The sequence below is a fragment of the Lytechinus pictus genome, chromosome 14 (genome assembly GCF_037042905.1).
Source record: "Lytechinus pictus isolate F3 Inbred chromosome 14, Lp3.0, whole genome shotgun sequence".
Classification (NCBI taxonomy): domain Eukaryota; kingdom Metazoa; phylum Echinodermata; class Echinoidea; order Temnopleuroida; family Toxopneustidae; genus Lytechinus; species Lytechinus pictus.
The window spans coordinates 20,100,654-20,335,797 of record NC_087258.1 but is presented as its reverse complement, the minus strand read 5'-3'; the positions used below and the strand labels follow the sequence as shown (position 1 = coordinate 20,335,797).

Sequence of the window (235,144 nt, the reverse complement as noted above, 5' to 3'; positions counted from 1 at the left end):
CATAATCGAGAATGAATCGGTATACCATTGCTGTGGAAAGATGCTAAAGTAAAGGATTTAACTTTTGTGGAATATTTTTTCTCTCTCAAAGCTTTCATCCCAATATTTATCCAATTCCATCAATTTCAGTTGTAACTATTTGTGCACTAGAGAAAAGATATACCAAAACACCTGGTTATTATATAGATATATACCCGAGTTTTCAAGTGGATCATCATTCCTGATGACGACCAGAACACGCTGGTCGAAACGTCCAGAAGAACTGTTAACGACGCGTCGTTAACAGTTCTTTTCAGAGCTAACACAATCAAGAAATAATAACAAACAGTCCTTTCCAGAACTACATACATGGTGTTTACCGTCAAACTTCCATTATCTTATGTTATTTGAAGCTGTTGAGTACACACTCTAAAAATATTGGGTAAAAATGCTCCATGAGGGTAATAATGTGTCCATCCAACATTGGACATTCTTTGGGACATTTTTTTTAATTTATCCAGTGATGAAAATTTGGCCCATTCCAAAGTAATTGCTGCTTATTTTTTAACCTTACTGGACAATATACTGCCCCAAATTGGTTGGACACATAATTACCCTCGCGCTGTTTAAAATTTTACAAATTTTTTTTTTACAGCGTACATCACACATAGAAAAGGAAAATGAGCAAAACTTGCCGGTAAATACAGGGCAGCATATTGAATATCATTAAGAGATAAAGAAGACAGGAGAACTGGTCAAGATATACTTAATTTCCAGGCAAGGTGCTTTATGATGATTTTGTTGGGGGGGGGGGGCGCAAATTTGAAATAAACAGAATTTTGGTGGCGTATACATTATCATACATGCATATATACACAAACGAAACGAATCCCGTTATCAATTAAGTCAATACTCGAAACTATACACTCTAAAAAATATTTGGTAAAAGTGTTCCATGAGGGTAATTATGTGTCCAACCAACATTGGGCATTTCTATTGGGCATTTTCATTTATCCAGTGTGATGAAAATTTTGCCCATTCTAAAGTTATTGCTGCTTATTTTTTAACCTTAAACCCCCGTCACACTAGAGGCGGAATGAGCCGGAATGCCGTCGGAATGAAAATTCTTGGTACATTCCTGGATATTCTGTCTGCATTCTGAGTGCATTTCAGACATTCGGGTCCATTCTTGTGACCGGCCCGAATGTTTTGCTCATGTTCAAAACTTTCGAAGTGCATTCGAAGTGGAGAAATATCGAACGACATTCGAAGTGCATTCTGATTGCTCTCTGACTGCATTCTAAATATTCTTGCTGCATTCTAACAGTATTCTTAATATTCTTCCTGTGTTCCGACTATATTCGAGCTGCATTCGACAGTCAATACACCCGGAATGTGCAAGAATCATTCGAGGCGGGATCAAAGGACGTTCTAAGTATTCGAACGACATTTTTGCAAAAGTAGTGAAAATTTCAAATTCCCTTCCGAATGTGGCACGAATTTTGAAAGTTCTTCATTCCGGCTGGTTCTGCTCGATTCCTGCTGATTCCGATCAGTGTGACGGGGGTATTACTGGACAATATGCTTCCCACATTGTGTAAAATACTGCCCCAAATTTGTTGGACACATAATCACCCTTATGGTGATATATATATATAAATATATATATATATATATATATACTGTTAAAGCTATGTTAAAATTTAAAGCACGTTTTTTAAGCCGTCACTCTAACAACTATTGATTAAACTTTTTAAACAAGTTGTTTGAAAAGTTTAAACAATTACAAAAAAATGTATACAACTTGTTGTCAGAGTGACAGGCTAAACAACATGCTATATTTTTTACTGTGTATTTATATATATATCTCTCTCAATTTTCCCCTTCGGTCGTGAAACTTTTGTGGATCCAGCTCCCATCCCCCATCTGAACGCCAGTGGGACCCACGAATTAATGGGTTTCCGCATCGCCATTCTGCCAATTGCCAACTCGTCTACTATCATTTGGTCTACCATCAGTTCGTCCACTCACCACATGGTCTACTTTCAGTTAGTATAATGCCATTCCGTCTAATAACCAGATGGTCCAGTCGCCATTGTGTCCATATACCACTTAATTGGTCTAATTGGACTAATATTGTGCCAAATGAATGAAAATACAATGGATATTAGACCAACTGGTTATGAGACGAAATGGTCATAGACGAAATGGTGATTAGACGGAGTGATGATTGGACCAAATGGTTAATGGACCTAATGGTTTTTAGACGAAATACTGATGGACGGAATGGCAGTATAGACTATTAAAATGAAATTAGACCGTGTGGTGAGTGAACGAGTTGGCAGTAGACGAATTGGCAATTTACCGTATTCGGATTAGGGTGGTATAATGGTTACATGTTGAGGTTGAGTTGAGGTGCCGTGGCCGAGTGGTCTAAGGCGCCTGGCTATACATGGAAAGTCCGGGGTTCGATCCCCGGCCGCGGCACCTATGCCCGTGAGCAAGGCATTTAATCTACAATGCTCTTTTATCCTGCTTTCAAATAAATGGAAAATGCTATATGCATTATTGGAAACCAGATGTCCACTTGTTTAAAAAAAATGAAAAAAAAAATTAAAAAAAAATTAATGTTTACATGACATTTGCTCCGGAGACAATTGCTTCGATGGAAAATCTGCACGTTAAGCGAAACATAAAACCTAAACTCCCAAACTAAATAAACCCTAAATCCTTACATTATTCTGAACCAAAAACTCTTACATTCCTAATTTTAACCCTATGCCCTCTGAGATATTAAAACCTGGGGGGCGTTTCATGAAAGGACTTGTCGGACGTTTTATCCGACAAGTCCCATTTTATCCGACAGTTACCATTGTAACAGTGCTCCTCAGCCAATCAAAATCAAGGAAAGATGTCAGATCTGACAACTTGTCGGATAAAAATGTTGATGAAACACTCCCCTGATCGAGTAAATGTCGCAGGAGCATATGTCGTGTCACCGGTATGCTAACCCTAGTTTAGTTGAATCCGGGTTAAAATCATACCACACTTTTATGGAGTGCCAATTGTCAACCCATTTCCCAATTAATAATTACTTAATTATTCTTTTTAAAAAATTGCCAAAAAAGTGAGGTTTGAAATTGAAAGAATAGGAAAATACAAAAATATAATGAAGATTGATAATTGATGTACATCATAATTGCCACGAATATGGAATAGATATAATGAAGCCAGCAATCCATATAAGTGTGGTTTTAAATTCTCGTTCAGACTAGGGTAAACCTAAATTTAATTATCAAAATACTATACCCTTGACGTTTGAAATGACTGAAAAGGAAAACGAAATACTACATTTCATATACTGGGATTTATTTTATTAAATCACTTGCTTTCCAAAAATATCACTGTGAACTACTTAAGGATAAATTCTGTACATCTTAACAAGTGTCTACTCTATATAATCTATCACACATTAACATCATGCGAAAAGTAATATAGAATACAGTCTGTGAAAGACATCGTAATATTTCATCATTTTCTTTTATCAGTCAACATATATAGATACATACATATAAACTCTATGTCTATCCTAAAAAAATCTTGATTACGTAATAGGTATTTACGTCCCTTTTTCAGTGATCTTTGTATCTATGAAATTATAAATAAATTAATAAAAATAAACCACTGGCGTAAACCCTTGCGTCACACCTATTGTTCATGGGGGGTGGTTTCATTCACCCACTTGAATATCATGACGTCACGGATTTACGCCCGTGAAATAAACATATAAAAGTATATTCACTTTTACCGATATAAATTGATGCTGTTTGAAAAAGGGACCATGGCAAAGGTCTGGGAGCGTCTTTTCCAATTAATGCTGCAGCGAAAACCCGGTTGAGCGTGCTCCTACATCAGTTCATGTTCTATATTCATACATGTATATTATACATGTTCGTAGCTTGATATCAATATATTAAAATACAATATTATTATCAATCCAACACCTGGACTATCTACAGAATATATGAAAATATATATTCATATGCAATTATTTCTACAGGTTTAGGGTCTCAATAGAGGCCCTAAATCCTGTCAAATAGCTATACATCTAAGGAAACAAGAGTAGGAGCAGAGCATGTGCATACCGATTAGAAGGCAATCAGTGTGCTATTGTGTTGGATTAAAAATAGAGACGGTTGTTGTTTTATGAGTTGAAAGTAACGGGATGGTTTTATTTCATAATTCTGGGCATTTAACATGTTTAAAAGAGATAGGTGACTGCAGCAACGATGATGGAAAACAAGATGGCTGAAACAGAACGCTTGACTGAAGTAGCGCTGTTGGCCTCTTTTCCTGCAAATGTGAGAATAAATAAAAAAGAAAAAATGAGCAAGATATAGAAAAATAGATATATAACGAGGAATAGAGGGGGTGGGATGGGATATGAAATACAAACGTTTTAATTTTTCTGTCCTCACAGTGTAACAACAATGTGTTGTATCTCTCACCTTCGTCATCTCACCCCTGTTGTACTTCTTTCTTTTTTCCTCCTTTTCTCCGTCCTCACCCCCTCTTCCTCCCCTCTTTCTCTTCTTTTCTTTCCTCATCTTCTTCTTAATATTATTCCACTCTTTTTCATTCGTTCTTCTACTTCTTCAGACCCTCTTCCCCTTCTTTCATCCCAACCTTTAGTTTTTTTCCTCATCTCCATACTCATTGATCTACTTTAATATTGTTTCTTTCATTTTGTCCTATTCAGATTCGATATACTTTTATCATTGGCGGCGATCGGGGGGGGGGGGGGGTTAATATTGCCGCCTCCTCGATTTTAAACATTTGTACAGCATAATGTTGAAGAAGGACGTCTCAAACAACCACACTCTCCCTGTTAACGTACATTTTGTTGTACTGCAAACTGCATGTAATTAATATCAGTGATTTAAAACATTATCTGTAGAGGAATTATTTTTTTTTATCATTTCTAATGAGCTTTTCTTAAAAAACGTGAGTGAATGAGAGTCGGAATTACTCACGTGTGCCCTATGGGCCTGTGCTATGCGAGGCTATCGATAAAAAAAAAAAACTGGATATAGCAACAACGCGCTCTTTAATTGCAACTACTTGCCACATGCAACTACTTGCCACACGCAACTAATTGAAACTGATAGTATGGACAATACAGTTTATTCTCTTGGACCGATGCGGGCATTGTCCTACAAGTATCGTTGGATAGAAGTAAAGTAAGTAAAAGTGAAGTAATTGAGACCATGGGAAACACTTAAAAGTACTCGAGAAGGTCAAGCGCGCACAAATTTCCACAATTTTCTCTTGCGTGTGCGCATTGTTTCTTACATGTTGATATGGCCCATATACTATTAATTGTGTCATTGAGTACTTTTCCAGTAGCTTTAAAGTCGTGTGTGCGGCAACATACAAAGAGCTCTATCATGTCTATCCAGTATTTTTATATCGATGCGCGGTGACACGCGAAGACTGAAAATAACCCTTTCTTACTTAGTCTGTTCAGCATGTTTCTCCGAGATTCCTTCAAGATCCTGTACATAGAGAGGGTACCACTCTTCTTGCCCATAACCATCAAATAGTTGAATCTGTCTGGTGTGGACGATCTTGGGATGAATCTATCAAATAAATAAAAACATATGAATTAAAATTAAGCAACAGGCCTACCAATAGAATCACTATTTAGGGGGATGAAAAAGAATATATTTTTTTTGGGGAAAAATCATAACTGTCTCATCATTTCATTCGGTTTTATTTGAAGTTTACATTCCAACCAATGTGCTTTTCAGAGTTTTCATTTTATTACAGCAACTTGGTAGGCCTATTCGAGTTGAATTTAGCTTTAGAAAAGTCCAAGAGAACTCATAATTGCTCTCATCTCTTGTTGTGAATGAACCTATCATCAAAACTTACTGTAGTTGAGAAACGGGGCATAAATTTGATATTAAAATACCATATGTAAAAAAAAAACCGAACTGGTAAATTAGCCTATATTTTGGTCATCTCAAAAGTATTGGCATACGAATGGAAAAATAGAGTAGATTTGCAAGACAATAACAAATACTTCATATTGCATGGTTTTATTAATTCATTAAAATTAATAGGATGATAAGAACGCCGAAGCGTAATGCACTCACACAAGCTTGGCGGGATCTATGTCTCCCATTTGCTTTTGGTTAAGGAGTTGGCTGAAAGTTCCGGGCACTGGGCTTTTGCGGTAGACCGATTCGAAGTTCGGGAAGCTTCCATTGCTAGAGACGCTGAAGATACCGATGACGCTCGGGCCGTCGGCTCCGACGAAGACCAGTGTGGTATCGCGTTCGACGTTGGCAACAGCAAGACTCTTGCATTGTGCACCCTGGTGGAAAAGTTGCAAAAAGGTAAGATTGCGACATGAATCGACCGTGAATAACACAGCAGGGAAGAGATAATAAATTGGACAAGATAGATGAAGAAGAGTGAGAGAAAGAGAGAGAATGAGAGAGGGGGAGGGGCATGGCTGTACGCAGAATTTTTTTCTGGTGAGCAGGAAGCGTACATATTTTCCAAGGAAATGGAGCAAGGTGACTAAACTTGCCATTCGGACGCTTTTGCGCTTTCTGAGGTGAAATAAAGCATTTGGTGCACAATTTTGGTGAATGTTGTGAAACTTTCAAAATTTCCTGGGGGGGGGGGGAGGGGGGGGGCAACAGCCTCGGCAACAGCCCTCAGTCTTGGGGGTAGTGAGGGATAAGAAGAAAAAAAACCAGGCATTTGTTTCATCAATTTTTTATGGGGATGGCCAGAATAACCATTGTTGTAATCTTCAATTATTGGCCTTGGAGGTCAGAAGTCATTGGCCTATGGGCCCTTGGTCTTCGAGAAAACCCCATCCGACGAGACCGGGTGGGTGTTTCATAAAGCTGTCCGTAAGTTAAGAGCGACTTAAGAACGACTGGTGATTCTTTCTTGTGTTATATGGTATATCCATGAAGCTTAATAGCTTCATGGTATATCCATTGGAGATGGTTTAGCGCGTAAGAAAGGATCACCAGTCGTTCTTAAAGTCGCTCTCAACTTAAGAACAGCTTTATGAAACGGCCCCCCGGTGTTAGCCAGGAAATACTTATTTATTTTATTTATTTATTGCAAATCTTTATCCAGAATAGCCTGGTCAGCTTTATACAAAAATATGTCAAATTACACACTATATTTAATTAAAATGTTCATGAAAATCACTGGTCTTCCACAAGACTCTTCTTAAAAGATAGATGGTAACAATAAACCAAAATATTAATGGAAAACAATTTAATGTGATATGTGATATTATTATTATTTATTTTATTATTATTATTATTATCATCATTATTAGTATTACTATTATTATAATTATCATTATTACCAATTGTGTTGATGCAAGATCACGCTGTGACTTGGGTCCGTGTGATTGGGCGTCAGGTGTAAAACTCCTCGAGTTGTGTACCATCGGGAAGGTATCGGCGACGCCACGGGCGATCTGATCCTGACTGTCCCAAGCCAAAGCTAGATTGCTGTCGTTAAGGAACTGCAAATGATAACACGGATAATGATAAATTGAACGGTTTTAGTTCAAATTGCAGTGGTAAGTACCATTTCTTACAAGCATGGAAGCCCCTTTCTCATTATCAATTATGGTTATTGGTTATGTTTATAGCCGAAGTCGCGTAAGTAAGGTATTTTCCCCCTTGAATCAAACAATCATATTTTCTTCAGAGAAAGAAGATATGTAGTGAGGCATAAAATTAGAGATGCTTCCTTTTCGTAATGATTTAGGCGTATATTTTCTTTCATTTTTCTATATACATGTAGGCCTACCCATCCCTGCGGACAACAAGCTAAGTAGGCATTGTACAATATTATGTAAATAAAGAGCTTTCGCAATCGCGATGCGAAAAGAATTCAAGAGCACAGTAAATGTATCGAAAACGCCCGTCAAATGACAATGAACAGTTGGGAGGTCTTTGTCGAAAATTGGTGAACCGGAACAGCAGTATCGTCCTAAGTCTCGGAGCTGGTCGATGAAAAACATGCAAATATGTCTTTGTCCAGAGTCCAGGTCGAAACTGATGTTTAGATTCACCAATTTTCGACAAAGACTTCTTTATGTTTGTCATGAAGGTCAGTTGGCAAGACATTTTCTATGCCCTTGAAAGCGTTCTGCGTCGCGGTGCAAAACTCCCTATTACTATATTATTACCCTAAACATGGAAATTCCTCTGCCACCGAAGAAATTCACGTAGTCATAGCCGGAGTTGGGGTTAGCAGGATTGCGGAGCCCATCGACGCGACTCATTTCAAGTTGGCCTAAATAGAATGAAACAAGGGGAAAGTTTGATGATTATTGGGATCATTATTTTTTGCCTCAGTCACATCTATGAACAGACTCATATTTGCAAAATTTTAGACACAGCATTTGTGCACATTATAATCATAATTTTTCTTTGAAATTGTATGAAAATAAAACTAAATCTGCGATGGGGTGAAAATAAAGATGGCAAAAAAGTTTTATTTTTAATGCAAGTTAAAGAAGAAAACCGAATGCAAAACTTACCAAGCTCTCTAGGAGAAGAGTAGTTGGCAGGAAGGTATTGCGGCACTGAAGGGGTGAAAAGATATGCAAAAAAGAGTGAAGTCACTTAAAATTAACTGATCCAATGTAAACAACAATATGCAAATCACATCCATGGTTTCATCAAACATAATACTATAATAACAAGGGATACAAACTTGTCTTGCTTGAGCAAGATCGCGGTGAGTGAGAGATAGGCAACACGCGGTGAGTAAGAGATAGGGAATGCCTCAATGATCACTGAAATACAGTATGCAAGAAGAAAGGCTGACGATGTAGTGTTCATTCATAAGAGAAAGTTATTTGTCAGCTATTACCACATTATGGTACCCATATTGTGTTCATCTGATCCAATCGAGACTACAATATTTATACTCGAAGAGGGAGCTGGGCCATTATTCAGGACTGCCTTACTTCAGACGACTTATGGTGGCAGCGGTAGGATTTCAGATCCACGCTGACTTAGGAACCCCGATGCATGATGGTTAAAAGGTTCCGAGTTGTTGAATGTGTATTCTGGAAGGGTTTCTACAAAAGTGCCATCTTCTAGACAATATGGCTTAATAGCTCTATCGACATGCTGAGATGTTTTATATATCCTAATTGCCAAGTCGACTTTATAAAAAGTTCCGTTTCGTCATGGTGAGATACGTAATACATGTAATAGATAACGAAAACGTAAATGTCATTACGACCTATAACTTCCTAAACGTAGACTTGACAAGATGTAATATCCTGCCATGTCGACATGATAAAGTTATTTAGGCCGAGAATATATCACCATTTCGTGAGGTATAGGTGACACATTGAAGCTTCCGTAAGTTTGTAATGTAACACGGTAAATAATAGAATTTACAATGTTGACGGTATACGGGAAGATGGGATTTTTATAAGGGAATTATTATTTTGTTTCTGATGTCTGCAAGGTTGTTTTGTATTTAACACGTTCCTTTAATCATTGCTTCTTTGCAAAATATCAATTCTGTTTGATGTAATAAATATTTTGGCCAAGATTGTTATAATTTCTAAAAAATCTCAATTATGACTCAGGTTTTGTCTATAATTATGTTGGTTGTATGTAAAATCCACGATTCAGTACACTCCTAAAATGTTGGGTAACATACTGTCCACACAACAATTGGTTAAAACAGTTATCCAACTCTGGGTAGTTTTCAACCAATTCTGTGAAGTTTTCGCCCAAAGCACACATTATTGGTTTAAAACTACACATTGTTGTGTGGACGGTATGTTGCCCGACATTTTAAAAGTTTAGGTATATATATACTCGGTTTCGTCGATGTTTCTGTAATCCAATTAGATCTGAAGGGTGGTTTATAAAGCGGTCCGTAAGTTACGAACCGTTGGTGACCGTGTCTTTCCCGTGCTTAATCATATACAGCCTCTGAAGCTGACTTAGCAAACATGTTCCCATTGAGATTAAAGTCGTGCATAACTATACGAACAGTTTTATGAAACGCCCCCATCCGACTTGGTCGGTTTAATGAACTCACGTTGTCGGAGCCTGGAATACGGGACAGCGTCACTGAAGCGGGGTGGGTCGCCTTGGTTTCCTCCGTACTTGGTTGTAGCGCCCTCATCGGCTGTGAAGAGGAACTGTTCGGTTCCCCACCGGGTCCGCATTACAAACGGTTCGATGGCACTCGGTTGCCTTAAACTGTAGATGTTATATCCTCTGTTGAAGGATATACCCGCTGTTGGGGATAAAAAGGGGGTAGATTAGATTATTTTAGTCTAACTAAAACTCGCTCTATTTCTGTTGCTTGACTCGATTACCTGACATAGCATTTTAAGCTTATTCGACTAGATGGTTGGTTGAAGTAAGAACTACATGGCGTTAATCCTCTGTTGACCAGTTCAAGAAAGCTAAAAAAAGAAAGCCATCTATTTTACTTAGAGGACAATGAATTGCATGGACTGAGCTGATCATTCTGCGGTGCTGAATTATTGTTTTAGTGGCCCAAGCATGGAGAAGTGTGTGTGCATCAATTTGTAACCAAAAAGGAAAGGCGATATATCAAATGACCATTGGACTGAATTGGATTATTGAAAATATAATTATAGACCCTAACATGATTATAACTGATGAGTTCGATTGTTTTTTGTTTTTGTTTTCGCTTTTTTGGGGGGATGGTTGATATTGTCAGATTAGTCTATGAATTTCATTCTGGAACGACAAAGGGAGTGAATAAGTTCATACCAGGGGTACTTGAGGCATCCAGAGAATAGTTGTTCCATGGTTTCAATCCTACAGCGCTGAATGAACTCACTCCTTCATAACCTTCAGTCAGAGTGATCTGCACGACAGCGTTGTTAGGCTGCCAGTAAAAAAAGACGAATCAAATGTTATCACAGAATAAGTCAACAGATGGTTCAAGACCTCAAGGTTCATTCTTAAGTAAGACCCTTATTACCAAGTCCCATTTGATGGTAACAGATTCTGCAAGTCTCAGTTTTATTCTAGACTCGGCCTCGGCGATATCTACGATGGGACACACTATAAGAGGTCACATTGAAGATAACATTAAATGTTACCGAAACCATGCCAACCTCCCATCCCCCATAAGAAAAGAAAGGGAATGTTCTGTGTCAGGCATGCACATATTAAGAGAAATCCACACATGCCCCTTTTAGGGAGTAGATCTACTAAAGGAACCGTTTATCAATCTTAGCCATGAGATTGAGGTGAACTTCCCAAAGGAGCTAGGGCAACGCTGCATGGGACATGGCTCATACCGGGACTCATAAGGATAACGAATGAGAATTAACCCTGAAAGCCCCTGAAAGATATCTTTCACTGAAAGCATTTCACACTCTTAGCAAAAAAAAAAAGGTTCTTAGATGGTTCTATGCTTGTCCCTTACTACGTTTAATCGTTCCCTCGGGCCTTAAACAGCTACTTTGGAACCTGTTTAGGTTCTTCACTAAAGAACCTCTTGGGGAACCCTTTTTCTCGAGGGGTCCAAATACGAAACAAAAGGGTTCAGTTCAAATTTGCACCTTTTTTTCTAAAAGTGCATGAAACAAAAAGTGAGGGAAATCGAGATTTGATCGAAAAATATCTGCTAAACTGAAATCATTGCATCGGATTGGCTAAGAGAAAGATTTGTCAGAGAAATCAATGACGAGCCGCTTCAAGGAACTCTTCCCGGGATGATACCTCCCAGGATCCACTCCGCATGCATTGAATACTCGGGCACAACACTAGGAATGGGTCGGTGATTGTTCTTACGTACCGTCAGACTGACGACTGCGATATCGGGACGGGATGGGTGTTCGCTGATAGATGATGGTTCAAGGGACTTGGACAGAGTTCGTGGCGAGTTTGCACTCAGAGATCCATCGTAAGGCATGCGGACACCGTAGAGAGATGGCATGTTTGTCCTGAAAAGAGAAGGAGTTTCCTTGACATTTGTTTGTTGCGGTTCACGATACAATAACGAGTTTTCGCACCGCCACGCAGAACGATTTCAAGAGCACGGTAAATGTACGGAAAATGCAAGTCAAATCAGTGAAACGATGAGAGGTCTTTGTCGAAAATACGTGAACAGAAAAAGCAGATCGTCTTAAGTTTCGGAGATGACGAAAAGTTGAAAATAATGTCGTTAGTCCAGAGTCCAGGACGAAAGTGATGTAAGTTCACCAATTTTTCGACAAAGGCTTTGGGTTGCTAAAAGTTATTTTAAACCAACCCATACTATATCTTTAGAATGAATATTATCTATATAAAACTTTAAGTGAGGTCTTTCTAATGTATCAAGCGCTTATAAAAGAACGGAAGATTATTAAAACATACACAGTGGCTCTAAGGATAAAATATTTGATTAGAGAGATCAGTCTTGTACTAACCCTTTTGCGAGTGATGACCCCAGCCCCAAAAGAAACTATGAATATTTACCAGGTACCATATTTTCAACCTAACTAAAGGCAGCTCATTAAGAGGGTTATTATCACTCTAAAAACAGTTTACCCAATATTGGGTAAAGTGTTAGGTAAAAAGAAAATATTTTATAAATTTTACGTAGTTTTGCGTTGAAATTTACCCTTCAAGCATGCATTTTGCCCAATATTGGGGAAAAATTACCCAACGAACATGCATGTTCCCTTTCTACCCAATATTGGGTAAAATTTTGACTCTCTGTTTTTAGAGTGTACCTGGTATTGTAGCTCCTGAAATCCACTGTCGTGATGGTCATTCGGTGGCCGAATTGTGTTGCACATGTGCCTTGAGTGGTAGGAAAGTTTGTTCGTCTGCCTGGGAAGTTCGGATTACGACCGGCACCTGGGAAGTTCGGATTACGACCGGCACCTGGGAAGTTTGGATTGCCACCGGTACCTGGGAAGTTTGGATTGCCACCGGCACCCGGGAAGCCTTGGTTACCGCCTTGGTTACCGCCTTGGAAGGTGGGGTTGTTACCGCCTTGGAAGGTGGGGTTATTACCGCCTTGGAAGTTGGGGTTATTACCGCCTTGGAAATTGGGATTACCACCCTGGAAGGTGGGATTATTACCGCCTTGGAAGTTGGGATTGTTTGGGGTATTACCGCCTTGGAAGTTGGGATTGTTTGGGGTATTACCGCCTTGGAAGTTGGGGTTGGTGGGGTTATTACCGCCTTGGAAATTGGGATTACCGCCTTGGAAGTTGGGATTGGTGGGGTTATTACCGCCTTGGAAATTGGGATTACCGCCTTGGAAGTTGGGATTGGTTGGGTTATTACCGCCTTGGAAATTAGGATTACCGCCTTGGAAGTTGGGATTACCGCCTTGGAAGTTGGGATTGGTGGGGGCATTACCGCCTTGGAAGTTGGGATTACCACGGCCTGGCTGCTGCCGTTGCTGTTGCATTTGCTGCCTGTTCTTTTTAATCCTAACGATGGAGATGGTACCTTCGGGATCTATGAAGGAGCCGGTACCAGGATCCAAGGCTGCCGATCCTTTGTTGGCCACTACAATGGTTTGGCAATTGTCGAAGAATTTTATGCTGACGGGATCGGATCCGACTGCACAGAAAGATATGAATATAACAGATAGTCATTATGACGAAAATGCATCTCTCTGTCGTCACCGTTGTGTACAGTGGACATTGATTATATTCAGATACGGTATAAGTATATTCTGGCATTGCTCTTGGTCGTTTTCATGTCCTCATATCGTTATCATAGAAAATCACAAAGGATTTGCATTGTTATGGAAATCAACTTCGGAATTTAGTCATCATTACATTTTTGCTTTAAATTGGTATGAATAATTTATGTTGTTTCCTTCAAAGCGCGAAGTTATGAGCGTCAGAAAAAGAAAACATCCAAACTTTGAACGCGCCGATTATCTCAAAAACCTTTCGGAGACCAGCCACAGTATAGGGCAGTTCATCAAATCCCTGACTATTATTTTGATAAATTGTAATAAATATTCCATTTTGTTTTACAGATAAAACAGTAATATACCGTTGATATACATACCTGGGCCAGTGCAAATATTGTTCCATCTCTTAGTGTTCCGCCTGTACTTGTCCCACACGTGGAGTGTTCCCGGATCGGTTATTTTCGCACCGCGGGTAACCCATGCAACGATGTATCCGCAATGTGCGATATCGGTAGCCTGACTTGCAGTCTTTTCTTTATGGACAATATTTGGTGCTATGAACCTTGAATAGTCGACAACTTGGATAAATTTGTTACCTGGAAAAAATCAAATATATAATTGGAATACTTATTATTATTTATTTTGTTTTATTTCAAAGAAAGTCTATTCAATATTTCTCACAAATCGTATAATCAAATGCCAAATGCATGTAATATATTACGTAAATTTTTATACATGTATAGGAAACAAAATTTAAGTACGCTGGATGTGTCTCGATCCATTAAGATCTATAATAAACTTATTTTGCTGCATATTCATAGTGCGTTATAACTCACTATTTAGTCCAATAATCACTTCCTTTAATCACCACCGTCTATGAACAGTTCCTCTCATAACCAGTTGGTCTAATATCCATTTTATTTTCATTCATTTTGCGCAATGAACACTTGGTCCAATTAGACCAAGTGATAGATGGACTAAATGGCTATTGGACCAACTGGTTATTAGCCGATGTGGTGAATAGACGAATTGGCACTTAGACCATGTGGATAGTGGACGAACTGAAGGTAGACCAAAAATGAACGTAGACGAGTTGGCAATTGGACGAATTGGCAAGAGACGAATCGGAAATAAACCGATATAATTATGAGGTCAGCCACTATGACGGATTAACCTAGATTTAAAATGTTTCTTATAGGTAATTGGTTACTGATACCAGATTGGCGTTTACCAGCAGAAAGCTGTCATGCCGAGTTCCTACAGGAGTTTACATAAACAGAAACATAAACTAGAGAGTTTTTGCGTTTACCACGGAGACGCTCTCTACAACGCATCGATTCCTTTGAAAATGCAATTAAAATCACAATTGAGACCTGAGAGGCTTTTGTCAAAAGTTGATGGACTGGGACAGCAGATCATCCGAAGATTTGCACCGGACGAACAATTGCAAATATATCGTCGTCCAGAGTCAAGAGATGCCGATGCTGCGTCGGTCCACCCACTTTTGACAAAAGCCTCTCGGCTGTCCATCGTCATTTGACTTGCATTTTCAAAGGAATAGGTGCGTTATAGAGAGTGTCTACGTAGTAAATGCGAAAAGTCCGGATTGATTGAATGGGGAGTTCAGTGGGCTCTTAACGTGCAAAGGTGGTGACTCTCTCTATATACGGGCCTCCATTTAACGTAAAAAAATGGGTATCAAAGATATTTTATGTTATTTCATTACCATCACATGGAAAATATATCAACCTTAAACACACACAAAGGTCAATTTTCTATACTTCTGCATTTTTTAGCCGTATCCGAATAAGGATCTGCAACACATTCTCGTGTTCACCTTTAATTTCTTTATTTTGGGGTATGGTATTGCAATACTGCATCGCTATAAGGGTTGTATGATCTCAACATGCTCAATAGTGCTTTTTTAAACATGTTTAAAGCATAACGTTCGGGCGTGGCCAAGTCAGACATGTGCAGGAGCTCATATCCTGTGACGTCAATGCCTCGGGAGTAACTTCAGTGTGACTAAGGTCAAATGGAGGAACTGAGGAAGGGGTCGCATAAGGGGCAGGGAGGGAGCTATCCACGTACTGAACCTTATTTGGGCATTTAGACATTTAGACGTCAGATGACATTTCCGATCAAACTTGTCATATGAGGGAGAGGCAGAGGCAGAAAGAGTTTCAATAAAACGCAACTCTAAAAAAAAATCACATGTAAGTTGACTTTCAACCAATCAAATGCCCGCATTTTGAGACTTGCGCTTTATTTATTTAGTTGAGTTCAAACGGGTGACGGGAGGATCCTCATGGCAAACATTTCGTTCACGTTGCGTATTTTATTTCGTATGGAGATACTTGAAGTATCATTTGAAAATTATTAAGTGAACAGATGCCAACCCACCCTATGTGAATGATTTGGAAAGGGGTGCTCTAAACGCTGTTTGAAATTTAAAGTATGTTGTATAAGACCGTTAGTCTAACAACTATTATTTGAACTTTTGAACAAATTATTTGAATTTGTGGACATGATGTCACACTAACAACTATTTTGTTTGAGGTTTTAAACATTTTTTGTTTAAACTTTTGAACAGTTTGATAAAAGTTTTAAAAAGTTGGTTAAAGTTTAAACGATATTTGTTTAAACTTTTGAACAAGCTGTTTAAAGCAAGTGAGCAAAAATTTGACATTTTCAATACAAAAATCAAATTTTGTGAAAGATTTTTACATAACATACGGAAAATATGAAATATGTCACCACTGTTCCTTTCCTTTTCTTTCTCATTATTATTTTTAATTGGTCGTGAAAACTTTGGGCCGGGTCCGCAACCCCCCAGCCCCCCCCCCTTCCATCTGTACGTCAGTCGCAAATAAGCATATCCTATTAGGGAAAACAAAATACCTTGCATTATTGTTATCTCAATGGGTGATGATAATGCTTATATCATAGAAAATAATGTCAATGCATTTGTTTCCAATGGTATCAAAGAATAGGCGAGATAATTAAGCCAATGACACAATGTAAGTTTTTCCAATAGGCAAAAGGCCTTTAGGGGAAGGTTAAAGTTGTGAAACTCGAATGGCATTAATGTAGATATGTCAATTGTTCCACAGGGAGAAAATAAAGCTTATATAGCCAACATTAAACGACAAGTGTAACAAGACCTTTTTAAAGACATAAAGAGAAGAAAAAGTTGTGCAAACGCCAAATAGATTACTTAATTTTATCTAAATAAGGAAAAGTAATTCAGCCAATGTGTTAAGGCCTTAATTTTCGGTAAGGGTCAAGTGACGCTATTTCAGTGGCACTCGATGGTTAAGAAAAGACCACAGGTGGAAATGCCTTATTCTAACAGTATTCAAGTGTTACGGAAAACCCCATGCAGGAGATGATAGGGATAGGGGAGGGTGTAAAAGGGAGAGAGAGAGAGGGGTGCACTGCAAAAACACCGGTGTTGATTTAACACCAGCCCGGAATCTATGTCCACACCAGAGAAGTGTAAAACAACACCAGTTTTGTTTTGGTCTAACACCAGATAGGTGTTTATACAACACCAATGAGTATTAAAACAGGATTGGTTTGATATTAAACTGGTGTTGTTTCAATACATCTCTGGTGTGTATATGTATAGATCCCGGGCTGGTGTTAAATCAACACCTGAGTTTTTGCAGTATGGCAGTGTGGAGTCAGTAGTAAGTTTTCGTTCTACGACGTACGGAGGATTCAGGAACACAGTAAATCTATTGTGAATGCCCGTCAAAACGACAAAGAACAACTGGGAGGTCTTTGCCGAAAATTGGTGAACCGGAACAGCAGTTCCGTCCAAGGTTTCGGAGCTGTCGTTTGTCCAGAGTCCAGGACGAAGCTGCTGTTTGATTTACCAAAGACCTCTTGGGTTTTCTTTGTCATGAAGGGCATTAAACCTTCTATGTTCTTGAATGTGTCGTGCATGGTGGAGCGAAACTCCCTAATGATGCAAATGAGACGAACAGAGATTGTCTAAAAAAAAAAATGTTATCGGCGTGTAAAGAAAGACTTAAAGCTCATGAATGCCTCTGTATATGGCAAGATAAATTTAATCAACGAATCAGAAAATCCTCTATTAATCCTTATTAAACAGTACATTCTTATCTTATCTCATTTCGAGATACATCAAAGTGCTCATATAAAACAAAAGATCGCTTTCCTTAGAAAACTATACACGTACGAATCTTCAATTTGTAATGCAGTAGCCCCGAAATAAAAACCATTTTCATGATCGAACGGAAGACAGCGGCTTATTATGCTTAAGCCAATAGTATCAGTCAAACATCCGCGTTTAAATAAAATGATGAAAATGCATTGTCGTGAATATGATAGCAAAATCCTACTTTAATATCAGAAACGATATTCATCTCGCTCGAATAAAGGGTTAAGATAGAACTTGATATCCACTGTTATCACTTTGAAGGGCAGGAGGAAGATGGGAGGAAGGGGCCTCCCCTCAGCGGGGCTTTAGATGCACCCTTGATAGGGTGAAAAACAGGAAAGGGGGTCAAGGAAATCTCGTCTGATCTCCTCAAACCCGAGACGCTGCTCCTGCCCTGACGGTGCCTTCCTCTTCTGGTTCAGGTTCTGTTTAAAGAGACCCTAAAAACCAAAACTTACCGCGCGTGTCTATAAAATAATTCACTTATCTTAATATATATCTAACTCTTCTTGTGTTGAGACCCCCTTTCTTCCTGGGGGGTCTTATAAAGCGGAAAAAGCCAAGCTCACGGACATGACGGAGGTAAATAGGGCTATACCTAAATGCTTTTACGAATAACTGAAACATGGAATCCCAGAATATCAGCAGAAGGGTGAAATACACTTTGCAATGTAATGTCAGTTGAAATTAACCTTGTGAAAAAAATAAACAAAAGCATAAAGAATGTCCATCAATACGATTTCCAACATAAATTTTGTAATGGAAGACCTGAAAGGGAACGTACTCTCACAACATCTTCTCAATCTTTGTGAAAATTGGGCGTTATATTTTGATCACGAATTATTACTCTTCTTAAAGTTTGTGCATAATTTAAACAAAAATCATGACAACCTGGAATCTTGCCAGAGGACTGATACCTGACATAGCAGCATTAATCTATACGAAGTACTTGATTCCAATATTTAGTCATTAAAGATCTTTTCATACAAAAATATCCAAGGAATTGTCGCTATGTTCAGTGGAGAAGTGCGCATATAATTATTGAAGAGTCATGCATTGTTCCACGAGCGATTATCCTCCATTTCATCAATTTCATCTAGGATAAAATTTAATAGTTTTGTATTTGTTGGTTAGGAAAAGTGTTACTGGGGTGGTATGTATATACAAGATCGATTGTCCATACATGTATATCAATATTCGTAATTTTCAAATTGCCTTTTCTTTTCGAGGCTTCTTTGTTTTAAAAAAAAAATGGGGAAAATTATTTGGGTATCATGATGTTTTGATGTTGCAATATGCACTACAGGCTGACTAAACACTTGACTATTTAAGCTTACAATTTTCGAGTCCCCAGCCTAGTAATGGAAAGAATTAATGTTGATCTACCTACCGCAGTCATCACCATCAAAACACGGGAAATGACGCATTGGAGAATGAGCTAGGGGCCCTTCAATGTCAACTAATAATGTAATGTGACAATGTTAAAGAGACGTGAATGGCGGTGCCCCCCCCCCCGCGTCATTTAGGAATTTCACCGTTGAACTGCTTACGATTTTTTCCCCATCCAGTGTAATCGAGCTGTGTGTTGATCCTTCAAATGTTTTGAGTGTGCTTGTTGAACTCCTGAATCCATTTATAAGTTGTATGTAAAAAGGAAAGGGTTCATTGACCCCCCCCCCCGCCTCATTGAGGTGATGTGCTCCTATTATGAAGTAGGCATCACTAGCACTTTTCACTTTAAACATGCTTAAGGAAGAAAATGTGTTATATTGCATGTTTTGATGATGTATTCTACATTATACTAAAAGGGGTGGATTCGTTGTGAACATTTTTATTTGTCATGAAATTATTTTTCATTCTCTGGACAAAAAGGGAAAGAAATACATAATAATATGCCTACATTATTTTGAAGGAAAAACAATAACAACAACAACAACAACAACAACAACTGTGTACCAGACTACCAGATAAGCTATCCAACGGTAATAATCATAGGCCTACACTATAAAAACACTGTTTAAAATTTTAAGCACATTGTTTAAGCCCGTCACTCTAACAACTATTGTTTAAACCTTTTAAATAACTGTTTAAACTTTTTTAAACAATTGTTCAAACTTGTTAAACAAGTTGTTTAAAAAGTTTACACAATTACATAATAGTTTAAGCAACTTATCGTTATAATGACAGACTTAATCAATGTGCTATTTTTTCTTACTGTGCAAATGATGAGATTTACTAAAAGTTTTTATTTGAAAGATCACGGAGTGGGAGCTAGACTTTGTATCGGCTTTGGTGTTGTAGACGGGGGAAAATGGAATCCGGGTACTATAACAAACTGGATGGAATAGAAAGTGGGTTTGGGTGAAACGACAATAAGAGTGATTTACAGAAAAGGGAAAGAGGGAGGGGGTCACAAATAGTCCGACATCTACAACTCTTACCCGTTGCGGTGGGGTCGGGACGGCGCGCCCAAGTCCCGTAACGTCGACCCAATTCACGAAACAAAAATTGACAGTTGATAAGAAAGGGATGACAACTCGAAAGCACAAGTCATTTTTCCCTCGAGAATTGAAGCCCTCTCTTATCTCAACTCACCATGTCATGTTTGAACGAACTCTTTCCGAATCAAGGGCAATGTCAATTGTGAAGAGGAAAACTCTGGTAAGCAGTCTTATTCCAAGAGTTAAGGGATGGGGGGGGGGGGTGGCAGGTGGGTGAATGTGAAATGGTGAAATGGGTTTCATTAATTCAAGAGTCAGTGAAAATCTTCGTGAGTTGGAAGGATGTGAGGTGGTCTCGTACTGCATTCCTGGTCCTGGGGCCCGTTGCAGAAAGAGTTGCAATCAATCGTAACTCTAAAAATCATGCGCAACTTGATTTTCAACAGCGCGCATTTGGGACTTACGATTGATTTTTTGACTTACGTTTGAACGCAACTCTGTCTGCAACGGACCCCTGGTCTTCAAGATATGGACAGGATGTTAATTTATATTTATATCCACCTATTTTTCTGCCCGCTTTACTAAATAGGGATGGGACTGAAGAGAAATGTACACCCGCCTATGTAAAGAATTTCCTTCCCGAATCAGGGGGAGGGGGGGGGGGGTGCGTGGTATTCAAGTTAGGTTTCGACCCAAGTATGTCTATGCAGCTGATGCCGCGACCAAACTCTTGCCCTTTTTAGGGAGGTTGGTCGAAAAAAAAGAGGGCACCTACTCTTCACAATAGGAGCTGCAGAACGGTTTTCACAGGGGGGGGGGGGCTGTTCCGCCCCCTTGCATATTAATGTGAATTTCAGCGTCAAAATTGTCCCCCCTCCCGCCAAAAAAAAAGAGTTTGGAAATGTATGCCCTATTTTCATGACTTTTGCTTTGCCAATTACTTATACACATCAAAGTTATAGCCTTTCAGTAGCGTACCCCAACGTTCACCTTCCCTTTTAAAAATCTGCATGTATCCTGTGTTTCTACCATTCCATGACTGTGTAATTACCCCGTACCCACCTCATAGCTAGTCGGTCCTCTGACGTTGTTGACTGAGCACGAATGCTTGGAACGAATGACTAATCGGCATATAAAGTGTGATCATTCCCTTGTTGGCGGGAGATCGCGTTCAATCACGAGGAATTATCGGGGGACGTTCGTGACATTTAGCGAAGAAACCGCGACCCCCTTTTATAAGTCATAAACATTTCTAAGGATGAACGACGACCATCCCGTCCCCTATCCACTTTAACCAGACATCACATGACATTTCTGTCATCAGGAAATGACTTAAGCTATTCAAAAAAGAATATTTGATAACATCTTCGATGCACACGATACGGTTGAACGTTTGACGTGTACATTCATTTATATAAATTTGCAAGTGAGCGTGGTAAGCGATCCAAATATTTTACTTTTTTTAATTGATTGAATAATTCTGTTATAATTTTTTCATCGATATTCAATTCTTTCTGATAAGAAAAAAATATGGCATTAAGACATAAATGAATATATATAGAGAGGACAGTCCAATTAGCCAGAAAATAAACGTTCAAAATCAAAATAATGATGTATAATGAGAACAGTATTTATCGTAACAGAAAATGTTCTTGGATTAGGGGCATATAGAGCGGAGGTCTGCATATCTCTCACCCCTCCCTCCTCCCTACCTGTGATGACACTTCAGCCAGTAAAAATTCAATTTGAATATAGAAAATTGACATCTTGTGTCTTTTGGTCCTATATTTTCTTGATTTTGGGAATGTGACTGCAGAAAAGATGTGCGTGGAGATTGGACCCAGGGCCCATTGCATAAGGTAAGTAACAATTATGGGGACTTTACCCGCTTTGATATGACCATTATGACGCAATTGCCCAAAAGCCAATCAAAAACAAGGATTTCGGTAGAAGTATAACCACGCTGCCAAACCTGCCGGTGTTATTAACAACATCTCCCTACAGCGGTATAGGTGATAGAAGTATGGATGTAGACACACCAGATAGCCGTTTAAACAAAACCAGTATGTATTAAACAAGATCAGTTTGCTTTATATTATGAGCTGGTGTTATTTCAATGCTCGTCATCTCAATACCGGTGATTTTGCAGTGCAGCGCAATGACAAACATACCTCCTAATAGAAAGTAACTTTTATGTAACCGGGACTTGTACTCGACATTGACGAAAAACAAAAAGAAAGGGTGGAGGTTGTACCAAAGATCACAAATGGCGAAAATTATAATGGATGAAGGGTGGAAATGAGCAGTGACACGAATGACGTCATATTCAAGCACCAATATGGGACAACAGGGTCATTAGATCTGAAGGCAAACTTGATTTCCTATAATTAAGTTATGGACAGCTGAAGTCTCGCCAATTGTTAGTTACTTTATTTTAGGCTTCAAAACAGGGTAAATCTTGGCAAGTATTCCACCATCTCTTTCCTTACCTATATACCGGTCTTCTTTAAATAGTATCATAAAATAACAGTGAAATTATTTACAATCATATCATATTTTTAGATTTGGATAGTATACATGTAGATGGATGGACGGGTAGATAAATAGATAGATAGATAGATAGATAGATAGATGGATGGATGGATGGATGGATAGATAGATAGATAGATATATAGATAGGTAGATAGATAGATAAATAGCTGGATGGATGGATGGATGGATAGACAGATATATAGATAGATGGATGGATGGATAGACAGACACATAGATAGATAGATATATAAATAAAAGATCAAAGAGAAAGAAGTGCGTAAGGGGAAGGGGGTGAATAATGCGAGAATTTGTGGCTATACATTTTCTTCTGCAAACATTACCATAATATACTGTATTTTAAGAAAAAAAAATATGTGTGATGTAATTATCATGCACCATTTTTATAGAATAATTTATCCGAATTCTCATTCCGAGACGGGCACATTTTTTTCTCAAAAATGCCCGATAAGCATAAATAACGCAATTCGTCGCTATCATTTTTCTTGTGCAACCATTATTATACAGGACTTTAAAAAATGTGTGCCAGATAAATAAGCTAAAGTATCGAAACATCAACATGAATGCTCGCTCCTAGACGGGCAAATTTTTCTTTATTTCAGTATCAGAAGAGCAATGGATAATATCGGGCCAATGGACCTTATCTTTCAAACCTTGCTGATGCCCCCCTGGACGCCAATTTGAAACAGGCGGATGAGGGCAATTTTGTCATCGAGTAAATTCCCTGGACAGAGCCTTGATCTTCCATAAAATATTATACAGCGGAAAAAAGAGTGATTCAGCCACTTACGTTTCGAATTTGTGATGAATCTAAAGGCGAGGATATTGTCAAAAAAGGAATACTGTTTGAATCTGCAAGTTACCTAAAAGGGGCACGTATAAATTGGCTTTATGCCCACTCTAATTTCTTGAAAAGTATCATCCCTTTTGAATAGAGAGACAACCTTTTGTGGATATTATTATTGAGATTGATTTAAGCAATTGCACTTGTTTATGAAGAGCTACCCCAAATATTTCTACTCGTCACAATATTATTTGCCCTAGCTTGCAAGAAAATATTGGATCCGCCTCAGCCCCCAGAATACAGAAAGTTTTAATTATCATTATTTTATGGCGAAAGGCTCTAGATACAGATCACATCGAGTCCTAATCGTTAAAACACCTTTTAACACTCTTGCCCGTATCTTAATTTAGGCCATGGTCAATCTCTCAGCTAAAACTATGGGAAGCCGAAAGTGTCAATATTTCGTTTATACCCAGCTCCCACATTCACGACTCGCACCACGATTGAAACGGCGATTTCAATCAAGTATTAATCATAGAGATCGTATCAGATCGCATCAGATCAGTCGTGACAATCGTACTGCGTGATCGCAGAAAAAAAATGAAGGGTTCAAAAATTCTCGCTATCAGTTACGGAACGTAGCGTTCGTAACGGATCGGACGACAGTGGATGGGAACGAGGAATAACATTGTATGTTTATTATTATGTTAAATTTTCTCTTACATCATGCTACAATGTTGGGGAGTAGATATTACTTCCCCGAGTAAGAGATAAGATTATCATCGAACCGAGTATTGCTAAAGATATGTTCCACGAATTGGCCATCCAAACCTCAAATTTATACCAGAGTAAGATCTAAACCCAATTACGGGCCCCTAACTGTGTAAATCATGCGCATCTGGATAGAGTCGATAATGTTCGGAATCTCAAACAAGGCTTGAAAATTCAAACAACAACTTTTAAATTTTCAAACAATAGAAATGGAATATTGTTGCTTAAGTTTTAAACAATAATACCCGATCAGGCCATAAAATCAAGTCGTATATTTTACTGCGAATTCAGGCTTCGTTCTCAAGATAAATTTGACATACCACTATATTTGAAATGGATTTTCACGGCTTTTGCTAATCTATTCAATTTCAGTCAAGTTTATTGTCAAATCTGTATAAATCGAAACAATGTATAATTCAAACAATAAAAAAAGAGAAAATAATGAGTGAGGGACATAATCGACTCTCTCATTTGCATTATCACCGAGATGTGCTGTTTTGTGAAAAATAAGTCAAACTTTAGAATGTCACAATTTTCTTATTTTACATCTGATTTTGATAGAATTTTCAGCGTTATGCTCGTTTGATTTTGCTCTCTTCATATCCGTCAACATTTTCTGGGGTAGAATTGACCTTTAAGTTAGCCTACTTATATACTCACCGGCCACATAGGCATATGAGGCTGAGGGATCGTAGGCCACGCTGTTGGCGGCGCCCTGGTCGTACTGATACTGCCTTTCATTGTTGTTGATATAATCCGAAGGGATATACTTGGTGGCCATATACTTTAGAGTCCATATCGCCAAGGTGCTGTGGGCACATAGAACAAGGATCGCAAGAACCTTCAGGAACCCCATGGTTGGTGGTGCAGGATAGCCGGCTAACCCTGTAAATGTTGGATCTCTTTTCTGCAGCTCTTGCTCAGGAACGCGACTGGATGAAAAGGCCTCTGACGCGATGTGTCACGACCGAATGACAGGGAGCTAGTGAACCTCTTGCGTCTTGGAAGTTGAGACCCTGACAGACAGGAAAAGGGTCGTTTCCTGCCGAGTTCGGTGATGCCCGGGGAGGGTGCGTCTAGAACCCGAGTACTAACTGCAGAAGGTGACGCGCGCGCACGGAATTCGGCTTTGACGGCTACGTGTTGCGCTATTTGGTTTGTTAACCCGTTCACGACATAACGGAATACAATGATTACTGAATGTTAAGAATAGTGTAGAATTTAGCTGCCTTAGGAGCCGACATGAGAAAATGTTTTAGCTTTCCATGTTCAACTCTTTGCACGGACATGTCCAATTAACGCCTTGAGAATTAGAGGGGAACTTCGAATTTTCGGCATGTATAGTTAGGCAGTAGTTGTGCGTCCGTTTAAGCACAAAGCCGGAAGGTTGATAATGAGGAATGAACGACAAACTTCAAAATACCCTGAGCTATTGCAAGATATACCTTCTAGAACAAACAACATTAATCTTCACTTATAAAGCAAAGATTTAGAAATGAATGAATAATCAAATGAAATCGCATGATGAAACGCAAATTAGAAATAACTTTATATTTTCACCTCATCCCAATACTCTAATTAATTTGCTTAATAACTGATGATCATTAATTCATCAATCCAAGCATTCATTTGCTTATCCACGCACAGAATTATTCGATATTATAGATGAAACTAGTTAAAATGACTACTATTCAGAGGATTGCAACAAGGAATCAATTGTATTTTATCCTAAACTTTATTAAATCCATCATCCAACTTCAGCCCATTCATAATAAGGCATGATTACACAACAAAACGGCTGTTAGAAATCGGACTACTCTCTAATGCACTCTAAACATGCTAAAGGGATGTCTAGTTCAGTCCAAAGGGATTGGTCCCTAGTACACTGCAAAAACTCCGGTGTTGATTTAACACCAGCCTGGAATCTATATGTTCACACCAAAGAAGTGTTAAACAACACCAGTTGGTTTTGGTCTAACACCAGATAGGTGTTTATACAAGACCAATTAGTATTAAAGCAGTGTCGGTTTGATTCCAAACTGGTGTTGTTTCAACACTTCTCTGGTGTGGACATATATAGATTCCGGGCTGGTGTTAAATCAACACCAGAGTTTTTGCAGTGTATCAATCCAAGAGGAGTGTGTTAGGGAATAGATTAGCTCTTTTGCATTCAGAGACTAGATGAACTTCTCAGTAGTCGTTTAAAATCTTAGAAAACCATGCTCAGTTATTAAAAGACAAGTCCACCCCAACAAAAAGTTAATTTGAATAAAAGGAGAAAAATCCAACAAACATAATAGTGAAAATTTCATCAAAATTTGATGTAAAATAAGAAAGTTATGACATTTTGAAATTTCGCTTAATTTCACAAAACAGTTATATGCACATCCTAGTTGGTATGCAAATCAGGAGATTGATGACTCACTATTTCTTTTGAATTTTATTAAATGAAATGTGAAATTTTCTAATTTTCTCGTCACTGTCATGTGAAAGGAGTTTTATTCCGCCCTGGATACGTGGAATTACTATTTTGTAACATTTTGTGGCTCAGTGAGGTTGGTCATTATTTTCAAATTGGTAAAAATTGAAATATTGTATACAGTAAATCGAACAATAAAAAACAAAAGAAATGGTGAGTGAAAGACAGCATTGACTATCTCATTTGCAAGTCACTGAGTGGTGCATAGAACTATTTTGTGAAAAATAAGCGAAACTTCAAAATGTCATAACTTTATTATTTCACATCCGATTTGGATGATATTTTCAGCGTCATGCTTGTTGTATTTTTCTCTATTGATTCTAATCAACCCTTTTCTGGGGATGGACTTAACCTTTAAAGATTGGATATAAAATAAGCTTTGTTGTTGAAGATTTTAAACACTTGTTAAACAATTTTAGTAAACAGCGGCGTGTAGTTCAATAATGCAGTATGTAACTGCTTGTTTTTAGATTTCGATAAATAATTACCATTATTATTGTTTTGACCAAAGATAAGAAGACTATTTTCTTTTGTAAACATAAGTCGAAATGGCATTCATGTACTGATAGACGGTTCCGTTAACTGCCATCAATCCATTGCACTTGTTAGCATACCTTCCTGTCAGCCGGCTATTAATTTATTGCTTATACCGCCAAATGAATCACCTCATAACGGGGGAAACACTGGTTAAAGGAGAATGGAACCTTTGGAACAAGTTAAACTATGAAAACAGAAGAAAAAAAATTAGAGAATAAGATCAATGAAAATTCAAGAACAAAATGCGTCGAATGAGAATTGCTGCTTCAGGTTCAGAGCCTACATATCCACCACTTTACATTGTCCAAGTTGTCTCTAATGGTAATCGACATGTTCTCCTTATTCCCAAACCTAAACTGAAATCATGAAAAAGTCCTTTCAATATTATGGTCCGTTCCTCTGGAATAAGCTTCCCTCTAATCTTAGAAATTCGACATCCCTTCAAGCATTCAAAACTAAATGTAAATTCTTTCAGCTGAAGCCTTAGTTTTAGACCCCACTTGGATTTTTTTTATTTTATTTATATGTATACGCTTCCTAATGTTATTTGTTTTTTAATTTACATGTATACGTTTCCTAATGTTATGTTTATTGTATGATTTAATCTTATTCATATGTCCATTGTAAAATATGTATATGTTCTTTTTATCGTTGCAGGGTCTCTTTGTAAATCAGTTCTATAACTGAAAGGGCTACCCTGCGTAAATAAAACTGAAATAAATAAATAAATGTTCAGCTTACAGCCTGGGTGATCTGTTGGATTTATACTACTGCCTCCATAGGATTGATCTCCGAAAGAAGGATGAGTTACGAGTGTGACATCGCAAATGTTGGTCATATTACCAATGGGAGGGTTAATGATCTGAACATTGCAAATACTAATAAATTTTTGTTATCAAATTTTGTCGAATTTTCATTAAGGACGTTCCACAGTTATGTTTGTGCGCATTATGATCTGCGCATAGTTTACACTCTGCGCGCTGACGTCACAATGGATGAACAGGTGATTAATTAGCTGCGGGTATGAGCTGATTTTTCTCATCTTCTGCACTTTAACTGCAGATCCGATGTGTTATTTCATGAAGCTATAAAGTGGAATTATTCCATGGACCATTAAAAAAAAACATTCTCTACAATTTCAAAATACTTTACTCTGCAGTGCTGCCAAGAATCACATAGATACAAAGCATTCGGCGCATTTTTGGTGTTTTAAAAAGCACATTTGCTCTAATAAAAATGCTGATAGTTTAAAAACAAGCACATGAACCCCTATTTTTTAATGTTTGTACTGCTTAGGTATACCTTCTTCTACAACTCTGCAAATTTTGGTGAAAATGACATGGATTTTGAATAAAGTGCAACATTTATTGTACGTTTGTAGTATGTAACTGAAATTTCAAATTTTTTAGATTGGGATTTTGTTATCTTTTATGCAATTTTTAAGAAATGGCAGTGCTGTTAAACTTAAAATTGCAAACAAATAGCACTATAAATAGATTCTCCATTCTAACGATACAATTATTAACTCTCTTGCGAAATTTGATGACTTTTTCATGTATTTTGACTGAGTAATAGAGGTTTAAACTCATTGTAGTAATCTTGGGTGGTCTAAAAATGCCAAATTCTTTTGAATGCGCAATTTTTAAGAACATCAATTTGGGTGAACTTTGAAGCTCTATAGCAAAAAATCAAGCACATGGACCTATGTTAATTTTTGCATATTTCGAATATTAAGGTTCTAAAGTATCTATGTGCAAAGTTTGGTGAAAATGACATGGATTTCACTTTAACTGTGGACGTTGTTTCTTTGATATAATTTTCTATTTTCACACAAGCTTACTTCTTCTCAGAGTTTAAATTTCCGTTCAAGCCAATGGGTGGGGGGCAAAAATGAAATATATTGACTTAAAGGGGTGCTCCAGGCTGAAAATTATGTTTTGAGCAGGTAAAGATAACAAAACACTGAAAATTTGATCAAAATCGGATAAGGAATAACAAAGTTATGGCATTTAAAGAGATTTGCATTATTCCGGGGTGAAAACAGTTCGAGGCATGCCTTCATGAATATTGAATGAGCAAACTGATGATGTCATATCCCCACTTGTTCTTTTGTATTTTATCATATTGAATTAGACTTATTCATTTTTTTTCCTTCAAGAACCCCCCCCCCAAAAAAAAATGGATTGACAATTTATGCAGTGCATTAGATATTCATTGCTGCAACCTATTGTCATGATTGTATTACAATGGAGACATATTCATGATTATGCGCATAGAACTGTGATATATTGCTAAACTTTCAAAGTCAATAACAAATTTCAGCATTTTGCTCTGTGAATTTTACTCTATTTATGAAGATATATATGTTTTCACCCCGGAGCATCCTTTTGCAAAAGAGGTTGACAACGCCTGGATGTCTGAAACGAGGCTATTTCCAATGGTTTATTTGGTCGACGCAGGCACTTTGGAGAGTTCATACCCCTCCCCTCCAACACGAGAAGAAACATTTATCTCAAGTTGTTGGGAAAGTGATCTTTTGTGATGTGTGTGGGTGTGTTTGTGATAGTATGTGAGTGTGTGTGTGAGGGGAGGCGTGACATGTCCAGTGTGTTCACAGTCGATATTGACTATGTAAAAATGTGATTTATATTGCATTCCCAAATTGAACAATCTGCTCATAATTTTACACTGAGGATGCCTGCACCTACAATGGGTTCATATCTCATTTCCAGTAAAGTTCCAACATCTCGAAATCTCAGATCTTCTCTCCCAACCACTGTTTCTCCTTTGCAGGGCCCTGCGAACGGTTTTTGACTGGGGTGCTGATGTAAATTTGACAAGCAAAAAAAAAAAAAAATATATATATATATCAATAAAAATGGTGCACTGTAAAATGAAGGTAATTTTGCTCCTGAGAAATTTGACACGTTAAACAAATGGGTTTCAAAGAAAAAATAAGATCATTTTTTTGTTTAATTTTTATCCATTTATTCACATCTACCACAATTCCAGGTGGTGCTGCCCGTGCTGCCTATGGACAATAATACAAACAGTGCTCACCCCTAACATGCAATCCGGCTTCCCAGGGCCATGTCGCCCTCCCAGGTTATATATTTATTTTAAAATGCCGTTTAACCATTACCAATGCTCTAAACACTTGACACCGATCATATATATATATTTAAGGGGTACTCCGGGCTAAAAATGGTTAAATCTATGTGAATAAAGTAAGAAAATGAAATTTCACTTTGCAAAACACAGTGTCATAAGAAATCGCATAATCTGATAATGAAAAAGTTATTGAATTTTTTATTTAGCATTGTGAAAACAGTTATACGTAAGACGTCATAATATATAGGTGGGCGCATGATGTCATGTTCCCGCCTTCCTTTTTCTGTTACATGAAATCAAAAGTATTTGATGTTTTCACACAATCGCCAATAGCATGAATAGGGAGGGGCGGAAAACAAACTTTATCAACATTTCCCTCCGTAATCATGATAAAGGATAAATATCTTCCTAGATAAATTCTGCGAGCGCGAACTGAGAAATTTTGATATTGCGATGTGAAAAGGGGAAAATTTAACAGGAAATAGACCACACTTTTTAATGATGCGAGCTCGAAGTGCATGCTATCTGAAATTATTTGATATTACGATATAGGATTATTCGTAGGAATTCATGAAAAAGGAATCTAATTAATTAATTGGTCTAATGAGAGTGCGATCTTTCAATATATATTCATTCCTGTAAATGGGAAATTTTAAATACCTTTTGTAATCGCGAACAGGATGTGCGTGTTAATGAATATTTTTCACTATTAAATCGCGTGCGAAGCGCGTGCCGAAATTTCTTATAAACTTATATAAAAAGGGGAAATTGGCCTAGTCGAGTAAGTAAAATATTCAACTCACTGCAAGAGAGAAGTTCATATAAGTATAAACAGACAAAGTGGAATATAATAATTTTTTACATTTTTTACAGACGGTTCCGAAATAGTTAAGTGGGAAATATGTTTCCAGTGTATCATTGCACAAAAAATTTAGCCATTCAAATATATTACCTAAAGTGTTTGGTGAATGAATTAATACGTTTTCATTGCCGATGACCATTCAAAATTTGCAATTATGACGGCCATCTTTAATTTTTATGGAAAATTTTAACTTTTTATAAAAATACCATGGATATTGTCAGTATACATTACTCGATAATGCTCTAAAATGAGACCGGTGTGCCTGTGACAAGAGATTAGCTAATCTCTACCGAATTGCTTCTTGGATTCTACTCGTTGGAATACCATCTATACCTTGCTCTACCTTGTTTACTGCATTTACTTAATCGCAATCCTCAATCTAGGGAAAATGAACAATTACAACGACCCTTTGCTATGATTGTAAGCTCAGAAAACAATGATAATATAATATTTCGCTATGAACTTTTGAATTTTTTGTGCATTTAACTGACCGATTGAACTGAATTGTATATTTCACAATAATCTAGGACTTTGTTTGTTTATTTGTTTGTGTGCTCTTTTCAAAAACTGTAATGTTAAAACTGCACCGCCGGTTTTTCAATCCAAGTTTCGTTATTGCGTTGAATATTATAGATACGCAGTCCAATCACGTCTTCATTCACTCTTTTTTTAAATTCCCTTTTTAGCTTTTCGGCTCTCAACTTGCGGGACGTTACTTGAAGGACAACTCCATCCCAACAAAAAGTTGGTTTGAATAAAAAGAGAAAAATCCAACAAGCATAACACTGAAAATTTCATCAAAATTGGAGGTAAAATAAGAAAGTTATGACATTTAAAAGTTTCGCTTAATTTCACAAAACAGTTATATGCACATCCTGGCTGGTATGGAAATGAGGAGACTATGACGTCATCCACTCACTGTTTCTTTTGTATTTTATTATACGAAATATGAAATATTCTAATTTTCTCCTCATTGTCAAGTGATACAACGATTAATTCCTCCCTGAACATGTGGAATTATCATTGTTTAATATTGTATGGTTCAGTCAAATTGGTCCTTATTGTCAAATCTATAAAAAATGAAATATTGTATAATTCAAACAATAAAAACAAAAGAAATAGTGAGTGATGGACATCAGCGACTCTCTCATTTGCACATCACCGAGTTGTGCATATCACTGTTTTGTGAAAAATAAGCGAAACTTTTAAATGTCATAACTTTCTTATTTTAAATCCGATTTTGATGAGATTTTCAGCGTTTTGCTAGTTTGATTTTTCTCTATTTATTCAAGTCAGCAATTTCCTGGGGTGGACTTGACCTTTAAATTTAAAGGATATTGAAGGTTTGAGAAGATTGGCATGATATAATTAAATAAAAGTGATTAATGAAACATGAAATTGATTGATTGATTGATTGATTGATAGGCCAACTAAAGGACAAATACAAGGAAATGGATTAAAGTAAATATTTTTAATCCATGATGGCATCTTGATCTCATCAAATAATCAGAGGAGATGAATGAATATGTCATCTCCAAATCCTAAAAAAGTATATCCTTGCAGACTTACGCTCATGGCTGAACGTGAACAAATATAATTTGCGTAAGTAGATAACAATCTTGTTGGCTGAACCTGACACACATACTACTTAATACAAAACTTGGATGGAGATGTTTCCTGATGTGTAATGAACAAATGCTCATATCTTTGTTACGATTAAATCATATCACATAAAACTTAATCCAGTTGTAGAAAATGAATTGTAGTTTACGGGAGTAAAGAATATATAAACAATATAATATTGTAACAGTAATCCTGATATTATACCCATCTAGACTCTAGAGTACCATTAACATGTTTTCGTGGGAAAAGCTGTACGGTGTTAGGTCAACACCACTGGCATATAATAACACTCTCTATTTGATATTTTAACACTAGGCCAGCCTATTTAGTGTCACATTCAAACTCTATGGTGCATATTAAACCTGAGGTGGTATGATTCTCATGACACCGATTGATTCTTCAAGCACTAGAGTGCAGAAGGGTAGCCTGTCTACAGGCAGGGATAGCAAGGAAATGCTACCCACCCCCCCAGGCCTCCCATCGAAAAAAAAACAAAAACATTAAAACAAACGTGAAAATGGAAAGATTGTTAAAGTAAATTAAGCCAGTGAGAAACACTGAGAAGAAAATGGGCAGACGACACGGGCATGACCCTCACCTCACACACCAACCTCGCTCCTTCCTCCTCATTGGTGGAAAATTTATTTATTTGTTTATTCACACATATTTAAACAGGTTCACAAGATCAGAGATAAAATCACTGTTAATTACTGGAAAAGTCGAGGCACGTGACCTCTTCGGTATCTGGGACCCTTTGCAGAAAGACTTGCAATTAAACGTCACCAATAAAAACTTGACTTTAAACCAATGGGATGCACGGTGAGTGACCTGCGATTGATTTTAGTTGTTTTTAAACTCTTTCTGCAGCAGGCCCCTGGACTAGCATTATTATTATTCTGTGAAAATATTCGATCCGAATAAAGAAATATCTATTTAGTCACTGGTTCTTGAGATCAGAATCTATCATGAGCTGATGGTGCCTATGGCGAGGTTGTGCCCTCCCTATGGGGGTTGGGTAGGGCCTTGGGAACGATATTTTAACTGGGGATGCTGATGTAAATTTGACAAGCAAGCAAAAAAAATGTCACTAAAAATTTTGGTTCCGATTTTTTGCCAAGCCAAGAAAATAAGGGGGGGGGACATTTTTGTGTTACATTTATCAATTTCCCACGCCTACGAGAATTCCAGGGGTGCTGCCAATGGAGAAAAAGACATGCAGCACCCCCAGTAGGTGCTTGCTTGTGAGAGTGAGGAGGCAAAACGTTTCTTGTGAGTGACCATGGCATGGATATATTTTCATTATTAATCTCAGCTTGCGAAACATTATGTTTGAGTGTGTAGGGGTGCGAGGGTGCGGGTGTGTGAGGTGTGTCTGTGAAGGAGAGTAGTGTGTGTGTGGGTGTGTGTGTGTGTGTGAGGGATGGCAGTGCGTGTGTGTATGTACTCTCTGTCAGAGAGGGTTTGCAAAATGTTCAAAAAAGCAAATCAGGCCACTCTCTATATCGTTTTAATGCATGCATTGGTGCCAGTATAGCAAAGAGTCAGTTAATTATGTTTTTGTTTTTAGGTTTTTCATTATATGTTTGTATGTATTTGTGATACATTATATAATTCAAGTCAGTACTCGAGTCATTGATTGTTTACTTTTATCATTTTTTTAAATTTTTGTTGCGCATCCATTCTATTCTATGAGTGACTGCAATATATTTAAAAAATTCGGCTCGTGCTACTTTAGGTATATGATGGTTATATTGCTTTGAATGTCCTGTTTTATAATAACTGGATTTAAATATACAAAATCAGCTCGCGCTTGGCGCTCGCATAAATTGAATGAAACCATCATATTCATGACTGTAAAAACTTGTTCATGATTACAAAAACTGTCCAGAATATTCAATTTTAAGCCTAAATATATAAAGTATGCAATTAATTACCGATATTTGTCGATAATCAAGGTCTCCTCCACCCCCCCTCCCCCACTGGAAAAGGCCTAGCGATGCTCCTGGCTACGCACGAATTCGTCTGCAATCGTCACTTAGGCACGTTGTCTCGCCATTTAGACAGGGGCCTGGGAACGATTTTTAAGGGGGGGGTGGTGCTGGTTTGTTAACAAGGACCCCCCCCCCAGGGATTTTAACCTCCTGTTCTATTCTCTCGTTTTGTCTTCATTTCTCTCCTTCTGTTCCTCTAAGTTTTTATGGTTTTGAAAATTTTAGGGTGTTCGATCGAACACCCTGGCGACGCCCTTGAAATCACCGACAATATCCTTTATTTTAAGGTTAACTTGGCTTGTGATTTAAACTCGTGGTCAGCATGATTATTCGTCAACTCGTTACTTACTATACAGGTCCACTTGTAGCACTGTCATTGCATGAACAGTTATCAGTCATACAAGTAATCACTACATCGAAGGGAATTTTCAAAACCACTACGCAGACGCTTTTTGGAACGTTAAGAATCTATTGTCAAAAGCCTTGTATAACAAAGAAGCCATTGTCGAAAATCGGTGAATCAAAACAGCAGTGTCGCCCTGGACACTGGACAAACAACATACATTTGCGATTTTTCGTCAGCTCCGAATATTAGGACGATCTGCTCTCCCGGTTCACCAGTTCTCGACAATGACCTCTAAGATTTTCATTGTGATTTGACGAGCATTTTCAATAGATTCTCAACGTTCCAGAAAACGTCTGCATAGTTTTGCAAAAGATATCAATGTGACTGCATTTTTTTTTTTCACTAACAGGCAGGGTAGAAGGTTCCACGAAATTTGCTCCGGCGACAATTGCTCCGATGGAAAATCCACACGCTAAGCCAAACGTAAAATTTAACCTCCATCATTTAACAAACCCTAATCCTTATCTTTACATAATTCTAACAAAAAACCTCTATTACAATACTAACTCTAACCCCATGCCCTACGAGATATTAAGACCGGAGGAAATGTCGCAGAAGTAAATGTTGTGTCACCTGGAAGAAATATATTGAAACCTCTATGAATAATCAAATTGGCCATCCAGATGAATAATAGGCATTATTTTAAAATTCTTTGAATCTCAAGAATGTCAAGTGTTGTTCATCTCTTTTTTATTCTATTTATTTATTCATTTATATATTTATCTATTTATTTATTCATTTATATATTTATCAATTTATTTATTCATTTATTTTATTTGTCGTTTATTTTCTTATTTCTTTTTAAATTTATTTATTTATGTTTTTCTTTATAAAAAAAAACTGGGTAGCCCCTATCAAGTGAGATGCCTACATATGCCTCCTTTACAAAGGAGCCCTACAATCATTCACAATTGACACAAGAAATAGAACAATCAATTAACTCACTTTGGAATTACGGACATTTTGTTTAAAATTTGTAAGAATAGGAAAGCTTATGAATAAAAATGGGACCAGTTTTCTAGATATAGATTCATGGAGTCTGCTTTTGTGCGTTTTAGCAAAACGAAGTAAAAACTTTTCTTTTCATGGCTTGGAATTTTCAAGGGATTTATAAAGCAGACACTATTATTTTCATGACGTCACACCAATTTAGTCTGCGGTTAAATCAGGACATCCCAAGTGCAATGACTTTTTTTGTTTTCTGGGCCGGGTAACATAGAGCTTAGTAATTGATCGTGGAACTGATTTCTCCTATTGATTGCATTGAATATTGTGTATGATCAATCTCAGTAATCAACCCCACTTTCAATGGCAAAGCTTCATGTTTTGGGTCCCAGGCTTGAAGATATGTGACCCTGTCTTAATGGAGAAACTTACATCAGAAACCGTTTAAGCTTAGAGATTGATCATGGGCTGATTTCAATGATTGATTGCATTGACTATTGTTTATGATCAATCGTAAAAATCAACCCCACTTTCAATGGCAAAGCTTCATGTTATGGGTCCCAGGCTTGAAGATATGTGACCCTGTCTTAATGGAGAAACTTACATCAGAGACCGTTTAAGCTTAGAGATTGATCGTGGTCTGATTTCAATGATTGATTGCATTGACTATTGTGTATGATCAATCGTAAAATGAGACCCACAATCAATGGCAAAGCTTCATGTTATGGGTCCCAGGCTTGAAGATACGCTACCCTGTCTTAATGGAGAAACTTACATCAGGGGCCGTTAACATAAAGCATAGAGAATGATCGTGGATCTGATTTCTCCTATTGATTGCATTGACTATTGTTTATGATCAATCGTAGAATTAGCCCCACAATCAATGGCAAAGCTTCATGTTATGGGTCCCAGGCTTGAAGATATGTGACCATGTCTTAATGGAGAAACTTACATCAGGGGCCGTGAACATAAAGCATAGTGATTGATCATGGGCTGATTTCAATGACTGATTGCATTTAATATTGTGTATGATCAATCATAAAAATGAGACCCACAATCAATGGCAAAGCTTCATGTTATGGGTCCCGGGCTTGAAGATATGTGACCCTGTCTTAATGGAGAAACTTACATCAGGGGCCGTGAACATAAAGCATAGTGATTGATCATGGAGCTGATTTCACCTGTTGATTGCATTGACTATTGTTTATGATCAATCGTAGAATTAGCCCCACTTTCAATTGCAAAGCTTCATGTTATGGGTCCCAGGCTTGAAGATACGCGACCCTGTCTTAATGGAGAAACTTACATCACGACCGTTTATGCTTAGAGATTGATCGTGGTCTGATTTCAATAATTGATTGCATTGACTATTGTGTATGATCGATCGTAAAATGAGACCCACAATCAATGGCAAAGCTTCATGTTATGGGTCCCAGGCTTGAAGATACGCTACCCTGTCTTAATGGAGAAACTTACATCAGGGGCCGTTAACATAAAGCATAGAGAATGATCGTGGATCTGATTTCTCCTATTGATTGCATTGACTATTGTGTATGATCAATCGTAAAATGAGCCCCACAATCAATGGCAAAGCTTCATGTTATGGGTCCCAGGCTTGAAGATACGCTACCCTGTCTTAATGGAGAAACTTACATCAGGGGCCGTTAACATAAAGCATAGAGAATGATCGTGGATCTGATTTCTCCTATTGATTGCATTGACTATTGTTTATGATCAATCGTAGAATTAGCCCCACTTTCAATGGCAAAGCTTCATGTTATGGGTCCCAGGCTTGAAGATATGTCACCCTGTCTTAATGGAGAAACTTACATCAGGGGCCGTGAACATAAAGCATAGTGATTGATCATGGGCTGATTTCAATGACTGATTGCATTTAATATTGTGTATGATCGATCATAAAAATGAGACCCACAATCAATGGCAAAGCGTCATGTTATGGGTCCCAGGCTTGAAGATACATGTATGTCACCCTGTCTTAATGGAGAAACTTACATCAGGGGCCGTGAACATAAAGCATAGTGATTGATCATGGAGCTGATTTCACCTGTTGATTGCATTGACTATTGTTTATGATCAATCGTAGAATTAGCCCCACTTTCAATTGCAAAGCTTCATGTTATGGGTCCCAGGCTTGAAGATATGTGACCCTGTCTTAATGGAGAAACTTACATCAGGTACCGTTTAAGCAAAAAAGATTGATCATGGGCTGATTTCAATGACCGATTGCATCGAATATTGTGTATGATCAATTGTAAAAATATCAACACCACTTTCAATGGCAAAGCTTCATGTTATGGGTCCCAGGCTTGAAGATACACTACCCTGTCTTAATGGAGAAACTTACATCAGGGGCCGTTAACATAAAGCATAGAGAATGATCGTGGATCTGATTTCTCCTATTGATTGCATTGACTATTGTTTATGATCAATCGTAGAATTAGCCCCACAATCAATGGCAAAGCTTCATGTTATGGGTCCCAGGCTTGAAGATATGTGACCCTGTCTTAATGGAGAAACTTACATCAGGTACCATTTAAGCTTAGAGATTGATCATGGGCTGATTTCAATGACTGATTGCATTGAATATTGTGTATGATCGATCATAAAAATTAGCCCCACCATCAATGGCAAAGCTTCATGTTATGGGTCCCAGGCTTGAAGATTTGTGACCCTGTTTTAATGGAGAAACTTACATCAGGGGCCGTGAACATAAAGCATAGTGTTTGACCATACGCTGATTTCAATGACTGATTGCATTGAATATTGTGTATGATCAATCATAAAAATGAGACCCACAATCAATGGCAAAGCTTCATGTTATGGGTCCCAGGCTTGAAGATATGTCACCCTGTCTTAATGGAGAAACTTACATCAGGGGCCGTGAACATAAAGCATAGTGATTGATCATGGACTGATTTCAATGACTGATTGCATTTAATATTGTGTATGATCGATCATAAAAATTAGCCCCACAATCAATGGCAAAGCTTCATGTTATGGGTCCCAGGCTTGAAGATTTGTGACCCTGTTTTAATGGAGAAACTTACATCAAGGGCCGTTAACATAAAGCATAGTGTTTGACCATACGCTGATTTCAATGACTGATTGCATTGAATATTGTGTATGATCAATCATAAAAATGAGACCCACAATCAATGGCAAAGCTTCATGTTATGGGTCCCAGGCTTGAAGATATGTCACCCTGTCTTAATGGAGAAACTTACATCAGGGGCCGTGAACATAAAGCATAGTGATTGATCATGGGCTGATTTCAATGACTGATTGCATTGAATATTGTGTATGATAAATCGTAAAAATGAGCCCCCACAATCAATGGCAAGGCTGCATGGTATAGGTCCCAGGCTTGAAGATATGTGACCCTGTCTTAATGGAGAAACTTACATCAGGGGCCGTGAACATAAAGCATAGAGATTGATCATGGGCTGATTTCAATGACTGATAAAAATGAGACCCACAATCAATGACTGATTGCATTTAATATTGTGTATGATCAATCATAAAAATGAGACCCACAATCAATGGCAAAGCTTCATGTTATGGGTCCCAGGCTTGAAGATTTGTGACCCTGTCTTAATGGAGAAACTTACATCAGGGGCCGTGAACATAAAGCATAGTGATTGATCATGGGCTGATTTCAATGACTGATTGCATTTAATATTGTGTATGATCAATCATAAAAATGAGACCCACAATCAATGGCAAAGCGTCATGTTATGGGTCCCATGCTTGAAGATATGTGACCCTGTCTTAATGGAGAAACTTACATCAGGGGCCGTGAACATAAAGCATAGTGATTGATCATGGGCTGATTTCAATGACTGATTGCATTTAATATTGTGTATGATCAATCATAAAAATGAGACCCACAATCAATGGCAAAGCTTTATGTTATGGGTCCCAGGCTTGAAGATATGTGACCCTGTCTTAATGGAGAAACTTACATCAGGGGCCGTGAACATAAAGCATAGTGATTGATCATGGGCTGATTTCAATGACTGATTGCATTGAATATTGAGTATGATCAATCGTAAAAATGAGCCCCGCAATCAATGGCAAAGCCTTATGTTACGGGGCCCAGGCTTGAAGATATGTGACCCTGTCTTAATGGAGAAACTAACATGAGGTCAAAACTACCTAGAGTTTGATATTTTTAACCAATTGTTCCCAAAATTTTAAGAGTGTACCTTCCCGCGTACTTCCTTATATATATATTCCTTAAGCGTCGGGTCGATGGAAAGGAGGGGTGGGGTGGGATAGGCGCCTAACTCTTCATAATTAATCACATTGCTCTGTGCATGCGCATCATGGACAATTACCCTTTTCGCTGTCATAATTCGTAATACGCTTAGTGCGTGAAAGCTATGAGCAATATTCTATTCATCGCATAATTAGAATTTCCCCCTTTTCCTGTTTTGAATCCCCGATACAATAAGAAGGCGGATGCCCCGGCTTTAGGATAAGCTTTGACGAGAAGAGAAAAAAAAACACATTGTAATGGGGGAGAATAATGAAGATATAAATACAAAGATGATGATGATAACGATGGTGATTATGATAACGATGATGATGAGATGATGATGATGATGATGATAATAAATGATGGCGATAAATGATGATAATGATGATGAGGAGGAGGAGGATGATGATGAGGATGATATGAGGAGGAGGAGGAAGATGATGATGATAATGATGATGATGTTGAGGATGATAATATTTATAAGGGAAAATGAACATATACCTATGTAATGTATGATTTGATATTTAGATTAAAGGGAGGGTGGGGTGTAATGTGAAAGACGAACAGATAAAAGTCAGTCATGAAAAAAGAGAACTCGGAATGTTTGTTTGTGAGTTATAATGATGATAATACTACTAATAATAATTGTGATAATAATAATAATAACAATAATGATAATAATTATGATGATGATGATGATGAAAATAACAATGATATTTATAATAATAGTAACAACAACAATAATAATAATAATGATAATGATAACAATGTTTATTTATCCAGGGTAGCCACTTAATAATTCAACTCTTATGGAACTGTTCTCCCAGCGAGCCTTGCATAACATAGAGTTATTACATACAGTGTATTACACGCTACTCCATTCTGACACGTCGAACGTCTGGCAAGGGGTCGTAGGGGGTGAGGGGTGAGAGAGAGATGGAAGGGGGGGGGGGGTTTAAGCATGAATCACAGTTCCCGAGGAAGGAACAAGAGGAAAAGGGTTAGGGCTGTGAATCACACTTTGATGAAATCTCCTGAGTTTAAAGGGGGTATTACTAAATGTCAAGTAACTTCACTGTTGCATTGACTTTCATTGCTAATACAAATTCATATAATTTTCACATGTAATGAAACGTCAAATATTCTCATATTCACGATGTTAATTATATCGCAAATAATCCAGCTTATAGAAAGAAATGTCATGCACATCGCAATGCAGCATCAATATCTTTGATAATGTCAAAACGTGGAGAGGCATTTATAAGGTTATGTCATCATGTGATGTAAGGAAGGCAAAACTTCTATTCTCATTCTCATACATATTACCATTATCTGTATGACTATAACATTACAACAATAATATATAGTATATAGAAATATTTATTTTTGTTTACAATTGACACATTCATTCACTATTCGAGATTAATCTGACTTTCATTTAACAAATCGAAAATTAATTATTACTCACAAAACAATATGACATTACGGTCCAGATGTATGGAAATTTACCCTAAAAATATTAAACAAGCTTCCATCCCTTTTATCCCTCAAAACTTCGTTTAAGAGAGGTACCTTTCATTATTATAAAATTATCACCTACACCCGCACCAGCATTCTCACACTTCATATTGCCCCCTCTCTTTCTTTGTTTATATTTAAATTCAATTTGTTTTATTTCATTTTCAACATAACAAAGTAAAGTGGTCGTATATTATTACAGTGATATTTGCAAATGACACTTATTATACAAGCAATATAAATTGTGGTGAATACGACATATATATATATATTTTTAAGTATTATAAGTATTTTTTTTTAAAGTATTATTTTCAAGTATTATAAGCAAAGTTATCAGAAACATTATACAAATCTGAGAAAATGGAGGGATCCACAAAAAAAGCAAAAATGCTTTTAGTGTGTGGCCCCTCTGAATAGGAGTGACATCGCGTTTAAATTAGTGACCCTTGTATTTTTGCTCTCGTTTTTTTTTTTTTTTGGGGGGGGAGGGTTCATGTAACCCATTTCGTCTGGCTTCTATTCATTTTAAACCTTTGGCTTCCGATAGCTGGCCATTGCATTGAAATTAGTTAATTGTGCTTGTTTATAAAACGAATTATGTCTCCTCTACTATAATGCAAATTTCAATATCAATCAGATATGACTATTTACGTCTGGGACCGTTCTTTAACATCACTATCCGGAAGACGTGACCAGGGCTCGAACCTCGAACCTCTTCAGCATCAGTTCTTAAGGCTTCCCACTGTAGCTTACAGGCGTATAGGCCTACGCCACAACGCCAATTTGTTTTCAAACAATCGGGGTTAAATTGATAGAGGGGGCTATTCTGATAGGTTGCATGGTTCAGGACCCTTAATGCCTAATAGGTCCTGCAGGAAACTATTGCATGGCCCTACCGGGGGGGGGGGGGGGATACGACAAACCCCCCCCCCCCCCACACACACACACACACTCGCACACTAATTTGGATATCGTCGGTAAATCAGCGCCGCTGTCGGGAAAAATGAAAAAAAAGGCGAAAAGAAAAAAAGAAGGGAGAAAGAGAAAAGAAAAAAGGAAAGAAAAGAAAGAGAAAAAGAAATAAAGGAAGGACGGAAGAAAGAAAGTAAGAAAGAAAGAAAGGGACAAAGAGGAAAACAAAAGGAAGGAGAAAAACAGAGAGAGAGAGAGAGAGAGAGGAGAGAATGGGGTAGACAAAGTTTTGATTAGGTTAACTTGTGTGTCGGTTGCTTAAAGATGCGGGGTCTGAGATGTTGCACTAACGCTTGTCGGGGAAAATGACAAACTGTCGGGTCACGCAGGCCTGTTCCAACAGCAGACTGCTCCATATTTGTTCTTGCTTGGTCTTTCAGTTCCATTATCTTTGTCGGTAAAATAATGTCAAATTGACATATTATCGTGGGTAGCCTCCTGTATAGGCTATCGACAATGATTAGAAAAAGTCTTAATCTAAAAAAAAATCAGCTCGCGCTTCGCGCTCGAATGATTGATATATTTAGTGATAATTTTGCCGAAAATTTTGCTTAAACTTCCCTCAGATATCTAAAATTTCCGCTCGCTCTCCGCGCTCGCATTAAGATACACATATTGTTAAATTGCATATGCCACATCTGAGTTTGTTCTTTATATAAAAAAAAAACGTGTGAAAATGTTGAGTTTTCAAATCAAAACATCAAAAGTTGCTTAGTTCTATGCCTACATTCTTCATGGTTACATTGATTCGAAAGTTCTGTTTTTAGTTCTAAATCTGAAGAAAACATTAGCTCGCGCTTCGTGCTTGTTTACTGTGTTCTTTAATAAAAATATGTTTAACCAGTCTAGTTTTCAGGTCCAAAATCTATAAAAAAAAAAATAATAAAAAAAAATCGGCTCGCGCTTTGCGCTCGCTTTATTTGATTAGTGAGAAATGTATTACATTAATGAGTCACTGCAAATAGTTGATTAACATGTCATTTCCAGTAAGGTTAATGAAAAGTATCAGCTCGCATTAATTGTTATATACGCATATTGTTTATGTAAAAACTGCTTATGTCCAGTTTTCCGGTCGAAAAAAAAATCGGCTCGCGCTTCGCGCCCGCATCATTTGTTTGGTTAATATCCACCCTCTGCATGGTTACAATCGAGTTTTCAGGTCGGAATATAATTTTTTTGCAGCTCGCGCTTTCCACTCGCTCTATATTTGATTAGTGAGAAATGTATTCTATTAATGATTCCCTTTTTGTCAGGGCAGTTAATTAAAAGTTTCAGCTCTCCATAGCTTGAATTGTTTAGTTACATTATGCGTATTGTTACAAAAAGTGCTTACTAAATGTCGGAAATAAAAAATTTCAGCTCGCGCTTCGCAATCGCATCAATTATTGTTTGGTTATTATATCCATCATTTTTATGGTTACAATCGAGTTTTCAGGTCGAAATACAAAATGATCTAGCTAGCGCTTCAACCGCGTAGCCATGCAGTATTTAATTTTGGAGGGGGCGGTAAGTGCACGCGAAGCGTGCCACCGTGCCAACACTTACAGAGCGCGCGAAGAGCGCTCCCTAGGGTGCAGGGAGGGGGAGTTTCCCGCGCGGAGCGCGAAGTTTTTGATATCTCATCAAATTCAAATCAAAAGAAGGCGTCTCTAGTATACCCTTATCAACTCGAATATTGACTTGCTTTGATTAAAAAAAATTGTTTTCGAAAGAAATTATGAGCTCTCCAAAAAATGGGAAAAAATTGGAGAATTTGAAATAATTTCTCTTTCCGCGCAAAGCGCGGAAGCTTAAAACGTTTTAAAAGAGAGAGAGAAGAAATGATACAATTATGCCTATCTTGGTCACATCAGATTTGAGTGTAAAAAGTATATCCACATTAAATTTCGTTAACTCAAGTCGCAAAACAGAGTAGAAAATTGGTATATACATAAAAAATAGACCCTATTCCTTCCCGCGAATGGCGTTGAATCTCTGATTTTTGGAAATTTATCTGAAACTTTAACCTGTTCTAAGTTTGATATATCTTAGAATATATATAACTCAATTAAGAAGAAAAACGAGCTCAAAATGTGAAAGGGATGATGCAAGCTAGAAGAGGAACTTTTCCCTTGCTCGCGAAGCACGGCTGAAACCTCTGTGATTTATTTTGGAAGAAAAATTGTTTCGCTCATATTAAGGGCCTCTTTTTTTTTTATCAAGAAGCTTCAGTGATATTCAAAATTTCAAATCAATGACGCAAAATAAGACAGGAGATGGATGTGCAGCGATATAGAATAAAGTTTGATATCGTAAACACTATTGCAACTAGCATGGCACGAATTTATTTCCTCTCCCTTTGAGCAGACACTTTGCCAAAAATTACTTGCTGAAAAGCGGAAGAAAAAGCACTTGGGGACTCGGGAATGAAAGTAATGTTTACCCGCTCCGAACAGAAGAGCCAACATTTTGTATCAATGCAATATTAAAAAAAAACACTTTTCATACTCTTTACACCCATGTATACTTAATAATTTCTGGCAAGAACATACAATTCCCACGGCCGGGAAGGGGAAACATAGAGTAGAAAAAAGATGTGGGAAACAAAAGAGAATGGCAATTTTGATATTTTTCTCGCGCGAAGCGCGGAAGCAAATTTATAGCATGAAGAGAGAAGATTACGTCTCGTTTATGTTGTTATTCTTTTGACCAAAAAGAAGGAAAAAACAACAAGAGCTATACCTTTGTTCCCTTTTCTCCTTTCGCTTTTTCTTTTTCTCCTTTTCCTCTTATTTTTTTCTTTCTGGGAGCGTTTTGAGGGGGGCGACCGCCCCCACCGCCCCCTGGCTACGCGCCTGTAGCGCTTCGCGCTCGAATGTTTGGATTGAGAACAGTCTTTAACAGGATCTTTATGCTGCATGGCCAGTATTAAAAATTTCAGCTCGCGGCGCTTTGCGCTCCCATGGATCGTTTTCTAAATACCCCCCGACCATGATGATTTCAAAAGCTGCCCACAGTGTTCAATTTTCAGGGCTAAATAGGCCTATATATAAAATATCCAAAAATTTGAGCTCGCGCTTCGCGCTCGCATGGTAATTTAGATTCAGGCCACATGAAATACCTTATGTAATTTATGTTGCTTCTAAAAATGAAAATTTAGTTAGGACTAACCCCTTAAAAAAAAAAGAAAGAAAGAAAATAAGATTTTGGCCGCCGCGACGGGAAAAAGTGGATGAAATCGCCCCCCGCCCATTGAAGAAAGCTGCAACTGATCCTGGGTATGACGAAAGACTGGCTGAGGAGAATGAAGAACACCTCCAAGATTCATGGTCGCCGGACGTCGGTAATCGCTACCGATATATTTTTTTGTAATCAGGGCCTCCACATCCCCCCACTGGAAAAAGGCTTATAAAGACGCCCCTGCACGCACCCCCACTGGAAATCACGTTGACGAGCAACAGAATAAATGAATGAAGTCCTATTGGTCCCAAATGACGGATATATGGAAGCAATAACCTTTTCTTCTTTTTTTTTCCTTGTCAATTTGACAAGAAAAAAAAAGAAGAAAAAAAATAACAAGACAGTAAAAAATAAAAATAAAAATAAAAAAATAATTCACTGCCAAATCTTTATAATTTGGCAGTGAATTTTTTTTTACTTTTATTTTTATTTTTTACTGTCTTGTTATTTTTTTTCTGACGAAAACCTCCAGCGCCCCTATTAAAGAGGGAACCAACTGAACACTTTATTTCTTATATATAGCTTCTATCGATAGGAGAAGCGCTGTATCGCTTTATATCGACCCTGGATCCACCTCTGATACGTTGACTCTGTACCTCTGACATGTCGGACGTTTTATCCGACAAGTCCCATTTTATCCGACAGTTACCATTACCTTAGGCCTCCTTTTTTGTAAATGGCGAGCCCGAAATATTTGGTACGTGGCCAGGTATAGGCAGCTAGGCCATTTTTAACGTACGTTTGATTTTAAAACGTTCAATTGAAATCAACGTTAAGCTTACTCAATTCAACCTACTTCTTCTTTTTGAACTCTATGAAACTCGCGGTTCCAGGATTGCTCTTGAAGGGATGGTGCGGGCTGAAAATATTTATATCTAAATAAATAGAGTAAAATTCACAAAGCAAAATGCTGAAAATTTCATCAAAATCGGATAACAAATAACGAAGTTAATGAATTTTAAATTTTTTCAATATTTTGTGAAACCAGTTGTAAGCACATCGTCAGGTGGGCTGATGATGTCACATCCACACTTTCCTTTTTCTTATATTATTACATGAAATCATAATTGTTTAATTTTTTCATACATGTGTAAATAATATGTGTCTCCATATAAGTTGCGTCAATAGATAACTAATGCACTTAATCAGTTGTCTTGCAATCCAATTGGTTTAGTTCTTGGTAGAATTTTTTTGAAAGAAACCTTACTGAATAAAATACAAAAGAACAAGTGGGGATATGACATCATCAGCCCACAAAATGAATATTCATGAAGACATGCCTAGAACTGTTTCACCGGAATGATGCAAATCTTTAAAATTCAATAACTTCGTTATTTTGTTATCAGATTTTGATCAAATAATTTTCAGCATTTTGCTCTGTGAATTTTACTCTATTCATTTAAGATATAAATATTTTCAGCCCGGACCATCCCTTTAAAAGTATCATATGGTAGTTCCCCCCCCCTCATCCGGGGTGTTCATGTTCACTCATGTAAGAGCATATAGTTTTTCCCCCGAAAACTTGACAAGCCCAAATGATAACAGCTTTTCTCTCCCCAGGCAATCCACTTTAAGCCAGCAAAAAAAGTTGTTTCTCACAAATGAAAAGTTCCTCCTTTTTAGTTGGGGCAAATTTTACGGGGTGCGCACAGAACTCCCCCCCCCCCCCCCCCGTCTCCACCAGGCCCAGGATGATTCGTTGTTATTAGTCTATGTTCAGTGCATGGTTCTACATAACATGGAAAAGGCAGCAGAGCAATAGAATCCCAGTGCAGTCAAGAAATTAACCTTTTTCCAGACAATTTCATGGTAGTTATAATGATACACTGTACTTCACGTACCGCATTATCTTGTGAACTAGTACAAAACGCCTCGTTTTACGTCTATTTTCTTACCCTCTTTTGTAACGTAAATCGGCCGGTGATATAACGCTCAGAAAATACACCAACGATTACCTGTGAAATCGAATGCGAAATGGCGACTGTACTTCGAAATTCATTATCTCTGCTTCAGAGACAAAATATATCACAATCATGTCAGGTAAGCTTTGTTATATTTTATCTCATTTAATTTGATACTGAAATGCCTTATTATCAATCCTGTTATGAGTTGGAATATCGCTTTTTATTTTTGTTAGAACTGTCTTGGTCTTGGATATGGATACCGGCAATACCGGTACCGTAGGCCTACTGTTATGTCACAAGCGATTCCGATGCACACAATGCGAATGGGGGTATCACGATTCTGTGATACAGTAATATGGATTGCGCAGCGCAGGAGTTAACTCACTGATTGAATCTAAAGCAATTTATTGTGTTAGCATTGCCATTGCCATTGGCATTAGTGAGAGTGGTAAAATTAACCAAAGTAGACATGGTAGACAGTCGCAGTAGGCTAACATTGTAACCTCTGTTAGATTCATACTTTCCAAAGAAGACATCAAGGCTCCATGTACAAGACAAACCGTGGATGACACCAGCCATCAAATCCTTGATTTCAGAGCGGCAAACCGCTTTTGCTCAAAACGATATTCCAAGATGGCATCAGCTGAGGAACAAGGTGAAACGACAGATTGTACTTTCCAAAGCTGATTACTACGTCAACCGGGTTCAGAAGATGAAGAAGTCAAATCCATCGAAATGGTATAGACACATCAAGATAATGACAAGTGGTCAGGTGAAGTCACCAAAGATTGATATCCCTAGTACTGATCCCTGTGACCTGAGGAGCTGTGCAGAAGAGATCAATAGGTTCTTCACTGACATAGCAAAGGACATCCCAAAGTTGAACACATCTACTTTGCCATCTTATCTCCCTGCAAGCAAACTCCTTCCCTTTGTACAACCGTATCAGGTCTACAGAGAGCTGAAGAACATCAAACAGAGTAAGGCTCCCGGTCCAGATGGGATCCCAGCTAGAGTGATAAACCTCTTCGCCTACGAGTTATGCATACCACTTTGCGATATCTTGAATTCTTCTTTTCAGCAAGCAGTGGTGCCTGAGTGCTGGAAACGGGCTTGCGTTGTTCCAGTGCCCAAAGTCCCGCAGCCCACTATTGAAAACCTACGACCTGTATCACTGACAGATCATTTTTCAAAAGTAGCTGAGAAGTTTGTTGCTAATTGGGCTCTAAAAGACATGGAAGGGTCCATCGACAAAGCTCAGTTTGGAAATAGAAAGGGTATGTCAACATCGCACTATCTGATTGATCTCCTCAATGTAATACATGCTAATGTTGACAAACCGAAATCAATATGTACCCTATTGGCCACTGATTTCTCCAAGGCCTTCGATCGGATTGACCACAACCTGGCTCTATCAAAGCTCTTAGACATGAATGTTCAACCAGCATTGGTTGCATGGATATGCAACTTCTTGAAAGACCGGCAACAGTGTGTTAAGTACAGATCAGTAGTCTCAGGATGGAAGAACATACAAGCTGGTGCCCCGCAAGGAACTCGTTTAGGCCCGCTTATTTTCCTCTGCTTGATCAATGATGCATGCCAACAGAGTCCTAATCTACATTGGAAATACGTAGATGATCTCTCGATACTAGAAAACAGGAAAACGAGCGACCCTGCCACCATCCAGAAGAGTGCGGATGAGCTTCAGCAGTGGTCTAAAGATAACAACATGAAACTCAACCCGAGTAAATGTGCTGTCATGCACATAAGTTTCATGAGAACAAGTCCACCAAATCCCACTGTTGAACTCGAAGGGCAGGAACTATCTGAAGTCCAGTTCATGAAACTACTTGGAGTTTGCATTCAGAAAGATTTGAAATGGACATATCATGTCAATGAGATCACCAAGCGCGCAAGCATGAGGCTTCATATGTTGCGCATCCTCAAGGGATTCAAACTACCCCTTGATGATTTGAAGGTAATTTATTCCTCCTATGTTCGTCCAGCATTAGAGTACTGTGCACCAGTTTGGCACTCTGGACTTGACGCATCACAGAGAAAACAAATTGAGAGGATACAAAAACGCGCATTCCGCCTCATGCTTGGGCCTGCTTACCAAGATTATGACCATGCACTAGAAGTGCTCAACCTATCTACTCTTGATAAGCGGAGAGAAGGACTATGTATGAGACTAGCAAAGGGCGTGAGTCTTCATTCCTCCCCCTTTCACGACTGGCTACCTCCAACTCGTGAGGCGGTCCACAAACGTTCACTACGTCACAGCAATATGTACACTGAAATACGCTGTAGAACAGAACGCCGTCGCAAAAGCGCTGTCCCATACATGGTCCGACTACTCAACAATCAATCGAATATGTAATTAATTTAAAAAACTATGATTAATTAAAACATGCCTTTTCAGTTAATACATGATACGACATCTCAACAAGCAATCAATGTGTTAACAATATCCAAATTATGCAAATAGATTTTAAACAAAACGATATTAATATGCTATCGTCTAATATGATAATATTATTATTGTTATTATTATGTTTTCGTTTACTTTAAATTCTGGTTACGATTCTTTGTAGCAAAATGATAACAATAATAAAGCTTACATATTTGTGCTCAATATTACTTTTACCACATCTAGCATTGCTTGTTTTCAATGGGCATACTTGTTTTTTCCCCATCTTGGTATAATCGTTTAATATGCTAATTCCATGTTTATACATGTACAACCAGAAATTGTTTAATCAATCATTAGATTTATGATATCTCTTATTTCCTTGTAAGCCAGGTGAAATGCACCTATCTCATTGACAAAATCCCTTTAAGCAGTTTTACCAACCTTATCGTCATTTTCCCCCTTATTCCGGCACTAGTTATATTTCATCTTCAATTCTTTAAAGAAATGCCATTTGTTTATAATTTCTGTTACTTATTTCATTCATGCAAGCTTATGAATTACTGACTTTATCCCCACAGAATCATACTGTTGTTACAACTATCCAAGATTACTTTTATCCCATGTATAAAATTATTCTACTCTTCTCCTTTCTTAAATTTCAACATATAACATTTATTTTATTACTTTTACATGTCATTTTGTTATAGTCACTGTTATTGTATATATTTTGTATTTTACCTTGTACAGAATTTCGCAATTCAGCCTTCGGCTGCGATGAAGTTTTCTTAATAAACCATTTCAATTACAATTACAATTACAACATTAATTTAGACGAGTCTTAAATTTCTTGGCTTGCACTGCAGCCATCATGCAATATGCTGTTTATGCAGACATTGGAAGAAATTTTTTAAACAGTCGTTCGTTGGCCGTCTTTCCAGACTAACTTTCATGACTTTAGAAAAGTGGAAGAAGATGATTTGACATGGTTGAGATGATGAAGGAACGTGTGTAACATCTAACATATTAAGAAAGAAGGAATTTCGGAATCTTTGAGAACTAGACTAGAGTCTAGAAAAAAGAAAGGAAGGCAGCTGGCAGCAGGGGATATAATGTTAGGCCAAAAGCTTCGGTCTCTGTTATGTTGGTTGTTCCGCTGAACTACGTTGGCTCCACTCACCAAATACAGAGACAGAAGTTCTAGCGCGATCTGTACAGGGGACTCGATGGCCATATGTTTATGTACTTAAGTTCGGATAAAATGGGGGAGTGAAGTTGCGCGACAGCCGAAGTAAGTCACTGTTTTCCCCTTTTAAGTTTATTTTTCCTCGTTTTGGTGCATTTCAGGCCAAAACAGTATAATAATCTCTATTTTGGTTCAATTCTTTTTCAATATTTTTATGAAATAAAGACAAAAATCGATGTGCCCCATCCGGAGGATTTTGCATTGTAAGTCCCCTAATGGTGGCTGCACGATAGCGAGCCGTCTGTGTACGAGGAGAAATAAAAAAATAAAAAAATGCTGAAAAACTCCTCGAAACAGACGGCTGCCAGCTGTCTACAGGGGATGGTGACTTCAGTCATGTCAGTCAATAATTGGCAGTGACATTTTTTCAGGACAAAAATTGAAAGGATTGGGGAAAGGGGTGGGGCAGAAAATACATTCTATCACATGGCATCTTGTTCATTTATTGTAATGATATAGAGCTCTACATAGTCTACATGTAGGTCTTTGAGGTAAATTTACAAATTAAATTTGAAATATACTCTTGGGGAAAATATGTTTTAAAAGCATTTTAACATTTAGTTTATGAAGAAAAAAAAGAAAGGAGGAGGACCTTTGGTTTTTTTTAAAGGGTGGACCACAGCATGCACTCCTATTGTATTTATTCCAAATAACTTGCTTCTCTTTTTTCCCCCAAAATGATCGATCGCTGTTTGAAAAAATATATATTCACCAGTTGGACTTGAAAATATTTGAAAATCATGAAAATCATTGAATAATTCTTTCCCTGAAAAAAAATCATGAAATAAAAATTTTTACAGATTTTACACAAGTTTACAAAGAGAATTTTTCTTTTAAATGAATGAAAAATAGGATTAAAAGAAAGGAAGCATACATGAAACGATTAGCATAAAGCATACTATTTGTACTATGGCCATATTCATAGACCTTGGCTTGTATCAATGTACAGTATGTAGTGTACATACTACATGCACATCCTTCTAGGCCTCATCAAGTGTTGTAACTATTCAGAACTGAAGGGCAATTCCATGAAATATGTTCGTCCAACCCCCTTTATGCGGGACCTTCATGAAATTTTCTGTCTCAGATTAGTTGTTCTTTTGACAGTCTGTAATGCTCTCAATGACCATGACTTGGTCAGTTTATGAAGTGAAGTAAAACTTGAGAAAAATGGGGGTTGGACGTACAAAAAGGTTGATTATTTTATGGAATTGCCAAGAAACTTCTGAAATGAGACCTGACAGTATTGCTTTAGATATGCCTAGTTTTAGAAAATGAAAAATAATAAGAAGATGCAAACAAGAATCCATTTGGAATTATTAATTGTAAATTATAGAGAAATTAATTTTTTACTGTTGAGCTGGGGATTCATCACAGGGTTAGTGTGACTGAATGACATAATGACTGAAATGAAGTTTCTGAATTACTGAAAAAATTGTATGTGTAGCCTACATATCAATTTGTTGACCACTGAATTTTGTATTCCTGGGTACAGGTAGCCAGGAGGCTCCTAGAGAGTAAAAATCATTTACTAACGTAGTGTATGCTTACTCTCTACGCTGTTACAAACGCATATCCTTGATATGCGTTTGGCGAAGTACAATAAGAAACAAGATGGCCGCGTAAACATCGCGCAAGTTTCCCCTTGTCTTTTCATAATATTTTTCTCATTTTTTAAACGAATTCTTGTTTAAAAATGAAATCAATATCGTAGAAATGTCGGAAATTAAGTTGTATCCCATTTACATGATTTAGGGCTTGATCTTTTAGGAAAGTAGAAATCTTGGGGGCGAAAGTTTCTGTTTTTTCCACTGTACTCGCACATGAATGGGACGCAATCCCTGGCTTCGTGGAGAGTAAGCATACGTTAGTAAATGATTTTTACTCTCTATGAGCCTCCTGGCTAGGTACAGGGACCACCTTTTTTTCAGTAGCCAACAAATGAACAGAAAAGAATGAAATTCCTGGCTATATTGGTAATTAACCCTTCTTGATTTTCAACAGATAGTATTCTTACAAATTTGAAAGGTTGCATAATATGTATTTACATGTACAATTATGCACTCAATTTATTTTGTGTTAGGGTTTACGAGCGTGACCGTGTTTTTTTTTTCATACAGGCAATAAGGCTTGCACAGACTGCTGCTGCGGCTTCTGATAAACCAGCCGAAAAGTTGAAGACTTTTTCTATTTACAGATGGGTAAGTCCCCTTGCATTTTTGTAGGTAATCAGTTATTTTTAAGATGCTCATGTGTTTTTATGTGATAAAATTGTATGTTGTGCCTTAAATTTATATTTTGTACCCTGTATCTACATGTATCCCTAGTGGTATACATGTATTTGAAGGTAATCAGTTATATTGGTTTGGTAGATTCATGTTCATAAAGTTGAGCTTTCAATATTTATTTTCTAGTATGTAAACAACTACCTGTCTCGATCAAATAAAACCTTTTTACAGGTAACTTAGTCTACCCCTTATCTAAATGTAGAGACCCACTGAACATACATGTATGGAACACGACAAATTTCATCAATATCAGGAATTCAGAAGTTTATTTTAGTAGAGTTTTACAACAATTTTGGTACAATGTTTCACAATACAGTGATATGCCTACAGTTGGTTTTCAATTCAGTACAAAACAATTAATTTCTATTCATTATCAATTTCATTGAATGTAGATGTACACACTCTCTATGATGCAGGGGGGGGGGGAAGGGAAGGAAAGGCAAGAAACGGACAAATTGTCTCAGAAAGACAGAAACTCATAGGGCACTTTGGCATATATTCTAAACTGAAATTGAAGAATCTTGGTGAATTTTGTTAATATTTTCAAAATTTCTAGAGGGCAATTGACCCCCTATTCACCCCCCCCCCCTCCTTGCCGCTGCATACGGCCATGATAATTTAACCAAGATTGGATTCCGCTCAAACATTTTCCATCCACGAATACCGATTTCTATTCATTTTGCTTTTCTCTTTGATTTTTGTAGGATCCAGACAAGGAGGGGGACAAGCCCCGCATGCAGACCTATGACGTTGATCTCAATACGTGAGTCAGACATACGTGATATCATTTGATGATTAATAGGAACCCGCACTATGTGTACAGGAAAGGGGGTCACACAAGTTACAGTATGTGATCTTGCATCACGTAGGGATCTATTGTAGAAATGGTCGCTTATTTCAGTCATATAAAGTCTAATAACGTGTGTGCACTTGTAGAAATCTCTTGTGAAAGTGGCTACTTACTTCAGTCATTTAAAGTAACAGTGTGTGCACCCCAATAATAGTATACTGTACAGATCAGTGATGTACCCGGCAGAAATCTCCTCTTGTGAAAATGACCACTTCAGTCATTTACTGAGCCATTTGCGTAATGAGTATAAAATTGGTTACCGGTAACTTATTCTTTATATTAATCATTGATGCATACATGTATATATTCCCATTTAAGTGATTATGCTCTGGTACATTAACTATGCCCCAAGTATAAGAAATCAGGGCATCTTCCTACATGTATGCACAAATATTATTGGAAGCCTACTCGCGTAAAGGACAAGTCCACCCCAACAAAAAGTTGATTTGAATAAAAAGAGAAAAATCCACAGGCATAACTGAAAATTTCATCAAAATCGGATGTAAAATAAGAAAGTTATGGCATTTTAAAGTTTTGCTTAATTTTACAAATTTCTGGGGTGGACTTGTCCTTTAATACTGAATGCATCTTTCTCTCTACATGTATGAGAGACAATTTAAATGACAATGAAATGAACCTTAATGCACACCCCAAGACAGACTCCACTTAAAATGCTGGAAAGATTAATTGAAAGCATGTAAAGAACATGAAAATTGTATCAAATTTTCAATAGAATGTCTGTGTGTAGTACATAATCTGTGAAATAATTGAAGTGTACCAATTTCGCCACCTGTGAAACCAGTGAACAATACAATTGAATGTACAAGATTAAAACCATTCATTGAACAGTGAGGACATTTAATGAAGTTATGCTTGCTTGTTACCCTTTACAAGCTTTGCTTTTTAGTGGGCCACTCCATTTTTCCAACATATCTTGCATATTATTATCAAATTGGAAATATTATCTTCTGTATCAAGTGTATATTTTTTATATTTGGTTTATTTGAATATTTATGTCATTTATATTGTCTGATGTTATGTTTTATATATTGTTATTATTGCATTGTAAAATTTGTTGGAAAAATGAATAAATAAATGAATGAATGAACGAATGAATGTTAACGCCAACTTGTTTTGTGTGTGTCCCCCACCCCCCTCCCTATGTATAGGTGTGGCCCCATGGTCCTTGATGCTTTGATTAAGATCAAGAATGAGATCGACCCTACTTTGACCTTCAGGAGATCATGTCGAGAGGGCATCTGCGGGTCATGCTCCATGAACATCAATGGGACCAATACACTGGCTTGTATAAGGTAAGTTAAACAACAACAATCTTATTTAAGTACTTCAGTTATCATTGGCTTATAAAAAACAATAATCTCTCCTTATCATCATCTGTGAACTTAAGCAACACCCCCCTCCTCATCATCAATATTAGTACACTGGCTTGCATTAGGGAAGTTATATGACAACAGAAATCTCATTTGAGTACCTTACTTTTCATTGGCTTGTAAAACTACCCACCCCCCTCTTATCATCATCTGTTAACTTGAATCCCTCCCCCCCCCCCAAAAAAAAAAAAAAAGGTCTAATGTTTTATTATATATATATTTTTTGTGTATTGTATATAATTTTAACTTATTTGTATTCATTGATGTGGCTTAAAATGTCACTGCATTTCAAAACGCCTCCATCTCCACTTTCCCTTTAGCCTGTTGTACATGTGTTCACATATAATAGGATGAAAGCATGTTATTCACCCAGATGACTTCTACTCTTTCACTGATTTTCAAGCTTATGAAAAATATGATTATGTAGTATTTTTATTACATCTTTTTTGTTCTTATATAGCCGTATTGACAGAGGTTCTAGCAAGGCCACTAAGATATATCCTCTTCCTCATATGTATGTCATCAAGGATCTTGTCCCGGTGAGTGGATTTTTTTGCTGACATTTATGGAAGTCATACTTTGCACTATCGTAGTCAGGTTATTTTGCAGATATAGACATGTGCTTTACCATAGTAAATATTTGTAGTGTTTGACTGTCCCAGTGAATAAAAATCTTGCTGACGTTAATGGAAGTACTGTAATACTTAAAACTATTTATTGTTTTATTGTTTGCAGATGTAGACATGTTCATTAACATAGTAAATATTTGTCAAATCTATGACTGTTATTAAAAGTTTATATGTTTACAAGTTTATACCTTTAATGGCTTTCATACCAAGGCCATTCTTTATGAAGCTATATACTACAATTTAGTGGGACAGGCTGTGCACAGACAGGGGCATGATTAGGATTAAGCGGAGAGGGGAGGGGGGCACTTGCTTTCCAAAGAGCAAGACTCGGTGAGCTGTATTGGAATATGATTATTATTTTTTTTAAATTTACAATCCAATATACAAATGTATGACTGATGTAGAGAGGGAGAGAGAAAGAGAGATTAAAAGAGAGGGGTTTATATAATGTTCAATAGGTGTACAAGCAGTTGGTGTACTTTTCATTTTGCTTTTTTTCACATGGACAAACCCCATTTGGTCTACTATCAGTTACTAGTAGGTTTAATTTCCATTTGCCACACATTATACTTGGTACTCTTAATATCTACTTAGGGGGTGTTGCAAGAAAATATTTGCGATCAATTGCAAATATTCCGTTGCAATTTTACATCTGATAGATCAACGTTAGCTGTAGCAAATCAGATTAAACTTCTTGTTTCAAGGAGCAAATTAGCAATCAATCACTAATTTGCAACTAACTGCAAGACACATGATCGATTTAGGGACCAAAATTGACTTGCAATTGATTGCAAGTTTCTTGCAACACCCCATTAGTCTTAGTTTTATTCATGTATAGTCTCATGCCGAGTTAATTTAATTTTCACTTTTTGTCTACTTTTTTCCCTACTCTTTCAAATGAACATTTGCTTTTTAACCATACAGACATGGATTTAGACCAATAGGATATTAGACAAAATCGGTATCGCCTCAATTGAAATTAGACAAATTGGCAGGTGGACTATAAGGCAATGTGACCGAAAGTTCAGTAGACAAACTGGGTATAGACAATCTAGGATAGGACCATGTGGGATGAGACGAAAAAGGAAAGAAGACCAGTTTAAACAAATCAGCAATCTATCAGACATTTCTGTATGTTTTAATAATATGTGCATTATTGTATTGTTGTATTTTGTATTTTTGTCTATTTTAGTATTTCTAATTTTTTTGTTGTATATTTGTATATTTCTCCAGGACATGAACAACTTCTATGCCCAATACAAATCCATAGAGCCCTATCTCCAGAGGAAGGAGGAGATCAAATATGGAGAAAAGCAATTCATCCAGTCTGTCGAAGACAGGGCCAAGTTGGTAGGTTGAAATAAAAACTTTATCTGGTTTAACCAAACAAGAATTATAGGCCAGACTTCTTTGGAATGCTAGGATTCATCCTACTTCTTTGATATGCATGACAAAGATAATGTACCAAGTAGTTCATAGAAAGTCGTTGCATACTGACATCCATTCTCGTTTCACTTTGAAGAAAATCCTTTAAAACTTTTAAACAGCCAATCAATTTCAAGGAAAGTTATTAGACCTAACAACTTTCAGAGGAGAAATATTTATCTGGCAAGTTTGGTTTTGCCCAATAGTTACCATAGTAACAGTGCTTCCCAGCTAATCAAAATCAAGGAGAGTTGTCAGACACAGCAACTTGTCAGACAAATATCAATATAACACTCTTCTGGGCCCTGTTATTATTGGTCTGATCAACCACAATTATGGAAAGCCATAACCCCAACATAGAAAATGCATGTCTGTTCAAATCTGATCTGATCAACCACAAGTATGGAATGCCTTATTCATTGAAAATGCTTCTATGTCAGTTCAAAATTATTACTAAATATGATCTTATGTAGTTTCATATGCATTGTCATCTTGACAAGGCAGTATGCTCCTCTTTGTTTACACAGGGATACTGTTCAAATTTCCTGTATGAAAAATTATGTCATTAAGCCATTCTTGAAAATTATGACAAATCTTGCCTTTGATAAGTTATAAATCTAATAATAATAGAGATTTAGTAATTTTAAAATGTTATGTAACATCTACATGTTTAACAAGCTGTCATTTGGATATATGTTTTGCTGTCTCCAATATGCATGTTCAACGTCAGAGGTCAAAAGAAGTGGGTCATGTGTGTGACTTCACCCAGAAGCATGATTTTGAAAGTTTTATTTCATTTTGAAGTTCCTGTGAATTTCAAAATGAAATTAAACTTTCAAAATCATGATTAGTTCTGAATCTCTGAAATTTTTAGATTTATTAGTTATTAAAGTCATGATTTGTCATAACTTCTGCCACACACGTGACCAAGAATGGCCCCATTGATGGTTTTTCATAGTTAAGTGTTATCTGATCATTCACAATTCTCAGTAAGACGCTACCCTGGTTATTGCATCTGAGATTCATCCAGACTTCAACCTTTTGTTTCTTTCCAGGATGGTCTATATGAGTGTATTCTGTGTGCATGTTGCAGTACCTCCTGCCCCAGCTACTGGTGGAATGGCGATAAATACCTAGGTCCAGCAGTTCTTATGCAAGTAAGTCAATTCCCATGCAGCTGCACATGGCTCAGAAAGCTTGTTATGGTAGTCATGTTTTTAATGTGATGACACTTTTCAGACTTAAGTCGGAATTCGGACTTCCTAACATATTTTCTACCATAGAAAACACATTTTTCATCAAAGAAAGGGGTAATTCTCACTGATTTCCAGACTTTTTTATCAAGCATAAAAACAATGGTAATTCCACATGTTTAGGGAGGCATGCTTGTTGTGCCGTGGTGACACTGATGGTGGTGATGATGACTTTGTTCCGGCAGATTCAAGGGCCTTATTTAGATGTAGTAATCTGTTGACAATCATTTGAAAATGGACCATTATTTGGTACATTTGACTATCTGAATGGCACTCGCATTTGATAGCGTTCTACCGTCTGTGATGGGGATGGTATACGAATGTCCAAAATTTATAAGTCATCCGTAAAATCAGGGCTATTTTTGCCTACATTGTTATTTTCAAATTTATTAAAACACTAATTTTCAATTCCTAAAATTGCAATATTTTCTGTTTTCCCAGCCCCAGGAGGCTTGGTCGCTGCACTTTCTCACAAGCTGCAATTGTGTATTTCTCCATCTCTTATTTCATGTATTGGCAAGATGATTACGAAATACTAATGATTCCATTAATTCTCTTCAGGCATACCGCTGGATGATAGACAGTCGTGATGAGCTTCAGGCTGAGAGGCTAGCACAGCTCCAGGACAAGTTCTCTGTTTACCGATGCCATACCATCATGAACTGCACCAAGACATGTCCCAAGGTAAAAACAAAAGAAGTAAATTGTACATAAGCCTGTCCAGATAATGAGATAAGTTTTTGAAGGGCCTTCAATAAGAAAAATAATATCATTACCAAGAGAGGGCAACATAAAAAAAAGTAACATTAAATGAAATTCATATTTTAACAAAATTTATAATTAAAATTGTACTTTCATTTATTTTTCATAAAGTATTTATGCATTAAAATTGTGAAAGATATTTCACCTTGTGTTGGATCATAATGGCCCAAATTCACAAAGGGGTTTTTAAAAACCATCAACTGAACCCATGGTTTATGTAGATTTCATGTATGAATTACGCTTAATTTACTACGTATATTTAAAAAAATGTCCAATACTGATGCACGCTTTTTGTCCCAGTGCGCCAAATTGACGCCTTTTTATTATATTTGATAAATTAAGCGTAATTTTTACATGAAATCTGAATAAACCATGGGTTCAACCAATGGTTTTCAAATCCACCTTCATGAATTCGGGCCAATGACTGCAGCTTGTGTGAATTACAAGATTTATTTACACAGCTACATATGAATATGCAATTGTGTAATAGTTATGTTGTTTGGGCTGTTGTCCCACTACATTACAGGGGCCTGTTTCATAAAACTTTTTATAATAACAAATTGTTTATAAAGCTACTGAAATCATTATTTTTGATTGGCTGATAGTAAACTTATTATAGATTTTGTCCTTTTGAAACAGGACTCAGAAGACTAGTGAAGAAGAAGAAATAAAGGGGGGGGGGGGAGGGGCTGGATAGTAGCTTTATTTCTCATTACAGAACAATAAAACAAATATTGATATTACATGTTTGGAAGTATTTTGAAAGTCTGAAGCAATATTTTTTTTAATTCCTTTAATTTATTTTCCCTCCTAAACAGGGACTGAACCCAGGCAGGGCCATTGGAGAGATCAAGAAACTGCTGGCAGGATTTGGCACAAAGGAGGCAGCATCCGCATAATCATCGAGGAATGATGAACAATACCACGAGAAGTCCTACATATGGGACTACATACTTCCTATTGAACTTTTGATCCAATATGCAATACATTATTCAGAGACAGAGATGGGGGCTCGGGCGATTTTGCCCCCGAAATGCTCAACAGAGCCCGAGAAAAATCCCCATTTACTGCAATTATTAAAAGCTTATCAATGTTGCAGAATTACACAGTAGGTTGTAAAAATAGTCCCGGAAATTATAGTAAAAAAAAAAGGCCTGGAACAGACTGTTCAGGGAAAACTGAAGATGCAAATTGACTTTTTTGCACTATATTTTAATTTTGACATAAAATGATGCAGATTTCCTGGGAAATGTTTTTATTCCAGAATCTATGCTGAACACATATCTACAGCAGAAAGGCGAAAGTTTTGTTTCTGTTCTATAACACTTTGTTTTTGGTTATTGCAATACTTGAATAATAAAATTATTTAAAGAGGTTAGTATTTTTAATAATCTTGGGTTGTAAGTGGTCACACATTTGAAATTATTATCGTCTAGCACGAGATATTGAATAAAAAAAAACGATAATGGAGAGGTATATTGATTAATAGTTATATCACTGAAGCAAATTGCATTCATTTTTGCTATTAAAGTGATAGTTAAAACCCAGCAAGATTCGGAATAAGTGGGACTGTTTATAGAGTAGATTCGTGAGTCAGGTATTTGCTGTTTTACACTGAATTGATATGCTGACTGCTACTCAGATTATGTGATATGTAAATAAATAGAAAAGGGTTATATGAGTTGCACAGCACAGTTAAAGTATGTTTAAAATATGTACCTGATATGATTTGAATTTTTTTTATTTTTCTGAATGAGAATGTAGGTCAATATCCTTTGTTCAATTTCAGCCAAATCTTGGGGGGAAGGGGATGGCTTTAACATTAAGAAGATGTAGCTGAATTGATTGCTGGTAAGTCGGATATGTTGCTATGTCAGTCAAATTTTGCAAGGCATTCTCGAATCTGAATTGATATACCTCATGTGGATTGATTAATCCAATTGCAGTTTGAAGATCAAATGGGAAATTATCGTATGGAAATCCTTGGCCAATAAATTCATTACCATCATAGAAAGAATAATTGTTCATGGTTTGATGTAGAAAAGATTGACCTTATGGGGAAGTTTGAAATCATACTTAAAAAAAGTTGTCAGATCCGACAACTTTCCTTGATATTGATTTGCTGAGAAACACTGTTACTATGGTAACTGCCGGATAAAATGTCCGACAAGTTCTTTCATGAACCACTCCCCAGATCACTGCACTAGTTGGATTATACTCGGGTGGGAGGGGGGGCATGTTCCCATTTAGCCATCACGCTTCAAATGTATGTGTCCAAATTGTACATGTAATTGCACTGAACTCGTTTTGAAGCAGCCCGCCCCCATTCTGTTTGGTTTAAACAAACCATATCAGAATGAACTTCAATCTTCATTGGACTTAAATCTTTATCCATATTGTATTGTGACAAATTACTTATGTAATTTATATCTTCTATTCCTGTAACCACGCACAATCTTGTGTTATACATTAAGGCATGTGTGTGTTCTTTAATCTGAGATATACATAAATTTCAGGTGAATGTGGATTTTAACAAACACATTTTGCTGTTGTGTCTGTTTTGTTGTTCTTGTGGTCAAGGATCCTCTGAAATAACCTCCAATAACAAGGAAACCAGGGCCATGAAAAAAAGGAAAATCTCAGAAATGCCAGAATCATAGACCCCCGAGTACACGAGATATCGCCAGGAAATGGGGATTTGAACCAAAATCGCTATGCATTTTTGGAGTATTTGTAGTTAAAAATTGGTGACAAGCTGTGATGTAGGTGCTTAAAAAAAGATAGGTTGGATAATAATATAGGGTATTCATATTGCGCACATATCCACCTTGTTAGGTGCTCCTATATTACCCGGGAAATGGGGATTTGAACCTAAATCGCCATGCATTTTTGGAGTATTTGTAGTTGAAAATTGGCGACAAGCTGTGATGTAGGTGCTTAAAAAAGATAGGTTGGATAATAATAACAACAATATAGGGTATTTATATTGCGCACATATCCACCTTGTTAGGTGCTCAAGGCGCTCCTATATCACCCGGCGAAGCTAGGCGTTCATAGCGCACACAGCTTTTTAAGGAATTACTTCCTACCGGTACCCATTTACCTCACCTGGGTTGAGTGCAGCACATTGTGGATCAGTTTCTTGCTGAAGGAAATTACGCCATGACTGGGATTCGAACCCACGACCCTCTGTTTCAAAGTCCGGAGACTAATCCACTGGGCCACAACGCTCCACATGGATGTGCAAGACCCATGTTCTGAGTCTTGCAGAGCTCACGCCCGATGGTGGGGCTCAGCATGTCTGAAATCAATTTGAACTACTGATGACTCTGCCCATGTCAAAATCTCATAGGACCACAGATATTAGACCAAAAGCTTTAGTCTACGTGCCTGGAGGTTATAATAAGATGAAAGAAATTGTTAATACATCCCCAGAAAAGATGGTAATTTCTGTGTACACATAAATCTACTTGACTCACAGACTAAGGGGACAATGCAAGAAACTTGCAATTGATCACAAGTCAATTTTAGGTCGAAAAATCAATTGAAAATCATGCTTTTATCGTAAATTTGCAATTAATTGATGGTCTGCTTCTTGCATCAACAAGTATAAATTGATTTACTTTAGTTGAAATTGATCTATCACTTGTAAATTTTCATCTGAAATTTGCAATTGATCGCAAATGTTTTCTTGCAACAGCCCCTTAGAAGATGTAAGCAACACATGTACCGCATATTCAGATCTGAAATAATGCTTTGAGTAAGGCACTTATTTGACTTGTGGAGGTTAAAAGGGGAAGAAAAACTGGGAGATTCAGAATTAGAAGGGGAGAGACGAAATCAAGGGAGGATATGTTGGAGAGAAGAAAAGAGAATGATAACAAAGATAATGTGTGGGCACATCTTGGTCTAGTGGTTCTGACTCTCGCCTTTCAGAGGGTCGTGGGTTCGTATCCTAGCCGTGGTTTTCTTCAGCAAGAAACTTATCCACACTTTTGCACTCCACCCAGGTGAGGTAAATGGGTACTGGCAGGAAATAATTCCTCAAAAAGCTGTGTGCACCTGAACCGGTAGCCTAGCTTCGCCGGGTAATAAAAACAGCAGGACCCGCTTTGAGAACAGTTTTCGGACCCTGGGTGAATATACTGTTATTATTATTAAAGAGTAAGAAAGGTAGGAGAGAGGGAGTAGAACAACTAATAAAGAGAATTGAGAAAAGAAAGGAGCTAGAGAAGTAAGAGGGGGAAGAAAAATAAGGTGATTAAAAATGGAGATATAGGAGGAAAACAAAGGGAAGAGAAGCAAAAGAGAGAGTTAGGAGAAAGGAAGAGGGGTGGGGGGGGGGGGAAACAAGGAGAAACATTGGTAGAAGGGGAGAGAAGAAAAAATGGGGAAAGAAGAACATATTTCTAAGACAAGGACAAGTCTAATGAGAAAAATAACAATGGATTGAGTAAAAAGACAGAGAAAGCAGAGGACAGAGACATCAGTTTAGAATGCAAAGGCACAATCACTAATGAATAAATCATTACCATTAACGACTAAAGAAAGCTCAACGACATGACTTTGAAAAACGCAAAAATATTTATTCTTCCATTTTTATATCGATACACTAGCCTTGACAAAGAAACATGTGAATGTGCTTCATAAGCCTTCAGAAGTAGTATCTCTTATCTACAAGTATATACAACACAAAGTGAACAGAGACAATGTACTTTACTGTGAAAATAGTCAAATGAATATGATTACTGTTATTTTTAAGGATATTGTATCTTCACAAACTTTAAGGGCACTCTTTATCTCCCACAAGTGAAGTCACTGTAAAAATCGTTTTCCAGCCCCATTAAAGCTTGGATCAAGTTCGGTTATTAAAATCTAATTTCGAAAGGAAAAATTTGTTGCAATCCTGAAGTGCTTATCTGAATTAACAAATTATTAATTCGGGCTTGTTTAAAATATATTTATTTCATTACTAGTTCATGCCTTTCCTGGATGTAGCTAACATAGAAAACAACATGTGGGACCACACTATAAATGGATGGACATTTTCAGCAGTTTTTGTGATCAGTTTGCTCATTATCCTGTGACTATAAATTGACAAAAAAAACCTTTGGCAGACATCATTTATTTATAGATTTTATAATTCTCTGTGTGGTTTTGTTCAATTTTGTAAACATTTTATTTTTTTGTTGTTACCTGTACCAGAGTTCTTATCTTTAATCCTACATGTCCATTGCATATGACACTTCTTCAAATACATGTTGTCCCCATTATGTCTTTTATCGGAGCCTAGAACAGCATTTAACATTCCATTTTACAATATCACTTTTAATAAATTTCATTGAGTACGAATCTCCGTAATGAATTCCAAATTAACAAGCACAAGCCTTGGAATAATGAAGATTGCCTTGTACAGTATAGCAGCTCTGAGACAAATCTAACCCGAGATTTTGACAAGCTCCCCCCCCCCCCCTGAACCCACGTCCAAAATAGTAACACATGTGCATGTATTAATTACATACTGTACATGTATGAGAATAAGTTGGTTTATTATCAGAGATGCAGACTGAAGATTGTAAGTAGGTTCAATTTAACAAACGTAGGGGGCATCAACACTTTGCTGGTGTTGCTGCCCTCTACGTTTGTTGGTTCGATTCTTACCCAGGTGGATGTTATGGAATTAGAACATACATCAAAATACACTTTACACCAAACATCATCTACCAGATACTAAAACAGCATTCACATAATACTGAAGTTAAAAAAAAACAAGCAATTTAGTTGAACATATTTTCTCTTTGGGACAGAGTGAAATGTACAGTCATGAAAGACATTGTGTAACACAAATAAAGCACAAATGTCTACTCGATCAAATCCTAGAAAAAAAATGTATGATAGTCTTTTCTGAATTCATTTAGCAACAGAAGTGGGCAATGCTCATAATTACACTAGAATGAATTGTGCAAGACATGGTCATGATTGTCCTGATAGTCTTTGTACATGTATTTGTAATGTGATTATTGACCCGAGCTACGTGTACATTATTGTCATAGCAGAGCTAACTTTAAACCCCCGTCACACTAGAGGCGGAATGCCGTCGGAATGAAAATTCTTGGTACATTCCTGGATATTCGAAGCGCATTCTAAAAATTCTGACTGCATTCTGAGTGCATTCCAGACATTCAGGTCCATTCTTGTGACCGGCCCGAATGTTTTGCTCATGTTCAAAACTTTCGAAGTGCATTCTGACTGCTCTCTGACTGCATTCTAAAAGCATTCTTAATATTCTTCCTGTGTTCCGACTGTATTCGAGCTGCATTCGACAGTCAATACACCCGGAATGTGCAAGAATCATTAGAGGCGGGATCAAAGGACGTTTTAAGTATTCGAACAACATTTTTGCAAAAGTAGTGAAAATTTCAAATTCCCTCCCGAATGTGGCACGAATTTTGAAAGTTCTTCATTCCGGCTGGTTCTGCTCGATTCCTGCTGATTCCGAATAAGTGAGACGGGGGTATTAGCAATGAGCCTTGAGCAATAAACCTACATAACAGATCCCATATTCTCATTAAGATTAGTCTGCAAGAACAGACTCATATTTGACACTTTAACCAATTATACCATGTCTGGTGTGAAGACTAGATGCCAAACTCTCTGTCTGGGGGCAGCCACAGTACATAGAGAACCTAGTCTCATTACTTTCAGACTCTGCATTGTGCAATATCATATACCGGTATGTGAATTGCGAAAAACAAAAGTCTGTGCCGGCAGACTAGATTATAGAACATAGAACATCCATGTTCGAGGACAAACGGTAACAACCTGTGCATCTAATCATGACTAATCATTTTTTTCATGGTCGCAATCGCAGATTTCCCATTATATCCTCCATGGTGACATCATGCAGGAACTCTCTTGCACATTTCCATGCTTCCTTTGGTGAAAATATACTACCGAGTCTCATTTGTTCTGATATATTGCAAGAAGTAATTCATTTCATGTAGTTTTCTTTCAAGTTTTTGCCTACTGTACTTGCTTATTGTCATTTTGTATTGCGCTTTGTAACTTTTGAAAAAGCACTTTGCAAGAAGTAATTATCGATTATCATTATCAAGGCAATTTCACAAGTGAACTGTTTGGCACAAGATGGTCCCTGCACAAGGCCTATGGGAGCTACGGAATTTGGCAGTCAGCATAGAACACATTAAGGACACTCATTAGAACACCAACTTTCATTCAGGAACTCAATTGTGAGTATCCCCCCTTGTGGTATATATAATTATTTGACAAAAATGGCAAACAAAATACAATATCGGTAAACCAAGGTATCGATTCATCATAATTTTTTGTCAGACAATGTCAGGAGGGCGTCTCATGAAGTCCCAAGTCCATTTTATCCGACAGTTACCATAGTAACACTGCTTCTTAGCCAATCAAAATCAAGGAAAGTTGTCAGATCTAATAACTCGTCGGAAGGAAATATTGATGAAACGCTCCCCTGATCCGACAACTTTCCTCGACTTTGATTGGCTGAGAAGCACTGTTACTGTGGTAACTGTCGGATAAAACTAGACAAAACCTCCGGCAAGTCCTCTCATGGAACGCTCCCTACGGGCATGTATTACACAAAGCTAAACGATCAATATTGCACAAAGCAAATCCCTTTCTACATTCCAGGTGGGTGTTTCATAAAGCTGTTAGTAAGTTACAAACGACTTTAGGAACGACCGGTGACCCTTTCTTGTGATGAATAATGTACGCCACATTTTCATTTATGTCGATTTAGTGCCTAAGAAAGGTTCACCAGTCGTTCGTAAAGTCACTTGTAACTCATGTACAGCTTTATGAAACGCCTACCTGGACTATGAACATTACTTAAGGCATGCTTTTTGTAACAGAAAATCCACAGGCAGACAGTGGCCTTGTTAGCGCAGTAGTAGGCAGCGCGTCAGTCTCACATTCCGTCGATTTTTACTCAACCCAAACCATCAAGAACGACATAAAAACAACATTGGTATGAATTACACATAAAATTGTTGGATGATACATGATTCTTACAGTGCATTACAAGCATAAGCTGGACAACTCTTCAGTCACAATGTTTGATACAAATTCATGAAAGATACTTGCTACAAAAATTGTCCACAATCTGAAAAAAGATTTTTGGTTTTACTGTTAGAGAATAAGAATACACAAGTTATTTTTGCATAAGAACGGTAGCATGTGCAGGTACAAGTAATGCATTCATTTTAGACACAGGAAACTTGCTCTCAATTTAATTACTGGTAGTAAATCATATCACGAGCACACAATGATCATGAGATGCTGTAACTTGACTCACATTTTGGCCATCTTCATGTTAGATGAGGCAATTCGGTAATAATATACCTGAATTTTTGGCATATTTCACCACAAACTTCTCATGGAAATTTACCCTCTTCTCATAATACACACTCTGTGAAACAGTTAGGATTATGGTAACTTTGCCATCCAATGGTTAAACCCAAGGAATCCTTTACGTTGATTGGTTGTTGAGCATTGCGTTTGGGCAATACGCAGCTGAACGCACACGCGGAATGCAAATGTGTTTAATAGCCAGGCTTAAACCACACATGGTCTCAATATAGTATAATAGACTCTTTTCAACATATGTGTATTTATATACTTTTCGTGCCTTATATCGACTATTCATTCATTCACTCGACAAGTACAACCTATCAACTCAGACAACCAAATCTGGCACAATAAATATTTATCTTTTCATATACGTTTACCAGCAAATACTCTTCATCCTTTGAACAAATACAATCTTGAAAACACACAATATCTAGCGTATATATCTCTTGCTCTCTGACATGCACTGTACATCCCTGAAATCGCCCAATCAGCATCCTGAATTGTCAGTGACGGGGTCAAAGGTCACAATTCCGAGGTCAACTGCTTTGCAGGCCAGTCCCTGAAAAAAAAGGAGACAAATTAGACATTTAGTTTATGAATTTTCTTGCAAATACAAACTACAATCTGCCGTGTTAAGAGTAATTTTCCTTACATGCTGTGACTGCCAACTCAAACCAACAAAAAGTCCACAAGTCAGCCATATATTTATTTTTATATTAATTGATTTATATATTTATTTCTTTATTTGTAAATGAATGAGTGAATCCATTTATTCATTCCTTCCTACACTCATTCAATCATTCCTTCCAACATCTATTTATTTAATTTATTTATTTCATATTTATTTATATATTTTTTTATTCATTTATTTATTTATAAATATATTTATTCATTCATTTATTTATAGTTTAAAAGAGCAGATACATGTACTAAGCTTTAACATGAAGACTAACCAACATAAACATTGATCATATGTAGAAGCATTCCGGGGAGGGGGAAGATAAAAATAATGTGGAAATGAGGTTTAAAGTTTTGAATTCACAAAGAATAATGATGTGCACACTGTGTAAGATCTGTTGAAACTTCCAGCTGTCCGAAAAATAAGTCTATTAAAACTCTTTAATCTCATCTTCGTTTTGACATTGACTTCATGGATGAAGAAGAAATATTCCCTACTAGGCAACCCAGATTGGCTGGCTCCTCCAAAAATGCGCCTTTGGATGTCTTTGACACATATATGGCGCTATACAAATGCTGTGCATCATCATCATCGTTATTCTTTCTGATAAGCCAATTTTTGCAAATTTTCAACTTCATTTTGCAATTTTGTTTTTGTCCATACAGGCCTTTTATCACACTCCTTTTATAAAGGAGTGTGATAATAAAGGTAGATATGTAATAATGTTTATTACATATCTACCTTTATTATTACATACCTTTGAAGCCAGCTTCTGGTACAGATGATGCTGTAATATGAGAAGATAACAAAACAGTGCGTTACGAATGGATCTTGGGTTTAGAATCAATTTCTAACACTTGTTAATCATGACGAAAGGCAATAATTGTTTTCTTATACTGGCCCTGTTGCATTTCACTTGTCATAAAATGGTGATAAGGATCCTAATTCAGTAAATGACCGAAATGCATCATGTGACAGGTCATTATCTTATAACAACAGGTTAATTTGCTGATGACTGGTACTAATGTCTAGCTCTATTGACCAGCCACAGATTTGAGATAAGAAGATTTATCAAACACACCCAGGTTAATAGCATGTCTGCCAACATTTTAAAACAAACAAAAAAGGGTCCTAATCGCGTAGCACAAAATTTTCTGCTCGATGTCAGGTGTGTCTCCTTCACTTTTTTTTAAATTAAGACATGTTTAGCATTCTTATATTTAAACATTGAGAGAAATTGATTGTTGAAAACTTATATTACTCTTACACTCACGGCCATACCCCACCGCATAAATAAATGTATGGGCTGATTGATTTTTTTTTATCTTTGAATAAATGGAAAAACAGAGTGCTCCTCTTTTTTGGTTGATAAAAAATCTTAAAAATGGGGTAACTCCTAAAAAAAAGAAGTAGTTGGCAGGCCAATTAACAGTCAGGGATTTTTCACCAACTGTTATAAGCTACAGAATTCTGTGCATCTGATTTGCTCAGAACAAATCAGTCAGTAGGAATCACTGAGTAATTGCATCATGAAACATTATATCTTACATAAGTTAAATCGTGTATGCTGATTGGTTTAAGTAGCATCATGTGACCAAACATATTCTCACTATTTTGTGATGATGTTGAAAATGAAACGCCCACTGACGTAAAATTACTATTCTGTGACGTCAATGATGGAATAGTGCACTATTCCATCATTGACGTCACAGATCATGACGGCGCAAGCACTAATACGCGTTTCCGCGTGCTGAGCGCGTGGCTTCAGGAAAAGTAGGTCAGTCAGCGCAGCAGGGTTATCTTGATTCAGATTTAAAAAGGATGAACTACGAGTACAAGAACTAGATTGTCAAATTCTATTGCTCTAACTTACTAAAGTGGGATATAAATCAAATATACCAGGCCTTTATTTCGTAAGTATAGAAGGAATTATTCATCCTCGGTTGCACTGGCAGGCAAAATTACTGTTTTTCAGCCCCTCAGGAAAAAATAGTAATACCAGTCCAACCTCGGATGAATAATTCAAGCTATACTTACTAAAAGCCTGGTATATTTGTACACTATCCCGGACTCACCTCTGACTATTTCATCCATGGCAAGGGGATCTTCACACACGGGGTTGTCTACTATCAGGGTGATCAAGGCTTCGGGCGTGACCCCTAGGTGACCCAGTGTGGCTTCGTTGTCCTGAAGGGGTTTCCCCCGGTAGAGCAGCGTCTGGTCGAACGGTGCCACGCTGAAGGCATGCATGACCTGGTTTCGACACAAACAAAACAGAATGGTGAATGTGAGAGTTGAATGAATAACAGCATGCTTTAAGCCCTAAATTGCTATGACTGGAAACACTGTTATACATAATCTGAATGCAGATAGGATGACGTAGAGGTGTTGTGGCTCAGTGGATAAGTCTCCGGACTGTGAATCACAAGGTCCGGGGTTCAAATCCCACCACAGCACTAGCGTCCTTTGGCAAGGCATTTATCTACATTTGCCACTCTCGACCCAGGTGTAGTAAATGGGTACCCGGTAGGAAGGAATTCCTTGAATGCTCGAGTGCCCGATCAGCGTAGCCGTGCTAAAGCCGGGGTAATAGTAGGCAGCGCTTAGAAACATTTGTATTTAGCGCTAAATAAATTTTGCATATTATTATACTATTATTATGATAAGCTGGGCTAAATAAGTGGAAAATAAGAAGATGGTAAAAACCAATCAAAGGCTGTAGATTTAATTGATTCTAATACAGGTGTAAGCTACAGAAAAAAAAGCAATTTTATATCTCACTGTGATAGAAGTGAAGAAAAAACAAATGCGTAATCTGAAAAGCAGCAAAATCACCCAGTTTTTCTGTGACAAACCTATGGAATCACACCGCTTCTACATGTACCACAGAATGATGTCACAGTCTTGAGGCCAGTGAAAAGCACATTAAAGCCCATTTCTTGAATCCAGTGTTGATGTCATTTCCCATTTTCTTACCTTGATCTTGAGTTCTTTGAGTGTATTTGTCGATGAGACAATCACTTCTTTCTCCCCTCTTACTCTTCTATGCCGAGAACTCCTCCTGGAGCTCGAGTTGTTGTCTAGTTCCAACTTCATTCGCTTGGGTTCGGACTGAAAAGGAAATAATTAACAGTCAAGCAGAATAAACATATCTGGGACCTGAAATTAGTTTTATAAAGTTTTTCGTAAGTTACAAGTAACTTTACAAACAACTGGTTGTGCTTTCTTGTGGTAAATAATACACACCAGATTTGTATTGGTGCCGATTTGTAGTGCAGGACCACCTGTACTAAAGAGATGCCAATTGCTGCTCAATCCACAGAAAGAAGATCATGCACAATATGTGGCAAATACTCCATGATCAGAATTTCTGTTTAAATGTAAGGAAATATAAAAATTACGTATTGCTCATTCATCGCAAAAAAAAAAAGGGAGCGGTGGACAGCTCTGGTACTAGAAGGCAACAGGCTATTAAATATGACCTTGAGAAAAATGGAGTATAGTGGATAGCACAAATTGTCTCCTCATTTCAAAATAACTGAATTGATCTAAAACCAGGATTGGCTGGGGTGGGTCATACTGGTAGCAAACACAGGGAAATACCACCTCGATAATTTTTGACAAAAAAGGGGAAAGAGTTGGAAATGCAGGGAAATGCTATGAAATACACTTCTTGCCCCTTTGCAGGAATTGCCCAGGTGTTTCTCAAGCATATTCTAGCATTTCCTGGTACCTCCCTGTACATCGTAAGTACTTCCCAACATTTACATGGTTTTCTCAGTATTTTCCACCTGGAGAGAAAAACCTGAATTTCTTGGGAAATCGCCAACCCTGGATAAAAACACTAACCTGATGAAAGTCAGGATCCTTGTTCTCCTGGTCGCTGGATCCACCTGGAGACGTGGCGTCCATCAGGAAGCTGATGGCTGCCTTGGGGTTCTCCCCGACCTCTGGCATGAACTTCCGGATGTAGAGCTTGACCCCCGAGTAGGTGAACTTTGCTTGGTGTTCGGCCAGCAGTCTCTCTTGAGAGCATGTCTGACAAAGCTCTGCATAAAAATAAAACAAAAAATGATGAGAATGGGAGTGTAGTTTATTATCATTTTTTTATTATTAGGCTTCTAATAAACATTGTGGTATACTAGCTCTTTATATCTGGGATACAGAATTCCATAAGTTTACAATTTTACATGTATGTGAGACTGCCCATTCAACTGTGCAGTAATAATAAAATCATGATAATCAAAAAAGAAAAAAAAAAAAACATTATACAGAGAGGGAGAGAGAGAGAGAGAAAGGGATTAACTGTGGACTAGGTCTTAGTTTAGAGTTTTGTGTTAGGGGCTATGACTCATTGCTCCCAACGATGAACATGACGTCCTGGCTTAAGAGTTCCACTATTGTTATACTGCCTTGAATTCCCCCTTCCTTTGACTGCCTGGATTTGCTATTCCATGATTGTATTGATTTCTATATTTCCATGTGTAAAGATTACACAATAATTCCAACACATTGGAAGTTCAATAAAGGTGACATCCAGGACTATGACCCCTCAAAAACTCTTGCATGCATACAAGCTGGAATTGCCCAGAAGCAGCGAAAAAAATACACAAGGGCGGAGGGCGAATTCGCCCCGGAAATGCCTAAAGTCGCCCTCAAAATCACCCAAAATCATGCTTTCGGGGGCGACATAAAATCTTAATGTCGCCCCCGAAATTATTGCCGAGCGATAACAACTAAGCGGCCCACGAGCTCCGCTTACCATTTAAAAATCATCAAAAATCCGCACTCAAAATCATGAACAAGCCTTGAAAATAGCGAGGAGCACAGTTTCAAATTCCGAAGTCTTTTTTCTGTACCACGTTTTTCCATACACATGGTATAAAAAAAAATCAACGCAACGGTCGGGAAACGGTTGCATGTATAGGGGTCCATTATGACTACCACCATGTGCAATTTCTAATCCACATTTTCCCCTACAGATATCACAATTCTGTGATAAAATAACTCGAATTACACAGGAAATAAATCCCAGAGTCTAGTAACCTCGCATTGGTGAGTTGTCATTCGGCTTTGCTTTCAAAACGGCCTATTAACATCCAAAATAACTTACCTTATTTGTTGATTATTACTTAAAAATCATTTGTTTTATTTTTCTAGGGGATGAGGTAAATATCAGACAATAAATCATCAAACAAAGCTCCATCTATTTTACAATGCCGGCGGGAGGCACACCCACACAAACACACACACACCCACATCCAAGATTCTAAGCATGAAAAAAATAACTTAAAAAATCATACAATATTAAACAATAAGTAATAATTCATTAATAAGTGAACAGGTATTCCTCAAAATACAAAAAGTAGCATTTGAAAAGAGCTCCCGAAATGCAAAAAGTAGCCCCCGAAAGGTAGAAATGGAGCCCCCAAAATGTTACAAAAAATTGAAAATGGAGCCCCCGAAAAAAAAATTAAATTTTTTCCCTGCCCAGAAGTAATAACCTGGTTTCAGTAGGCAACAAGCCAATAAAAAGGAAAGTACCTGGTTCCGTAATGAAGCACGGCCCATCGGCAATGACCTTCCATATCCTGATGGGTTGGTCTACCTTGTAGTTCGCTTGGAGTAACTCCCATTCAGAGGGCCACACTAATGCAACTCTGTAGGAAAAGAAAATAAAGGCAGATGTTACCTGCTTGCATAAAAAAAGAGATGTCTTTAGTCCAATGGACCAACTGCTATATATCCTCTCCAAGGGACTTGTTCGAAATGCCTTTGAGGAGGATTCTTCTGCACTGGTAAACAACCTTATTCCAAAAACCTTTGCTCTACTAACGAGTAACTACCCTTTTTTGAAGTAAGACTGTCTTGGGCTCACAAAGAATCTTTAGCACTAAAGTCATATTGTCAATGCCGGTGACGATGATTGACCATAATAGGCCCAGGGGAAAGGGGGAGGGGTGGTTCCTAAATTTCCCATATTGTTGCTCATACAATCTGAAGATTATATAAGGGAAATTAAAATAAGTCAGCTTTCGGCTAAAACACAAGTCTCAAGACTAATTTCAAGGTTCCTAAAACATCTTGTCAGTGATATTCATCTAAAAATTTGCTCTAAGCCAATCAGATACATGGATTGGCCGAGTTCAGCGCTGCAAAAATGTTGCAATCACTATGATTATTATTATTATAGTTTTTGTTGTCACTATAATGGTTACTGTCAGAGCTGGCAACCTATTCAGCGCTGACAACTCTCATGAAATCTTACCCTGATGTTTCGTCAATAGGTGATATTGTACTTGGATCCAAGATCAGACCGTTGTGTGCACAGATGAAAGAACCGTTCGAGATGTCGGTCGGGAGATCAGCTTTGACCGGATGCCGTAGGAAATTCCGCCACGCCTCCACGAAGGGAAGCGGCGCAATGTAAACTTCCGTTGACTCCTTGATCCAAACAAATGAAGTACAGAAAATTAATAAAATAAACAAAATTCTAAAAAGCGGGTATACGTTTGTTAATTTTCAACTTGACATCTGAATCTACATCTGGGTCCCATTTTATTATTAGTTGCCCTGATAGGAACTCTTGCTGGAATATCACCTTTTATTTGAAGAGCCAATAAAAATCAGAATTGTCACCGTTGTCATGGTAGCTGACATTCTAGAAAGACTAGAAACCAGGGCCTTCTAGAAAGGCCCTGGTGGGTGCTTCATAAAGCTGTTCGTAAGATACGAATGACTTTATGCAAGACTGGTGATCCTTTCTTGTGCTATGTGATATCCCTATGTAATTGAGTTATGACCTAAGAACATGTTCCAGTCGTGTGCAAAAGTCTTTCGTAACTTTACGAACAGCTTTATGAAGCACCCACCTGGACAAAGAGTGCATTCAATAATTAGTCTCACACCTTGAACACAAAATAACGGACCTCAAAAGTGGAACTACAAGAATGGAACTACCACAATGGTAGGTGTTTCATAAAGCTGTTCTTAAGTTACAAGTGACTTTAAAAACGACTGGTGATCCTTTCTTAGGAACTAAATCCACCCCAATGGAAACCTGGTGTGAACCATTTAACACAAGAAAGGATCACCAGTCTTTCTTAAAGTTGCTCGTAACTTAAAAACAGCTTAAAGAAACACCCACTTGATTAAGAACATTTCAGTATTTTATAAGCTGAAAATCAGTATTTAAAAAAAAAATACAATAGGACAACACATACAACTGAAACTTTGGAAGTCAGTTCTTTGCATGACACCATCAGTACTATTCCCATTTTTCAGTAATAACTATTGAAAATCAGTACTACTTGGCAGCTACGGGAAAAAACATAATCCCCTACTTACCCCCTTTTTCCACGAAGGTCTACTCCTCCCGTGAAACAGCTGCGATAACGATTTCTTCTGGTTTGTGGCAAGATTGCATCTCTTCTGAGCCTGCTCTGCATCCTGTGCATCTGCTAGCTGCGGGAGAGTCATGTACAGACAATAAAATCACAGACACAAAATAGAGTATGTGGGACTGCAAGTAACCAAGAAATGACACAGAACGGAGTATATGGGACTACAATTAAGCAAGAAGTTACAAAGAATTGAGTATATGGGACTACAATAAAGCAAAAAGTGACAAAGAACTGAGTAAATGGGACTGCAATTAAGCAAGAAATGAAAAAGAACCGAGTATATGAGACTACAATTAAGCAAGAAATGACACAGCTAGAACAGAGTAAGTGGGACTACCATGAAGCATCATTTCTACAATGCAGGGGTCCATCTCATAAAGACTCCTTTTAATAACAAATGCACAGTTTCTATAACAAGTTTATGATCAGCCAATCAACTTGAATGATTTGAGTAGCTTTAAACTGTCATTGCAAATTTGTTATTTTAGCAAGTTTTATGAAACTGTTGCCAGATTTGTAGAACAAAAATGCCCCAGGTAGTCTCGCATGCATTTGGTTATTCATTATAGCAGTATTCTAAACATTCTAACATGAGACTGCCACATATTCTTTCTTTCATCATTCATGTGACAAGATTGTAAATTCCAAATGCCACAAACTTTCACTTACATAACTTCCCTGAGAAATGTTTGAAATCAGGGTGGCAGTTTTAAAAACTTGACAATCAATTTGTACCTGATTTTGCTAGAGCACAAATTTGTGTATCAATCAGAAAATTTAATGTTACGGAGACTGAAAGAAACCCCAAAACATGACTGCCATAACATTGTATCTAACAGTTGCTTGATATTCAATGAAGAAGCACAAAATTTGGAAAAAAATATCAAAACTGAAAAGTGATTTCCTGACAATGAGGAAAGAGGTCTTTTCACCACAGTAACAGTATCATCGCTGTAATGCTATAATCTTGTAACTCAGAATTTAAAAGAAATTAGGGCAGCACAGAAAAAGCTGTATTTTTAGAAATATGGAGGCAACCTCATCTAAAACAGTGTCTTTTTTTCCTGGAGAGAACCCTTTCTAGACAAAAGAAGGTTTCCACTTATGACATAACTCTTTCAAGCTTTCAACAAATTTTGAAAATGTTGAGATTTTAACACTCTTACAGCAGTGTGTCCTCTTAGAAATAAGAAAAAATAACTAACCGTACTAACTACCAGTACCGGCCGTACAGAAACATTGTTAGCTCTAACTATGCGCTAAGAGAGGCCCTGTTACAATCGGTAATGTTGCAGTGATCCCTCATGTCACAACAACACGTTGTTTACATATTGGATCCAATGTTTGACATCACAATCTGAAAGATGTGACTGGACCTACTGTCAGTGCTCTGTTAGCACGAACAACTTTTCTGTGTGGCCGGTACTAAGTGTTACAGTGTTACCCACCTGACATTGAAGGCATGGCTGGCTGTCGGCTTTGAATTCTGAGGATTCTGGGAAGTATTTGCGGAGAACCTCCCACACAGGAGCCAAGATGAGTCTCCTCTGACTCATATCTGTACTAAGGTTTCCTGATGTGGAAAGGATATAACAGGATCAAATTAAAAATTTGCATTTTGTAAAACAATATGGTCATCACTATGATTATCTGTGGTTGGGCGGTCTAAGGCGCCTGCCAGACATTTGAAAGTATGAGGTTCGAACCCAGGCCACAGTACCTATGACAGTGAGCAAGGCATTAAATCGATGGTCTCTTTTATCCTACATTCAAATAAATGGAAATGCTTTATGCAATCTTCATCATCATCATCATCATAATCATCATCATCATCATCATCAATATCATCATCATCATCATTAGAATTACCCCCATCATCATCATCATCACCATCACCATCACCATCATCATCATCATCATCATTAGTATTACCACCATCATCACCATCACCATCATCATCGTCATCATCACCACCACCATCATCATCACTATCATCCCCATCGCCACCACCACCACCATAATCATCATCATCATTATCAATATCATCATCATCATCTTCTTCATCACCACCACCACCACCACCACCACCACCACCACCACCACCACCACCACCACCACCACCACCACCATCATCATCATCATCATCATCATCATCATCATCATCATCATCATCATCATCATCATCATCATCATCATCATCATCATCACCACCACCACCACCACCACCACCACCACCACCATCATCATCATCATCATCCTCATCAACCCGATAAATAACTTACTATGATTGCATAGAAGATCCTCATTAAATATGAGAGGTTCTTCATCTTCTTCGTCTTCCTCATCATCTTTCTGCTCCCCTTCTTTCCCCTCCCCGTTCTCTTTCGGACGAGTTCCATTCTTTTCTCCATCATCTATAATTCAAAAGAAATATTCCAGAACACAAAAAAAAAATGTTTTTCACAATTGTGCACTAATGTCAGCAGTGGTGCAATTCAGTTTGCTATGTTACATTAAGTGTCACCATAGTTGGATATCACAATTAAACTTAAAGGGATCGTTTAACTTTGTGAGCAGCTGATTAAAAAAATTCTCAAACTGAGTTGAAACGTGCGTATGAGTGCCTGTACTTGTCCTCAAAACCCCTGAAACAGACCACAATATAGGATGAAAAACTCTAAATTAGATACAAGTAGCAATTTATTAGCCTGATTTTGAGAACCGTCTAGTAGACGGGTTCAGCTTATGACCAGTTTTCTCCAATTCAAAAAGTCTGTTGGCTATTTTGACTGACTTCTGTTGTCTGTATCTCCTATACACACACAATTAGCTGCACTGTACATTCAGTGTATACCTTGTACACACTGTATGTAGGTCATGCTGTGTTCATCTAGAATTAATGTGTTGTGGTGCACATATTCCCTGTATACACATAGTCATTGAAACCAACTCCCAATTATTTCAAACTTTGGTTTACATCTCCAAGGTTTTAAAATTGATCCTGTAAATATAATACTTTGAAACTTTTGGGATGGTATATTTACACTATAAGCCTAATGTTTAGCCCATTTTCAGGAACCAAAAGGAGAATTTTTTAAATCAGAACAAAGTGAAATGATCACTTTAACATGTAATATCAGATTTATATCATATGACAGGAATGTCACAATTTTTACTAAGATTCAAAATCCAATTTACCACATTCAGAATAGGGGGAAATATCTATATAGATTAAATTTTTCACTTGTTGTTTTAGGGGGATCATATATGACAAAAAGATATAAATTTTGGTCTGAAAATGAAAATAAAATGGAATGAATGCAATATCCTGCAGCCATAATTGAAATCCCTTTTGAATGTTGTACATTAAGGCCCTTTAAGAGCTAAAGACCTCATGCAAATGAAGTCATAAGCATAAACAAAGTTGTCAGAGATGCACCAGCTATAAATCACTAACGCATAGCTTTAGCCTATACGATGGCGGTGCAATGATGCCAGTGAATAAAGTCTATTCGACAAACGTATCTTTTCCCTCTTGGTTTTGCATTTTTTATTACCCTTTTTCATGTTGCTTGAACAGTCAAATAGAGAAGGAAAAAAGCGAATGAATGAGAACAAAGGCATCATACCTGTAGATGCACACGATTTCAATGTTGTTTTTGCATTTCTTTTTAATACCTTGGAATAATGACTTAATCATATTTGTACTATTAAATGATTAACACATTTTGCTTAATTCTAATAACATTATACGATATACATGTTTGTACTCCCACCAAAAGTTTTTTTTATATATAATACTCTATGCGTACATGAATTTCAAATTTGTAAACCCAATGTGAAATTGATTTCCTCAATAGACAATGAATATGTTCAATTAAATTAAATTCAATTTGCGTTGTTTGAACAGTCAAATAAAGAAAAAAGCTAATGAACGTTTAATATTTTATACTTTTCTTGCTAACATTATCCTCAAAAATTTCTTTTCACATTGTCGGTATGTCATTCTGTTTACATACAATTTATACAAGAAATCCATGTAGCTCACGTTACGTCGATGTAAACGAATGTTTAATGTAAAATGTGAAGAAAATTAATTTCTTCACTGTGGGCTATCAAATGACTGTGAACTGAAGTGGATTGAATGAAAATGAACGCATCATACCTCCGGCTGCCGATGACACTCCGTTGGTCATAGTCTGGTCATCATCCTCTATCTCCATGTCCTCTTCTTCTGTCACCCCGCCTCCTCCTCCATCGAACTGAGATTCAACATTCTCGACGGCCATCCTCTTCCACTGCCGGAGAGAATCCTTGCCTACCCAGAAACCATCCTCACTGCGATCATAATGACAATTTTTAAAATTGTGTTTTTACTGCGCAAACTTTGCTGGTTAGTTATGGTCAGAATAAAGTAGTTGACGATTTCCATTTAAAAACATTAGAAAACAAAAAGTAAAACATAAGAAAATCAAAAAACAATTAAATATTTAAGGGAAAAAAAGTTATATTAGATATCTTTTTTAAGTATATTTCATCAGATATTACAAAGATTCTGCAAAAAAAAAAAGCATATTGAGGGTCTTATTTATTCAATTAGAGCTAAATTTTGATTTTACACATAAATTAGCATAATTAATTAGTAATGAGATTTTTCGAGTACCTTTTTTAGATTAAGTCATGGGTAATGCACATGCTGATCGCACCGTCAATGACCAAGATCAAAAGAGGGGCTGAATCAGCCCCTCCCCAGTCTTCTTCAGCGTCAAAATAGTGCTGTCTTTTATGGTTGAAGATCAAAATTTTGAAATCAACATGACTCTACTCTGAATTTTATTTTTCTCAAGTTCTATGGAACTACCTGTGGCATTTTGCTTTGGTGTTCTCAGTGACAAACTTCTGATCAGCGACCAGCTGGGCTTGGATCCTCATGACCTGACACTTCTGTTTGACGCAAGCTACGCACATCTTAGCTTGGCTCATCCTCAGAAGGAGGCCGTCACCGCCGTACTTGGCAAACAACAAGTCAGCCTGGATAGAGAGAAAGCAGAATATCATCAAAGGGGAATCCAAACTTGGTCATAAAATGTTGAGGGAATGGGTACCTACCAGGTACCCATTCACATCACCTGGGTTGAGTGCAGCACAATGTAGGTAAATTTCTTGCTGAAGGAAAACACGCTATGGCAAGGAATCGAACCCACGTCCCTCAGATTGAAAGACAAGAGTCATAACTACTAGACCACGAAGCCCCCACAGGGAGAGGAAATCATAAGCATTATAGCTCAGTTCATTGTCCATTGTCAAGATAAATAACAACCACCCTTTTAGAAGGGGTCATTGGAGTGTTTAGCATGTAAATTCTATAGTTCTCGCTCATTCCATTACCAAACTTCATACATAAGAGTTGGTACCCTTTCATTTGTTTTTCCATCACCAATGCTGGCCCGCCTGTGTTTCTTAACTCTCCACACGAACAGGAAAGCAGTGCCCATTCAATTCTGTTGATCTCATTCTTTACTCAGACCTGCCAACCTTCTACAACAAAAAAAGTATTCTTAGAAGGAAAAAAAAAAAATTGGTGTCAATGTAACAATCGCCAGCCTGTTGTAGTGAGATCGGTGAAAAGACATGCTAAATGATTCTACTTGAAAATTCATCCTTTTAAACATGTGCTTGTAGACAAGAATTTACTTGTTCTTTTCATGCAACGAGTTACTGGCTCGACAGTGATTTTTACCGGTCTGGGACCGTCGGACCGGCGCTAGTGTCACGCGCTGTGTATAATACACACTCCATGATTGGAAACTTTTGAAAAAAAGTAACAAATCATTCAAAAAAGAATTGGTGTATTCAAAGCAAAAAAGAGGAACAAATACTCTAAAAAGGGAACAGTTGGCATGTCTGTTTACTGTGCATTCCCAGCACACCCAGATCTGTTTCATCGCTCATCAGATCATTGTTTATTATTTATTATTGGCTATCAGTACTCTACCTTTGAAAACAATCTAGCAATCGTATGCAGACCTGCCAACCTCTGGGAATGAAAAACTGTATTTTTCCCAAACAAAGTGTATTTTATAATAAAATGCTTGGCGCACTCGCTCATCGCAGCGCTCAAGCTGCAAGCAAGCTAAAATGCGCACTGCTCTTGCAGATGAAAAAAAAACAACATTAAAACATGTGTAAATCGTCACCCTGGTTTTAACAAAATGATTGAAAAAAAAACAAGTTACCTGAAATTACATTGATCTAATTACCATATTTGTGTACGTTTTTTTTTTTGGTTGGCAGGTCTGCGTATGTTACATCATGCACACAATGATGAGCTAGACTACATATCTCACTATGTGATATGTAAGTGGTACATGATGGAAATGAAATCCCCCCCCCCCCTTATACGTTTACTAAACTACTCACAGCTTTTGAACTGATCCTTTTGAGTTCTTTGACCTTGTGAGGGTCAAGATTCCGATGTTTGCATTCGTACTTGTAGAGATTAATTGGATCAATCTTGGAGACAGTGGTATCTTCATGCAACCATTTCTTCAGCCATTCTGTCGCTATCCAGTCGCATTTTCCATCTATAAGACATAGATTTTGATAAAATTTAATTCAGAAAGTCAAAAAGGGGCCTAAGCTTTCGATCCTAGCAGAATCTTCGTCGGAGGCAAAATGACAAACATATAAAGTGGAACAACCATAATATAGACCACAAACAAGCTACAGCAACACTAGAAACAAGGAGACAAAAGGGGCATTAGTGAGTAGAGAAGACCAATCAGGTTAGTGAAGGGGATGAAAGAAAAGGAGTAGGCAGACACAAAGGGAAGTTAGTGTAAGTAAGGCCAGTAAAAGACCTCAAGCCAAGAGGGATTAAAATAATGAGGCAGGCAACATCAAACAGGATCTGGAACAAAACAGTGATAATGGGATGAAAAACAAGAGAATTAGTGAGAGGTGGGTCAAACAGGTTACAAAGAAAGGCTTAATAAACTGGTGCGTAAGAGTGGGGAAAAAAAGAAAGAAAAGAATGGGGAACAACTGATAATGTGCAAAAGACATATAAGTATATATGATAAAGCATTAAACAAACTAAGAGAAGAAGGTAAGTGTAAAAATGTATCTATAAGTGGTATGTATATAAATATATCCAAAAAAGAAATGTATATGAAAAAATATATAAATGCACATATTGTGTAACTGATATTGTAATCCGCTAGGTGTGACGGGAAAAAAACATAAGACTATATAGTAGGGAAAAAAAAAAAAAAAAAAAAACCTGTATATGTGAAAAAGAGGAAGCAAAATGCCTAAAAAGGTAAAAGCAAATATAAATCTAAATTGCTCCAACTTAAAAATAATGATCATCATCATTGCTTAAAAAAATCATCATCAAAATCATTGTATCAATGGCCACAGTCCTGCTCTAATAATTTTATCAATAGTATCATCATCATCTACATCATAATCATCATCATCACCATCACAATCATCATCATCCCTCTCATTTTTGTCACAATACACATAATATCATGCACATAAGAAGTAACGTTTTCATCTTCATCATCACCACCATCACCACCATCATCATCATCACCATCCTCCTCCTCATCACCCTTACCCTGCGCGAGATGGAACTGTTTGTAGATTGTATGGATTGCCTTGATCTTCCAGACTTCACATTCTTGATCCTCATCACTACCACCATCAACATCATCATCATCACCATCACCATCACCATCTTTATTATCACCCTTTTCCTCTTAGTCTTGATCATCACTATTCTCATTGTCATCACCAACACCACTATCATCATCACCCTCCTCCTCACAATCACCTTCCTCCTATTTCTCATTATCATCATCATCATCACCATCATCATTGTCATCCTCAACATCCAAATCCTCCTCCTCCTCCTCATCCTTACCCTCTGCAGGCTGGATCTGTTTGTAGATGGTTTGTATTTCCTGCTGCCTTGATCTTCCAGACTCCACATTCTTGGTCCTCATCGCAACCATCTCCCTCAACCAATCCCCAAACTTCTCGTTGTCGCGGTTGATGAGCTCCTGTAAATAATCTGGCAGACTTTCCACCCTGGTCGTCGCTGAATTCTCAACATGACTTTCTGGAACTAAGAAAGAGACAAACATAATGATACCTATAAGGGTACTTGAACGTGATACGTTCTTCAAAGTAGTTGACAGTCATCTTATAGAATACATTCTATACCTTCAATTTCACACAAGAACTGAATCCCCAAAAGTTACCAAACAAAATACAGCTGTATGATTGAAATTAGACATGGTAATGAGTCAAATTTACCTACGGCGATTATGAACCACTGGTATTAAGCCATATTTGTTGCTCAATAATAATAATAATGTTAGTCAAATTTATAAAGTGTTTATTATTTAATGTTTCTTTACATTGTAATTATTAATACTTCAGTCATTGGATCCCGGCATGCCTGTACACAATGTATGCACTTTCTCCACTCCCTGGGAGGCATTCCAACAAGAGTTCCACACTCAATTGTAAGGCATACTAAATAGATTTTTGCATCATACCAGGTACCAACTTTAATAACTGTATGGAGAGTGGCAAAGTGTAGATCGACGCCTTGCCAAAGGATGCTAGGCCACAGTGAGACTTGAACAGATGACCCTCTGATTACAAGGTGAGAGGAAGAACCACTACACCACGATCAATCCATTCAGAAATATAAAAATACTGAAAAAAAATACTGTATTGCTATAATTAAAATTATAATTATTAACTATATCACATTTTGTCATGCAGTTAGTAAAAACCACAAGTTTGCAATTCGGTGGATTCACAAGACGGCGCGCCACCTATCGGTTGCAGCAGACAGGCCGAAATTCGCAATGCGTCATTGGGAAAAAGTTGACATCTGCTGAGTGAACTAGTGCCTTATGCTGTGCTGACCGACGTGGCTCGACCGGTTTGCATAAAATTATGCTGTTTACCCGGGACTAGGAGGTGGGAGAGAAATTTGCTGCTGATTTCTTGGGGAAATTTAGACCGTTTTTAGTGAATTCTACCTCCGCTTTTCATATGGTTTTCATTTTTTAAGCATCTTTACACCAACACTATGCGCTGGTTGCGCCTGGCCTGCGCGTGGTGTCGACCCAAAAGTTACAAATTGGCCTGTCCGCTGCCAACCGATACATGGCGCACCGTATTGTGAATCCACCGAATTAGAAGCTTCATATTAGTGTCATTCATAAAGTCATTCATAACTTAACAAGCAGCTTGACAAAAGATGTATCAGAATGGTCGGTGTGATTCTTACCGGGTTTTGCCTTGTCTGGGGTTCTCCGTATGTATACCAACATGTAAGCATTCTTGGATGCATGGTTTCCTTTTGGGACCTTGGGTCTCTTCCCTTCTTTCCCTGCGGCTGAAAAGTAAGAAAAATTACAATTATTTTGCTGCCATATTCCATACCTCCATTATGAATGCATTCTTATGTTATAGTTTACATATTTTGAAGAAGAGATTAATCCAAAACAACCATCTCAAGCAACAGATTAGTAATATTGATAATAACTGCATTTATATAGCTTTTATATAATATTTCATTTATTTTGTGGTATAATCAGATATATTGCCTTTATCAGCATGAATATTGCACGAAACGAAGACAGGTGCAATATTAAAACTGATAAATGCAATATACCTGAAATAACACTCAAGTGCTTCCGATATTTTATTCTGGGTCATTCCATCAGGTTGTGTCCATTTTTAAGATGTCCATGTTACGTTGAAAAAAAAGTTGATTTGAACTACAACAGATCCAGAAAATATTTCAAGATCAAACATGAATTTCTATGGTTGGAGACCTTCCTCACAATGACACATCAAAACTTAGCCACATCAGGGCCCTGTCTTACAAAGAGTCACAATTGATCCAATCAATCGTAACTCTATGGAAATCCATCAGTGTCATAATTTTTTTTCTACAGGAAATTTGCAAAGTGTCCTTTGTAAACAAAGGAGAACACACCAAATTGTCAAGAAATCAATGAATTTATGGATATACATTCATATCTAGATTTTTTTTAAACAAACATGCATTTTATATGTTGACTTTGCTGGCTTTCCATAGTTGCGATTGATCGGATCAATCGCAACTCTTTGTAAGACGGGCCCCTGAATTGATCTTCACTGTGAAATAGAATATATGATACCTGCGTAACATGGACATCTTGTAAATTTTTCTTACCCAACCTGATTGAATATCCCTTCTATGGAATTTCAAAATAAGTATCTTCACTTTTGTTCACAGTTGAACAAAGTACTCACAGATTTCATCCTCGCACCCTAGCTTCAGATTTCTCCCTTCCATCTTCTCGATCTCCTCGTCGTTGAACTTATACCACGCCCCACCGTCGCCATGGCTACGGATGTGGGCGATGTAATGACCTGAGTAAGCGGTGGGCCCCCTGTGTATGAGGACAGCCTCCAAGTCATATACAGCATCTTTGTCTAAAAAAAAACAAAAATAAAATAAAGGATGTTTCATATAAAATTGACTCAGAAGTCAAAGTTGCAAGTATACACATTGGTGTCTGAACGTTCTAGGGGTGAAACATAAAAACAGATCCAATTTATATTTATAATCGCTATTAACTTTTTGTATAAGAATTGGCATATGGACTTACAGTTATTGATTGGCAAACACGGCCATGCAAGGATGAAAATAATGACAATTGTCAATTGGATTGACGATTAAAGGGAAAAAGGGAATATGGTGAATAAAAATACAATTATGAACAAATGTGGTTAGGAAATGTGTAATCCATTTTTTCCAATTCACCACGGATATGAAAAATAGTTAAACTCAATTTCTCAATGTTTCAGAATGTCAATGGAATATTAGACTGATTTATTCATATATGTGCAGAAGAGATATAGTTGTCCACGTTATGTTTGAATAATATTTATAGCTTTCATATAAAGGACCAAGTGTGAGGAGTGGCATAATGGGAAAGGACCCGGTTGCCAATTTGGCTCACTGATCTGAATCATATCATAGATAGCGACTCTCTTTTCTAATTTCATTGTCTGATTTTTCTTACACATCCACCGACTGTCAAAGAAAAATGCATTTTTCCTTGAAGATTGATAGTTTATTGAACCAATAACCAGTGACATGCCTGGGAAAACTTGTCAGAAGGGGGGAGGGAATTTCCTGATAACTAAAAGAAAAAAAAAAAAATATCACTGCCATTTTAAGAGCAGCCATCAAACAATATCAGACCGGCAGGCAAAACAAAGTTTTGTCAGGGGGAGCACTATGCCCCCAGACACCCCCTTCACTGGTGCCAATGACCCAAATAATCTGAATATAAACTACCTCTTCTGGCAAGGTGTTTGGACATATCTATCTCCTCGGGAAACTGCAAGAAGTTGTTCAGCTTTTTCTTTGTTCCACTGTGTCTGAAAGATACAAAAAACATAATGGAACTCAATGAGAGCGTCCAAGGCAGATGCCATTTTACAATAATGAAGAATTCAATGGAAATTTTAAGATAATAAAAATAATAATATTAATGCTTATTATTAACCGTATCAGACATCTGAGTAGGGCAACTTTAATACATTATTGCGTGCTTATGACTGTGATCAAATGGTCGGTCAATAAGTTTCCAATTGTTTATCCACGGACCCAACTTACTGCCCGCTCAGGAAAGTAAATGAAAAAATGTGTGGAAATGTAGCGGGCAATAAGGCAAAGCTAACATCCTGGTATTGTATGTACGCGTCCTTGAACCGCGCAGTGTTATACGTCACAATGTTTATCAAGTTGAGACAACGCTTGATACTGCGTGCCCAGGCCACACTTACGTCACAATGGTTAAGTTCAGAGGTCCAGTATGCTCAACATGACAAAATATATTCCCATTCTTAAACTCTAAAATATCTAAATTTTAACGATTTTTGCTCTAGATGTCTGATTTGGTTAATAATAGCAATATTGACTGGCCTGGGGGCAAAAGGACATATATCGCCCTCACTAAATTGATATCACCCTCGTCTACGACTCGGGCGATATAAATCTAGTTTGGGCGATATATGTCGTATCGTCCCCCAGGCCAGTCAATAGTGCTATATTAACCCAGGGTAGCCACAATATGTTATGTTTCTATTAACCTTCTCTATTTTCAAAGGTCATGTACTTGACAAGAAGGCAGAGGGGCCCATTTTTCAAATCTTTGGTATAACAAAATTTTATTCTTGATTTTTATCTTTGATCAAACATTTTCATCGAAATAGAATTCTATGAATGATTGCAGTTTTGAGAATAATCGGAATGTAGTGATCAAAACCACCTTGGTGAAATTTCAACAATATCAGAAAAAATATCCCCCTTTTTTTACGGGGGAGGATAATACTGTACATTGAGCCTATGTGATATACATCGCTTAATATGTCTGCGAGATGGCGAGCCATCTGTGTAGGAGGAGAATAAAAAAAGTATTTAAAATCTTTAAAAAAAAACTCCTTCGAACAAACGGATTTCAGCTGTCTAGACGTAAAAAGATGGGAGTTGGTGCTACCCTGTTTGACGTTCAATATTTTAAGGGGCAGAGTAACGTCGATCTGGGCCGTCTTACAAAGAGTTACAATTGATCCAATCAATCGTAACTCTATGGAAATCCAGTGTCATAATTTTGTCTATAGGAAATTTGCACAATGTCCTATGCAAACAAATAGAAGCACAGTGAATTTTCAAGAAAACAATGAATGCATGAATATACATCGTAGTTAGAAAATATTTTGAACAAACATGAATAATACATGTTGACGTTGCTGGCCGTCCATAGTTGCGATTGATCGGATCAATTGTAACTCTTTGTAAGATGGGGCCCTGGCGCTGCGGTGCCCAAGATCAACTGAGTAATATGGCAAAATGAATTTTGAGAATATTTCTATTCAAGATTTCTATTTCAAACAATAAAATATGGATTTTATTTTTTTCACCCTTGGCTTACCTATCGAATACGAATCTCAGTAGCTGGATATTGAGGACGGGTGGAAGCGTCTGCAGCTTGATGCATCTGGTGGCATTTCTCTTACAGTTACATTTCTCACAGAGATACTGATTAGAGCCTTCTAGCTTCTCTTCCTGTTGAAAATATAATTGAATAAAAGGTTAATTCAAAAAGGAGTTAAATCCATTTCTGATTATTTAATCAATGGGTTACTGAATGTTATCACACTGTTCGCTTTAAGACCTAGACCCGAGCTCAATGTGAAATTAACAAATGAATACTCAATAGACAGCAAAGCAAAACAATTTAAGTTTAATGCATTTTCACCACTTGCCAGCTGAGTATTTTGCTTAAGAAAACTCAAATTAAACATGTTTCTACAACAGGCTTCATTGACCTTTAAACAACCTGAGTTACATGATGTTACAATTTGTCAGTGAAACTACCAAGAAGTCCAGAAAAATAAGATTGAAAAACTCTTGTATCTGATCTTTAATCTAAATTTACTCTTCCAGTTGAGCTAATTTTTTTTACCTTTATCAACACAAGATAACCACTTGGGCTACTTACGGAGACCTCCCCTAAAAAAATTTGTTGTTGGTTCTAGGATGGCAGGTCACAAAGAGACAAAACACAAGTCCCAGAACTAGCTGTTTAATCATAACTTCAGGGAACACTTCAAAGAGACCTGTCGGTGATTTATTTCACTCCCAACTTTGCTCTCAGCCAATCATATACAAGAATTTCAGTAGCTTGTAACAATGACCTTACCTTGAGAAACTCACTCAGACTGTCTTCCAGCTGCTTGTGACCTTTGATGTTGAGGTCGAGCTCGTAGAACCTTGAAGGCCTCTCGGAACAGTTGCCGCAATGATTGCACCTATATGACAACAACGAAGACAGATACGGACAATAGTTGTGATGAGAAACTGCAGTAAGGACAAATTTCTCACATATCTAGAGTACAATTCCTTCATTCCTTAAAGAACTGGAGGTAAAACACCTAGTTTAATACTTTAAAGTTATATGAAATTAGTTGCAGTATTAAAGATTAATGGTCAATATATCATCTTTCCCGTGACATAAACTGAACTTTGTGATATCATGAAGTCTACGATAAAATGGATCACATTGAAGATCGCCAACACAGACAAGCACATGTGGGACAGTGTAATATCATTTTTATGAAAATGAACCCGACAGTGCAATGCTTATTTTTCAAATTTTCAGCAATCACGCAATTCCTTTGGCATTTTTATTTGTTTTTATTCATACATTCAGAAGATTGGGTGATCAATTGATTGGATTCTGAACAAACTCATGATATTACCACAACTGCCATTTATCTGTAATTAGCCAAAGTGTTACTGTTGCTACGTGTTGACAGAAAGCATTATGGGATTACCTGGTCACGTATGAATACTGTCCGCTGAACTGCTGTTCGATGACATTCCGAACCAAGGCATCAGGTTGTTCTTTCAACGTTCCCTCCAACAAGGAGATCAACAGCTTGCTGAATTCTTGAGCATCCTAACAAAAGATTCAAGAAGGACCTGGGTCGTCAATGGTGGTCAGAAAATTGCTGATACTTTGCCTCAAGGAAAATGGGGGTTAAAACAAGTCATTTATTATTAAAAATACAATTGGTGGGGCGGGGGTTATGTCATAAAGCTGTCCATAAGTTAAGAGTGACTTTAAGAATGACTGGTGAACCTTTCTTACGCACTAAACCATTGTGAATGAACATTTTGGTGTACATCATTTACCACAAGAAAGGATCACCAGTCTTTCGTAAAGTCACTCTGAACGTACAAACAGCTTTATGACACACCCACCAGGGGAGTGTTTCATCAACATTTTCATGCGACAAGTTGTTAGATCTGACATCTTTCCTTGATGTTGATTGGCTAAGAAGCACTGTTACTATGGCAACTGTCGGATAAAATGGGACTAGTCGGATAAAACGTCCGACAAGTCCTTTCATGAAACGCCCCCCTGGGGACCGTTTCATCAACATTTCTGTCTGACAAGTTGTCTGACAAGTTGTCAGATCTGACATCTTTCCTTGATTCTGATTGGCTGAGAGGCACTGTTACTATAGTAACTGTCGGATCAAATGGGACTTGTCAGATAAAACGTCCGACAAGTCCTTTCATGAAATGCTCCCCGGATATCACTTTCTTTCTCAGTGGGAAAATCAATTCTCGTGGCGCAATGAGATGTGGCATTGAATGCCGGTCAGAAATTTCCATAACTCTCTCATTCTACAACTGATTTTGATGAAGCCCGTTTCAAAGTGCTCCTCACATTTTACTCTTTCCAATAGGATTGATTCTCGCCTGCGGGTTTTGATTTCCTTTGACTAATCTGAGTTTCAGTAACAGCTCATCAATGGATCCACATGGAAAGTTTAAAATAGCAGTGGAAAAAGAATTTGGGACTTCCTGGACGTTAGACACACAACATTTCTATTGTAATTTTTCTTATTTAAGAAGTTAGTTAAACTCTGGCTTATTGGTTACTTACTTGCTGTAATGCTGCATCCAGTCCAAGGCAGTTGATGAAATTAGAAGGATCAATGTATCTGAAAAATACCGTAAGATTAATACTGGAACATTACAATAATAGGAAAATGATATAAATGACAACAAGAAATAATACATTATAATGATGATGATGATGAAAAGGATAAAACTAATAATAATAATATTAATAATAAAAAAAATAAAGATAATAATAATCAGGATAATAATGATGCTTCATCAAATATCCACATGGTATATTACAGGCTCATGCTACATTTGAGATAACTGAGAGAAGATTCCCATTCAAGTAGGAGGGAAACCCTACAGAGGTACACTATTACAGATGAGAAAACACAAAAAAAGATGGTCACCTGAAAGCATTCAATTTTTTTAAGGTTAGGGGCGATTTGGGATGTGATGAGGGCAAAATTGCCATCACCTCCTACGCTGCCCAGGGAGATACAGAAAATTGACAGGGTTGGCCAGAGTGGAAAATACTGTCGGTAAATACCGCCTCGGTACTAAGGTTCATAAGGTAAGGTTCATAAGGTAGTATTTATTGTCCAGATAAATAAATAAGTGGAAATTTGCATTTTTACATGGTATTGAACATACATAGCATAGCATAGAAAATGAACATATTTACAGAAAATCAAACAATCACATATAGTCAATTATGATATACACGTGCAAATGCTACCCCCTGGATAGCATTTGAAAAAAATACTGTTATTGACATTAAAATTAAGATTGAAATGGAAATCTGAACTGAAAGTTAGATATCGGAAATTGAATTGAAATTACATTAGAATTGTAATAAATCAGTACTATAAATATTCACAGCATTGTCCACTTGTAATTGTTATTGTTATCAGTATTTACATATTATTTTTATTTTCAATTTTGTTGTTTTAAGGAATTAACATCAACTACCCGACAAGGTAAATTTACATTATTAGGCATATTATTATTACTTTTGAGTAAGATGGGAAATAGTAAGAAATGCAGGGAAATAATACAAAACATACTTCTTTAATATTTTCGGTATTGCCCAGGTGTTACTCAATCATGCTCTGACATTTACTGTACATCTAAAGTAATTCCAAACATTTACAAGTTTTGCCTGGTGTTTCCTACCTGGGTAGGAAATACATGTGCCTAAGAAATTGCCAACCCTGGTTTGGGGAGGGTTAAAATAATTACAGGGAAACCAAATCGGCTAGCTTTATGCACAGGTGGTATTATATACAGAAGGCCACTAAAGCAGTATTGACTGTATCATCCTTATTTGTCATCAACTAAACCATAAAACTACAAAGCAGAGTTGCCAACATTGTGCAGCCAAAAAAACAATAATCATAATGGCAGAAAAGGAGAAATTTTCACCCCCCCCAAAAAAAAAAAAATCCCAACAAGACCTGCCAACTTCTGGGAATGAGAAACAGTAATCAATGATCCTCAAAACTACTTTCTGAAATATGGACCCACAAATGACATTTGGTCTAGTTACCTGAAATTAAAGTCATCCACTTACCTAACCTTGAGTAAGTTTTATGAAATAAAGACATAATTATATAGAGACAATTTTTCTCAAAGGGATATAATTTCATGAAGAAAAACATAATGCCATAATTTGGTTGCAAAAACAGTAATAATTACTGCAAAACACAATGGTGGACAGCTCTCACAAAGCCATACCTTCTTTTGCTAAACTGTAGCAACGCAAATAGGAGCTGTAGGTGACCACATATAGAAGAGGGCTGTAAGGATTCGTCAGGAAGAGCCGCTAAAATACCATCTGAAAAATAAAATCATCAAAATAAAATAAGATAAATGATCTACCCTTGATAAACTGTCACCATGCCGAAAGGTGTTAAAAAAATACTAACAAGTGGAACGCCTCTGGCAGTCTCGCCTGCATTACGCGATTTAATATAGCAGCAGTGCTAACTTTGAAAACTACTATAAAATAATCATTCACAAAAACACCATTCATATAATGACATAATACCACGTTAATTGACCATACATGACATTTGAACGGTGACTTAAGACTTGTCAACTACACCCATGTCCACATTTCATTCACTCTATCCATAAACTTTCAAAGTTATGATGGCAATTCAACAATTACCCCAACATGGCCTAAGTTTATTGACCTTAACTGACCTTTGACCTTGGTTTTGTGACCTGAGACTCACAGGGGATGTTCAGTGATACTTGATTACTCGTATACATGTATCTCAAGTTTTATGAACTAGATCCATAAACTTTCAGAGTTAGGATGGTAATTCAACAAATACCCCAACACGGCCAAAGTTCATTGACCTTTAATGACCTTTGACCATGGTCATGTGACCTGAAACTCGTACAGGATGTTCAGTGATACTTGATTACTCTTATGTTCAAGTTTTATGAACTAGATCCATAAACTTTCAGTAAGGATGGTAATTTAACAAATACCCCCAACACGGCCAAAGTTCATTGACCTTAAATTACCACTGACCATGGTCATGTGACCTGAAACTCACATGTCACACAGGATATTCAGTGGTACTTGATTAACCTAATGTCCAAGTTTCATGAACTAGATCCATAAATTTTCAAAGTTATGATAGTAATTCAACAAATACCCCCAACTTGACCAAAGTTCATTGACCCTAAATGACCTTTGACCTTGGTCACGTGACCTGAAACTCGAGCAGGATGTTCACTAATACTTGATTAACCTTATGCCCAAGTTTCATGAACTAGGTTCATATACTTTCTAAGTTATGATGTCAATTCAAAAACTTAACCTTCGGTTAAGATTTTGGAAATAATTCTCCCAACATGGTCTAAGTTCGTTGACCCTAAATGACCTTTGACCTTGGTCATGTGACCTAAAACTCAGGCAGGATGTTCAGTAATACTTGATTAACCTTATGTCCAAGTTTCATGAACTAGGTCCATATACTTTCTAAGTTATGATGTCATTTCAAAAACTTAACCTTAGGTTAAGATTTGATGTTGACACCGCCGTCGCCGTCGGAAAAGCGGCGCCTATAGTCTCGCTCTGCTATGCAGGCGAGACAAAAACTGCTTATGAAGTCCACATTGTAGCTAGCTGAACAGAAGGAAATAGAAGTAATATCAAGACTTCTTCTTGCTTCATCATATTGTTTCTTCTTCTTACTCCTCCTCCTCCTCATCACTCTTCATTCCCTCCTTCTCCATCTTAATTCCTTCTCTATTTCCTTCTGCCATTTGTTAGACTCCCCCATCCACATACTTGCCAACTTTAGACAAAAAAAGAGGAATCCATTTTTCAGAGTAACGAGCGTGTGACATTTTGCGGGGGAAGGGTGTGGGGGTACCCCCCTGCCACGCCCACGGTTAGAAATTTTTGGAATTTTAGAACGTGAAATGGGGGTTTTCCTTCACTTTCGAAGTGCCTTTTACCTGTCCACAAAGAAAAAATCTTAATTTTGTCCCAGTGTAATGAAGCATGAAACAGGAAAATCAACAGGATTCCTTTCATGAAATTGTACCAAATTTTTAGACTTCAAAGACATGTACCGGGAGATCTATTTCCATTACAATATTGTATTAACTGGATCCTGAATGAAAATTTGGATGAGATTGATAGAATAGAAGTGAAATAACTGGATATTTCTCAGAATACTCCTTGTATTTCTGATTAATTTTGGGTTTGCTCATTTTTTACTTTATTTCACGAAAACAGACTACTAGTAACAGTCTAAATGCACATGTAACTTACACATGAACCTAGAATCTATGCAATTGCAAATGCACCGGTACGGTACTCACTCACTGTCACAACCCAGGGAGCTACGGCCCGCGAAGCGTGCCGGAGCTCCTGCGGTTTACACTGTCACTGTGTTGTACTGCCCACTGCACTGTCTGTATAACGATGGGAATCACAGTCACATTCACAATCCAAACGATGCATTGGCGACGGTATCCACTTTCCACACACTAAATTTATAATTTTTGGCTTTAAAATTCCAGGGAAAAACTATATCCTTTGGCCATTAGCATTAGGCCGACGATCGTTGAGCTGGATCTTACGTTTGCACACGTATTATGCACTTGTTTAATGCATGCAGCGCGGTATCGCGACGTCCGGCGACGTCGCAGCATGCATTGTATTAACACGTGTTGTCGCTCTAGCTGTGTTTGCACGCGCTCCTGCAATGTGCGCGCCATGTGAGATAGGCAAAGTGAAAAACTACGTGCAAGAATGTGTTCAGTTGGTGGAAAAATAATGCTATTTGGGATATCGCAATATACAGGTGCCCACAAGCTTCAGTTTTGTCTAACCTTCGCTCCAGCCGTTTTTTCAATATTATCGATGTAAAAATTAATGAAAATCAGAATTATGGGGTTGATATTCGTAATGCGGAATTGGCAATATAAAATCGGGATGATTCCGCCAAAATCGGGATGGTTGGCAAGTATGCATCCATCCCCTTCTTCCTCCTCCTTCCCCTCCTCTGTCTCCTCATTCTACTCCTCCTCCTTACTCTCCACCCGTCCCTTTCCTTTATTTTGTTCTGGATTGGAACCAAACAAATGTTCCTGAAGTAGATTCATCTCCATTCAAATTATAGAAGCTCAAGGGGGAAATCCATCCAACTCCTACATTTACAAATATTTCTTTTGGATAATCATAATCATTACAAAATTGGCACTTCTATGAAAGTTAACACATCATTTCTACCTTCAAGCGGTTGTTCTTTTCCCCATTCCTTATCCAATGGCCTCCACCTGTAGATTGCTTCTCGAAACTGCTGGTTATTGAACCATACCTGATTAGATTTTTTTTAAAGAAAGAAAGAAGAAGAATGAATTGACAAGAAAGAATAAGTTGCACTAGCTACATGTATAATAGCATCTAGCTTTTTACACAATAATTTACAATTTATTTTTAATTTATTTTTCAATGTCTTTGGGTGTTTTATTAAATGGACCCAAAATAGTTTAACATTTACATTTCAGATGGTGAGTTCATAACAATGATAAAAACAATGACTGATAAAGGGCAAGTCAATGAACTTGTGATAATCATCATACGTCATTGCTAGATTTGAGGGGTCAATAATTAAAGGTCAAGTCTACCCCAGAAAAATGTTGATTTGAATAAATAAAGGAAAATTAAACTAGAATAACGCTGAAAATTTCATCAAAATCAGAAATTCCATTTAAACCAATCTTAGAGAAATGAAGATCTCAGCATTCCAGGTGGTTTCTTTGACTTTCATGATGTACACACAGTGCTCAAGCTGATATCCCCCCCCCCTTCACCTTTCATCAGGTCACAACCAGGGAAAAAGTACACGGGGGCTCAAAAGAGCCCTGAAAAATCCCCTTCATTGCAATGTAAATGCTTATCTAAGTTTACTGAGTTGAAGCAGTGGGCTGTTAAAGGTCCCCCCCCCAAAAAAAAAAAAAATAAATAGATAAACAAAATATATAAAAATAAGAAAATAAATAAAAAATAAGAAATGAAAATTGATTTTAATAATAACAATAATAAATGGAAAAATGAATAATCAATTGAAAAATGAAATAAAATATCAATAAATAAATGAATGAATGAATAATCAAATGAATGAATAAACAAACAAACAAACAAATAATATTAATGATGATATTAAAACAAAAAATACAAATAATGATATTTTTTGGGCCTGGTCACAGCCTTTATGCACTTACCTGCAAGAATGTGTTCACATAACACGTTGCACCAAGATTTTTCAACCCAACCAAATCCTCCTGAAAGTAAAGCATGAAATATCAGAAAAAAAAAATTAAAAGCAAACTTTAGCATGCTTTCAATAGTTATAAAAGCAAAGATTAACAAAGCGATTTACTTGATTTAGTCTTGAAGACATGCATCAATCAATGGTTTCCAGCCTGAGTCATCAATAAGTCAGTAAACTGGGACTCAGCGTCTTTACTTTGGTACAAATGTATCATCGAGTATTGCGTATAGAATGCAAAAAATCAAGCCTAGTCTACCATAGAAGTAGGGACTAAAATTCCTGTTAAATCTAGACTTAACGGGGTACTCCAGGCTGAAAATGATTAAATCTAAATGGAGCACAATTCACAGAGTTAAAACGCTGGAAATATCATCAAAATCTGAAAACAAATGACAAAGTTATTGAATTTTAAAGTTTAGCAGTATTTTTGTGGAAACAGTTAATGCAGTTCCAGGAGCCATCCGACAAGTTCACCCCAACAAAAAGTTGATTTGAATGAAAAGATAAATATCCAACGAGCATAACAATGAAAATTTCATCAAAATCGGATGTAAAATAAGAAAGTTATAACATTTTAAAGTTTTGCTTAATTTCACAAAACAGTTATATGTGCACACCCTGGTCGGTATGCAAATGAGGAGACTGATGGCATCATCCACTCACTATTTATTCTGTATTTTATTATATGAAATATAAAATATTCTAATTTTCTCCTCATTGTCAAGTTAAACAACAATTAATTCCTCCCTGAACATTTCGAATTAGCATTGTTTTATACTATATGGCTCAGTCAAGTTGGTCCTTTTTGTCAACTTTGTAAAAAAATAAATATTGTATAATTCAACAATAAAAAACAAAAGAAAAAGTGAGTGAAGGACATTATCTACTGCCTCATTTGCATATCACTGTTTTGTGAAAAATAAGCAAAACATGAAAAATGTCATAACTTTCGTATTTTACTTCCGATTTCGATGAAATTTTCAGCGTGATGCAATTTTGATTTTTTTCTATTTATTCAAATCAACATTTTTCTGAAGTGGACTTGACCTTTAACTTTGAGACTACCACCCTGACCCATGACCAGACTGACCTTTCTCCTCGTTTCTTCTTCCGGGTCATCCATCTGATACCAGTGTTCATCGCTGATCCCCTTCAGCCATTCCTTCTCACCAAGATTCACAAGGCAATTTGGATTGCCTTTGCAGTTTCGCCTGGACAAATGAGAATCAAAGTATTGCTTTATTACTTTGCAGCACTTCAGAGTATTGTAGTATTCAGAAATTGTAGTGGTATTTAAACATATTTGTCCATGGATTATTTTCAGCTACTTGGCTTTTTTTTCTTTTTTTCTGTTTGTGGTAACTCCCGTAGGAAATCGGCAGGACAGCATTTTTTGCTGGTAAACGCCAAGCTGGTATATAACCAATTACCTTGGAAACATTTTACGTCTAGGTTAATCAGTCATAGTGGCTGACGTAATAGACGACAGATATCACTCTTGGGCCTTTTTATCAAAGTGGAGACAATGGCAGAGTTGGGATTCGAACTCACAACCTTGCGATTATGAGTCCAATGCTCTAACCACTGGACCACACGACCCGCTTTATAAATGAACACATCCAATCTGCAGTTAGAATGAAGATCATGTGAAAAATCAGCTGATAGATCTAACTATAGCTACATGTAATTAATCACCTGTCAATGGCATGCACATAGTTAAAATATGATACTTGGCTCAGATCATGATGGATGATGCGCACAAACATGACTATGGAACACTCTAAAAATAAATACTTAAATCTTGAAACACCATGTTGAAAAATACATTTCTTATCGGTTGTAAAAGTGCAACAAATGGATTCCATTGATAAAATTCAATTCAAATTCCGATTGCAAGTTCCCTCTTTGCAGATGAAATGTTTTGGTCACTTGAAAATGGTGATTTTAATTTTCATTATGATGGTGGTCCCCAAGTTTGTGCACCTAACGATTTGAGTTGAGATTTATGGCAAGTTCCCCTAAGTCTGCGCAGTCCCCCTTGTCTGCGCACACGAGTATCTGCACGATTCGAATAAAAGAAGATACGCAACGAGCACGTACTTTAAACATGCAATACATAGACAGGTATTCATAAAAAAATCCGACTCAAAATGGTGGGAAAATAATGAATTTAGGGCATTTAATGTGACAGCCTCAAAATGCAGCGTTTCTCATCAAAATCCCCAAATCGTGTGCAAAGTGAATGAGTGCGCAGACATGGGGTATCATTTTTATTCAATCTGAAAATGACTGCTCGAGGTTTTTTCAAGAAAATCCTATATTTTCTTTCATTTTTTAATGAGAAACTTGGTACACTTACTCTTAATAATGTAAGGAACATTATTAATTGAAAGATTTTGTGAAATAAGAAGAAATTCATGTTAAATCTTAACTCAAATTGTTAGGTGCGCAGACTTGGGGCCCACCATCATAACATGAATTTCTTTTTATTTCACAAATTCTTTCAGTTGATAATTTTCCTTAATATTATCATAACTGAACTAAATATCTCATAAAAATTAGAAATACATGGTTTTCTTGCAAAAAACATCAGGCAGTCATTTTCAGATTGAACAAAAAAATGGTACCCCATGTATGCGCACCCATTCACTTTGCACGCAATTCGGGGATTTTGATGAAAAAGGCTGCTTTTTGAGGCCATCACATGAAATGCCCCAAATTCATTATTTTTATGTCATTTTGAGTCAGATTTTTTAATGAATATCTTTCTATGTATTGCATGTGTAAAGTCTGTGGTCGTCGCGTATCTTCTTTTACTAGTAGTAGTAGAATCGCGCAGATACGCGTGTGCGCAGACAAGGGGGACTGCGCTGCTGTGCGCAGACTTGGGGGAACTTGCCATGGCCATATGCCTCAATTTAAACAGTGAGTTAATAACATGACATGGTTAACGTTAGGCCTAATGTTAGAACACTTTCTTCCTCTCTCTCTTCCCATTCATGTTCCCTGAATTTTTAGCTGAAATTCAATTCTTTTGAGATCTAGACTCTAGCTAGATCGAGTCGACAATGATCTTTCATTCTTTATCAGTTTATCTCTACCGTATTTGTTTCTTTCATATATTTTCTTTCTTTTCGGATTATTCTCCTAACTATTTTTGCTTGTAGGGCCCAGAGGCTAAACATGAACTAGTGTTATCGCTCATGAGTCATAACTTTTTAAGTTTAACTTGATCATGATCCTGTTTTATTTCACTGCAGCTGCACATCACAGTAACACTAACACTACTACCACAGACTTTACCTGCAAGACGCCGAACAAATTGGGAGATTGACTCGATAAGCAATCCGAACATGTTCCTCCGTCACTTCTTCTGGAGAGGTTGTTTCAGTCCATCGCCAAATTTCCTTGTCTACATTGACTTTACCAGGCATTTCGATGGTTGATTTTCTTGATCATTAACTTAGTTCAGACTTCAAAGGCTACAAAATATCCCTTTCGCGCGAGAAATTTCACAACTGAGCTGACAGTGTTTTTATTTTATGAGAGCCGCAGACAAGACGGAGCTGGCGCTATTCTCCTTAATTGGTTTTGTTTGCTGTGGCCGTCTACATTTACGACACGTATTATTCATATTCCGGGCGAATTGAAATTTATTACAGCTGAATATTAGACCTTTTGGACAAGTGGTTATTGTCAAGATCAGTGATAATCAAGAAACTACAAGTAAACTCGACAGAATGGGGTTTTTGGACAGCGTACCAACCCATATGGTAAGTATTTTTAACGAGTGTCTTGAGTGTGGTCCCATCCATTGAAATACGAGTTTGTCTTAGCCGAGCTTAAGATGAAATGGGCCTGGGAAACGGGAAGAAACTTTGATGGAAGCTGAAAAGGAGAGGTCGAGAGAGAGCTTCAGCTTGGCCTTGGCCCTGCCGCGCCTTTTTTCCATATCCAATAGATTCCTGAAATCTGTTTTGGAGACTTTGAATCAGACTACGGTACTGACTACAAATTATGGTTATTGTAAACATGAAATTGTAATATTTGTATTATTTTATTTTTAAAGAATCTTGCCTCTATAGACTATAGGCTCTAAGACTAACTGTTTTTTATCAACAAATCCATTCTTTGAAAATCGATCAAGAATCAACTTCATCAATTAAGACAAGACTAATGTTAGAGGCAAGACGAGATTTAAAACATAGCCATAGGCATAGGTAAGTATCATGACATGACGTCATGAGTGCTCCTAAAACTTTAACTTTAGTTTAAGCTGTTAAGTCCCTTTTAAAATTAAACAAAATGACGTCATGTCATACTTATCTATGGCTATGTTTTCTTTGTTTTTTTCTTACTGTTTTCACAGGATTATAAGGGACAGAAACTTGCAGAGCAGATATTCCAGGCAATAATCATGCTGTTTGGGGTAAGTAAATTTTTGTTTAAGTGTGTTTGCTCTAGTCAACATGAATGAAAATCACATAGTTTTGATTAAATCTTCTTGGAGGGTTATCATAATATACTAACCTCACATGTTGTGTGAGTGTCATAATGCATAAAGCCTGACTATTTGCAAACAATTTTTTTGGTACATTGGCTAGTAGTAGTGTGTGTGTATCCTAGAAATGATAATAATTAGTACATTGTTATATGATCTTCTTTTCTTCCTCTTCCAGTACTCCCCCCATCCCTCCTCATCTTATCCATCTTCCTTCATATCTGCTACTGCTAGTCCTCTTTATTCTCATTTAACTCCTCTTCCTCCACATTTCCCCCTCTTCTACTTCTTTCTCGTACCCTTCCTCCTATCCTCTTCTTCCCCTCCTTATCTTGCTATCCCTCTTTCTCCTCCTTTTGCACCTTCTCACCCCCTTCTCATCCTCCTTTTCCTAATTTCCTCATCTCCCTCATTTCTTAATCATCTTCCTCCTCCCATCCCATTCCTCCTTATGTACCACACCTCTTCCTCCTCCCCCTCCTCATTCTTCTCCTTTTCTGCTCATCCTCTTCATAATCATCTAGTGCTCTTTTTCCTTTTCCCTTTCTATCTCTTCTTTCTCCTCATGCGCTTTCTCATAATATATCCCCCTTTTGCAGCTCATCTTCCTCATCCTCTTCTTCCTATCCTGTTCTTCATTTTGCACACCACCTCCTCCCTTTCCTCTTCATCTTTCTCATCTCCTCCCCTCCCCCCATCATCTAGTCATCATTTTCCTTCTCTCTTTCTAGATCTCCTCAAACAGGATCCTCTTTCCATTAAACTGTCTATCGTTCTATTGTAATCTTAGCCTTCTGGGACGAATTGCTTTGACTATTACTTTTTTCAGTAGCTCATAACAGCACCTTTTATTAAGTTTTGCTATTACATGTAACTGTTTTGAAATATATTGCAGGTTATTATGGATTAAAATTCAGAATGATTGCTTGAATATTGGATAAATATCTATAGCCAACAGAGATGCCAACCCTCCTAATTTATCAGCTCCTGAAAATTCTGCTCCCTTCCAATCACCTTCATTTTCCTCCTGAAATTTTGATCCATTTAATTAATCGATACATTGAATGGGAATTTAGTGAGAAAAGTTTGTCTGCAACCTGATTTCATTTCTGATAAGAAGTCTTGTGATTCATAAAATGTTGCACTTTGCATTCCCTTGCAGATTGTAGGGTTCATCTGGGGTTATGTCTGTGAGCAGTTCGTACAGACTGTGTACATACTCGGTGCTGGTTTTGTTCTCTCCTGTATAGTAAGTACCAGACCATCCTTTAAAAGGTTGTATGAAACAGTGAGTCTTAACTTAAGCCCAGCGTACATTGTGCAATGCGATTGCATGAAGTTGCCAATCGCATCTTACTCAGTCAGCGCAATGGGGCAATTCCATAGGTTGGTGGACATGAGCTCAATGTGTCTTTGTACTGTATAGCCCATCTGAACCGTAATGTGAGTAACCACTTTATCTGCACCCCTAGTAAAAACCATGTGTTCTTTATTTTTTGAATTATATACAAATTTGTCTCCCTAATATACTTATTTGAAATGGATATAATCAACTTTCATAAAAGCCTTGTATGAGGACACTTTTCACTTATGTCCACTTTTCATTTTATGCATGTCCAAATCATGTAACATGAGTAACCGACACATTTCTAAGATTTGCCAGGAGCATAATGAAATTTCCCAAGTTTTGTTTTTATACAAAGGATAGTCAGACTGCCTACTATGTTGTGATAAAGAGATGTTTAGTTCCTATCAATAATAATGGAGTTACAGCTCCAAGTATGAGTCAAGGTGTCTCCAAATGTAACATGGGTAACCATGGAATAGCCCAATGGCATTACAGGCCAACGCACACATTGCAACAGCTGTCCAACACGATGTATGGCACCACCTCTTTTATGCGTATGTCTTATGCGCTGAAGCAGCTGCTTGTGACGCCGTCTAGGACAAATCTGATTGGCCGACATTATCAACATCACAGAGGAATCGCAGGACGATTTGACATGCCAAATGTCTGAGATTCGGTCCGTGATTTTCTATTTGCACCAAATCAGATCGCAGTTGCAGCGCATTGCAGGTTGGCGCATACTCTGCGATTGTTGCAATCGGACCTTTATAGTGCAATCATGACTCATGGGCCTATATTCTGAAGTCAGGTTTAACTTAGACCATGGTCTAACTCTGTGCTAAAATTATGGGAAGCCAAAAGTGTCAAAATTTGTATTAAGTTGTATGTTTCTTATGTTTACTGTGCTCTTTCCTGATTCACCGATGGTGAAGACAATCATTTATTTATACTTCCTACACAATTATGAATAATTTGAGAGCCAAATGAACTGAAATATTATATCTCTACTGTTAGTGATTTATGTAACAATTGGCTGTCCATACTTAAACCACAACTTTAAACCTAAGTTTAAGTCAAACCCGACTTCAGAATACGGGCCATGGAGTGCACTTGGCTTTACAGAAAAGACTCGATGGATCACAGAGCAGGGGCATGTTTCATAAAACTTGTCATAATAACAAAGTTGCAATATTAACAGTTTAAAGCTACTGAAACCCTTCGATTTGATTGGCTGATAGCAAACTTGCTATAGAAATTGGGCGTTTGTTATTATAACAAGTCTTTATGAAACGGGACCCAGGGGCTTCTTTCACATAGACTTACAAATACTGTAACTTTTGAATGATTGGCGTAATAAAGTTACTTACCATAATTGATTATATTTTATGATATCATCGTAGGAAGTATTGTATCTTTCGCTTGATATAAATATGAAATGGAACAAATGAATGAACAACACTCTGTCGACTTCATGTAATAATAATAATATGTCCATTTATATAGCGCAGTTACTATGTGCATATACTCTGCGCTTTGGTACTTTGTATCATATTATTACCCCGGCTGTAGCTGAGCCGCCATATTTATAGGTGCGTAAGCGTTCAAGGAATGAATCCTACCGGGTACCCATTCACCTCACCTGGGTCGAGTGTAGCATAATGTGGATAAATTTCTTGCCGAAGGAATTTACGCCATGGCTGGGATTTGAACCCACGACCCTCTGTTTCAACGTCCGGAGACTAATCCACTGGGCCAGAATGCTCCACAATGTTCAAGGATTACTGTGATATATTTGTGGCCCAAAGTACTTGCTTTGCTCTTGAAAAATAATACTTTTCAGATCAGTCTGTCTTGCTATGTGTAATTATGTTTTCAAACTGATTCATTGTAATATGAAGGAAAAAGAAAATTAATCTGAAATTTCATTTTTATTTTGTATCTTCCAGCTCACCTTACCTCCCTGGCCGATGTACAGGAGAAACCCAGTGGCGTGGCAGAAACCCCAGCAGCATGTGGCCACTGCACCAGTAGTTGAAAACACAGTACAATTAGCGCGCAAGTCGGGGAAAAGGAAAGATAAATCCAGATAGATTGCCATTAATATTTAAAGGACAAGTCCACCCCCCAAAAAAATTGGTTTGAATAAAAAGAGAAAAATCCAACAAGCATAACACTGAAAATTTCATCAAAATCGGATGTAAAATAAGAAAGTTATGACATTTTAAAGTGTCTCTTAATTTCACAAAACAGTTATGTGTACATCCTGGTCGGTATGCAAATGAGGAGACTGATGACGTCATCCACTCACTATTTCTTTTGTATTTTATTATATGAAATATGAAATATTCTACTTTTCTCCTCATTGTCAAGTGAAACAATTATTAATTCCTCCCTGAACATGTGGAATTAGCATTGTTGAATACTATATGGTTCAGTCAAGCTTGTCCTCATTGTCAAATCTGTAAAAACTGATATATTGTATAATTCAAACAATAAAAAACAGAAGAAATAGTGAGTGATGGACATCATGGACTGACTCATTGCATGTCACTGAGTTGTGCATATCACTGTTTTGTGAAAAATAGCGAAACTTTAAAATACCATAACTTTCTTATTTTACATCCGATTTTGATGAAATTTTCAGCATTGTGCTAGTTTGATTTTTCTCTATTTATTCAAATCAACATTTTTCTGGGTTGGACTTGACCTTTAATCTTTGAATTTTCTTCTCATTTATTTTGTCGTTTGTTCATTGTTTTATTGGAAGAATGTGATGGTTTGTTCTACTTCTTATCTTCATGAAAAAAGTCCATTCCGATATTAATCAGAATACACACTTTAGATTCTTACGGCCTTCTATTGAACAACTTAAGGCCTTGAGAAAGGAATTGATTTTGTTTATCCAGTGGCTCTAGAATTCGTATTGGAACCAGATGGGCCCTGTGCAGAGAATTCAGTAATCAATAGGTTAATCCATAGTTTTATTTATGATATAATGGAGGATCGCTTTTGTCCTTTCCCTTTTATCATTCCTTCAGTTGTTTCACATGGATTGTTTTCTTGAATTATAATTACTTCTGATAAAGCACTTTTTCAAAAGTGACAATGCGCTATACAAAATGACAGAAAGAAATACAACAAAGGGTAAAAATTTGGAATAAAACTGAAGAACATGAAAAACTACTTGCAATATATTGAAACAATGAGACTTGAGTATCTTCTTGAACACATTAATAGAAGGGCACTGTTTGAATTTATCAGGTAATGCATTCCAATATTTTGGGCAAACACAGAAAATGACCTATCACCTATCGATTTGAATGTTCTTGGGATGTGGAGAACGATATGTGATGATAACGGAGTGTTGCTGAGTGGTTGTTATTTGTGTATTTGTTTGTGCCTCAAGCCTAGTTAGTTCCTCCCATGAATATGTGGCATATTGGAGGGAACTTGTGAATTGATTGTAGTACAAATTTATTGGAAAACTCATTGATATATGACCAACTATCCCAAACCCAACAAAAACTCGCCCATAATGAATTTTTTGAATTTTTATTAAGTTTGATAGAGCACTTTGTAAGCTTTAAAATGATATATAACTTGTCAAAATTGATCAACATTATGATTAAGGCACACAAGTACTTGATTGAATACAGAAGAAACTAATCAAGGACTTCAAAGAATGAGGAGAAACTTATTTATGAACTTCAGAGTTAATTTAAGCATGAGATGTGCACACTTTTCAATTTTGGTTTAACTTCCAAGTAGTCCACAAGATGGTGTCAAAGAAACTCTTTTATATATGTGTTTTCCATTCAACTATACTATTTGAAATCTTGACAGTATGAAGAAGAATTACTCTTTCGGAGAAGCTTTTTTTTTTTTTTGCTTTTTGAAGACCAAATTACTATTTTGGCTATTTACAGAGAACTTTTCCTGATGACTAACTTGATTTTGGTGGTTGCTGGTCAAATGCGTGTGTATAACAAAGAAATATATAGCTTCATGAAATCATACGCAGGGTTTTATATCATTAGCATGCACCTTTTGCTCAAGGAAGGTGATCTGGGGACGGTAATACAAAGCTTAACAATCATTGTAGAAGCATATGTGGGCCCCGTCTATCAATGTCATAATTTTTTCTACGAAAAATTTGCACAATGTCCTTTGTATGCAAAGAGCAGCACAGTGAATTTTCAAGAAAACAATGAATGCATGAATAAACATCATAGCTAGAAAATACTTTGAACAAAAATGCATAATAGAACTGAATGTTGCTGGCTGTCCATTGTTGCGAATGATCGGATCAATCGTAACTCTTTGTAAGACGGGGCCCTGTACCATTGATTGCATTGACTACAGTATATACATGTATGTACAATCAATCATTAAAATCAAGCATACAATCAATTATTAACCTTTGCCTTGCAGGAGCCTGGGACCTATTGCAGAAAGTGTTGTTATTATTATAACAAATGCATGATTTCTATATCAAATTTACTATCAGCGAATCAGATTGAACAATTTCAGTAGCTTTAAACTGTAATGTCAAATTTGTATTTATAACAACTTTTATAAAATCGGGACCCAGGGTGTGTTTCATGAAGCTGTTCATAAGCTAAGAGCGACTTTAAGAATGACTAGCTGGTGAAGCTTTGTTACGTGCGGAATAATCACCAATGAACATCTAATGGTGAATATAATTTACAACAAAGGATCACCAGTCTTTCGATATAATAAAGTCACTCTTAACTTAGAACAGCTTTATGAAATGGCCCCCAAATTATGAAACCTCAATGCCTGTACTGACTGAGGTTTTGGTATTAAAAGCCCCTCTCAGAAGTTGGATTTGTGCTATTCCTGTTTAATGACCCGTTTGTGATTAAAGTTTTCAATGAGGGTCTGTGCCTGAAGACTACATTATAGCTCATTTATGATTAAGTTCATAGTTCCGTCTATGTTTGCATGTACACGTAATTCCTTTTTTTCTTGTCAGCAAATGTTTATATGGTTGAATATGGTTATAATTAATTTAGTGTGTTAAGTCTGACTATTTAATATATTGATATTTGTATACTGTATCTGTATGCAGTTCATTTCATTTGATTTATCATGTTGTTGCTTTATTTAAGGTTTTAAGAATCCATAAAATTCAATGCCAATTAAGATTATATCAATGACCTTATTAAAATTTGTAGAACTAAAATCTTAGCTATTGTTAACCTCCTTTTATTCAGTGATGCCCCTTGTTTAATACAAAAAGTGGAATTGTGACCCCCTTTTTGTATTATTGGCCTTGGGCTTTTCCTGGTGAAATTTCTTAATTCTAAGAAACATTCCAAGAATAATTGCTAACCCAACCTGCTAGGCAACCTTATTAAGTAGACGAGAGGGAAAGAGAGAGAGTGATGATGAAATCATAAGATGAGGGGAGAAAGGAATGGGGGAATTAGGGGCTCAATGTGTGTGGAGGGGGGTGCAGTTGAGAGAACCTAGAAAGTGGAAGGAATGAAAAAAAAATGAAAGAGAGATAAGCTCGGGGGGGGGGGGGCAGTCAAATATACTGCTGTACACACGCGTGACCAAAAACGCGTTTAAGGGGTGTTTTTTCAGTTTTGGTTTTGAAAGACTGGTCAATGGTCAATCGCAGGGTCAAATGTATTTAGGGTATTTTTTTCCAAAGCTTTTTTTAAAGACTGGCCAAACGTGTTTCGGGTATGATTTCCCTCCCCCCCCCCCCCCAAGCCTTTTCCCCGGGGTCATATTCTGGCGACAACTTGTTTAGGGGCCAAAATGTGTAAATAAAGACAGCGAAAATCTTGTTTAGGGGGTTAATTTGCACACAGAGAAAAACTCTTTTAGGGGGTGTGTGGAAATAATATGGCCACTCGTGTGTACAGCAATACATTTGACTGCCCCCCCCCCCCCGGGATACGCTGCCCAAACGATGAGAGGCTCACGTCCAACGAACGTAGAGGGTATCAATAATTTGCAAATTATTCAGTGAAGCCGTCTTCGTTCGATGCTCACGTCTTACAATTTAATTCAATGATACATTTATTCAAATAGGATCTCTCGTTACAGAACAGGAATATGACAATGAATGCGATATGACCTTGGCTGCGTAACACAAAGATAAGCGATCGATTGCTAAATGGACTGACCAATTAAGGTCAATGTTACATGCGCATTTAGTTCAAAATATTGACCAGAACCCCCGGGGCCACTTCCATTGACGAGTGGATACCATGCGCGACCACGGGGTCTTGAAAAGCACCATAAACACGTATTTTCCATATACTGAAAATGCACCCCTTATTGGCGTGTGAATAACCCTACCCTTAACAAATATTGGAAACAAATACTATTGGCAAGTATTCCCAGAACGAGCCCCTAAACAAGTACAGCGATGTATTTTCCATATTCTGAAAATGCACCCCTTAACAAGTATTGGAAACAAAACGATACTCTTAGCAAGTATTCCCTGAAATGAACCCCTAAACAAGTACAGAGATATTTTATTGTTATGTCACGCGTCCTTCGTTCGTCGGTTTTCAGTTACCTTTAAACACCATTATTTTGGTTCAGTACGGCCCCACCTTCCACACCTCGCGCAAATCGGACTTTAAACACGTAGTGTTGGGGCAAAAAGGACATCCTTTATTAAACATTTTGATTTTGTTTTATCATCCCCGCATATTTGACCCTAAACACGAATATTTTTCCGAGCGAAATAGATACCCTTTTTTCAATATTTTTGTTTTTTTGACACCCTTATCACGTTATACGTACGTAACGTGTCCTATCTTGAAAAAGACATCCTTTTTACGCGTTTTTTTGGTCGCGCATGGTATCCACTCGTCAATGTAAGTGCCCCCCCCCCCCCGGGCCAGAACCCAATCAGAAGGGATCTTGATATCCATGGCTAATCCCCGGGGGGGGGGGGGGCACTCAGTATAGTGGATGTGCCGCGGAGGGGACCCCCATTTTTACACTCAAATTTCCGTTCCGAGGCATAGCATTTTTGTCTTATTGAGAAAAAGAACAAAGAAAGCCGCTCCAAGGCATAGCATTTTCTTCTTCTCGAGAAAAAAGAAAAGAAAAAATCCGCTCCAGGGCTTCGCATATTTTCCGGTACGCCGTTCCGGTCGCAATTTTGGTGAAAAGCGGCCGCAGCTCGACCATCGCCTCTGCGCTAGCGCGCCCGTCAGTCGTGCCGCCGGGCTAGCTGCATGCACGTTCAATATAGGGATGCATACGCACTCGCACGCAGGCAACCCGTTCCAAGGACCCCCGTTTTCACAAACATTTGTAGTTCCGAAGCCCGTTCCGAGGACCCTCCTTTTTACAATTCGCCCGCTCCAAGGCCCCCGTTTTTTGTCTCGCCCGCGGCACACCCCTACCACTTTTTTGGTCGAGTGCCCCCCCCCCCCGGGGGCTAATCTTCGTGTTCCGGGCTCCTGATTACTAAAAGAAGGTAAAGACACGAAAAGTTGGATGAAAATAATACGCAACTCATGTTGGATATGTCATCTTATATGGATGTTTCATTGATTCAAAGACTCATCGATTGGCTCCATGTAAACTATTCAGGTAAACATGAGGTTTGGGAAGTAAAATTAAAGTTAATTTCCCATAGCCTCCCAATTCAAGTAAAACAATGTATTTTCAAGTAGCCATTTTAGTGTCAAGAGACCAGTGTTACAACTTTTAATTTGTGGTAGATTGATTGATTTAATGGATTTATTTATTTACCGTCAACAAAATACAAACAATCATTACAAAGTCAAATATTTACATAATTTTCAGTGAAAACATAAAAAAGCAGAATAATAATGAAAATAATCAGTACCAAGAACGAATCTTAATTATCTTACTATTAAGAAAAGAAATGAAGTAGCCAAACCGAGCCAAACGGAGAAGGCTTGCTGAAAAGCAATACTTTTAAAAGGGGCAATAATAATGTTTATGTGCAATAATTAATGGAGAAACAATATGGATGATAAAAACGAATTAAAGTGAAAAAAGGATAGAAAACAAACAGCAAACAAATTTGAAACAAGTATTTTCTTTACATAATATATTTTATTAGTATTAATATTTTACATAATCTTTTACATGATATAACCTAGGTACCAGGCAATCGATTCAGAGCAAACACATAAAAAGCAGCTTGCATGCCAATCACAAATTAGGCCTATATTTGGTTTAAAAGGTAAGATAATGATAGACATTGCCCATAAATTAATGTAATAGAAAGATAGCCAATCATATCATTGTGCATTATAAACTGGGCTCCAAAAGAAACTGATCCACTCACAAATTCCACTCAGTCAAAATGAACACTATTTTTCCAAAGGCTAGGTTCAATAATCTGTTTCTGATATGACCCTTGTCAATAATTAAGACATCGGTTTAGTCACAGAGGAGGCTATAGCCCCTCACATAAATTGGTTTCAGAACCCAGAGTCACAAAATGACAAAGTAAGCCCGCTAGTCATAAGGACCATTAGTCATAAGACCCGCTATAAGGACCGCTAGTCATAACGTTTAAGTTTTCTGTTGATACAGGGCCCCTTGGTCGAGCAGTTCTTGTAACTGAAAGGGCTATTCTGTTAAAATAAAACGATAAAATAAATAAATAAAAAGTTCCTATACCCGAATGTTCGCTGGTCATAAAAGGGAAAAGGGGTCACTAGTCATAAAGTCATAAGGTCCGATATTCATAATGCAGCATGAGGGTCTGGGCGTTGTGGCGAGCGCCTGTAATCCAAGCTATGTGGGGAAGTTACAAATTGATGCAGAGATTCGAGGTTCGAGCCCTGGGGAGCGTTTCATGAAAGGACTTGTCGGACGTTTTATCCGACAAGTCCCATTTTATCCGACAGTTACCATAGTAACAGTACCTCTCAACTAATCAACTTGTCGGATGAAAATGTTGATGAAACACTCCCCGGGTCACGTCTTTCGGATGGTGACGTTAAAGGTCGGTCCCAGACGTAAATAATCATTTCTGATTGATACACGTCTGACAAAATTCAAATACACACACACACACAATCCATAATCGACCATAAGGGTCATTGACCATAAGGATCGCTATAGTCATAATAAAAAGAGGGTCGGTATTCATAATACTAGATGAGGGTCGCAAGTACGTCATAAAGAGGAAAAGGGTACATTAACCATAAGGGTCGCTAGTCATAATAGGAAAAGGGGATTGCCAGTCCCCGGGGGGGCCACTTACATTGACGAGTGGATACCATGCGCGACCAAAAAAAACACGTAAAAAGGATGTCTTTTTAAAGATAGGGCACGTTACGTACGTAACGTGATAAGGGTGTCAAAAACACCAAAATATTGAAAAAAGGGTATCTATTTCGCTCGGAAAAATATACGTGTTTAGGGTCAAATATGCGGGGATGATAAAACAAAATCAAAATGTTTTATAAAGGATGTCCTTTTTGCCCCAACACTACGTGTTTAGAGTCCGATTTGCGCGAGGTGTGGAAGGTGGGGCCGTATTAAAATGTAAAACCGACGACCGACGGACGTGTGACATAACAATAAAATATCTCTGTACTTGTTTAGGGGTTCATTTCAGGGAATACTTGCTAAGACTATCGTTTTGTTTCCAATACTTGTTAAGGGGTGCATTTTCAGAATATGGAAAATACGTGTTTAGGGTGCTTTTCAAGACCCCGTGGTCGCGCATGGTATCCACTCGTCAATGGAAGTGGCCCCCCCCGGGTGCCAGTCATAAAAGTAGAAGAGGTAATTCGCTGGTCATAATAGTAGAAGAGGGTCGCCAGACATGTAGGTTCGCTAGTCATAATGGTAAAAGAGGTTCGCCAGTCATAATAGTAGAAGAGGGTCGCTAGTCATAAAAGTAGAAGAGGGTCGCCAGTCATAATAGTATAGCCTCTTGTCGAGGCCCTGTCGGCTGCTTTCCGAGCGAACATGGCGCAGCAAGGGAGAGAGCGAAGCAGAGCGCCGCGAGACACCGAGACAGGGCCTCTTGACATCTGGGCCGAATTTCACCGACTTTCTTTTGTTAATTTATTGTTTTTACCAATATACCGACCAAAAACTGGTCGGTGAAAATCATCCAATGAGAGCGCGGGCTGCTATGACGTCATATTAAAAATTCATGAGCTCATATTGAATGGCGACCCGTGGATTCTTGACGAAGAGTGACGACGAAATATCAAAGAGCATTGAATATGCCTCTAAAATGCTATATATTGACCTATTTAAGGATTTGCAAGTCGATAAAATTAAATCTGCACTGGAAGGACGAGATGATTTTGTAAATCTACCGACAGGATATGGAAAATCTTTCATGCGATTCCACTATGTGTCGATTATCGTTCTCCGCGGTACAGTGAGGGAATGCTGGAGTAGAGTTGTTTCCCCTTGACTCGAGTCTGACCAGCGGCTGACCAGTATCTCCCGGCAAGTTTCGGGGCGGTGATGGGTCTTTTACGGCCAGTACAGTAGCCCTAGTAGTAGTAGTAGTACCACTGCTTGTAGCATTTTGCTGGTTATATCCCCTTTAGTGTCCCGCAATTAATTGAATCCCCTGCAGAATAGTGGACTACTATAGTATTCCAAACCCCGGACGAAACAGCTTCGACATTTCATTGGTTTACTAGGTGACCGGCGATATTACAACTCATGTATATTCATTAGGAAGACGTTCCTCATGAATATATAATTCAGCCCAGATGTCAAGAGGCACTGGCTCGCGCCAGGTCTAATTCGCTTCGCGAATTAGGAAATCCCTCGCTTCGCTCGGAAAGCAGCCGCCAGGGCCTCGACAAGAGGCAATAATAGTAAAAGAGAGTCGCCATTCATATTATTGTAGAAGAGGTTCGCTAGTCATAAATAGGAGAAAGTGTCGCTATTCATAATAAAAGATGTTTTTTAGTCATAATAGGTAAAGAACATTGGGAGCGGAAGCATTAAAAAATAGGAGTGGAAAAAATGTTTTCATCCACATTTCCCCCAAAATGGGCCGCTAAAAGCTGATTTCTCTTTTTTTTTATTCTGTAGTCCCCACTAAAGTCTGATATTTTAAGTACATCATAGTTTTATTTTTACAAACAAGATAAGATATAAGGCCGAAATTAATCATTCGAGCGCGAAGGGTGGGATCAATTTTTTGATATCTCATGCATTCTGAACTGAAAATTTAAAAATTCTGAGCGTTTTGTAATTATGAACAAAATGCATATAAATGTCAGGCGCGTATCCATGATCTTTGCGACCCTGGGCCCGACCTGATTTTGGCGCCCCTGTGTACTTTTCGAAAAATGGTGCCCCCCCCCCCCCGCAGGCAAACATGGAACATGATGAATTATATTATTTCACAATAATACGAAAATTTTAAGGAACAAATGAAGACCACCATTTTTGTCTCGCCTGCATAGCAGAGCGAGACTATAGGCGCCGCTTTTCCGACGACGGCGTCAACATCAAGCCTTAACCTAAGGTTAAGTTTTTTAAATAACATCATTACTTAGGAAGTATATGAACCTAGTTCATGAAACTTAGACATAAGGGTAATCAAGTATTACTGAACATCCTGCCTTGGTTTCAGGTCACATGACTAAGGTCAAAGGTCATTTAGGGTCAATGAACTTAGACAATGTTTGGGGAATCAATATCGAAATCGTAACCTAAGGTTAGTTTTTTTCGAAATGTCATCATAACTTAGAAAGTATATAGATCTAGTTCATGAAACTTGCACATAAGGGTAATGAAATTAGCGACCCTCATCTATATAGTATTATGACTAGCGACCCTCATCTATTATTATGGCCAGCGAACCTCTTCCCCTATTATGACTGGCGAACCTCTTCTACTATCATGACTGGCGACCCTCTCCTACTGTGTGACTGGTGAACCTCTTTTGCTATTACGACTGGCGACCTTTTTCTACTATTATGACAGCTGGCGAACATCTTCTACTGGCGAACCTCTTCTACTATTATGACTGGCGACCTTCTTCTACTATTATGACTGGCGAACCTCTTTTAATATTATGACTGGCAAACCCCTTCTATTATTATGGCTAGCAAACCTCTTCCCCTTTTATGACTGGCGAACCTCTTCTACTGTTATGACTGGCGACCCTCTCCTACTGTGTGACTGGTGAACCTCTTTTGCTATTACGACTGGCGACCCTTTTCTACTATTATGACAGCTGGCGAACATCTTCTACTGGCGACCCTCTTCTACTATTATGACTGGCGACCCTTTTCTACTATTATGACAGCTGGCGAACATCTTCTACTGGCGAACCTCTTCTACTATTATGACTGGCGACCTTCTTCTACTATTATGACTGGCGAACCTCTTTTGATATTATGACTGGCAAACCCCTTCTATTATTATGACTAGCGACCCTCATCTATTATCATGGCTAGCGAACCTCTTCCTCTATTATGACTGGCGAACCTCCTCTACTGTTATGACTGGCGACCCTCTCCTACTGTGTGACTGGTGAACCTCTTTTGCTATTACGACTGGCGACCTTTTCTACTATTATGACAGCTGGCGAACATCTTCTACTGGCGAACCTCTTCTACTATTATGACTGGCGACCTTCTTCTACTATTATGACTGGCGAACCTCTTTTAATATTATGACTGGCAAACCCCTTCTATTATTATGGCTAGCAAACCTCTTCCCCTATTATGACTGGCGAACCTCTTCTACTGTTATGACTGGCGACCCTCTCCTACTGTGTGACTGGTGAACCTCTTTTGCTATTACGACTGGCGACCCTTTTCTACTATTATGACAGCTGGCGAACATCTTCTACTGGCGACCCTCTTCTACTATTATGACTGGCGACCCTCTTCTACTATTATGACTGGCGAACCTCTTTCAATATTATGACTGGCGAACCTCTTTTACAATTATGATTGGCAAACCTCTTCTACTATTATGATTGGCGACCCTCTTCTACTATCATGACTAGCGAACCTTTATGATCAATGAACCCCTTTCCTCCTTATGACTAGCGACCCTATTCCTTGATTATGACTGGCGACCCTCTCCTACTGTGTGACTGGTGAACCTCTTTTGCTATTACGACTGGCGACCCTTTTCTACTATTATGACAGCTGGCGAACATCTTCTACTGGCGACCCTCTTCTACTATTATGACTGGCGACCCTTTTCTACTATTATGACAGCTGGCGAACATCTTCTACTGGCGAACCTCTTCTACTATTATGACTGGCGACCTTCTTCTACTATTATGACTGGCGAACCTCTTTTGATATTATGACTGGCAAACCCCTTCTATTATTATGACTAGCGACCCTCATCTATTATCATGGCTAGCGAACCTCTTCCTCTATTATGACTGGCGAACCTCCTCTACTGTTATGACTGGCGACCCTCTCCTACTGTGTGACTGGTGAACCTCTTTTGCTATTACGACTGGCGACCTTTTCTACTATTATGACAGCTGGCGAACATCTTCTACTGGCGAACCTCTTCTACTATTATGACTGGCGACCTTCTTCTACTATTATGACTGGCGAACCTCTTTTAATATTATGACTGGCAAACCCCTTCTATTATTATGGCTAGCAAACCTCTTCCCCTATTATGACTGGCGAACCTCTTCTACTGTTATGACTGGCGACCCTCTCCTACTGTGTGACTGGTGAACCTCTTTTGCTATTACGACTGGCGACCCTTTTCTACTATTATGACAGCTGGCGAACATCTTCTACTGGCGACCCTCTTCTACTATTATGACTGGCGACCCTCTTCTACTATTATGACTGGCGAACCTCTTTTAATATTATGACTGGCGAACCTCTTTTACAATTATGATTGGCAAACCTCTTCTACTATTATGATTGGCGACCCTCTTCTACTATCATGACTAGCGAACCTTTATGATCAATGAACCCCTTTCCTCCTTATGACTAGCGACCCTATTCCTTGATTATGACTAGCGACCCTTATCGTTGATTATGCCTATAGCGACCTCTATGAACATAGACCCTTATGAATAGCGACCATTACGACTATTATGTCTAGCGGGTATTATGACTAGTGATCCTTATGACTAGCGGGTGGACCCCCAAAGAAACACCAAAGAAATTGAATGGGATTAAAGAATTTTCCAAGCTTATAACACCTGTCCTTCACGGGCATGTTTTAGTAATTGGCTCAATCACAAAGAAGATACAGGAAATCGACATCAAAATGTACAAAAATGACTGGAACAATCTCACAGCTAGACACAACCCCCGGTAAGCAGAGGGTAATCTGAACATGGTGTCTGCGTGTATCTCACTCAGGCACACATGGAAAACACTGCATATGTTCAGATTATCCCCCGCTTACCGGGATATCCCAAGGGGGTCTGTGTGTGGGTGTGAGATATCGATGGTGCCAGTCATTTAAAATATTGATTCTAACTCCCTGTATAAACTTCATTGTGATTAAACCAATCACTTAAACATACATGTGAAGGACATGTGTGATAAACTGGAAAGTTTGTTTTCTTCGAATCTCATTTTCATTGGTCTTTCTTTTGCCATTTTTGTGAGGGGATATACAGCGGTGCTGTGATCTCTTAATTACTGGCATGTGTTTAGTAGAGATTATTTAAGCTAGCCTGTGTAAAAATATTGATCCTTTTGACTAAGTGGAATTTGTGCAATGCCCTTGTAAAGTTTGTTGAGTTTCTTATGGAATCCAGATTACAATTACATAGCATTATATAACAAAGGGGCGACACGATATAATATATAGTTATGGCAAAACATCGATACATATTGTCAGTCATCTGAACGTGACATATGTTACGACATTGAAAATGCAAACAACAAGGCAAATGTATAATGATGATACTCAAATATCATCATTTTTTGTTTAAGGGCAAGTAATTTGGAAAATTTATATAGACCTTCATCAATTTATGTAATTCCAATCAAGGCCACACGAACGCATGACTTCTCTCCTGAGAGGGGGAACGTGTGGTGGAGAATGCAGAACGACCAAGTGTATACATTTGCGATAGGGTTTTGGAAAGTATCATTACTAAAGGATTTGATAAAGATAACATCAAGTAACAACCCCCTTTCTAATTGAATCCTTCCCCTAATTCCTCCCCTCCTCTCAGGAAAGAAGTCGTGTAATTCTTTGTATCATTATCAATGGATTATATTTCATTTTATGATTTGTTACACCAATTATCTTACATTGTACAGGCCCCATGGAAGACCAGCAGCAACAATTATAGTTGCAGCTGAATGTGGGCAACCAGTCGTAAATTGTCACCTTATATTTGTATACACTGTACATTCTATTTGTAATATTATATGATTTTGTTTTTAATCTTGCGGAAATTAAGAACAACAACAATTAATTTGTCATATTTTCTCCTGGGGTTTCTCCTAGTCGATACTCCAAAGACTTAAGAAACACCAGCTCAACTTTTCAAAACTTTTGCATTTCTTTAACAACCGCACCGTTCTTTAACATTGTGCACTTTTCCATGCCCTATAGATATCTTGATAACGCCATTTAAAAAATTTTTTTTTCTGATATTCGAAGCAACAAATCCTATAGCTAATCTGCATTAATCGTTAATGCAATTTCTAGATTTTTACTATCATCGGCATTGCTGATTATTTGGTATTGTCCGTTGGATTTCGACTGATGGGTGACGTCATCGTCTCCCGTTGTTTTTATTGGCTGGTATTTGTTGTCTAGTCCTTCCCGCATCGGGATGCCATTGCCATGGTAACCCTCCCGCTCAATGTCTTTTCCCTTCTCTACCGTCACATCCATCCCAGCATACTTGATTTCATCGTCATCCTCATCTATTTTCTCCCGTGATGCATTGCGGCGTCGATAGCGCACCCGGATGCGGAAAAACGCGACGTAAAAAAGGAAATCAGCGAAGCTGAGGATGCCATAGAAACACGGTACAGTCAGCATATCATACAGCAGATCCGTGTCGGCGAAAGTCAGGAGCATGATCGTGACTGCCAGAGCCGAATTCTGGATCCCGGTCTCGAATCCGATGGTCCGGCATTTGTAACTCGGTTGTCGACAGATCCGACCGACGCCGTATCCGAAGAAGTAGCCCACGAAAGGGAGGGCCGCGGTCGACGTCCATATCTCCCAGCTGGCTGCGAACATGCCTGGGTTGATGATGCCGATCAGGGTGATCGAGACTGGGATCGTTGCAAGCCCCATGATGCTTCCAAACTAGAGTTATTCAAATTTGGAAAAGAAAGGGGGAAACACACATTAAATAACGTATTTATTCAAGTAGCTAGACCCCCAAGTCCCAGTATGCAAAGAGCCACGAAGAGATTTGAAGTCCTGAAAAAGTCCAATAATGGTACAGAATAATTATAGGTTCAGTCTTGGTATCGGGGACTATTATAATTATAACTCAATTACCCCAATGAAATCTTGGAATTGAAGGCAATTGAATTAACAAGAAAGTAAACAAAATCTTCATCTCCAGGGACAGCGGAACGGTTTTGAAAGTGTGTGTGTGGGGGGGGGGGAGGGGGTACAATAAAGAAAATCACAATCAGATGATCGTTTTTACGTTTTTACAAGTTTTTATTAAAATGGGGGGGGGGGGGGTGGCTGAAATACAATGTGACTTACAATTTTAGAAAGAACTTGTGAAAAGGTGTATTAGAAAAAAGGTTGGTTTTTGGGTTTAAAAAAATGTTTAAAACGCCCCAATATGGCGCACTGCCATGCTTCTTTGTAACAGTCATCGCAGGCCTAGCTACCTTTGAGACTCTGTCGGCCCATTTGATGCTATATCTCCTGACGATCATGCCGGCGACTGCGGGGACGATGATGGTGACGAGGGTGGTGAATATATTCATGAAAGGGACTTTGGTCTGCTCCGATGTCCATCGCCGGGAGTAGATGAGGAGGTTCAACGGCATCATTCCGATCGCAGCGACACACGATATCGACGTCATGCAAACACTGGTTGACGGGAAGGAAAAGAAATTTAGGATGAGACTAGTTTATGTAGCTATATTGGCATTCCTTATCATTTTGGTCATCATTAATATCATCATCATCATCGTCACCATCATCATCATCATCATCTCCAAAACCACCATCATCGATCATCAATCTAAATTGTTCATCGTTAGGCCTATCCCGTCAATATTATTCTCAAAGGCGTTACTGTCGTCGTCGTCATCATCATCACCATCAGCGTCATCATCATTATCAGTATCATCATCACCACTACCACCACCACCACCACCATCATATTCATCACCATCATCATCATCACCACTACCACCACCACCATCATCACCATCATCATCATCATCACCGTCGTCTTTTTCGTCACGATGGTGTGCATCATAAGCTCCTTATACCATTAACTCGCGTCCATTACCTTAGGCAAACGTCGCCGTTAGTCCAGAACGTAAAGAGGTTCGACACCGTCCCCCCGGGACAGCAGCCGATGATGAGAAGTCCCAGCGCAAAGGGTGGGTCCAGCCGGAGAGCGAGGGCGGTCAAGAAGCAAATAAGAGGCATCGTCACAAACTGGGAGAGGAACCCGATGACAAAACCGACTGGATGACGAAACTACATGGAAAAAATAAATAAATATTGTTTGAGGAAGAAAACAAAGGCATGCAGCTAAAGGGGAGCCATCGGGGTATTCTGATAGTGGTACAAGACGGCAGGGTGACGTCAGATAGGGATTTATAGAGTTTCTTCTCGTTCCCATTTTATCACCTTTTTTGTGCATCAAGCATTTTCATTTATTTGATGCAGGAGAAAAGAGCAATGCAGATCATAATGCCTTGGTCAGTTAAGGGCCGTGCCGGAAATCGAACCCCGGACTACCATGGTGTAGTCGGCAGGGCCGTAGCCAGAAGCATTTTGTTGGGGGGGGGGTGTACCAGCTAAATTTGCCAACTAAATTTGGCGTGACAGCGCCAACGTGAGCACAGGGGAGTCTGATGGGGGATGTGCCCCCTACAATAATCACATGCTAAAAGATTTTGAATTTCTAGAATTGAATTAGTGGCATTTGGTGAATACTTTAAGGTAAATTATACAAAGATATACAAAGATATTTGCACTGCAAAAATAAACATTTTGGATTAAAATAGAAAGGCTAGTGTGCCGTAGTTGCTAACTTGCAGTATAATGCCCTATATGCATTCATAATATCAAAATCAAAGATTTGTTAATTTTTAATTGACCTTCTGTGCAAGATGTCTCTACTAAAATTTCAAGAGTGCTACTGCTAACAGTGGCGTACCGTGGGTCACGGCATTGGGGGCGGCACCAGCAAAAAAATTGATTCATTAAGTGGGCGCGCGAAGCGCGCTCAATTGCCAGGTATACTGACCTAATAGAGACATTTTAAGGACTGTGCCATTAAACGGATATGTATCTTAGTGATCAAATAATGCGAGCGCGAAGCGCGAGCTGAAAATGTTTGATATTCAGTCCTAAAAAGGGACATTATAAGCAAAGTTTTGTAATCACGATATGTACCTATCTCACAAAATAAACAATGCGAGCGCGAAGCGCGAGCTGAAATTTTTTTTATAACTTAAACCTAAAAAGGGACATTTTAAGGACTATCTTTTGCAATTTATGAAGTGCGTACGTATCTCATCATAGTCATCTAATGCGAGCGCCAAGCGCTTGCTGATTTTGTTAGAATTACACTGGTACATGAAGCACTTTTTGTGGTCATTGTAATCATGAACATGATACGTATTTCACTAATGAAATATTACGGGCGAGAAGCGCGAACTGACAATTTTTGAAATTCGGACCTGAAGAGGGGCATTCTATGGCTTGTTTGTAGGAATTTACTATTTCACTAATTAAGTGATGCGAGCGCGAAGCGCGAGCTGAAAATTTGTTATAATTAGATCAGAAAAAGGGACATTTTAAGGACTGTCTTTAGGAATTCGTCCACTGCAAAAACGCCAGTGTTGATTTAACACCACTACCAGCCCGGTATCTATATCGGTCCACACCAATGCGAAGGTAAGCACAGACTGGAAATTTGTATTAAGGCCTTAAAAGGGGGCAATCACTTTAAGCATATAGTCATGAAAAGGCATATGTCACTACATAAAACAATAATAACTTGAAGTGCGAGGAGATAATTTGGTGCATAATCTTTATGGACTATATATCTCATTAGTCAGACAATGCAAGCACCAGGAATGATGCAACCCCAACCTGCCCCCACTCCCACCCATCCCCACCCCAATCACATTCTGACACCATAAATTAAACAAAATTCTTCGGCGACAGAATTTAGTAAAAATAACTTAGAACATTTTTGTGTTGTAGACTTGTCTTCATGAATTTGCCAACTGCAGAGTTACCAGTTTTTTAAGTCTTGTGTTCTGTTCTTTTCAGATCTGAAACGGGGCAGTACTTGTACATCACTTTGCTGACTGGTAGAGTGTATAGTGTTCTGCCACTTTAATAGGCCCACTTTATTATTTGCCAACTATACTTTGGCTTTGATTATTCAACTTAAACCTTGGAAATTCATCCCACCCCATATTTATTTACCTAGTCTTGCCTCTAATTTACCAAACTAATGTGTTTGTTAAATCGTCAATAATTGTGGTATAATTTGCAAACTCACAAGCTTGTTTATATTGGGGGAGGACCGGGGGCTTACTTTGTGTGTTATTATAGCTCCATCTGTTTTGTCCTTTGTATTTTGCTGACTAGTAGGGCTCTAAGCCTGGCTACATGGACTTGGATTTGCCAACTGGTTGTCAAAGTCGTAACCTTCTTCGAAGTTAGTACCCCTATTTTTCTTTCCTCTTTTTTTTTTTTTCTTTCTTTCTTTCTTTCTTTCTTTCTTTCTTTCTTTCTTTCTTTCTTTCTTTCTTTCTTTCTTTCTTTCTTTCTTTCTTTCTTTCTTTCTTTCTTTCTTTCTTTCTTTCTTTCTTTCTTTCTTTCTTTCTTTCTTTCTCTCTTTCTCTCTCTCACCCCCTCTCTCCCCCTCTCTCTCTCTTTCTTTCTTTTTCTCCCCCTCTCTCCTTCTTTCTTTTTTCTCTTCCTTTCTTTCCCTCTTTCTTTTTCTCCCCTATCCTCCATTTTGCCAACTGGAACATGATTTTGCCGACTGCCTTGAATGTTGGGGGGGTGTCACACCCCCCCATACCCCCCCCCCCCCCTCTAGCTACGGCCCTGGTAGTCGGGCGCCTTAGACCACTCGGCCAATTGAGGCATCTGGCTTTTACTACTTGAGAAATCGTCGCCACCCCCCTCCCCTTTGGAGTCCATTTCCTGGGGAGGATCCTGCCTCTGGATATTCATACCTCATAATTGTTTAAGAATTAATAATTGGATATCATCAGACATCCGGAATACCTATTCCTTTATTTTTATGTACCACTGCCGAAGATAATTATTCGAATACCCTGTTAAATATAATTATGGAATACCCTGCATCAGGGAGGGTGTTTGTTTCGCAGCGCCTGGTCTCTGAAGTTGGGCTCATGTGCCGGAATCGTACTTGTTGGGAAGTTGAGGCATCCGCTACATCGCGGAGGGAAATGTCTGTGATGCGTTGGTCAGGGACAGGTCCGAGTTTGCTTCCGAATGAATTTCACTTTTTTAATGTCTTAACATAATTATTTACAGTATTTTATTATCATATTTCAGTAGCTAAGTAATTTCTCTTTTTTAATGTCTTAACACAATTATTTACACTATTTTTATTATATTTTAGTAGCTAAGTTTAAATATTTATATGTATTTTGCATCATGATATTATTGTAACTTTATATGTTTTTTAACCTTGTTAAATCAGGACATTGTATAAAACAGCTATTCAGTTGATCTTTTTATCCTGTATAAATATTTTCTTATAAATAAATGTTTAAATAAATTAATAAATAAATATTGCATTATGATAACTTCTTGAATCGCTATCTCCTTTCCTGATACACAACAATTGGGTACAGACGTATTGGTATACTCGAATGCATGAACCCCTTTCCTTTTTCAAATCCAAGTTCGATTTTTTTTTTAAAATAGCCAGCCACTGTCCCTATCTTCCTCCCAAATCCTATTTTTATCACTTTTTCATTGACCATTATCCTGAAACACAATTATTTATCTACATAATGTAGTGCCAGAACTGGGTCAGGCGCATGGGCCAACCTGGACCCCGTCTTACAAAGAGTTACGATTGATCCGATCAATCGCAAGTATGGACGGCCAGCAACATCAACTATGCATGTTTGTTCAAAATATTTTCTAGCTATGATGTATATTCATGCATTCATTGTTTTCTTGAAAATTCACTGCGCTTCTCTTTGCATACAGAGGACATTGTGCAAATTTTTCGTAGAAAAAAATTATGACACTGATGGATTTCCATAGAGTTAAGTTACGATTGATCGGATCAATCGTAAATCTTTGTAAGACGGTCCCAGAAGTCATGATAAAACAAAATGTATATCCTAAGATCAGTCACTGAGAAACGTAAGGAAACTTTTACGTAAGTAATAAATGAGGAAACCTTGGAATAGTCTCACTAATGATTTAAAGGAGAATGAAACCCTTGAAACCAGCTGAATCCATATCAAAGAGAAAAATCAAAGAAACATATTGTTGAAAGTTTGAGGAAGATTGAATGAATAATAGGAAAGTTATGAGCATTTGAATATTGAGATCACTAATGCCATGTAGATCCTCCTATTGGCAATGCGACCAAGATCTGTGATGTCACACACGTACAACTCCCTCATTACTTTAGTACTTATTTCACTTATATTCTCACTTTTATAGAGTCTATCACAAAGTGAGGTGTTCTCTTTATGAGAGGACAAGTACAGAGGTTTCACAATATTATATCATTGATGAATCGTTTGTCATATGATTAGAATGAGCAAAAAGAGATGTTTTGGGGTATATTTTCAGTGTCAAAAAGGGGAGAGTTGTTCAACTGTGACATCATAGATCTTGGTCGCATTGCCAATAGGAGGATCTCCATAGCATTAGTGATCTCGACATTCAAATGCTCATAACTCTTCTATTGCTAGTCCTATTTTACTCAAACTTTTGTTGATCTTATTCTTTGATTTTTCTGCTTTCACAAAAGCTTACTTGCTCCAAGAGTTTCATTCTCCTTTAAGTTAATGCACCTAGTGTTCACAGAATGGAGTGACGTTGTGTGACGCTGACCCACCGTCAGGGGCATGTTGCATAAAACTTTTAACCAGAGAAACTCCGGTTAAATTAAAAAACTCAGGTTTGTCCGACTTCTGCCATTGACTTTAACACAGGAGAAAATCTCAGGTTAAAACAACCCAAGTTCTCTCAGGTAAATGTTTTATGCAACAGGCCCCAGGTCATGATCCATCCAACCATTTTTTAAAGTAATTTTTTATTCAAAGAGTAAAACAAAATTTGATATTTTGCAATAGTTGTCATTTTTTACTATTCAAGATGCATTCTACTTTTTGTGATGCAGTTTTTTTCCTTTCTACAATGAATTTCCATACTGGGACGTCTTGGGATGATTGAGCCATTATAATTGGTGTTGATAAAGTGATCCAGTCGTATTTCCTTTTAGTGTCATTGTGTGATCATTTTCATAAGTAATTTTCAACTCAACTCTTTGTTTTTATTTTCATAGGTAAATAAAATCAAACCTAAACCAAAATAAATCGAACAAAGTCTATTACAGGATAATCAATTAGCCTTTAATTGCCCTTGTCAAGCAAATACAGGGGAAATTATTATCAGGTTAGGTACACATTGATTCAGGTAATTCATGTGCTACCAAGTTTGTGCGATTACCGATTTCGTGCAGTTCGTAATACTAAATTACATTTATGATATAATGTTTCTGAATTGCTATTAAACAGGTAGAATTCTTTTGATAATCCCTTTTTTTTACTCCGGTTTGTTCCTAAGTAAATCATTTACCTCATTAGAACTGGCAGTCCACCGAGTCTTGACAATGAAATCAATCGTTAGATAAAGAAACATGTGATGGATAATAACATTTTTAATAGGGCATATACACATTCTTATCCTTTCTCCAGCTTCACTAAATTGTACATATATTTTTTATGTTGACACAATTTGCCCATCGGCGCGGCAGGTTCTAGGGAGCTTGACTAGAGTAGGGTTTCAATTTACACGTCACTTAATGATAATCATGACAACATTGTCATAAGAATTAGTAAGGCAAGGGGTCCGTTGCAGAAAGAGTTGCGTTTTTAAAAACGCAAGTCAAAAAATCAATCGCAAGTCCCAAATACACGCTGTTGATTGGTTGAAAATCAAGTTGCGCATGATTTTTAGAGTTACGATTGACTGCAACTCTTTCTGCAACGGGCCCCAGATCTGATGACTAAACCATATCCCATGAACATATTCTAGTCGTCATAAACTAGTCAACTGACTCGATTCTCGTGAAATCATCTCATTATGACTAGACCACAATAACCACATCTCACAAATTTAGAATCAGTGTTTTTATAATGAACATGAACTTTCTAGGACAATAATTACCCTACCTTACAGCTTTAATCAAATTGTGTTGACCCAAACGCCTGAGCACTTAATTGTATGTGATACTTTTATCCAGTGAAAATTATCAAGAATAATTAATTGAGACTCCAATTATGGCATTATGTTTTCACTAAATAAAACATTCCTTAAAAATTGCTTCAGTTGGGCCCTTTAAAAACTTTGCGCTGATATAAGATCAATTAATGATACTCCCATAATGACACATTTGAACCCGTAAACTATAACACTGCAATAGTGCAAGGTTACTCGCCGTTTTTTTTTTATCAAGTTCACCTCATAATGGATATCCTGACAGAATTTTAGTAACAGAGAGACAAACTTTTCGTCAATCTTGAATGTGATAGAATGTTCACGTGCCAAAATCGCGTGTCAATAATATCACGGGGTATGACGATTAATTGATTCTTCTTTTTTTGTTTTGCCACATTTGTGAGGAATTCAGGAAAGGACTAACTGGATAGGAAAAATTGATAAGTAAAAGGTTTTTGGAACTGAAAACTTTTAAAATAAAAGTTGTGATGACAGTGCGTCTGCACTATTTGTGTCACATCGGCTAAATTGTTTTGTTTTAAATGATTTTTGTCATGATCATTTTATTGCGAGGAGGGGATGGGTATTTCTACACTTTCATATTTGTTGGCCTGTCTTGGCTTCTGTTCTGATAACCCGGTATAATTGACCGAATGCTGATACAAGATAGAGAACGGCACTAAAATGTTGTACAAGTGCAGCAGGAATGTTATCACGGGCTAAAAATCTCGACCTTCTTAGAACCAGATATCTTTAGTTTAATTAGTCGATTGACTTGCTGCTATCTACTTCATGCATGATAACGATGCAAAGTGTTAAGTCCTGGGCAAAGTATACAGATTATAGATTCGAGCTCAAATAAGTCCCAGTCTAGGTTTCTTTACAAGAAGCGATTGCAAATGAAAATCGACACCCATTTTGTAGGCTCTATTCATTTTTTTTTCATTTCTATCTTTCAAACTGTATTTTGTAATTTTCATTTATTTCTTCATTAATTATCATTGATGAATATCATTATAATAATGATAATAGTACTAATAATAAGAATAATAAGAATAGTAATAATTACCATTATTACTATTGTTATTATTATTATTACTATTATTATTATTATCATTATTGCTATCATTATCATTGCTGTTTTTGTTTTTGATACTACCATATCTATCATTTATTGGATTTTTTTTTTGGGGGAGGGGGGGCGGGGCGGGGCCGTGAGGATGTATTCAGTTGCTTGCCTCCTCTTTGCCAACCGCATATAGGTTCTTACCTAAGCTTCTGAAATTAAAATGGTAGACCCAATCAAGAATTTGAGTCGCATTTTCACCATTCTAAATCACTGGGGAATAGGACCTAATATGTCAGCAATCCATGAATACAAATAAAGCAATCTTAAACCTAAACTACCCCCCCCCCCAAAAAAAAAAGATAACATAATCGCTTACCGTTTCTCTAAAGTCATTGAGCGTGATGACAGCCCCCATGGAAAGCATAATACAAACCAGAGCCACGGTTAAGAGCCATTTCTGGAAGATCTTCAGGACTGTAAGGTAATGCGGCTCCGAGTACCCAGAGGTCGTACCGTTCAGATAGTCTTCTGTCCCGTTCAAAAATCCCATCATGGTGGCCTCGAGATCGGACGTCATCATTGACGCCGTCGACGTCGAAATCGGTGATAGGAAGACCGAGGACGATACTGAGGACATCGAGCTGTTAATTTCCTCTATAAGGAGAGTGCCGGGGGGTTGCGGATACAATGTTGTCTCCATTCTGTTTATTGGACTGGCTTTAGTTCTATGTACAAATATAAATCTTCAATCTCACAATTTTTGCAGTTAGGTTTTCTCTGCGGGGCATTTAACAGATCACTGTTTCTAATTCCATGAAGAGCGTATTTGTAATCAAGCTGGTGGTGGAATAATTAGCGTAAAATCAAACTGGAAGGGCCGGGACTTTTAAACTCCATAAAGAATGCATAGCGGTACACCCTTATAAATCCGTATGATAAATACAAAAATCAGACAGAAATCCTCACTGGGAATTCGTCAACATGCCAACCAATTTCAATCTTGTTCAAAATCCATCATGGGTTCGGATGATCCGGAGATGGCAACTCACTCGTTTCGAACACGATCTGAAAATTGGCCCTCACCACGATCATGACCCGTTTATAATCATTATTATCTGAGGCCCCAGCCACACCAAGAACGCCGAAACCAGACCAAACCCCAACGATCGCGTTATTTGAAATCAAGCAACATTTCAAGGTCTCGTCAGTGTTACTGAACCATTGTGTAGCCGAGGTTAAAGTTCCTACGTTTACTATACTTAGCTCCCATGCTGGTCTCCCTGTTTATCTACAGTCAGGTGCATGTTATTTTTATTCAAAGGTTTTTAAGTTCCACTAAATTCCTTCCTTACATTCTATTAAATCAATTATATTTTTATTGATATTTTCAGTAGAAACAACATTACAATTCAATCTACATGTTGATTGTACCTTTACTTCGAGAAAATAAAGCGATAGCAGTGAAATTGTCGTTCCCTATAATCAAAGTAGATTGGTGATATTATAATGCTACATGATTGTTATTTTAGGTCATTATTCAAGGTAGGAAAACTACATATATCTGAAACAATTAAACTATAATGGCCTCCATTAAGTATTTCCGACATGCATCTCTAAATCTAGAAAACTTACCAAGTTCATCATTGTCCTTCAGTTGATCTTTCACTTCAGATAGCTCCACACCTGCGAAGAAAGTAATGTTCCAAATTAATTATGGTGGCAGTAAATAAGGACAGTGATACCCGGGGCACTCACACCAAGGGGAGGGAGCAGCTCGGATTTGGAAAAGGGCAAGAGTAGGGAAATGCGGCCACAAAAGCTGAAACCATATCCTCAACATGCTTAAGAACTGAAGTTGCCTTTAAAGGACAAGTCCACTCCAACAAAAAGTTGATTCGAATAAAAAGAGAAAAATCCAACAAGCATAATGCTGACAATTTCATCAAAATCGGATGTAAAATAAGAAAGTTATGACATTTTGAAGTTTCGCTTAATTTCACAAAACAGTTATATTCACATCATTGTCGTTATGCAAATGAGGAGACTGATGACATCACTCACTCACTATTTCTTTTGTATTTTATTATGTGAAATATTAAATTTTCCAATTTTCTCTCTGTTGTCGTGTGAAACAACGATTAATTCCTTTCTGAACATGTGCAATTAGCATTGTTTAATACTACATGGTTCAATCAAGTTGGTCCTTAATGTCAAATCTGTAAAAAATGAAATATTGTATAATTCAAACAATAAAAAAACAAAAGAAATAGTGAGTGAGGGACATCATCGACTGTCTCATTTGCATGTCACTGACTTGTGCATATCACTGTTTTGTGAAAAATAAGCGAAACTTTAAAATGTCATAACTTTCTTGTTTTACATCCGATTTTGATGAATTTTTCAGCGTTATGCTCGTTTGATTTTTCTTTATTTATTCAAATCAAAATTTTCTGGGGTGGACTTGACCTTTAACATGTTCAATGAGGGACTTAAGAACTAAATGGCCCTTTGCAAATTTAGGTGCTTGGAAACTGGAATTTAACAGGAAATGGCCGTCTTCGAAATTAGGGGCTTCGGTGAGATGGGGTTGGTCAATGAAAAAGGGGGGAAATCATACCCTTAGGAACTGCTGGTAAACCGTTACAAGGGAGCCTTTAATGCCGAACATACCCCTATTGCCATTATCCTGGAGTGCCAGGGGCAGATACTTTCATATATACTGTACATACCTTCATCTCCGTCGTACAGGTCCTTTCCTCGAATGCCTTCGTCCCAGTCATCACTACCAAGCTCATATTCGAATCTGTCGCCCTCATTGGCAGTGAATATATAGTCTGTATTATTGAAACTGAAGACCTTGATTGCGTCTGGCTGGTAGATAGAAGCTGAAAATGTCGTACTTTTTGTTCTCTGGGAAGATTTCTACAGAACAGAATTTGCTGAAATTGAAGAGTAAATGGTAGAGATTATGAATTCCTACCAAATAAAAAAATGTATATACACGTATACACACACATACATACATATACATATATATACATATATATACATATATATATATATATATATATATTATATATATTTATATATACATGTATATATATTGAGATACTCCCATTCCCGCAACCGCCCCCACTCATTCACACCTGTGACGTTTCAATTTATCTTTACCGCCGAAGTGGGGATGTGTGTGTGATGTAATACACTCGAAATTAACTATTTAATCATTAAGAAGGCCCATGTTCGGACACAAACAGAAAAAACCACACCGTGATCAGTTAATTGGATGTTTCATAGCCCTTTATACAGCTAGAGTGTAATTTACCTGACGGGATCTTTTCACAAATTATATCATATTTGCTTTAAAAATGAATCTGTTTGAAATGTGATGGCACGGTTTATCAGGACTTGTACGTCCCCACTCTGTCGGATATGTCCTTGGTTAACCTCAAATTGTCCCCACCTGTAAGTATACATACACCCCCACACACACGCACCCCTACATACACACCCCACCTCTCATTCGCGCGTGTGTGTGTCCTCGTGTTCCACCCTGAGTATAAGTCCAGTGATATCTTTTTCACAAATTATATCATATTTTCTTTAAAAAAAGGCTGTTTGAAATGAGATGACACGGTAACCTTTTATCTGGATTTGTACGTCCCCACTCTGTCGGATATGTCCTTGGTATTAAAGAGGGGTAAAACCTTTAATTGTCCCCACTGGGAAAGTATACATACACGCCACACACACACACCCTCACACACGCCCTCACGCACCCTTATATACACATCCTACCTATCATTCGCGTGCGTGTGTGCGTGTCCTCGTTTTTCACTCTTACATCCGCCCCCACACAACACATGCCCTCACCTTCACACACACGCATGCACTACACACAAGACTGCACGGACATGACAAAAATGGACATACTGTTGTCTTTATCGCTTCCATCGATGTAAATCTGCCCCACGATTTAGTTCCAAGTGGTATAAGGTCTGTGATGGTCCTCTGCTCAATATCGACGACAGCAATAGCATTATTTTCCTGAACAATGACATACAGTAATTATTACGAATGTTAATGATACATAAATGTCCATAGAAATGTTCATTGCATATCCAAATATTATAGTCATACCACTGGCGTAAATCCCGGGGGGATGGGGGGGATATATCCCCCCCCCACTTTTCGAGGAGGGGGGGATGGCCTGTACAAACATACCCCCCACTTTTTACGAAAGAAATGAAAAAAAAATCACAAGAGATAATTGTTTTATTGGTGAAAATTCTTCCTGAAATACCGCTTAACAAATAAAACAATATTATTGAATCATAAAATGCAAATAAAGAGCCAGTTCACCATTTCCAAACGAAATACTTATGTCCTTATTATAACATTGAAGAGATACTCCCGTTTCTTCCAATTCATCAATGTTGGGTTCTTTGGGAAGGGATTAAGATGGAATGTCAATTCTTTTTTAATGTAATCTCTAATAAAACCATTAAACCATCATGGGGTAAAAAAGATAATAATATTGGAGGGGTATTTGCCATATGGACATACAGTGGCGTAACTACGGGGGGCATGGGGGCACATGCCCCCCCCCCCCATCGGCTGACCAAAAAAAAAAAAAAAACGGGGAAAAGGAGAAAAGAGGGAGAAAGGAAGAGAAGCGTATAGTGGGTAAGAAGAAAATATTATTCATTATAATAATATATTATAATTATGTTATTTTACATTACATAAGAAACATTTTTATCATAACTTCATGAAACATAATTTGCCCAGGGCCTACGTCTTCATTGTTCCTGGTGCTTGCATTGTCTGTTAACGAAATATATAATCCTGTTGTACTGAAACATCCCGTTTTCAAGTCAATATAAACCAAATATATTTTCTAGCACTTGAGTTGTTTTCATCATTGTTTTATGTAGTGACATATGCTTCTTTTTCATGACTCAAAAAGTGATTGCCCCATGTTAAGGTCTTCGTATATATGAAACATTTCCTGTCCGTGATTACGTTCGCATTAGTGGATTGGTGAGATATGTCTGCTCTTCATGAATTCCTAAAATCAGTCCTTAAAATGTCCCTTCTTCTGATCTAAATATCAAAAATTTTCAGCTCGCGCTTCGCGCTCGCATCATTTGGATATTGAAATACGTATGGTCCTAGTTAATTCCTACAAAGAAACCTTAGAATGCTCCACTTCAGGTCTGAATTATCTCAATTTTCAGCTCGCGCTTCGCGCTCGCAATATTTGATTAGATTATGATAATCATGATTGCAATGACTACAAAAAGTGTTTCATGTGTTCAGATGTAATTCTTATAAACCAGCAAGCGCTTGGCACTCGCATTAGATGACTATGGTGAGATATGCATACTCTTAATGGATTCCTAAAATATAATCCTCAAAATCTCGCTGTTTGGGGTCAAAATATACGAAAACTTCAGCTCGCGCTTCGCGCTCGTATTGTTTAGCGAGACAGGTACCTATCATGATTACACAAATTTGATTATAATGTCTCTTTTTAGGTGTGAATAAAAACAAATTCAGCTCGCGCTTTGCGCTCGCATTATTTGATCATTGAGATGCATATCCGTTTAATGATATTGTCCAGAAAATGTCTCTATTAGGTCAGTATAACTGGCAACTGAGCGCGCTCACTCAGTGATTCAAACATTTTGCTGGTGCCCCCCTCCCCAATGCCGTGATCCACGGTACGCCACTGTGGACATATCAATGACAATTCCTTGCATATCTAAAAACATGATTGCAAAAAAAAGCCAAAATATTTCAGTCATCCCCCCCACCCATCATAACGGATTTACGCCAGTGAGTCATACTCATGAATACAAATCCACAGCCCCCCCCCCCCAAAAAAAAGCAACACTGACGATTAAACGAGAAAACTACCTGATCCCCTCATGTTTCCTGATTTTTCTAATAGAATATAGAAGATTTAATATGTAATGAGATTAAATATTTTTTTCTTATTCTATATTCACCTCTCTTTTAAAGTATAATAGCAATAGTAGTAGTAGCAGTGGTAATAATAATGATAACAATAATATTGATAATATTAATGATAATGATAATAATAATAACAACAATCATAAAAACAACAATAATAATAGTAATGAAAATAATGATAATAATAATAACAATAATAATTATAATAATAATAATAATAAGAATAATATTAATAATAATAACTGACGAAAACATACCTGTAAACACACATAAAAGGTGTGATCATATTTTGAAATGCTGATATATTCTGGTTCCATGTTCTGAGAGAAGGTATTGTAGGAATCGCCAGATAGGTAGCCCTTGTACGGTGCCCTGACGCCCCACCTCTCCAATTTATCCGCCCTTAAAGACATATAATTAGTCAAAATTATTGAAGGGACCATATAGGGTTGTAAGAAGGTATACGTACTGCTGCACGTCACATCCTAGGCCGCGGACTTCGAGGGTGGATGGTGAAGCTTCACCCCCCCCCCCCCGCACACACTTTTTCACCAAAACAGTGTAAAAAGCATTTTTTAAAATCTGTTTGTAATTTTTTGGGGGGAATGGTCAGCCCCATTCCCAACTCTCAAAACCGTTCGACGGCTCGTAAAATATAAATTTATTTTCTTGATTAGTCCTCTACCCCCCCCCCTGATAAATCGATAACGATTTTTTTTTCTTTCAAAATATTTATGCTTCTACTTTTGAATTGCGGAAATATGAATATGGCCTCATGGGCGCGGGGGCTTGAGCAAAACGAATGAGACGAAAGCCGGACATATTATGTCATATATAATAGTGAGGAAACATTTTTGGCGCGCCCTTTCCTCGTATTTCTATATTAGAAAATCACAATGGAGAGCCGAGAGGCTTTTGTCGAAAATTGGTGGACCGGGAGAGCATCGGAATCTCTTGACTCTGGGCAACGACATATTTTGCAACTGTTCATCCGGTGCAAATCTTCAGATGATCTGCTGTCCCAAGGACCTATCCACGGAGGATTATTCTATTGTTACTGGGGGTGCTGAGCATTGTCACAGCACCCCCAGTAACAATAGATAATCCTCCTTGGATAGGTCCATGTGCTGTCCCTGTCCACCAACTTTTGACAAAAGCCTCTCGGCTCTCCATTTTGATTTTGATTGCATTTTCAAAGGAATCGATGCGTTGTAGAGAGTTTCCCCGTAGTAAATGCGAAAACTCTCTAGTACTTACACATTGTTAAACTTGCGGAAATCCAAGGTGGTCACCGACGGTGTACTGCTTGCGAAGTTCTCTACTATGGAGATTGATCCTTCGGGGTTGATGAAGGTGTTCTGGTCGGGTCCGCCCGCCTCCCCTTCGTTGGCCGTCATGATTGCAGTTCACAGATGATTGAACTCGAGCATATCAGGTTTGCTACCCACTACAAAATCAAAGAGAAGAGTAACTGGGTTTGGGTGGTTTATGTACTGGTGTAGCAGAAAAGCGTGTCACCCCCTCCACTAATAGAGATAATAACTAAATGATATTAATGAAATGAAATAAAGTGAAATGCAATAAAATGAAATAAAATAAAATGAAATAATAAAACAAAATAAAAAGAACAAAATGATATGAAATACAAACAAAATTTAATGAAATAAAATGAAGAGAATAAATGCAATTGAATAAAATAAACTCGATTGAATTTAAAGAAATGAAACAAATAGAACAAAAGTAATGAAGGAATATGTTAATACGTGAAAAAAAATTAATTGATAAAAATTTGTAAAAAATCACTGAAGCCTTATTTGTTTTAAACATTTAAAGATATCCACCTCAGGCCGCATTACATCCTTTATCTATTCATTTATTATCAAAATGTACATCATAGGCCAGCATCAAAATCACTCAAGATGAATGTAATGTTCATGGAGTAATCAAGGTGTTTCCGCACCGCAAAGATTTTAGACTATCGGATTCAAGAACACAGTCAATGTATTGAAAAAGCCCGCCAAATGACAATGCTTTGTCAAAAACTGGTGAACGCGTTACCGGAACAGCAGTTCATCCTAACTTTCGGAGCTGACGAAAAATTACAAAAACATGTCGTTTGAGTGTCCGGCCTCCATGACGAAACTGCTGGTTTTGATTCACAAAGTCCCGACAAAGACCTCCTGGTTGCTCTTTGTCACGAGGTGCATTTGGCGATACATTTTCTAGGTTCTTGAATCCGTTCTTCGTCGTGGTACAAAAACCCCTATTCACAAAACGACAAAGTAATGCCCACATTGGATTTGACTTGTCACTGGCCATTCCTTTGTATCAATGTTATACTTTCCTCGTGCGATTAGAATCCCATCGGCCTGCGATGTTTGTCCCTCTATGACGTATGCAATGTAATCACCAAATATCTCAATATCATTCGCAGCGCGACCAGCCGGCAGGGGGAACCTTTTGAGGACACTTAGATATGTTGAAAGCTGAATGATGTGGATGTATTTATCCCCTGTGACAAAATAATTCCCCAAAATAAAAATGTAAGGCGAAGATTTATATCAGAGTGACAGGCTTAATTATTTCTACGTTCTGTTAAAGTAAAATCAAGATATCATGACTGAATACAATGCTTTAAAATTGATTTCTATACTTTAAATGGCACTTGACTGCTCACATTGTGACGTCACACCCCTAAAGAAACCCATTATGTCTTATTTTCAATATCATGTGTGTTCATTTCTGATTTTCCTCAATAATTTTTCAAAATCAGTTTGACATCAGGGTGAAATTGTCTTTAAGATTATACCTCTAAGAAAATTCTATGACGAAGCTTACCAGCAGAGTAAAGAATTCTTGCATCCTCATCATAAGCACTCTGTTCTACTGTAGCCTTGTTGATGCCATACAGTCCATTTCCGGAGCTATCGTAGTCGTAGGGAATGTACAGCTTGGCCAGGGATTCAAGAACTTCTGCAGCCTGTACTTGAGAAAAGCATATCAGGAAGCCACAAAGGGCTACGAGTATCTGAGTGGAAAGATGCATCTTTCGGTTAGGCTGATGGTAGCAGGGGCTCGAGGAAGCGATCGTCAGAGGATAGGCCTTACTGGTAGTAGGTAATTTCCGGCGAACACTTTGAGATTGGAAGGGCTCGGTAGCTGCGGGGCTGGGAGAGATGAAGCCTTCTGAACTTCTTGGAACCGATGGATCCGATGATGTCTCGGTGGTCTGTAGCTCACATATTTATAGAGTGAAAATCCAGACACATCCCCAGGTCCTGGGCATTGTCATGTGGGTGACATGGGTCCATGGGTACTGTAAATGTCTGACACGTGAAAAGCTTGCAAATATCCCTATTAAAATTCTTCTTCAGAATACTTAGAAGTTATTCAATTTGGAGGGGCGACCACATGACGAGGGATGCCGAAGCAAATTGTTAGTTTCCTTCTTTAAAAAGAAGCTCCAATTAGGGGATCATATTTTGTAAAGTGATTTCGTTGTCAGATTTTCATACTTTTATTTGACTTCTTTCTGCTATTTTTCGTCTTCTTATAGTAAAACTATAACCAATCTGTCTCTCACCACATAATAATAATAAATAATAATAACAATTTTATATACCGCAAATTCGCAAATTGCCTCTAAGCGGTTAAGAGAAAGGAAATAGAAATACTTTGCACAAAAAATGTATCAAAACTAATATTACAATTTACAACTTTTTCTCACCAGATCTTGAATAAAAAAGTACCATTAAATGGGCCAATAAACATATGATATGATGAATTTAAGATTTAAAAAGATGAGTTTTAAGCATAACTTTAAATGTATTAACACAGTTAGCATGGTTAGCATTGCGAATTTGTAGGGGGAGATTGTTCCAAAGAAATGAAGCTGCATAAGAGAAAGAACGCTGACCGTATTGCTTGTAAGAAGTATGAGATCGAAAAAGAAGATATTGAGAAGCAGAGCGTAGAATTCGAACTGGCTGATATCGAGGAAGGAGTTCAGAAAGGTATGAAGGAGCTAGACCATGATATGACTTGAAAGCAAGAAGAAGAATGTTGTAGGTGATACTAGAAGTAATAGGAAGCCAGTGGAGTTTGCGAAGCACAGGAGTAATGTGGGAAGAACGAGGGACACAGAAAACAAGACGAGCCGCGGGTTTTTTTTTTGATGCGCTGGAGCTTTGAGGTCATTTTTGTGGAAAGGCCAAAGATAAGGGAATTACAATTATCTAAGCGAGATGTGACAAAAGCATGAATAAGACGATGGGCTGTATTCTGGTCAAGAAACCTACGGATTTTACTTATTTTTCTTAAAGCTACAAAGGCAGACTTACATATAACATCAACATTTTGAGACATGGAAAGGGATGAATCCATGACAGCCCCAAGATTCCGCACTATATTTGAAGGCTTAATTACAGACTGCCTGATCCTTACACTAATTTGCGGAACATCAGAACAATACTTAGAATGAAAGTGAACAAATTCAGTCTTAGAATCATTTAAAGAAAGCTTATTCTGAAATGACCAAGTTCTAACATCCTTCAAACAATCTTCCATTATTTGGATAGCACAAGAGCGACCCCTAGCACTAAAAGTAGCATATAATTGAACATCATCAGCGTACATCATACATGAAATACCGTGTGCCCTTATGATATCCTGAAGGGGAGATATAAACATTGTAAAAAAAATCAACGGACCAGCCACAGAGCCCTGTGGAACTCCAGACCACAGGTAACGTCTGTCAGAATTAACAGATTTAACAGACACAGTCTGGAAACGATTACATAAGTAAGATACATACCACTTCAAGGCAGTACCACCAAAGCCAAACTGTGAGGATAACCTTTGCTTCAATAAACAAATATCGATTGTTTCAAAAGCGGAAGAAAAGTCTCAAAGTACCAAAATGGTTTCTTGCTTCTTGTCAAGGCCACATAAGATATCATTTTGGACACGGACTAGGGCTGTCTCAGTGCTATGGAAAACTCTATATGCAGAATGAATAGAATTGAACAAATTATTCTCATCAAGATATTTCGTAGTTTGACTGACTACCACTCTTTCAATGGGCTTAGATACAAAAGATAGCCTAGAAACAAAACGATATTTACTCAAAACTTCTGGATCTAAATGTGGTTTCTTTAACAAGGGTCGAACTGAAGCTTCCTTAAATTTATCAGGAAAAACACCCATTGACAATGATTGGTTTATGATCACCGTCAGCACAGGAAGAAGTTCATCGATGCACAAAGTGAAAACAGAAAAAGGCAATTGATCAAGATCACAGGATGTCTTAGAAGCGTTCTTAATTATTTTCAAAACATAGTTATAGTGTCAAACGAAGTAAAGTTTGCCTATACTGAATGCTTTCATTTATTTCATTAATGCGGTGCTTGAAAGAATATTGTTGAAAAACACATTTTTCATTAATTGTGGTGAAAAATACATTCTAAAGTTAAGTTACAGAACTACTTACTGGCGTACAGATGGGGGCAATGTGGGCCATGGACCGCAAAATCTTTTTCGAAATCAAGAAGAAAATGAGAAGAAAGAAAGAACGGAAAATGGATGAAATATAATTTGATTTTCTTAATACTAGTATTATGTCTATATCTATCACAAAATTAGATTTTTGTATTTAAAAAGTCAAAAATTTTGTTCGGTCACTTCGCTCTCTCACAGCTTTTTAGAACCTTTGAGCCATGTCACATACAAATATGCATATATGAAATAACAATACATGAAACAGGAACTCGAATACGGCCCTTTGAGAGCAAATAATACGTTTGCGATTCCTCTCTGAAAAACAGATTTATTCAAACGAAGGTACTTCCTTAATCAGATCTATTAACTCTTCGCCCGCCACGGAGAGATCGAATAACTCCTGCGTCACATTAATTTCAAAGTACAACCTTAAGGTTTTGCATGGACTGTGCTAATTAAGCTGACAATAGCTTATGGTTGATTTAAAGTAAATAAACGTTTTGCGACACACAGTATAATTCAATGCACACATCACTAATGTGTATGTGTGTATGAGCAACGAACTTAATGCATTGTGTGTATAATAAATAGAATGTGACTTGAATCGAATTTGGCAGTTTGATGTATGTGAACAAAGCCGAACAAAGTGGACAAAGAGAATTGATTTTGCCTGAAGCTGCACGATTCGAAACTGTTCTGCTTGCATCCACTTCCTCAAACTGTCAAAGGAGAAAAGCGTATTGAAAATTAATCGGCAGAAGGAGATAATTACCATTTAAGCTGTTTCATTTGTCTAGATTCTCCGCTAATTCTTCAACAAATTAAAATATAGAGTAGACATGTTTTGTCGACAGAAAACCTTGCTATTGACCCTGGCATTGGTCACCATCTTGTTCATGTGTCCTGGTGATTGTCACGGTGACGCTCCCTGCTGCTGTCCAACCTTCTGGACTGCATACAACGGTAGCTGTTACAGGTAAGTTTACAAGGGGTCGGGTTCTGGGGAGTAAGAACCAGGGATGTTGTCGAGGCCGGCCTCGAGATCACATTTTGCCGGTCTTGGCCTCGGCCCTAGACACGTTTACAGAGTATATATAGGAGAAAGTTGTTTTTTCCAGCGGCATCTTGGCTCGGAATTACCACCTTCCTCTACATCCCTGATAAAAACTGACTCCAGTGGCTGTCCTCAGAAGGCCACACCCTGAATGGATAATGACCCTCTAGAGAACATGATGACACCAAATAGTGTAAAAGTGACAACCAAATGTGTTGTAATAAGTGTTGAACACAAAAGATGAAAAGCCAAGGGTGAAAAGGGCTGAAATATCCGAGGATCGAAGTGACAGCGTTTACCACTATTATTGAATAAGATGTTACTCATCGGCCCTTTTAGAGGGTGATGTACCCCTTTTCCACCATTTTTTATGCGTATATTCAGCCCAAATGTCCACCTTCCCACCAGGCCTGTACATTGTGAAATTTGATAGGCTCTTAAACTTTCAGATAGATTGCTTACACGCAACATTAAATAGCTGTGGTTGACAGAGAGGGAAAGGTAACACCAGGAAAAGGGAATATTACCAGATATTGGGATGGTTATTTAGACTTAATTTGGCGTTCTTTACTCCATCTTTATTCATTAATAAAAATATAAAAACAATTCTCAGTAACGTCTAAACCATAGCTACCTTTGCATACAGGGCCACCTTTGACTGAATTACACATCTGATGGGTGGATCATATCGCCTATAATATTGCTGACCCCCCCCCCCCCTCCTCGTTAGAGGGTGTAATTCCTCATATAGAAAAGACAAAATATGCCACGGTTATGAATATCCATTTTTGGTGTTGCATATAACCTACTATAGGTCCTTCCTCCCCAATCCAACTTTGAAAAAGCCTGGCTCATACTGGTGTGCATGTCTCGAAATAAACGATGAGTATTTTCAAGAGCATTTTTTTTCTTTTTGTTTTTCCTTCTCATTTTCCCAACTTTTTTTTTTTTTATTAACTCCACAGATTGTTCAGTTACAGTATGAATTGGCATGAAGCCGAGGCACATTGCAACCAATTCTCCAGACCGTCTCTTGGTGTAGGGGACAGGAATAGCGTGGCTCATCTTGTATCCATTCATTCCCTAGATGAGCATGATTTCGTTGTTTTTTACTTCAGATCTACAGGAATCAAGGTAAAAGATCATAGAGCTGGTGGGGGGAGGGGATTAGGCCTATTTAAGTTCTAAAAAATAAACCCTAAACGAAAATGAGACCCCTCATTGAAATGAGGTTAATCAGGAGTGTCAAAAATTGCTCCAAAATCTAGACAAATGACAAACCCAGAAATAATATTTTATACTGGACTGGTGACTGGTGTGTTCCATAATTGTACTCTGGTGAATATCATATAGTTTTTGCTGCGATCATTATTTTAAAGGACAAGTCCACCCCAACAAAACGTTGATTTGAATAAAAAGTGAAAAACCCAACAAGCATAACACTGAAAATTTCATCAAAATAGGAATTAAAATAAGAAAGTTACGACATTTTAAAGTTTCGCTTAATTTCACAAATAGTTATATGCACATCCTGCTCGGTATGCAAATGAGGAGACTGATGACATCATTCACTCACAATTTTTTTTGTATTTTATTATATGAATTATAAAACATTCTAATTTTTTCCTCATTGTCAAGTGAAACAATGATTATTTCCTTCCTGAACATGTGGAACTAACATTGTTTAATAAAACATGGTTTAGTCAAGTTGGTCCTTATTTACAAATCTGTAAAAATTTGAAATATTGTTTAATTCAAACAATAAAGAACAAAAGGAATAGTTAGTGAGGGACATCATCGACTGTCTCATTTGCATGTCACTGAGTTGTACATGTCACTATTTCGTGAAAAATAAACGAAAACAAAAACAATAAACAAAAATGAGTACCTTACTTAATAATAAAAAATTGTTATTTTTTAACCCAAATTGTATTATGTTTTGAGGACGTTCCACAGTTATGTTTGTGCGCATCATGATCTGCGCATCATGATCTGCGCATATTTTACACTCTGCGCGCTGACGTCACAATGGATGAACTGGTGATTAATCAGCTGTACTGTGAGCTGATTTTTCTCCTTATCTTTACTAACTGCAGATCCGATGTGTTATTTTATGAAGCTAATAAACTAGAATTATTCCATGGACCATTTTTGTTATTCCTCTACAATTTCAAAATAGTTTCTCTGAAGTGCCGCAAAGTATCATGAATATGACCCCGAGTTTGAATAAATAAATTGAGGGATAAATTTTTGTATATTTGAAATATTCAGGTGCTAAAGTATCTATGTGCAAAGTATAATGAAAATGACATGGATTTTCAATGTTTGGGAGCAAGACTACGGAACCATTCGCATTTTAGACGGTATTAACAGACTTTTGCTTGTTTTCGGCGCATTTTGGGCTGTTTCAAGCCAACCCGCAATGCTTTGGTCACTGATAATTTGAAAATAAGGACATGGACCCCATAGTTTAAATATCTTAACTTCTTTAGAATATATTCCTCTACAAATCTAGAGAGTATGATGAAAATGACATGGATTTTGAATGTTAGGGAACAAAACTACGGAACCATTTGCATTTTAGAGGGTATAGACTTCTGCACGTTTTCGGCGCATTTTAGGTGCATTTCAATATTTTCAAGCCAACTCGCAACAATTTGGACACTGATAGTTTAAAAACGAGCACATGGACCCCATATTTTTGATATTCTAATGTCTTTAGAATATATTCCTCTACAAATCTAGAGAGTATGATGAAAATGACATGGATTTTGAATGTTAGGGAGCAAAACTACGGAACCATTTGCATTTTAGAGGGTATAGACTTCTGCACGTTTTCGGCGCATTTTAGGTGCATTTCAATATTTTCAAGCCAACTCGCAACAATTTGGACACTGATAGTTTAAAAACGAGCACATAGACCCCATATTTTTGATATTTTAATGTCTTCAGAATATATTCTTCTACAAATCTAGAGAGTATGATGAAAATGACATGGATTTTGAGTGTTTGGGAGCAAAACTACGGAACCATTCGCATTTTAGACGATATTATTAGACTTTTGCACGTTTTGGGCGCATTTTCGGCGATTTCGATGCCAATTCGCATCACTTTGGACACTCATAGTTAAAAAACGAGCACATGGACCCCATATTTTTAACTTCCCTACACCTTCGATATGCATTCCTCTACAAATTAGCAGAATTTGATGAAAATGACATGGATTTTGAAAATAGTGCAGCTTACAAAATACTTTTTAAATATTTTAGAGTAGATTCACGTCTTTGAAGATTTGCTTTTTCCGAGTTTTTGCACCATTCTTGCCAAATGAGGGCGCTGCTGACTCCAGATAGATATAGTTTTACCAATTAAAAGGCTTTCTCTTACTTTGGTATACACTTTGTTATATATCTTGAAAATTTGATGAAGTTTGATGCGATATCCGCTGAGTGAAGATGATTTAAACTCATTTGGTGAATTCGTGAGGTCTAAGAGAGGCAAAATTCTCTTAAATTGCGCAAGATTGCATATCATTCAAATACGGCAACTTTGAAGACCCGTAGAAAAAAATAAGCACATGAAACTATATTATTTTTTGCATTTTCATAATGCATAAATACCAGAGTAACTCTCTGCAAAATTTGGTGAAAATGACATGGACTTCATTTTAACCGTGGAACGTCCTTAAAAAGGGATTATATTTTGAATAAGGATTTTTTGGCTGGGGAGAGGTGGGGGGGGGGGGGGGGGTAAGTGCCACCATACCCCACGGTTCCGTCCCCCCTGCTCAGAAGAGATGCCGTTAATGTTTTATTGCAGTTTATAGAGCGAGACAAAACAATGCAACTTTATCACTTGGCGGGTATTGCCAGGTTATCAGCGGAAATGTTTTATGATTCAACTCCAATACGACCGTTGACAGCAAAATACAAATACGTTTGCGATTCCCCTCTGAAAACAGATTTATTCAAACGAAGGTACTTCCTTAATCAGATCTATTAACTCTTTGCCCAGATCGAACAACTCCTGCGCCACATTAATTTCAAAGTATAACCTTATGGTTTTGCGTGGACCTAATTAAGCTCACAATAGCTTTTGATTGGTTTAATGTAAAGAAAAGTTTTGTGTGTACACAGTACGATTCGATGCACTCATCACCATTGTGTATGAACAATGGGACTTAATGCACCTTGTGTAACTATTAATATAATAATTATTGTTAGTCCTATAATTATTATTGCTAAAAGTATTAGTATTAGGTTAAGTAATAGCAGTAGAAATAGTAGTAAGTAGTAATGGTGGTGGTAGTATTACGAACAAAGCGAGCGCGAAGAGCAAGCTGAAAACTTGTTATATTCGAACCTGAAAACAGGACATTCTAAGCACTTTTTGTTAACAAAACAAAATGAGTACCTTAGTTAATAATAATTGGTGATTTTCTTACCTAAATTATATTATGCTTTACTTAAAAAAAGGTATTATATTTTAAATTAGGATTTTTTTTGGGCGGGGGGGGGGGGGGCAAGTGCCACCATCCCCCAAGGTTCCGCCCCCCCTCTTGCTCAGAAGAGCTGTCATTAATATTTAATTGTAGTTTATAGAGCGAGACAAAACAATGCAACTTTATCACTTGGCGGGTATTGCCAGGTTATCGGCGGAAATGTTTTATGATTCAACTCCAATACGACCGGTTGAGAGTAAAATACAAATATGTTTGCGATTCCTCTCTGAAAAACGGATTTATTCAAACGAAGGTACTTCCTTAATCAGTTCTATTAACTCCTTTTTAGCCTTGGACAAATCGAACAACTCCTGCGCCATATTAATTTCAAAGTATACTGATACTCTTATGGTTTTGCATGGACTGTGCTAATTAAGCTCACAATAACTTTTTATTGGTTTAATGTAAAGAAAAGTTTTGTGTGTACACAGTACGATTCGATGCACACATCACTATTGTGTATGAACAATAGACTTAATGCACCGTGTGTAACTATTAAAAGAATAATTGTTATTGTTATAATTATTTCTAAAAGTATTAGTATTAGGTTAAGTAATAGCAGTAGAAGTAGTAGCAAGTAGTAATGGTGGTGGGATGGTAGTAGTAGTAGTAGTAGTAGTAGTAGTAGTAGTAGTAGTAGTAGTAGTAGTAGTAGTAGCCGTCTCTTAAATTTAAAAACAAATGCAACAATATATTTACACAAATGCAATCCAAATAAATTAAAGGATTCGGCCCCTGAGAAGCAATAATGTTTTGATACCTGAAAAATGAATCTGAACTGTTGAGGGAATCTGGCAATGTATTCCATTTGTCGGTCAATGATGTCTGAGTGTTTTGTGTGTCCTAGGATTGTCTAAGTGAATATTTTGACTAGTTCGTGTTGGATAGGAATGCAAGTTGTTATTAAATTTTGGATCAAAAATGTATCCTCCGGTCATTGGCTAAAAGAGCTTCACGTGATTATGTGTATTTTCAACTATTTTGGAATGTTGGCAGCTAGGCATACTATTTGAGAAAATTACGTCATTTTTGTGACGTCATTTCCCCAAATAGTAAAACTATTTGGGGAAATGACGTCACGGCGCCATACGCCTGATGCGCGTGATATCAAAATCACCAACATTCAGCGGGGTATACGAGAGCTCGAGTGCTTACCATGGGCGATACTCGCGACGTCGCGGCTTCGTTTTTAGACTACAGTTTCTGCTTTGATTTTTTCAGACATTTTCATTGACTATTAAAACTTGGATTTCATTAAAATTGGATATGATTTTTAAAAAGAGCATAAGACCATGAGAGTGACAAGAGAGGATAAAAGGTAAGCCATTATTCTGTTTTTTCCTTTTGTTAAAATTTTTGATCCAAAATATAAAACAAATATACTCTGCCATAATTTCGAGTTTCTGGTTAAAACTATGGGCCTCGGTGCCTCCAATAGTACCATTCACTTCGGGGCTGCGCCCCTCAGTGAATAGTACTATTCTGGAGTCACCTCTTGCCCATAGTTTTAACCAGAAACTCTCAAGGCAAAGTATATTTGTATATTATATGAAAAGGAATCGGTAAATCATAATTAATAAAATAATTATTTTTATTGTTATATAATAATTATTACTAAAAGTATTAGTATTAGTATAGGTAATAGCAGTAGAAGTAGTAGTAAGTAGTACTGGTGGTGGTGATGGGATGGTAGTAGTATAGTAGTAGTAGTAGTAGTAGTAGTAGTAGTAATAGCAGTAGTAGTAGTAGTAGTAGTATTAGTATTAGTAGTAGCAGTAACAGTAGTAGTAGTAGAAGTAGTAGTAGTAGTAGTAGTAGTAATAGTAGTAGTAGTAGTAGTAGTAGTAGTAGTAGTAGTAGTAGTAGTAGTAGTAGTAATAGTAGTAGTAGTAGTAGTAGTAGTAGTAGTCTCGTAAAGCAAAAGAGCTAATCTAGTCTCTAATTGCAATCCCTTTGGCAGTTTGGAGTGATACTACACATGCTATAGTTAGGAAGTGTGCTACCTTTTCACTCCCAAAACGGGTCAAAGATGATCTCACTCGACAGAACTGGTCCCTTGACTCACTTTTAGATGTGTGTGATTGGGGACAAGATTTGCTATTTTTTAAGTTCGAGTTTCAAGTTTTAGTTTATTCAACCAATTATTAAAAAAACAAATGCAACAAAATATTTACACAAATGTAATCCAAATAAATCAAAGGATTCGGCCCCTGAGAAGCAATGCTTGAATAGGCGTCCAACATAAAACACATTAGAGGTAATTTACAATACAAAAATACCAAATAAAGGGTGAAAAATACATTCGGCTGGTCATCATATGACGTACATGTGCACACACACACACCCACACACACCCTCACCCCACCCTCACACGTACACATCAAACACACAACCTGTTTTGCACACCTTCACATCAACCGCAAATCATGAAGACCTTGACCTGATCGTATAGTCTAAATCATTCAATTTGCTTAAACCAACATATAAAAATGAATTTATTGTTTTGGTAGTGCTTACACGGGGTTTATGAAATAAAAATATTTGCCTTTTGTTGTACGTATTAATGAGAGCATTGTTTGCAAACATATCTTAAAAAAAAAAAGATTTTAGGAATATTACCAATATGAAAATTTGACAAAAATATAAGTGTATTTAGTGTTACAAGTTCCTGAACGGGAAGAATATTTAACCCAATTTTATAAATAAAGGATTAGTACGAGCCTTGTATTTTGAATGAGTTATTATTCAAATAGCTTTATTTTGAAGAGTTTTTAGATTGCTAATATGAGATCAATATGAATTACCCCAAATGATATTACAATAAGATAATTGTGGTAATATAATAAGCCAGTTCACGGTTAGCTCATGATCAACTTTTCTCCAATGACCTTTGTGATTTTTCATTAGGATAAGCACTATCAATTTCAAATGTAGATGTTGCGTAAGCTTTACCGGTAGAGTATTCAAATTCTAAGAACAAAAGGCATTGTATAAACCAGGTGACTAGAATAGTACATCGGGGGTAAAGTTTGGAAATCTGTTTTATTGTCTACCTTTGGCACATTTGACTATTGTTTAGGCTACTGTCAAATACCAGTGATTATGAAGGCTCTATTTATTACTCTTCAGCTTGGATGTGATAAATATTTTGAAAGGAATAGATGAATAATCATCAAATCACAAATGCCTATGTCAGTGAATTTGAAAGCCACCTTCATGGTTGTCTCCAATGACCTTTTTCTGCTCGTGCGCAGTTTACAACCGTGAACAGGCTTATTGAGTGATGAAGCAGCATTAACCTCTCACATGGAACAAAATGCCGAAGTTTATGTAATATGCCAATACTTGATATTTTTAAGGAGATATAATAAATGTATCTTCCAGTTCAGGAAGTCGTCCACAGTAATGCCAAGAAATTATATTGATTATCGATGGAACAAACTGAAAGGTATTATTCGTAACAGATATAGCTTCAACATTTTCATGATTTTCATGGACTCTCCTGTTCTTTGAATGAAATCTAATATAAAAAATTGAGAAGTAATTTATTGCTCTGAAATCACAATATCAGTTTAAATAATTTAAGATTAGCTGATGATATAAGCAAGTGTTTTTGTGGGATAATGTAACAACAGTATCGTCTGCAAAAAGAGAAAAACGGAATATGTTTGAGCATTTTATGATATCATTAACACATAATAGGAGAGGTCCCAAACAGAACCTTGTGGGACTCTACATCTTAATTCTTTTAAAGGTCAAGTCCACCCCAGAATTTTTTGAATCAGAATTGTTTTGTCAAATTAGCGATTAATCGCTAACCTTTGTGTTACGGGACCCAGGTCTTCAATACATGACATTATCTTTGTTATCTCACGATTATTCGACCTTGGAATTAATGCAACAATAATTGTCCATCGCGAGTCCATGTAGACGGGTCAATATACGACCAAAAACACCCTTTTCCGGAACAAATTGCAACAAATGATTTTTCAACGGTTTTTTGTACTATTTGACCTCAGGAACAACATACTAAAAATCTACCAAAATCCGCATCCGGGAAAGTGGTTATTTTCAAGATGGCGTCCAAGATGGCCGCCATTCACTGAAAAAGGATACAACTGACTCATTATCCATCCTAGAATCCTATTTCGATTCATATTCCATGGTCTAGGGGTAAACAAATTTTTGATACAGGCTAGAGTGAATTATAAGCCCTCCAGCGTACCTGGCAAATCCAAGATGGCGCCCCAAAAGGCTAAAAATCCACAATTCATCTGAGTGGCTTTTATTTGGTTTTTATTCAGTGGTTTTAAGGGTGAAGTAGTACAAGGTCAGCCAGTGGTCTGATATGTCCAAAAATCCAAGATGGCTTCGAAAATATTTAGTTTAAAATGGCTATTAATACTTAAAATGGACATAGCTCATATCATTTCCACCTGGGAGATATGATTTTGGTGTCTAGACCATGGTTTCAATAGTCAAATAATACATTGGGACAAGTTACAAGGACAGTCAGTAGTCCAGTATGTTAACAAATCCAAGATAGCTTCCAAAAATGGAGTCTAAAATTGATGTTGCTATCTAAAAAAAAAAAACCGACATAGTTTAATATCCAGAAATGTGATTTTTGTGTCTATACCATGGCTAAATGGGTCAAATAATACATTGGGGCAAGTTACAAGGAAAGCCAGTGGTCTGGTATGTGCAAAAATCCGCGATGGATTCCAAAAATTGATTCTGAAATGGCTGTGAATACTTAAAGCGGATATAGCTCGTTTCATTTTGGTCTGGAATATGTGATTTTCATGTCTAAACCACTGGTTTCAAGGGTCAAATGATATATAAGGTAAGTTACAAGGACAGTCAGTGGTCTGGTATGTCCAAAAATTGAAGATGGTTTCCAAAAATTGATCTTAAAAATAAGCTGCTGATACTTGAAGCGGACATAGCTCATTTCATATCGGCCTGGGAGATGTGATTTTGGTGTCTAACCACTGGTTTCAAGGGTCAATTAATACATTAGGGCAAGTTACAAGGACAGTCAGCATGGTCAGTGGTCTGGTATGTCAAAAAATTCAAGTTGGCTTCCAAAAATCGATTCTAAATTGAATGCTGTTACTTACAGCGGACATAGTTTATTTCATATCGGCCTGGGAGATGCGATTTCGGTGTCACTGTCTAAACCACTGGTTTTAAGGGTCAAAATAATACATAAGGACAGTCAGTGGTCTGGTATGACCAAAAATCCAATATGGCTTCCAAAAATTGACTCTAAAATGGCTGCTGATTCTTAAAAGTTGCATAGCTGATTTTATATCCGCCTGTGAGATATGATTTCGGTGTCTAAAATATGGTTTCAAGAGTCAAATTATATTTTAGGACAAGTAACAATGACTGTCAGTGGTCTAGTATGTCAAAAATTCCAAGATGGCTTCCAAAAAGGAGTAAAAAATGTCTGATGTTGCTTATAAAAGGACATAGTTTGTTCATTATCTGTCTGGGGAATATGAGTTTGGTGTCTAAACCATGGTTTAAAGGGGTCAAATAATACACCAGGGTAAGTTACAAGACCAGTCAGTTGTCTGTATGTAAAAAAAAATCCAAGGTGACTTTAAAAAGATTGGGTGTAAATTGATTGCTGTTACTTAAAAGTATACATAGTTTATTAGAAATACACCTTGGAGGTATCAGTGATTTTGGTGTATACACTAGAGTTTAAAGGGTCAAGTAACACATTGGGTAAAGTTGAAAGGACAGTCAGGTGTCAGGTATGTCTAAAAATCGAAAATGGCTTTAAAAATTAGGGTTTTAAATGACCGTTCTTTTACCTGGGGATATTATTTTGGTGTCTACACTAGGGTTTCAATGGTAAAAAATACTTTGGGACTGGTTACCATGATATGCAGTTATCCATTTTGCCTTCAAACCCAAGTTGGCTTAAAAAAATGGGTTCCAAAGTGACCGCTGTTACTTAAAAATTGACATAGTTGAAACAATATCCATCTTTTTAAAAAATAATCTTGGTGCCTACACTTAAATGCATGGGGATAAGTTATCATATTGTTTCATGAGTTGGTAACAGCACCCACTTGTTTAAATTTTAGAATCCACAATGTTTTGTTTTTTTACAAAATGTAATTCTAACCATCCAAGTTACTTGTCCGAATGTATTGTTTGACCCTTCGTACCACAATTTAGACACCAACATTATTTCTTACAGATAGATATTGTAGAACTCTGACCATTATTGAGTGATATGAGCCTTTTAGATGCCTTTTTTGAAAACCCTCTTGGATTTTAGGCATAGTGGACGACTGCATATCAATGTAAGCAGTCCAAACGTATTATTTTAATCATGAAACCATAGTGTGGACACCGAAATCACATCTCCTTGGTGGATTGTAAATGAACTATGTCCATTTTTAAAGTAACAGCATTCATTTTAGACTCCGTTTTTGGAAGCCATCTTGGATTTTCGACATACTGGACCACTGACTATCCTTGTAACTTGTCCCAATGTATTATTTGACTATTGAAACCATGGTCTAGTCACCAAAATCATATCTCCCAGGTGGATATGATATGAGCTATGTCCATTTTAAGTATTAACAGCCATTTTAAACTCAAGAATTTTTTGACACACCAGATCACTGGCTGCCCTTGTAACTTGTCCCGATGTACTACTTCACCATTAAAACCATTGAATATAAATCAAATTAAAGCCACTTAAGTAATATATGAAATGTTGATTTTTTAGCCTACGGCAGCCATTTTGGGCGCCATCTTGGATATTACTGGTATCCTGGAGTGATAATATTCACTCTAATTTTATCAATAAATTTGTTTACCCACTGGACCATGGAAGATGAACTGAAGTAGGATTCTAAGGTGGATAATGAGTGAGTTATATCCATATTCAATGAGTGGCGGCCATCTTGGACGCCATCTTGAAAATAACTACTTTTCCGTATGCGGATTTTGGTAGATTTTTAGTATGTTATTCCTGAGGTCAAATACTACCAGAAACAGTTTAAAAATCATTTGTTGCAATTTGTTCCGGGTCAAACCATATATTGACCCGTCTAATGATGATTTAACCTTTTCACTATCTCTTGTCTTTTGCAAGAGCTTTGCATTTTCACTTGTGAGATCTTCTTGGATAGACTTCCTTAATCTTGCAAGTTTTCTTCTATCTTTTTAAGAGTTCTTCGATGTTTTAAGCAGTTATCTCCTACGATATGAGACGAACTTCGCTATGATTGGACGTAGTCGTTTCTTCCTTTCCTTGAAGTTGACACGATGACTTCATACAAGGTCATTCTTGGTTAGTGTTACTCCTATTTTCCAGCTGGAGAACCTTCAAGTCAGTATCCTCACCCGTCGATTCTTCGATACTGAAGAAGCGTAAGCAGTTACATTGACTGCACTGCTACTGCCTATTGGTTTCATTTTGCAGTTTCTTAATTTTGGCTGTTTTGTTGATCAAGTTTTGACTTCAATTGATTGAGTTATACGATTCCTTTTTATAAAGCACCTCCAACTCCAATATCTTTGCCTCCTGTTTTAAAAGTACAGGTTGAAATTTGCTCAGTTGAGTATCAACATGGTTTGTAACTTATCCCAGGAATCGCTCGTCATTAAGAATATCCTTTATTACAGCAGAGATTAGAGACGCCGCGGTTTCTTTCTTTTCTTTCACACCTCTTCTTCTTCTGCTGGGTTGACCTGCCTCCTTCAATAGATTTTTGCAGATAATGATTGGCGCAATGTGTGTGAGTAGCAGGGTTCAGGTGCAGTGTGCATATTTACAATTAAAAGTCCCCAACTACTCAAATCTGACCAGGTTCCTATCCCATAATGCATCATTCTCAGCGATGTAATCTTGTGATATGGACCCATAAGGATAATGATACAAATTCACTTCTCATCATACCACAATAAGTGTTACAAAGTGGCAAAAAAGTACCTTTGCTCTAAAGAATTTTATTTTTTTCCTGAAAGCTAATAGACCAATTAATGTATCCGAAAAGCTGTCCCGAAGGCCGAGGGTATAGGGCTATTTTAAGACAGCAAAATACAAATACGTTTGCGATTCCCCTCTGAAAACAGATTTATTCAAACGAAGGTACTTCCTTAATCAGATCTATTAACTCTTTGCCCAGATCGAACAACTCCTGCGCCACATTAATTTCAAAGTATAACCTTATGGTTTTGCGTGGACCTAATTAAGCTCACAATAGCTTTTGATTGGTTTAATGTAAAGAAAAGTTTTGTGTGTACACAGTACGATTCGATGCACTCATCACCATTGTGTATGAACAATGGGACTTAATGCACCTTGTGTAACTATTAATATAATAATTATTGTTAGTCCTATAATTATTATTGCTAAAAGTATTAGTATTAGGTTAAGTAATAGCAGTAGAAATAGTAGTAAGTAGTAATGGTGGTGGTAGTATTACGAACAAAGCGAGCGCGAAGAGCAAGCTGAAAACTTGTTATATTCGAACCTGAAAACAGGACATTCTAAGCACTTTTTGTTAACAAAACAAAATGAGTACCTTAGTTAATAATAATTGGTTCGAGCGCGAAGCGCGAACCAAAAATTTGTGATTTTCTTACCTAAATTATATTATGCTTTACTTAAAAAAAGGTATTATATTTTAAATTAGGATTTTTTTTGGGCGGGGGGGGGGGGGCAAGTGCCACCATCCCCCAAGGTTCCGCCCCCCCCTCTTGCTCAGAAGAGCTGTCATTAATATTTAATTGTAGTTTATAGAGCGAGACAAAACAATGCAACTTTATCACTTGGCGGGTATTGCCAGGTTATCAGCGGAAATGTTTTATGATTCAACTCCAATACGACCGGTTGAGAGTAAAATACAAATATGTTTGCGATTCCTCTCTGAAAAACCGATTTATTCAAACGAAGGTACTTCCTTAATCAGTTCTATTAACTCCTTTTTAGCCTTGGACAAATCGAACAACTCCTGCGCCATATTAATTTCAAAGTATACTGATACTCTTATGGTTTTGCATGGACTGTGCTAATTAAGCTCACAATAACTTTTTATTGGTTTAATGTAAAGAAAAGTTTTGTGTGTACACAGTACGATTCGATGCACACATCACTATTGTGTATGAACAATAGACTTAATGCACCGTGTGTAACTATTAAAAGAATAATTGTTATTGTTATAATTATTTCTAAAAGTATAAGTATTAGGTTAAGTAATAGCAGTAGAAGTAGTAGCAAGTAGTAATGGTGGTGGGATGGTAGTAGTAGTAGTAGTAGTAGTAGTAGTAGTAGCCGTCTCTTAAATTTAAAAACAAATGCAACAATATATTTACACAAATGCAATCCAAATAAATTAAAGGATTCGGCCCCTGAGAAGCAATAATGTTTTGATACCTGAAAAATGAATCTGAACTGTTGAGGGAATCTGGCAATGTATTCCATTTGTCGGTCAATGATGTCTGAGTGTTTTGTGTGTCCTAGGATTGTCTAAGTGAATATTTTGACTAGTTCGTGTTGGATAGGAATGCAAGTTGTTATTATATGAAAAGGAATCGGTAAATCATAATTAATAAAATAATTATATTTATTGTTATAATAATTATTACTAAAAGTATTAGTATTAGTATAGGTAATAGCAGTAGAAGTAGTAGTAAGTAGTACTGGTGGTGGTGATGGGATGGTAGTAGTATAGTAGTAGTAGTAGTAGTAGTAGTAGTAGTAATAGTAGTAGTAGTAGTAGTAGTAGTAGTAGTATTAGTAGTAGCAGTAACAGTAGTAGTAATAGAAGTAGTAGTAGTAGTAGTAGTAGTAGTAGTAATAGTAGTAGTAGTAGTAGTAGTAGTAGTAGTAGTAGTAGTAGTAGTAGTAGTAGTAATAGTAGTAGTAGTAGTAGTAGTAGTAGTAGTCTCGTAAAGCAAAAGAGCTAATCTAGTCTCTAATTGCAATCCCTTTGGCAGTTTGGAGTGATACTACACATGCTATAGTTAGGAAGTGTGCTACCTTTTCACTCCCAAAACGGGTCAAAGATGATCTCACTCGACAGAACTGGTCCCTTGACTCACTTTTAGATGTGTGTGATTGGGGACAAGATTTGCTATTTTTTAAGTTCGAGTTTCAAGTTTTAGTTTATTCAACCAATTATTAAAAAAACAAATGCAACAAAATATTTACACAAATGTAATCCAAATAAATCAAAGGATTCGGCCCCTGAGAAGCAATGCTTGAATAGGCGTCCAACATAAAACACATTAGAGGTAATTTACAATACAAAAATACCAAATAAAGGGTGAAAAATACATTCGGCTGGTCATCATATGACGTACATGTACACACACACACACCCACACACACCCTCACCCCACCCTCACACGCACACATCAAACACACAACCTGTTTTGCACACCTTCACATCAACCGCAAATCATGAAGACCTTGACCTGATCTTATAGTCTAAATCATTCAATTTGCTTAAACCAACATATAAAAATGAATTTATTGTTTTGGTAGTGCTTACACGGGGTTTATGAAATAAAAATATTTGCCTTTTGTTGTACGTATTAATGAGAGCATTGTTTGCAAACATATCTTAAAAAAAAAGATTTTAGGAATATTACCAATATGAAAATTTGACAAAAATATAAGTGTATTTAGTGTTACAAGTTCCTGAACGGGAAGAATATTTAACCCAATTTTATAAATAAAGGATTAGTACGAGCCTTGTATTTTGAATGAGTTATTATTCAAATAGCTTTATTTTGAAGAGTTTTTAGATTGCTAATATGAGATCAATATGAATTACCCCAAATGATATTACAATAAGATAATTGTGGTAATATAATAAGCCACTTCACGGTTAGCTCATGATCAACTTTTCTCCAATGACCTTTGTGATTTTTCATTAGGATAAGCACTATCAATTTCAAATGTAGATGTTGCGTAAGCTTTACCGGTAGAGTATTCAAATTCTAAGAACAAAAGGCATTGTATAAACCAGGTGACTAGAATAGTACATCGGGGGTAAAGTTTGGAAATCTGTTTTATTGTCTACCTTTGGCACATTTGACTATTGTTTAGGCTACTGTCAAATACCAGTGATTATGAAGGCTCTATTTATTACTCTTCAGCTTGGATGTGATAAATATTTTGAAAGGAATACATGAATAATCATCAAATCACAAATGCCTATGTCAGTGAATTTGAAAGCCACCTTCATGGTTGTCTCCAATGACCTTTTTCTGCTCGTGCGCAGTTTACAACCGTGAACAGGCTTATTGAGTGATGAAGCAGCATTAACCTCTCACATGGAACAAAATGCCGAAGTTTATGTAATATGCCAATACTTGATATTTTTAAGGAGATATAATAAATGTATCTTCCAGTTCAGGAAGTCGTCCACAGTAATGCCAAGAAATTATATTGATTATCGATGGAACAAACTGAAAGGTATTATTCGTAACAGATATAGCTTCAACATTTTCATGATTTTCATGGACTCTCCTGTTCTTTGAATGAAATCTAATATAAAAAATTGAGAAGTAATTTATTGCTCTGAAATCACAATATCAGTTTAAATAATTTAAGATTAGCTGATGATATAAGCAAGTGTTTTTGTGGGATAATGTAACAACAGTATCGTCTGCAAAAAGAGAAAAACGGAATATGTTTGAGCATTTTATGATATCATTAACACATAATAGGAGAGGTCCCAAACAGAACCTTGTGGGTCTCTACATCTTAATTCTTTTAAAGGTCAAGTCCACCCCAGAATTTTTTGAATCAGAATTGTTTTGTCAAATTAGCGATTAATCGCTAACCTTTGTGTTACGGGACCCAGGTCTTCAATACATGACATTATCTTTGTTATCTCACGATTATTAGACCTTGGAATTAATGCAACAATAATTGTCCATCGCGAGTCCATGTAGACGGGTCAATATACGACCAAAAACACCCTTTTCCGGAACAAATTGCAACAAATGATTTTTCAACGGTTTTTTGTACTATTTGACCTCAGGAACAACATACTAAAAATCTACCAAAATCCGCATCCGGGAAAGTGGTTATTTTCAAGATGGCGTCCAAGATGGCCGCCATTCACTGAAAAAGGATACAACTGACTCATTATCCATCCTAGAATCCTATTTCGATTCATATTCCATGGTCTAGGGGTAAACAAATTTTTGATACAGGCTAGAGTGAATTATAAGCCTTCCAGCGTACCTGGCAAATCCAAGATGGCGCCCCAAAAGGCTAAAAATCCACAATTCATCTGAGTGGCTTTTATTTGGTTTTTATTCAGTGGTTTTAAGGGTGAAGTAGTACAAGGTCAGCCAGTGGTCTGATATGTCCAAAAATCCAAGATGGCTTCGAAAATATTTAGTTTAAAATGGCTATTAATACTTAAAATGGACATAGCTCATATCATTTCCACCTGGGAGATATGATTTTGGTGTCTAGACCATGGTTCCAATAGTCAAATAATACATTGGGACAAGTTACAAGGACAGTCAGTAGTCCAGTATGTTAAAAAATCCAAGATAGCTTCCAAAAATGGAGTCTAAAATTGATGTTGCTATCTAAAAAAAAAAAACCGACATAGTTTAATATCCAGAAATGTGATTTTTGTGTCTATACCATGGCTAAATGGGTCAAATAATACATTGGGGCAAGTTACAAGGAAAGCCAGTGGTCTGGTATGTGCAAAAATCCGCGATGAATTCCAAAAATTGATTCTGAAATGGCTGTGAATACTTAAAGCGGATATAGCTCGTTTCATTTTGGTCTGGAATATGTGATTTTCATGTCTAAACCACTGGTTTCAAGGGTCAAATGATATATAAGGTAAGTTACAAGGACAGTCAGTGGTCTGGTATGTCCAAAAATTGAAGATGGTTTCCAAAAATTGATCTTAAAAATAAGCTGCTGATACTTGAAGCGGACATAGCTCATTTCATATCGGCCTGGGAGATGTGATTTTGGTGTCTAACCACTGGTTTCAAGGGTCAATTAATACATTAGGGCAAGTTACAAGGACAGTCAGCATGGTCAGTGGTCTGGTATGTCAAAAAATTCAAGTTGGCTTCCAAAAATCGATTCTAAATTGAATGCTGTTACTTACAGCGGACATAGTTTATTTCATATCGGCCTGGGAGATGCGATTTCGGTGTCACTGTCTAAACCACTGGTTTTAAGGGTCAAAATAATACATAAGGACAGTCAGTGGTCTGGTATGACCAAAAATCCAATATGGCTTCCAAAAATTGACTCTAAAATGGCTGCTGATTCTTAAAAGTTGCATAGCTGATTTTATATCTGCCTGTGAGATATGATTTCGGTGTCTAAAATATGGTTTCAAGAGTCAAATTATATTTTAGGACAAGTAACAATGACTGTCAGTGGTCTAGTATGTCAAAAATTCCAAGATGGCTTCCAAAAAGGAGTAAAAAATGTCTGATGTTGCTTATAAAAGGACATAGTTTGTTCATTATCTGTCTGGGGAATATGAGTTTGGTGTCTAAACCATGGTTTAAAGGGGTCAAATAATACACCAGGGTAAGTTACAAGACCAGTCAGTTGTCAGTATGTAAAAAAAAATCCAAGGTGACTTTAAAAAGATTGGGTGTAAATTGATTGCTGTTACTTAAAAGTATACATAGTTTATTAGAAATACACCTTGGAGGTATCAGTGATTTTGGTGTATACACTAGAGTTTAAAGGGTCAAGTAACACATTGGGTAAAGTTGAAAGGACAGTCAGGTGTCAGGTATGTCTAAAAATCGAAAATGGCTTTAAAAATTAGGGTTTTAAATGACCGTTCTTTTACCTGGGGATATTATTTTGGTGTCTACACTAGGGTTTCAATGGTAAAAAATACTTTGGGACTGGTTACCATGATATGCAGTTATCCATTTTGCCTTCAAACCCAAGTTGGCTTAAAAAAATGGGTTCCAAAGTGACCGCTGTTACTTAAAAATTGACATAGTTGAAACAATATCCATCTTTTTAAAAAATAATCTTGGTGCCTACACTTAAATGCATGGGGATAAGTTATCATATTGTTTCATGAGTTGGTAACAGCACCCACTTGTTTAAATTTTAGAATCCACAATGTTTTGTTTTTTTACAAAATGTAATTCTAACCATCCAAGTTACTTGTCCGAATGTATTGTTTGACCCTTCGTACCACAATTTAGACACCAACATTATTTCTTACAGATAGATATTGTAGAACTCTGACCATTATTGAGTGATATGAGCCTTTTAGATGCCTTTTTTGAAAACCCTCTTGGATTTTAGGCATAGTGGACGACTGCATATCAATGTAAGCAGTCCAAACGTATTATTTTAATCATGAAACCATAGTGTGGACACCGAAATCACATCTCCTTGGTGGATTGTAAATGAACTATGTCCATTTTTAAAGTAACAGCATTCATTTTAGACTCCGTTTTTGGAAGCCATCTTGGATTTTCGACATACTGGACCACTGACTATCCTTGTTACTAATTTTCCGACTTTTAAAACAATGGTATAGACATCAAAGTCATATGCCCTTGACGGGTATTACATGAACAATGTCCATTTGTAAATACCAGCGGCTAACTTATACTATTTTTCTAAAGCCACCGTGGACTTTTGGACATACTTGACCACCCATCGTCCTTGTAACTTATCCCAATGTATTGTTTGACCCATTAAACCATGGTATTGGCACAAACATCATATTCCAGGATATTGAACAAACTATGTTGGTTCTTTTTTAATAGCTACATAATTTTTTACTCCATTTTTGGAAGCCATCTTGGATTTTTGAACATACCGGACCACTGACTGTCCTTGTAACTTGTCCCAATGTATTATTTGACTATTGAAACCATGGTCTAGTCACCAAAATCATATCTCCCAGGTGGATATGATATGAGCTATGTCCATTTTAAGTATTAACAGCCATTTTAAACTCAAGAATTTTTTGACACACCAGATCACTGGCTGCCCTTGTAACTTGTCCCGATGTACTACTTCACCATTAAAACCATTGAATATAAATCAAATTAAAGCCACTTAAGTAATATATGAAATGTTGATTTTTTAGCCTACGGCAGCCATTTTGGGCGCCATCTTGGATATTACTGGTATCCTGGAGTGATAATATTCACTCTAATTTTATCAATAAATTTGTTTACCCACTGGACCATGGAAGATGAACTGAAGTAGGATTCTAAGGTGGATAATGAGTGAGTTATATCCATATTCAATGAGTGGCGGCCATCTTGGACGCCATCTTGAAAATAACTACTTTTCCGTATGCGGATTTTGGTAGATTTTTAGTATGTTATTCCTGAGGTCAAATACTACCAGAAACAGTTTAAAAATCATTTGTTGCAATTTGTTCCGGGTCAAACCATATATTGACCCGTCTAATGATGATTTAACCTTTTCACTATCTCTTGTCTTTTGCAAGAGCTTTGCATTTTCACTTGTGAGATCTTCTTGGATAGACTTCCTTAATCTTGCAAGTTTTCTTCTATCTTTTTAAGAGTTCTTCGATGTTTTAAGCAGTTATCTCCTACGATATGAGACGAACTTCGCTATGATTGGACGTAGTCGTTTCTTCCTTTCCTTGAAGTTGACACGATGACTTCATACAAGGTCATTCTTGGTTAGTGTTACTCCTATTTTCCAGCTGGAGAACCTTCAAGTCAGTATCCTCACCCGTCGATTCTTCGATACTGAAGAAGCGTAAGCAGTTACATTGACTGCACTGCTACTGCCTATTGGTTTCATTTTGCAGTTTCTTAATTTTGGCTGTTTTGTTGATCAAGTTTTGACTTCAATTGATTGAGTTATACGATTCCTTTTTATAAAGCACCTCCAACTCCAATATCTTTGCCTCCTGTTTTAAAAGTACAGGTTGAAATTTGCTCAGTTGAGTATCAACATGGTTTGTAACTTATCCCAGGAATCGCTCGTCATTAAGAATATCCTTTATTACAGCAGAGATTAGAGACGCCGCGGTTTCTTTCTTTTCTTTCACACCTCTTCTTCTTCTGCTGGGTTGACCTGCCTCCTTCAATAGATTTTTGCAGATAATGATTGGCGCAATGTGTGTGAGTAGCAGGGTTCAGGTGCAGTGTGCATATTTACAATTAAAAGTCCCCAACTACTCAAATCTGACCAGGTTCCTATCCCATAATGCATCATTCTCAGCGATGTAATCTTGTGATATGGACCCATAAGGATAATGATACAAATTCACTTCTCATCATACCACAATAAGTGTTACAAAGTGGCAAAAAAGTACCTTTGCTCTAAAGAATTTTATTTTTTTCTGAAAGCTAATAGACCAATTAATGTATCCGAAAAGCTGTCCCGAAGGCCGAGGGTATAGGGCTATTTTAAGACTAAATGAGATACGACACAAAGTGGTAATCAGTTCTTCATTATTATCATTATCGTAATCAGGATCAGGGAGATGATGAATCAATTGGGCGTGACATGTGGATTGGTCTCCATGATACTACCAGCGAGGGGAACTTCGAGTGGACCGACCGATCCTCGTTCACCATGAGCATGTGGTCCCCCGGACAGCCCGACAACGCTGGTTCGAGAGAACACTGTGTGGAGACAAGAAGCGCACACGACTTTGGGTGGAACGACAGACCGTGTGATTATGTTTCTCAGTACTTCATGTGCAAGTTACCAGTTTGGTAAACTGAACGGAGACTTCCCACGAGGCCAGGACCTTGGGAACGATTTTTCTCTTTTACTTGGGGGTGTTGATGTAAATTTGACAAGCAAAAAAAAAAGAATTTAACGATTTCTCAATTTTTAACACCTACTAGAATATCAATAAATGTTTCTAGAATTCCAGGGGGATGCTGTCAATAAATGTTTCTTACCGCTTTGGTTTACCTTTAAGAAAAATAAAAACGATCTCCCAAGTCGTTACTGATCGAGTTTGCATTAAACATCTAATTAACAGGAGTTATTATTATTTTTTTTTCTCAAATGCAGATTCGAATTGCAAATTTATGCCATTTTGGTTTCGGGTGAACTTCCTTCTTTTATAATCAAACCTTATTACTATTGAGATGAATTTAAATGTTATCGATTTGATCAATGTTTAATGTGAATAAATGGGAATTAGTATACTGTTCGGGCAGTACTATACAGTACAAATAACATAATATAGCCGGTACGTGAACCTGCATATTCTACATCGCTTTCCCTGTATACCAATTCACTGGTTGCATTGCCATGATTTGTATTTCATTGGAATCTTTAGAGAAGGGCAAAATCAAAAGTTGAATTCGATTTGATAACATCATTATCTTCGGTTATCGTCTCCTTTTATTTTAGGTATCTATTTATTTATTAATTAAAATATCTTTATACAGGATAACAAGCTCCGATTGACCTTTTTTCAGCATGGTCCTGTTAACATAAAATAACAATACAGGGCGTACCACAATTAAAGGATCAAACCCGTTTTCAAAGATATATTTCACATATTTTAATACATTAAAATCAGGAATCGGTGAAATGAGAAAAGTTATCATAGACAACACAATGATACAGTAAAATATGAATTAAAGTGTATTTTATCATTGACACATTAAATAATCCAGCAAAATTTATTCAAGGAAACTACTTAAATTTGAAAGATAAAACATAGAATATTGGATAATGATATTGCATTAAAGTATAACAGTGTTAACAGTAAATATAATTGCTCACATGTAGTTGTTTCTTGCATATTTCTTTGATTTGTTCTTTCCCTTTTTCGCTTGTTTAAAAAATTTTAATCTTATATGATTAGTAAGGTCGATTTTTATTATTTCCTAGAACATAAACATGCAAACTGTAGTCCATGCTTTGCTTCCGTGTTAGTTATGTCGATATTGATATTTTATATAGAAATAAAGTTGAACTAAAACATTCATTTCGTGTAAGCTTTGTAGTGATTTGCAGCATGTTCCCTCTCTCATCTCTCTATTCATCTTTACTGAACTCTTGCTCTGGCTAACATTTATACGAAGGTCACGTGAAAGCCTTGTTTATCTAATTTACGCAAAATAGATGAAAATTTATTTTTACATGACATCTTATAACAAGCATCTTCAAAAAATGCACTTTACGGTCCGGGTTATTTCTGTTGCATGGATCTGAGACGGCAAATAAAGCGATGGTCCGGGCTGAAAATATTTATATCTAAATAAATAGAGTTAAATTCACAAAGCAAAATGCTGAATATTTCATCAAAATCAGATAACAAATAACGAAGTTATCGAATTATAAAGTTTATCAATATTTTGTGAAAACAGTTATATACACATCATCATGAATATTCATTAGGTGGGCTAATGATGTCATATCCCCACTTTCCTTTATCTTATGTTATTACATGAAATCATACATGTGTATATGATGTGTCTCCATTATGATGAAATAAGTTGCCGCAATAAATGACTAATGCGCTTAATCAGTTGTCAATCGAACTGTTTTCGTTCTTGGTAGAAAAATTTTAAATTAGCCTAATTTTATATAATGAAATACAAAAGAACAAGTAAAGGCATGAATAACTATTTCACCGGAATAACGCAGATATTTAAATTCAATATTTTCGTTATTTGCTATCCGATTTTGATCAATTTTTCAGCATTTTGCTCTGTGAATCTTACTTTATTTATTGAGATATGAATATTTCCAGCCTGAACCATCCCTTAAAGGCCGCAGGATGATCAGTTGGAAGGTACATTTTATTGTTGAAAGAGAAATAGTATTTTTCATACTTGTCTTAGATACATGGGGGTATCATGTCTTCTACACACATGCTGTGTGTTTTGCGATTTGTAGACAAACAAATAGAGGTGAAATGTGATTTAAAAAAACCACACAATTTATGACCACAACGGTCATTTCACGGTCTCCCTCTCACGTCCCTGTTTGAACGGTTTATTTCCGATTCGTCCAATTGCCAACTCGTCTACTATCATTTGATCTACCATCAGTTCGTTCACTATCTACATGGTCAAATTGCCAATTCGTCCACTCACCATTTCGTCTAATAACCAGTTAGTCCAATAGCCATTTAGTCCATAACTCCATTTACCATTTGGTCTAAATGGACAAAGTGCAAATTCAATGAAAATGAAATGGACATTAGACCGAATGGTTATGAGGCGAAATGGTGATTAGACAAAGTGACGATTGGACCACATGGTCATTGGACAAAATGGTTGTTAGACGAAATGTTGATGGACGGAATGGCATTAGACTAAATGAAGGTAGACCATGTGGTGAATAGACGAGTTGGCAGTAGACGAAATGGCAATTTACCATTTCAACACCCATGATTGTTATTACTTTATCATTGGTTGCTACTTTAACAATCTTTGGTGTTAAGTTCAAACTCCAGGGTGTTTCAACACCTCATGGCATGCATGGCGTTGTCCTCTATACTAGGAACACCAACTGGGGTCGAAGCTCTTAAAGAAAATAAGGGGGGGGGCATCAACAGTTAAGATGTGAAAAGTATGGATATTTAACATGTGTAAAGGAAAGTGATGATGATGATGATGATGATGATGATGATGATAGTAATGATGATGTTGGTGTTGGTACTAATGATGGTGATGAAGACGATGGTGGTGGTGATGGTGCTGGCCCTGGTGATGATGATGGTGGTGATGATGACGATGATGATGGTGGTGGTGATGATGATGGTGGTGGTTATGATGATGATGATGATGATGATGATGATGATATGGTGGTGTTGGTGTGGTGGTGTCGTATCTAAGGAAAACAGCGCCAGGGGCAAGATAAAATTTGCACCCAGCAATTGACATTACTAAATTTGGCTTTCAAAATATCTGTTGTCTAGATGAACAATGATGAAGTATTTTCCAATTTTTACATCGTTGGCTTTGGTTGTCATTTCATATTGAGGTTTCCCTCTCTCTCTTCGTTTTAAATATATATATATAGATATACACACTTTTGTACACATTTTCCTTATTTTGATTTTCTAATGTGACTCATTCATCCTTCAAATTGACCAAGGTCAGGTCACCCATGGACATTGATGAGACAGAACAAGATATCAAAGATACCTCTCAGTTTAAATAACTGCATAGTTTTTCCCCCCCAAAACAAACTTAACAATGAGCTGTACTCTTAAGAGATAGCATATGATGTGCCAATACTTTCTACTCTGTATCTGAAATTTCCAACCACATATAATGCTAGCACGAAACGTGAGCTTAAATGTTTGACATTCTGACCTGAAAACTTAACATTCCGAGCACTCTATCTAACTATAATCAGGATCGATCGATATGTATCTAACGAAACAATTAATGCGAGTGCGAAGCGCGGAGTAAGAAAACACAAGCATTCTATCCTAGTGCAGAAAAGCGGGGATTCACACTCCAGTATATAACATGGAGCCGAAACTTTTGTTCTATTTAAACAAGTATTCTAGCTCCATCTACGTTCGATTTGCAGCCATTTAAAGGAAAACCATCCATGTTACACCAAACGTCCTCGGTTAGATCGTGGTCTGTTATACTTATCTTATCGCCAATGGGAATTACCGACGCACTATGCATCCACACACAAATATTTTGCCTAAATCCTCATATACAGCACACTAACCGACACACACATACAAGAGAGGCGCCATGATATATTCTTTTTATTTGTGGGGATGTGGACAACACAGTAGGTAACCGAGGACGTTAGGGTTTATAAACTTTTGTTTTGTTTTATTGTAACGTATTCTAGCTCCATCTAAGTTCGGTTTACATCCATTTGAGAGGCAACAAAGAATAACCTTCCATGTTACATCAAACGTCCTCGGTTGGATAGTGTTATGTGATACTTATCCCATGGCCAATGGCAATTTTCGACGCACAAACATACATGCATCCACACACACAAATATTCGCCTATATCCTCATATACAACTCGCTTACCCACACAAACATACTGGAGAGACCCCAGGATATTGCTTTTTTTTTATTTATTTGTAGGGATGTGAGCAAGACGGCAGTTGATGTCATTTTGTTTTCTCAATTGCACAATTAGGTAATTATCATGATGTAGAGTAACGTGACCAAAAATATTCATTTTACACCCTTCTTCTCCTATCATATAGTCTCCCTCTTTCGTTGTTCATTATTTACCTGCAAAAGTGGTAGCCCTCTATCGTCTCCCATGCCATCACTCCCTCATATGCACATTCCCAAACTTATTATTTATATTTTGATTTTTGTATTTTGTTAGAATATTTTAATAGGGTGCCCTTTCAGGAAGAGCTGGTATTAAAAGGGGTTCTAATAAAGGTATCGAAGCAAAATAGGTATATACAAAGTATATTAATATACCAAGTAAATACTACATATATACAAATTAGAATAGAAAAAAAGAATGAAAGTCGGAATCATTAAAAATCTTTAACATAAGAACCATTGACAGTTTAAGATTTGCCGGACATTAGAAGATTTCAGCTTCTTTTTTTGAACTAGAGAGGGTTGTTATGATTTTTAAATGAAGGGGTAATGAATTACACAGTGCTATGATGAGCTAATGAATGAGCATTAATACTATTCGATATTGCATTTTAAGACATCGAGACGTCGTAGGTTGGTGGCAGATCTTGTATTTACTATATGTTTTTCGGATGCTTATCACTGGTAAATCAAATATGATACGATGCTGCCAGCATTCTGGAAGTCAGTGGATAATTAAGCTCCAGGTCGTTTAATCACAAGGGCCCGTATTCCATAAACGAGATAAGCATGCTTAAGTCAAAAATCTAAGCATTTTGTCTTAGTTTTCTGTCTAAGACAAAATTCTTAGCCAAAACGCGTATTCCATAAAGAATTGGCTAAGAATTTTGTCTAAGAATTTGGCTAAGAATTTTCGCGCGACTAAGACAGATTTAGGATGAATGGCTAAGTAACTTTTCTTAAATATGCAGAGTCTGTATTTCATAAATTATACATGGCTAAGAATTTTGCCCTAACTTTAAGACAGTTGTGAGTTGTCTTAATTGCTTTAAGACAACGTTTAAATCCAACAAATCATGGCCATTTTTTTTTAGAATTTATACCTATATTGCATTTCGAGCTACTTCCTCAGTTTTTAACCGATTTTCATGAAATTTGGAACACACATTGGTCTTAAGGTAAGGAGGTGTAAGAATTTTTTTTTTGCTTTTTCAGAAATTGTGTTGCCATGGTAACAGTATATTATGGCCAAAATTTAAAATTTAGATTACTTCATCGGTTTTCTACCAATTCTCATGAAAGTTGGCTCACACATTGGATTTGAGGAAAAGATGTGCAAGACACAATTTTGCATGTGTCGGAAATTGTGTTGCCATGGTAACAGTATATTATGGCAAAAATTATGTATAAATCTTGCTATTCCAACTACTTCCTCAGTTTTTAACCAATTCTCATGAAATGTGGCACAAACATTAGTCTTGATGTGAAGATGTGCAAAACATATTTTATGCCTATATACAAAAATTGCATTGCCATGGTAACAACATATTAAATAATGAAAATTAGGTGAAAAATTTGTGGTTTTAACAAGTTTACAATATTTCAACCACTTCTCATGATGTTTGCCACAGACATAAGTCTTGAGGTAAAGATGTGCAAGACACATTTTCGCATGTGTCGGAAATTGTGTTGCCATGGTAACGGTATATTAGGGCAAAAATTATGTAAAAATCTTGCAGTACGTTCCAACGACTTCTTCAGTTTTTAATCAATTATCATGAAATGTGGCACAAACGTTAGTCTTGATGTGAAGATGTGCAAAGTATATTTTATGCCTTTATAAAAAATTGCGTTGCCATGGCAACAAATAAAATAACAAAAACTAGATGAAAATCTTGTAATTTGAATTACTTTATCAGTTTTCAACTGGTCAATTCTCCTAAAATGTTGGCGCACACAATAGTCTTGAGTTGAAGATGTCTAAGATATACTTTTGCCTGTATCAGAATTCGTGTTGCTATGGTAACAACATATTATATAAAGAAATTAGGTGAAAATCTTGTGGTTTGAATCCCTTTATTAGTTTTACCAATTCTTATAAAAGTTGGCTCACACATTGATTTTGAGGTGTAGATCTGCAAGATATATATTTGAAAATTTGTTGCCATGGTAACAGCATATCAGATCAACAAATGTGTAAACAGCATGATGTGTATTGAACTACTTCTTCATTTTATGACATTGGCCTATATGTCCATGAAATGTAGGTTTTGAGCTAAAATAATCTGCAAGACACATTTCCTCATTCATCAAATTATGTGTTTGTATGATAACTACATGTATACGCCAAAAAAGATTAAGACAATGGTCAATGCTAACTTTTGTTTGGCTACATAGAGAACTACATGTAGCTGAGGGCTTAGTTCTAGTTTTTTTTTTTTTTTTTTTTTTTTTTTGGGGGGGGGGGGCTAGACCTCAAGATTTCGAACTACAGCCCCTAGTTTAGATCTAAGCCTAGATCAAGATTCTTTAGTCCTAGAAATAACCCAATGCTAGATCCCTAGCCTACTTCCTTTCTCAGGCCTAACGTTAGATGAGTAGAACTAGACTAGATCTAGCCTACATTTACTATTTTTAGATCTAGAATCTACATTGAGATAGAGTCTACAAGTCTCTAGATCTACACCTATTACTATGACCCTATGTACACCTAGATTGGTATAGTTCTAGATCTAGATAGGGTCTAACTTTTAGTCTAAGTGAGTAAGTCATTTAGTCTAGATCTAGGCCTAGGTTAGAGATTTCTAGATCAAACAGTAGACTAGATCAGCCAGTCCTAACGTTAGGGCTACCGGATAGGCTAGAAATAAAATCTAGAATGAATAGAAGAAAGCACAGGCTAGGCCGCCTAGGCCCTAGATCTAAATTCTTATATAAATCTAGGCCCTAGTCTAGACTGAGCTGTTGCCAGTGTTGGTCTAGGTTTAGGCCTGTTTTCTAGTCCTGGAAACCTAGATCTAAACAAGTCCTCAAAATGTATAAAATAAAAACTCCAAACAAACAGATGGACCTAAAGCAGGAGTAGATCTAGATAGATGTCTAGACTACTACTAGGACTAGATCTAACTTTAGGCATAGTTGGCAAGCAATGCATAGCGATATATCTAGCACTGTTGACAGGAATAACCGTCGTTTCTGGGGATTTATTTAAAAGTTTCTGACATTTACTGTCATATCACATTGGTGAGACTAGGCCAACGTAACATTAGACTGTTTAGTGTCGTACTCGTAATACTAAAATAGCGGAACAACCAAAATACAGTCGGAGACTGAAGCTTTTGGTCTAAGTCAGATCTATTCTAGACCTACATGTAGATCTAGATAGATCTAGGCCTATCCCTGTCTTAAGGCTAAGCCAGCTAGGCTAAGTCCTGCATGTTCTAGGCCTAGACCAATACTAATATAGGTCTATCGTTAGATCTAGGCCTAGTATGTAGCTTCAGTCTCAGTTGCTCCACTACGGCACTAGACTAACAAAGTTACGTTTTGCTTCAGCCTTCAGGAAAGTAAAAAGTAAAAACAATGTTCAATTCTCCTCCAAACAGACGGATATTAGTTGTAGATCTTGGGCCTAGGCTAGATCTAGGCCTAATGTTAGACCCAAGACTAGTCTCAAAAGTTACAAATGTTTTCCCTTAGACCTAGGCCTAGGTCTACTTCAACTGAAGTAGAATAAAGATGTCGAGAGGAATCTACCCTATCCCATTTAGATTTTGACAAACAATACATGAAAAGTAATGAATGGGACTGATACATAAAAAACTGTGCAAGTCACTCGGTTTGGGATTGAAATGTTTTGGTAATTAACAAAATATAGAATACTCTGAATAAAGAATTCTTACCATATATGGGTGATGAATGCTCTTCTTTTACTACAATAGTTGTAATTAGTTTCAATAAAATCAAACTTGTTAAGAAAAAACAACTTCAATGACATTTTTGCTATTTTGTTGCAGTCACCCCTGCAGCAGTTTTGAAGGTCATAGAATTTGACTTTGAGACTTTGGCTTAGCCATATCGTCTGACTTGAGACAAATGTCTTAAAGTTTATAGAATATCGTTAGGGAAGATTTCTTAGACAAGCAAAATGCTAAGACAAATTGCTAAGACTTAAGCAAAAAGCTTATCTCGTTTATGGAATACGGGCCAAGGTCCTGGGTTTAGCATTGGGACATGGTGGCTTAGTGGTACAGCGCCCGCCTCGTGAATGGGAGGTCGCGGTTTCGAACCCCGACCGATTCATACCAAAGACTTAAAAATGGGACCTTCTGCTTTCTTGTCAGGCACTCGACGTTCAAAAATAGAGGAGGGTGATCGAACGGTTCATACACTGCAAAAACTCCAGTGTTGATTTAACACCAGCTCGGAATTTATATATGTCCACATCAGAGAAGTATTGAAACAACACCAGGGTTCCGTAACACAAAGGTTAGCGATTCATCGCTAAATGAAATGGCCTACAAAGATCGTTCTTGCATGCGCATTTTGCTCAGTAGACTGACTAGGAACCAATCAGAGTTGTTCTTTCAAATTAGTGATTCATCGCTGATATTTGTGTTACGGAGCCCAGTTTGGAATCAAACCGTTGCTGTTTTAATACTAATTGGTGTTGTATAATTATCTTTCTGGTGTTAGACCAAAACGAAACTGGCGTTGTTTAACACTTCTCTGGAGTGGACATATATAGATTCCGGGCTGTTGTTGAATCAACACCGGAGTTTTTGCAGTGTAATTAATAGCTTAATTGGCTTCCCTGGGTTAAGGATTATCATTATTAGCATGCTAATGGTTTTGATTTTATTATAACACTTGAGTTGATTGACAAGACGTGCAATTTCAATTTGCCGCTCTCACCTCAGGTGGTGTCAATTTTCTCAATCAAATAATAAGTTATATTGAATATGTATTGAATAGGTTACAATGTCAAAGTATTTTTTTATTTCTATTTCCTGTCTACTTTCTTAAATCTCTCTTTTCCCTTCCCTTCCCTTTCTTATTCTTTTTTAATTTTACATCTCAAATATTTATAGGGGATCGCCTTGCATTCCTCCTTTTCGCAGTGCTGCCCCTAAAAAATAGTGTAAATTGCCAATTTGTCCACACACCACATGGTCTAACTGCATTTCTGTCCATCAACATTCGTCTTTCGTCTAACAACCATTGGTCCAATCATCACTTCGCGGCGAATCACCTGTTCGTCTATGACCATTTCGTCTCGTAACCAGTTGGTCTAATAGTCGCTTTATTTTCATTCACTTTGCCCAATTAACACTTAGTCTAATTACACCGAATGGTAGACCTATATGGACTAAACGGCTATTGGACCAACTGGTTATTAGATGAAATGGCGAGTGGACGAAATGGCAATTAGACCCTGTGGATATTGGACGAACTGATGGTAAGCCAAATGATAGCAGACTAGTTGGCAATTGGACGAATTGGCACTGGACCAAATAAAAATATACCAAAAATAGTGGGCGCCTGACAGTGCGGATGGCTGTGAAGCATTTGGAGATAGGAAAAGTAAACATGAAATGAGCACGACTGGCTAGATTCTGGTGGATAATTATAATTTGTAAGCACTTATACCTTGAGCTCTCACAACCAATCAAAATCTCATTGTCCTATGCCAACCCTGACATTAACAAACGGATAATGGTCACTTACAGCACAGTCATTACATCAATTCACGCAAGGTCAGGTCCCGACGTAACACATTAAAGATGTAAATCTACCATTACTAAGGGTTTTAATTGTTACTTAACCTATCTATGGATACCAACAACAAACAAAACATGACAGAAAAGGGTCGATTTCATTATTGTTTGTGACCCCATTTCTTTTATCAACACCGGGTAGGCAGTGTTACCAAAAAATAATAGCCACTTTTCGCAACCTTGTGTACGGCAACATTAGATATGCGGCTCGTGTGCAAAATTCTTGTTAATACTACATGTATGTTATACAAAGGCATGTCGAAATCAACGCATGCAACCAGTGGTGTACCTAGGATTTTCCAGGATTTTCGTCAGGGGGGGGGGCAAAAAGGTCTTTCAAGCTCTTAAGGGGGGCAGGGATACATGCATGGGTGGTGGCTCGTCGGGGGGGGGGGGTAGACTGCCACCCTGCCCCCCCCCCCGTAGGTACGCTATAGTGCATGCAGCACCATGCATGCCATTCGCACGTTGTGAGATGAGAAAATCCCGTGCTTTCACGTACGTACGAATACTCATCACAACATGCCCGCCTGACCTCGGGACTCCGGCCGCTGGGCTGGAGACGTCATGAGAAGCGCTTGGCTTACATGGTGCAGGGAAGTGTTATAACACTTCCCTGCATGGTGTATTATGACACTGATAAGAAAGCGGTTCTTCAAACAAATCGAGTACATATTAAGTGAGAAAAAACTTACTGAATTAAGGCTTAGGTTTATCATTACTGTCCATCGAATTGATCTATTGCGTCTAACGTGGATTATTAGATCGCTGGCAATCAAATCCGTTGGTCATATTCACCTCTCCATGCAGCTTAACCATTTCGCATGCGTTGATATCTGCACAACAAGGTGCGTCTGTAAAGTCCACCGCACACCTTAAGGCCACCGCACACCTTACGACCCGACCGGTCGCCGACTGGCTTGCGACTGAGGGGAGATGAATCGCAAGGCAGTCATCACGAACGTAGAGGGCAGCAACACAAGCGTGTTTCTCTCAGGAAGGTCAACTCGATACGCGCATGCAGCTGAGCTGTGCGCATATTTTATTGTTCATGCCAACGAAATCAAATGCCGATCCAATACAACAACAAATTACTAGCGATCAAAAAACGAATATGAAAGAATATGACTACAACGAATATGATGTTACGATACTGCAACAAATAACAATCAGAAATTTAGTTTGAATTTCCTTTTTTTTTTATTACATGAAATAAATTATGTACTTAAACAAAATTAAAACAAAATATCTTACAACAATCACTTGAGGTCGGTTCTGGTGTTATTCCAAATTTATGATCCAAATGATAGTATCCCAGTTGGCTGGCGAAAACTCTGTTTACAAAGATGGTGACGATGAAACTGATGTTGAAGCACGATGAATAATGAGAGTCACTGTAACGAGTTGAAATGTCCGTGAAGACGATGATGATGATTAACGGTCAAATTCAGGGTTGAAAAGCGTTCATTAATCAGGTTGATGATGTTGATGATCTCGATGAGAACTGAGAATTCCTCTCTCAAAATAACTGCAAACAGTTCATTGATGGCGTGCAAATAATTCCACAGAAGATAAATATTCCAGGTGGAAATAAACTCTGCTCTGACATAAAGTCTGGCGTGAAACTCCGAGTTCTGATCTGATATGATGAAGTGATCTGATATGATCAAGTGATCTCATATGATGTGATGAAGTCCTTGTAGAAACTGCAGCTTATATATGCACATTTTAGCTATTCTAGATTATTCTAGTATTCACTATTCTAGAGGCTTCCATATAGTATTCACTATTATGGAAGGTTCTAGTATTGTCTTTAAAAACATTCCTGAATGACCTCAATGAAATCAACGCATAGCTAATCCTATTGTGTATTTCCACTACCAATACAAGACTATTATAAAGCAATCTCTATTGTTTAGCAGTATGTATTGTCTCTCTTGGGACATACCAGAGATAACAAAGATTATTCAAAGATTACTCATGTGTAACACAGCTGTACTATAGAGCCTTCTGGAACATTCTTAATCATTCCAAAATATTCTTAAAGAGGAAATAACTAAATGAATGAATGAAATTGCTCTTACAATTCTTCTTATATGTAACACCTCCCCCACCGGGAAAAAGAAAGCTTTACCGTAGTAAAGGTTTCTTTAAGATTACTTTTTTTTTTCTTTAACTGTTCAAAGTCATCTTGATAAATTGTTTACAGTTATCGTGTACAAAGGTAAGGTGTGCGGTGGCCTTTACGACCCGACTGGTCTGCGACTCACTGGCTTGCGACTGAGTGGGGGAGATGTGACGTCACAGATCTTGCAAGTTTGATAGTTGCAGACCGGTCAGAGACAAGTCGCAGGGAAAATCGGAAGGATTTGACATGTCGAATCCTTATGACTGGATCGCAAGCTCAATCCAACTTCCAGCCAATCAGACAGCAGAGTTTTACGACTCGTAAATGATAAACAACCCGCATACGCAGTCGTAAGCGCATTTTCTCAGGTGTTATGGCAAAAAGCAAAAAGCGCATGCGTGAGTCGCAGACAGCCTTGTACGTAGTCGGATCGCAAGATGTGCGGTGTCGAGGCTTATGACCACCTTGCGATTCATCTCCCCTCATTCAGTCGCAAGCCAGTCCCCGACCAGTCGGGTCGCAAGGTGTGCGGTGGCCTTAAACGATCCTGATTTTTTGTCCTACACAAAGGTCAAGCAATATGTGAAGGACATAATTATGTCCCGTGGGTATTATGTTTTACTTTCCCCCGAAATGGGGGAATAAATTTCAAATTCTGGGGGAGGGGGACGGGGCAATTCCATTGACGAGTGAATACCATTTCATTGTCTGTTACTCCTTCTTTACTTGTTTCTAAAACTAATGAATCACTGGAAAATGGTAAATGATTAAAAGTACAAACAAAATTGTATTTATGCATATATTATGCAAATAAGCTTATCACATGATCCTACATGTAATTGAATACCAATTGGTAAGTTGTCCCAATTGAAACGAATTGGTTATTTGTCCCAGTTGAACCAAATTGGCTATTGGTCCCAACTAAAACCAATTCGGAGACCAAGTGGCCTAGTTGGTCCAATTAAAACGAGTCAGAAACCAATTGAGCATTTGCAGGGTCCAATTATAATTACATTGGGGATCAATTAAAGACCCATTTAAGACACATTGGGACCAATTGGCCCCATTAGACAACAGTTGGTGTTCAATTGGTCCCCTATTGAATTATAATGGGGGCAGTTAAGACCAATTGGACCCTACAATGGGACCTCAATCATGTCAACTGGTATCTAATGTGTACACATTGGACCTATTGAAACCCACTGATACGAATTGAGTCCAAATTGAAACCAAATTAAAATTCAATTGGGTGTTCAATGGGTTTCAGTTGGAATTTTGTCCTGAGGGAGTTTAAGGAGCCCTTTGCTGCAAAGGTCGGGTTATACGCGACTGCCCGACCGGACGCGATGTGATGACACAGTTAAGCCTCAAGTGCGTACAAATGGATCCTTACTGCGTTGCCGCACATTGACGCAGGATATTTTGAAAGCCTTTTCGAAAAGCCCGATCCCTGAAACCATACAATAAGGGATGAACAATCAAACCGATCGTATGCCAAACAAGAAAGCAATGAGTATACACCGTAAATGTTAGAGGTGACACGTACGTTGTAAGCCGCAAAACGAGATACACAGAAAAGGGAAACGAGAAGATGATGAAGAGTGACGCGACAAGTAAAATCGTTTTAAGTGCTTTCAACCGGTCATATTGACGAGGAGGTTGTTCTTGCTGGACACCTATCACCTCTCTCTGAATCGCAATTTTTCTCGCTTGCTTCATCGCGATTCGAAGAATTAAAATATTGGTAACAGGTAGCACGACAATTAAGACCACGATTACGCATAAAACTATCCATCCGAAGGTTAAAGTCGTTGATCCAGAATAGGGCATTCCGCATATTGTTGTATTGTGATCCGGGATCGTCGTGTTTGTTTGAAGATCTTTGAATAATTCAACATATCGTACGCTGTTAAGCAACGTACTGAGAATCCAGAAACATCCCAATGCGATTGCTATGCGTCTTAGCGTCACTATCTGAACATAGCGTAACGGTTTTGTAACAGCTATGTATCGATCAGCAGTCAACGCTACGATGTGCAAAAATGAAACACCTGCAGTTATTTGCAGGGCTAAATAATACAAAGTATCTCCATCAGCTGTGCACGCTTCTTTTATCTTGAATACAACTCCGTACGTATAAAGCGGAAGTCCAACAACGACATCTACGAGATTTGAAAAGGCAAGACTCGCAACGATGACATTCGTTGGTGTATGGAGGCTGTGATTCCTGTAAACTATCAGAATCAACAGTGCGTTGCTGACGATGATGAAAGGGAAAAGTGGAGAAATACACACCATCAGTATTTTGCCAGCAAACTGGTGATTAACGAAAAAAGCTGGGTCCAAAACGCTCATTATGATGATACCTGTAATGCCTAGCTGTTACAGCAGTCATGGTGAAAACTTCAACGGACGACCTTCATCTGACCTTGCTCCTACCACGCTAAGACAAGAATATTCATTGCAGAATTATAATATGATTAACTTGTCAGTTTGAAGATTCCGATAATCTATCTAGAGTATTTCTTTAATTGAAGGGTATACTATTTACTGAGGCCAATGCCAGAATAAGAAAACATGTCTGGAGAAAATTCATTCCTGGTCGTGCAGATGCAGCCTGGGCTGTGCATGGCCTGATCTTCAAGTCACACTGTTTTGCTTGTCATTAGAAATCAACTGTCCTATTTGCCACTTTCATTCTGAACACGCAAAAGTCGACGATTGAACCCACACAGAGAGCTCCTAAGTTCAGCATATCTGGCATGTGTAGATTGGTATAGTCAATTTCACGGTCAAGAATAAATTTCTCAAGCAACCGACGAGGAGAATGTCCGACTCTGGCCTGGGTCATTGCAAAGTTGTCACCACGTTGGACACATTCTGCTTTATAACGATTTTATTCTGTGGCGTTTGATGTTGACAAATTATGTCAGGGAATATCCAAGTCTGCTTGTGTTTGGTTGCTTCAAATAATATCTAAAGCCATGCAGGCTTTTTCATTTCAAGCTGCTAGATCAGAGCAATAGCAATAGGTCTAGATGAAGAAAATATACCATGCTTGATATGAAAATGGGACAAGCAAGGCCAAAAGGAACCAAAGAGTCGCGGTACCTGATCAGCGGTACATGGGAGAAGAATGGTATAGATATTAGCTCGCTCCTACTGGTAATGGCGTGACAAATGCACACAGCAGAACCAATCATTATTACCAAGTTCGTGATGAAGAATTTGCCATTCAGGCGTTGTCCCTGGCTATCTTGTGCATAATTTTATGGTAAATTACGCCAATCAAATAACCAACGATGAATGATTTTTAATGGAATAGGATTCTACTCTGACTAATAAAAAAAAAATCCAAAAAGTCAAAATTGGGTCAGTACTTATAATGGCGTGACCAGTGCTCTTCGCAGCATCATTTTTTTATTACCGAGTTCGTGATGAAGAATCGGCAGTTTAGATGTCGCCCCGGTTGATTTAGGAAATCATGTCAATAACAAGTCAATCAAACGGCCAATTAAAACGATGGCCGATTCTTATTGGAATTGGATTCTAAACTGATCACTTACATGACTTACGAACAATACGTTTCACCCGGGTACTCTATTTTTCCAACTTGCCTGTCTCCTCTCTTTCTCTCCCTCTCTTCTCCTCACGATCCCAGCTATCCATGAGGGGAGGAGTCTGTACGCCTATTTTTTTTATCATGCATGAATGAACATAAAATTGGCATGAATAATTTTATCAATCTATGAATAATGATGCAAGGTGAACGCAACCACATAACCAAAAAAATGAAGAAAGGAATTGTATATAATGCGTGTGTCAGTTTTAACGCCAGTCTTGAGTCCTTTTTACTGTGTAGTGTTTTATACATAAGAAGAATTGTCAGAGAAATTACATTCATTCATTTAAATTTTCTAAGGAAAATGCAATGAAAGAATATTCCAAAAAAGTCTCATGCTGCTTTCACACATGGGGTAATTTTTATTATCAGTTTCGGTAATTTATTTTGATGGAATGACTAACAGTTTGTAAATTTCTAGTTCAAGCGCGCTGCAGTTTTATAACAAACACAAGCTCAAAGATCAGCTTTCAGCTTTTGTGATTTAGGGTGAGATGACGAGACATATTGTGTTTCATCTCGTATTGTAGCATGACTTGCAATCTGTCAATTACGCCCTAAAAAATCCATAGGCCATCATCACAGGCTCGCTGGCAGGTTCAACATCATTTATAATCGTGAAAGTCGCATCAAAGACGAATACCCTCCTTTGTTCCAAAGGATGGGTCTGACGAAAAATCGTCCATCAGTGATCATCAAATTGGCTTGCTAGTTATTAGAGACGCAACATTCGTCAAATCGAGTTACTTATTCAAGTAACAGCAATGCAGGCTATTGACAGGTTTTCGCTGCATACGATCAAAGGATGCTTGTCATCAAAGTCAGTATCTTGCAAGAACACCAGACATGGAGACACGAAACGTTTTTGCAATATATTTATGAAATAAACTCATACAACGAAATAACTTCGAGTGTGGGATTGTGCCATCACATTGGGTTACCCCTTCTGGTCGAGCAATCGCGTAACCCGACCATTCGAAGAAAAAAAAGGGCCACCTAAATTCCTCAACGGTTTGGTCCAGTTTACCCGACCCTTTGTATATTTGACTTACAATTTAATATAAAAAACATCGGGTAAATTGAATCCCAACATTCACATATATGAGTGATAATTTTCACAAAGTGTCGGGTAAACAGGACCCGACTCTCGGGAATTTAGGGAGCCCTTTTCTGCAATGTGCTGATTACGCGATTGTCCGACCGGACGCGATAACCCGATGTAATATGGCAAAATAAGACTCGAGTGTGTGCGAATGGATTATTACTACGGTGCCCTACATTGACGAAAGATATTTTGAAAGCCTTTTCGAAAAGCCCGCTCCCTGAAACCATATAATAAGGGATTGCCAATCAAACTGATCGCATGCCACACAAGAAAGCAATTACAATATACAGAAAATGTTAGAGGTGACATGAACGTCGTAAGCCACAAACCGATATACAGAGGAAAGGGAAACCAGAAGATGACGAAGAGTGACACAACAAGCGATACTGTTTTTAATGCCTTCAACCGGTCATCTTGAGCAGGGGGTTGATCTTGGTGGATACCTATCACCACTCTCTGAATTGCAATTTTTCTCGCTTGCTTCATCGCAATGCGAAGTAGCAAAATATTGATAACAGGTAGCGCGACAATCAAGACCATGATTACGCAAAAAAGCAGCCATCCGAAGGTTACACTCGTTGATCCAGAATAGGGCATACCACATATTGTTTTATTGCCATCCAGGATTGTAGAGTTTGTTTGAAGTTTTAATCCAACATATCGAACGCTGTTCAGCAACGTACTGAGAATCCAGAGAGATCCCAATGCGATTGCAATGCGCCTAAGCGTCACTATCTGAACATAGCGTAACGGTTTTGTAACAGCTATGTATCGATCAGCAGTCAACGCTACGATGTGGCAAAACGAAACACCTGCTATTATTTGCAGGGGCAAATAATACAGAGTATCTCTATCACCTGTGCACGCCTCTTCTATCTTAAATACAACTCCATACGTATTCAGCGGAAGTCCGACAAGGGCGTCAAGGAGAGTTGAAAAGGCGAGACTCGCAACGATGATATTCGTTGGTGTACGGAGGCTGTGATTCCTGTAAACTATCAAAATCAACAATGCGTTGCTGACGATGATTAATGGGAAAAGTGGAGAAATGCACGCCATGAGTATTTTGCCAGCAAACTGGTGATTAACGAAAACAGCTTGGTCCATAACTTCGCCCATTTTGATGACACCCGTTACATAATTTAATGGTAAAGACCTCTACGGAATTTCCTGCATCTGTCAAACTATGACATCAATATTAATTGGAGAATGATAAGATGATAAACTCAGTTTAAAGATTCCTATGGAGTTTCTTTACCAGATGAACTGATACCAATACCAGAATGAGAATATGTCCAGAAGAGAAGCAGTAACAGTTATGGTTGTGTAGATGCATTGGTGTTCTGTAAAGATCATCAGGCTGTGCATAACATGGCTTGCTTGCTCACCAAGTTACGCTGCTCTATATGTCATTAGAAATCAATTCACAGGTCGTGTGGTCCTTTGGTTAGAGCATTGGACTCATAATCGCAAGGTTGTGAGTTCGAATCCCCACTCTGCCATTGTCTCCACTTTGATAAACAGGCCCGAGAGTAATATCTGTCGTCTATAATGTCAGCATTATGACTGGTAAATCTAGACGTAAAATGTTTCCTAGGTAATTGGTTATATACCAGCTTGGCGTTTACCAGCAACAACGCTGTCCTGTCGAGTTCTACGGGAGTTACTATAATCAGAAATAAAAACAGAATTGTCCAACATTTACCACTCTCCTGTAAGAAGTATGAATTGAATACGGAAATGTCGATAATTGACACTGTACATCGAGACCCATGCAAGTTTAGCACATCTGTCATATTTGAAATGGTTTAGGCAACATTGCGGTTAAGAATGAATTTCTCAGGCAACCTAGCTACGAGAAGAATTTATTAAACTGGGTAACATTGCAAATTTGTCACGACTTTGTAGACAGTCTGCTTCATGACGATATTAATTTGTAGCGTTTAATCTTAACAATTTTGTTTAGGAAATATCAAAGTCTGCTCGTGTTTGATTGTCTCAAATAATCTCCAAAGTCATTCAGGTTTTTCCAATTCAAGCTGCTAGATCAGAGCAATAGCAATACGTCGAGATGAAGAAAATATACCAGACTTGACACATCCTATCAACCATGTCGATACAGAAGGACAAACAAGGCCAAAAGGAATCAATGAGGCGCGGAACCTTATTCGTGGTAGACGGGAGAAGAATTGCCAAGAAACCAAAGTATTGGCTAGCTCCTACTCGTAATGGCGTGACAAGTGCACCCAGCAGAATCAATCTTTATTACTGAGTTCGTGATGAAGAATGAACAGTCTAGACGTTTTCCCTGTCGAGTTTGTATAATTATGTCAACATTCAAGCAACCAATTGAAACGATGAACGATTCTTATTGGATTATATTTTAATCTGACTGCTAATTTCAAATACGTTTCAACCGTTTTATCTTCTTTTCCTTCTTGCCTTTCTCTCCCCCCCCCCCCTCTCTCTCTCTCTCACTCTCTACACTGCCTCATGATCCCAGTTATCCCCGATGAAAGGGTCTCGATCACTGAATGTTTAGCATGCATAAGACTCAACGGAAAATGAAGAACTGTATTATTATAAGCGTGTGTACCTTACACATACATACATATATATATATATATATATATATATATATATATATATATATATATATATATATATATATATATACATATATATATATACTTGAATAGTCTGTGTCCTTTACAGGTATACTGTGTATTTTGCTTTGAAAAATGCACGGAAATCGTGCATTCTTCTGTCATCTCCATAAGATGTAACCCAGAGAGCTCCCGCCCGCGCAGCGGGCGGGAGCCCAGAAGCTTACCGTGTATTTGACCATATTCACCGGACTAGGGTGATTTATGGTTTAAATATTTCTCCAAATGAATTGTGAAAACAGAAAGTATACAATTACCACGATTATATGGATGAAGGTCTAACAAGTGGCAGTTTCCTGACATCTGGGAACAGACTGGAACCTCAAAAAAACGAAAAGTTCTCTCCTTCTACCCCCGTTTCGATCGGCCATTTTTGTTAAAAATCGTAACAAAATGGCCGATCGAGACTGGGGTAGAGGAGAGAACTTTTCGTTTTTTTGAGGTTCCAGTCTGTGCCCAGATGTCAGGAAACTGCCACTCGTTAGACCTTCATCCATATAATCGTGGTAATTGTATACTTTCTGTTTTCACAATTCATTTGGAGAAATATTTAGACCATAAATCACCCTAGTCCGGTGAATATGGTCAAATACACGGTAAGCTTCTGGGCTCCCGCCCGCTACGCGGGCGGGAGCTCTCTGGGTTACATAAGATGTAGACCTGGTGAATTTTCAGTATCAAATAAATAATTTATTCTGATGGCAAAACATTTACATATTTTTGCCGTCAGTTGGAGATCTCAGATTCAGATTCATTTATCGATCCAAATTCAAAACATAGACATTTGTCCTTAGTACTGGCAGGACATACACAATAATATAAAGTATTAAAGGACAAGTCCACCCCAACAAAAACTTGATTTGAATAAAAAGAGAAAAATTCAACAAGCATAACACTGAAAATTTCATCAAAATTGGGTGTAAAATAAGAAAGTTATGGCATTTTAAAGTTTCGCTTCATTTCACAAACCGTTATATGCACATCTCGGTCTGTATGCAAATGAGTAACTAATGACATCACTCACTCACTATTTCTTTTGTATTTTATTATATGAAATATGAAATATTTTTATTTTCTCGTCATTGTCAAGTGAAATGAAGTTTCATTCCTCCCTGAACACGTGGAATTCCATTATTTTAACATTTTGTGCTTCAGGCAAGGAGGTCCTAATCGTCAAATTCGTAAAAATTTTAATATTGTATAATTCAAACAATAAAAAAAAAAGAAATAGTGAGTGAGTGACATCAACGACTCTCTCATTTGGATGTAACTGGCTCGTTCATATAACTATTTTGTTAAAAATAAGCGAAACTTTGAAATGTCATAACTTTCTTATTTTACATCCGATTTTGATGAAATTTTCAGCATTGTGCTTGTCTGATTTTTCTCTATTGATTAATATCAACATTTTTCTGAGGTGGACTTGACCTTTAAGGAAATACTAAAGGCGTATAAATTAGACAATATTAAATATTAAGGAAATAGAAATAAGTATGTATTACAATACAACATGGAAAATTATTTGGCAAATAATTTACCCATATAGGCGAAGAATGAAAAACAAAAATGAAATACGGCTTTTATGAAGTTTTTTGAAGAGGAAGGATGAAAAGACAACGTATACGAGCGAAAAGAGAGAAGTCAAATATAGACAGAAATTAGAGATTGAAGGTGGGCGAAGTAAAGAAAGGGAAAGTGAGAGAAAGGGAAATAGAGGGAAGAAGAGAGAGAGAAGCAAGGCAAAAAGAATGAGAATATGCATTATAAACCCTTTTTCTTAATTCTGTTTTATATCATTCATTCAATTTCACATTATGCATGATATAACAAATCATATAAGCCTAATAATCCATTTTACAATCATATTTGAAGTTGTACAACGCCTACTTAGCTTGTTGTACGCGAGCAAATGGGAGGCTGAATGTCAAACATTCGTACCGTTGCACAAAAGACGTACCATCCAAAATGTACCGTCCAAAATGTACCGTTGCACGGCTTCAGGAGGTGACGTCACAATACGATTCAATTCATTGCGCTCAGTAAAAATGCAGGTGCAATACGCGTATAGCCTGCTGGCTAAATGCGCAATGATGCCCGAGGTGTTCGCTTGTGGGATTTTGCTTTTCGCTTTTCATATTTTTGCTCCCTTTTCATAGATTACTGCAGGAAAAACTCTTTGTTTTTTCATAAATTCGCTAAACTCCGAGGCGTTGTACAACACAAATAGCGAATATTCGTATTCGTGCAATGGTGCGAGATTTCGCATTCGGTGAAAGAAAGAAACACTCTATTCAACTCGGCTAACGCCTCGTTGAATAGAGCATCTTTCTTTCACCTCATGCGAAATCTCGCACCATCGCACTCATGCCTATTCGCTATTTGTATATTAATGTAGGCTTACAAACATGTTTTTACATTACATTGCATGATTAACTGTAAACAAACCATCTTTCAAGATTGATGCATAGAGGCATCTGTCAGGAAATGAAGGGGGGGGGGGGTGGTATGGGGACGGTGAAAGAAAATGAAACCCTTCTCTTATTTCATTAAAGCTTAATGATATCATAAATAATTGCCTATTTCCTAGCATTTTTTTTAAAGAAAGTGACCTTTCCGGCCGGCAACGTCATGACCAAGTGATTCAAACGACAATAAGTAATTTAAAACTTGACGAAGGATGGATTTTGATCCCCTACATATATTGCATTGTTTGCCAAGCATACGAAAAATGGGTATAGAATAATCTAAAGATATATGATGCTGGTAAAGATCATATAGATCATCTTTCTCTACGAGAATTAAAAAAATGATAATCCACTTTAACCATGAATGTACTCAGCTGATTTCTGAACCTGTTAAAGACAAAACAAAACAAAAATATCTCCTTAATTCTACAGTAGTGATATCTGACTAATCAATTCATAAAAAAAGCACTGCATACTGTCTCATCAGGTTCGTATGTTTCTCTTTGGTCTGAAAATTAAAGAACAATCAACTCATAGAAACAATATAATTCCGTTTTCAGTAAATCGTGATTTTTTGGTCTGCACCAGGCCCGCACTAAAATACTCCGCATCACAAGCGTTCAGTAACAATATAGCAGGGTAGCGATACTTTTATGATCAACCACCAAAAGCCTCGGGCTGATAAGGGATGGCCCTGGTCTGGTGTTGCTAAAAACAGCACCTGAATAGCCCGTTCCAGGCGCGGGTTAGTTAAGCCCGCGCCATTCATAAACTCAAAATTTTCCGACTTAGCCAGCCTAGTCTGGACCAGCCAGTTACTGAAAGCGGTATAAGATACGCTGGAACATGGTTTATAGGTTCTACAAAAGAACAATCTTTACAAGGTTCACGTTGAAAGGATGCTTATCATCAAAGTCAATATCTTGCAAGAACACCAGACATGGAGACACGAAATGTTTTTTGCAATATATTTATGAAATAAACTCATACAACGAAATAACTTCGAGTGTGGGCTTGTGCCATCGCATCGGGTTATCCCTTCTAGTCAGGCAATCGCGTAACCTGACCATTCGAAAACAGGACCACCTATAAATTTCCAAAAGGTTTGGTCCAGTTTACCTGATCTTTGATAAATTTGGCTTACAATTTTCACAAAACATCGGGTAAATTGAACCCGAACATACGTATATTTTACTGATAATTTCACAATGCGTCGGGTAAACAGGACCCTACTTTCGAAAATTTAGGGAGCCCTGTACTCCAATGGTCGGGTTACGCGACTGCCCGACCAGACGCGATAACCCGATGTGATGACACAAGCCTCGAGTGTGTTCGAATGGATTCTTACTACGGCCACCTACATTGACGAAAGATATTTTTAAAACATTTTCGAAAAGCCCGATCCCTGAAACCATATAATAAGGGATTGACAATCAAACTGATAGTATGCCACACAAGAAAACAATAACTATATACTGAAAATGTTAGAGGTGACATGAACGTCGTAAGCCGCAAAACGAGATGCAGAGGAAAGGGAAACCAGAAGATAACGAAGAGTGACACAACAAGCGATATTGTTTTAAATGCCTTCAACCGGTCATTTTGAGCAGGAGGTTGATCTTGGCGGAGACCTATCACCACTCTCTGAATTGCAATTTTTCTCGCTTGCTTCATCGCAATGCGAAGTAGCAAAAAATTGATAACAGGTAGCGCGACCATCAAGACCATGATTACCCAAAAAAGCAGCCATCCGAATGTTAAAGTCGTTGATCCAGAATAGGGCGTACCACATATTGTTTTATTGCTATCCAGGATTGTCGAGTTTGTTTGAAGTTTTAATCCAACATATCGAACGCTGTTCAGCAACGTACTGAGAATCCAGAAAGGTCCCAATACGATTGCAATGCGCCTTAGCGTCACTATCTGAACATAGCGTAACGGTTTTGTAACAGCAATATATCGATCAGCAGTCAACGCTACAATGTTGCAAAACGAAACACCTGCTATTATTTGCAGGGGCAAATAATACAGAGTATCTCCATCAGCTGTGCACGCCTCTTCCATCTTATATACAACTCCATACGTATTCAGCGGAAGTCCGACAAGGGCGTCAAGGAGAGTTGAAAAGGCAAGACTCGCAACGATGATATTCGTTGGTGTACGGAGGCTGTGATTCCTGTAAACTACCAAAATCAACAATGCGTTGCTGACGATGATGAATGGGAAAAGTGGAGAAATGCACGCCATCAGTATTTTGCCAGCAAACTGGTGATTAACGAAAACAGCTTGGTCCATAACTTCGCCCATTTTGATGACACCCGTTACAGAGTTTAATGGTAAAGACTTACATTGACGCAAGATATTTTGAAAGCCTTTTCGAATAGCCCGATCCCTGAAACCATATAATAAGGGATGAACAATCAAACCGGTCGTATGCCACACAAGAAAGCAATTTCAAAATACTGAAAATGTTAGAGATGACATGTACGTTGTAAGCCGCAAAACGAGATACACGGGAAAGGGAAACGAGAAGATGACGAAGAGTGACACGACAAGTAAAATTGTTTTAAGTGCTTTCAACCGGTCATCTTGAGGAGGAGGTTGATCTTGCTGGACACTTATCACTACTCTCTGAATTGCAATTTTTCTCGCTTGCTTCAACGCAATTCGAAGTAATAAATTATTGGTAACAGGTAGCGCGAACATTAAGACCACGAAGACGGATAAAACTATCCATCCGAAGGTTAAAGTCGTTGATCCATCAGAATAGGGCATTCCGCATATTGTTGGATTGTGATCCGGGATCGTCGTGTTTGTTTGAAGGTCTTTGAATAAGTCAACAAATCGAACGATGTTAAGCAACGCACTAAGAATCCAGAAAGATCCCAATACCATTGCAATGCGTTTAAGCGTCACTATCTGCGTAACGGTTTTGTAACAGCAATGTATCGATCAGCAGTCAACGCTACGATGTGCAAAAACGAAACACCTGCTATCATTTGAAGGGGTAAGTAATACAGAGTATCTATATCCCCTGTGCACGCCTCTCCTATTTTAAATACAACTCCGTACGTATTAAGCGGAAGTCCAACAAGGGCATCTACGAGATTTGAAAGGCAAGACTCGCAACGATGACATTCGTTGGTGTACGGAGGATGTGATTTCTGTAAACTATCAGAATCAACAGTGCGTTGCTGACGATGATGAAAGGGAAAAGTGGAGAAATACACGCCATCAGTATTTTGCCAGCAAACTGGTGATTAACGAAAAAAGCTGGGTCCAAAACGTCGATCATTGTGATGATACCTGTAATGCCTAGCTGTTACAGTAGTCATGGTGAAAATTTCAATGGACGTCCTGCATCTGACCTTGCTCCTACCACGCTAATACATGAATATTCATTGCAGAATTATATCATGATTAACTTGTCAGTTTGAAGATTCCGATAATCTATTTACAATATTTCTTTATTTGAAGGTTATACTATTTACTGAGGCTAATGCCAGAATGAGGGCATGTCTGGAGGAAATTTAGTCCTGGTCGTGAAGATGCCTCCTGGGCTGTGCATGTTTTACCAGTCATTAGAAATCAACTGTCCTATTTGCCACTCTCCTCTACGAAGTTCATTCTGAACACGCAAAAATCGACCCTACACAGAGAGCACCAAAGTTCAGCATATCTGGCATGTGTAGATTGGTATAATCAGTTTACGGTCAAGAATAAATTTCTCAAGCAACCGATGAGAAGAATGTCCAAATCTGGCCGAGGATATTGCACACGCGTCACCACCTTGTACACAGTCCGCTTTATAACGATTTTAATCTGTAGCGTTTGATGTTGACAATTATGTCAGGAAATATCTAAGTCTGCTTGTGTATGGTTGTTTCAAATAATCTATAAATCATGCAGTATTTTCCATTTCAAGCTGCTAGATCAGAGCAATAGCAATAGATTAAGAAAATAAACCACACTTGACATGAAACTGTGACAAGCAAGGCCAAAAGGAACCACAGAGTCGCGGTACCTGATCAGCGGTAGACAGAAAAGGAATGGCATAGAAACCATTAAGTATTAGCTCGCTCCTACCGGTAATGGCGTGACAAGTGCGCTCGGCAGAACCATTCATTAGTACCAAGTTCGTGATGAAGAATTTGCCATTCAGGCGTTGTCCCTGGCGATTTTGTACATAATTTTATGGTAAATTAAGCCAATCAAATAACCAAAGATGAATGATTTTTAATGGAATAGGATTCTACTCTGACTAATCACTAAAAAAAAATCCAAAGTCAAATTGAGTCAATATTAATAATGGCGTGACCAGTGCTCTCCGATCGCAGCATCAATTTTTTATTACCGAGTTCGTGATGAAGAATTAATCGGCAGTTTAGACGTTGTCGCTGTCGATTTAGGAAATCATGTAAAAAATATGTCAATCAAACGGCCAATTAAAACGATGACCGATTCTTATTGGAATTGGATTCTAATCTGACTACTTACGAACAAGACGTTTCACCCGATTCTCTCTTTTTCTCACTTCACTGTCCCCTCTCTTTCTCTCCCTCTCTTCTCCTCCTCATGATCCCAGCTATCCATGAGGGGAGGTGTCTGTACGCCTAAACTTTTATCATGCATGGATGAACATAAAATTGACATGAACAATTTTTATCAATCTAGGAATAATGATGCAGTGCTGACAGCATTGATGAAACACCACAAGACCCGACTCTCGGGAATTTAGGGAGCCCTTTTTTTGGAATGTGCGGGATACGCAACTGCCCGACCAGACGCGATAACCCGAAGTGATGGTACAAGACTCGAGTGTGTGCGAATGGATTATTACTATGGTGCCCTACATTGACGAAAGATATTCTGAAAGTTCTTTCGAAAAGCCCGATCCCTGAAACCATATAAGGGATTGACAATCAAACTTATCGTATGCCACACAAGAAAGCAATTACAATATACTGAAAATGTTTGAGGTGACACGTACGTTGTAAGCCACAAAACGAGATACACAGGAAATGGAAACCAGAAGATAACGAAGAGTAACACGACAAGCGATATTGTTTTAAATGCCTTCAACCGGTCATTTTGAGCAGGAGGTTGATCTTGGTGAAAACCTATCACCACTCTCTGAATTGCAATTTTTCTCTTTTGCTTCATCGCAATTCGAAGTAGCAAAGTATTGATGACATGTAAAGCAACCATTAAGACCACGACCACGCTTAAGAGTAGCCATCCGAAGTTGAAAGACATTGATCCAGAATAGGGCCTATCACATATTGTTTTATTGCGATCCAGAATTGTCGAGTTTGTTTGAAGTTTGAAGCCAACATATCGAACGCTGTTCAGCAACGTACTGAGAATCCAGAGAGATCCCAATACGATTGCAATGCGCGTTAGCGTCACTATCTGAACATAGCGTAACGGTTTTGTAACAGCAATGTATCGATCAGCAGTCAACGCTACAATGTGGCCAAACGAAACACCTGCTATTATTTGCAGGGGCAAATGATACAGAGAATCTTCATCACCTGTGCACGCCTCTTCTATCTTAAATACAACTCCATACGTATTCAGCGGAAGTCTGATAAGGGCGTCGACGAGATTTGAAAAGGCAAGACTCGCAACAATGATATTCGTTGGTGTACGGAGGCTGTGATTCCTGTAAACTATCAAAATCAACAATGCGTTGCTGACGATGATGAATGGGAAAAGTGGAGAAATGCACGCCATCAGTATTTTGCCAGCAAACTGGTGATTAACGAAAACAGCTTGGTCCATAACTTCGCCCATTTTGATGACACCCGTTACAGAATTTAATGGTAAAGACCACTACGGACTTTCCTGCATCTGTCAAACTATGACATCAATATTCATTGCAGAATGATAAGACGATAAACTCAGTTTTAAGATTCCTATGGTGTTTCTTTAATGGAATTGTATTATTTACCAGATGAACTGATACCGGTACCAGAATGAGAATGTGTCCAGAAGAGAAGCAGTAACAGTTCTGGTTGTGTAGATGCATTGGTGTTCTGTTAAGATTGTCAGTCTGTGCATAACATGGCTTGCTTGCTCTCCAAGTTACGCTGCTGTACATGTCATTAGAAATCAATTCACGGGTCGTGTGGTCCAGTAATAAGAGCATTGGACTCATAATCGCAAGGTTGTGAGTACGAATCTCCACTCTGCCATTGTCTCCACTTTTATAAACAGGCCCGAGTGTAATATCTGTCGTCTATGAGGTCAGCCATTATGACTGGTTAACCTAGACGTAAAATGTTTCATAGGTAATTGGTTATATACCAGCTTGGCGTTTACCAGCAAAACTGCTGTCCTGCCGAGTTCTACCGGAGTTACCATAAACAGAAACAGAAACAGAATTGTCCCCATTTACCACTCTGCTATAAGAAGTTCAAATTGAATACGGAAAAGTCGATAATTGACACTGTACAGCGAGACCCATGCAAGTTTAGCACATCTGTCATGTTTGGAATGGTATAGACAACATTGCGGTTAAGAATAAATTTCTCAGGCAACCTAGCTTCGAGAAGAATTTATCAAACTGGGTAATATTGCAAAGTTTACAACTTGGAAGACAGTCTGCTCCATGACGATATTAATTTGTAGCGTTTGATCTTGACAATTTTGTCCGGAAATATCAAAGTCTGCTCGTGTTTGGTTAACAAATATTCTCCAAAGTCATACAAGATTTTCCATTTCAAGCTGCTAGCTTCGAGCAATACGTCGAGATGAAGAAATTTACCTCACTTTTTGTATGATGTCGATACAGAAGGACAAGCAAGGCCAAAAGGAATCAAAGAGGCGTGGTACCGTATTAGTGGTAGACGGGAGAAGAATGGCATAGAAACCAAAGTATTGGCTAGCTTCTACTGGTAATGTCGTGAAACATGCGCTCAGCAGAATCAATCTTTACAGTGCGTATAAAAAAAAAACGGGACAGATTTGAAAAGTCTATAAAATTTTTGTTTCAAATAGTAATGTCTATATTTTGGTGTTAACAGGTGTTCTAAGGTCTTATCTTTCAAATGCTATTAAAAAATTTAGTTTCGTTCATGCTTGAGCGAACACGGAATAATTTTTGTCTGGGGTTAAAAAGGAGGCTTGCGCCAAAATGGCATACAATTATAAATATGATGATCGGACTTCTTGCTAACTAGCAGACTTCCTCTTAACCTTTTCATTATCTTTGCCATAATTTTCAAATCATGCGGTCAAAATTCATTTTCAGATATTTTTATTTGCTTGAATTGTTCTGTTGTTGTTTAATAATATGCTCTCTGTTAGCTTTGAATATTCCTTCTTCAAGCTAAAACAATTTTGTTTCAACCGACGTATGGGAGAGCATGGATTTTTTTCCTTCAAATCCTTTCATTGTGTGCTACAAAGGTTATGGTGCCTTTTGAACAGTGCCACACAGATGGGCGGGGGCTTGGGATGCTCACCCCCCCCCCCTCAATTAAAAAAAATCATGACCAAGAAAAAAAGTGGACAGGAAATAAAAGGAAAGATAAAAAGTAAGATATGATATTATTTTCTGAATCGCTCGCTCACAACTTTTTAATACATTTTACCAGATCTGCCATATCTAGCTCCTTCAAAATTGACTCGATACACCATTGTCATTGAAAGACATGAATCCCTTCCTTTGTTTCCTGTCAAGCAATTAAACTTGGTCAAGGAATCAATGACCCCTTGAAAAATAGATTCATGTCTTTTAAATGTACATAACATAATTTGTTTCACAATAATAAAAGGATTTGAATAATTACAAGTTTTCCCAATTAATAATGCAAATCTTTTTGCTTGGGTTGACACAAAATCTTCTTTTCTCAGTTACTTATGAAGGAAAATTAAAAGGTAAGAGAAGTTTAAATGAAAAAACAAAATAATTCAAGTAAATAAATAAATAAATTTGTAAATAAAATTTGACAGCATAGTTCGAAAATTGTGGCACAGATAATGAAAAGGTCAAGAGGAAGTCTCCTGATTAGCAAGAAGTCTGATCATCATATTACTCATATTCTGCAATTCTGGCGCAAGCCTCTTTTTGAACCCCCAATAAAAACGTCCTGTGTTCGCTCAAGCATGAACAAAGTTTTTTTTTTAATTGCATTTCAAAGATAAGACCCTAAAGCACCTATTTACACCAAAATATAGACATCATAATTTGAAACAAAAATTTTATAGACTTCAAATCTGTCCCGTTTTTTTATACGCACTGTATTACCGAGTTCGTGATGAAGGATGAACAGTCTAGACGTTGTCCATGTCGATTTGTATATGTCGAGATTAAGTCAATCAAACAACCAAATAAAACGATGTACGATTCTTATCGGATTAGATTTTAATCTGACTACTTATTTCAAATACGCCTCAACCGTTTTATCATATTTTCTTTCTTGCCTATCTCTCTCTCTCTCTCTCTCTGTCTCTATCTCACTCTCTTCTCCGCTTTATGATCCTAGCTATCCCCGATGAAAGAGTCTCGATCACTGAATGTTTAGCATGCATATGACTCGACGGATAATTGACATGAATAACTTTTACCAATGTTATAGGAACAATCATGGATGGTGAACAACCATATAACTAAAAGAAAGAAACTGTATTTTTTATATGTGTGTGTACATTATATATATATATGTATATATGTACATTTATATATTCAATTCAAATTTATTTCCACATCTGATTAGAAACACAAGTACAAATTCATATGCAGATAGATATATACAATAAAAAACATTAAAATGAAACATATTCAGTTCGAAATCATAATGTAGTGGGAATTGACAAAGGCCTATCAGGGTTATTCCTAAAGGTAATAAAATTTACATAAAATGTTTCTTAAATATATACAAAATATAACACAAAACAATGGAAAAAGAAATAGACACACATGGAATTCAGAAATATAAGTGTAAATTAAATAACAAAAGACAACCGGACATCCGGGACCCCATTCCCCGGCAATACTTTGTTAGCTTTATTCTAGGATCCATTTTCAACTAGGTATTTTTTTAGTTTTCTTTTAAACATATTCAAAGTATATTTATTTCTTGTGGCAATTTGTTCCAAAACTTAGGTCCTGCATAAGAAATGGTAGTTCTTGAGAAATTATAATTTAGGGTTGGTAGATGGAAAAGATTTGATTGACGGGTCGCATATTTACATACAATTTTATTCTATACAAAACAATTTTCTAAATACTTCGGAAGTATATTTTTGGAGTACGAAACATTAATATGCCAATCTGTTGTTTACGTATATAAAACAAATTTAATATACTGAAGTTTTTAAAGACAGGATCAGTGTGTGAGTAAGGATGTAAATTAAACATAATTCGTATTGCTCGTTTTTGGAGAATGAAAACTCTATTAAGGACGTTCCACAGTTAAAGTAAAATCCATGTCATTTTCACCAAACTTTGCACATATATACTTTAGAACCTTAATATTCGAAATATGCAAAAATTAACATAGGTCCATGTGCTTGATTTTTTGCTATAAAGCTTCAAAGTTCACCCAAATTGATGTTCTTAAGAATCGCGCATTCACAAGAATTTGGCATTTTTAGACCGCCCAAGATTACTACAATGAGTTTAAACCTCTATTACTCTGTCAAAATACACGAAAAAGTCATGAAGTTTCGCAAGAGAGTTAATAATTGTATCATTAGAATGGATAATCTATTTATAGTGCTATTTGTTTGCAATTTTAAGTTTAACAGAATTGTCAGTTCTTAAAAATGGCGTAAAAGATAACAAAATCCCAATCTAAAAAATGTGAAATTTCAGTAACAAACTACAAACGTACAATAAATGCTGCACTTTATTCAAAATCCATGTCATTTTCACAAAAATTTGCAGAGTTGTAGAGGAAGGTATACCTAAGAGGTACAAACATTAAAGAATAGGGGTTCATGTGCTTGTTTTTAAACTATCAGCATTTTCATTAGAGCAAATGTGCTTTTTAAAACACCAAAAATGCGCCGAATGCTTTGTATCTATGTGAAGAAACAATCAAAACCACTCTCCCATTTATTCAAACTCGGGGTAATATTCGTGATTCTTGGCAGCACTGCAGAGTAAAGTATTTTGAAATGTAGATAAATTTTTCTTTGAATGGTCCATGGAATAATTTCATTTATTAGCTTCATGAAATAACGCATCGGATCTGCAGTTAAAGTGCAGATGATGAGAAAAATCAGCTCATACCCGCAGCTTATTAGTCACCTGTTCATCCATTGTGACGTCAGCGCGCAGAGTGTAAACTATGCGCAGATTATAATGCGCACAAACATAACTGTGGAACGTCCTTAAGGTCTTTGCACAGCCACCCCATACTATATTACAGTAGTTAAGATATGGCAAGATCATGCTATTATACAATTTAAGAAGAATATAAAAAGGAACAATTTTCTCTATTCTATTCATTGCACCAACAGCTTTAGATATTTGACATGATACATAAGATACATGCTCTTTCCATGTCAACTTATTGTCAATTTTAACTCCTAAAAAAATTTGGATAATTTACAATCGATATAATTTGTTGGTTGATATGTGTTCTTATACAAGAAATATTGATATTTTTGTTATTTGGCTGAAATAACATACAGGAAGTTTTTTCTGCAATTAATTTTAATTTGTTTGCTTTAAACCAAGTATCAGTTTTTTAAGTTCTATATTAAAAGTTAGACACAATCTATCAATATTTTCACCAGGTAGCAATAAACTTGTATCATCCGCAAAAATTATCGATTGTAATATACTACTTACATATTGAATGTCGTTTATGAACAACAAAATAAAAAAGGGACCTAATACTGATCCTTGAGGGACACCATAGGTGTTATGTGTGATTCAGAAGATGCATTATTTACACATACATATTCATGACTTATGTAATCGAATGCCTTAATTAAATCTAAAAAGATACATAAACAACTCTTTTATTTTCAAATGATTTAGCAATAATATTAGTAAAATCTAAAAGAGCCATGTAAGTTTTGTCTAAACCCGTATTGTTTATGGTACAGTATATATCTTTTTGACAAGAAGGAAAATAAACGACTATACACAAGCTTTTCTAAGATTTTTGAAAAAGTGGATAAAATTGATATAGGTCTATAATTACTTAAAATATTTTTATCGCCTTTTTATGTAGAGGAATCACTTTAGCCTTCTTTAGAGCAATAGGAAATACACCAGCTTGTAAGGACATATTAAATAGATTGCAAATCGGTACAACAAAGGAAGCAATAGACTTCTTTAGAACATCAATATTAATATCATCATATCCAGGGGATTTGCATGAGTCAAGTTTTTTTTTACAATTTCAAGTATTTCTGAAGTTTCAACTGGTTTCATTAACATAGACTGTGAAAAATCCCTATTTGGTGAAAAATGCAAAACGTCAACAGAGGCATTAAGTATACTATTTACAGTATCCCTGCCAATAGTGCTAAAAAAAATATTTAAAAGCTTGGGCAATGGCCTGTTTGCTGTTTATCTGTATACCATTTTGTTCTATAAAATCATATTGCACACATCCCTTAACTTTCATCAAAATGTCATTTGTAGTTTTCAAAGTTGCCTTGATATTACCTTTGACACTTTTAAATCTAGAAAAATAATATTCTCGTTTACATTTTCGTATCTCATTGTTTACAAAGTTTCTATAACAAGAATATACATCTTTTCGATAAGAGGATGGATTTTTTAGATACTTCCGAAATAAGATATTTTTCTTTTTTGCACATTCTTTTGAGTTCTACATCAAACCAAGGATGTTGTTTTCTCTGTTTTAATTTCATTTCTTTTAATGGAAAGTATATGTCATAAGATTTTAGAAAATATTTCATTAATAGATCAAAGTACTATCTACAAATGTACAATCTAACATTTGTTCAAAAGTACAATCTGCATATGTACAATCTAATATCTGATCCCAGTTTGTGTTAAGTACCGTTTCACAAATCAAAGAAATATTAAAGTCATTTATTGCACGCTTTAAGACTACATCACAGCGATCATCTTCAAAAACAGATCTTAAGTGACCAAAGATTGAAAAATGATCACTCACGTCGGTGAGAATTATTCCTGAATTTTTTATATTTTCAGGTCTATTGATAAAGAGTTACAGATTGCATAATTATTCTGGTAGGTCTTAAAATTAAGGGAGCATAAGAAAAAGACTTAAGCGTATCAATAAAACTATTTACATTATTGTAAGAAGTAGTCTTTAATAAATCTAAATTAAAATCTCCGATTAAGACACATTCTTTTTTTTTTCTTTAGATATTTTATAAATTAGTACTTCCAGTTCACTTAAAAAACATGTCATCGATTGAGTAGGTGGCCTATAACAGACAGCAAAGATAGTACTTGAATATTTACCATAAACTTCAATGAAGAGAATCTCAATAAAGTCATGAAAAATATCAAGTTCTAGACGTCTTCTGAATTTCAATCCAGTTTTTAAATAAAAACCTACTCCACCACCACGTCTGTCATTTCTACCTTTTCCGACAAATTGATGACCATCAATTTGTACATATACGATATACGATACTGCTATTATAGAAAATGAGCATTCGGTTTCAGATAATACATATTCAAGACTGTCAATATTCTTAGTCAAACTTCTACAGTTAAAATGAGGAATGGTTAAGAACTTATCCACACAGCTTGTATTTGAAATGTCTGTATTGTATTCAGGTAAAGTATAGTAATGAGTATTTGGACCAAAATCATCTTCCAGAGCCCGTAATGAATCTAAGTGATCTTCACAAGCTAGACAAGTTAGATTATTTATATCGGAAATTTGCCTTTCACAAAGTTCACAAGCAAAATTTTGTGACATTAAACTAACACAAAGGGTAAAATGTTAAAATAAATGAGTAAATACAACTAATCAAGTGAGATAAAAAGGTGACAATGAGTTCGCAACGACGTTTGCAACCAGAGACATATAAATATATCTTTGATTTATTCAAAGTCAGGATCAGCAGAAGGGTCAAGACCCTCATGATAAGGTTCATAGCGATCGGAGATCAAGCTCACTTCCGATGAGTTTGGTTACTTTTTTCCCACCGCTAGCTTTCACTACAGATATTATTTTTTCCATCGTGTGTCCAGGCGGACTCCACATTGGACGACTGGTAGGTTTTTTTGTACAGACTAGCGTTTCGGGGAGTTAGATCCTCTTGTATCGTTATTCTTTTGTGTTTAAACATTTTGCGTGCTTTGATGACATATATATATATATATATATATATATATATATATTTATATATATATATTGTAAAGAAATGGATGAAGAGAACAATGGTAGGCGTAGCTTAAATCAAGGTTCCCCAGAGTTATCTACCCTTTGGAAAAATTGGTGACGCCGAAAAAATGTCTCTGCCGGGAATCGAACCCGGGCCCCCAGCTTTGAACGCCGGTGCCTTAACCACTAGACCAAAGAGACGGGCTAGTGGCTAGGGCGACCCCGATCTGATTGATCGTCAGATAGACAGATTTTCGACACTAAACCAATTATAATTTCCGCTTTGTCAGGTGAAGTTGGGTTTCGAACAATGACAAGCCGCCATGCTTCAGCTGGATCAAAGCTATTGCTTTGATACAGTACACGTATGGGAGAAAGTATACAAATGTGTAAAGGTATACATGTACAACAGCTTTGGCAACTCTTTTGTCATTGTTCGAAACCCACCTTCACCCGACAAAGGAAATTATAATTGGTATAGTGTCGAAAATAGTCCGCACCACAAGCGTTCAGTAACTATACGGCAGAGTAGCGCTACTTTTATGATCAACCATTCAAATACCCGGGCAGAAAAGGGATGGCGCTGGTCTGGTGTTGATAAAAGCAGCACCTTGATAGCCCATTTCCGACGCGGATTAGTTTAGACCACGCCTTTCATAAACTCTAAATTTCCGACTTAGCCCAGAGCTGGTCCGGACCAGCGAGTTCTGAAAGTGGTATAAGACACTCTGGAACATGATTTATAGGTTCTACAAAAGAACCATCTTTACAAGGTACACGATGAAAGGATGCTTGTCATCAAAGTTAGTATCTTGCAAGAACACCAAACTTGAAGACACGAAGTGTTTTTGCAATTTATAAGTATGAAATAAGCTCATACAACTAAATAACTTTGAGTTCCGGCCTGTGCCATCACATCGGGTTATCCCTTCTCGTCTGGCAATCGCGTAACCCAACCATTCGGAAAAAAGGCCACCTAAATTCCCGAAAGGTTTGGTCCAGTTTACACGGCCCTTTGTATATATGTGACATGACACTTTATCTCAAAGTATCCTTCTCCGTCGGCTGCGCAGCATATTTGAATTCACTGGTGTTGCTTTTAATTGGATTGAATCATACATCATCGGCCGTTTTCAGTCTTCTTTCTGTCATTGGAGAAAAGAAATCTTCCAGGCAAGTACTGATACGAGGTGTGCCGCAAGGCTCAGCGTTGGGCCCCAATGTATTTACGATGTATTTCTCACCCTTCGAATATATCATCAGGGCACACGGATTTGGTCACTCTAAATATGTATGCTGACGACACTAAGCTGTATATGCCGTAGTTAATCGTAATGACCGATTGAATGTGATGGCTAAACTAGAGTGTGCCGGCAGGAAATATCGGCATGGTCATCTGCAGGCGCGGATCCAGGAGGGGGGGGGGGGCACGTGCCCCCCCCCCCCCCGTCAGATAGACAGATTTTCGACACTAAACCAATTATAATTTCCGCTTTGTCGGGTGAAGTTGGGTTTCGAACAATGACAAGCCGCCATGCTTCAGCTGGATCAAAGCTATTGCTTTGATACAGTACACGTATGGGAGAAAGTATACAAATGTGTAAAGGTATACATGTACAACAGCTTTGGCAACTCTTTTGTCATTGTTCGAAACCCACCTTCACCCGACAAAGGAAATTATAATTGGTATAGTGTCGAAAATAGTCCGCACCACGAGCGTTCAGTAACTATACGGCAGAGTAGCGCTACTTTTATGATCAACCATTCAAATACCAGGGCAGAAAAGGGATGGCGCTGGTCTGGTGTTGATAAAAGCAGCACCTTGATAGCCCATTCCCGACGCGGATTAGTTTAGACCACGCCTTTCATAAACTCTAAATTTCCGACTTAGCCCAGAGCTGGTCCGGACCAGCGAGTTCTGAAAGTGGTATAAGACACTCTGGAACATGATTTATAGGTTCTACAAAAGAACCATCTTTACAAGGTACACGATGAAAGGATGCTTGTCATCAAAGTTAGTATCTTGCAAGAACACCAAACTTGAAGACACGAAGTGTTTTTGCAATTTATAAGTATGAAATAAGCTCATACAACTAAATAACTTTGAGTTCCGGCCTGTGCCATCACATCGGGTTATCCCTTCTCGTCTGGCAATCGCGTAACCCAACCATTAGGAAAAAAGGCCACCTAAATTCCCGAAAGGTTTGGTCCAGTTTACACGGCCCTTTGTATATATGTGACATGACATTTTATCATAAAGTATCCTTCTCCGTCGGCTGCGCAGCATATTTGAATTCACTGGTGTTGCTTTTAATTGGATTGAATCATACATCATCGGCCGTTTTCAGTCTTCTTTCTGTCATTGGAGAAAAGAAATCTTCCAGGCAAGTACTGATACGAGGTGTGCCGCAAGGCTCAGCGTTGGGCCCCATTGTATTTACGATGTATTTCTCACCCTTCGAATATATCATCAGGGCACACGGATTTGGTCACTCTAGATATGTATGCTGACGACACTCAGCTGTATATGCCGTAGTTAATCGTAATGACCGATTGAATGTGATGGCTAAACTAGAGTGTGCCGGCAGGAAATATCGGCATGGTCATCTGCAGGCGCGGATCCAGGAGAGGGGGGGGGGGGGGGGCACGTGCCCCCCCCCCCCCCCATTTGAAAAGAAAAACAGAGGTGTGCCCCCCTCCTTTTAAATTGAAGCCTTTTTTTGTGCTTGTCAATTGTTTTGCTGGTACGAAATATTCTTAAATTGTGGTTGAAAACTTTTTTTTTTGGCTTGTCAAAATTTTCCTCCACAAAATTTGCCCCCCGCCCTTTTGGAAAATCCTGGATCCGCCCCTGGTCATCTGCAAATAGACTTTCAATCAATGAAGGAAAAACTTAACTTCTTCACCTGTCTTCCCGTCATCGAACAAGAAGTTTTCTTCCTCCTGTCTCTTCCAATCAATCCAATCTCTAGCCGGTAAAGTGTGCTAGGAACCTAGGGTTTATGATTGATAGTCAATTGACATTGTCTTGTCATATGAACAAGATATGTCTGCTGCCAGGGTTGTCACTAAAAACGGTATCGAGAATCAGTTTCTCCTATACTTTGCAGCTTATATTGGTTATCAGTGAAAGATTGATTTTTAAACTTCTTGTAATTGCTTTTAAATCTCAGCATAAAGTGGTCCCTTAATACTTACAACAGCTTCTCAATGAGTATCACCCAGTTAGGTAACTACCTTGAACTAACAGAAAGATGTTCATTCCCCTAAATGTAAATAAAATGTCACATGGGCAAAGAGCATTTCAATATTCTTAGTCCCTTATCTTGATCTTTTTAAATTTATGTTAAAGCGTTACCTTTTCCAAAGATAAATTCAAATTTCCTAATGGTGCATTATTTAGTTCAAAATCCTCAAAATTCAGTCTCAAATAGTGTATAATGATGTTTTAAGGTTATTTTTAATGGTGTATTTAGGTTCAATATGAGTGTTTTTCTTTTTCTTTCTCTCTCCATCTTTCTTTCTTATACTAACTTTTAGAGCGCTAAGAGACTTAGCTGTAATTTGCGCTATATAAAAATTGAGTATTTTTATTATTATTATCATTATTATTATTACAATTTTCACAAAACATGGGGTAAATTGAACCCGAACATTCGTATACTTGACTGATGATTTTCACAAAGGGCCGGGTAAACAGGACCTGACTTTCGGGAATTTAGGGAGCCCTTTTCTGCAATATGCGGATTACGCGATTGTCCGACTGGACAACATAACCCGATGTGATATTGTACAATAAGCCTCGAGAGTGTGCGAATGGATTATTACTACGGCGCCCTACATTGACGCAAGATATTTTGAAAGCCTCTTCGAAAAGCCCGATCCCTGAAACCATACAATATGGGATTAACAATCAAACTGATTGTATGCCACACAAGAAAGCAATGATTATATACTGAAAATGTTAGAGGTGACATGAACGTCGTAAGCCGCCAAACGAGATGCAGAGGAAAGGGAAACCAGAAGATTACGAAGAGTGACACAACAAGCGATATTGTTTTTAATGCCTTCAACCGGTCATTTTGAGCAAGAGGTTGATCTTGGCGGAGACCTATCACCACTCTCTGAATTGCAATTTTTCTCGCTTGCTTCATCGCAATGCGAAGTAGCAAAATATTGATAACAGGTAGCGCGACCATCAAGACCATGATTACCCACAAAAGCAGCCATCCGAAGGTTAAAGTCGTTGATCCAGAATAGGGCATACCACATATTGTTTTATTGCTATCCAGGATTGTCGAGTTTGTTTCAAGTTTTAATCCAACATATCGAACGCTGTTCAGCAACGTACTGAGAATCCAGAAAAATCCCAATACGATTGCAATGCGCCTCAGCGTCACTATCTGAACATAGCGTAACGGTTTTGTAACAGCAATGTATCGATCAGCAGTCAACGCTACAATGTGGCCAAACGAAACACCTGCTATTATTTGCAGGGGCAAGTAATACAGAGTATCTTCATCACCTGTGCACGCCTCTTCTATCTTAAATACAACTCCATACGTATTCAGCGGAAGTCCGACAAGGGCGTCAAGGAAACTTGAAAAGGCAAGACTCGCAACGATGGTATTCGTTGGTGTACGGAGGCTGTGATTCCTGTAAACTATCAAAATCAATAATGCGTTGCTGATGATGATGAATGGGAAAAGTGGAGAAATGCACGCCATCAGTATTTTGCCAGCAAACTGGTGATTAACAAAAACAGCTTGGTCCATAACTTCGCCCATTTTGATGACACCCGTTACAGAATTTAATGGTAAAGACCTCTACGGACTTTCCTGCATCTGTCAAACTATGACATCAATATTCATTGCAGAATGATCAGACGATAAACTCAGTTTTAAGATTCCTATGGTGTTTCTTTAATGGAAGGGCATTATTTACCAGGTGAACTGATACCGGTACCAGAATGAGAATGTGTCCAGAAGAGAAGCAGTAACTGTTCTGGTTGTGTAGATGCATTGGTGTTCTGTAAAGATTGTCAGTCTAGCTGTGCATAACATGGCTTGCTTGCTCTCCAAGTTACGCTGCTGTACATGTCATTAGAAATCAATTCACGGGTTGTGTGGTCCAGTAGTAAGAGCATTGGACTCATAATCGCAAGGTTGTGAGTACGAATCTCCACTCTGCCATTGTCTCCACTTTTATAAACAGGCCCGAGAGTAATATCTGTCGTCTATGAGGTCAGCCATTATGACTGGTTAACCTAGACGTAAAATGTTTCATAGGTAATTGGTTATATACCAGCTTGGCGTTAACCAGCAAAAACGCTGTCCTGCCGAGTTCTACGGGAGTTACCATAAACAGAAACAGAATTGTCCACCATTTACCACTCTCCTATAAGAAGTTTAAATTGAATACGGAATGTCGATAATTGACACTGTACAGCGAGACCCATGCAAGTTTAGCACATCTGTCATGTTTGGAATGGTATAGGCAACATTACGGTTGGGAATAAAGTTCTCAGGTAACCTAGCTTCGAGAAGAATTTATCAAACTGGGTAATATCGCAAAGTTGTCACGACTTTGTAGACAGTCTGCTTCATGACGATATTAATTTGTATAGCGTTTGATCTTGACAATTTTTAAATATCAAAGTCTGCTCGTGTTTGATTGTCTCAAATAATCTCCAAAGTCACACAGGCTTTTCCATTTCAAGCTGCTTGATCAGAACAATAGCAATACGTCGAGATGAAGAAAATATGATGTCGATACAGAAGGACAAGCAAGGCCAAAAGGAATCAAAGAGGCGTGGTACCGTATAAGTGGTAGACGGGAGAAGAATGGCATAGAAACAAATGAATTGGCTAGCGCCTACTGGTAATGGCGTGACAAGTGCACTCAGCAGAATCGATCTTTATTACTGAGTTCGTGATGAAGAATAGTTCGTGATGAAGTCTAGACGTGTCGAATTGAACCATGTTTAAACAATGAACGATTCTTACCGGATTTAATTTTAATCTGACTACTAATTTCAAATAGGTTTTACCCCTTTTCTCTTTTCTTTCTTGCCTACCTCTCCCTCTCATGCACTCTCTCTTCCTGTCTCTATCTCACTCTCTTCTCCACCTCATGATCCCAGCTATCCCCGATGAAAGAGTCTCGATCACTGAATGTTTAGCATGCATATGACTCAACGGAAAATTGACATGAATAACCAATGTGAGAATAATCAACCATATAACTAAAAGAAAGGAACTGTATCATTTACATTTGTGTGATTGTACATTGTATATACATGTATATATATATATATATAATAAACACAAGTTCACAAGGTTGACTGGAGGTTCATCAAATTTAATTGCAACTCTGAGTTTCACGCAACCTACGTGAGGTGCGATCTTCAGGCAACTGATAAAACTTTTCAATACCATTGAACAGTGCGCGCATGTCGCGATCGCGCGGAGCGCGTTACACCAAACACGCACATACTGGGCGCAGGAAACTAGGTAACCAGTGCGCGCTGAGGTTTTTATGATTTGAATGTTTTTCAAATGTTTTTCAAATAATCGATACTCCGCGATGGGTGGTTGATCGATTAATCGATAATAAGATGAGATGCCATAGAATTTATAATAATGAAAGTGAAAATGAAAATTATGCCTACAAAGGCTGCATCACTAGTATTGGTGATGTCACTGCATTATACGATGTGCGTGCATGGTGATTACGGAAGATTGTCTTTGAAATTGCATAACTTGAACTTGTTTTGGTGGCGGCATTTCGAAACGAGTTCTGGGCGTTTGTTCAGCAGTTTATCAGCGTTCATAATGAGACGTTTTTCGGTGAGGCACAGGTCACATCTCTTTGTCTCGTTGGAGTATGCTTGCGCATGGCTGGCGATGGACCACTTGATGGTATAAGGCGTGTCGCATCGTTTCAGGTCCCAGATGAACTTCGACAGTTCCGTGCTGTTCTGGTACCGTTCGTGTCGGAAGGATTGGAGGTGGTTATAGTATGTGGACTTGAAGGGGGGCTCCGTGAGCCCGGGGGGCCACTTCCATTGACGAGTGGATACCATGCGCGACCATGGGGTCTCGAAAAGCACCCTAAACACGTAATTTCCATATTCTGAAAATGCACCCCTAAAGAGGTATTGGCGTGTGAAATCCTACCCTTAACAAGTATTGGGAACAAAACCATACCCTTGGCAAATATTCCCTGAAATGAGCCCCTAAACAAGTACAGGAATATTTTATTGTTATGTCACGGGTCCTTAGGTCGTCGGTTTTTATTTGGTTTAGTACGATCCCACTTCCACACCTCGCGCAAATCGGACTCTAAACACGTAGTGTTTGGGCAAAAAGGACATCTTTTATAAAACATTTTAATTTTGTTTTATCATCCCCGCTAATTTGACCCTAAACACGTAACTTTCCTAGCGAAATATATAGATACCCTTTTTTCATTATTTTTGTGTTTTTGACACCCTTATCACGTTACGTACGTAACGTGCCCTATCTTGAAAAAGACATCCTTTTTACGTGTTTTTGGGGTCGCGCATGGTATCCACTCGTCAATGTAAGTGGCCCCCCCCCCCCCGGGTCCGTGAGGCCAATGTTGGTCATCCTCTTGTCTGGGGTTGTTACTTCCGCGTTGTAGATGACGTTGGTAGCCAAGCAATTCCTTTGGAGAGGGCAGAGGTCTTTTTTCCGGCAGTTGCATGTTTTGCTGTTTGACTTATTGTCTACCTTCAGGGCTTGCTTGTTGTGAGTTTTGATGATGCTGGCGACGTTCGGCATGCAGCTGTAACTCACTTTGAGCGTGTTTCTATTAAAGGAGAATGAAACCCTTGAAACCAGCTGAATCCATATCAAAGAGAAAAATCAAAGGAACACATTGTTGAAAGTTTGAGGAAGATTGAATGAATAATAAGAAAGTTATGAGCATTTGAATATTGAGATCACTAGTGCCATGTAGATCCTCCCATCGGCAATGCGACCAAGATCTGTGATATCACACACGTACAACTCCCTCATTACTTTAGTACTTATTTCATTTATATTCTCACTTTTATAGAGTCTATCACAAGGTGAGGTGTTCTCTTTATGAGATGACAAGTACAGAGGTTTCACAACATTATATCATTGATGAATCGTTTGTCATATGATTAGAATGAGCAAAAAGAAATGTTTTGGGGTATATTTTCAGTGTCCAAATGGGAGAGTTGTACGTGTGTGACATCACAGATCTTGGTCGCATTGCCAATGGGAGGATCTACATGGCACTAGTGATCTCAATATTCAAATGCTCATAACTTTCTTATTATTCATTCAATCTTCCTCAAACTTTCAACAATGTGTTCCTTTGATTTTTCTCTTTGATATGGATTCAGCTGGTTTCAAGGGTTTCATTCTCCTTTAAAGATGCGATTGAGTTTGGATTTCTTTGGGAAGTGTTTGTCGACCAGCTTTAAGAAGATGCAGCCGATATTGGTTGATACGTTCTTGCTGAATGGTGGGTTAAACCAGATAATATTACGCTGCCTGTTTTTTCTTTTCTTTTCCGTCTTGGTTGGTCATTCGTGTAGGACAGGCTATCTGCGTATCCACTATATATATATATATGATTTCCTGATGAAGCCCTATGGGCGAAAATTTGATCTAAGTTTTCTCTCTACGGTTGTTTTATTCACCTTGTATTTTGTTGTATATATATATATATATATATATATATATATATGCAGCAATGGAGATTCACACCTGAAAGTCGACCCTGAGTCAACCGACTTGAAGTCATTGACTCAGGGTCATGTTCAGAACTTAGAAATTTTTTTGAGCTCGGAGAGTGTACTACGGGCGGCAATGGAGTGCTTTCACGATGGGAAACACAGTTGGGGGTGTGATCGCTTATTAGAACAGCCACTACGTACATTCATAGACCTGATGTGTGTTCTGCGGAGCGAGAGCTGATTTTGTGAAATAGTGTAGTCTTATTCCAGGAACGAATAAATAACTAAGAAAAAAAAAGAGTAAAATTTTGATTTTTTTTTGTAGTTGAATAATATGGTTCCAAGATTAATCACCAAAATATTTGTTCATTCAATTCAATTTGGATTACATCCAATTAAGTGTACTGAGGCCTAGATTAGTAGGGTTTTCAGGGCTGCAGTTACCCCATATTTACTCCAAAACGTAAACTTAAAGTTTGTGTGTGTGCATGTGCCTGTGTGTCTGTCAGGGTGTATGTGTTTGTGTCTGTGTGTGTATGTGTTTGTGTATACATCTGTGTGTGTGCCATCATTGAGTTTGTGTGTGTGTGTGTGTGTGGGGGGGGGTGTATGTTCTGTTTGTATTATAAACACGTGTGTTAAAATGAGATGTACTTATTTCCATGCTTTTAATGCTAACTTGATGGATTTTCATGTTTAGATAACATACCTCATCCCATACCCTGTCTATTACTTTTTTTTTCCAGCGGGGGGGGGGGGGGGAATTGATACCATGATTTTGCATAAAACTGTTTATAAAACAACCTCAGTCGTGTGATTATATTCCTTCATGTAACTGACTAAAAGTGATGACATGTTTTTTTATTAGATGACTTGAGGGTTTTGTGGGTAGTATTAACTTTACTTGAAGTTTTGGGTCACTTTATGGTTTTCATGTGTGTACATTGTCTAGAGACATTTAATTTATCCCGGCATGTCCGACATCCACGTATCATACCTACTCATACTATTTTTTCCCATTTATTCATTTATTTATTTATTTATTTTTTATTTGGGGGGGGGTTGATATTTAATGACGCACATTCCTCGCCAGTAGTTCTGCAGCATGGAGACTTAACGCAGCAATGCCCACGCGATTTCGTGCGAATGGGACTGTGTGTTGTTATGACTCTCTTTCTGGATTTTCAGGAATAGATTACATTACCTTATATCCCTTAATATAATCGATTCAAAGTGATATGTTTTACTTAGCGGACTTGAGGTCAATAATGGTGGTGTTCATCTTACCTCAAGTTGTTATGACTCTCTTTGTGGATTTTCAGGAATAGATAAGATTACCTTATTCCAATATCCTGTCCATATCTTAATATAATTTTTTTTTTGGGGGGTGGAGCAGTTGGTATCTTACTTTAGCGTGAAACTGACCTAAAATATATAAAGTATCTAAAGTAAGATATCCCTCATTAAAATCGACTCAAAGTGATGATATGTTTTAGTTTGCTGACTTGAGGTCAATAATGGTGGTGTTCATCTTACCTCAAGTTATTATGGCTCACTTTGTGGATTTTCAGGAATAGATAAGATTACCTTATTCCAATATCCTGTCCATATCTTAATATAATTTTTTTTGGGGGGGTAGAGCAGTTGGTATCTTACTTTAGCAGGAAGCTGAAAATAAAACAACCTCTGCCGTGTGACTATATACCTTATTAAAATCGAATCAAAGTAATGATATGTTTTATGTTGCTTACCTGAGGTCAATAAAGGTGGTATTTACCTTACCTGAAGTTATTATGGCTCACTTTGTGGATTTTCAGGACTAGATAACATTACTTTATTCCAATATCCTGTCCATGTCTTAATGTATACATTTTTGTATGTATTTTCTTTTTTAGTACCTTGTAGTACTTACTTTACTTGAAGTTGTTAAGGCTCCCTTGATGGATTTTCATGTCTAGTAAACATTACCATATTCCATATCCTGTCTAGGTAATTTTTTTTTGGTGGGGGGAGGCAGTTCATATTATGTTTTGCATAAAACTGAAAATAAAACAACCTGTTATAATCGACTTATAATCGACTGAGAGTGATGACATGGTTTTGTAAGATGACTTGAGGTTTATTTGGGTAGTATTAACTTAATTTGAGGTTATGGCTAACTAAATGAGTTTTCATTTAAGTACATTACGTCTAGAGACATTTAATTTAGCCTGACATGTATCATACTACCTCATGCCATTTTGTTTTTGTTTGATGATGAGATTCAAACCTATAATCTAAGTGTGTTTGTACTGGTGGGCTCTTTTGCCTAAAAGTGTATTGTTTCCTGCTTGGGTTTCTTTTCCTCCATATATCTGACAAATCACATTTCTTAAGAAACAGGTCCAAGCTACTTGAAAACCTAGTCTGTGAGTGAGTTTTAGGTCCCATGTAATCAAAAGACTCATTTAGAATTATATTGAAATCCCTTCCTAAAATTACAGAATAATTACAAGAGTAAAGATGTGACTTTTTTTTCCCAAGAATTCTATTTGTTTCCGTATTCTATCTCTTGTTGGATAATAAAGATTACCTAATAACATTTGGGAGACAAATATACACCCTTTACGAAAAAGTATAAGGACCTTCATCGTCTATTTCGAATTTGTCTATTTTGATATTTATTTTGTCTATTGATTGTCTACTTTGATATCTATACTTTATACGATTGAGTTAATTTTCTTTTCTTTTCTTTTTTTTTTGGCCGCCGAACAGGGGGAGTACGCCCAGTGGTTGGCACACAAACACACACACACACACTCACACACATACACACACAAACCTTTTGAAGAAAATATGGGGGATGGGGGGGGGGGATGGGGGAACAGCAGCGCGCCCCACAAAGACACAAACCCTACCAGAAGTAGGCCTACGCCATGTCAGTACACTTTATTGGATGTCAAAATTGACGAATCTTGGAAAATAAGCGTCGAACCATAATATCACACCACAGTTTGAACAACAAAAACAAAACCAAAAAATTTTAGAGCATTGTTATAATTATTATTTTACTTATTTATTTATTCCTGGAATAAGACTACACAATTACTCAAAATCGGCTCTCGCTCCGCAGAGTACGCAGTAGGTCTATGCACGTACGTATAGTGGCTGTTCTAATAAGCGACCACAACCCCCACATTAATCGCTCTGCGTGGAACATTACAATGACAAATCTAGACTCATTATTTTGTTATTAAGGCATTATGATTAATACAGGAAACGCAAATAGAGATGAATAACCAAGCAATAACTCAAACCAGTTGAACAGTTATGAAGAAAACAGACAACATGTTAGAAAAATCAACTGAAAGAAACTGCAATCGTGATATAGCACTCCGTTGCCGCCCGCAGTACACTCTCTGAGCTCAAAAAAATTCTAAGTCCTGAACATGACTCTGAGTAAATTGACTTCAAGTCGGTTGACTCAGGGTCAACTTTCAGGTGTGTATCTCAATTGCTGCATATATATATATATATATATATATATATATATATATGTCGTTTTTAAAGCCTATATACTTGAATAGTCTGTGTCCTCTACCATGTTTACAAGTATACTGTGTACTTTGCTTTAAAAATGCATGGAAATCGTGCATTCGTCTGTCATCTCCATAAGATGTAGACATGGTGACTTTAAATATCAGATATAAGTACTGTAATTCATTCTCATGGCAATACATCTACACATTTTTACCGTCAGTTGGAGGTCTCAGATTCATTTATTGATCCAAATTTAAAACATAGACATTTGTCCTCAGTGCTGGCAGGACATACACAATAATATAAAGTATTAAGGAAACACTATAAAGGCGTATGAATTATTAAACATTGAAGGAAATAGAAATAAGTATGTATAACAATGCAACATGAAAAGGAATTGGCAAATAATTTACCCATAAAGGCAAAGAATGAAAAACGGGTGAAATAAAATACGGCTTTAAGTTATATGAAGAGAAAGGATTAAAGAGACAACGTATAAGAGCGAAAAGAGAGAAGTCAAATATAGACAGAAATTAGAGATTGAAGGTGGGCGAAGTAAAGAAAGGGAAAGTGAGGGAAAGAGAAATAGCTGGAAGGAAAAAGAGAGAGAAGCAAGGCAAAAAGGACGAGAATATGCATTATGCACCTTTTTCTAAAGACTGTTTTATATGATTCTTTCCATTTCACATTATACACATAACAAATCATATAAGCCTAATAATCTATGTTTACAATTTTATTTGACGTTAATGTAGGCCTACAAACATGTTTTTATATTACATTGCAAGAATAAAGGATACTCCGGGCTGAAAATATTTATATCTGAATACATAGAGTAAAATTAACAGAGCAAAATGCTGAAAATTTCATCTAAATCGGATAACAAATAACTAAGTTATTGAATTCTTAAAGATTTGCATTATTCAGGTGAAACAGTTCTAGGCATGTCTTCATGAATATTCATTAGGTGTGCTGATGATGTCACATCCCCACTTTCCTTTTTCTTATGTTATTACATGAAATCATAATTGTTTCATGTTTTCATAAATGTATGAACGATGTGTCTCCATTATGATGAAATAAGTTTCAGCAGGAAATAACTATCGCACTTAGTCTGTTGTTAATTCAATTGTTTTAGTTCTTGGTAGAAAATATCTGAATATACCTAATTTCATATAATAAAAAAACAAGAGAACAAGTGGGGATATGACATAATCAGCACACTTAATGAATTTTCATTAGGACAAGCCTAAAACTGTTTCACCGGAATAATGCACATCTTTAAAATTCAATAACTTTGTTTGGTCCAGTTTACCCGACCCTTTGTATATATGTGACATGACAATTTATCTCATAGTATCCTTCTCCGTCGGCTGCGCAGCATATTTGAATTCACTGGTGTTGCTTTTAATTGGATTGAATCATACATCATCGGCCGTTTTCAGTCTTCTTTCTGTCATTGAAGAAAAGAAATCTTCCAGGCAAGTACTGCTACGAGGTGTGCCGCAAGGCTCAGCGTTGGGCCCCATTGTTTTTACGATGTATTTCTCACCCTTCGAATATATCATCAGGGCACACGGATTTGGTCACGCTGAATATGCATGCTGACGACACTCGACTGTATGCCGTAGTTAATCGTAATGACCGATTGAATGTGATGGCTAAACTAGAGTGTGCCGGCAGGAAATATCGGCATGGTCATCTGCAGGCGCAGATCCAGGGAGGGGTGCACGTGCCCCCCCCCCCCCTTTGAGAAGAAAAACCGAGGTGTGCCCCCCCCCCCCTTTGAAATTGAAGACTTTTTTTGTGCTTGTCAATTGTTTTGCGGGTACGAAATATCCTTAATTTGTGGGTGAAAACTTTTTTTTTTGGCTTGTCAAAATTTTCCTCCACAAAATTTGCCCCCGCCCTTTTGGAAAATCCTGGATCCGCCCCTGGTCATCTGCAAATAGACTTTCAATCAATGAAGGAAAAACTTAACTTCTTCACCTGTCTTCCCGTCATCGAACAAGAAGTTTTCTTCCTCCTGTCTCTTCCAATCAATCCAATCTCTAACCGGCAAAGTGTGCTAGGAACCTATAGGGTTTATGATTGATAGTCAATTGACAATGTCTTGTCATATGAACAAGATATGTCTGCTGCCAGGGTTGTCACTAAAGACGGTCTCGAGAATCAGTTTCTCCTATACTTTGCAGCTTATATTGGTTATCAGTGAAAGATTGATTTTTAAACTTCTTGTAATTGCTTTTAAATGTCAGCATAAAGTGGTCCCTTAATACTTACAACAGCTTCTCAATGAGTATCACCCAGTTAGGTAACTACCTTGAACTAACAGAAAGATGTTCATTCCACTAAATGTAAATAAAATGTCACATGGGCAAAGGGCATTTCAATATTCTTAGTCCCTCATCTTGATCTTTTTATATTTATGTTAAAGCGTTACCTTTTCCAAAGATAAATTCAAATTTCCTAATGGTGCATTATTTAGTTCAAAATCCTCAAAATTCAGTCTCAAATAGTGTATAATGATGTTTTAAGGTTATTTTTAATGGTGTATTTAGGTTCAATATGAGTGTTTTTCTTTTTCTTTCTCTCTCCATCTTTCTTTCTTATACTAACTTTTAGAGCGCTAAGAGACTTAGCTGTAATTTGTGCTATATAAAAATTGAGTATTTTTATTATTATTATCATTATTATTATTACAATTTTCACAAAACATCGGGTAAATTGAACCCGAACATTCGTATACTTGACTGATGATTTTCACAAAGGGCCGGGTAAACAGGACCTGACATTCGGGAATTTAGGGAGCCCTTTTCTGCAATATGCGGATTACGCGATTGTCCGACTGGACAACATAACCCGATGTGATATTGTACAATAAGCCTCGAGAGTGTGCGAATGGATTATTACTACGGCGCCCTACATTGACGCAAGATATTTTGAAAGCCTTTTCGAAAAGCCCGATCCCTGAAACCATACAATATGGGATTAACAATCAAACTGATAGTATGCCACACAAGAAAGCAATGATTATATACTGAAAATGTTAGAGGTGACATGAACGTCGTAAGCCGCCAAACGAGATGCAGAGGAAAGGGAAACCAGAAGATTACGAAGAGTGACACAACAAGCGATATTGTTTTTAATGCCTTCAACCGGTCATTTTGAGCAAGAGGTTGATCTTGGCGGAGACCTATCACCACTCTCTGAATTGCAATTTTTCTCGCTTGCTTCATCGCAATGCGAAGTAGCAAAATATTGATAACAGGTAGCGCGACCATCAAGACCATGATTACCCACAAAAGCAGCCATCCGAAGGTTAAAGTCGTTGATCCAGAATAGGGCATACCACATATTGTTTTATTGCTATCCAGGATTGTCGAGTTTGTTTCAAGTTTTAATCCAACATATCGAACGCTGTTCAGCAACGTACTGAGAATCCAGAAAGATCCCAATACGATTGCAATGCGCCTTAGCGTCACTATCTGAACATAGCGTAACGGTTTTGTAACAGCAATGTATCGATCAGCAGTCAACGCTACAATGTGGCCAAACGAAACACCTGCTATTATTTGCAGGGGCAAGTAATACAGAGTATCGTCATCACCTGTGCACGCCTCTTCTATCTTAAATACAACTCCATACGTATTCAGCGGAAGTCCGACAAGGGCGTCAAGGAAACTTGAAAAGGCAAGACTCGCAACGATGGTATTCGTTGGTGTACGGAGGCTGTGATTCCTGTAAACTATCAAAATCAATAATGCGTTGCTGACGATGATGAATGGGAAAAGTGGAGAAATGCACGCCATCAGTATTTTTCCAGCAAACTGGTGATTAACGAAAACAGCTTGGTCCATAACTTCGCCCATTTTGACGACACCCGTTACATAATTTAATGGTAAAGACCTCTTCGGACTTTCCTGCATCTGTCAAACTATGACATCAATATTCATTGCAGAATGATCAGACGATAAACTCAGTTTTAAGATTCCTATGGTGTTTCTTTAATGGAAGGGCATTATTTACCAGGTGAACTGATACCGGTACCAGAATGAGAATGTGTCCAGAAGAGAAGCAGTAACTGTTCTGGTTGTGTAGATGCATTGGTGTTCTGTAAAGATTGTCAGTCTAGCTGTGCATAACATGGCTTGCTTGCTCTCCAAGTTACGCTGCTGTACATGTCATTAGAAATCAATTCACGGGTCGTGTGGTCCAGTAGTAAGAGCATTGGACTCACAATCGCAAGGTTGTGAGTACGAATTTCCACTCTGCCATTGTCTCCACTTTTATAAACAGGCCCGAGAGTAATATCTGTCGTCTATGAGGTCAGCCATTATGACCGGTTAACCTAGACGTAAAATGTTTCATAGGTAATTGGTTATATACCAGCTTGGCGTTTACCAGCAAAAACGCTGTCCTGCCGAGTTCTACGGGAGTTACCATAAACAGAAACAGAATTGTCCGCCATTTACCACTCTCCTATAAGAAGTTTAAATTGAATACGGAATGTCGATAATTGACACTGTACAGCGAGACCCATGCAAGTTTAGCACATCTGTCATGTTTGGAATGGTATAGGCAACATTACGGTTGAGAATAAATTTCTCAGGTAACCTAGCTTCGAGAAGAATTTATCAAACTGGGTAATATTGCAAAGTTGTCACGACTTTGTAGACAGTCTGCTTCATGACGATATTAATTTGTATAGCGTTTGATCTTGACAATTTTTAAATATCAAAGTCTGCTCGTGTTTGATTGTCTCAAATAATCTCCAAAGTCACACAGGCTTTTCCATTTCAAGCTGCTTGATCAGAACAATAGCAATACGTCGAGATGAAGAAAATATACCACACTTTTTGTATGATGTCGATACAGAAGGACAAGCAAGGCCAAAAGGAATCAAAGAGGCGTGGTACCGTATAAGAGGTAGAAGGGAGAAGAATGGCGTAGAAACAAATGAATTGGCTAGCGCCTACTGGTAATGGCGTGACAAGTGCACTCAGCAGAATCGATCTTTATTACTGAGTTCGTGATGAAGAATAGTTCGTGATGAAGTCTAGACGTGTCAGATTGATACATGTTTAAACAATGAACGATTCTTATCGGATTTAATTTTAATCTGACTACTAATTTCAAAATAGTTTTACCCGTTTTCTATTTTCTTTCTTGCCTACCTCTCTCTCACATGCACTCTCTCTATCTCACTCTCTTCTCCACCTCATGATCCCAGCTATCCCCGATGAAAGAGTCTCGATCACTAAATGTTTAGCATGCATATGACTCAATGGAAAATTGACATAACCAATGTAGGAATAATCAACCATATAACTAAAAGAAAGGAACTGTATTATTTACATTTGTGTGATTGTACATTATATATATATATATATATATATATATATATATATATATGAGATGAAGCCAACTCAAAAGATGACGCAGGACACTATTCTTAGCTTACGCATGACACCATTCTTAGCTAAGAATGGTGTCCTGCGTCATCCTTTGAGTTTAAGCTAAAAATGGTGTCCTGCGTCATCTTTTGAGTTTAAGCTAAGAATGGTGTCCTGCGTCATCTTTTGAGTTAAGCTAAGAATGGTGTCCTGCATCATATTTTGAGTAAGCTAAGAATGGTGTCCTGCGTCATCTTTTGAGTAAGCTAAGAATGGTGTCCTGCGTCATCTTTTGAGTGGGCCTCATCTCATTATGTTTCATACTCACACCTCAAGAGCGTTTGGTACAAGTAAACAAGTAACCCGTCTCTGTGGTCTAGTGGTTAAGGCACCGGCGATCAAAGCTGGGGGCCCGGGTTCGATTCCCGGCAGAGACATTTTTTCGGCATCACCAATTTTTCCAAAGGGTAGATAGCTCTGGGGAACCTTGATTTAAGCTACGCCTACCATTGTTCTCTTCATCCATTTCTTTACAATATATATATATATATATATATATATGATTTCCTGACGAAGCCCTATGGGCGAAAATTTGATCTAAGTTTTCTCTCTACGGTTGTTTTATTCACATTGTATTTTGTTATATATATATATATATATATATATATATATATATATATATATATATATATATATATATATATATATATATGAGATGAAGCCAACTCAAAAGATGACGCAGGACACTATTCTTAGCTTACGCATGACACCATTCTTAGCTAAGAATGGTGTCCTGCGTCATCCTTTGAGTTTAAGCTAAAAATGGTGTCCTGCGTCATCTTTTGAGTTTAAGCTAAGAATGGTGTCCTGCGTCATCTTTTGAGTTAAGCTAAGAATGGTGTCCTGCATCATATTTTGAGTAAGCTAAGAATGGTGTCCTGCGTCATCTTTTGAGTAAGCTAAGAATGGTGTCCTGCGTCATCTTTTGAGTGGGCCTCATCTCATTATGTTTCATACTCACACCTCAAGAGCGTTTGGTACAAGTAAACTTGTCATCACATTATATATATATATATATAAATTATATATATATATATATATATATATATAAATTATATATATATATATATATATATATATATATATATATATATGTCGTTTTTAAAGCCTATATACTTGAATAGTCTGTGTCCTCTACCATGTTTACAAGTATACTGTGTACTTTGCTTTAAAAATGCATGGAAATCGTGCATTCGTCTGTCATCTCCATAAGATGTAGACATGGTGACTTTAAATATCAGATAAGTACTGTAATTCATTCTCATGGCAATACATCTACACATTTTTACCGTCAGTCGGAGGTCTCAGATTCATTTATTGATCCAAATTTAAAGCATAGACATTTGTCCTCAGTGCTGGCAGGACATACACAACAATATAAAGTATTAAGGAAACACTATTAAGGCGTATGAATTATTAAACATTGAAGGAAATAGAAATAAGTATGTATAACAATGCAACATGAAAAGGAATTGGCAAATAATTTACCCATAAAGGCAAAGAATGAAAAACGGATGAAATAAAATACGGCTTTAAGTTATCTGAAGAGAAAGGATGAAAGAGACAACGTATAAGAGCGAAAAGAGAGAAGTCAAATATCGAGAGAAATTAGAGATTGAAGGTGGGCGAAGTAAAGAAAGGGAAAGTGAGGGAAAGAGAAATAGCTGGAAGGAAAAAGAGAGAGAAGCAAGGCAAAAAGGACGAGAATATGCATTATGCTCCCCTTTTTAAAGACTGTTTTATATGATTCTTTCCATTTCACATTATACAAATAACAAATCATATAAGCCTAATAATCTATGTTTACAATCATATTTGACGTTAATGTAGGCCTACAAACATGTTTTTGTATCACATTGCATGATTAAAGGATACTCCGGGCTGAAAATATTTATATTTGAATACATAGAGTAAAATTAACAGAGCAAAATGCTGAAAATTTCATCAAAATCGGATAACAAATAACTAAGTTATTGAATTCTTAAAGATTTGCATTATTCAGGTGAAACAGTTCTCGGCATGTCTTCATGAATATTCATTAGGTGTGCTGATGATGTCACATCCCCACTTTCCTTTTTCTTATGTTATTACATGAAATCATAATTGTTTCATGTTTTCATAAATGTATGAACGATGTGTCTCCATTATGATGAAATAAGTTTCAGCAAGAAATAACTATCGCACTTAGTTTGTTGTTAATTCAATTGTTTTAGTTCTTGGTAGAAAATATCTGAATATACCTAATTTCATATAATAAAAAAACAAGAGAACAAGTGGGGATATGACATCAGCAGCACACTTAATGAATTTTCATTAGGACAAGCCTAAAACTGTTTCACCAGAATAATGCACATCTTTAAAATTCAATAAATTTGTTTGGTCCAGTTTACCCGACCCTTTGTATATATGTGACATGACACTTTATCTCATAGTATCCTTCTCCGTCGGCTGCGCAGCATATTTGAATTCACTGGTGTTGCTTTTAATTGGATTGAATCTACATCATCGGCCGTTTTCAGTCTTCTTTCTGTCATTGAAGAAAAGAAATCTTCCAGGCAAGTACTGCTACGAGGTGTGCCGCAAGGCTCAGCGTTGGGCCCCATTGTTTTTACGATGTATTTCTCACCCTTCGAATATATCATCAGGGCACACGGATTTGGTCACTCTAAATATGTATGCTGACGACACTCAGCTGTATATGCCGTAGTTAATCGTAATGACCGATTGAATGTGATGGCTAAACTAGAGTGTGCCGGCAGGAAATATCGGCATGGTCATCTGCAGGCGCGGATCCAGGGAGGGGTGCACGTGCCCCCCCCCCCCCTTTGAGAAGAAAAACCGAGGTGTGCCCCCCCCCCCTTTGAAATTGAAGACTTTTTTTGTGCTTGTCAATTGTTTTGCGGGTACGAAATATCCTTAATTTGTGGGTGAAAACTTTTTTTTTTGACTTATCAAAATTTTCCTCCACAAAATTTGCCCCCCCCCCCCTGTGGAAAATTCTGGATCCGCCCCTGGTCATCTGCAAATAGACTTTCAATCAATGAAGGAAAAACTTAACTTCTTCACCTGTCTTCCCGTCATCGAACAAGAAGTTTGCTTCCTCCTGTCTCTTCCAATCAATCCAATCTCTAACCGGCAAAGTGTGCTAGGAACCTAGGGTTTATGATTGATAGTCAATTGACATTGTCTAGTCATATGAACAAGAAATGTCGTTCTGCTTCTGATAGTGTATTCAAGATCTTGATTAGGACACTAAAGCAAGACTTGTTCATGTTCATGTATCAGTAGACTGCAGTGGATTGAAAATTCTGCAGCCAGGGTTGTCACTAAAAAACGGTCTTGAGAATCAGTTTCTCCTATACTTCGTAGCTTATTCCCCTAAATGTAAATAAAATGTCACATGGGCATAGAGCATTTCAATATTCTTAGTCCCTTGTCTTGATCTTTTTAAATTTATGTTAAAGTGTTACCATTTCCAAAGATAAATTCAAATTTCCTAATAGTGCATTATTTAGTTCAAAATTATCAAAATTCAGTCTCAAATACTAGTAGTGTATAATGATGTTTTAAGGTTATTCTTAATGGTTTATTTAGGTTCAATATGAGTGTTTTTCTTCTCTTTTTCTCTCTCTCTTTTTTTCTTATACTAACTTTTAGAGCGCTAAGAGACTTAGCTGTAATTTGCGCTATATAAATATTGAGTATTTTTATTATAATCATTATTATTATTGTTACAATTTTCACAAAACATGGGGTAAATTGAACCCGAACATTCGTATACTTGACTGATGATTTTCACAAAGGGCCGGGTAAACAGGACATGACTTTCGGGAATTTAGGGAGCCCTTTTCTGCAATATGCGGATTACGCGATTGTCCGACTGGACAAGATAACCCAATGTGATATTGTACAATAAGCCTCGAGAGTGTGCGAATGGATTATTACTACGGCGCCCTGTTACAACCGATAATGTCGCACCAACGCATAATGTCGCAGATTGCGACATTATGCCAAGAGCGTTCGACGCATAATGTCGCAGTCAACGCATAATGTCGTAGTTTTTCTAACGCATAACGTCACATGTCGCAACGCATAATGTCGCAGCAAAGTTTCAACGCATAATGTCACATGTCGCAACGCATAATGTCGCAGCGGTATTTTCTTCAGGACTCGAGCTACAGATAAGATATAAAATGTGCTTTCACTAAGTATTTTGAGACACGAGAAAGAGAATTAAGTGATGTGGAAATAAGGATTACTCATTGTATGGATATTTATCGGTTTATTGCCATTTCGTCTACTGCCTTTTTCCCCACTATCGCATGGTTTGATATCATTTCGTCTACCATCAGTTAATAGTCAACAACTATCAACATAAACCAATAACCATTTCGTCTAATTACCATCTCGTCTAATAGCCAGTTGGTCTACTAGCCGTTTTGTTTATTATCATTTAGTATAATTGTATTTTTTTTAATTGGTCCAATATCCACTTGGTCCAATATCACCACGTCTATTACCTTTTGGTCTAATAGCCAATTGGCCTAATAACCACTTGGTCTACTCTCATTTCGTCCATGTTCCATTTGGTCTGACTTCAGTTGGTTCGCTATCACTTTGTCTAAACCCATTTCGGCTAACAATCATTTGGTATCGTTGTCATGGGTCCAATCACCAATAGGTCCAATCACCATCTCGTCCAATCATCATTTCGTCCAATAGGCATATTCATTTCATCTTATAACCATAATGGTCTACTGGCACTAGACCTCTACGGTGAGTCTATGTATCATTGCCGACTTGTTGCAGTACTGCTCCTGATTTGTGGTTCAGATCAGCTCGCGAGCGCAAAAAACCCTTTACCATCCGCCGACAGGGCATAGGCGGATCCAGGGAAAGGCCCGGCTCCCCCGCCCCCCCCCCCCCCCCGCATATTAAAAAAAGGAAGGGGAACGAAAGAAAATAGAAAAAACGGGGAAAGAGAGGAGGGAAAATGAGGAAAAATAAGAGGAGACAGAAGAGTGAATAAAATAGGGTGAGGTGAAGACTTGGAAAATATATAAAATCTTTCATGTCTCAAAAGAGGCGCGATAGCTCAGTCGGTAAAACGGGGGTTTCTGATTCCGGTGACATGTATTTGATTCGTAATTGGTGCGTTATTGTCACTTGGTAAGGCATAATAGTCATTATGCCTACCAGGTCCCTTGGAGAGGACCTTAAGCCGTCGGTTTCTGGTTGGTTGCTTGCTTACAAGCATTCATGCTTTCTTAGCAACCAGGTAAAAAAAAATCACCATGTACTATATAGGCTAAATTTTTCGCTCGCATCCACATCCACTTCAGAATTTTCATGCATAGTGCTTGAAAAAGTGCTTAAATTTACCCCTTTTCGGACTGGAATATGAAGTATTTTTAGCTCGCGCTTCGCTCTCGCTTTATATTTTTATGCTTTTTCAGTTCTGATTTGCTGTGCAAAGTGTACATCGATAATTATTGCTATTATTGTTTTTACTATTACGAAGTTATATTTATGCATTTGTGTAAAATTAAGTAATGAAACTAAGTTTTGGGGCTGGCCTAACATACAAGCATTGCTTATTTTCGGCAGCCCCTCCGCTTTACTCTAAAATACAAAAAAAAATCATTTAAGGCAGCTTAATGTTATTAATTGTGTTTATCAAATGTATAGGCCTTATTATGTTTTATAAGATGTTATGTTTTGTTATATTCTTTATCTTTATGATATGTTCATTATATACAACATTGTGAAACGGAAATAAAATGAAATGATTAAACATGTATTCAGAATGCCTAAATTCTAGGTCTAAATCTAAAAAAAAACGCGCACTCAGCACCCAAGTTTATTGAGATACGCAGCTTGTTCGATATATTTATAACGTGCTTGAATTATCCAGTTTTAGATTAGAATATAAAAAAACTTCTGCTCGCATTATTAACATTAATGTAGGAAGAAAGATGCCTAGTTACCTATCCATTTTACGATTTACAAAACAATAAAAGAGTGTCCTGTTCTTAGATCCAAAATCTATTTTTCTCGGCTCGCGCTGCCGTGAATTGTGTTGTTATGTAACTCGAGTCCTGAAGAAAATCCCGGTGATTGGACTTATTGGTGATTGGACCCATGGCAACGATACCAAATGATTGTTAGCCGAAATGGGTTTAGGCAAAGTAATAAGGAACCAACTGAAGTTAGACCAAATGGAACGTGGGCGAAATGAGGGTAGACAAAGTAGATATTGGACCAATTGAAAAAAATATACAATTAGACTAAATGATAATAAACAAAACGGCTAGTAGACCAACAGGCTATTAGACGAGATAGTAATTAGACGAAATGGTTATTGGACTATGTTGATAGTTGTTGACTAACTAATGGTAGACGAAATGATATCAGACGATGCGATAGTGGGGAAAAAGACGGTAGACGAAATGGCAATAAACCGATAAATATCCATACAAAGAGTAATCCTGATTTCCAAATTCTCTTTCTCGTGTCTCAAAATACTTGAAAGCATATTTTATATCTTATCTGTAGCTCGAGTCCTGAAGAAAATACCTCTGCGACATTATGCGTTGCGACATGTGACATTATGCGTTGACACTTTGCTGCGACATTATGCGTTGTGACGTGCGACGTTATGCGTTAGAAAAGCTACGACATTATGCGTTGACTGCGACATAATGCGTCGGACGCTCTTGGCATAATGTCGCAATCTGCGACATTATGCGTTGCTGCGACATTATGCGTTGGTGCGACATTATCGGTTGTAACACGCCCTACATTGACGCAAGATATTTTGAAAGCCTCTTCGAAAAGCCCGATCCCTGAAACCATACAATATGGGATTAACAATCAAACTGATTGTATGCCACACAAGAAAGCAATGATTATATACTGAAAATGTTAGAGGTGACATTAACGTCGTAAGCCGCCAAACGAGATGCAGAGGAAAGGGAAACCAGAAGATTACGAAGAATGACACAACAAGCGATATTGTTTTTAATGCCTTCAACCGGTCATTTTGAGCAGGAGGTTGATCTTGGCGGAGACCTATCACCATTCTCTGAATCGCAATTTTTCTCGCTTGCTTCATCGCAATGCGAAGTAGCAAAAAATTGATAACAGGTAGCGCGACCATCAAGACCATGATTACCCAAAAAAGCAGCCATCCGAAGGTTAAAGTCGTTGATCCAGAATAGGGCATACCACATATTGTTTTATTGCTATCCAGGATTGTCGAGTTTGTTTGAAGTTTTAATGCAACATATCGAACGCTGTTCAGCAACGTACTGAGAATCCAGAAAGATCCCAATACGATTGCAATGCGCCCCAGCGTCACTATCTGAACATAGCGTAACGGTTTTGTAACAGCAATGTATCGATCAGCAGTCAACGCTACAATGTGGCAAAACGAAACACCTGCTACTATTTGCAGGGGCAAATAATACAGAGTATCTCTATCACCTGTGCACGCCTCTTCTATCTTAAATACAACTCCATACGTATTCAGCGGAAGTCCGACAAGGGCGTCAAGGAGAGTTGAAAAGGCGAGACTCGCAACGATGATATTCGTTGGTGTACGGAGGCTGTGATTCCTGTAAACTATCAAAATCAACAATGCGTTGCTGACGATGGTGAATGGGAAAAGTGGAGAAATGCACGCCATCAGTATTTTGCCAGCAAACTCGTGATTAGCGAAAACAGCTTGGTCCATAACTTCGCCCATTTTGATGACACCCGTTACAGAATTTAATGGTAAAGACCTCTACGGACTTTCCTGCATCTGTCAAACTATGACATCAATATTAATTGGAGAATGATAAGATGATAAACTCAGTTTTAATATTCCTATGGTGTTTCTTTAATGGAAGGGTATTATTTACCAGATGAACTGATACCGGTTCCAGAATAAGAATGTGTCCAGAAGAGAAGCAGTAACAGTTTTGGTTGTGTAGATGCATTGGCGTTCTGTAAAGATTGTCAGTCTAGCTGTGCATAACATGGCTTGCTTGCTCTCCAAGTTACGCTGCTGTACATTAGAAATCAATTCACGGGTCGTGTGGTCCAGTAGCATGAGCATTGGACTTATACTCGCAAGGTTGTGAGTTCGAATCTCCACTCTGCCATTGTCTCCACTTTTATAAACAGGCCCGAGAGTATTATCTGTCGTCTATGAGGTCAGCCATTATGACTGGTTAACCTAGACGTAAAATGTTTCATAGGTAATTGGTTATATACCAGCTTAACGTTTACCAGCAAAAAACGCTGTCCTGCCGAGTTCTACGGGAGTTACCATAAACAGAAACAGAATTGTCCACCATTTACCACTCTCCTATAAGAAGTTTAAATTGAATACGGAAATGACGATCATTGACACTGTACAGCGAGACCCATGCAAGTTTAGCACATCTGTCATGTTTGGAATGGTATAGGCAACATTACGGTTGAGAATAAATTTTTCAGGTAACCTAGCTTCGAGAAGAATTTTTTTAACTGGGTAACATTGCAAAGTTGTCACGACTTTGTAGACAGTCTGCTTCATGACGGTATTAATTTGGAGCGTTTGAACTTAACAATTTTGTCAGGAAATATCTAAGTCTGCTCGTGTTTGATTGTCTCAAATAATCTCCAAAGTCACACAGGCTTTTCCATTTCAAGCTGCTTGATCAGAACAATAGCAATACGTCGAGATGAAGAAAATATACCACACTTTTTTATGAGTTCGACACAGAAGGACAAGCAAGGCCAAAAGGAATCAAAGAGGCGCGGTACCTTCTTAGTGGTAGACGGGAGAAGAATGGCATACAAAAACCAAAGTATTGGCTAGCTCCTACTGGTAATGGCGTGACAAATGAACTCAGCAGAATCAATCTTTATTACCGAATTCGTGATGAAGGATGAACAGTCTAGACGTTCTTTGTCCATGTCGAATTTGTATATGTCAAGATTAAGTCAATCAAACAACCAATTAAAACGATGAACCATTCTTATCGGATTAGATTTTAATCTGACTACTTATTTCAAATACGTTTCACCCGTTTTCTCTTCTTTTTTTTCTTGTCTATCTCTCTATCTCTCTCTCTCCCTCTCTCTCTCCCTCTCTCTCTCTATCTTGTTATTTTCTCCACCGCATGATCCTAGCTATCGTCGATGAAAAATTATGCACCTCTGAATGTTTATCATGCACATCACTCAACGAAACATTGACATGAATAACTTTTACCAATGTAGGAATTTATGGATGGGGAACCATACACCTAAAAAAGAAAGGAACTTTATTATATATACATATATATGTGGGTGTGTGTGTGAGAGTGTGATATGAAAGTTTTTAACGCCTATGTACTTTAATAGTCTGTGTCGTATACAAATATATTGTGTAGTTTGGTTTGTAGTACATTTGCTTTAAAACATGCATGGAAATCGCGCATTCGTCTGTCATCTCCATAAGATGTAGACATGGTGCATTTTCATGATCAAATAAGTAATTTATTATGATGGCATAACCTTTACATATTGTTGCCGCCAGCTCGAGATCTTCTCAGATTCAGATTCATTTATTGATCCAAATTTAAAACATATAGACATTTGTCCTCAGCACTGGCAGGACATACGCAATAAATGTCGTGTTGGGATCGTTAATTATAATATAGAAGGGAAGCGTAATGAAGAATATTGGAGAAAGTCATACAGTTCAAATCACTGGGTGTTTAATCATCAATATTCAGCTACAGTTCGAAGTACATGAAGATTCAGATATCATAGGAGACGATGAATGTAAAATAATTTAGAAGTATAAGATTGAGATCCGGAGTGAAGTTAAATTAATATTCGATGGACGTTTAAGTCTTGAAGTGAGTCAGTCTATCTGGATGAGTGTGGGTCTAGTATTATCTCTCTCCATTAATCAAAAAGTCTTATTTATATCATTAGTTCTGGGGGTGTAACAATTAAGGTTGGATGGATCTAAACTTGATCTGATTGGTCTACAGGGTAACTGTCTATCAAACTTTCTCTGGTATAAGGGGTGTGGTGATTCTCTGTGCAAGTGACTGGGGCTGGAAGTGTGAGTCATACTTCTTCCTTGAAGTTAGCTGACGTCACTGAGGGTTGGTCTTTTTATGGTCAAGGTTTAGGAGTTAAATGGTATTGGGGGTTTAGGAATTCTTAGATGACATTAATTCACAAATCTCATAAAACAAAGAATCAATCAATATTGATGCTATTTTACATTAATCGGTGCAGACTTATGCACTTTGAAATAACTGAAAAACGAAACTAGCTCAAGGAATAACAGTAATAACAAGAAAAAATATGTATGCTATGTATGTATGCTAAATCTTAGCATCTGATGAACATGATAACTAGCGGAAAGTTAAACAGGTGCGCTCTAGAAATGATAGTTTCTCTATGTTGGGAAGGCCAGCCAATACGTCCTTCAAATGAAGCAATCAACATAGAATTCAATTATTACTATCACTCCTATCCTTTTGGAAAAATATCTTTCCTTATTCATGTTATAAAAAAAAAACAATATAACAAGTACTTTCAAACTTGTTAGATATCATCATATGACAAGTATAATCAAACTTATCTTGGTAATCAACCTTGCGATGATATTTGTTCAATAAAATGTATACTAAACTAAATTAAACACATTGTCAACAATATTATTCAATCACATACATTAAATGTTAAGCAATTACTATTTACATCAAATACAATTGTCTGAAAAATCTTTGTGGAGTACCTGTCTCAGTGTCTTTGTACATTCCAATGTTCCACCAAAACCTAATTTCTGTGGGTTTATCATCACATACTTTATCATATGACGTCAGGATCTGTAATTGTCCGTCCTTGAATCGTCCTCTGTGTATTTTCATGTGTCCATTATTGGGGGAAGCCATGAGGTCAAGTCGCCTATCTAGTTCTGGTTTTGTTAAAGGGGTGGGAGAAGCTAATCCATTGTTTTCTGTTATGGCATGTCTGATGTATCAACTGAGTTAGTCATCTGGGAACATTCTACTGGTGTAACGTGGAATTCGGGCAATTTTTCATCATTTTCATTGATGAAGTTTATTGTGATTATGCACCATTGTTCCTTGTCAGTAGTATTTCTTCATAATGCCTCTCTCAGTTGTGAATTAGAAGGTCTAGGTTGTAGAGATGGGGATTTGTTAAGGTTTGGTTTGTCGGCTTGCTTTTGTGTAGGGAGATTGGCACTTGGAGGGGTTTGTTCACAGTTTTCAGGAATGGGGATACCCATTTTCTTTGCATAGGCTCGAGTAACTATGCGATCGGTTTGTTGGGCTGGGTTTAAGGTGTTCATGTCAGTCAAATCGGTCTCATCAAACAAACAATAAGCAATTGGGATTACTCTATCTATTTCTGACTCGCCAGTGGTTGGTGCTCTAGAAAGAAAGTCTGCTAATACTAAATCAGTACCTTTCTTATATCCTATCTTGAATGGGTATTGGGATAATTCCAATTTCTCTAATCTGTTTGTACATGGGGCTTCCTTGGATTTGAGAATTTGAACTATCGAACTGTGGTCAACGAATGCATCAAATTCACATCCTTTTAGCAAATGCTTAAAGGCTGTGACGTTGATCAACAATCCAAACAATTCCAATTCTGTCACACTGTAACGTTTACATGCGTCTGGGAGTACTTTGGAATAATATCCGATTATTTGTTCTTTTCCGTTAATAACCTGGGTTAGGTATGAACCCAGGGCCGTAGCTAGAGGGGGGGGGGGGGTATGGGGGGTGTGACACCCCCCCCCAACATTCATGGCAGTCGGCAAAATTATGTACCAGTTGGCAAAATGGAGGATAGGGGAGAAAAAGAAAGAGGGAAAGAAAGGAAGAGAAAAAAGAAAGAAGGAGAGAGAGAGGGGGAGAAAGAAAGAAAGAAAGAAAGAAAAAAAAAAGTAAAGAAAAATAGGGGTACTAACTTCGAAGAAGGTTACGTCTTTTAGAGTAAAGACAACCAGTTGGCAAATCCAAGTCCATGTAGCCAGGCTTAGGGCCCTACTAGTCAGCAAAATACAAATGACAAAACAGATGGAGCTATAATAACACACAAAGTAAGCCCCCGGTCCTCCCCCAATATAAACAAGCTTGTGAGTTAGCAAATTATACCACAATTATTGACGATTTAACAAACATTAGTTTACTAAAATTAGAAGGCAAGACTAGGTAAATAAATATGGGTTGGGATGAAATTACAAGGTTTAAGTTGAATAATCAAAGCCAAAGTATAGTTGGCAAATTATAAAATGGGCCTATAAACGTGGCAGAACACTATACGATCTACCAGTCAGCAAAGTGATGTACAAGTACTGCCCCGTTTCAGATCTGAAAAGAACAGAACACAAGACTTAAAAAACTGGTAACTCTGCAGTTGGCAAATTCATGAAGACAAGTCTACAACTTGTAGACTTGTCTAAAAGTTTGCAGTTGGCAAAAAACACAAAAATGTTCTAAGTTATTTTTATTAAATTCTGTCGCCGAAGATTTTTTTTTTAATTTATGGTGTCAGAATGTGCTTGGGGTGGGGATGGGTGGGAGTGGGGGCAGGTTGGGGATGCATCATTCCTGGTGCCCGCATTGTCTGACTAATGATAATATAGTCCTGTTGTATTTTAAGTCCATAAAGATTATGCACCAAATTATCTCCTCGCACTTCAAGTTATTATTGTTTTATGTAGTGACATATGCTTTTTTCATGACTATATACTTAAAGTGATTGCCCCCTTTTAAGGCCTTCATAAACCTTTTCCAGTCTGTGCTTACGTTCGCATTGGTGTGGACCGTTATAGATACCGGGCTGGTGTTGAATCAACACCGGCGTTTTTGCAGTGCACGAATTCCTAAAGACAGTCCTTAAAATGTCCCTTTTTCTGATCTAATTATAAGAAATTTTCAGCTCGCGCTTCGCGCTCGCATCACTTAATTAGTGAAGTAATAAGTTCCTACAAACAAGCCATAGAATGCCCCTCTTCAGGTCTGAATTTCAAAAATTGTCAGCTCGCGCTTCTCGCCCGCAATATTTCATTAGTGAAATACGTATCATGTTCATGATTACAATGACCATAAAAAGTGCTTCATGTGCCTAACAAAATCAGCAAGCGCTTGGCGCTCGCATTAGATGACTATGATGAGATGCGTACGCACTTCATGAATTCCAAAAGATAGTCCTTAAAATGTCCCTTTTTAGAGTTAAGTTATACACAAAAAAATCAGCTCACGCTTCGCGCTTGCATTGTTTGTTTTGTGAGACAGGTACGTATCATGATTACAAAACTTTGCTTATAATGTCCCTTTTTAGGACTGAATATCAAAAAAATTTCAGCTCGCGCTTCGCGCTCGCATTATTTGATCACTAAGATACATATCCATTTAATGGCACAGTCCTTAAAATGTCTCTATTAGGTCAGTATACCTGGCAATTGAGCGCGTTTCGCGCCCACTTAATGACTCAAAATTTTTGCTGGTGCCCCCCCCCCCAATGCCGTGACCCACGATACACCACTGTTAGCAGTAGCACTCTTGAAATTTTAGTTGAGACATATTGCACAGAAGGTCAATTAAAAATTAACAAATCTTTGATTTTGATATTATTAATGCATAGGGTATATCATTATACTGCAGGTTAGCAGCTACGGCACACTAGCCTTTCTATTTTGATCCAAAATGTTTATTTTTACAGTGCAAATATTTGTGTATGTCTTTGTATGATAAACCTCAAAGTATTCACCAAATGCCACTAATTCAATTCTAAAAATTCAACCTTTTAGCATGTGATTATTGTAGGGGGGCACATACCCCACCAGTCTCCCCCTGTGCTCACGTTGGCGCTGTCACGCCAAATTTAGTTGGCAAATTTAGCTGGTACACCCCCCCAACAAAATGCTTCTGGCTACGGCCCTGTATAAACCTGTCGCAGTACGAGATGTATCATTGTAAAAGCGAAAATCGTCCAGTTGAATGGGGCATGTGTAAGATGGGTGGATTAGTCATTAGTTGTTTAATCTTATTAAAGGCATTCTCGTGTTCATCGGTCCAATGGAATTTATTCTTCTTTCTAGTTAGTTGATGAAGGGGCTTTAGGATAGTCTGTGTATTGGGGTAAAGTCCTGCTACATAATTAACTGCTCCAACAAATCGTCTGACTTGTCTTGGAGTTTTGGGCCTAGCTAGATTTGCAATCGCTTTGCCTCTATCTGCCATCGGTTTGAAACATGCTTCTCCATGAGGAGTAATCATGATTCTGTGTCCCATGTATTCTACGTCATTCCTAAAAAGTTTACACTTCTTGGGGCTGACTTTAAGTCCATTACTTGATAGGGCTTCTAATACACTGGTCAAATGGGTCTTGTGGGATTCTTTGTCAGGGCTGAAGAGGATAATGTCGTCATGATGGGCAATACAAAAGTTTCTAGAATTGGGTATGGTGGCCAATATTTCATCAATTTGGCCTGGAAAATGGCAGGGGATACATTTAGTCCTTGGGCTAGTCGTTTGTAGTAGTAGTGCTTTCCTCCATGATAGGAAGCTATGCCTGTGTACTTTTGAGCGGATTTTGAGAGGGGGATGCAATGAAATGCAGATTTCAGATCAATTACACTTAGTACTTTTGTGTTAGCATTGCCGATTCTTTTGAGAGTTTCCGAAAATAGTGGGAAAGGGTGATTTCTTCTCTTGATACGTGAATTAAGGAATCTAAAGTCTGTAACAACTCTCTTTTCAGACGTGTTCTTCTTTGATAGGAGAAGAACTGGAGAGGTGTATGGTTGGTGGCCTATTTCTAGTATTCCTAGTTTGACAAGGTTACTCAATTCCTTTTCAATGGTAGTCTTGCCATCTTCAGTAGCGAAGTATGGTCTTATGAAGAAGGGGTCATCATTATTCAGTTCAATGTCAACTTCAAAGTCAGGGCAGCTAGAAATTTCACCATACAAAGAGAAAGCATCTCTGTTTCCCTTTAGTATGTTTCTTATTTCTTGCTGTTCGGGAGGAGTGAGAATGCTACTATTAAGGTCAATTTGTTTACGGATAATTTCATCTTCTGTCATGTTAGGAATGGGGTCATTGGGGTCAAGATGAGGGTATTTCCTAAGATTATTCTGTTTGACTGAGTCATCATGATCATGATGTTGTCTAGTGTACCGGTTGTTATTCGAATTCATTGTCATGTTCAAGCAGTCCGTTGGGAGGTCTTGGGTGGCATTAATTAGTCTTGTAGTGTCTAGGAAAGCTATTGGTCTACCTTTAGAGAAGGTTAGAGGTCTGTCAGTCAAATTAGTTACGAGGACTTGAGCTCGCCCTCTATGCAGGGAAACGATGCTTGTCGTGGGGCAATAGCGAGATAGATATTTATTAGACTTTAGTACAACATCGGAGTTCCGGATGTGGGGTGGGGTCTTGCCTTGCAAAGTCAGGAATGTCGACTCACTTGGGGAAACTATCACTGTATTCGGTGGGGCATAGGAAATGTGTTTTGACTTGATTCTGAACCTGTTATTTCTGAAGTGGAGCGTTCCATCCAAATCAAAGAGCGTGTTGGTGCCTAATATTAGGTCTACGCCTTCAAGATTGATGGCAATTAGTGCTGTGATTTCAAATTTGTGTCCCTGAATTTCTAGTCGAAATGTTACTGCTTTGTCTGATGTCAGAAATTGTCCGTTGCCTAATTTGAATCTAACTGGGGATACTTTGGTTGGTGTCAATTTAGAGAGATAGGGGGAGGATTTCAAAAGTCGTCCGGATATGATGGATTTTGATGCACCACTGTCAAAAAGAATTAGTGCAGTTGTCCTATCTGGCAGCCGTCCCTTAGTAAAGTTGCGTTCCGTTAGTTGTAACTCAACTACGTCAATCCCTAAATAAGTAGATGTCATGTCATTGTCAGGCCTATTCCTAGTCGGGGAGAAAGAACAATGAGCGCTATTGGCTCTCTCCCGTCTTAAAAATTATGTGGGCGTGGTTGAGTTTGGGGTTGTTGTTGGTCGGTAGTGGGGTTGTTGATATTGGGGCTGTTGTTGTTGTTGTGGGTAGTATTGGTGGTTGGCATAGCTACCGTATGCAGGGGCATAGTAGTCATGGTAGTCAGGGAAGGGGGGTGGTGGGGTCGTCATGTCCCCAAGTCTTTTTCGACAGTAGTTGCATGTAAGTCTGGGGCGTGTTGGTGGTCGGTTTGTCCGTCCGTCCGATCGATAGGGGCTCCTACCGCGTCTGTTTTGCACGTCATCGCGCCGGTTGTCTTGTCTATCGTGACTGATGTCACGTCGTCTTTCGCGGCTTACGCTGCGGCTAGCACTGTGATGTCGTGGGATTGGGGGTCGTTGGGTGGGGGATTTCGGCCTATTATCATTGTCCCTGTCTGTTTTGAGGTTTAAGTAGTGTATCTGCTCCTTTAATTGATCTATTTCCACTTGAACAGAAAACGATAGTTCTTTGGTCGGCTTAGTCTGTCTATGATTGAGGTCCAAAAAAAGTTGGGCTTTCGCCGCTATTTCGTCTAAAGTCAGGTCGGGGCGGTCATTAAGATAGTCGCGCGGCAGTCTGACGGCAAAGAATCCAACAACTTATGCCTAATCTGGGTTTCCCCATATTCGATGTAGGCTGCTGTTGTTCGCAACCTTTGCAGGTACGCCTCTGCGCTCTCCCTCGTCATTTGTCATGGTCATATTCTGAAAGTCCGTCACATGGCTGTATGACGATTTGGCGGGACTAAACCGTCTTATGAACCCATCCTTTAGGTCGCTATAAGTATTAAATTATTCAAGTCCGTCAATCCAAAGTCGCGCTTGACCTTGTAAAGTCCGTCTAAACGTTCGCAGTATTGTCGGGAATTGCTGGGGGTCGGCAGTGTCAATGTCATGCGCATCTAGATAATCGTCGAAAGTCAAAAAGTGCGCAGTCGAGTTGTCCCTATCAAGTTTTTCACCCGAAAAACGGGATGGGAGAAAATCAGTCTGTCGTAGGGTTTGTCGTAGTGGTTGAAGTCATGATTATTGATACAGGGTAATTAATTTAAGTGATAAAATCAAAATCGTTTATCAGAATTGAACCGTAAAATACAAAGTATTGCTAGGCTACTAATTAAGAGTAATCCTGGCAATCAAATTACTACAGTTAATCACAATTTGGCAAAAAGAAACAGAAAACGTATTAAAATCACTCTCAGTTGGACAAGTAAACAATCTGAAAACTTAACCTCTCACACACTCTTTTACCAGTGGAACAATAAGAGAAATGGTTTCACTTAACTATCAGAGGATTGAAGGGAGAATTGAAAGATGTCCTCCGAAATTAATGAAACAATTGCACAGTGGAATGAATTAAAGTTAAGAGTCAATTAATCCAGCGAAAGAGTCAGTCATTTATGTATAAAGAAGGGTCAAGTTGATAATCACTCGTAGCGATGGTAATCGTTGTTGAAGGTGTCGTCCTTTCAGGCTTCAAGTCGTTGTTGTTTTTGTAGTATATGCTCTTTATCCTACCGTCTGTATCTTCCGTCTGTGTCTTCCGTCTGCTCTATCCGTCTGTTCTGTCCGTCTGATCTGTCCGTCTGTATGGTTTAAATTTTTTTTCTTCTTGGACCGGTTCTGTCGAATCGAGCTTATGTTATTGTAGGTTGAGGCTGTCTACTCACAGATTCAATTGTCCAATTTTGAAGTATGAAGTATATCCAGTTCGTCTTTTAATTTGTAGCTGGTTGGCAAAGTCATAAGTTTTTTGGCTCTGCAATTTGTTAAATATGGACTCTTGAAGAAGTTTTTATTAAAGCTTGTTCTCAATCAAAAAGCCGGGTTCTCCACCATGTCGTGTTGGGATCGTTAATTATAATATAGAAGGGAAGCGTAATGAAGAATATTGGAGAAAGTCATACAGTTCAAATCACTGGGTGTTTAATCATCAATATTCAGCTACAGTTCGAAGTACATGAAGATTCAGATATCATAGGAGACGATGAATATAAAATAATTTAGAAGTATAAGATTGAGATCCGGAGTGAAGTTAAATTAATATTCGATGGACCTCTAAGTCTTGAAGTCAGTCAGTCTATCTGAATGAGTGTGGGTCTAATATTATCTCTCTCCATTAATCAAAAAGTCTTATTTATATCATTAGTTCTGGGGGTGTAACAATTAAGGTTGGAGGGATCTAAACTTGATCTGATTGGTCTACATGGTAACTGTCTATCAAACTTTCTCTGGTATAAGGGGTGTGGTGATTCTCTGTGCAAGTGACTGGGGCTGGAAGTGTGAGTCATACTTCTTCCTTGAAGTTAGCTGACGTCACTGGGGTAGCGCGACCATCAAGACCATGATTATCCAAAAAAAAACAGCCATCCGAAGGTTAAAGTCGTTGATCCAGAATAGGGCATTCCGCATATTGTTTTATTGCTATCCAGCATTGTCGAGTTTGTTTGATGTTTTAAGCCAACAAATCGAACGCTGTTCAGCAACGTACTGAGAATCCAGAAAGATCCCAATACGATTGCAATGCGTCTTAGCGTCACTATCTGAACATAGCGCAACGGTTTTGTAACAGCTATGTATCGATCAGCAGTCAACAGAAGTCCGACAAGGGCGTCGAGGAGATTTGAAAAGGCAAGACTCGCAACGATGGTATTCGTTGGTGTACGGAGGCAGTGATTCCTGTAAACTATCACAATCAACAGTGCGTTGCTGACGATGATGAATGGCAAAAGTGGAGAAATACACGCCATCAGTATTTTCCAGCAAACTGGTGATTAACGAAAACAGCTTGGTCCATAACTTCGCCCATTGTGATGACACCCGTTACAGAATTTAATGGTAGAGACCTCTACGGACTTTCCTGCATCTGTCAAACTATGACATCAATATTCACTGCAGAATGATAAGACGATAAACTTAGTTTTAAGATTCCTATGGTGTTTCTTTAATGGAAGGGCATTCTTTACCAGATGTACTGATACCAATACCAGAATGAGAATATGTCTATGTCACGAGCGAAACTGCTCTAATAAACTCATTAATCTACAGGCTACTTAACCACCCTGAATAAAAGACCAAAGGATATTCAAGATATAAATGAAGTGATCAATTTAATGTCATAAAATATAATAAGCCATTAACATTGAATCGTTGAGAACATAAGTATATTGGCAAATGGATATTCAATAAATCTTTGCATATAAAAAATCATAAAATGCCATATATGCATAAGAGGAATATAATCATCATCGATTGTTTATGGGAAGAGATCGATCTAAAAATAGGCCTTTAAATTATGTTACCGAAAGTCTTAATCGGGTAAAGTGGAGTTCGAAAAACAGAAGAGATCGACAAACCACGGCGACTACGAAGAGGCGACGATTACGACGAAGAACATGTCGATGATCGACGACAACGAAGAACAATTATGGGACGATGAAAACGCGACGCACA

General features: G+C 37.6%; 12 protein-coding genes and 2 pseudogenes across 13 annotated transcripts; 2 read left to right on the top strand and 12 right to left on the bottom strand.

Moving 5' to 3' along the window:
* Positions 1-3,327: 3,327 nt before the first annotated feature.
* On the bottom strand, positions 3,328-25,277 carry LOC129275711 (mesenchyme-specific cell surface glycoprotein-like). The gene is made up of 12 exons (XM_064109155.1): positions 25,082-25,277; positions 14,064-14,282; positions 12,761-13,604; positions 11,842-11,989; positions 10,806-10,923; positions 10,099-10,299; positions 8,570-8,614; positions 8,216-8,322; positions 7,382-7,543; positions 6,138-6,358; positions 5,494-5,618; positions 3,328-4,332 (listed from the first exon to the last, which is right to left on the bottom strand). Exons 1-12 carry the CDS (start codon positions 25,275-25,277, stop codon positions 4,241-4,243), a joined length of 2,478 nt encoding a protein of 825 aa, XP_063965225.1. The 3' UTR covers positions 3,328-4,240.
* A 22,784-nt stretch (positions 25,278-48,061) lies between these two features.
* Positions 48,062-63,060, top strand: LOC129276496 (succinate dehydrogenase [ubiquinone] iron-sulfur subunit, mitochondrial-like). The gene is made up of 9 exons (XM_054912873.2): positions 48,062-48,403; positions 54,044-54,124; positions 54,916-54,974; positions 56,231-56,374; positions 56,913-56,991; positions 58,315-58,431; positions 59,562-59,663; positions 60,321-60,443; positions 61,340-63,060. Exons 1-9 carry the CDS (start codon positions 48,338-48,340, stop codon positions 61,418-61,420), a joined length of 852 nt encoding a protein of 283 aa, XP_054768848.2. The 5' UTR covers positions 48,062-48,337; the 3' UTR covers positions 61,421-63,060.
* A 2,026-nt stretch (positions 63,061-65,086) lies between these two features.
* On the bottom strand, positions 65,087-102,150 carry LOC129276498 (ubiquitin carboxyl-terminal hydrolase 48-like). 2 transcript variants are annotated; one of them, XR_010295654.1, is made up of 28 exons: positions 101,619-102,150; positions 99,406-99,526; positions 98,266-98,325; positions 97,271-97,358; positions 94,246-94,345; positions 92,549-92,606; positions 91,428-91,552; positions 90,794-90,902; positions 90,023-90,156; positions 88,384-88,466; positions 87,330-87,512; positions 86,317-86,424; positions 84,931-85,134; positions 83,421-83,584; positions 81,862-82,031; positions 81,166-81,338; positions 79,283-79,414; positions 78,449-78,573; positions 76,945-77,061; positions 75,866-76,041; positions 75,142-75,257; positions 73,447-73,646; positions 72,574-72,708; positions 71,673-71,850; positions 70,355-70,384; positions 66,966-69,477; positions 65,759-66,601; positions 65,087-65,717 (listed from the first exon to the last, which is right to left on the bottom strand). XR_010295654.1 is itself a non-coding variant. In XM_064109243.1 (26 exons), exons 1-26 carry the CDS (start codon positions 101,747-101,749, stop codon positions 69,455-69,457), a joined length of 3,243 nt encoding a protein of 1,080 aa, XP_063965313.1. In that variant the 5' UTR covers positions 101,750-102,150; the 3' UTR covers positions 65,087-69,454. The 2 variants fall into 2 exon arrangements, 1 of the variants encoding a protein (XP_063965313.1); XM_064109243.1 differs by having other exon boundaries at positions 65,087-69,477.
* Positions 101,565-109,375, top strand: LOC129276497 (signal peptidase complex subunit 1-like). Its single transcript, XM_054912874.2, has 4 exons — positions 101,565-102,088; positions 102,685-102,744; positions 103,979-104,065; positions 106,111-109,375. Exons 1-4 carry the CDS (start codon positions 102,056-102,058, stop codon positions 106,252-106,254), a joined length of 324 nt encoding a protein of 107 aa, XP_054768849.1. The 5' UTR covers positions 101,565-102,055; the 3' UTR covers positions 106,255-109,375.
* A 9,572-nt stretch (positions 109,376-118,947) lies between these two features.
* LOC129276142 (ileal sodium/bile acid cotransporter-like) lies at positions 118,948-130,116 on the bottom strand. Its single transcript, XM_064109685.1, has 4 exons — positions 129,223-130,116; positions 121,593-121,786; positions 120,961-121,165; positions 118,948-120,415 (listed from the first exon to the last, which is right to left on the bottom strand). Exons 1-4 carry the CDS (start codon positions 129,544-129,546, stop codon positions 119,771-119,773), a joined length of 1,368 nt encoding a protein of 455 aa, XP_063965755.1. The 5' UTR covers positions 129,547-130,116; the 3' UTR covers positions 118,948-119,770.
* Positions 130,117-176,200: 46,084 nt separating this feature from the next.
* On the bottom strand, positions 176,201-177,166 carry LOC129275713 (neuromedin-U receptor 1-like). Its single transcript, XM_054912208.2, has one exon. It carries the CDS (start codon positions 177,164-177,166, stop codon positions 176,201-176,203), a length of 966 nt encoding a protein of 321 aa, XP_054768183.2.
* A 2,531-nt stretch (positions 177,167-179,697) lies between these two features.
* Positions 179,698-180,657, bottom strand: LOC129275714 (melanocyte-stimulating hormone receptor-like). The gene has a single exon (XM_054912209.2). The coding sequence runs from the start codon at positions 180,655-180,657 to the stop codon at positions 179,698-179,700; it is 960 nt and encodes a 319-aa protein (XP_054768184.2).
* A 5,338-nt stretch (positions 180,658-185,995) lies between these two features.
* On the bottom strand, positions 185,996-187,022 carry LOC129275715 (melanocortin receptor 3-like). The gene has a single exon (XM_054912210.2). The coding sequence runs from the start codon at positions 186,974-186,976 to the stop codon at positions 186,017-186,019; it is 960 nt and encodes a 319-aa protein (XP_054768185.2). The 5' UTR covers positions 186,977-187,022; the 3' UTR covers positions 185,996-186,016.
* Positions 187,023-189,508: 2,486 nt separating this feature from the next.
* LOC129275718 (melanocyte-stimulating hormone receptor-like) lies at positions 189,509-190,465 on the bottom strand. Its single transcript, XM_054912211.2, has one exon. The coding sequence runs from the start codon at positions 190,463-190,465 to the stop codon at positions 189,509-189,511; it is 957 nt and encodes a 318-aa protein (XP_054768186.2).
* Positions 190,466-201,797: 11,332 nt separating this feature from the next.
* LOC129275717 (neuromedin-U receptor 1-like) lies at positions 201,798-202,757 on the bottom strand. The gene has a single exon (XM_064109154.1). It carries the CDS (start codon positions 202,755-202,757, stop codon positions 201,798-201,800), a length of 960 nt encoding a protein of 319 aa, XP_063965224.1.
* Positions 202,758-213,135: 10,378 nt separating this feature from the next.
* LOC129275722 (neuromedin-U receptor 1-like) lies at positions 213,136-214,095 on the bottom strand. The gene has a single exon (XM_054912214.2). The coding sequence runs from the start codon at positions 214,093-214,095 to the stop codon at positions 213,136-213,138; it is 960 nt and encodes a 319-aa protein (XP_054768189.2).
* Positions 214,096-222,457: 8,362 nt separating this feature from the next.
* LOC129275723 (neuromedin-U receptor 1-like) lies at positions 222,458-223,426 on the bottom strand. The gene has a single exon (XM_054912215.2). The coding sequence runs from the start codon at positions 223,424-223,426 to the stop codon at positions 222,458-222,460; it is 969 nt and encodes a 322-aa protein (XP_054768190.2).
* An 8,250-nt stretch (positions 223,427-231,676) lies between these two features.
* Positions 231,677-232,696, bottom strand: LOC129275728 (uncharacterized; annotated as a pseudogene).
* Positions 232,697-234,007: 1,311 nt separating this feature from the next.
* Positions 234,008-234,500, bottom strand: LOC129275729 (histamine H2 receptor-like; annotated as a pseudogene).
* Between the last annotated feature and the right edge of the window lie 644 nt (positions 234,501-235,144).

Excerpts from the sequence above, each read along its gene's own strand:
- LOC129275711 (XM_064109155.1), bottom strand. The coding sequence starts at position 25,277 with ATGGGGTTCCTGAAGGTTCTTGCGATCCTTGTTCTATGTGCCCACAGC. Across the intron at positions 8,615-10,098 it reads GTATTCCAGGCTCCGACAAC|TGCCGCAATACCTTCCTGCC; the intron begins GTGAGTTCATTA and ends TCACCCCTTCAG. Across the intron at positions 8,323-8,569 it reads CTCTTCTCCTAGAGAGCTTG|GCCAACTTGAAATGAGTCGC; the intron begins GTAAGTTTTGCA and ends CATTCTATTTAG.
- LOC129275722 (XM_054912214.2), bottom strand. The coding sequence starts at position 214,095 with ATGGGCGAAGTTATGGACCAAGCTGTTTTCGTTAATCACCAGTTTGCT.
- LOC129275713 (XM_054912208.2), bottom strand. The coding sequence starts at position 177,166 with ATGAGCGTTTTGGACCCAGCTTTTTTCGTTAATCACCAGTTTGCTGGC.
- LOC129275715 (XM_054912210.2), bottom strand. The coding sequence starts at position 186,976 with ATGGGCGAAGTTATGGACCAAGCTGTTTTCGTTAATCACCAGTTTGCT.
- LOC129275717 (XM_064109154.1), bottom strand. The coding sequence starts at position 202,757 with ATGGGCGAAGTTATGGACCAAGCTGTTTTTGTTAATCACCAGTTTGCT.
- LOC129276496 (XM_054912873.2), top strand. The coding sequence starts at position 48,338 with ATGGCGACTGTACTTCGAAATTCATTATCTCTGCTTCAGAGACAAAAT. Across the intron at positions 48,404-54,043 it reads ATATATCACAATCATGTCAG|GCAATAAGGCTTGCACAGAC; the intron begins GTAAGCTTTGTT and ends TTTTTCATACAG. Across the intron at positions 59,664-60,320 it reads GTCCAGCAGTTCTTATGCAA|GCATACCGCTGGATGATAGA; the intron begins GTAAGTCAATTC and ends AATTCTCTTCAG.
- LOC129275723 (XM_054912215.2), bottom strand. The coding sequence starts at position 223,426 with ATGGGCGAAGTTATGGACCAAGCTGTTTTCGCTAATCACGAGTTTGCT.
- LOC129275718 (XM_054912211.2), bottom strand. The coding sequence starts at position 190,465 with ATGGGCGAAGTTATGGACCAAGCTGTTTTCGTTAATCACCAGTTTGCT.
- LOC129276497 (XM_054912874.2), top strand. The coding sequence starts at position 102,056 with ATGGGGTTTTTGGACAGCGTACCAACCCATATG. Across the intron at positions 102,745-103,978 it reads CAATAATCATGCTGTTTGGG|ATTGTAGGGTTCATCTGGGG; the intron begins GTAAGTAAATTT and ends ATTCCCTTGCAG. Across the intron at positions 104,066-106,110 it reads GTTTTGTTCTCTCCTGTATA|CTCACCTTACCTCCCTGGCC; the intron begins GTAAGTACCAGA and ends TGTATCTTCCAG.
- LOC129276142 (XM_064109685.1), bottom strand. The coding sequence starts at position 129,546 with ATGGAGACAACATTGTATCCGCAACCCCCCGGCACTCTCCTTATAGAG. Across the intron at positions 121,787-129,222 it reads TCAATGACTTTAGAGAAACG|TTTCGTCATCCAGTCGGTTT; the intron begins GTAAGCGATTAT and ends TTTTCCATGTAG. Across the intron at positions 120,416-120,960 it reads GGGCCGACAGAGTCTCAAAG|TTTGGAAGCATCATGGGGCT; the intron begins GTAGCTAGGCCT and ends GAATAACTCTAG.
- LOC129275714 (XM_054912209.2), bottom strand. The coding sequence starts at position 180,657 with ATGGGCGAAGTTATGGACCAAGCTGTTTTCGTTAATCACCAGTTTGCT.
- LOC129276498 (XM_064109243.1), bottom strand. The coding sequence starts at position 101,749 with ATGCCTGGTAAAGTCAATGTAGACAAGGAAATTTGGCGATGGACTGAA. Across the intron at positions 98,326-99,405 it reads AAGAAGAAACGAGGAGAAAG|GAGGATTTGGTTGGGTTGAA; the intron begins GTCAGTCTGGTC and ends CTTTACTTTCAG. Across the intron at positions 97,359-98,265 it reads ATGTGAACACATTCTTGCAG|GTATGGTTCAATAACCAGCA; the intron begins GTAAGTGCATAA and ends AAATCTAATCAG.